Consider the following 288358-nt stretch of genomic DNA (forward strand, 5'->3'; position numbering starts at 1 on the left):
TATCTTCAAACTAATTCCATTATGAATCCACATTCAGACACTCTGCTTGGAGATTAATCATTTGTAGATTTGCAGACTCTGGTAATTTGCCACTAACTGTTTCTGATGGGCAGCCGGCAGATTTCTGCTTCAAAAGAATCACACAAATTACACCAAATCAGAGGAGAGGACAAGATGGAGGGAATTGGACGACAGTTCAGGTCTGATTGGCCTCTTTGCAAGCAGCTACTGCTCTCTCTGTGCACGCCCGGTGCCAGAGAGTATAACAATGATATGTATTCTGCCAGCAGCATCTGCGCTGTTATAAAAAGAGTTATGGCAGCGCCTGAGGGAGCAGTGATTTAGCGAGACCTTTTGGCCGGACAAATTACAGCATGAGAGGTGAAAGGGAGGCATCTTTTCCCTGCCAATGTTTGATTGTTATACATGAATAATGCTTGTAATTGACATGCTCTGTTGAATATGATGAGATTTTAATCAATATTGGGTTGGAACAAAAACAAAAACAAGCACAGGTTCATCATGAAAAACCACAGGATAAGATGGATTCAAGAAGACCTTCATCAATATTTGAGAATATGGAAAACACAATGCTGGCAAACAGGGTATAATAAGTGCTGGGCCACTGTTTGTTTCCCCTGCAAACCAACGGTTCCCGGTTGCTCGTCCCATTTCATTGCAGTTCTCACATTTGGTGAGAAATGTGGTGGACCCAGTAGCTGCAAGGCGTTTACAAAGGGTTTCATGGAAAGTGCACGCTGCTTCCAGAGCCGCCTAATGGAAAACATGCACGTATAAATAGAAACAGATGACCTGAAATATCAGATGGATGAGTTACTCATCCTGGGGCACCAGTATGCAGGGGTCGCATCCAGGGGGGGTCAGCTGGATTATGGGTTTTAATAACCAGCAGCTTGGATGACGGCAGTGACGAAAAAAGATGTGTGTGCAACACCATCATCTGAGGGGACGCGGAGCTGCTGCTGCCCGTGATGAGACCAGAACAAGTGACTCAATTATGTTCATAAATATCCTCAAAACAAGCCCCTGCATGCATTCCCTGGGAGGTGGGCTATTTGCCTTCTGAACAGGAGAAAAGGGTATTGATGCCACCCTGAGGACCTTGAGAGATTAATGCTGCAGACAGCAAACAAAAGTTTTGCGATGGAAATTAGCTTCAAGAAGTTTTCACAAGTAAATATCAATTATTTCTTCTTGTTTTTGCATGATAAAATACATGCCACTGGCTAAATAGTCGTCCTGAAAAACGTCTTGGGGATCATGTGGAGCTAAGAACTGTGATATTTATAGCAGGTTGTATGCACCCCAACCAAAAAAGGTAAACATTGTTTTCTTGCATCTTTCACATATCTTTGTACAAATGTATTTGTACACCAGTTCAGGGGCCTTTCTTATTTACCAATTTACAACCAATTAAACTGCTATAATCCTGACATGTTTACAATTGCAAACAGCTGTTGTCGTCAAATAGGTATATCAATCAGGCATATTCTCTTGCATTCAGCACTAACTTGCTGTACTTAATGTTGTCATATAGACAGGAGGACTGTGTTCTCTCACTCAATCATGTGTCTCTCTTTATTTGTGTAGTTATATTTATACAAACATTTATAATGTCTCACACTTAAAAATATGTGTGTGAAATAAAAAATGCACGACATCCGTGCATTCTTGTCACATTATGCCACGTTGTGAATCGAATTAAAAGTAAATGCATAATGTTCTCTTGAACACTGTTCTGCTCATCTGACAGATATCATAAAATAAAAACAATGGACAGCTGATGACAGACGTCATATTTAATTGCCGTCGCTTTGAAATGACGCCTCTCAGGCAAGCTCTGTTGCCTGTTGCCTCGACTCCTCTCTCCTCGCCTCCTCCGCTTCGCATTGGGGCGTGGGCGTGACCAAGACGCCAGAGGAGGCGAGGCAAAGGAATCGAGCATAATGCAAAATAAGAAAGGCCGCTTAAGATTTCTAAAATAACATACTTTATTGTTATATACTTGGGCTCCAAGCCGCTGCATCACACAATAAATACACGTGCCAGCATCACAATCCGCGCTTAGCACATAGGTCACGTGTTGTGTGTTTGTTTTTTTAACGTGGCTCAAAGCTCCTCTTGCATCAACCATATCCAGTTCATAGTTCGCAGTCTTTGAGGGTATTTTGAGGATTTCCTTAGGAGGCTTCTTTCCCCCTACGTGGCCCCAGATTACATTTAGAGTTGCTGAAGAGCTTCCCTCCCTCACATGCAGGAAAACACCGGAAGCAAGAGCAAACGCGTTGAAGTTTATTTAATTTTTTTAGATAACTCGCCTACAGCAGCTTTTTAGCAATGCACTTCCAAATAAAACACTTACTGCGCCCGAATCTCTGCGTCTCTATCCCGCGCAAGAGGACACTCGGTAGGACTGTTTACGCAGCGCAACAACGTGGCGTGGAACCAGCAGGATCGCGTGCGTCTACAGATATCAAGAAGTATTTCGCGCGGCAGTGCTGCAGAAACTATGCGTCCGACACCACCGCGTACAGCCGAGCCTTCGCCCAAGCGAGGGACAACCCCGAGGGATTCTGGGGTGAGGTGGGACAAGATATAAACTGGTTTGAGCCGTGGAGTAAAACTTTGCACGTTGAGGATCCAGTGTTTCCAAACTGGTAGGTTCCAATGTTCGCAAGCGATTAACACAGCAATAAATAGTTTTGGTGCAACACTTTCACTTAAGATATTTGCATTAAAAAAAGGAAACGCTGTATTGGCACTTTACAGCAATATGTCTCTTTAATAACTCAAAGCATCTGGTTCCCAATTTCACAAAGATCTTGAAATACTTGGAAGCTTGAGAAAAATAAAATAAGACATTTTTAAGTTTAATTTATGACCCTGAACTACTAACATTTTAATAATAACATCCCAAGTTACCTATAGTCTGTGTGGACACCCCAATTACTTAATTATTAATCATTAGAATGTCTTATGACAGCATGGTTTGAGTAAGGTCTAGTTTTCTTGAATCATTCAATTAAATAGTAGATAATCTGTGATTCTGCAGAAATACACATGGGAGAAAAGGTCCGTGTATGAAGTATACTTCATCTGCCATTGTTCACGTCGTATAATGATTAAAGTGTGTTTAGGGGTATTGTCTAATCTCATTGGCCTACTCGTGTTCAACCAAATGTCTATTGATGCGTGTGAGTCCATTGTTGGATAGCCGATGCTGCATAAACGCGGTAACGCTTTGTCCGTGTTATTGTCCCATTGAACACGCACTAAACCGCCCTCTTGTTGTTTATCCACTTTTGAAAAAAAAGTCTAGGAAATGGAGACAGCTCGACTTCAAAGTAAAAGTTGTGCCTTTTCAAACGTGTTTGCTCCAGCGATCAATTTAAGGAGAGCTAAATTAAATAAACAAATATTTTCAATAATGAACATAAAGTACTGTTATAAAGTCATATTTCTGCCACTTTCCCACAGTTGACCCTGAATAAACTGGGCACGAACACTGAATTATCTGTATGTAATGATTCATTATAATATAATTTTTTTTAAATTGAATTAAGGCTTCTTAAACTATTTGGGTGAATGATACAGACTATAGTGTTGAGCCGTGTGAAGACCTTGAACTTTGACTTTATTGCTGGCTTTGTTGTCACGATAATAACGCCACTAAACTATCCAATGTAAAATCCTTCAAGTTTATTTATCATTCAAACTTTTAACTATTCAACATAAAATAAATGAATATATAACAATTTGCTAGACTATACACTGGCCTGTATAAGAAAAAAGGGATCCAATGATATGCATTGGGTTCTTACACTTTGATACTTGCCATCGCTCAAGATACATTAATTAGTATACTATTCTAATGCACATAGTGCTAACTTTTAATTAGCATTTTCAACAGTCTGCAACAGGGTGCACATGTGTCTGCTCACAACACGGGTCTGTATTACAATGCTGATTAACAATAGAAATAACATGTAAAACACATTTTATATTATTAACATGCACAACTGCTCACATACACCTGCACCGAGAATGAAGTGAAACTTGAAAATGTCTTCTGTTTGATTATCTGGTGGGTGGGATTGTTAATTATATCGTCTAGTGTAGCAGGAAAGCCAGAGCTGCCTGATGCTGGTACTGTTGTGTTAAACTGAAGGACACAAATATCGTGTGTCTCTCTAGCTTCCAAAAACAGCAGATACCAGACACCATCTGGTCAACCTGCTTGCCGCTCTTCGTCCTTATGCACAGCACCAGAATTAATTAAAACTGTTGCGTTATCAAGTGCATTGATTTGTTTGATGCTGGCAAACGCAACTGCACATCAAGTTGTGTTCCATTTTTAAGTAAAAGGAAAGTACACTACCATCCAAAAATACAGTCTTCAACAGTATAGAGATGTGCTGACAGAGGCGGTGGCATATGATATGTATTGTTGACTTAAAAAATGTGCTTTAATTGTATATTTAGAAACCTACAGTGTGCATATTTTAAATACTCTCTTTCAGGTTTGTTGGAGGGAAGTTGAACATGTGCTACAATGCTGTGGATCGTCACGTTGAAAGCGGCCGTGGAGAGCAGCCTGCCATCATTTATGACAGCCCGGTGACTGGAACGAAACAGATCATCACTTTCAGGGAACTTCAGGACCAGGTACATAGTATTATTAGAGGCAGAAGTCACAGACGTGAACAGCATTAAGAGCTGAAGTAGTCACTTTGTTTATGCTTGATCTGCCATGGAGGACAGCAAAACACAATAAGAAAAAGAAAGGGAAGTTATTAACTTGATTGACATTTGGGAAGATGCTTCAGTTCCGTTTAGTCTCAATTGCATGCATAATTGCATGCGTGCTTGCCCCCAGAGAAAAAAATACGCTTAATTTAATTACATTTACAAATATATATTGAATTATTTAATTTGTTAGATTAGGTCCAGATCAAGGCAATCTGTAATGGACTTAAATTCACAAATTTATTCACATTAATAACCCCATAAACATGCACAGAATGCTGAGAAGAAACCCAAATGCATAGTGTCTGTTTTTACCATCAATTGTTTATGTTTGCATGTTGGTTACAGAAGATATGCAGATATTTGAAAGAGTGCAGTGTGAGCACAGTTCTCTGTCGGTGTCTTGATCCAGGTGTCCAGGTTAGCAGGTGTCTTGGTGAAGAATGGGGTCCAGAAGGGGGACCTGGTGGTCATCTACATGCCCATGGTGCCACAGGCCATGTTCACCATGTTGGCCTGTGCGCGGATCGGTGCCCCTCACAGCCTCATCTTTGGCGGCTTCGCTTCCAAAGAGCTTTCTGTCCGCATCAATCACGCCAAGGTTAGAAAATCTTCAAAGTCACTCCACAGTACCATGTGCACCCTGCAAAACATGCTTGAGATGCCTGAGCTTTCTTTTGTTTTTGTAAGCTCAAAATGAATCATTTCGCAGTGGGGGGGGGGGGCACTCAGCTTGCCATTTCTTTCCCACAATCAAACAATGAAGAACGATGTAAGCGCCATCTGCAACATGAATCTGAAGAAAAACAGTAGTATTAACTATTGTCGCCAGCTACTTGATCCAGTGTTCAAACACTTATTCTACCCTCCAGGGGACAGTTATCGTTGTTAATTTTATTGACTTAATTAGTTTCTGTTATTTGCAATACAGCAGTAAAGCAGAGAAGAGGCAAGTGAATGATCCTTGTTTATTGTAATATCTAATAATCACCACTAGGGGAAAATGAGGTAATTATGACTGAGTGGTGCGTATCATTAAGGGGCCCTCTCCTTCAAACCGTCAAACTTAAAAATCTGAAAAGTTACGGGAACTATTACTGACTCTTCAGTTGTGTTGCTAGCCTGCTATTTATTATGAAATCATTATCACACGCATGTCAATAAGGCCGATGTGAAGTGAGTTTGACTAGACACTGGGGTGCCGGTGCCACAGGCAACAGACTCTAATACCCTGTTAAAAATGCAGCAAAGCAAATATTCATGGCCGATATGACGGGACCACAAGATTCTGTGTCTATTATAAAAACATGTAAGTTCATGACATTTTAATGCAATCAAGTTCTCCCCCAAAATTTTTTAAATGTATCAAAACTCAAACAGACTCTCAGAAACTGGTTCATGCATTAATCTCAGGCAGGTTAGACTACACCAATGCTCTATTTGCAGGATTATCCAAAAAGACAGTTGTAAAATGCCTCCAGCTGATTCAAAGTAAGGTCAGCCGTGGCTCAGTGGGTGGAGCGGGTCGTCCTTTGGTTGGCGGTTTGACCCCCGTCTCCTCCCGTCCGCATGTTGAAGTGTCCTTGAGCGAGACACTGAACCCCTAGTTGGTCCTCCGGTGCTTCATGGCAGGCCACTGCTCCTAAATTGCCCAGAATGGATTAAATGCAGGCGTCAAATTTGATGTGTGTTCCTGTGTGTGTATATGTACGACAATTGAAATGCAAGGTTTTTAGGTTTGAAATGCAGCAGCCAGAGTTGCAACAATGAAATCACTTCATTGGCTCCCGGTACAATATAGAATCACCTTGAAAATCCTGCTAAAGGTCTATAAATCCCGTAATGGTTTGGCTCTTCAGTACATTTCTGACTTGCTCGCTGGTCATAAACCGATCAGGCCTCTCAGGTCGTCAGACACAGGTCTTCTAGCTCTACACGGAGGGCACCTTCAGTTACTGTGGTCCTGCTCTCTGGAGTAAGCTGCCTGATGACTTGAGTTCCACAGAACTGTGTCCACATTCAAAAGCAAACTCAAAACTTTCCTTTTCTCCCTTGTTTTGGGCTTTTAAATGCTGTGTGGTTGGGTGTATAAGTCTGTATATTACTGTATTCTTATATTTATGTTGTTTATGCCATGTTATGTTTATTTCTATATATTTTGTCTTTAAATGTAAAGCACTTTTGAGTTTACGTGTAATGAATTGTGCTGTTTAAATATCCTACGATTACCTGATCCTTGTTTCTCAGCCCAAGCTGATGGTTACGGCCTCCTTTGGCATCGAGCCAGGCAGAAAAGTGGAGTACATCCCTCTGGTGGAGAAAGCCTTGGAGCTGAGCTCTCACAGACCCTCTAAAGTCCTCATCTACAACAGGCCTAACATGGTAAGAGGCACAAAGCATCATAAAGCTTAATTTGTCAGCGCGGTCTCGTTTCTTAACCAGCTGGCTGTGTGACAGAATGTAAATGCATCTGAGATATTGCAGCCATATGTTATCTTGATTACTTAAGTCACTGTATAGCTGCGGAGAAAAGGTTTTCCCAAGGCAAATGGTTGCCATTTTTAACCTTTATAAAAGGATTTAAACATTTAACTGAATTTCAAGCATTATATTTCAAAGGTTTATTGCCTTAAATTGGCCAAATGTGTATGAATAGTATATCAAATCCCGCCACCGACTCAAAAGACGATGTATGGCAGGTTCAAACAGATGAGAGGAGGTGAGAAAAAGAAGGTGTTGTATGTTTGCAGCGGAGGGATCATGGAGGTTGTCATAAACAGCCCACGCATCCGGTTTTGAAGCAGCCTGAGCTGCACAGAAAGATAATACGGCACACAATTATGCATTCGTATGGTGACAGCAAGCTCAGATTGGCTTCACCTTCACACAAGCGTAAAAGAAGAAAAAAAAAAATCATTGGATTTTAGGTCTAGAAAATAGAAATTATTCTTCAAATTGATTGCACAGTGTTGCAATCATTCTTCTTAAAATGTGTTTTTCTGGGCTGCACGTCTCAGTTTAAATTTGTTATCAGTTACGCTGTGTACCCCTGTTTGCCTCAGTTGTTGTGTTAAATTAACGGTACACAATGTATTCGATCCGGTTTGTATACTGCAGGGTTATCTATCAGGGAATGTTCTGCTGAATTAAGAGATCACTGTTGCATCTTTTTTTCTTTTTTTTTTTTTGGAGGAAAAACATGTTTGACATAAGTGAACTCACAGAAATGGTTTTGACAGGAAATTCACCGTGAACTCATCCCCTTAAAATCATGTGAAGCAACACTTTGAAGGCGGTTGCCGCTGTTTTATCAATTACTGCATTCAGTGAGCAAGAGCCTGTGGTTCTGTGAACGCGGCCTCCAACATGAAAGCCTTGTTAAATCAGCCAACTTTTACTCTGGCCTTTGAGTAAAGGGATGCATTTCAGACAGCTGGAGGTTATACGGGCTGTCTGTGTGATATTGAATGATGTCTTAGTCTTGAACTCATTCTCTGAGAACCACAGAAAGGGACTTTTCTTCAGCCTCCCGGGATGATTTAAATGTTAATGAAATTAAAGTATCAAAGAATTTTGAAATGAGACGGATGTGAGCAACTGGAGATGTAAGGGGCATTAATCCATGACCTGAAATTACTTCTGTTGCTGACTTCAAGAGATTATAATGACTAATGGGAGTTAGAACAGACTTTAAACATCTATATAAAACTTGAAGTGAGATATTATAGGCACTTCTTTGCCCCCGAACACCCCCAAAAAGTTTTGAAAATACAAATAATCCAACCACCTGAGCACTGGCGCTGGAATAGGAGGGACGAAGAGACTTTTGTCTCCTTGTTGATGGTGAAAGCTTGAAGAGAGACAGGAACAGTAGGGGAGAGAGAAGGGATGACATGCTGCAAATTTGGGATACACGCTCTACCAGGTGAGCTACCTGGGCGCCCCCTACGTCCATATTTGATCCACTCTATGGTCCAACAACTTGTTTCCACTTAGCTCTGTGTACGTATGCAAGTCAGCTGGAAGTCTTCATTGTACTATACAGAATTATGCATACAAAACAAAACTCTGTGGAAACAAAACGAAAGCCAGGTATTGCGGTCGTAGAACATTTGGGATTACGTCTAAACCTATGGCTATGTCGGACCTTTATCCAATCATAATCAACCGTTGTGGAGCCTAATTCGACTGAAATCAAAGTGATCTGACGTTCAGCCCGACATCCGGCTCGCCTCAGTTTGATAATGGATCTGAAAATCTTTTCACACTTCTCAACTCGGCGGGTCAGGGACAGCTGCTCACCGGTGTGAGAGGATCCCCTCGTGGGCCATTCAATAACTGTATGAACACCCAGAGATATGTTAGGGCTAGTTTGAAATGAAAAGAGCAGCTCAGTCTTCACCACTTTCTGTTTCTTTTTTTATAGCAGTTTTGTAAGAGTTTGTATTATTTTTTTTCTTTGCTGTTTTTAGGAAAAAGTATCAATGAGTCCGGAGTTGAGTCTGGACTGGGAGGAAGAGATGGCCACAGCTCGTCCACATGACTGTGTTTCAGTTCCCTCCAACCACCCTCTCTACGTCCTCTATACATCCGGGACCACTGGAACACCAAAGGTACTGACATGTCAGGGCATCAGTCAGCAGCAGGAGGAAATCAATACCTGGTTCATATCTATAGATGTCATCTAACAATCCATTCTCAGTTAGACGAGTTGGGGATTTACCGTTGACCCTGTTCGTTTAAATGCTGTCGGTTCTGCGTAGAGCTTCTGTGTGACTCATCTGCTCTTTGACAATCCAGTCCCAATCTAAACACCATCGCTGTGACATAAATAAGACAGAGCGTCTCCACAGCAGGAGCTGGAGCTCATGCAGGAGGAATTGCCTGCAGGCACTTTCAAATGGAACAAACTCCAGCTCCCTTTCAAATAGCATCGTTTTGTCTTTGACCAACAGATGATATAAAATATCCACCTGCTGGCGAGTTCCTGAGCTTAATAGAGCTGTTATTGCCAGCTTTTTTTCTCTGTGAGTTACTGTGACTTCCTCAGTTAGTGCTGTGGGGGGACCATAAGTTTGAGACAATCTCTATAATTGGCGACATGAGGACTTAAGGACACACTATTTTGCTCGAAAATATCTATACAGCGCCATTAACTAATAAAAGCAGGACTTTGGAGTTGGTTTGAGAAGCAGTCATTCGAAAACAAAATTCCATTACCTTCACTACAGCAGGGCCGAGCTGCTGTGTGCAGATTGATATTAAACGCCTGCCTCTTTGCTCAGCGCAATACCCGTCACAACTCTGATGTTTTTCTTATCTTGTCCCCCAGGGTGTCGTGCGAGACACTGCAGGCTATGCTGTGATGCTGAAATGGACCATGTCAAATATTTATGGCCTCAGTCCTGGAGATGTAAGGCAATAACACGTCCTCTTCTGAGTTAGAGCCTTGTTTGAGAACAAAGAGCATGCAGGAAGCAAAGCGATAGATTGCTCTGTACTACTGAAGATTTGATCACATGGTGACTGACCAGTCATACGTTTTGGCAGTAGTGTTCATTTTACATGTGTTTTTCCATTTTTTATTTCCATTCATCATTAACGTTAGCTATTTGATTTATATTAAATGGTGGTTTCAAGTACAGCAAGTGTTTATTTTTAGCATTCAGAGGTGCAGAGGGAGTTGAAAACATGTTATTACAATTCTCTCCACTTGTTAAGCAACACTCAACGCACCATGTTGATGAATCAATACCAGAGTATCTCTACATATCTCACCTTTTTTTTGTTAACCTGTTGCAGGTTTGGTGGGCAGCGTCAGACCTGGGCTGGGTGGTCGGCCATTCATACATCTGCTATGGTCCTCTGCTGCATGGTAACAGCACAATTCTCTATGAGGTATGTTCCCATAAACAAGGTGACGTATCTTAAACTGACAACAGCAGTATTGCAGAACAAGAATTGCCGGAAAATATGAGTTGTGCAACTTACAAAGCTGTACAAGTTGGGTTTTAACGTCCACTTGGTGTCTGCCTTAGTCTGCTCTGCAGGCTGAATACATCTATATTTGGTTCACTACTCCAGTTTATGTGAACTCCGTTTTACCCTGTTGCTATGTTTTACTCCGGCTGCTACAGTTCACAAGAGACAGAGTCTATTTTTGTCTTTCACTCCTTTTTCTTTTTTCTTTACCGATGCCAGTCACTGTGTCACCTGCACGGGCAGTTTCTGCCCTCACACACTGTGTGTTTCTGCTTGCACAAAACGTTTGTTGAAAGAATATAATGTTTCAAAAGCTGCGGTGCAGAAGCAGTATTTCAATATTGGCTATCATAAAGGCATTCATTTAAGCACCAAACAATATCTCAATCGATAGAGATAGAAATTGGTAAAACTGCCTCATCACGTGGCAAAAAATGATGTGGGAGGCCACGATGGAATAGACTGGGTCAAATACGTACAATATGTTCCAGCAAAATGTTTATTTTACCCAACAATATCGGTTCAAGCCTTAAGGACACAGCCCCCTCCCCTGAGCACGGCATTGACATGCAGCACAATCAATGTTTGACTACAGCCACGCTGGTTCTCGTGCTAACGGCCCGTCTCTCTTCAGGCACGATGCTGCCAAACTTTTGTCTTCCCTCTGATCAACACACAGGCACAGATATTTATTCAGAGCATAAAAGACATCCAGAGCTACCTGCTGCTGTTTACCATTCTCAGTCATTTTTAGTTGTCCTCTCACAGGCTACTTGAATACCAGAAACACATATGAAATAGCTGTAGGAGGCGTTTGCCTGCAGGCATCTTTTGTCTATGTCTTTCCTCCTATAGTGCAACTGTGTTTTCTAATCCATGGATTTCTGGGCCCATCTGTTTGGAAGGCAGCCTTCCAGTGGGCCTCTCCAGTTTAAACAGCTGCTCTATGAATATTCATGGTTTGTAGTTTGAAGTGAATTTGCAGTGTGGATTGTTGAAATATTGCTGTGACGTTTTTTGAGCTTTTACAATAAGCTATGTGTCTGCTGTCAGCCATATGATTTTATATGCCTGCATCCGTGTCACAGTCTGTGAACTCATCAGCTGTTGCTAAACTGACTGTGTTGCAGGGTAAGCCTGTGGGGACTCCTGACCCTGGGGCGTTCTTCCGCGTCCTATCAGAACACGGTGCCTCCTCCATGTTCACGGCACCCACCGCCATCCGAGCCATTCGCCAGCAGGACCCCCATGCTGTGATTGGGAAGAAACACACCCTCTCCAGGTAGACGGCAACACCTCACACAACAGGAAATTCCCCTGAACCAAGACCAAACAAACTGTTTATAGTGCAGTGTTTGTAACAAATGAAGCACTAGCGTACAGGCTATTCAAAAACTAAGACAGGTAACAAGTAAAAGATTGTTTTTATGCACAATTATGTGTATGATTTGAATGTTGAAAAATGCTATAACCTCTTTATGTTAAAGAGCTTTTAACTCAGCATGGTGTGAGATCTAAAGTAAATATTAATCTTGAGCAAACCCTTCAGTCCATTAGACTCTGATCCTTGCTCCTATCTGGGGATGGAAATTGAATTTTATCGAAACTGATTCCATTATTGATTCCTCTTATTAAACCGATTCTTTCTCAATTTCCTCATTGATTCCTGATACATTTTTGGGTGAAAAAAAAGAGTATATACAGGCAAGGCTCCAGACTAGCTTCTTTCACCACCGTCGGTGTAAACATTAAAAAATTAAAAATGTTACCCTTTTACTTTGTTATTGTCATCTATAGGGAGTATTTGCATAAAAACACACAATTCGTATTGATAGGAAATCAATAATTGTATTTTATTAAATATTACACACATTATATTATACAAAAACTACCTTTTCACTACATTTGAACACATCAAGATAACGTTATAATTTGTCCAATACAATTTTTTTTTGCTGAATAGAGCTTGAACGCATCATAATGTTACTCGATGCAACGTCCGTTAGCTGTTAGCTTTGTTATTTAGCTAAGCAAGACTGAGCTGCCTGCACCGGCTGCTAACGGCTAACGTTAACAAGCTCTCCTTCTGGCGATTTCAACATAGATTTACACTGATATACTGAATATGTCAATACAGTAACTTAATTTTAGAACTGTGAAGACAGTCGGTATCGGCCTTAACCCTCAAATGCATGTTGTTAGTTGAGCTTTAAAATGGCCAGGAGTGATGTGTTTCAGTATATCATGGCTGCCGGTGTTCTGCGCAGCCTGGCCAGCCTCTCGTTAGTCGCCGGCCATTTGTTGACCTCCTCCATATATACTGTAGCTGACAGTCTATACCCCCAGTTTGACTCTCTTGGGTGTTAATCAGGCTGGATGACAAACAATAGCAAGTCACTGCAGCTCACCTGTATTAAATATTACTGCGTCAACTTGTTTCTCCCCCCCCGGCTGCTGTCTCACTGTTCAGGTAAAGGTCTTCTGTAGCTCAGAGTTAAAAACAAACATTTTTCCACAGTATTAGTTTGGCCCAGAGAGGGAAATACTTGCTGAGTTTATTGGAATTACTAATTGTTTGGTGTGGTGCGATGAAAATTGGACCTAAGGGTGTCAATTCCCCACTTTCATTCTGGTCAGCGGTCTGAAAGTGCCTCTAAGCACACAATCATAAAGCAATTCTGAGTGCGGATGACCTATGGCCACAGTGAATCATTCAGCAACTCTGGCGTTGTGTGCAGAATTTTATGATGCTTGGCTGTTCAGTGTGCTGAATGCATCCTTTTCTTTTTTTTTTAAAGGCTGTACTTGCAGACAGAGAATATTTCGTACAATATTTTTGCCTCAAATATTGGCGGCATTCATCCTTCTCAGGTTTCGACCTTGCCACAATCAGTCATTTCAGCGACAGGCTGTTTTTGTGTACCTTTTTCTTATTCTTAATGTGTCTTTTCCCCTTGGTTGTGGCAGCCTGGTGAAAGATTACTGTATTTCCCTTTGCTGCTGAACAAAACATGCCACTAAGACATGACACAGAGGCAGCAATACAAAGAAAGCAATAAAACTGGATTTAATTTTAGAGCAGGCCGACTCAAAGTCTGAGCCTTTCACTTGTTATCTTATGATATGTACTTTCAATTTTAAAGTTACCAAAAACAGGTTTTCTGCCGATAAAATGTGGTGTTTTGAAACTTGGACTGTCAGAAAAGGATAGTTTAGTGGAGGAGTTACTGACAATTTGTGTGTCAGTTCTTGTCTCTGTCTTGATTGTTTTATTTGCTATATAAATGACTGTGTTTGTGACAATGTTGCCAAATGGATCCAGATCCAGTCTATGCATTTTGCCACCTCATACAACACACGGAAGGATATGTCAATACTAATAATGCTGCTTTTAATTAAAAGTGTGTTGATGGACGTAGCAAAACCTTCCAGAAAACGTCTTTGGCTTTATTATCAAGCACATAATTTCATGCTAGGGAGGACTTAAACAATCATTTTATACGGCTCAAATACCCTGTCTGCAGTTTATTGACACTGTGGGACATTTACTCCCTCCGGAGAAGCTCAACTGTAATAACCCCAGACCTTTATCGATGGGCTGGAGCCATATTATTTCTCAAATTGAGAGTTTGGCTGCAGGGCTCTCCGAAGTTGTGAAGGCTGCAGCGCTCTTCCCCTTTTGCCATGCTGCGTTTATGCCGACACTTGTTTATGACTGAAGCTTTCAGCAGTGATTTAGTTCTCCTGTCTTTAAAGCGCTACTGACAGAGTGCATGACTCCTCTTAATCGTACTTTCTGGTGCAAAGTAGGGGTCAAAATCTTCTATTGCGGTGCGTGTATTTTCACAACACAGTGACGGTATCACAATACGCTAATTGTGTTATAAATTCAATTAACAAATGGTTTAAATCAACCATACCGTACTTCATCACCTATGATTATTTTCTTCTTTTATGTGGAACGTCTATAAAAACAAAAACTGCCTCACAACACTGAGACAACACTTTTAAAAACAAAATACTCAAAACGGTAAATGGAAGCTTTAACGTTCCTGAGAACAATAATTTCAAGTGTTAAAGGTTTTAAACTTAACATTGTTGTCACGATACCAAAATTACTTTTAAATAATGTATCTGTCTAGGGCTCTCGTGAAAGGTAAGAACTTAAAAAGTGAAGTGCAATATACAAATCACACAAATTTGTATTTTAGAGTACACCAAAAGGCTAGACTTTTCCTGCAGGATTTACTCATCTTTCGTTTAAAAACTATTATTATTATTATTATTATTATTATATTAGCTGGAATGCCTCCTCCTACTCTGTATTTACAACTTCACCCTCCTCCTCCAAGTCTGCCAAAATCCTGTTACTTTGCAATGCAGCTGGATTCGCAAGATTACACGAGTTTCACTCCCGCGGTTGAAACGGTAAACCAAAGTCTTTACTGGTTGACACATTTTTAACGATAGCGCAGTATACCGTCATATCAGCCGACCTGGCACAGTAAAAGCTAATGCTGGTAATGTTGGTGATGTTTGCACCTTGTGTGTGCTACAAGTACACCAAGGCATTCTCTAATCTGCTTATCCCATGTAGCAGATGCATTTCCATATCACACATTATAGCCCTAAACACACACACACACACACACACACACACACACACACACACACACACACAACTCCTGCACACAGACGTTCCGTGTTCATGCACAGGTTTTGGAGATTAAATGTCAGTCTGTATGGAAAAACTCGCTGCAGCTACATTCTCCTTTGCTTAAATTATTCTCGCTTCAACTTTGTTCACGCTGACCTCACAGAATCAGCTTTAAGCATGTTAGCAATTTGTAGACTTGAAACACGTGACAAAGGGCCATCGTGTGCATAACCTTAACCACCAACAATATGTTGCATTCTGCTTTAATGGTTTGCTCCATAGTCATGCTGTAGATATTAGTGTGGCCTTATTTTTACAAACTAGCATAGCTTTTATTGGTTAACATGTTGTGGCCTATGTTACCGTTGAGATGGAATATGTGCTCTTATTGTTAACAACCTTTGGTAGTTCTTTTTATGGCACTGGGAGTTAGGGTACAGTTGCTATCATTGTACTTTTACCTTCACTGGTATGCTAGAGTGGATGCCAGTGTGAACTGATTTCCTGATTTAAATGAAGAACAATTAAATCTTTGTTTGTCTTCGTACTGTATGCAATGGGAAGACGTTTATTTTGAAACAGATGGCGCTTAACTTGTAGATAATTATCCATTTAATTAGTCCACACACAATGTTAGGCAGTGAAATCAATATCGAAGATGGGCGGAAGCATTTTTAATTGAACAAGGTTAGCAAGCTGTTGAGCTGTGAAAAAAGTATAAATATGGTATCTTTATGCCATGAAGGTATAATTTGAAATAACTCGCACATCATTATCATTAACACTTTACATATTGTCCTTGATTTTTTTTTTATTTTTTTTTTTTAAGTTTTCAGAAAGGGAAGGAAAGATTTTCTTAAGATCTTTTCTTCCTGAAAACAGAACACGGATGTTTACACTGGCCATTACTGACTCAGTTCTTGGGCTTTAGCTGCAGCCAAACCATCACCCTCCCACCTATCACCAGTTGTGAGGTCACAGTGGCTGAGTGAATTCTCCAAACTTGTACTTGTACTACCGTTAAAGTCCTCAGAAAACATAAAAAACACAGAGTCTGAGTTGTCCTTTGATAACTGGAAGCTTGGGAGTGTAGTGAGAACACAAGGTCACTGCCAGGGCACTGAGTCAATCATTCATTTAGTCCACATGTTATGTAGCTCAGTTCCTGCAGGGCAGGATCTATCCGACAGCTAAACATGGTACTTTGATAATTCAGAAGTTTATGCACTACTTTTGTATTTTATAGTCTCTGCATTTACTTAAAGTGATGCTGGGTGATAATTCAGTATCATCATTTATAGTAATGGTGCAGAATAACGTTAGTAATAGTCAAACTATTATCTTAATGTGATTACTCTGTATTTGTATGCATGCGTGTAAACCTAGTCAGGGTGTAGCTGGAAATATTTATTAAGTTTCTCTATAATTTCATTTGAAACTAGTTCATTTTGTACTAAAGTTCTTAACTAAATAAGAAAATATTCAAAAATAGGCTTTACCACGTGGTTATTTCATATATATTCTATTTATTATTATTTTATCATATTTATTTATAGCTGTGTTATGAGTCCTTAAACCTTCTTGTTGAACAAGTTCGGAGCCAAAGTGCCATATAGGTAGCCAGCTGTACAACGATTGAGTTTCATGGACTTTATAAATCTGATGAAAAGAATGTGCATGCATGTTTCTGTCTTTGTGCTTATCCTACACGCAGTTTAAGTCTGGAATACACACAGAGTTTTATGCAACTGGCCCAAGGTCTGTCGTTGTACGACGGTGGTGCTCCAGCATCAGCAGTCACTCGGCTCACAGCTGCGTCTTAGAGACTAATCGTAACGCAGGGACGGAATAAACCATTTTGTGCATTTTGTAAGGAGTGGTCGGGACTATTTTCTGTTGATACAAAGTTTAGTCTGAACTGATTTATTCAGCCGATTTTAATTTAGTAATGACACTAATGACTTACAAATAAAAAAATAAACAGGCTTTTTATTCCAAATTTTGTAGAAACTGTTACATGTTATTAATGCTAAATAAAACAAAGTGCATTTAAAGCCCATAGTTACTTGCCATGTCCTCTTTAATCTTTATGAAATGGCAAGATGTTTAAACTATTAGAACGTATCAAACAAAGAGGAAAACTGGACATGAAACATCAAAAGAAGAATCATAATTAGATTTTAAACTCAACAAGAGGTAATTTCCCCCATTAGTGGATAGGAATAGTGTTATTTAAAGTTGAACTAATTGAAGGCTCCCAGGATTTCTTCAACATCTGGGTGGTGATAAACAACGGCAGAATATTTATGATGTTTTTCTGCTTACTGACATGAATTCACAAATCCTCGTTGGATGTAGCCCCTGTTCCGCCATCACAGTGTTACTGAAAACCATAAAAAAAACAGACGACATAATATTCTAGAGACCAAAGAACAGTCAAGTTGGAGAATAGTGCGTGAAACAGATAATAGAATATAATTCAGGGAGAGAGCAGGAGGAGAAAAGATACGATTCAGTGGGGAGAGAGCGACGCGATGAAAATCCTTTTGCCTGTTACCGAGGATGGAATGTGACTTTAAGTCTGATTGGAGTTGGGAAGCCATTTCGCCATTTCGGAGGGTTGAGAGCGATGAGTGATGCCCAGCAGTCATTTGTGGGAAAATGCAGCAATCAGTCTAGCATCTATGGCTCCATTGTGACCTGGACTCGTAGGAGGTTACAGATCTCTTCCCCGCTTTGAAGCGAGCAGCCGGCAGTGTTGTGCATTAGATATGAGCAGCCGTGGGCAGCCATCAGAGGGAGTTTTGTCGAGAAATAATGTGGGAGAAATCAGGGGGGAGGCTGAAGAAAGAAACTGCTGTGTTTTGGGTGACCTGTAGGTCATGGAGGGAGGATTGTCATGAAGCCAGGGAGCAGCAGTTCCCAACCTATGAGGATTCAGATGTCCTCGCAAGAGTTCGTGGTCTCCGGGTGCACCATGACTCGGGGTCACATCAATACTGACTGAGAGGGGATACAGAGGCCAGAATATTCCTAAGGGGAGAAAGAGACTGTCTTCTGGAAGACAAACATCCAACTTGAATTGCCTTTAAGTTAAGAGGCCAAGCATTGATCTGTTGGAGACTCCAGGACAGATGATGCTCAACACAAACAAGGATCCTACTGTCCTCATGAAGCTGCGGTTCGTTGTGCGTTAGCGAGAATGCATGGGACCGCCGGACGTTATTAAAGGGCATTTGCGTAAGCTCTGCTCGCACGTTCACGTACTGGCAATTTCACTGTCACTGTACTTCCTTGTGCGAATTTGTCTGTGTAAGTGTGGAATGCCTCCAAGCAAACAGTACAAACACAACTATTACGCCTCCGCGATGTCCGCAGCAGTCCGTGTACGCGTCCGTTTGGGAGTATAACCGAGGCTTAAGTGTGAGAAACCATCATAGCGAGAACAGAAACATCCTTTAATCAGCAATCGGGGTGAGAACTGTCTGCTTGACATTGTCTGAGGCAGGTGAAAGGATGTCTCAGTCACAGGTGAGATCACAGGGAAAGTGAAATGGAGGGAGCTGCCTTGATGGCAAACTGATTGTGCTCCAAAAACAATTACCCTCAAGAGGTATTGCATGAGCTCAAAGGCACATTCAAGAGAAGTTTCCAGCCATAGTTTATATTAAGTCTCAGTTTTTTACGATTGATATGACCCAGTTTTCATTACTCATCTCGTACACTTAAAACAATAAATCTCAAGCTCATAAGCTGCACAGCTCTGAGGATCAAGTTTATGAAATATAATCAGTATACTTAAAGACACAGAGATGGCCAAATCCATGAAGCATAGACTCTGCATTAAATTACCAAGATTTGTTGAAGGCCCTTGGAGACTTAATTCTGATTCTTGATAAAACAAGAGGAGCCAGCCCTAGTTTTAAACAGGTTTGAGCATGTGAATAAACTTGGTTAAAAAGTTTTTTTTCCCCCCCATGGCAAAGATGTTGTGTTGTCTTGACCAATCCTCTGAGAGGGTAGATCTGTCATGTTTCCTTAAGGTGATTGACAGATGTACTCTGTGTCCTCGCAGGTTGCGGTCGTTATTTCTGGCAGGGGAGCGCTGTGATGTGGAGACGCTGGAATGGGCAAAAAGGAGCTTCGAGGTTCCTGTCCTGGATCACTGGTGGCAGACTGGTAGGAAGGCTTCTACTCTCTAAACACAGAAATCTGAAATTTGTACCTTGTTAATTCCCTTTATTCAAAGCATCATGTATTGATATAAATATATAGTTCACCTGTCTTATCTGATTCCATACATTTTCCCTTTTAGCCCCAACTTCATATTTGACAGGAAGCAGTAAATTGAAACTTGAAAATAAAATGCAAACTACCTCCTAGTGACTGAACTGTGCAGTGAAAGCTGGACTCATCGACGTAATGTTCTGCTCTCCTGCCTCTTTTTGTCTCTTTAGTATGAAGCATCACATAACAGCCAGACCATCAATACAAAATGTGCATTTCACAGACTTAATGTCACAGGATTTCTGGTGGTTGAAGTTGAAATTGTTGAAAGCATGTATCCAGTGTCATATGCTATGTGTGAAGCTGCCACGTGCAATTAATCACGTCCGTCTAGTTGGTTGAGAAGCACTTTACCCTCCAAACTTTAGGGATTAAGTTCTTATGATACAGAGAAAGCATTTCAAGGAGTACTGTTATTAACATGAACTGTATATGATGTTTTAATATAACTTGATCTTTAAGACTCGGCCTCGTCTTAAGCTTAACAGTGCGAGAAGACTATGAATCTGGTCTGTGCTGTATTTTATTAGTCCATTGACATTAACTTGGCCTTGAGTAGAGATATAACTCCAGGAAATCACTATTCCCTCGAAAGCACAGAGTCATTATGAAGAACATTTTATCACACTGCCCTCTCTGATTAATCCCATCTGATGTTTTGTATTGTAGACCGGGGGATTGGACCCCTTCTACCGGAGTAATTATGACGTTACAGAACCCAATGTTTGATTTTATAAGCTTCTCTGAGAACTGATCATCACACAAAAGGACATCATTTGGACGAGTTATTTGAATGGCAATCAAAACTAGATAGGGATGTGCAGGAGGGCAGGTGAACAATGGCTGAAATCACCATTTTAATTAAGTCAAAATGAGAATCATGACTGGAAGTGATGGTGCAAATTGAATTAATAGAACAGCTCCATTACAACTGTACAATAATCTGAATTTTTTTTAATAGACACGTGCAATAGCCCCAAGTCAATCATTGTCAGGTTGGGAAAACTCCCAGAGAGCATTACTTCAAGTGGTCACATTCCACAGCAGCAATTAAATAAAGGGTTTGATTGGCAGTGCCATTCATTGAGTTCACTAATGTTTAATTGACTTTGCGCCCATAAGGGACAGTGAGTGACTGGCTGAGGTGTGAGCACTAAGTTATGTGCTTAGGAAAGAGATAAAGGAAAGGAAGCAATCAGAGGTACCTTGTCAGTTCAGCAGTTATAATTGAAATAGCTTCCCCAATGAAACATGCTTTGAATCTTTTAATGTGTTTTTATTCATTATAATTGCTTAAATAATGGAAAGATTTTTATTTTTTATTTTTTTTGTCCAAAAAATATTTGAAGGGGGGGTAGTTGGTGAAATTGACAATCGTGGAAAGTGCCATGAAATCGTATTTTATGTATTACATTTCTTTTAACATTTTTTGTTAAAAATCATTAAAATCCATCACCATATGGCAACTAATTCATTTTACCATATTAAAAAAAACATGTTGCGTCTATACTGGTTTTAATGATTAAAGTTAAGTCATCTCGGGTAGTATAGAATTTTTTTTTTGTTGAAGGAATTTTGCTTAAATATTAAACAATTAGTCAACTTTGGAAGCTTTCAGATCATGACTTTCTCAGTGTCACTTGTCCTTTGAAAAATGGATTACAAACACGATTTCCTGCTCGTGTGATGTGATCAATTGTTGTCATGTCATAGTAGAAGACCGTCAGTTCACAGCAAAACTGTAACACATGGGTTTTATATCACTGCCTTCTAGTAAAATTGAGACAACACGGTGCAATAAAGGGACCAACGATGTCAATTTTCTCTTTAAAAAAAGGTTACAATAATTTATGGCTAATCAGCTTTGGCAAAGAAGGGCTTCCATTCTGACCCGTCTTCTCTTTAAAAAGTCCATTAACAGACTCAATATTTCAGTGCCACATTGCACCAATGCACTTGAGATTAATGTAATGTTCACAGAGGCTGAGCCGCGTTCATCATTTTAAAGACTTGCTAGGTCATGCCCCTCAATTCTCACTCCAGTGGTCGTACATTAGACAATGAAAGGCGAGTTTGCCGTCTCCTGGAAAGTTTGTAATCTCCCTTTTCTTCACCTCACAGTCAACTTACTGCATACATGGCTGTTGTGGGTCTGGATGATAAGATGTGTAATTAGAATCTCGGGTTTCCAGCTTCCCCTGCATTGTTCTTAGGCCTCGCTTTGTAATGATTCTTGAATGTGTAAGACCCTGTTAGGTTTTTGGATGGGAAGTTTGCATCCAGGCAGCCTGCCATCATGCTAATGCCCCCCCCCCCCGTCCCCCCCCTCTCACTTAGTTGTTGATTGCCGTCCTCCTCACGTACTACTGAATTATGATAAATGTTCCAGCGACAGCAAAAGAGCACAATTGGATGTCTCTTTGTTCTGTAATGTTTTCCTGCCTGCGAGAATGTAGAATCGATGCTGGACAAGACGACGTCTCTGTGTTAAATATGGGATCAATACTGTTGTTGGACCGTTGGAAAAGCCATCGACCTTGAAGTTTGTACAGGCAACACACGCTGATCTGAGCGCAGATTAGCCCACTTGACTGATTGGGTCTGTCCGGGCGCAATGGGAGTGTGAAAAGCTCAATACTGTAATATCGCTGAAATGTAATTTATCAATTCAGGCCCTTGGGTTTGAATTGCTGACCCTGCTGTAGGCTTATCACATATATGCTGCATTCCAGTTCAAAGCAGCATCCTCTGGAGGCTGTCCCATTTCAGCTAAGCCTCTTCAATTTTATCTCCCAAAAAAAATAAAGGTAGCAGCCTTCTTTTGCCCAATTTCGAGCCTCATATACACGCAACCAGTTATTTCCCCTCAAATATACATGCATAACTGATGACACCAATGTTTTTTGTTTTAGTTGTATGTAAGTTTGAAATCACAATCGACAAACCACAGTGATATACAACTTCCTGGTGGTTAACTTGCTTGCACCACTAGTTTCTGTCTTTGTGAGGCCAGACTCTCTGGGTTCAGTCTGGTGCACCGATGGACTCACACTCCTGAGTGGTGACCATCCAGACTCCGCTTTGTAAACTTTGTGCTTAGCAGTGGCCTCATGGAAAGTGAAAATCAATTTGCCAAAGTGCGGTGAATTCCCTCTCTGGGGTGTTTTTATGCTCAGTTTAAATATCCGTCCACTGATCTTTTATTAAGGCTGTTTGATGAGCATTTACTGTTTTATATTAGCAGTGTGGGAGTTGAAGGATTTAGAGCAGGCTCCAATGCTCACTGGCAAACACAAGATTATGACATCTGCAAGCCTTTTGGTGCTGTGTGATTTAGTTGTTTGCTCTGTTTACTCTCTAGCTGCACCACCATCTTAGATTGTGTCTGACTGGCAGAGCAGATGGATGGACTTTACTAAACTTCCCCGAGCCTGGATGTGCTGAACAAAGCTGCTGATTCCCATCTTTCTCTTTGAAGCTTCAGCGTTTGTGGGATAACATTTCATCCTACCTGAACAAAGGGATGTTTGCTTCGCGGCTTGACTCTCCCTTCCTTTCTATCCCTCACACACACACACACCACACACACACACACACACACACACACACACACACACACACACACACACACACACACACACACACAGAGGCACCCAAACAAAATCCTGTCACACTTTGAGCCAGGTGATATATTGAGTTTGGAGACAAACCTCTGGCACCCTCTTGATTTCTGTCTGGATGTGTAAATCCCATTGGATTCTTCACCCCCTGCTAAACTCAATATGTGGCAGCTGGCGGCCGGCGCAGCAATCCAAATGTGTTCTCCACTTTTTCACGGTAGAGTGGGTGACTCCTCGTCTCACTTGCTTTCTCTTTGTCTGTCCGAGGCAGTTTGTCTTCAAATGTGTGGGTGAGAGAGACTCCGGCACGTTATACATATTAATTTAAATCATCGCTAGTTTATTTCTTTCTGAAGTTACAGAAAGAAAAACTTTTCAGAGTTTGTCTTAAGCCATCTGTGTTTTCCAGCAACAGCTTTTTCATATCCACATGTTGCAGTAGTCACAGTAGGTTGGTGTTATTTTATCTTTTTAACCACAATTTCCCAGAAGAGTCTAAAAACAACAATGTATTCATCATACTAACAAGTATTACCCCAGCCTGAAATAGATAATGCATGTTTACCCAGAACTTGTAACACAAACATGGCTGACATACTGTATTGATTCATTCTTCACCCACAATATATATTTATCAATTATAATAATGCTCAATTTCATTTTTTGTGGCTATTTTTTAAAATTGGTTCAATCCATTTGCATTCATCACAGAGGACACGTTCCATACTAAAATCCAGTAACTGAAATATCGTATAGACATCTACTCTACTATCTATTCACTGAGGTAATCACATATGCATAATATAGACATACATTTACACTTACACAGTGACATGGGATGAAATGCAATAATAAAAGCTGTGGTTAACAGTTTTAAGAGTATTCTCCTTAAGACAGAACCCTAAATTATTTTTGGTTTATAATGAATAAGTCGTTATTATTAGAGCATGCGCACCTCTAACCACTGACTTCTGTTTGTTCCTATGCTGACTTGAATGGGGATAAAATAATTCTGCAGCTCTGCTAGACTTTCCGAATGCTATCGGGTTGAATTGATCAAATGCTCAAAGTGAAACGAAACTATTTATCTGCTGAGAGTTGCAACAGTAGCGACGCAGTAGGCGATGCCTGTTCGTCTAGGGTTTTTGTAGGAAGAGGAAATAAGATTTAAAAAAAAAAAAAAAAAGTTAATAGAAAATAAATCTCATAGAAAGATTTTGTCGTGAAAAATGTCGAGATCGTTTTACGCCCAGCCCTAGTTGACACACACACACACACACACAGGTATCAAATGTCAGTAAAAGATAAGAGCGCTGTGTATACAGTTTCCTTCTGCCTGTACTGAGTTCATGAGTCACCCTGCTGGAAGTGTCACGATGCTCTGTTCGACCGTCTCTCTGGAGGCGGGACATCAATCAAGCAACTTTTAACAATGTCGGTTCCCTGACACCTCTCCTTCATCTTCCCCTCCAGAACAAAAAGGAGGAGCAGCAACTTTGTTAACTTGAAGCAGTTCAACATTCAAGGCTCGTTTACTCCAAAATGGGCCTCACAGAAAGGAGAGACAAACTCCTCCTTGAGAAACTCATTATAGTCAAAACACCTGAAAGCAAAGTTTGTTTTCATCTTTTGGCTCCCAACTCAGAATGATTTTTCAAACTTGGGTTTTGGTTTTCATTTATAAATATTGATATCTGCCCTTCTACTTGTAGCTCACCTGCAAAATAGATAGAAATTGAATAAAATCGATCACCGGTGCAGTTGCTCATGAATCTTTTTTAGCTGCATGCTTTTAGTCCTGGAATGTAATATTCAGCAGCCCAAAGCTGTAATCGATGGCGAGCGAACAGGCACCGTGAGCGATGATGGGAAGAGTCGGTGAACAGAGCAGCACATTTTTGAAGTAGAAAAATATTAGTTCCTCTCGGGTTCAGATACCGGGTTCGCAGCATACCTGGACTTACTGACTAAATAGTAAATCCCTGACAATATTCAGATGTATACTGAATATAGATTTTTAATGTTATTGATGGTTTTTTTTTTTAGGTTTTTAGTCTGTGTTCTGGAGTCCAACTGGAATTTTGTAGTCCTTGAATGAGACCAAAATCTTCTGATTATTTTCAAATGTATTGTTTATGTATTTTATTATTGAAAGGAATGGGGGGAAAGGTCCTTGGAGATGTAGTTCAGTACATCAGGGTTTAGTGGAAAGTTCCAGGCTCAATTTAAAATGTATTAAATAAAAAAAAGTGTCACTTGATTTTGACTTTTGATTAAAATACTTTTGAACCACTACCCTATACGAGTGTTTCTGACAGCAGAAGAAGTATTCTCCAGCTCCTCAGTGTAAATCTGCTGCATCATCACCGTAGAATTTATCAAACTGTGTGTGTTTGCAGCTCCCGTTAAACGATGCATCATCTAGTTCATTATCTTTTGACATACACTGGAAACAGTTCGTTAGCTGTCCCGGCCGCATGCAGCTGAAAAGATTTAAAAAAAAGAATGGCTCATGGTTTGGTTGGCATCTTTTCCTCATCCATCCCCCGGGGACTCCTCTTACCTTGCAGTCAGCTGTGAATCGCTGCTGAGATTTGTTAACGGGCGCATCACACAAAGAGCTAGTGTTGCTCGCTCACTCCTCACACAGCTCCCCTTTGATCTGCACAAGACTCCGGTTGGAAATAATGATAATGTAGTATAATGATAATAGGCAGCATGGCGGTCAGCAGACGGGAGGTCAAAAGTCGAAACATGTCTCTGGTCCTTAGAATGAAAAGAATATTGCCAGCAGGCTTGGATTTCGAGGGGACTTTCTGCAGAATACATATCCATAGACAAATTGTTTTGCATCATGCCAGCTGGTAGTCTATTTGTTAAACATTAGATTTTTTTTGTCATTGATTGCAAGCAACGAAAAATGTACACATTCTTAGCTGGAAAAGTTTAATCGTGCTAACAAGCTCGCGGCTGGGAATTTGACTAATTTTGACCAATTTAGCTCATTAATTGGTTTTCACTCTGGAACGCGAGGCTGGTGGACTCGTTTTCTGATGAAGAGTGGAAGTGATCGGTGAGCTCGTTATTCCCATGTGCAGCGGGCTCAATCATTTCTCAGCCTCCCGTTGTCATCTGATATGCTGATTCATCCGGTCTCATCAGCCCAGACATGATGCCAAACTGCTCTTTTTCACCTTTCTCCTCCATCTCTCCCCCTTTTACCGTTGTTACATTTCTCTGTGCTTATATGCTTCTGTCACGTGCACACAGACTTGCACACATAAATTAACGACCCCCCCCCCCCCCCCGAGCCACGACCCCCCCCACCCCCCCTGAGCCACCTGAAACCAGCCCAGCTCACTTCCCCTTATGTACATATGAGAAAATGTCTGCCATTTTGAAGCCTGATAATAATATGAGCGCTATTTTAAGAGCCAAGTGCCATTGGGAGGGGGTGGGGTGATGATGAAGGTTGCTGATGTCACTGGTGTTGCCTGGCAACAAATGTGTGTTTCCAGTTGGCAGGGTTTGGCTGCCTCACCAGTGAGCGGATGGACTTAGAGTAGTGTTTTAGGTATCTCTCTGTCTCTCTCACGTTGTCTTTTTTTTTGTCTCTCAGACTGACAGCAGATGCCTTTGTACACAGAATGGGATTGCCATGAAAAAGTAAACTGGAGCTCTCCAAAGCGCCTGTCTTGTCAAATAAATTGTAGAATTGAAAATGCCGCCCCTGGCCTATGCCAAATGCAGTGCTGGCACAGACTTGTTTTCCACACCTCCTCCTCCTCCTCCTCCTCCTCCTCTTCCTCGTCCTCCTCCTCATGGATGAAAAAGTCAGAGAGTCTGAAGGGCACTTTTTATAGCTTGAAATCCTTAGACTCTCACTGATGAAAAACAGGAGCTTTTAAAAGTCCAGGTATTCACTAACTCAGCACATAGACAGCAATACATTGAATCTGGGGTTAATGAGGAATCTTAACCTGAAACCAGCAAGCTCAACAGGAATACTCTGAATATATATCACCTGCAGGATACCTTTTCAGAATCAGCTCCTCGGCGGTCTGAACATCAACGTATTATTTGTAACTGTGGCGCTACTTCAATAGAGAAAATAATGCAAAAAAACGAATAAAGAGAACGAGGCTTTTCACTGGCAGGACCAGCCATATTTTGTTTTTAACAGTTATCAAGTCAGATGTGCAGCAGTCCGTATTGAATTAGGAACCAGCTATTCACAAAGAAAGTATTCAATCATTTTACAGAAAGTGTGAATTGTTATAATAACTTGAAATTCTGTATGTTTTATGGTTTTTACTAAAATGTCACTTGATTCTATATATTTTTATTAGATACATTTTTTTCTTGTGTAAAATTGTCTGAAAACAGTTGGGCATGTATTTTTGCTTTTGTGGCACTTCCACAACACATTGTCTATGTAAGCTACATTCATTTTGGAAAAAATATATACGGAGCGCATTATGGACTCTTGCATTTCTCAAGGAACATGTGGAGTAAGGTGTTTCTAATAATAAGATTAAAGTAGGTTGGACTTGAATCATTTTGTGTCTTAATATAAGAAAGTTAAGTTTTATAACGTACAGTGTATTTGCGTGCGTGCGTGCGTGCGCTCAGCTGTCGCCATGTTGAGAGCCGTGTGGAAGCAATCTTTCAATATGCTCTGAATTTCAAACTGTAAGTAGAATTAAAAAAAAAAAAAAAAATGTAAAAAATCTTCACCTAATTAGTGTTCTGTCCCATCTTTTCTCCACATAAACTGGTCCCTCAGCTTCTCTTTTGAAAAAAACACATTAATTTGAGTAAAGTTATTCCTTCGTCATGTCCCCCTCGTGCTCTGTTGCCTCCTTTGGGAGATGCTCGGGAGCCTTGGCTTTGTGTCTCACTTGGTCTCATTACATTGCTGCAGAGACAGTAGCGCAGATGTCACCGCTCCTGTAATTACACATCCGAGAGCTGAGGTGTCACATTTGCATTACCTGGTTGTTTACTGGGGGCTGCTGTCAACGCCTCTCTAACCGTCTAGCATTCATTTCAAGCCATTATACTATTTGTCTGCGGAGGTGAGGCACAAGAAGTGGTTTTACATTAGCAAGTTAAGCAGTGAATTTGTATGCATAAACTTTGGCTCTGAGCAAATGAGGCGAGCTGTCTGAAAAGTGATAAGGGATGGAATGGTTTTAGCTGATGGAATGAAGTTGTCCCTTGAGGAGTCCGAGTTTTAAATGGGAGAGCGTGTACGGATGTGTGCGTGCGTGTGCAAGTTATGTGATTGCTCATGTCTGTCTTTGGTGGGCAGCATCACCAGCCTTTTTGTAGTTGCTGCAACCTAAACTGATTCCACAATCCCCATGCATTTGACTTTCTCTGTTCCCTCCCTTTCCCTTTCTTCACTCGTTATTTTTCTTCATTTTAACGTTGAGGCCAATCAGAACTGCTTGGTCAGCCGACCCTTTTGGTTTCTTCGTGTGCTTGGCTCCTCCGCAGACTGCCAATGATGGTCTTAGTCTAAGCTGTTTAAGTTGTATTTGTTCAACACAGACTCCTAGCAGAACTAATCCCAGAAGTTTGTAGTGAGATTTGCTCCTCAAATCATTCTTGGACCCAAAAGAGAAACGGCAGAGAAATAACGCAACCCCATGTTCTCTTGTCTTAACGATAAACATCGGATTGTATTGCAATTCTGTAGTATGCTGCACAATTTATGATTTTATTATTTTACATTTGTTTATAGTGTTTTTCCTCATATTATAATTTTGTTTGCGTTAGATGGGTTATTGTTTTTTTCTGAAGGAAGCAAAATGTGTTGTGAACCAAAACAAGTTTTAAAAAAAATAGACAAAAACAATCTCCTCACTCCCTGTCTGCTCTCATCCTCCTACGCCACATCGTCGTTTAAAATGACCTTGGGTTAGCTATCTTGTTCAGCTCCCGAAAGAGTTACCCCAGCAACTACGCATCACCAGGGCAACCACGAGCTCTGCTGTGCATATGTATGATGTACAGGAAGCATCCCCACGTCTATTTCTGACACTTGTTATTAAAACTCTCAGTGACAAGTTCTGTTTGTTTGTGTGTTACATCGGCGACTGTAGGAGTTACATTCCTTGCTATGCGTCCATGAACTCAAAATAATTTCTAACTTTTCTTTGTACTTTGTATTTCTGCTGTTACCCAGGGTGAACAATAATACAGAAGCCCGATGAGGAGAGGGATGTGCAAACCAGCCATCCGGCCGCCAACACTATTTACATGACAGCTATTATGAGTGTTTCAAGTGAAAGTCAGCCTGTTAAACTTTTAACAGGGTTGCAGCCCGCCACATTAGATTTTAAAGGAAACTATGAAATGCTGATTTTCATTTTTAAATCGTTGGTTGCTGGCCACCTGGCGAATACAAGTCCAATATTTACTCTCCTTTTAGCTCCGTTTTGGTCCCCACCAACTCCTGAAGGGAAAATGTGTGAAATTCAAAACTAACTGCACTGCATTTTTTTAGCTATAATCTTAAATGTATTGTCTCTCTCTTGTTTAATAATGTTTTGTGTCATGACACTGTGTATTTCTACTACATTGATATTGATTAATGTGTATATATGCATGCCTGAAGATTGTGGAGAACTGTAGGGAAACCAACACTTTTACTGATCAACGTCCATGTTACATCAATGCAAAAAAGCTTGCATTAGAGTTGCATCTCTCTCTCTCTCTCTCTCTCTCTCTCTCTCTCTCTCTCTCGGTCAATTCCATTCTCAGTCTTTAGCCAGTATCCCTTATTCCCATAGCAGTTCATTGTGTGGGCCATACAGAGAGAGTGGAACGGCAAGGTTACATTATGTGAGGAAAAGACAGTTATTCCATCTCTTTCAAAACGTAGTGGAGTGCTTGAGGTGCTGCTGAGAATAGAGTGTGCAGGATCAGAGAGCCATCTTTGTTTTTCCTGAGCAGCAGTGCCCCCCCCACCCCCCACCCCCCACCCCCCTCCCCGAGCTACTAGTAATGAGCACGGCTATTCGATAGCGCCAAAGCCCCGTACTGCCCATCCCGCTCTTTCCGACGCCTCCTCCCGACAAGCCTTTCCCTCACTCAACCCATTCATCACACTCAAAATGCCTCTCACTGGCCAAGCTCATCTCCAACAGGTCGAAGGAAGATTGATTTGTTTGTGTACAGAGGCAAAGGCAGCGAGAAGGAGCAAACAAAAAGGGAAAAGACAGTGATGGGAGCAGATGAACACTGATACAGAAGTGTGTTTTTGTGTCTGTATGTGTGTGTGCCAACGACTGCAGTCATTCAGACAAGCAGATTCACAGCCACACAGTGTGTGTGTGTGTGTGTGTGTGTGTGTGTGTGTGTGTGTGTTTGTGATCGACTCCATCTCACAGATGATGTTTTCACTCCACTCTAGCGTTCACTCACCTGTCTCAGCCGGTGCTGTCTGCCTTTCATATCCAGCATATTTAATCTCCTCTGCACAATGTGACCAGAATAGTAGCAGTGGAAGTATTTCATCTGCTTTGTCTCAAGGACATTTCTTTTTCTTTTTTCTTTTTCATCTCGACCCTTAAATAGACTCAGTTTTGACAGATAACCACATTGGATTAGATTTTGTCCTTGTGGGCAGATTATTATGGTAGATACGGTTGAGTTATGGGTAGATCATAGCGCTGAGGGTGTCAATAGTCACATTTCTACTGCTGTGTAATCATCTATCACGCCTTCATATTGTGGGCTGAGGAAGGAACCTTAGGAGTTCTTGACAAACGGCCTTTTAGAGTTCTGCTCTTGTCAGTTCACCATCTTTCCTCTACATGTGAGGAGGATGCGTTTCAGTGCAATTTTAGTGTCGATAATCGTCATTGAGGTTGCTTTGCTTTGTAATGGTTTGATTTCACGCCTGAAAGCTGTCCAGCCAGTTCACTCTCTCTCCCCTCTGTGCCTTGTAAAATGTCAAGGTCCAATTATATTGTCTTTTTTCATTTGGGGTTTTTGAATTTACTCGCCCCGGGCCTGAATCACTGCCAGAGAGCCCCGGCTCCTGCTGTAAACAGCCAGGTTTAAACACTCCACTCATGCTGACACGGTTCAGTGGTTGTGGCGAGCCCTAATCGACGGGCAATCCAGCAGAGCTTTTAAAGGACCCTCACGGCTTCCTCCAGAGTCAGACGGATATATTGTTTTGCCAATATTGGCTCGTTATAATAAGTTGATGAGATAATGTCATCTAGGTCGATTAAGGTACAGTTTCGTAAGCATTTTTTTCTTTTTTTTATATTATCAAATTATATTCAATCACTTTGTAATTTTTGCAGGTGACAGTATTTCCCCTTTGCTCTAGTTCCATTCAGATTGCGTAAATGGTGCAGTGCAACGAGTAGTGTGTTTCTGAAGGGGAAAGCAAAGGGCATGATTGGTCAAAAGTCTGTCATCACTCTGCTCTCTGACCATGTGGGCGTTGAGTATTCCCCCTAAAGGAATAAAAAAAAAAAAGTCCTTTTTTTCTTTTTTTTATATTATCAAATTATATTCAATCACTTTGTAATTTTTGCACAAAATACTGATCACTCAAAACTTCCACCAATCCAAAAGTGTCAATACTGACCTAGACTCACAAGTCGGTCTCTAAACACTTCGCTCAACTAGGGACTGAAGACGGTCTCCCTGGTTTCGTTGCTAAAAGTGGAAACCGTTATGGAGTTTAAAAGAAACCTGGCAGAAACATAGAGGAACCAATTCAAAGTCTTTAGAGCAGGTTTGTTAGCGGCGGCTCTCGCCGGCGGCTCTCGCCGGCGTTTCAGCAACGACTTTCGGTAGACGGGGTTCTACAATTGTACCGTAGTGCGAGACCAATACTGATCCCTAAAATCCCACGCCGTGAATCTTTCTACCTTCATGAATCCGTTTCAACTGTCTTACAGGTGACAGTATTTCCCCTTTGCTCTAGTTCCATTCAGATTGCGTAAATGGTGCAGTGCAACGAGTAGTGTGTTTCTGAAGGGGAAAGCAAAGGGCATGATTGGTCAAAAGTCTGTCATCACTCTGCTCTCTGACCATGTGGGCGTCACTGAGTATTCCGCCTAAAGGAATAAAAAAAAAAAAGTCCTTTTTTTCTTTTTTTTAATCATCGGTGCTGAATGCTGTCTCTGCTGACACTGATGGGCTTTGAACCCTGCAGGGAGTGGCTAACCAGCCACTGATGAATGAGGCCTACATGGTTGCCAGTCCAGAGGTTGGGAAATGTATTCAACTCTTGCACCCCCCCACACACACACACACACACCCTCGTCTGCCTTCTCTTCCTTTGATAACTTAATCCCCTCCGCAACCAACCCAACAGCAACCTCCTGCCTCTGAGCTTGTGTCTTTGAAACCTGCCGTGCCGAAGTTGGAGGCAGGTCTATAGGCATTTACATTTGTTTGATTAATAGTACGCATATCTCCCAGTTAATGTGTGTGTGTGTGTGTGTGTGTGTGTGTGTGTGTGTGTCCTGTTTGTGCATGTGTGTGCATTTTGGGCCTATGTGTAAAAATAGTTAGGAATGTTCTTTCTTTCTTGTTTTCTTGCTTGCTTGTTGAAGCAGTTTATATCAACTTTACTCGTTCAAGCTGATACCATAACAATATGCTGGAGGTGATTTTGTCTTGGTCCATGTTGACTTCATGACCCATAGTTCCCTCAGGTTTTACCTGAGAGGGATTTTCTTTTTCCCAGAGAACTCTCTATCTCATGGATTCATGCTTTCATGCTTCTTATTCATGACTGCAGTCAGCATGGTGCATCTTAAAGGTCCCCTATGGAGTTTTTGATCAGTTGCACAAACCTTTCTCTGAGTGGGTCCTTGTTTTGTTCTTTCTTGTGCACACACTCAGAGCTGCAGAACTGCATGCTGGTGAGGCGATTCACAGTCCTGCCAATGGTTCACACTACTCCACTGATTGCGGCTGACGGGTGCGAAACCCTGGTGAAGTCCTCTGTTGCTGTAGCTCTCCCTCAAGCTTTAATGAGGAGTCTAAGATGCATATGTGGGCATCACCGTCATACTAACTGAGCTGTCATTTGCATAGCAGGCCTGCTGTCTTGAATGTTTTGTCCATTGGCCTTAGCCTTCTCAGAAGACACTTCTGCCGTTAGCACTGCCGCTGACTGCATATTTTAGTGGTTGAAACTCCTTAACCCCCGTGCAATAACTGATCGGATTCAGGTTTAGTGCACCTTTCTGCATGAATTTGCATATTAACTGTCGTAAATACCAAGACACTCAAGGGGCCGCAATGACTCAAGCACAATACATGACAGAAACATCATACAGAGTAGATGATCTCATTATCTTTTGGAAAAGCTTGTGCATAAATTTGCATGTTGGTGAAGAAAAATGGCAGCAGGTGAGGTTATTTAACTGCCTTTTGTTCAGTTTACTAATGTGAAAAAGCCAAAAGGCTGGTTTCTGTCTGATCAAATGTTCAGCCAATGAAGCTCTGAGGCCTGTCTTAAAGATCAATATATCCCTCTGTGCAAGCAGCAGGCACCTATAGATGGTGAAAAACACCAGTAAACAGGTAGATGTACCATGGAATATTAACGTGTAGTAGAGAAATTATGGAAATCATTGTGTTGAATGTCGTTTTGTGTGGTCTGTCACCTGTTGTGTGCATGTTGGTGGAGACATCCGCTGAGTTAAAGCTACAGTTGCTAACCTCGATGAAAATAGAGCCATATTTGACCAGACCGTCATTATATTGTGACAGAAGAACTTCAAAATCAGGTTCCTCTGCCTCCTTTTACGTTTACAAGATTCCACCGTGCCTGGCAAAAACCACAGCCGAGTACTCTCTAAAGCAGCTGTCAATCAATGCTCACGAAGTTTGTGAACATATATTATCGCACAGTTTAGTGTACTGTTGAGCTGTAATATTAGAAAGCTGGATCCGGGTTGGTGGGCGGTGCTTGGTTCTGGCTCGACACTTTTCAACGTGGCGGTCGGGTGACATATAACAAATGTGACAAAAGTTATTTTCTAAATCTAAGCTTGGGCAAAGGGAAACATGACAGACAGAAGAAAGCATTCAGCTTTGTTTTTTTATTTCTTCGAGGAACTGACAAACACCCAGTAGGAAAAAAGCAGATGTGTTTCTGCAGATAGTGTTTTCAAATCTTTCAGTTTGTCATAGACGGCAGATGCAGATCTTGGACTGCTCTGCTGTGCATAATGTAGGTTAATGCTACCCGCAGAAGCAAAGCAATCCAACACCACACCAGCACTTTTCGACAAGTCCAACATTAGAAGGTTTAACATTTGCATAATAAAGCAGAAAATGATGAGGTTGTGTCAAAACTGTGGGGTGACACCACAGATCTAGACTAAAACTTTATAGGTCTCCCACATAAAAGTGAGTCTGCATGTCTCTCTCTGTGTCTCCTTCTCATCAGAAACTGGCTCAGCCATCACCTCCTCGTGTATCGGTCTGGGGAACTCGCTCACGCCACCTGCAGGTCAGGCTGGCAAACCCGTTCCAGGTTACAATGGTAAGAGTCAGAACTGTCGATCCGCATCCCAGCTACAGCACACATATACTTTTATCTTAACGTCACAATTGCTGCCCTCTTAGTTACAGATACTCAGAACTCAAATGGATAAAACTGAGCAGCTGCTTTTCATTCCCTGCAGAGCATTTCATAATTCTGCTCTTCCACTTCGCCAGTGCGGGATGCACCATCTCTGAATATGAATTGCTTGCTCTTTCCTCTCCTCTAGTCACAGTGATCAATGATGACATGCAGGAGGTGAAGGCAAGAACCCTGGGAAATATCGTGGTGAGGTAAGCTGAGTGACTATGTGAGCAGCTCGGTCATTGCTTCACCTTTCTTCTGTCACCCTCACATGCGGTGGAAATGTGACAGAAAACTGTAATTTAATTTAAACTCCAATCTTTTACTCATTTATCTTAGTAATCTACTGTTGGGCAGTGTTTCTGTGAGCTGCCTGTGCATAGTGGACTTCATTAAAAGCTCCAGCGGCCAACCCGTAGCCCTTTGTGCTGCCTTATCTTGCGTTCTGCTACCTATCAGTTATCGCTCTCCAGCTCCTTTTCCCTGTTCTCTGTAACTGCTAGTGTTGACTCATGGCCTGCACAGGGGGATTTCCAGGGAATTCACATGTACTGTGAATACAAGGATAACTACAGGTGGAGCTGTAAACAGACGGGAACAGCTGTGTTACTGTATTTTCCTTCTAGTAGCCAGCAAGTCTGTAACCACAGCTTCATAAAATCATAATAGAGAGAGTGACCTCATTATAATGTGTTATGGCTTCTAAGCACTGTGTGTTCAAGTTCAAATAAAAAAACAATATTTATTATTTCCTTTTTCAAATGATATCAAATAATATTGGCAGAATATGTGCAGATTGTGCCGCAGTCATGAACAGCTGGAATCACGCTTTTTTTTTACATCCACTTTCAGCATCAGAAATACGTCTCCTCATTCTCCTTTCAGAGAAATGAATCCATGCAGAGGCATGTTTAGGGTTCAAACTTGGGAAATGGGATCATCTTGGTCAAGAAGGCGGATTACTGGAAGTCTTTGGATAAACAAAGGCTGCGTAACTGAGCTCTCCTATCCGGCGTGTGTGTGTGAGCGTCAGTCTAGACGGTTATCCATTACTTTATTGGGTAAAATCTGATTGACTGCGCTTACTGCTTATTTAATTTAACATGATTCAAATCTTAAGACATTTAACTGTCATTTTCATTAGAAAGTGTTATTTAATGTCATGCTTGAAGTATTTTTTAAAGTCATGCAGACCCACCTTTACTATTTTGTGTTTGTTTATGGTTAAAGAGAAATATTAAAATGGAACTAAACTTAAATTTTTAACACAATCTTTCCCTTCAGAACACCTTTACCACCCGGTACAGCATTGTCACTGTGGCAGAACCAAGCTCTGTTTAAGGAGCTCTACTTCACTAAGTTCCCGGTAAGACGTGTCATCATTTCCACGCATTCCGGTATTTAATGGACATGAAATATTTTGCACAGCTGCTTTGATTTGATAAAGAACAATTGTTTTGAATTGAAGTTCTGTTCATTTTATGTCATTTGCATTCATAATGGAGTAGAGTGAGTAGTGATCAGTATGTGTGGTAAAAGGTCGCCCTCTAGTGTTGAACTCTTTCATCACAGAGAGACCTCATAAATTCAAATTTACTCAGATTGTAATCATTCCTTTCTATTCCACCACCAGGGTTATTATGACACCATGGACGCAGGTTTTGTGGATGATGAGGGTTTCCTTTACATCATGTCCCGGTCTGATGATGTCATCAACGTGGCAGGTCACAGGCTGTCAGCCGGAGCATTGGAAGAGGTAGGAGAATGACTACAGAACAGGTGACACAAAGGTTTTCCTTCTTTATGGCATTATGACGCATGTACGTGTGTGTGTGTGTGTGTGTGTGTGTGTGTGTGTGTGTGTGTGTGTGTGTGTGTGTGTGTGTGTTTTGCAGTCAGTGCTGCAGCACCCTGCAGTTGGAGACTGTGCTGTGGTGGCTCTAGAGGACGCGCTGAAGGGGGTTGTTCCCTTGGCCCTGTGTGTACTCAAGAATGGTGGGGCATGGCAGATGCATAGTGTAGCATTGACTGAAAACCCACACTGAATACCAGCTGCTATTAAAACTACGTGTGCTTGTTCACAATCATGCGCTTTGTTTTCTCAGGTGTGCAGAAAAACGAAGAGGAGATCATAAAGGAGATGGTGAAGCTTGTGAGAGACACCATCGGACCAGTGGCTGCCTTTAGGAGAGTGCTTTTTGTCAAAGGATTGCCGAAAACGCGATCTGGCAAGATCCCTCGCTCCTCTTTAGCTAACCTTGTCAACGGCAAGCCTTACAAGGTATGATACAATCTTAGACATGCTATACAATTACTTTTCATTACTTTTTTTTTTACATACTATACAATGACTTTTTTCTAAATGCTATACTATGACTTTTTATTTTTTTCGACATGCTATACTATGACTTTTTATTTTTTTTTGACATACTATACTATGACTTTTTTTTTTTTGACATGCTATACTATGACTTTTTTATTTTTTTCCACATGCTATACTATGACTTTTTAATCACTTTTTTCGACATACTATATGATGACTTGTTATCACTTTTTTCAACATGCTATACTGTGACTTTTTATCACTTTTTTCGACATGCTATACTATGACTTTTTATCACTTTTTTCGACATGCTATACTATGACTTTTTATTTTTTTTCGACATGCTATATACTATGACTTTTTTATTTCTTTCAACATACTATACTGACTTTTAAAATGTTTTCGACAGGCTATACTATGACCGCTTTCGACAGGCTATACTATGACCGTTTTTCACTTTTTTCGACAGGCTTTACTATGACAATTTTTCACTTTTTTCGACATGCTATACTATCACTGTTTTTTCCTTTTTCGGACATGCTATACTATGACTTTTTATAGACATACTATGCCAGTGGTTCTCAACTGGTGTCCACAGCTAAGTGGCGAGCAGGGCTTCCTTTCAATCAGAGGGTCGTCGGTTCAATCCCCGGCTCCTGATCTGCTAGTCTCATGTCAATGTGTCCTTCAGCAAGACACTTAACCCCATAATACTATTGCTATGACTCTTTTTTGACATACTATACTATGACTGTTTTTTTCACTTTTCAACATAGTATACTATGACTGTTTTTTCCACTTTTCGACATACTATACTATGACTGTTTTTGACAGGCTATACTATGACTGTTTTCGACATAGTATACTATGAGAGTTTTTTCCACTTTTCGACATGCTATACTATGACCGTTTTTCACTTTATCGACAGACTATACTATGACTGTTTTCGACATCCTATACTATGACTGTTTTTTCTTTTTTCTGACATGCTATACTATAACTTTTTATAGACATACTATGCCAGTGGTTCTCAACTGGTGTCCGTGACTAAGTGGAGAGCAGGGCTGCCTTTCAATCAGAGGGTCGTTGGTTCAATCCCCGGCTCCTGATCTGCTAGTCTCATGTCAATGTGTCCTTCAGCAAGACACTTAACCCCAAAATACCATTGCTATGACTTTTTTTCGACATACTATACTATGACTGTTTTTTTCACTTTTTTCGACAGGCTATACTATGACTGTTTTTTTCACTTTTTTCGACAGGCTATACTATGACTGTTTTCGACATGCTATACTATGACTGTTTTTTGAGTTTTTTCGACATGCTATACTATGACCGTTTTTCACTTTTTTCGACATGCTATACTATGACTGCTTTCGACAGGCGAAACTATGACTGTTTTCGACAGGCTATACTATGACTGTTTTCGACATGCTATACTATGACTGTTTTTTGAGTTTTTTCGACATGCTATACTATGACCGTTTTTCACTTTTTTCGACATACTATACTATGACTGTTTTTTCCACTTTTCGACATGCTATACTATGACCGTTTTTCACTTTTTCGACAGGCTATACTGTGACTGTTTTCGACATCCTATACTATGACTGTTTTCGACATCCTATACTATGACCATTTTTTCCTTTTTCCGACATGCTATACTATGACTTTTTTTTCCTTTTTCCGACATGCTATACTATAACTTTTTATAGACATACTATGCCAGTGGTTCTCAACTTATGTCCGTGGCTAAGTGGAGAGCAGGGCTGCCTTTCAATCAGAGGGTCGTTGGTTCAATCCCTGGCTCCTGATCTGCTAGTCTCATGTCAATGTGTCCTTCAGCAAGACACTTAACCCCAAAATACCATTGCTATGACTTTTTTTCGACATACTATACTATGACTGTTTTTTTCACTTTTTTCGACAGGCTATACTATGACTGTTTTTTTCACTTTTTTCGACAGGCTATACTATGACTGTTTTCGACATGCTATACTGTGACTGTTTTTTTACTTTTTTCAACATGCTATACTATGACCGTTTTTCACTTTTTTCGACAGGCTATACTATGACTGCTTTCGACAGGCTATACTATGACTGTTTTCGACATGCTATACTGTGACTGTTTTTTTACTTTTTTCAACATGCTATACTATGACCGTTTTTCACTTTTTTCGACAGGCTATACTATGACTGTTTTCGACAGGCTATACTATGACTGTTTTCGACAGGCTATGCTATGACTATTTTCGACATGCTATACTGTGACTGTTTTTTTACTTTTTTCAACATGCTATACTATGACCGTTTTTCACTTTTTTCGACAGGCTATACTATGACTGCTTTCGACAGGCTATACTATGACTGTTTTCGACATGCTATACTATGACCGTTTTTCACTTTTTTCGACAGGCTATACTATGACTGTTTTCGACAGGCTATACTATGACTGTTTTCGACAGGCTATACTATGACTGTTTTTTGAGTTTTTTCGACATGCTATACTATGACTGTTTTTCACTTTTTTCGACAGGCTATAGTATGACTGTTTTCAACATGCTATACTGTGACCGTTTTTCCATTTTTTCGACATGCTATACTATGACTGCTTTCGACAGGCTATACTATGACTGTTTTCGACATGCTATACTATGACTGTTTTTTGAGCTTTTTCGACATGCTATACTATGACCGTTTTTCACTTTTTTCGACAGGCTATACTATGACTGTTTTTCACTTTTTTCGACAGGCTATACTATGACTGTTTTCGACAGGCTATACTATGACTGTTTTCGACAGGCTATACTATGACTGTTTTCGACAGGCTATGCTATGACTATTTTCGACATGCTATACTATGACTGTTTTTTGAATTTTTTCGACATGCTATACTATGACTGTTTTTCACTTTTTTCGACAGGCTATACTATGACTGTTTTCGACAGGCTATACTATGACTGTTTTTGACAGGCTATACTATGACTATTTTCGACATGCTATACTATGACTGTTTTTTGAGCTTTTTCGACATGCTATACTATGACCGTTTTTCACTTTTTTCGACAGGCTATACTATGACTGTTTTTCACTTTTTTCGACAGGCTATACTATGACTGTTTTCGACAGGCTATACTATGACTGTTTTCGACATGCTATACTATGACTGTTTTTTGAGTTTTTTCGACATGCTATACTATGACCCTTTTTCTCTTTTTTCAACAGGCTATACTATGACTGTTTTCGACATGTTATACTATGACTGTTTTTCACTTTTTTCGACATGCTATACTATGACTGCTTTCGACAGGCGAAACTATGACTGTTTTCGACAGGCTATACTATGACTGTTTTCGACATGCTATACTATGACTGTTTTTTGAGTTTTTTCGACATGCTATACTATGACCGTTTTTCACTTTTTTCGACATACTATACTATGACTGTTTTTTCCACTTTTCGACATGCTATACTATGACCGTTTTTCACTTTTTTCGACAGGCTATACTATGACTGTTTTTCACTTTTTTCGACAGGCTATACTATGACTGCTTTCGACAGGCTATACTATGACTGTTTTCGACAGGCTATGCTATGACTATTTTCGACATGCTATACTGTGACTGTTTTTTTTACTTTTTTCAACATGCTATACTATGACTGTTTTTCACTTTTTTCGACAGGCTATACTATGACTGCTTTCGACAGGCTATACTATGACTGTTTTCGACATGCTATACTGTGACTGTTTTTTTACTTTTTTCAACATGCTATACTATGACCGTTTTTCACTTTTTTCGACAGGCTATACTATGACTGTTTTCGACAGGCTATACTATGACTGTTTTCGACAGGCTATACTATGACTGTTTTCGACAGGCTATACTATGACTGTTTTTTGAGTTTTTTCGACATGCTATACTATGACTGTTTTTCACTTTTTTCGACAGGCTATACTATGACTGCTTTCGACAGGCTATACTATGACTGTTTTTCACTTTTTTCGACAGGCTATACTATGACTGCTTTCGACAGGATATACTATGTCTGTTTTCGACAGGCTATACTATGACTGCTTTCGACAGGATATACTATGTCTGTTTTCGACATGCTATACTATGACCGTTTTTCACTTTTTTCGACAGGCTATACTATGACTGTTTTCGACAGGCTATACTGTGACCGTTTTTCCATTTTTTCGACATGCTATACTATGACTGCTTTCGACAGGCTATACTATGACTGTTTTCGACATGCTATACTGTGACTGTTTTTTTACTTTTTTCAACATGCTATACTATGACCGTTTTTCACTATTTTCGACATGCTATACTATGACTGTTTTTTGAGTTTCTTCGACAGGCTATACTATGACTGCTTTCAACAGGCTATACTATGACTGTTTTCGACATGCTATACTATGACCGTTTTTCACTTTTTTCGACATGCTATACTGTGACCGTTTTTCACTTTTTTCGACAGGCTATACTATGACTGCTTTCAACAGGCTATACTATGACTTTTTTCGACATGCTATACTATCACTGTTTTTTGACTTTTTTCGACATGCTATACTATGACCGTTTTTCAATTTTTTCGACATGCTATACTATGACCGTTTTCACTTTTTTCGACAGGCTATACTATGACTGCTTTCGATAGGCGAAACTATGACTGTTTTCGACATGCTATACTGTGACTGTTTTTTGACTTTTTTCGACATGCTATACTATGACTGTTTTTTGAGTTTTTTCGACATGCTATACTATGACTGTTTTTCACTTTTTTCGACAGGCTATACTATGACTGCTTTCGACAGGATATACTATGTCTGTTTTCGACAGGCTATACTATGACTGTTTTCGACATGCTATACTATGACTGTTTTCAACAGGCTATACTATGACTGTTTTCGACATGCTATACTATGACCGTTTTTCACTTTTTTCGACATGCTATACTGTGACCGTTTTTCACTTTTTTCGACAGGCTATACTATGACTGTTTTCGACAGGCTATACTATGACTGTTTTCGACAGGCTATGCTATGACTATTTTCGACATGCTATACTATGACTGTTTTTTTACTTTTTTCAACATGCTATACTATGACTGTTTTTCACTTTTTTCGACAGGCTATACTATGACTGCTTTCGACAGGCGAAACTATGACTGTTTTCGACAGGCTATACTATGACTATTTTTGACATGCTATACTATGACTGTTTTTTGAGTTTTTTCGACATGCTATACTATGACTGTTTTTCACTTTTTTCGACAGGCTATACTATGACTGTTTTCGACAGGCTATGCTATGACTATTTTCGACATGCTATACTGTGACTGTTTTTTTACTTTTTTCAACATGCTATACTATGACCGTTTTTCACTTTTTTCGACATGCTATACTATGACTGCTTTCGACAGGCGAAACTATGACTGTTTTCGACAGGCTATACTATGACTGTTTTCGACATGCTATACTATGACCGTTTTTCACTTTTTTCGACATACTATACTATGACTGTTTTTTCCACTTTTCGACATGCTATACTATGACCGTTTTTCACTTTTTCGACAGGCTATACTGTGACTGTTTTCGACATCCTATACTATGACTGTTTTCGACATCCTATACTATGACCATTTTTTCCTTTTTCCGACATGCTATACTATGACTTTTTTTTCCTTTTTCCGACATGCTATACTATAACTTTTTATAGACATACTATGCCAGTGGTTCTCAACTTATGTCCGTGGCTAAGTGGAGAGCAGGGCTGCCTTTCAATCAGAGGGTCGTTGGTTCAATCCCTGGCTCCTGATCTGCTAGTCTCATGTCAATGTGTCCTTCAGCAAGACACTTAACCCCAAAATACCATTGCTATGACTTTTTTTCGACATACTATACTATGACTGTTTTTTTCACTTTTTTCGACAGGCTATACTATGACTGTTTTTTTCACTTTTTTCGACAGGCTATACTATGACTGTTTTCGACATGCTATACTGTGACTGTTTTTTTACTTTTTTCAACATGCTATACTATGACCGTTTTTCACTTTTTTCGACAGGCTATACTATGACTGTTTTCGACAGGCTATGCTATGACTATTTTCGACATGCTATACTATGACTGTTTTTTGAATTTTTTCGACATGCTATACTATGACTGTTTTTCACTTTTTTCGACAGGCTATACTATGACTGCTTTCGACATGCTATACTATGACTGTTTTTCACTTTTTTCGACAGGCTATACTATGACTGTTTTCGACAGGCTATACTATGACTGTTTTTGACAGGCTATACTATGACTATTTTCGACATGCTATACTATGACTGTTTTTTGAGCTTTTTCGACATGCTATACTATGACCGTTTTTCACTTTTTTCGACAGGCTATACTATGACTGTTTTTCACTTTTTTCGACAGGCTATACTATGACTGTTTTCGACAGGCTATACTATGACTGTTTTCGACATGCTATACTATGACTGTTTTTTGAGTTTTTTCGACATGCTATACTATGACCCTTTTTCTCTTTTTTCAACAGGCTATACTATGACTGTTTTCGACATGTTATACTATGACTGTTTTTCACTTTTTTCGACATGCTATACTATGACTGCTTTCGACAGGCGAAACTATGACTGTTTTCGACAGGCTATACTATGACTGTTTTCGACATGCTATACTATGACTGTTTTTTGAGTTTTTTCGACATGCTATACTATGACCGTTTTTCACTTTTTTCGACATACTATACTATGACTGTTTTTTCCACTTTTCGACATGCTATACTATGACCGTTTTTCACTTTTTTCGACAGGCTATACTATGACTGTTTTTCACTTTTTTCGACAGGCTATACTATGACTGCTTTCGACAGGCTATACTATGACTGTTTTCGACAGGCTATGCTATGACTATTTTCGACATGCTATACTGTGACTGTTTTTTTTACTTTTTTCAACATGCTATACTATGACTGTTTTTCACTTTTTTCGACAGGCTATACTATGACTGCTTTCGACAGGCTATACTATGACTGTTTTCGACATGCTATACTGTGACTGTTTTTTTACTTTTTTCAACATGCTATACTATGACCGTTTTTCACTTTTTTCGACAGGCTATACTATGACTGTTTTCGACAGGCTATACTATGACTGTTTTCGACAGGCTATACTATGACTGTTTTCGACAGGCTATACTATGACTGTTTTTTGAGTTTTTTCGACATGCTATACTATGACTGTTTTTCACTTTTTTCGACAGGCTATACTATGACTGCTTTCGACAGGCTATACTATGACTGTTTTTCACTTTTTTCGACAGGCTATACTATGACTGCTTTCGACAGGCTATACTATGACTGTTTTCGACAGGCTATGCTATGACTATTTTCGACATGCTATACTGTGACTGTTTTTTTACTTTTTTCAACATGCTATACTATGACCGTTTTTCACTTTTTTCGACAGGCTATACTATGACTGTTTTCGACAGGCTATACTATGACTGTTTTCGACAGGCTATACTATGACTGTTTTCGACAGGCTATACTATGACTGTTTTTTGAGTTTTTTCGACATGCTATACTATGACTGTTTTTCACTTTTTTCGACAGGCTATACTATGACTGCTTTCGACAGGCTATACTATGACTGTTTTTCACTTTTTTCGACAGGCTATACTATGACTGCTTTCGACAGGATATACTATGTCTGTTTTCGACAGGCTATACTATGACTGCTTTCGACAGGATATACTATGTCTGTTTTCGACATGCTATACTATGACCGTTTTTCACTTTTTTCGACAGGCTATACTATGACTGTTTTCGACAGGCTATACTGTGACCGTTTTTCCATTTTTTCGACATGCTATACTATGACTGCTTTCGACAGGCTATACTATGACTGTTTTCGACATGCTATACTGTGACTGTTTTTTTACTTTTTTCAACATGCTATACTATGACCGTTTTTCACTATTTTCGACATGCTATACTATGACTGTTTTTTGAGTTTCTTCGACAGGCTATACTATGACTGCTTTCAACAGGCTATACTATGACTGTTTTCGACATGCTATACTATGACCGTTTTTCACTTTTTTCGACATGCTATACTGTGACCGTTTTTCACTTTTTTCGACAGGCTATACTATGACTGCTTTCAACAGGCTATACTATGACTTTTTTCGACATGCTATACTATCACTGTTTTTTGACTTTTTTCGACATGCTATACTATGACCGTTTTTCAATTTTTTCGACATGCTATACTATGACCGTTTTCACTTTTTTCGACAGGCTATACTATGACTGCTTTCGATAGGCGAAACTATGACTGTTTTCGACATGCTATACTGTGACTGTTTTTTGACTTTTTTCGACATGCTATACTATGACTGTTTTTTGAGTTTTTTCGACATGCTATACTATGACTGTTTTTCACTTTTTTCGACAGGCTATACTATGACTGCTTTCGACAGGATATACTATGTCTGTTTTCGACAGGCTATACTATGACTGTTTTCGACATGCTATACTATGACTGTTTTCAACAGGCTATACTATGACTGTTTTCGACATGCTATACTATGACCGTTTTTCACTTTTTTCGACATGCTATACTGTGACCGTTTTTCACTTTTTTCGACAGGCTATACTATGACTGTTTTCGACAGGCTATACTATGACTGTTTTCGACAGGCTATGCTATGACTATTTTCGACATGCTATACTATGACTGTTTTTTTACTTTTTTCAACATGCTATACTATGACTGTTTTTCACTTTTTTCGACAGGCTATACTATGACTGCTTTCGACAGGCGAAACTATGACTGTTTTCGACAGGCTATACTATGACTATTTTTGACATGCTATACTATGACTGTTTTTTGAGTTTTTTCGACATGCTATACTATGACTGTTTTTCACTTTTTTCGACAGGCTATACTATGACTGTTTTCGACAGGCTATGCTATGACTATTTTCGACATGCTATACTGTGACTGTTTTTTTACTTTTTTCAACATGCTATACTATGACCGTTTTTCACTTTTTTCGACATGCTATACTATGACTGCTTTCGACAGGCGAAACTATGACTGTTTTCGACAGGCTATACTATGACTGTTTTCGACATGCTATACTATGACCGTTTTTCACTTTTTTCGACATACTATACTATGACTGTTTTTTCCACTTTTCGACATGCTATACTATGACCGTTTTTCACTTTTTCGACAGGCTATACTGTGACTGTTTTCGACATCCTATACTATGACTGTTTTCGACATCCTATACTATGACCATTTTTTCCTTTTTCCGACATGCTATACTATGACTTTTTTTTCCTTTTTCCGACATGCTATACTATAACTTTTTATAGACATACTATGCCAGTGGTTCTCAACTTATGTCCGTGGCTAAGTGGAGAGCAGGGCTGCCTTTCAATCAGAGGGTCGTTGGTTCAATCCCTGGCTCCTGATCTGCTAGTCTCATGTCAATGTGTCCTTCAGCAAGACACTTAACCCCAAAATACCATTGCTATGACTTTTTTTCGACATACTATACTATGACTGTTTTTTTCACTTTTTTCGACAGGCTATACTATGACTGTTTTTTTCACTTTTTTCGACAGGCTATACTATGACTGTTTTCGACATGCTATACTGTGACTGTTTTTTTACTTTTTTCAACATGCTATACTATGACCGTTTTTCACTTTTTTCGACAGGCTATACTATGACTGTTTTCGACAGGCTATGCTATGACTATTTTCGACATGCTATACTATGACTGTTTTTTGAATTTTTTCGACATGCTATACTATGACTGTTTTTCACTTTTTTCGACAGGCTATACTATGACTGCTTTCGACATGCTATACTATGACTGTTTTTCACTTTTTTCGACAGGCTATACTATGACTGTTTTCGACAGGCTATACTATGACTGTTTTTGACAGGCTATACTATGACTATTTTCGACATGCTATACTATGACTGTTTTTTGAGCTTTTTCGACATGCTATACTATGACCGTTTTTCACTTTTTTCGACAGGCTATACTATGACTGTTTTTCACTTTTTTCGACAGGCTATACTATGACTGTTTTCGACAGGCTATACTATGACTGTTTTCGACATGCTATACTATGACTGTTTTTTGAGTTTTTTCGACATGCTATACTATGACCCTTTTTCTCTTTTTTCAACAGGCTATACTATGACTGTTTTCGACATGTTATACTATGACTGTTTTTCACTTTTTTCGACATGCTATACTATGACTGCTTTCGACAGGCGAAACTATGACTGTTTTCGACAGGCTATACTATGACTGTTTTCGACATGCTATACTATGACTGTTTTTTGAGTTTTTTCGACATGCTATACTATGACCGTTTTTCACTTTTTTCGACATACTATACTATGACTGTTTTTTCCACTTTTCGACATGCTATACTATGACCGTTTTTCACTTTTTTCGACAGGCTATACTATGACTGTTTTTCACTTTTTTCGACAGGCTATACTATGACTGCTTTCGACAGGCTATACTATGACTGTTTTCGACAGGCTATGCTATGACTATTTTCGACATGCTATACTGTGACTGTTTTTTTTACTTTTTTCAACATGCTATACTATGACTGTTTTTCACTTTTTTCGACAGGCTATACTATGACTGCTTTCGACAGGCTATACTATGACTGTTTTCGACATGCTATACTGTGACTGTTTTTTTACTTTTTTCAACATGCTATACTATGACCGTTTTTCACTTTTTTCGACAGGCTATACTATGACTGTTTTCGACAGGCTATACTATGACTGTTTTCGACAGGCTATGCTATGACTATTTTCGACATGCTATACTGTGACTGTTTTTTTACTTTTTTCAACATGCTATACTATGACCGTTTTTCACTTTTTTCGACAGGCTATACTATGACTGCTTTCGACAGGCTATACTATGACTGTTTTCGACATGCTATACTATGACCGTTTTTCACTTTTTTCGACAGGCTATACTATGACTGTTTTCGACAGGCTATACTATGACTGTTTTCGACAGGCTATACTATGACTGTTTTTTGAGTTTTTTCGACATGCTATACTATGACTGTTTTTCACTTTTTTCGACAGGCTATAGTATGACTGTTTTCAACATGCTATACTGTGACCGTTTTTCCATTTTTTCGACATGCTATACTATGACTGCTTTCGACAGGCTATACTATGACTGTTTTCGACATGCTATACTATGACTGTTTTTTGAGCTTTTTCGACATGCTATACTATGACCGTTTTTCACTTTTTTCGACAGGCTATACTATGACTGTTTTTCACTTTTTTCGACAGGCTATACTATGACTGTTTTCGACAGGCTATACTATGACTGTTTTCGACAGGCTATACTATGACTGTTTTCGACAGGCTATGCTATGACTATTTTCGACATGCTATACTATGACTGTTTTTTGAATTTTTTCGACATGCTATACTATGACTGTTTTTCACTTTTTTCGACAGGCTATACTATGACTGCTTTCGACATGCTATACTATGACTGTTTTTCACTTTTTTCGACAGGCTATACTATGACTGTTTTCGACAGGCTATACTATGACTGTTTTTGACAGGCTATACTATGACTATTTTCGACATGCTATACTATGACTGTTTTTTGAGCTTTTTCGACATGCTATACTATGACCGTTTTTCACTTTTTTCGACAGGCTATACTATGACTGTTTTTCACTTTTTTCGACAGGCTATACTATGACTGTTTTCGACAGGCTATACTATGACTGTTTTCGACATGCTATACTATGACTGTTTTTTGAGTTTTTTCGACATGCTATACTATGACCCTTTTTCTCTTTTTTCAACAGGCTATACTATGACTGTTTTCGACATGTTATACTATGACTGTTTTTCACTTTTTTCGACATGCTATACTATGACTGCTTTCGACAGGCGAAACTATGACTGTTTTCGACAGGCTATACTATGACTGTTTTCGACATGCTATACTATGACTGTTTTTTGAGTTTTTTCGACATGCTATACTATGACCGTTTTTCACTTTTTTCGACATACTATACTATGACTGTTTTTTCCACTTTTCGACATGCTATACTATGACCGTTTTTCACTTTTTTCGACAGGCTATACTATGACTGTTTTTCACTTTTTTCGACAGGCTATACTATGACTGCTTTCGACAGGCTATACTATGACTGTTTTCGACAGGCTATGCTATGACTATTTTCGACATGCTATACTGTGACTGTTTTTTTTACTTTTTTCAACATGCTATACTATGACTGTTTTTCACTTTTTTCGACAGGCTATACTATGACTGCTTTCGACAGGCTATACTATGACTGTTTTCGACATGCTATACTGTGACTGTTTTTTTACTTTTTTCAACATGCTATACTATGACCGTTTTTCACTTTTTTCCACAGGCTATACTATGACTGTTTTCGACAGGCTATACTATGACTGTTTTCGACAGGCTATACTATGACTGTTTTCGACAGGCTATACTATGACTGTTTTTTGAGTTTTTTCGACATGCTATACTATGACTGTTTTTCACTTTTTTCGACAGGCTATACTATGACTGCTTTCGACAGGCTATACTATGACTGTTTTTCACTTTTTTCGACAGGCTATACTATGACTGCTTTCGACAGGATATACTATGTCTGTTTTCGACAGGCTATACTATGACTGCTTTCGACAGGATATACTATGTCTGTTTTCGACATGCTATACTATGACCGTTTTTCACTTTTTTCGACAGGCTATACTATGACTGTTTTCGACAGGCTATACTGTGACCGTTTTTCCATTTTTTCGACATGCTATACTATGACTGCTTTCGACAGGCTATACTATGACTGTTTTCGACATGCTATACTGTGACTGTTTTTTTACTTTTTTCAACATGCTATACTATGACCGTTTTTCACTATTTTCGACATGCTATACTATGACTGTTTTTTGAGTTTCTTCGACAGGCTATACTATGACTGCTTTCAACAGGCTATACTATGACTGTTTTCGACATGCTATACTATGACCGTTTTTCACTTTTTTCGACATGCTATACTGTGACCGTTTTTCACTTTTTTCGACAGGCTATACTATGACTGCTTTCAACAGGCTATACTATGACTTTTTTCGACATGCTATACTATCACTGTTTTTTGACTTTTTTCGACATGCTATACTATGACCGTTTTTCAATTTTTTCGACATGCTATACTATGACCGTTTTCACTTTTTTCGACAGGCTATACTATGACTGCTTTCGATAGGCGAAACTATGACTGTTTTCGACATGCTATACTGTGACTGTTTTTTGAGTTTTTTCGACATGCTATACTATGACTGTTTTTCACTTTTTTCGACAGGCTATACTATGACTGTTTTCGACAGGCTATACTATGACTGTTTTCGACAGGCTATGCTATGACTATTTTCGACATGCTATACTATGACTGTTTTTTTACTTTTTTCAACATGCTATACTATGACTGTTTTTCACTTTTTTCGACAGGCTATACTATGACTGTTTTCGACATGCTATACTGTGACTGTTTTTTTACTTTTTTCAACATGCTATACTATGACCGTTTTTCACTATTTTCGACATGCTATACTATGACTGTTTTTTGAGTTTCTTCGACAGGCTATACTATGACTGCTTTCAACAGGCTATACTATGACTGTTTTCGACATGCTATACTATGACCGTTTTTCACTTTTTTCGACATGCTATACTGTGACCGTTTTTCACTTTTTTCGACAGGCTATACTATGACTGCTTTCAACAGGCTATACTATGACTTTTTTCGACATGCTATACTATCACTGTTTTTTGACTTTTTTCGACATGCTATACTATGACCGTTTTTCAATTTTTTCGACATGCTATACTATGACCGTTTTCACTTTTTTCGACAGGCTATACTATGACTGCTTTCGATAGGCGAAACTATGACTGTTTTCGACATGCTATACTGTGACTGTTTTTTGACTTTTTTCGACATGCTATACTATGACTGTTTTTTGAGTTTTTTCGACATGCTATACTATGACTGTTTTTCACTTTTTTCGACAGGCTATACTATGACTGTTTTCGACAGGCTATACTATGACTGTTTTCGACAGGCTATGCTATGACTATTTTCGACATGCTATACTATGACTGTTTTTTTACTTTTTTCAACATGCTATACTATGACTGTTTTTCACTTTTTTCGACAGGCTATTTTATGACTGCTTTCGACAGGCTATACTATGACTATTTTCGACATGCTATACTATGACTATTTTTGAGCTTTTTCGACATGCTATACTATGACTATTTTCGACAGGCTATACTATGACTGTTTTTGAGCTTTTTCGACATGCTATACTATGACTGTTTTTCACTTTTTTCGACAGGCTATACTATGACTGCTTTCGACAGGCGAAACTATGACTGTTTTCGACAGGCTATACTATGACTATTTTTGACATGCTATACTATGACTGTTTTTTGAGTTTTTTCGACATGCTATACTATGACTGTTTTTCACTTTTTTCGACAGGCTATACTATGACTGTTTTCGACAGGCTATGCTATGACTATTTTCGACATGCTATACTGTGACTGTTTTTTTACTTTTTTCAACATGCTATACTATGACCGTTTTTCACTTTTTTCGACAGGTTATACTATGACTGTTTTCGACAGGCTATACTATGACTGTTTTCGACATGCTATACTGTGACTGTTTTTTTACTTTTTTCAACATGCTATACTATGACTGTTTTTTACTTTTTTCGACAGGCTATACTATGACTGCTTTCGACAGGATATACTATGTCTGTTTTCGACAGGCTATACTATGACTGCTTTCGACAGGCGAAACTATGACTGCTTTCGACAGGCTATACTATGACTGTTTTCGACATGCTATACTGTGACTGTTTTTTTACTTTTTTCAACATGCTATACTATGACTGTTTTTTACTTTTTTCGACAGGCTATACTATGACTGTTTTCGACAGGCTATACTATGACTGTTTTTTGAGTTTTTTCGACATGCTATACTATGACTGTTTTTCACTTTTTTCGACAGGCTATACTATGACTGCTTTCGACAGGATATACTATGTCTGTTTTCGACAGGCTATACTATGACTGCTTTCGACAGGCGAAACTATGACTGTTTTCGACAGGCTATACTATGACTGTTTTCGACATGCTATACTATGACTGCTTTCGACAGGCTATACTATGACTGTTTTTCACTTTTTTCGACAGGCTATACTATGACTGCTTTCGACAGGATATACTATGACTGTTTTCGACAGGCTATGCTATGACTATTTTCGACATGCTATACTATGACTGTTTTTTTACTTTTTTCAACATGCTATACTATGACTGTTTTTCACTTTTTTCGACAGGCTATTTTATGACTGCTTTCGACAGGCTATACTATGACTATTTTCGACATGCTATACTATGACTGTTTTTGAGCTTTTTCGACATGCTATACTATGACTGTTTTTCACTTTTTTCGACAGGCTATACTATGACTGCTTTCGACAGGCGAAACTATGACTGTTTTCGACAGGCTATACTATGACTATTTTTGACATGCTATACTATGACTGTTTTTCGAGTTTTTTCGACATGCTATACTATGACCGTTTTTCACTTTTTTCGACAGGCTATACTATGACTGCTTTCGACAGGCTATACTATGACTGTTTTCGACATGCTATACTGTGACTGTTTTTTTACTTTTTTCAACATGCTATACTATGACTGTTTTTTACTTTTTTCGACAGGCTATACTATGACTGTTTTCGACAGGCTATACTATGACTGTTTTTTGAGTTTTTTCGACATGCTATACTATGACTGTTTTTCACTTTTTTCGACAGGCTATACTATGACTGCTTTCGACAGGATATACTATGTCTGTTTTCGACAGGCTATACTATGACTGTTTTCGACATGCTATACTATGACTGTTTTCAACAGGCTATACTATGACTGTTTTCGACATGCTATACTATGACCGTTTTTCACTTTTTTCGACATGCTATACTGTGACCGTTTTTCACTTTTTTCGACAGGCTATACTATGACTGTTTTCGACAGGCTATACTATGACTGTTTTCGACAGGCTATGCTATGACTATTTTCGACATGCTATACTGTGACTGTTTTTTTACTTTTTTCAACATGCTATACTATGACCGTTTTTCACTTTTTTCGACATGCTATACTATGACTGCTTTCGACAGGCGAAACTATGACTGTTTTCGACAGGCTATACTATGACTGTTTTCGACATGCTATACTATGACTGTTTTTTGAGTTTTTTCGACATGCTATACTATGACCGTTTTTCACTTTTTTCGACATACTATACTATGACTGTTTTTTCCACTTTTCGACATGCTATACTATGACCGTTTTTCACTTTTTCGACAGGCTATACTGTGACTGTTTTCGACATCCTATACTATGACTGTTTTCGACATCCTATACTATGACCATTTTTTCCTTTTTCCGACATGCTATACTATGACTTTTTTTTCCTTTTTCCGACATGCTATACTATAACTTTTTATAGACATACTATGCCAGTGGTTCTCAACTTATGTCCGTGGCTAAGTGGAGAGCAGGGCTGCCTTTCAATCAGAGGGTCGTTGGTTCAATCCCTGGCTCCTGATCTGCTAGTCTCATGTCAATGTGTCCTTCAGCAAGACACTTAACCCCAAAATACCATTGCTATGACTTTTTTTCGACATACTATACTATGACTGTTTTTTTCACTTTTTTCGACAGGCTATACTATGACTGTTTTTTTCACTTTTTTCGACAGGCTATACTATGACTGTTTTCGACATGCTATACTGTGACTGTTTTTTTACTTTTTTCAACATGCTATACTATGACCGTTTTTCACTTTTTTCGACAGGCTATACTATGACTGCTTTCGACAGGCTATACTATGACTGTTTTCGACATGCTATACTGTGACTGTTTTTTTACTTTTTTCAACATGCTATACTATGACCGTTTTTCACTTTTTTCGACAGGCTATACTATGACTGTTTTCGACAGGCTATACTATGACTGTTTTCGACAGGCTATGCTATGACTATTTTCGACATGCTATACTGTGACTGTTTTTTTACTTTTTTCAACATGCTATACTATGACCGTTTTTCACTTTTTTCGACAGGCTATACTATGACTGCTTTCGACAGGCTATACTATGACTGTTTTCGACATGCTATACTATGACCGTTTTTCACTTTTTTCGACAGGCTATACTATGACTGTTTTCGACAGGCTATACTATGACTGTTTTCGACAGGCTATACTATGACTGTTTTTTGAGTTTTTTCGACATGCTATACTATGACTGTTTTTCACTTTTTTCGACAGGCTATAGTATGACTGTTTTCAACATGCTATACTGTGACCGTTTTTCCATTTTTTCGACATGCTATACTATGACTGCTTTCGACAGGCTATACTATGACTGTTTTCGACATGCTATACTATGACTGTTTTTTGAGCTTTTTCGACATGCTATACTATGACCGTTTTTCACTTTTTTCGACAGGCTATACTATGACTGTTTTTCACTTTTTTCGACAGGCTATACTATGACTGTTTTCGACAGGCTATACTATGACTGTTTTCGACAGGCTATACTATGACTGTTTTCGACAGGCTATGCTATGACTATTTTCGACATGCTATACTATGACTGTTTTTTGAATTTTTTCGACATGCTATACTATGACTGTTTTTCACTTTTTTCGACAGGCTATACTATGACTGCTTTCGACATGCTATACTATGACTGTTTTTCACTTTTTTCGACAGGCTATACTATGACTGTTTTCGACAGGCTATACTATGACTGTTTTTGACAGGCTATACTATGACTATTTTCGACATGCTATACTATGACTGTTTTTTGAGCTTTTTCGACATGCTATACTATGACCGTTTTTCACTTTTTTCGACAGGCTATACTATGACTGTTTTTCACTTTTTTCGACAGGCTATACTATGACTGTTTTCGACAGGCTATACTATGACTGTTTTCGACATGCTATACTATGACTGTTTTTTGAGTTTTTTCGACATGCTATACTATGACCCTTTTTCTCTTTTTTCAACAGGCTATACTATGACTGTTTTCGACATGTTATACTATGACTGTTTTTCACTTTTTTCGACATGCTATACTATGACTGCTTTCGACAGGCGAAACTATGACTGTTTTCGACAGGCTATACTATGACTGTTTTCGACATGCTATACTATGACTGTTTTTTGAGTTTTTTCGACATGCTATACTATGACCGTTTTTCACTTTTTTCGACATACTATACTATGACTGTTTTTTCCACTTTTCGACATGCTATACTATGACCGTTTTTCACTTTTTTCGACAGGCTATACTATGACTGTTTTTCACTTTTTTCGACAGGCTATACTATGACTGCTTTCGACAGGCTATACTATGACTGTTTTCGACAGGCTATGCTATGACTATTTTCGACATGCTATACTGTGACTGTTTTTTTTACTTTTTTCAACATGCTATACTATGACTGTTTTTCACTTTTTTCGACAGGCTATACTATGACTGCTTTCGACAGGCTATACTATGACTGTTTTCGACATGCTATACTGTGACTGTTTTTTTACTTTTTTCAACATGCTATACTATGACCGTTTTTCACTTTTTTCGACAGGCTATACTATGACTGTTTTCGACAGGCTATACTATGACTGTTTTCGACAGGCTATACTATGACTGTTTTTTGAGTTTTTTCGACATGCTATACTATGACTGTTTTTCACTTTTTTCGACAGGCTATACTATGACTGCTTTCGACAGGCTATACTATGACTGTTTTTCACTTTTTTCGACAGGCTATACTATGACTGCTTTCGACAGGATATACTATGTCTGTTTTCGACAGGCTATACTATGACTGCTTTCGACAGGATATACTATGTCTGTTTTCGACATGCTATACTATGACCGTTTTTCACTTTTTTCGACAGGCTATACTATGACTGTTTTCGACAGGCTATACTGTGACCGTTTTTCCATTTTTTCGACATGCTATACTATGACTGCTTTCGACAGGCTATACTATGACTGTTTTCGACATGCTATACTGTGACTGTTTTTTTACTTTTTTCAACATGCTATACTATGACCGTTTTTCACTATTTTCGACATGCTATACTATGACTGTTTTTTGAGTTTCTTCGACAGGCTATACTATGACTGCTTTCAACAGGCTATACTATGACTGTTTTCGACATGCTATACTATGACCGTTTTTCACTTTTTTCGACATGCTATACTGTGACCGTTTTTCACTTTTTTCGACAGGCTATACTATGACTGCTTTCAACAGGCTATACTATGACTTTTTTCGACATGCTATACTATCACTGTTTTTTGACTTTTTTCGACATGCTATACTATGACCGTTTTTCAATTTTTTCGACATGCTATACTATGACCGTTTTCACTTTTTTCGACAGGCTATACTATGACTGCTTTCGATAGGCGAAACTATGACTGTTTTCGACATGCTATACTGTGACTGTTTTTTGACTTTTTTCGACATGCTATACTATGACTGTTTTTTGAGTTTTTTCGACATGCTATACTATGACTGTTTTTCACTTTTTTCGACAGGCTATACTATGACTGTTTTCGACAGGCTATACTATGACTGTTTTCGACAGGCTATGCTATGACTATTTTCGACATGCTATACTATGACTGTTTTTTTACTTTTTTCAACATGCTATACTATGACTGTTTTTCACTTTTTTCGACAGGCTATACTATGACTGTTTTCGACATGCTATACTGTGACTGTTTTTTTACTTTTTTCAACATGCTATACTATGACCGTTTTTCACTATTTTCGACATGCTATACTATGACTGTTTTTTGAGTTTCTTCGACAGGCTATACTATGACTGCTTTCAACAGGCTATACTATGACTGTTTTCGACATGCTATACTATGACCGTTTTTCACTTTTTTCGACATGCTATACTGTGACCGTTTTTCACTTTTTTCGACAGGCTATACTATGACTGCTTTCAACAGGCTATACTATGACTTTTTTCGACATGCTATACTATCACTGTTTTTTGACTTTTTTCGACATGCTATACTATGACCGTTTTTCAATTTTTTCGACATGCTATACTATGACCGTTTTCACTTTTTTCGACAGGCTATACTATGACTGCTTTCGATAGGCGAAACTATGACTGTTTTCGACATGCTATACTGTGACTGTTTTTTGACTTTTTTCGACATGCTATACTATGACTGTTTTTTGAGTTTTTTCGACATGCTATACTATGACTGTTTTTCACTTTTTTCGACAGGCTATACTATGACTGTTTTCGACAGGCTATACTATGACTGTTTTCGACAGGCTATGCTATGACTATTTTCGACATGCTATACTATGACTGTTTTTTTACTTTTTTCAACATGCTATACTATGACTGTTTTTCACTTTTTTCGACAGGCTATTTTATGACTGCTTTCGACAGGCTATACTATGACTATTTTCGACATGCTATACTATGACTATTTTTGAGCTTTTTCGACATGCTATACTATGACTATTTTCGACAGGCTATACTATGACTGTTTTTGAGCTTTTTCGACATGCTATACTATGACTGTTTTTCACTTTTTTCGACAGGCTATACTATGACTGCTTTCGACAGGCGAAACTATGACTGTTTTCGACAGGCTATACTATGACTATTTTTGACATGCTATACTATGACTGTTTTTTGAGTTTTTTCGACATGCTATACTATGACTGTTTTTCACTTTTTTCGACAGGCTATACTATGACTGTTTTCGACAGGCTATGCTATGACTATTTTCGACATGCTATACTGTGACTGTTTTTTTACTTTTTTCAACATGCTATACTATGACCGTTTTTCACTTTTTTCGACAGGTTATACTATGACTGTTTTCGACAGGCTATACTATGACTGTTTTCGACATGCTATACTGTGACTGTTTTTTTACTTTTTTCAACATGCTATACTATGACTGTTTTTTACTTTTTTCGACAGGCTATACTATGACTGCTTTCGACAGGATATACTATGTCTGTTTTCGACAGGCTATACTATGACTGCTTTCGACAGGCGAAACTATGACTGCTTTCGACAGGCTATACTATGACTGTTTTCGACATGCTATACTGTGACTGTTTTTTTACTTTTTTCAACATGCTATACTATGACTGTTTTTTACTTTTTTCGACAGGCTATACTATGACTGTTTTCGACAGGCTATACTATGACTGTTTTTTGAGTTTTTTCGACATGCTATACTATGACTGTTTTTCACTTTTTTCGACAGGCTATACTATGACTGCTTTCGACAGGATATACTATGTCTGTTTTCGACAGGCTATACTATGACTGCTTTCGACAGGCGAAACTATGACTGTTTTCGACAGGCTATACTATGACTGTTTTCGACATGCTATACTATGACTGCTTTCGACAGGCTATACTATGACTGTTTTTCACTTTTTTCGACAGGCTATACTATGACTGCTTTCGACAGGATATACTATGACTGTTTTCGACAGGCTATGCTATGACTATTTTCGACATGCTATACTATGACTGTTTTTTTACTTTTTTCAACATGCTATACTATGACTGTTTTTCACTTTTTTCGACAGGCTATTTTATGACTGCTTTCGACAGGCTATACTATGACTATTTTCGACATGCTATACTATGACTGTTTTTGAGCTTTTTCGACATGCTATACTATGACTGTTTTTCACTTTTTTCGACAGGCTATACTATGACTGCTTTCGACAGGCGAAACTATGACTGTTTTCGACAGGCTATACTATGACTATTTTTGACATGCTATACTATGACTGTTTTTTGAGTTTTTTCGACATGCTATACTATGACCGTTTTTCACTTTTTTCGACAGGCTATACTATGACTGCTTTCGACAGGCTATACTATGACTGTTTTCGACATGCTATACTGTGACTGTTTTTTTACTTTTTTCAACATGCTATACTATGACTGTTTTTTACTTTTTTCGACAGGCTATACTATGACTGTTTTCGACAGGCTATACTATGACTGTTTTTTGAGTTTTTTCGACATGCTATACTATGACTGTTTTTCACTTTTTTCGACAGGCTATACTATGACTGCTTTCGACAGGATATACTATGTCTGTTTTCGACAGGCTATACTATGACTGTTTTCGACATGCTATACTATGACTGTTTTCAACAGGCTATACTATGACTGTTTTCGACATGCTATACTATGACCGTTTTTCACTTTTTTCGACATGCTATACTGTGACCGTTTTTCACTTTTTTCGACAGGCTATACTATGACTGTTTTCGACAGGCTATACTATGACTGTTTTCGACAGGCTATGCTATGACTATTTTCGACATGCTATACTATGACTGTTTTTTTACTTTTTTCAACATGCTATACTATGACTGTTTTTCACTTTTTTCGACAGGCTATACTATGACTGCTTTCGACAGGCGAAACTATGACTGTTTTCGACAGGCTATACTATGACTATTTTTGACATGCTATACTATGACTGTTTTTTGAGTTTTTTCGACATGCTATACTATGACTGTTTTTCACTTTTTTCGACAGGCTATACTATGACTGTTTTCGACAGGCTATGCTATGACTATTTTCGACATGCTATACTGTGACTGTTTTTTTACTTTTTTCAACATGCTATACTATGACCGTTTTTCGACAGGCTATACTATGACTGTTTTCGACAGGCTATGCTATGACTGTTTTCGACATGCTATACTGTGACTGTTTTTTGAGTTTTTTCGACATGCTATACTATGACTGTTTTTCACTTTTTTCGACAGGCTATACTATGACTGCTTTCGACAGGATATACTATGTCTGTTTTCGACAGGCTATACTATGACTGCTTTCGACAGGCGAAACTATGACTGTTTTCGACAGGCTATACTATGACTGTTTTCGACATGCTATACTATGACTGCTTTCGACAGGCTATACTATGACTGTTTTTCACTTTTTTTGACAGGCTATACTATGACTGCTTTCGACATGCTATACTATGACTGTTTTTCACTTTTTTCGACAGGCTATACTATGACTGTTTTCGACAGGCTATACTATGACTGTTTTTTGAGTTTTTTCGACATGCTATACTATGACTGTTTTTCACTTTTTTCGACAGGCTATACTATGACTGCTTTCGACAGGATATACTATGTCTGTTTTCGACAGGCTATACTATGACTGTTTTCGACAGGCTATGCTATGACTATTTTCGACATGCTATACTGTGACTGTTTTTTTACTTTTTTCAACATGCTATACTATGACCGTTTTTCACTTTTTTCGACAGGCTATACTATGACTGTTTTCGACAGGCTATGCTATGACTGTTTTCGACATGCTATACTGTGACTGTTTTTTTACTTTTTTCAACATGCTATACTATGACTGTTTTTTACTTTTTTCGACAGGCTATACTATGACTGCTTTCGACAGGATATACTATGTCTGTTTTCGACAGGCTATACTATGACTGCTTTCGACAGGATATACTATGTCTGTTTTCGACAGGCTATACTATGACTGTTTTCGACAGGCTATGCTATGACTATTTTCGACATGCTATACTATGACTGTTTTTTTACTTTTTTCAACATGCTATACTATGACTGTTTTTCACTTTTTTCGACAGGCTATTTTATGACTGCTTTCGACAGGCGAAACTATGACTGTTTTCGACAGGCTATACTATGACTATTTTTGACATGCTATACTATGACTGTTTTTTGAGTTTTTTCGACATGCTATACTATGACTGTTTTTCACTTTTTTCGACAGGCTATACTATGACTGTTTTCGACAGGCTATGCTATGACTATTTTCGACATGCTATACTGTGACTGTTTTTTTACTTTTTTCAACATGCTATACTATGACTGTTTTTTACTTTTTTCGACAGGCTATACTATGACTGCTTTCGACAGGATATACTATGTCTGTTTTCGACAGGCTATACTATGACTGCTTTCGACAGGCGAAACTATGACTGCTTTCGACAGGCTATACTATGACTGTTTTCGACATGCTATACTGTGACTGTTTTTTGAGTTTTTTCGACATGCTATACTATGACTGTTTTTCACTTTTTTCGACAGGCTATACTATGACTGCTTTCGACAGGATATACTATGTCTGTTTTCGACAGGCTATACTATGACTGCTTTCGACAGGCGAAACTATGACTGTTTTCGACAGGCTATACTATGACTGTTTTCGACATGCTATACTATGACTGCTTTCGACAGGCTATACTATGACTGTTTTTCACTTTTTTCGACAGGCTATACTATGACTGTTTTTCACTTTTTTCGACAGGCTATTTTATGACTGCTTTCGACAGGCTATACTATGACTATTTTCGACATGCTATACTATGACTGTTTTTGAGCTTTTTCGACATGCTATACTATGACTGTTTTTCACTTTTTTCGACAGGCTATACTATGACTGCTTTCGACAGGATATACTATGTCTGTTTTCGACAGGCTATACTATGACTGCTTTCGACAGGCGAAACTATGACTGCTTTCGACAGGATATACTATGTCTGTTTTCGACATGCTATACTATGACTGTTTTTCACTTTTTTCGACAGGCTATACTATGACTGTTTTCGACAGGCTATACTATGACTGTTTTTTGAGTTTTTTCGACATGCTATACTATGACTGTTTTTCACTTTTTTCGACAGGCTATACTATGACTGCTTTCGACAGGATATACTATGTCTGTTTTCGACAGGCTATACTATGACTGTTTTCGACAGGCTATGCTATGACTATTTTCGACATGCTATACTATGACTGTTTTTTTACTTTTTTCAACATGCTATACTATGACTGTTTTTCACTTTTTTCGACAGGCTATTTTATGACTGCTTTCGACAGGCTATACTATGACTATTTTCGACATGCTATACTATGACTGTTTTTGAGCTTTTTCGACATGCTATACTATGACTGTTTTTCACTTTTTTCGACAGGCTATACTATGACTGCTTTCGACAGGCGAAACTATGACTGTTTTCGACAGGCTATACTATGACTATTTTTGACATGCTATACTATGACTGTTTTTTGAGTTTTTTCGACATGCTATACTATGACTGTTTTTCACTTTTTTCGACAGGCTATACTATGACTGTTTTCGACAGGCTATGCTATGACTATTTTCGACATGCTATACTGTGACTGTTTTTTTACTTTTTTCAACATGCTATACTATGACTGTTTTTTACTTTTTTCGACAGGCTATACTATGACTGCTTTCGACAGGATATACTATGTCTGTTTTCGACAGGCTATACTATGACTGCTTTCGACAGGCGAAACTATGACTGCTTTCGACAGGCTATACTATGACTGTTTTCGACATGCTATACTATGACTGCTTTCGACAGGCTATACTATGACTGTTTTTCACTTTTTTCGACAGGCTATACTATGACTGCTTTCGACAGGATATACTATGTCTGTTTTCGACATGCTATACTATGACTGTTTTTCACTTTTTTCGACAGGCTATACTATGACTGTTTTCAACATGCTATACTGTGACCGTTTTTCCATTTTTTCGACATGCTATACTATGACTGCTTTCGACAGGCTATACTATGACTGTTTTCGACATGCTATACTGTGACTGTTTTTTTACTTTTTTCAACATGCTATACTATGACCGTTTTTCACTTTTTTCGACAGGCTATACTATGACTGCTTTCGACAGGCTATACTATGACTGTTTTCGACATGCTATACTATGACTGTTTTTCACTTTTTTCGACAGGCTATACTATGACTGCTTTCGACAGGATATACTATGTCTGTTTTCGACAGGCTATACTATGACTGCTTTCAACAGGCTATACTATGACTGTTTTCGACATGCTATACTATCACTGTTTTTTGACTTTTTTCGACATGCTATACTATGACCGTTTTCACTTTTTTCGACAGGCTATACTATGACCGTTTTTCACTTTTTTCAACAGGCTATACTATGACTGCTTTCGACAGGCTATACTATGACTGTTTTCGACATGTTATACTATCACTGTTTTTGACATGTTATACTGTCACTGTTGTTTCACTTTTTTCGACAGGCTATACTATGACTGTTTTTCACTTTTTTCGACAGGCTATACTATGACTGTTTTCGACAGGCTATACTATGACTGTTTTTCACTTTTTTCGACAGGCTATACTATGACTGTTTTCGACAGGCTATACTATGACTGTTTTTGACAGGCTATACTATGACTATTTTCGACATGCTATACTATGACTGTTTTTTGAGCTTTTTCGACATGCTATACTATGACCGTTTTTCACTTTTTTCGACAGGCTATACTATGACTGTTTTTCACTTTTTTCGACAGGCTATACTATGACTGTTTTCGACAGGCTATACTATGACTGTTTTCGACAGGCTATACTATGACTGTTTTCGACAGGCTATGCTATGACTATTTTCGACATGCTATACTATGACTGTTTTTTGAATTTTTTCGACATGCTATACTATGACTGTTTTTCACTTTTTTCGACAGGCTATACTATGACTGCTTTCGACAGGCTATACTATGACTGTTTTCGACAGGCTATACTGTGACCGTTTTTCCATTTTTTCGACATGCTATACTATGACTGCTTTCGACAGGCTATACTATGACTGTTTTCGACATGCTATACTGTGACTGTTTTTTTACTTTTTTCAACATGCTATACCATGACCGTTTTTCACTATTTTCGACATGCTATACTATGACTGTTTTTTGAGTTTCTTCGACAGGCTATACTATGACTGCTTTCAACAGGCTATACTATGACTGTTTTCGACATGCTATACTATGACCGTTTTTCACTTTTTTCGACATGCTATACTGTGACCGTTTTTCACTTTTTTCGACAGGCTATACTATGACTGCTTTCAACAGGCTATACTATGACTTTTTTCGACATGCTATACTATCACTGTTTTTTGACTTTTTTCGACATGCTATACTATGACCGTTTTTCAATTTTTTCGACATGCTATACTATGACCGTTTTCACTTTTTTCGACAGGCTATACTATGACTGCTTTCGATAGGCGAAACTATGACTGTTTTCGACATGCTATACTGTGACTGTTTTTTGACTTTTTTCGACATGCTATACTATGACTGTTTTTTGACTTTTTTCGACATGCTATACTATGACTGTTTTTCACTTTTTTCGACAGGCTATACTATGACTGTTTTCGACAGGCTATACTATGACTGTTTTCGACAGGCTATGCTATGACTATTTTCGACATGCTATACTATGACTGTTTTTTTACTTTTTTCAACATGCTATACTATGACTGTTTTTCACTTTTTTCGACAGGCTATACTATGACTGTTTTCGACATGCTATACTGTGACTGTTTTTTTACTTTTTTCAACATGCTATACTATGACCGTTTTTCACTATTTTCGACATGCTATACTATGACTGTTTTTTGAGTTTCTTCGACAGGCTATACTATGACTGCTTTCAACAGGCTATACTATGACTGTTTTCGACATGCTATACTATGACCGTTTTTCACTTTTTTCGACATGCTATACTGTGACCGTTTTTCACTTTTTTCGACAGGCTATACTATGACTGCTTTCAACAGGCTATACTATGACTTTTTTCGACATGCTATACTATCACTGTTTTTTGACTTTTTTCGACATGCTATACTATGACCGTTTTTCAATTTTTTCGACATGCTATACTATGACCGTTTTCACTTTTTTCGACAGGCTATACTATGACTGCTTTCGATAGGCGAAACTATGACTGTTTTCGACATGCTATACTGTGACTGTTTTTTGACTTTTTTCGACATGCTATACTATGACTGTTTTTTGAGTTTTTTCGACATGCTATACTATGACTGTTTTTCACTTTTTTCGACAGGCTATACTATGACTGTTTTCGACAGGCTATACTATGACTGTTTTCGACAGGCTATGCTATGACTATTTTCGACATGCTATACTATGACTGTTTTTTTACTTTTTTCAACATGCTATACTATGACTGTTTTTCACTTTTTTCGACAGGCTATTTTATGACTGCTTTCGACAGGCTATACTATGACTATTTTCGACATGCTATACTATGACTATTTTTGAGCTTTTTCGACATGCTATACTATGACTATTTTCGACAGGCTATACTATGACTGTTTTTGAGCTTTTTCGACATGCTATACTATGACTGTTTTTCACTTTTTTCGACAGGCTATACTATGACTGCTTTCGACAGGCGAAACTATGACTGTTTTCGACAGGCTATACTATGACTATTTTCGACATGCTATACTGTGACTGTTTTTTTACTTTTTTCAACATGCTATACTATGACCGTTTTTCACTTTTTTCGACAGGCTATACTATGACTGTTTTCGACAGGCTATACTATGACTGTTTTCGACATGCTATACTGTGACTGTTTTTTTACTTTTTTCAACATGCTATACTATGACTGTTTTTTACTTTTTTCGACAGGCTATACTATGACTGCTTTCGACAGGATATACTATGTCTGTTTTCGACAGGCTATACTATGACTGCTTTCGACAGGCGAAACTATGACTGCTTTCGACAGGCTATACTATGACTGTTTTCGACATGCTATACTGTGACTGTTTTTTTACTTTTTTCAACATGCTATACTATGACTGTTTTTTACTTTTTTCGACAGGCTATACTATGACTGTTTTCGACAGGCTATACTATGACTGTTTTTTGAGTTTTTTCGACATGCTATACTATGACTGTTTTTCACTTTTTTCGACAGGCTATACTATGACTGCTTTCGACAGGATATACTATGTCTGTTTTCGACAGGCTATACTATGACTGCTTTCGACAGGCGAAACTATGACTGTTTTCGACAGGCTATACTATGACTGTTTTCGACATGCTATACTATGACTGCTTTCGACAGGCTATACTATGACTGTTTTTCACTTTTTTCGACAGGCTATACTATGACTGCTTTCGACAGGATATACTATGTCTGTTTTCGACAGGCTATACTATGACTGTTTTCGACAGGCTATGCTATGACTATTTTCGACATGCTATACTATGACTGTTTTTTTACTTTTTTCAACATGCTATACTATGACTGTTTTTCACTTTTTTCGACAGGCTATTTTATGACTGCTTTCGACAGGCTATACTATGACTATTTTCGACATGCTATACTATGACTGTTTTTGAGCTTTTTCGACATGCTATACTATGACTGTTTTTCACTTTTTTCGACAGGCTATACTATGACTGCTTTCGACAGGCGAAACTATGACTGTTTTCGACAGGCTATACTATGACTATTTTTGACATGCTATACTATGACTGTTTTTTGAGTTTTTTCGACATGCTATACTATGACCGTTTTTCACTTTTTTCGACAGGCTATACTATGACTGCTTTCGACAGGCTATACTATGACTGTTTTCGACATGCTATACTGTGACTGTTTTTTTACTTTTTTCAACATGCTATACTATGACTGTTTTTTACTTTTTTCGACAGGCTATACTATGACTGTTTTCGACAGGCTATACTGTGACTGTTTTTTGAGTTTTTTCGACATGCTATACTATGACTGTTTTTCACTTTTTTCGACAGGCTATACTATGACTGCTTTCGACAGGATATACTATGTCTGTTTTCGACAGGCTATACTATGACTGTTTTCGACATGCTATACTATGACTGTTTTCAACAGGCTATACTATGACTGTTTTCGACATGCTATACTATGACCGTTTTTCACTTTTTTCGACATGCTATACTGTGACCGTTTTTCACTTTTTTCGACAGGCTATACTATGACTGTTTTCGACAGGCTATACTATGACTGTTTTCGACAGGCTATGCTATGACTATTTTCGACATGCTATACTATGACTGTTTTTTTACTTTTTTCAACATGCTATACTATGACTGTTTTTCACTTTTTTCGACAGGCTATACTATGACTGCTTTCGACAGGCGAAACTATGACTGTTTTCGACAGGCTATACTATGACTATTTTTGACATGCTATACTATGACTGTTTTTTGAGTTTTTTCGACATGCTATACTATGACTGTTTTTCACTTTTTTCGACAGGCTATACTATGACTGTTTTCTTCAGGCTATGCTATGACTATTTTCGACATGCTATACTGTGACTGTTTTTTTACTTTTTTCAACATGCTATACTATGACCGTTTTTCACTTTTTTCGACAGGCTATACTATGACTGTTTTCGACATGCTATACTGTGACTGTTTTTTGAGTTTTTTCGACATGCTATACTATGACTGTTTTTCACTTTTTTCGACAAGCTATACTATGACTGCTTTCGACAGGATATACTATGTCTGTTTTCGACAGGCTATACTATGACTGCTTTCGACAGGCGAAACTATGACTGTTTTCGACAGGCTATACTATGACTGTTTTCGACATGCTATACTATGACTGCTTTCGACAGGCTATACTATGACTGTTTTTCACTTTTTTTGACAGGCTATACTATGACTGCTTTCGACATGCTATACTATGACTGTTTTTCACTTTTTTCGACAGGCTATACTATGACTGTTTTCGACAGGCTATACTATGACTGTTTTTTGAGTTTTTTCGACATGCTATACTATGACTGTTTTTCACTTTTTTCGACAGGCTATACTATGACTGCTTTCGACAGGATATACTATGTCTGTTTTCGACAGGCTATACTATGACTGTTTTCGACAGGCTATGCTATGACTATTTTCGACATGCTATACTGTGACTGTTTTTTTACTTTTTTCAACATGCTATACTATGACCGTTTTTCACTTTTTTCGACAGGCTATACTATGACTGTTTTCGACAGGCTATGCTATGACTGTTTTCGACATGCTATACTTTGACTGTTTTTTTACTTTTTTCAACATGCTATACTATGACTGCTTTCGACAGGATATACTATGTCTGTTTTCGACAGGCTATACTATGACTGCTTTCGACAGGATATACTATGTCTGTTTTCGACAGGCTATACTATGACTGTTTTCGACAGGCTATGCTATGACTATTTTCGACATGCTATACTATGACTGTTTTTTTACTTTTTTCAACATGCTATACTATGACTGTTTTTCACTTTTTTCGACAGGCTATTTTATGACTGCTTTCGACAGGCGAAACTATGACTGTTTTCGACAGGCTATACTATGACTATTTTTGACATGCTATACTATGACTGTTTTTTGAGTTTTTTCGACAGGCTATACTATGACTGTTTTCGACAGGCTATGCTATGACTATTTTCGACATGCTATACTGTGACTGTTTTTTTACTTTTTTCAACATGCTATACTATGACTGTTTTTTACTTTTTTCGACAGGCTATACTATGACTGCTTTCGACAGGATATACTATGTCTGTTTTCGACAGGCTATACTATGACTGCTTTCGACAGGCGAAACTATGACTGCTTTCGACAGGCTATACTATGACTGTTTTCGACATGCTATACTGTGACTGTTTTTTGAGTTTTTTCGACATGCTATACTATGACTGTTTTTCACTTTTTTCGACAGGCTATACTATGACTGCTTTCGACAGGATATACTATGTCTGTTTTCGACAGGCTATACTATGACTGCTTTCGACAGGCGAAACTATGACTGTTTTCGACAGGCTATACTATGACTGTTTTCGACATGCTATACTATGACTGCTTTCGACAGGCTATACTATGACTGTTTTTCACTTTTTTCGACAGGCTATACTATGACTGTTTTTCACTTTTTTCGACAGGCTATTTTATGACTGCTTTCGACAGGCTATACTATGACTATTTTCGACATGCTATACTATGACTGTTTTTGAGCTTTTTCGACATGCTATACTATGACTGTTTTTCACTTTTTTCGACAGGCTATACTATGACTGCTTTCGACAGGATATACTATGTCTGTTTTCGACAGGCTATACTATGACTGCTTTCGACAGGCGAAACTATGACTGCTTTCGACAGGATATACTATGTCTGTTTTCGACATGCTATACTATGACTGTTTTTCACTTTTTTCGACAGGCTATACTATGACTGTTTTCGACAGGCTATACTATGACTGTTTTTTGAGTTTTTTCGACATGCTATACTATGACTGTTTTTCACTTTTTTCGACAGGCTATACTATGACTGCTTTCGACAGGCTATGCTATGACTATTTTCGACATGCTATACTATGACTGTTTTTTTACTTTTTTCAACATGCTATACTATGACTGTTTTTCACTTTTTTCGACAGGCTATTTTATGACTGCTTTCGACAGGCTATACTATGACTATTTTCGACATGCTATACTATGACTGTTTTTGAGCTTTTTCGACATGCTATACTATGACTGTTTTTCACTTTTTTCGACAGGCTATACTATGACTGCTTTCGACAGGCGAAACTATGACTGTTTTCGACAGGCTATACTATGACTATTTTTGACATGCTATACTATGACTGTTTTTTGAGTTTTTTCGACATGCTATACTATGACTGTTTTTCACTTTTTTCGACAGGCTATACTATGACTGTTTTCGACAGGCTATGCTATGACTATTTTCGACATGCTATACTGTGACTGTTTTTTTACTTTTTTCAACATGCTATACTATGACTGTTTTTTACTTTTTTCGACAGGCTATACTATGACTGTTTTCGACAGGCTATGCTATGACTATTTTCGACATGCTATACTGTGACTGTTTTTTTACTTTTTTCAACATGCTATACTATGACTGTTTTTTACTTTTTTCGACAGGCTATACTATGACTGCTTTCGACAGGATATACTATGTCTGTTTTCGACAGGCTATACTATGACTGCTTTCGACAGGCGAAACTATGACTGCTTTCGACAGGCTATACTATGACTGTTTTCGACATGCTATACTGTGACTGTTTTTTTACTTTTTTCAACATGCTATACTATGACTGTTTTTTACTTTTTTCGACAGGCTATACTATGACTGTTTTCGACAGGCTATACTATGACTGTTTTTTGAGTTTTTTCGACATGCTATACTATGACTGTTTTTCACTTTTTTCGACAGGCTATACTATGACTGCTTTCGACAGGATATACTATGTCTGTTTTCGACAGGCTATACTATGACTGCTTTCGACAGGCGAAACTATGACTGTTTTCGACAGGCTATACTATGACTGTTTTCGACATGCTATACTATGACTGCTTTCGACAGGCTATACTATGACTGTTTTTCACTTTTTTCGACAGGCTATACTATGACTGCTTTCGACAGGATATACTATGTCTGTTTTCGACATGCTATACTATGACTGTTTTTCACTTTTTTCGACAGGCTATACTATGACTGTTTTCAACATGCTATACTGTGACCGTTTTTCCATTTTTTCGACATGCTATACTATGACTGCTTTCGACAGGCTATACTATGACTGTTTTCGACATGCTATACTGTGACTGTTTTTTTACTTTTTTCAACATGCTATACTATGACCGTTTTTCACTTTTTTCGACAGGCTATACTATGACTGCTTTCGACAGGCTATACTATGACTGTTTTCGACATGCTATACTATGACTGTTTTTTGAGTTTTTTCGACATGCTATACTATGACTGTTTTTCACTTTTTTCGACAGGCTATACTATGACTGCTTTCGACAGGATATACTATGTCTGTTTTCGACAGGCTATACTATGACTGCTTTCAACAGGCTATACTATGACTGTTTTCGACATGCTATACTATCACTGTTTTTTGACTTTTTTCGACATGCTATACTATGACCGTTTTCACTTTTTTCGACAGGCTATACTATGACCGTTTTTCACTTTTTTCAACAGGCTATACTATGACTGCTTTCGACAGGCTATACTATGACTGTTTTCGACATGTTATACTATCACTGTTTTCGACATGTTATACTGTCACTGTTGTTTCACTTTTTTCGACAGGCTATACTATGACTGTTTTTCACTTTTTTCGACAGGCTATACTATGACTGTTTTCGACAGGCTATACTATGACTGTTTTCGACAGGCTATACTATGACTGTTTTCGACAGGCTATGCTATGACTATTTTCGACATGCTATACTATGACTGTTTTTTGAATTTTTTCGACATGCTATACTATGACTGTTTTTCACTTTTTTCGACAGGCTATACTATGACTGCTTTCGACATGCTATACTATGACTGTTTTTCACTTTTTTCGACAGGCTATACTATGACTGTTTTCGACAGGCTATACTATGACTGTTTTTGACAGGCTATACTATGACTATTTTCGACATGCTATACTATGACTGTTTTTTGAGCTTTTTCGACATGCTATACTATGACCGTTTTTCACTTTTTTCGACAGGCTATACTATGACTGTTTTTCACTTTTTTCGACAGGCTATACTATGACTGTTTTCGACAGGCTATACTATGACTGTTTTCGACAGGCTATACTATGACTGTTTTCGACAGGCTATGCTATGACTATTTTCGACATGCTATACTATGACTGTTTTTTGAATTTTTTCGACATGCTATACTATGACTGTTTTTCACTTTTTTCGACAGGCTATACTATGACTGCTTTCGACAGGCTATACTATGACTGTTTTCGACATGCTATACTGTGACTGTTTTTTTACTTTTTTCAACATGCTATACTATGACTGTTTTTCACTTTTTTCGACAGGCTATTTTATGACTGCTTTCGACAGGCTATACTATGACTATTTTCGACATGCTATACTATGACTGTTTTTGAGCTTTTTCGACATGCTATACTATGACTGTTTTTTCCACTTTTCGACATACTATACTATGACTGTTTTTGACAGGCTATACTATGACCGTTTTTCACTTTATCGACAGACTATACTATGACTGTTTTCGACATCCTATACTATGGCTGTTTTTGACTTTTTTTGACATGCTATACTATGACTGTTTTTTCTTTTTTCTGACATGCTATACTATAACTTTTTATAGACATACTATGCCAGTGGTTCTCAACTGGTGTCCGTGACTAAGTGGAGAGCAGGGCTGCCTTTCAATCAGAGGGTCGTCGGTTCAATCCCCGGCTCCTGATCTGCTAGTCTCATGTCAATGTGTCCTTCAGCAAGACACTTAACCCCAAAATACCATTGCTATGACTTTTTTTCGACATACTATACTATGACTGTTTTTTTCACTTTTTTCGACAGGCTATACTATGACTGTTTTTTTCACTTTTTTCGACAGGCTATACTATGACTGTTTTCGACATGCTATACTATGACTGTTTTTTGAGTTTTTTCGACATGCTATACTATGACCCTTTTTCTCTTTTTTCAACAGGCTATACTATGACTGTTTTCGACATGTTATACTATGACTGTTTTTCACTTTTTTCGACAGGCTATTCTATGACTGTTTTCGACATGCTATACTATGACTATTTTTCACTTCTTTCGACATGCTATACTATGACTGCTTTCGACAGGCGAAACTATGACTGTTTTCGACAGGCTATACTATGACTGTTTTCGACATGCTATACTATGACTGTTTTTTGAGTTTTTTCGACATGCTATATTATGACCTTTTTTCACTTTTTTCGACATACTATACTATGACTGTTTTTTCCACTTTTCGACATGCTATACTATGACCGTTTTTCACTTTTTTCGACAGGCTATACTATGACTGTTTTTCACTTTTTTCGACAGGCTATACTATGACTGTTTTCGACAGGCTATGCTATGACTATTTTCGACATGCTATACTGTGACTGTTTTTTTTACTTTTTTCAACATGCTATACTATGACCGTTTTTCACTTTTTTCGACAGGCTATACTATGACTGTTTTCGACAGGCTATACTATGACTGTTTTCGACAGGCTATACTATGACTGTTTTCGACAGGCTATGCTATGACTATTTTCGACATGCTATACTATGACTGTTTTTTGAGTTTTTTCGACATGCTATACTATGACTGTTTTTCACTTTTTTCGACAGGCTATACTATGACTGCTTTCGACAGGCTATACTATGACTGTTTTTCACTTTTTTCGACAGGCTATACTATGACTGCTTTCGACAGGATATACTATGTCTGTTTTCGACAGGCTATACTATGACTGCTTTCGACAGGATATACTATGTCTGTTTTCGACATGCTATACTATGACCGTTTTTCACTTTTTTCGACAGGCTATACTATGACTGTTTTCGACAGGCTATACTGTGACCGTTTTTCCATTTTTTCGACATGCTATACTATGACTGCTTTCGACAGGCTATACTATGACTGTTTTTCACTTTTTTCGACAGGCTATACTATGACTGCTTTCGACAGGATATACTATGTCTGTTTTCGACAGGCTATACTATGACTGCTTTCGACAGGATATACTATGTCTGTTTTCGACATGCTATACTATGACCGTTTTTCACTTTTTTCGACAGGCTATACTATGACTGTTTTCGACATGCTATATTATGACCTTTTTTCACTTTTTTCGACATACTATACTATGACTGTTTTTTCCACTTTTCGACATGCTATACTATGACCGTTTTTCACTTTTTTCGACAGGCTATACTATGACTGTTTTTCACTTTTTTCGACAGGCTATACTATGACTGTTTTCGACAGGCTATGCTATGACTATTTTCGACATGCTATACTGTGACTGTTTTTTTTACTTTTTTCAACATGCTATACTATGACCGTTTTTCACTTTTTTCGACAGGCTATACTATGACTGTTTTCGACAGGCTATACTATGACTGTTTTCGACAGGCTATACTATGACTGTTTTCGACAGGCTATGCTATGACTATTTTCGACATGCTATACTATGACTGTTTTTTGAGTTTTTTCGACATGCTATACTATGACTGTTTTTCACTTTTTTCGACAGGCTATACTATGACTGCTTTCGACAGGCTATACTATGACTGTTTTTCACTTTTTTCGACAGGCTATACTATGACTGCTTTCGACAGGATATACTATGTCTGTTTTCGACAGGCTATACTATGACTGCTTTCGACAGGATATACTATGTCTGTTTTCGACATGCTATACTATGACCGTTTTTCACTTTTTTCGACAGGCTATACTATGACTGTTTTCGACAGGCTATACTGTGACCGTTTTTCCATTTTTTCGACATGCTATACTATGACTGCTTTCGACAGGCTATACTATGACTGTTTTTTGAGTTTTTTCGACATGCCATACTATGACTGTTTTTCACTTTTTTCGACAGGCTATACTATGACTGTTTTCGACAGGCTATACTATGACTGTTTTCGACAGGCTATACTATGACTGTTTTTTTACTTTTTTCAACATGCTATACTATGACTGTTTTTCACTTTTTTCGACAGGCTATTTTATGACTGCTTTCGACAGGCTATACTATGACTGTTTTCGACAGGCTATACTATGACTGTTTTCGACAGGCTATACTATGACTGTTTTTTGAGTTTTTTCGACATGCTATACTATGACTGTTTTTCACTTTTTTCGACAGGCTATACTATGACTGCTTTCGACAGGATATACTATGTCTGTTTTCGACAGGCTATACTATGACTGTTTTCGACAGGCTATGCTATGACTATTTTCGACATGCTATACTATGACTGTTTTTTTACTTTTTTCAACATGCTATACTATGACTGTTTTTCACTTTTTTCGACAGGCTATTTTATGACTGCTTTCGACAGGCTATACTATGACTGTTTTCGACAGGCTATACTATGACTGTTTTCGACATGCTATACTATGACTGCTTTCGACAGGCTATACTATGACTGTTTTTCACTTTTTTCGACAGGCTATACTATGACTGCTTTCGACAGGATATACTATGTCTGTTTTCGACAGGCTATACTATGACTGCTTTCGACAGGCTATACTATGACTATTTTCGACATGCTATACTGTGACTGTTTTTTTACTTTTTTCAACATGCTATACTATGACCGTTTTTCACTTTTTTCGACAGGCTATACTATGACTGTTTTCGACAGGCTATGCTATGACTATTTTCGACATGCTATACTGTGACTGTTTTTTTACTTTTTTCAACATGCTATACTATGACCGTTTTTCACTTTTTTCGACAGGCTATACTATGACTGTTTTCGACAGGCTATACTATGACTGTTTTCGACATGCTATACTATGACTGCTTTCGACAGGCTATACTATGACTGTTTTTCACTTTTTTCGACAGGCTATACTATGACTGCTTTCGACAGGATATACTATGTCTGTTTTCGACATGCTATACTATGACTGTTTTTCACTTTTTTCGACAGGCTATACTATGACTGTTTTCAACATGCTATACTGTGACCGTTTTTCCATTTTTTCGACATGCTATACTATGACTGCTTTCGACAGGCTATACTATGACTGTTTTTCACTTTTTTCGACAGGCTATACTATGACTGTTTTTTGAGTTTTTTCGACATGCCATACTATGACTGTTTTTCACTTTTTTCGACAGGCTATACTATGACTGTTTTCGACAGGCTATACTATGACTGTTTTCGACAGGCTATACTATGACTGTTTTTTTACTTTTTTCAACATGCTATACTATGACTGTTTTTCACTTTTTTCGACAGGCTATTTTATGACTGCTTTCGACAGGCTATACTATGACTGTTTTCGACATGCTATACTATGACTGTTTTTTGAGTTTTTTCGACATGCTATACTATGACTGTTTTTCACTTTTTTCGACAGGCTATACTATGACTGCTTTCGACAGGATATACTATGTCTGTTTTCGACAGGCTATACTATGACTGTTTTCGACAGGCTATGCTATGACTATTTTCGACATGCTATACTATGACTGTTTTTTTACTTTTTTCAACATGCTATACTATGACTGTTTTTCACTTTTTTCGACAGGCTATTTTATGACTGCTTTCGACAGGCTATACTATGACTATTTTCGACATGCTATACTATGACTGTTTTTGAGCTTTTTCGACATGCTATACTATGACTGTTTTTCACTTTTTTCGACAGGCTATACTATGACTGCTTTCGACAGGCGAAACTATGACTGTTTTCGACAGGCTATACTATGACTATTTTTGACATGCTATACTATGACTGTTTTTTGAGTTTTTTCGACATGCTATACTATGACTGTTTTTCACTTTTTTCGACAGGCTATACTATGACTGTTTTCGACAGGCTATGCTATGACTATTTTCGACATGCTATACTGTGACTGTTTTTTTACTTTTTTCAACATGCTATACTATGACCGTTTTTCACTTTTTTCGACAGGCTATACTATGACTGTTTTCGACAGGCTATACTATGACTGTTTTCGACATGCTATACTGTGACTGTTTTTTTACTTTTTTCAACATGCTATACTATGACTGTTTTTTACTTTTTTCGACAGGCTATACTATGACTGCTTTCGACAGGATATACTATGTCTGTTTTCGACAGGCTATACTATGACTGCTTTCGACAGGCGAAACTATGACTGCTTTCGACAGGCTATACTATGACTGTTTTCGACATGCTATACTGTGACTGTTTTTTTTGCTTTTTTCAACATGCTATACTATGACTGTTTTTTACTTTTTTCGACAGGCTATACTATGACTGTTTTCGACAGGCTATACTATGACTGTTTTTTGAGTTTTTTCGACATGCTATACTATGACTGTTTTTCACTTTTTTCGACAGGCTATACTATGACTGCTTTCGACAGGATATACTATGTCTGTTTTCGACAGGCTATACTATGACTGCTTTCGACAGGCGAAACTATGACTGTTTTCGACAGGCTATACTATGACTGTTTTCGACATGCTATACTATGACTGCTTTCGACAGGCTATACTATGACTGTTTTTCACTTTTTTCGACAGGCTATACTATGACTGCTTTCGACAGGATATACTATGTCTGTTTTCGACAGGCTATACTATGACTGCTTTCGACAGGCTATACTATGACTATTTTCGACATGCTATACTGTGACTGTTTTTTTACTTTTTTCAACATGCTATACTATGACCGTTTTTCACTTTTTTCGACAGGCTATACTATGACTGTTTTCGACAGGCTATACTATGACTGTTTTCGACATGCTATACTATGACTGCTTTCGACAGGCTATACTATGACTGTTTTTCACTTTTTTCGACAGGCTATACTATGACTGCTTTCGACAGGATATACTATGTCTGTTTTCGACATGCTATACTATGACTGTTTTTCACTTTTTTCGACAGGCTATACTATGACTGTTTTCAACATGCTATACTGTGACCGTTTTTCCATTTTTTCGACATGCTATACTATGACTGCTTTCGACAGGCTATACTATGACTGTTTTTCACTTTTTTCGACAGGCTATACTATGACTGCTTTCGACAGGATATACTATGTCTGTTTTCGACAGGCTATACTATGACTGCTTTCGACAGGCTATACTATGACCGTTTTCACTTTTTTCGACAGGCTATACTATGACCGTTTTTCACTTTTTTCAACAGGCTATACTATGACTGCTTTCGACAGGCTATACTATGACTGTTTTCGACATGTTATACTATCACTGTTTTCGACATGTTATACTATCACTGTTGTTTTACTTTTTCCGACATGCTATACTGTTACTTTTTTTTTTTACTTTTTTCAACATGCTATACTATGACTGCTTTCGACATTACATTTTTTCCTAATTGAATAATTCTTTAATTCGCTTATTGTTAGTTCCTTTCTCATTATAAAAAAGTATTTTTCCTTGCAGATCACTCCAACCATTGAGGACCCAGAAGTGTTCAAAGACATTGAGAGGCAGGTAGAAAAAGCCCTGAGACGTCGTGGAGCCTGAACTTACCTGTTGGATGAAAAAGAAAGCTGAAGTTTGATAAATCTTGGCAAAACAAACTCACTCCCTTTGCAAGATGTTTGCAAGCATGTTCATGCAGTGTACTAGGTGTTGTAAATGGGAACTCAAAGTAGAGGTAAAATTTCTCATTTTTATTCTTTCAAGCCAAGTTTAAGGTAGACATTGATGTCAGCAAATTTTACAATCTTTGCCAAATCCATGCAGCAGGGTCAATATCTTCATTTGTAATAATGAAATTATAAGTCTATTTGCATTTAATCTGAATAATAATGTGAGACTATACTGGACTTCAGGCTTTTATTGTTAATGATCAGAGGCAAAGTATGGTTACTGTATATACAAAATTATGCTCTTGAGACAACGTATTCACTGACAGTATTTTTTTATTGACAATGAAAATTTGCTTGCTCACCACTTACTTTTGACCAAAGTACAAGAAGTAATAAATAAAAAAAAAAAAATGGGCACAAAATAAAACAATTCATTATCCGTGCAAATTGAAGATGTAAAAACAAATTAAAAGCGTAAGACTTGTATGAGTCGTCGATCAGAAATAACTAAAAGACAGATATAACAGGGCTGTACAGTAGGTTACCCTGGAAACTCTGACAGAAACAAAGAGTCAACAGTTACACCAATGTAAGTCACAGCAAGCAACAGGTTTGTCATTAAATGTCACCTCACTTCAACATGGTCATATACACTCTACGCACACTATGAGCTAAAGCGGTCTGTCTTTCAGTTATTTCCTCTATTCTGTTAACGTAGTGTCTGAGGGGGAGGGGAGAAGGCCAGCTTGGCTGAGTGTTTGTCCTTTTGTGTTAATGTGTCACCTGACAAAACATACAGTACAACAATTGACAGGTTCTATGAATGTCATCCTGCTTTTTGTTCTCTGAGAAGAAGTTTTGTGCAACTTCGGAGAGTAAATGTAAATCTCTTGTTTTTGGCTACTAAATAGTCCGTTGAGTTGATGCGGTTGTATCAAAGTGCTTGTCATGTTGTTCCAGTGCGTTGACATGTTCTCCTTTTAGGACGGCGAGACCATAAGAAAGGGTGATGATGTTTGTGGGGCTCAGAGTGGTTTTTGTACACCACTAGAGGGCGGGTTTTCACACATCTAGTCTCTTCCTCTCTCTATGGTGCAGCACAGGTTTATGTTTATCATCATCATCAGCACAATGAAAAAATAAAACCATATGTACAAAATGATCTAGAGATGGTGGGGGAATATGGAGACAGTTTAAAGAGCAGCATATATTAATCTATGGTCCACTAAATGAGGTGACAGGGAAGTTTTTTTTGCACAAACTCTGAATATCTTTTTATACATAGATCAGATGTGTGTATATATTAAAAAATGGCATATTTATTTACAGATAACCTACACATCTCCTGTAGAAGAAATACACAGTACGTTATGCTTTTCGACAAGTTACTGTACATGTAAAAGGTAGAAATGGTGACAACAGGGCAGCCTGCAGGACAGTTTAGCACCGGCATCTGGTGCCCACATTATAGGGGGGGGGGGGGGGGGGGGGTCGGGGGGTCAGAGAGGAGAGCAGGGCTTCTTGGCAGTGCGTGTCATCAGAATGGTTTGTTCCTCGGCAGGTTGGCCTGTCCAGCAGCTCCACTAGTTATTCAGAACTGTACCTGAAGGGAAGCAGAAGGGGTCGTTTTTAATGAGGTACTGTGAAGGTGATGAGGTTTCTAAAGAACCGATACAACAACAAAACCCTTGAGATTGGTGTGGTGGGTGTATGTTACAATGTTTAAAAGTTGTATTAACCATATGAAAAAAAAGTTGAGGCAGAAATTAAGAAAGTTGCAATGGTGCTGCATTGATTTGTGGTTGTGACATCTTGCAGCAGTGGAAGAAGAGTAACGGCTCAATTCTGTGCAGAAAGAAGTGAGACAGAACGTGTTGTTGTATCCTGAGCCAGAATACAACCCTTTGCTCTCACTGAACTCTTGTACAAATAAGATGATGAAAGCCTTATGCTGCGTACGCGGTGCGAATAGATTATGCACAAAGTCATAGTCTAGCAATAAAAAGTCATAGAATAGCATGTCGAAAAAAAATCATAAAAGTCATAAAAAAAGTCATAACTGTTCAATAGGAAGTAGTGAATGAGTGGCCACCAGCTGTCCAGCTGGGCTTTACATGCTAAACAATACATCTAAAGCAGAGTTCAGGGTTCTCGTCTTGCATCAGGTTGTCACTATTGTTATTAATCTTTGGAAGATTCTGACTCATCGTTTTTGGACGGACATTAAAGAGGAGACATCGGTACGATAAGGCGGCTCCCTGCCGTCTCCTACCACCTTAGTCACAGCTTCTTGGCAAAAACACTGCACGGACTCGCCAAGCCAAAAAAAAAAAAAAAAAAAAAAAAAGCACTTTAAGCACTTCTGAAGAAAGCTGTGTATTGAACGAAGTGTTGTGTTACATACAGCGTACAGTTTAAGGTCCCCCTCTTCCTCCAATCAGCAGGAGTAGGTTCTCACCGTGGAGCTGTCCAGCCGCTGCACTGTAGAGGGTCCGACTGTACGTGGAGACAGCGAAAGAGACGACAGCTTTCAGTCCAAACATTATCAAGACTGAGGATGAAACATTCCTCCACACCCTAAACATGTGCCACAAGATCAGACGTCCTCAACGGATCACAAGCTGAACACTCCTCTCTCTCTCTCACAACAGAGGGTTTACTTGTAGCGTCGCCCTCGGAAGAGGAAAGCCACGTATCGCACACTCAAAGGAAGTCTGGGTTTGAGTGTATTGAGGACGTCACAGACCAGGGAGTACAGAGAATAGAGACAGAGGAACACGGGACTGTTTCAGTGTCACGGGGAACACCTGGTTAGAGGAGAACACGGGCCAGAATCGCAGCAGCGCGGATGACTTACATTCATGTATCGCAATCTGTGAAGACACAGTTGCTAATACACTCTGCATCCCTTTAAACGATCATTTTCAGTTCATTACAACTTGGATCTTTGAGCTTCACTATTGACTTTGATTGAGACTCAGTTCAACCTTCTCATGACTCTGATCCCGACATTCACGGTTTTCATCGTCGCGAGTTTAAATGCGTTCAGCTCCAAGACAACTGAGCAAACTAAATATAATAATGCGGTCGAAAGCTCCACAACAAATGAGTAAGTAGACCTTGAGTTGATGTAATTTTGTCATGTTTTGGCCATCGTTCCATTTGTTACTCTTTGAACTACGTCAAGTTAATTGCGGAGACCTGGAAAATCTAATAGTAAAAGTATGAAGGGACTAAATACATGAACAGCCAGATGTTGACACAGGTTTTAAACAAAAGCATACAGCAACATTTTGGATGTGTTTTACCTCCAAATTAAATAGTTTACAAACCGTCAGATCTGGACGATTACTTTGAGCACATTATCATCGGAACAAATTGAATCGATGGCCAAAACTACGAAAACAAGAAGCAAGTTGTAATAACCTGGAATGATCCTTTAATGAAAAGCCCATTTCAGCCGGTGTTCTCGTTTAACAGCAGAGGGATGAGGAATGACACAAACATGTCAGTTTGAGTTAGAGACATCGAGGACATACTGTTACCTATGTAAACCTCCTGATTCAGGCCAACTTACATAGCGCCGCTCGCTCCAGACACCTTTTTGTTTTGCTGCTTCATTACTGTAACGTCAAGGGTTACACCAGCAAGCATGGGTCTTAAACCCATAACTTGACGCCCTCGCTTGTACAACCAGGTGGGACTAAACAAGGCTATTATGCAGCTTTACAAAACAACACCCTTGGAGTTGGATATCAGAGATTCAAGAGTAGAAGAGAGAGAGAGAGAGAGAGAGGCGAGGGTGAGAGACCACAAAGAAAAGGAGAGATACAGCCGGACAGTGGTGAAGAGGAGGGAGTTTATGTAGAATAATAAAAGACACGCAGGGCCAACAAGCCCAGAACCCTCAGTGGGACATAGCTGACCTTGAAACCAATCCAAATACATGTCGTCAGGACTGTCGTCCAGCGCCTCATAGAGGACTGCAGAGCAGCCGTCACAGAGTCGGAGAGAACAAGAGACATGGTCACAACACAGCAGGGAGCAGCAAACCCCTGTGCTCAGGTGTGCTGCTTTCATCTACCAGTGCAACAGGTGGATTCAACCGTTGCTCTGCAGCTGCCTTTGAAAAATATCCACCTTCAAACACATTTCATGCACTAAACAAAATAACACCAAGACCAACAAGTATTACTGAACTAATCTGACTGAAGGTGCAGAGACGGGGGATTTACCTTCGGGTGGCAATCTTCGGGAGTGACCGGAGGTGGTGGTGAGACGGAATCCGGCAGGGAGCGTCTCTGCTGATCCGGGCATCATACTTATACCGTGAACGTCTCGAGGCGGGAACTGCCTCCTCCACGACGGGCCCCGGAAGTCTTTGTCGTCACACTGACGGAAAGACGAACGTCGTTCACACTTTTTAGGCCCAAGCCGTAAATCTCAAAATAGCTCATCAATCACGCAGGAAAAACACTTCTCACACTCACTCAAAGTGAGGAAAATAAATGAAAGAAACCAAAGTCATTGATTGTCTCTGTGTTCATTTGTTATTGCTTCAGGGGTACGATGACACATCTTATCCCGCAACATTAATATTAAAGGCCTAATTGATTGGAAGGAAAAAGCTAATCGTCTGAAAGAAAAATCACATATCTGGCTTTGATTGTGCCGACTTGTTGACGATAGCTGTGAGAAGGTTTACCTCGTCTATTTTCTAATCATGAAGAGATGCGTCGTAAATCACATAATCTCTCAGTCTGGGACAGTTAAATACATAGTTTATGCTTTCAGTGCACCAATGATGTGGCGGTCTGATCTACAGACAAATAGAAACCATAATTAAAGATCTTTGACAATGCGAGCCAATTAATTATGTTGAACAATCCTGAATATGAATGCGGTTGGTAAGAGTGTAATATTGCTGCAAGGGCCCTGAATCGACTGATAAGCTTCGTTTGTGGCGTGACATTAATACGGTGACATTCACGGATAATAGCTGAGCTCACCTCATCCAGTCTCCTGTCGGTGCCCAGCGCCAGCATGTTATTGTACTCTCGCTCCAGAATCTGACGTGCCTGAAGGACAGAAAAACAAAAACAAACACATCGTGATTTCCACAAAGCCGGCTATTTTTAGCAGAATGGCAGCTGACGCGTTGCGTCACTCGCGCTGCATATCCATTTTTACCTTTATAGATGAGATAAGCAGTGAAAATTCACAGGGCAGCCTGCCAGAGTGACAGTTGGCAAATCTGCATGTCCTGATTTAGGTTGGCCCAGCTTTCTGAAGGCTGACACCAACATGCCTCTACGTTTGAACCGACGCTGGTGACGGATGACATTTCTTTCTATATTCGGCGCTTTTAAACTTGCCTCAACTCTGCCATACAAAACACGAATGTCCGATGAGTGCATGTGCCGCTGGAGTACCTGAGTGTTTTGGTTGGGGATCTGGAGGAGCAGCGCCAGACTGCTGTAGTCAAAGTTGTCATCCAAGGCGACCAGAGCTCCGTGCACGCCGCTCTCTAGCAGGATGTTGGCGTAGTCCCGCAGGCCTATGCTCTGCACCCAGCGGATGACCCGCTCATTGCTCCACACCAGAACGTCTGCGCGCGCACACACACACACACACACACACACACACACACACACACACACACACACACACACACACACACACACACACACACACACACACACACACACGAACAGAAATCTCACCTTGAAGCTTCACCTCTTTCTATTCATTTGTGGCGTCTTGCTTTGGTTTGTTAAGAGGTTTGTATTTTGGTTCTTTTGTTGCACTACCTCTCATTTCGTGCTGACTGTGCTCCCTGCGTCTCTCCAGTTCCTTCCTGTCATAGTTGAGCTTCTTCAGACCCATGATCCCATACTGTAAACTTGTTCTGGGGTTAGAAAATCACACATTTACATCGTCGAGTGACAAAAAAAAAAAAAGCCGAAACCATTCCCCATCTAAATGTTTTACATATCTATGAAATCTAGGACTGATGAGGTCAGTCCAGTACCTGTGGAAGCTGTCCACCATTTTGAGGTGCACCCTCAGGTCCTTCTTGGTGAGGTGGTCCAGCATGCGTGCGTCCACCAGGCACTCCATGAAGTAGCTGCGGTACTGAGGTAGTCCTAGACTGGGCAGCCACTCGTTCCCTATCCACTCATGGTTCATGTCGCCATAAGCTAGGGTCTGATAGAAACGAGACCAGTCAGCACACTGACGCTTTTACTGGATACGTGTCCGTATATGCTGTGAGACTGAGCCGTACCTGTGCCCAGCTGCCCTCCTCAGAGTCTGACTTCTGATTGAAAGAAGGAAAAGAAAAAAAAGTTGATTTATGGCAGAAAATGAAGATCCGCTGTGATCTGATCGCTCTGTAACAAATCCTGCAGCTGCACACAAACGTTACTTAAAATGCAACACAGACAGTGCCTTTTATACGTGATTCATACCTAGAAAATATATATGAATATGTTATTTTGTTACTTAAAGTTAACTTTACATGTGCTTTCTAAGTCTAAGAGAAGACAAAGTTTCTTTTCCACCCATTTTTACAAACCTTGACTAATGGCAAAGTGTTTGAGAGTATGGTAAAACGTGGAAGTTACTGCTGAGCTAAAGTTAAATCGTTTTTCACCCTCAGATGTGGCAGCTTGCATTTAGTTTGTAAGTAGGTTACTGATGAGTCAAAATGCTGTCTTGAAAATGGTACAAGATTGCCTTTTAGCTCTCTCTGTACTGCAGGTGCTGAAGTCAGAGATAAAGCATCGTGTGTGATGTATGTTTGGAAGCAGTAGCTTTAGAATAAAGCCTTAGAATGGAGTAATATTCCTGCTAAGAGTCCTGTAAAACTGACATGATTTTACATAGTTACTGATGGAGTTATCCAGTTATTTATTCTACTAATTAAAATGCAATGATCACAACTGTACATAATGAAGAATCTACCTGACCACAGGTTGAAATAGCCTCACAAAGATGTAGAAGTTCAAACACAGCACATCAGATCTCTAGAGTTCTCACACTCACTTATGTTCAGACCTGTAGAAGCTAAATGCTGTCAAATAACCTGTAGAGATCTGGTGTGGTGTGTTTTGTCAGTTTTGGGTGGTGTTACTAGAAATAAGCGGTCTAGCATTGATGATTCAAACTCCAGCACCTTCACTGAGCAACAAAGCATGCCTCCTCCATCAGTCCACATTCAACCCCTCCGATATCCTCTCACACCCCAGACGCACATGACTGACGGAGAGAGGAAAAGGACACAAGGGGACTGACCGTTTTGGAAGGGGCCGCCATGGTCTCCATCTCCTCATGGGTCAACCATACATTGCCTGACGCCTACAAGGGGCAGAGCCCGAGAGACAGAGCAGCAGCAGCAGCAGCGGCAGCAGCAGCAGTGTTGGTAGTAGAGGTCCGGTAGGAGGGGCAAGCAGTGTTAAAGAAGAAGAGCAGCACCACTGTAAGCCAATAGTGTTATAGCATCACAGTCAGATCATGAACTGGCCCCCCCCCAAAACCCTCCAGGGGTGAAAGGGCACACGGAGAGGATGAAGACACAACACGGTACACAGAACATCCCGGTTTAGGCACACAGTACAAATACCAGACGGCTGCCATGCAGGACAAGGAAGACCAAACAACATTAGTAGCATAGACACCAACAGACACACAAACACCACATTACTCCTCCCTCTACAGCTAGAGTCTACCAGTAAAGGGTCAGTTCACTCAAACCACAGGAAAGACTCTTCTCTCAGGTGTTATCAAATGCGGTGAGGGAGTCAATGGGGACTATTTCTTTGGTAGAAAGTAGTTCCAATCAAAACAGTTGACAGTGCACCTTATTTTAATGGGTTGGAGGCAGAAATCTCAGCACATAGCTCCAAAACTATCACTACTAACTTTTTTTTTGTGATTTGTGTGAATCGACCCTCTTTTCTGTGATATAGTTCTGCATTCACAGAGAGGCACATGACCGCTAACGATGGAGCACTTCACCATATTTAAGGGGGGGGGGGGGGGGGGGGGGGGGGGGGTCCTGTTGTAATAGGGACAATAGGGGGGCGGCGTTGCATGCTCCGGAACAAAACTTTTATGAGGTGTGGAAGTTGTGCTAAGTGGTAGATGAGAAGGTGAGGTGAAGGGGGAACAGGGGTGAGAGCATACAAAGAGCACTACTGGTGTTATTCTACAACGGGAGAAGACGGAGAAAGTGCAAGAGCTCATGAGTTATGACTTCTGCATGCATAGATAGTACTGTGTGGAGACTAAAAACACAGACGTTAATGAATATCCTCAGCTGGGTTTCGTGTAACGGCGCACACCTTCTCATGTCGGCATGATGCATGGTCTGTATTGTTTGTGCACCTGTACCTTTAGTATATGAAGCATATTAGTCCTTGCTCTGCAGTGCAAAGCGTCGCTATCGTTAAGGAGCAGCACGGTCCTTAGAGACGACGGGGAGCTATGAAAGAGACTGTGGTGTGGAATAACCGGAGAGCTAAATGTTCACCGACTCCCACTGTAATACTCACTCGTCACGACGACTGCAGGATGTAAAATGTGCTGGGCGGGATCCTAAACGGCTCTAGGTGGTAATCGTTTTACTGTGTCGCTCATGTGTGGAGGAGGCAGAGAGAGGACAATCAGTTATCCAAACATTTGTCAGAGCTGATCTGGAGGCGGACATTATTTTGAAGTAATTCGGGCTAATATTAGCGGAATGTAGTCATGTTAAACGAGACAGGAGTGAGAGGAGTGTTGTGTTTTTTTTTAAATGTCATCTTTGCTTTGTTTGTTTTTCTCGGCGAGAGTTATATGAGAAGATTGATGTTAATGTTCAATGTGAAGCTGGAACGAGCGGCCCGTTAGCTTGGTTTAGCATAAAGACTAGAAACAGCTGGTCTGGCTCTGTCCAAATGCTCACCAGCACGTTTAAATAATGAACACGTTCATAACCGGCCATAAAACCACAAATTGTAATTCTTTGGTTTTTCTTTGATGAGTTTTTGTTTCCCCGTTGCCAGTTGTTGCGCTAAGCTAACAGGCTGCTGGTTATTCCAGCTTCAAATGAAACAGGATATTAAAGTGTCTCTGATTTGATCTCTTTTTCAGCCAGAAATAGGTGTAGTTTCTAAACTAATTAAACTAATGCAATTGTTTTCCTGGTTCCTTCTCTTCCATTTACTCACAATCACTTCTTCCTCTTGATTAGCTCGACAAATGCTCGCACAACTGAACTTCCGGCCTGCGTCCATGCTCCCATATTTTCTGTACAACTCACGGTTCTGGAGGTGGGCGGTGCAGAGGGGCTTGTGAGGGAGACCATCTCCTGGATGGCCAGGCGGAGTTTGAGGCGGTGCAGAGGGTTGCTGATACCGATCTCCCGCTGGATCTCGGTGTCGGAGAGGGCCGACATGATGGCTCCGCTCTTCACGTTGGCGCGGCACGCCGCCACGTACCAGGCCGGCATTCCCAACCACAGCTTCACCACGAGGAGAGAAGAGCAGACAAACGAGCGCGGGATGTTGAGTTTTGGCTGGATTGAAAGTAGAAGTTGTTCTGGTTGCTCATCACCGTGGACATGATTTGGTTTATTTAAATTCTACATTTACTGTGTCATGAAACGATGAGATTTTATTCCACCAAAATATGAATAAATACTTTTTTTCAGTGGCCACTGCATCGTCTTTATCATTCTGAGTTTCAATTTAGTCCCTTGAGGTCTGGACCTGGTGGAGTCATGAATTGACTGGTGGCTGTAGGTCATCCACTGAACATCAGGGGGCAGTAGTGTTTCTACAGTTTGTGTTCAGTTAGTTTTTACGTGCAGCTCTAGTACCTTTCAGCTAAGTTCATTTGCAGTAGAAAATCACCTGTTAGACATCGACAAACTGGCACAGTGACTTCTTACCTCCAGCCAGGCTACAACGGTGGGACCGTCCCATTGGGCGAAAGGTAAACCCTTTCTCCTGGCCTCCTCCAACAGCTCGTGTCTGAGGGCGGGGACAGAGGAGACCTCGTATCAACACGTGTACTCGCATCATAACAAACACACATTTTCTCCCGTCCGATACAACACCACACCCTCATAAGCTCTCTCTCTCTCTCTCTCACATGCTCACTCCTGCACACTGCTTTCCACAAATCCCTGCAGTCACAGCGTGGTGTGTGAACAGGATTGGGTGTGTGTGTGTGTGTGTGTGTGTGTGTGTGTGTGTGTGTGTGTGTGTGTGTGTATAATACATGAGAGGAGAGTACTCAAACACATTTTTATCTCCCAGTGTTGTAAGAGGCCGTGTTTTATCATTCATCTCTGTGCTGCCAGAGAGCGGCGCAGACGAGCGCACAACTGTAGCTACACTCAGACACACTCGGGCTTTATATTGCTGAACTCAAGAGGGCATTCACTCACTACATCCATCCCCCCCAAGCCCTGATCCTGACGTTAACATTCTCCTCGTCGTACACCTACAGTATTTATAATCTGAAATCCACTGCTAGTAGAAACTAGGACCAGCCCTGTGTGCCAACATGTTTCAACCCTGTAGGTTTTAGGCGTCTACTAAAGCGACTCTTAATCCGTTAATTAGCCAAGGAACAAATTATAGTTTCACGGTAGGGAAATTTGGAAATAATTGAAATACCTGTAACTCAATGATTAATCTGACTCGCTCCAAGCCCTAATATTCAGGTAACCATTGACTCGCTTTTTGTTTAAATTTTTTTTTGTGTGTAAATAACTCATTAAAATAACAGATTTAGAGGATTGTACATCCTTGGTGGAGGTACTGTACAGAGCTGGTCAACATATTGATAACGAGACTAGATATAATATGGCATAAGTGTTGCCTCTTCCTGGTTTTGAAGGCTGCATTACAATAAATGGACTCACCAAACTGTTCTATTAATTGCCTGAAGCCAATTAGTCATTACATCCACCTTAGTGTTGATTATCAAAAAACGTTTTGTGTGACTATTTAGTATTCATTTAGTATTAGTTTGGTCAACAATATTGTGATGTTTGATTTTTCTCCCTCTAGTACTGCATGAGTGCAGCTACAACAGCACACTGATCCACCGGGGGGGGGGGGGGCACACTGAGCCACAGTGGACCTGGACACTACGCTGCTCATCTAAGCACAATTGTCCAAGTGAACCCAGTTCAGAATCGATTCTGCTGAGAGATTGTTCTCGCGCCGACACTTTAGTTGATGCGGCGTTTGAATCACGCAGCGGAGTAGTTTTTAAAAGTAGCTTTTCATCACATTGTCCATGTTTTTTTTATTTTCTGATTGTTGTTGTTGAGCAGGTGTTGAAAGTGGAACCTAAGAGGGCTGAGTGGCGTTTTGTTTTGCCTCACTCAGAGCGATGTGAATCTATTCCTCCTGGTCTATTCAGGGCTTTGCATTGAGCTATCTGCATTGTGCCGAATCCTCCCACACTCGGCCAGACATGGAGAACTTACAAACAACCGGGAAAATGGCCGACAAACGGTGGAGGAGACCCAGGCACACACTCGTACTCACGGCCACACGCCAAACACACAACGCTGTTCTTATTCTATTTGGGGAACACATTTCATGACAAAAACTCGGAGTCAACAACGCTTTCCCTGAGTGTGTTGTCAAAGAACTTGACAAATGGAAAGAGTTTTGCTTATTAACAAACATGAGACATGTAGCACTCGGAGCGTTGAAGGCCTCAGTACAGTGAAAGGGCACTTAAACAAAGCATACATGGTACACAAGCCTACAGGTGAAGGGGGGTGGAAATGTGTTCGTCCAAACACAACCAGGTACAATCACTGTCTCATCTATCCAGCACATGAAGAGATAGCTCATGTTTTATTTTGTTATGTTCAGGTCAGGTCTAATGCATGGAGAAATACAGCCACTGAACATAGCTGGGGAAAGGGAAGTAAGGAAACAGTTATGACAAATCATACAAACAAAAAGAACATTTCCCATAACCAGATATTACAGCTGGTTATTTCACACAGATAGAGAGAGAGAGAGAGATAGAGAGAGAGAGACACACACACACATATAAGGAGAGGAAGACATTCCGGGTTTGAAAATTGGGCCCCAGTTTTAGCGGCGGCACATTCTCTGTCCAGCCAGGGATGCAGCTGCCACTGAACTGTAAGAAGGGGGGAAGAAACGTCTTCAGATGGTAAATGAAAATAAAAAGAAAGAGAGAGCGCAATGGCATCGTTAACAGCCATGAGGGTCAGAGAAGACACATATAGATAGATAAGAGACTAGGTCAGCTTTGGCACTGGTCTTTTCGGGAGAGGACGCATGGCGGGACAGACAGGAGAGATGGCAGACAGGGCAAAATGGCTGAGACAATGGTCATATCCAGGAGGTCAGTTATACATCCTCACAACTTACCCGCTTTGTTAGAGTCAGAGGATGATGAGAGGGAGAGGAAGGGTAAGAGAGGAGAGAACCAGAGAGCGAAGAAGGGAGAGAAAGAAGAGAGAGAGAGAGAGAGAGAGAGAGAGAGAGAGAGAGAGAGAGAGAGCGACGGGGAGACAAAAGTACACAAATGTTAATGACTTAATAGGCAGTTAAGGATACGGCTCTAAACAGAAACACGTGTGCTCACACACGCACACACACACACGCACACACACACACACATATATATCTCACAATGGAGGACATTCGTTTACAGGAGCATCTGTAGACCAGTCAAAAAATAAAAAAAATAAAAGTCATCTTCTACAATGCAGTCCTGACCACATCTCGTGCAGCAGAGGGAATGAGAAATGCACTGAAACACAGCAGGACCCCCTCCATGGCCTCACATTCAGATGCTCAGTTACATTCAGATACTTGTCGTTACCTCTTGAGGAAAAACAAAAAAGGAGAACGGGGGGGAAAAAACTGCACACCGACAATGAGAACCACGGCGGTATTGATCGATCAAGATGCTGAAATGGAAATAGTGCAGGCAGCTCAGAATGGCATGCAGTGTGGAGGAGGCGCCAAGATGCAAGGTGGTGGCGGCGGCGGTGGTGTGGCCTTAATCCCGGACACCGCTATGAAGAAGTCAGTGCAGTGGAAGAAAAACAACACATTTGTCAACGTACAACAAACGACACTCTCTATCGACTACATGGGAGGCAAAGTTATTGGTCATGACAACTCGATGTGCACTTCGAGCAAATGACATTCATCATTTGGCACTGGGGCATGGCAAATGCGCGCGCGCACGCACGCACACACACACACACACACACACACACACACACACACACACACACACACACACACACACACACACACACACACACACACACACACACACACACACACACACACACACACACATTCATTCTGCTGAAAGATTTGATTTGCCAGGGGGGGGGGGGGTTCCCCTCTTTTCCTGCAGGGCAGAACAAACCCGATCTGACCGAGAGTGTAATCTATGGGTGGTGTGTTGGGGAAAGCCATCTATAGCTTCCAAATTGACAAAGTAGCTTTGTGAGATTAATTGGGTTTTCAGCCTGGATCAATAGTCTGACTTTGGCTCTGTGTCTGAATACAGCAAGGCTGATCTCTGCGCCTGGATGCTGATCCAGCTTCTGCTTTTAAAATCGATCCCGCTCTCAGTGTGGGATGTTATGGCGTTGCATACGGTGCAGCCCGTGCTTTCATAGAGGGAGAGAGGTAAAACACAGGAGGTAATAGCCTGTCTGTGTGTCAAAGGTCAGATTGGACTATATACTGTAATGTAGCGGTGAAAAGTCTAAAAGCATAAAGCCAGAAGACTTCCACACACACTGTTTAATAAGACCCTACGGAGGGACTACTTGGACGTCTGCTTCGGCAACTTAGTGTTGGTTCTTTTGGACAAAGCTTACTTCTTTTTCAACCTGCGGTCCTTCTCGGCCTGAGTTCCCAGCTTGCTCAGCCCCATGTCCTGGCCCGCCACGTCTGGGTCCATCATGGTCGCTGAGAGAAGAGGAGGAACACGGGTTATCAGTGAATAACAATCTGAAATTGATACTGTATGGTATGAAAGAAAGAAAGGAACACTAAAACTGTTTTAAATTATTTTTCCGGCTGAGTGTAGGAGCATCTGGTTTCTGTCCAAGTATGCATAAACATGGTATTACTAAAAGTATTAGCAGCAGTAACACCATCCTGAGTTTCAGATGTTTAAGTGCCCCGTCTCAAAGAGACATTTCTACCCTGACATTTCTACACAACACAAATTTGGGATGTTGGCATCAAACAAAGTATGAAGTGAGATATCATCGTCTTGCATCAGTAATGTTGACACACGTCTCCAGCGCTCCCACCTTGTGGATCTAACATGACATGTCTGTGTGCCAGATGTGCCAGCCTGCCCTTCTCCTTCTTGCCAAAAAGCCGTCCGATGGAGGATTTGATGCCCTTCTTCTTCGGCTGCTTGTGGAGGGAGTCCTGGCTGCTGGCTACACTGCTCAGCGCGCTGGCCTCCGCCTCCAGAGACGACACGATCCTGAGGACACAAGCAGGCAGGAAACACGAGTAAAGCTTCCAGGTACATTTCAGTTTCATGAGACTATTTCTCAAAAAAGGTCAACCTTGTGAAAACATTTGGATAAATGGTGAGAACAGGTAGTTCCTAGAAGCGGGATACCTCAATGTGCCTCTTACCTTATGTATTTGCAATGCTTTTTATGTGCTGCTTTCCCCCCCACTGCACTTTCTAAGCTCATTCATCCACGCCAATTACCGAAGACTCATCTAATATGGCTGCTACTGCTGGTGCTTTAAGTTTGAAAAAGTACCCAGATTATCTCAAGTGTGCTCAGATATTACGCACGGCAAAATTGCAGCGAAATTGGAAGCTTCGAAAATAAACCATCTCAAAACAGACAGCGCCGAGATGAGTACGCCATCTGAAAACCAGCACATCAAGCAAACATCTTACAAGAATGAATATCATTTGCATCCAAGACAGAGAGGCAAATAAACAAAAAACAAAAACCCTCTAATTAGAAGCAGTCCAAACATTCAACAGGAAGTGAACAACAGAGGACCCGTCTTTAAAGACACCTACCCTCGTGCGTCATTGTGCGAGGAGGCGGGCAGTGTGTGTGTCATTCGGACGGTGCGTGGCGTCGCAGGGGGCGACGTCTCACACTTGATGGTGGCCTTGTCCTCGCGGCCGTCCTCGTCCACCGCCGCTATCTGAAGAGACGAGGGCGAAAGAAAAAAGGGACATTAGACCTTCGGAGACCAGTAAAGCAGCCATCTATAGCAACCGTATCATTCAATTACACCGTGTGTACCTTTCTCCTGTGTTTCCTCAGATCACTGGGCTGTTGGGCAGAGAAAAGACAAAAGAGACAATCGTCAAGGTCCACGTGTTGAAGCGGGGACGACAAACATTTCCACTCCGTTCATATTATCATCATACACCTTTAGACGCTCATGAGGCTTTGCCCAATATCAGATCATCAGTTCACAGATCAATACAGAGGAGGGGAAACAAGTCATTTGACCGATCAATAAAATCAAAGCCTCTATGTAAAGGACACACTTCTCTTGCATCAGTGTCAAAAACCCTCGTTGATGTGCACATCTGGAGTGTTTCAGCCTCCGGCCAGCGTCAGAGAGGAGCTGAGCTGTAAAACATATTACCGTCTATTCTTGGAGAAACTGCAAGCCATCCTGTTTGACATCTGGGCTGCACGATGACAGCTGACAGAGCGAGAGAAGTTTCTGTCGCCGCTCTCTCTGCACGCTAATTTAACGCAGCAAGGCTTCAAACTAAATTCACGTCTTCTCGAGCTATACGGCTCAACATGCAGAGGTACTCGGGGGCTGAGCAGCTGGCTCACCTTCAGGTCCTGTGCCGCCTTATTTCTTTATACAAAAAATGATGTTCACCACTGAACAACCATCAACATACGGCAGCCTTTGCACAAGAGAGTGAGAAATATTCCATATACAATTCATTTCTTTGCTTATAAAAATGGTCCGCTCTCTAAAAATAAATCCTAAATTCCTGAAAGGAGACACTGAGACTTAGCATATACTCAAACTCAAATAAAATGTGTGTGACGAGAGGATGTCAAATCCCTTACGGCCTAAAAAGACACTTCTGGCCGTCAATCACAGCTCCACAGACTAAAATCAGAAACAAACAAGACGTTTTTTTGCAATTCGCCGCCTCATAGAAAAACATATCTCAGACGCCACTTGTCTGTACGAGTTTGAACCCGGTGACAGAACCCATCTTGATACCGTGTTCTAGCGTTACAAAAACAATCATAGCGCTGGACGTGATGGTAAAGGTCACAATATATAATGGGGGGAAGAAGAAAAAAAAATTGGTTGATATCACAGATTTGACCAATTTCATCTTGCATGAGACGTTTTGTGTTCTGGGGTTAAAGATTTTTATGCCGCTGCTTCGGTTTCTATCTCTTGAATGAAGACCTGCCAAGAAAGGCTTTCTAATCAAAGCTCTCCGCACTCTTCTGTGTGTCGATGCCTGAAGTGTGCTCTCTTGTACACGTTTGATGATTTTTAACCCAAGATTAACGCCCCAAACACACCAGACCCGTGGTGAAGAGCTGCCTGCCGTCAAACTAGAAGTTGGGGATAGTTTAACTTTCAGGGCTTCATTGCAGCCAGAGAGTCAGTTACCACGGCGATCTATTTTTATAAAAAATTGCGCAATTTGCCGCTGCCTGGTGTGTTTTCGGCATCGCCCATTGAGCCGCCAACAATGTTATACTAATTGGGCTGATGGTGGTGTCAAACTAGTCAGTTTATAACTACTATTTGTGACCCAAAAGGACAAGTACAATGAAATAAAAGACGACGGCAACTTACAAAATGTCTACTTATCTACATTTTCCAGATTTAAAATGATGAAATACTTGTGGGATTGTAGAACTCCACAGAAATCTGTCTCGAGACAAAAGTTAATATCTATTTGGAAGGAAACAATCGCTGCTCCTCCAGCAGTTCATGTACTCACACCTCCAGGGATGAATATGTATTTGGAGCGGGAGAGCTGGTCTACATGCAGTTAAGCAGCTTACCAGTGTCATGACCCCCATGCGCTCCATGTCGCGGGCCGGGCTTCGGGGATCGAGTTTGGGGGTGGAGTGTCCGCTGGGCGGGGAGGAGGAGGCCAAGGAGGAGGCGGTGGCTGAGGCGGTGATGGAGGCTCCGTGGTGGTGCATTCGAGCCAGGTTGAGGCCCTCGAGGCTGACGCTGGCCACCCGGTTCTCAATCTCCTCCGCCCGCAGCTCCGTCGACTCCTTCTCCTCCTGGATCAGCCTAACGAGAGGAGAGGGGAGGACACGAGAGGAAAAGTCAGTAAGGATGCGTCTTCAAGTCACAGCGTCAGAAAGATTTTACAATAAGGAGCTTATATGCAGTGACATATCAGTGATCATTTCCAGCTTGACTGAAAAATATGGACTCTTTTTATCAGCATCCCTGCTAGAGTTTAGTGTTATCTTTGGAGGTGGATTTCTGGAGATTTGCCTCATAAATCCCATTAAATACCTGCAGTATAAGGCAAACTAATTACAGGCCAAAGTGAGAAGATAAAATGACTTAAAGTCAGATCATAAATTGTGCCCAGACCCAGGGTTTAACTTTGTAATTAGCTGAGAGCTCCACTCTTTTGCATTCATGATCTCTATCTGCCATCAGATTTTAATGAACTCCTCCTGAAAGAAATGTGACACTGCGTCTATTGACGGGGATGTAAATCAGCAAAGACCAAAAGCCGTATTAAGAACCCTTGAAATTAAGAACTAAGTGGAGTTGCGCCCGGGGTTATGAATACTTATCAGCACAAGATAATTACAGCTTTAAAAAGCAAGAGGCAGATCACATTTCCTGCAACATTTAGTGCGTACGAAAAAAAGCGTTGGGCTCATAGACAGGAAGAGCGACCTGCAGACGTGCTGGAAAGACAACTGGATCGTTGTATGAGCAGTAGGAGTAGAATCAGAGGTAGTGGATTAAGCCATGTCTAGAACATGGTGATAAAAAGGGCGGATGCTGCAGGTTTGCTTTGAAAAGTTTTCCTGCTTCTTAACGAGTCACGGATGGGGGTAGAAATAGTAAAAGTTAAGATACGTTCCTTCAAAGCGATGGAAACGGGGCTGAATCCAACAACGGGATATCGCCCCAAAATCTGAAATTTAGTAAGTAATCTGCAAAACGGAATAAAAAGGCAAACGTTTTCCAGGACTTAAAAACATATCAAGTGCTAACTTGATTTAGAGTCAAATGGATTAGGAACACAATAAGTAAAGGAAGAAAATCAATAGCTCTGGGAATCTGGCCTTTTTATATTTAATTAACACCGCACGGTGTGTCACGTACCGAATCTCCTTGTTGATGGCGTCCAGCTGCTCCTGCAGCATCATGGCCAGAGTTTGTGCATCGGAGTGGCCGCTGGGCGACAGCAGGTCCATGGAGCTAAACAGCGTTTCCCTGTCGTCGTCGTCGATGTCGGACATCTCCGTGTCGCTCTCGAAGTGGTGGCCTCCCAGAACCCCGAGCTGCTGCGAGCGCCATTCGTGCTCCCCCAGCGACTTAGCCTGCACACAAAGACGGGGACAGGACACGAAGAGCAGATTTAATACATTTCAAATCTTTAAGGGAAATAAGAGGATAATCACAGTCACATTTCCTTCTCGTGTAATCAGAATTCTCATGAGGATGGTTATACAGTAACAAACTGTCACTTTTCTCAAAATATTTGTCAGAGACTACATGTAAATGCACCCTAACGTAACCGACCACATGCCTTCTTAATCGCTTAAATAAATAAAAACATGGGCTGCAGACCAACATGATGGAAACACAATTGATTGAGATACAAGTGACCTTAGTTGTAGCCTGAGAGCACACATCATTATCCTCTAAATATAAATTCTACTGCCTTATTATGTCTGGACATAAGCATGGTGGGTTTATTGTCTCCTTTAAACCTTCAATTCAATTTAAAAAGAGACAGCATTCACCATTAGAACCATGTATTTGTTGTACAGTATCCTGATATTAGCTGGATTCATTTAATCCTGGTAGAGGCTAGTCTGGACACTTCCCCTCCTGGTGCAGAACAAAATCTGTATGCTGCGTTAAAAAGAGATGAGACGGCCTGATCTACTTATTGAAACCGATCTTTACTCTCCTGCCGATAATATGTTTCTCCCACTAACAACATATAAAGCCGACACTAGCCCTGATGCGTCTTGGCAGGGACTGTTGCAGTCTCATCACCAAAATTGCACAAATGAGATGATCACACCATCACACGTCTGAGTGACTGAGATCATATCTTAACTTGCCTTTATCTCTCCCCATGTTTGCTCTTCATACTGTGATTCAGTTTAAATTGCCTTAATACACATCAAACATAACGCAGGATTGAGGAATTCTCAAGGGAATAAAACCACAAGATGTTAATCAGATTTTACCATCCTCAAAGGTTAATTATATTGGCATATTGGATACTTTCAGCATTTAACACTCCATTACAGCCTCAGAGAGATTTCTACTGGTGTGCCAATTTCCAACTGGTTGTTTAGAAGTGCTAAAAGTAAAAACAGAAGCATTTTACGATTAAGGCCCAGACAGATCGAAGGCAAACGAATGAAGACAGCGGCTCACCTTGGTTTCATGCAGACCCAGTCTACCTCTCCTCGGTCGCCGGATGACCTTAGCTGAGCGGTAGTGGTCCGACTGGGTTTCAGCCAGAGATCCCAGCGAGAATCGGAGCTCAGCTGATGTGTCCAGATGAGACCTGAGAAACAACTTTCATGAGTAATGTTACACCTCACGTTACCTGGTGTGTGCCTACACTAAAACATCTTCTGGGTCACTGATGTTGAGGATGGACAGCATCTTACACAAAGACTTTGCCTGAGATTACAAATATGGAGTTTAATCAGTCTCTTCACAAAGACATTTCCAATGCACACACAAGTAGTTATTGTTGTCTATGAAGAAAATCCCTATAAAACAAAAACTGCGGTCAAGACAGCAGACACTCCGATATCCGTGGTGAATTCAGCAGACACTTAACTTTTAGTGCGCCTATATGCTAAAATTTACGGTAAACGCATTCAAACGGCACAGATCGGGAGCGAGCGAAGGACTTTGTAAAGCTAGCGGAAAGATTAACGTGAGACAACATCCGCTTTTCTTCAGACGAACATCCGGTTTTCAAAATAAGATACCAACAAAGTATAAATATTGCATATTGGTAATACGATTAAATTAATTATATTCACATTAAGTATGAGCAAGCCAGCTAGCTGACTATTTGTTTACATGGTTTGCTAGTAACGTATTGTATTGCATGCATTAAAACAGTTGAAGCTATTAGCAAGTGAGTTAACTTACTGATGTTAGCTAACAGCTAGCTAACGACCCTAGGTTGTCCATTAGCATTATATAGCTAAGTTAACTTGTTGGCTAACACTAGTGTTAAATGCCACATCGCTAACATGAGAGCATTCATAACTCAAACATATTTAATCATGCACTTCAAGACAGTTATTACTCACACTGCTACACGATATGTGGTGTTCATAGTGGCAGACCCGCGGGTGTATGATTAGCTACATGATTAGCATTACAGGTGATTTGCAGTAAATCGTAGATAATTACGCTGTAGCATCTACGCTCACGTGATTGGCTGAAACGGACGGAGGCATCTGATTGGCTACGAAGAATTCCCTGTTCAACAATGATTTTATGAAGTAACAACATCCCAAATGTTTTTGTACTAACACTAATTAATACTTTTAAAAGTATTAATGGGCTTCTATTACATTTATTTAAAATAAGAGATGTGTGTGTGTGTGTGTGTGTGTGTGTGTGTGTGTGTGTGTGTGTGTGTGTGTGTGTGCATAACAAATACATTTGAGAACCATATATTTCATTTGTGGATTTGTTTTGCACTTATATTCTTTGTGTGTGCATAGAAAATATCTATGCAAACAGGCACTTACATCAGGAAATACATTTGTGAATCCTTCTATGAGCATTCAATATTGACTTCATATTGATACAGATGAGACACAGCAAACATGATATGGTAATGTTGACAGGAATGCAGAGAGTAAACCAATCAAATCTTGTGTTTGGGTACCTCAAGCGTACCTAATAGTCACAATGATGTGGTGTTAAGTGTACTTCTTGAAGGACCAGCGTTCATTATGCATGCCTCTATGGCTGCAAATTGTTTGTCTATGGAGGAGATTAAGGCTGCTACAGTCAACACATCAGAACTGTAATAATAGAACTTCATGCAGCATAAAAAGGAAGCCAGAAAACATCCAAGAATAGATATGGAGAGTTCAGTGATACTACTGTTTCTAACAATAGTGCAGAGCTAATTGTTTCATCGGTGACAGATAAAATAACAGGACTGCTACTGGAGAGAGTATATCTGCTTTCCGGCATTTTATGTGCGTCCTGTTACATACACAAACTTTGGTTAGATCGGTTATACTTTTATCAAATTTCTACTGGATCTTAACCAGTCAATGTCATCCGATAACAAAGTAATGGAGACGCTTCCTTGACTGTAGCTATGTGAAGAATCTATAAAACGTAAGTAAGGCATCCATGTCTTCTTTTCCTTGAGTCCAAATACTGATGAATGTTTGGACTCAGACCCATCTTGGTTTCATGCGGTTACTTTATTGTCTGTGTGCTCCCCAACTCCAGTGAACTGAATCCAACGTTTGTTTGGACCCATACAGTATCTTAGAAGCACCAGACTGGTTAAAACTCGCCTTTCTTTGTACATATTGGTTGTCAATTTAACAGCTAAATCATGCATAATGTATTGCAGATTGTCCCGTGGCAGTAAATAAGTGCAGCAGATGCTAATGTATGTAGCCATGAAGTGTATATTTAAGGTTCCCTTTCACAAAATATTCTGCTTTAAAATGTGGCAAATGGAGACTGTGTTTTCAACCTACTTATCCAGCTAATGTAAGATTAATTACCTAGCTACAGCTACATTTCAGCTGGCAAATTCATAGGTAGCCGGCTAGAAATGAGTAGTTCAATCAAGGACCCATTATTTCAAAGATTAAGGGTGATTTCAAAAGTTTAAAGTTCAGTGGCGAGTTTCAGGGTCCAGTGTTCTAAAGTCATATATGGCTTCAGTGTTAAAATATTACAGGCCAGCAAAAAAAACTCATAAAAGTCAAACCTTAATACACACACACACACACACACACACACACACACACACACACACACACACACACACACAGCCATCGTACCGTGACAGCGTGGGTTCTGTGAGGGAGCCTGCCCTCAATCTGAATTGGTCCAGCTCTGATCTCAGTTTGTCGATCTCCTCTGCCAGATGTGTCTGGACGAAACAATTTGACAAAGACGTCATTACAGGACCGTGAATCGTACAGTGGTCATTATTGGTGCATGTCAACACTGTGGAGCGACGCGGCTGAGAGCCATCGGGGCTGATTATCATCACATTGCTGTTTACCATCTAACATCGTGACACTTTCCCGTGCTTTCCACACTGCTTGTTAAATTCATCCCACTATCATTTCCCATGCGGGTATCTTATGATTATTCAACTGCAGAGTTTTATAAAAAATGAAAATATTGCCCAAAACTAACCTCATTATTTCTCTATTAAAATGCACTTATTAAGGCAACCTCATGTAAAATGTAGGAGACTAAAGAAAACGACGTGGTCATCATTTACTGATCTCTGCAACCTACTTTTTCATGGATTGAATCTTCGTACTGTTTTCTGTAACCTTCAGAGTCTTGGATTAACAAATTCTGCAAAGAGAAGGGGAAAGTCAGCGGTGAGAAAATCCACCTCCTCCTGACATTCACTGGGCAGAAGTGATGACTGCCAGCTTTTACCTTCTCTTCTAGAGCCGCCATCCTCTCCTTCAGGTGGAGCTGAAGACGCTCGTTGGACTCTGTGAGGAGTCTGTCCACCGTGTCCGAGAGTCGCTTGTTGTGCTCCTCGTTCATCTTCTCTCTCTGTCGAGCCTGGAGGGATTGAAGTACACAATTGAAGAGTTAAAATTCAAACTTATTTCTGTAGCCTTTCAAAATATTTGCAGTAAAACTACTGGTTACTTTAAGGCTGTGGTTCCCAAGCAGTGTTTACTTGTGACCCCCTGCAAATAATTACTCGTAGTCTACAAAGCCTACAAAGTTTTGGCAATTACAAGATACAGGATTTTTGTTATATTTTTTTGAAATGCCAGAAATACCGAAGTAATTTGCAATAAAAAACATAGTAAAGTCTGAAAAATGAACATAATTCTGTGCGGTAAAATAGGTTATTTCCTCTCTAATATCTAGTTTCTATTCTTGTGATCCTAACTTGCTTCTTTAAAGGGACAGTACTAAGGAAGCAAGGAATGTCTCGTCTTGGGGTGGATTTTGCAATCAGATGTGTTGTTTATTAAGCGCTGTTGAAGCATAAAGCTGGTAACTTTGTTTTCGCAAGTTTTGTACCTGGTGAAATCCCTCAATTCCATCAAGATGCTCTGGACTGCATCTCGATGTGAACAACAATAAATGATATCTAACACCAATTCGAGGTTCAAATCAGGTTAATATCCTGCTAGACGTGCATATCTAGAAAGAAAAAAACCTACTTCCTGAGGTTGCAATTATATTTCATACACTTCTCTCTCCCGAACTGGGAATCTACTTGAAGATGCTAACGCGATCTATAATAAGTCGTACATCGTTGCATAATTTTTGAGCATTTTACAAATCCTTCTATCACCGTAGTGTGTGAAACGTTGATTTGGTACAAGTGTCAGTGCTGATAAATCAGACAATGTGTCATCGGTCGCCTCGAGCTGTCATGCTCTTGCAGGAGCGGCCGCCTGGTTAGCGTTGCCTGGCACGACGCCTCTGCGGTGACTCACCCGTAGCAGCTCCTGGTTCTTCTCCTCCAGCTGGCATTCCAAGTGCCTCATTCGCTCCTCAATGCTCCCATGACGCTCCTCCGCCTACAGATGGATCACAGCATAGACAGGACAAAAAGAAGGGAGCGCGATGATCTGCGTGTTTGACAGCCTGAAGGGCAAAACAAAGAAAAAGCAGTGGCGACGACACAAGCCAAAGCCTCTACCCCAAAAATCAAAGATGGGATGTCTATTGCTTTAAAGCATAACAGGAGAGAGAGCCGGTTGAAACAGAACAGAAGAGTGACAAAGAGAGGGATGGAGAACGAGGCCACCAAAGGACAGAATGAAAGAGGAAGAGAGCTCCTCCAGCACTGCCAAGTATGAGCTCCAGCCAGAAGTGCCATGCAGCTGTCCCATGGTGGCAGAACAGCCAGAGCAGAATCCCAGTAAACACGCTCGCCACAAAACACTAATAAGATAAATGAATGAAATCTGCTCTCTACAGGAACTGGCAGTAGCTGTGATGGCCTGTGGGACTACCTTCCTAAGAATGGAGTTCATGTCTTGGAGTTTAGCTTCCATAACAAAGTGATAATCATCGGGGGAGGAAGAGGAGCTGGAGTCAGACTACGTGGCCGAGTGAGAGAGGAGAGGGACATGTTGAAACGTCATGACAGGACACCACGGGCACACTTACACACAGGTACAGAAACAAATCTAGAGACGAGGGCATCTGTGGGAATGTGTCAACAGTGCGTGTGTGTGTGCGTCTTCCTACCTTGGTGAGGGCTGCTATCCTCTGGGCCAGTTCAGCCTCTACCTCCGGCAGCGTCTCCGCTTTCCTCATGGTCTGCTGGAGCTTCTGCTCTGCAAGCTCCAGCCTCTCCTGTAGCTGCCTGTTCTTCTCCTCCATCTGTGCACACACATCAAGGACATTAGCAGGTCAAAGACATATGCAGAAGATTTAGGAAATATCGCATTCTGTGAGTTCTCCCATAAAATGTAGCTAAAGTTTCTGTGAGGAACTCCTATATTTAAGTAAACGAGACCATCAGAGAGAGGATTGGCTCTTTCTATGTAGTTATTCTTAATGCTTGTGAGGTGAGAGCTCCGTGCCCGGCAGCAGCGTCTCCTCGCTTTGCCTCGCCCCGCTGGGAGCCAACACCGACACCACGCTGCTGGAGACCCAGCCCGTATTGTTTGACCCGCTAGAGGGAAGGGAGGCACGGAAAGAACCAGAACCAGCACTGAGCGGGACATTCTGTCAGACCCTGCTGCAGTAAAAAGAGAGGTTTTCTAAAGGGAATCTGGTGCTGCGAAACACAACGGCTTTTGTCCACAGGGACCTCCGAAAGATGCGCAGAGGCGGACATTTGGGCAGTTCACAGGATTTGTGTTTTCTCTCCTGTTCTGGCATATAATAATAATAATAAAAAACTGCCTGTGAATGTGAATCATTTTGATGTCAGCGGAGCATCATCGCCTGGTAGAAAATAGAATCACAGATATCTTTAGTAGGAGGCCTGGCTGCTGAAGGCTCTGGCAGCGCGCCTCAAATCTTCTTCAAAATAGCACCATAACAGAGTCAGAATATCTCTGCACAACAGTGACAGTGGCAACTTTTACACAGCAGATACCGGTAATTGCCCTGATTAGGCATTCAGATGCATTATAAAGATGCAAATCAAACCCAGCATTCAGTGACGATGTCACCAAGTGACTTGTATTTCCCCGTGGCGTGTTGAGACTCCTCTCCCTGCCTTCCTCAGGGTTCGGATCAGTTTTTAAGACTCTTTTTTTTTTTTCGGGGCTGTCTTGGCAGCCTTTGCCATCAGCGACAGATGCTCTGCTCCCCAAAGCATCGGGCCTGGCAGCTCAATACGCAATAATTAGACTGGAGAGGGCCAGGGCTGCGTGTGTGTTATGTGTGTGTGTGTGTGTGTGTGTGAGTGATATTTTCTGTCTTTACCCGTATCACCCGACACCCACTGGTGTCTGAGATGACACTGGGGAAGCATGACAGTGTGTTTTTGTTTGCAACACCCTCCCTAGGTGCCCTTCCATTCATCCATCTTTTCTTTTCTTTTTTTTTTTACCCGCAATTTTTTCTCATCCCTTCATCCTTTCTGTCGCGATGGCCAAGCCTACATCCCCTGAACTACTCATCTTCAAACATCAGCGGCCAGATCCCGGGGTTCAACTCCTGGCACAACAACAAGTAAACTCATTACACTGCCAGCGAGGAAGTGTGTTAGTGTGTGGTAGCGGGAGCTTAAACCCAAAGGCTTTGGAGGTTATTTCTGTACGTTCCGAAGGCGCTTCTGGATGCATCTATTTTGCAGAGTGGTCTCTTAGTCGACTTGGTGCTCATGGTTGGTTGTGTACAAACAGAAAGGGGAAAACTTGACTCTGAATGACCGACAGCAGCATTCAATGTTTTCTTGCAGAGAGTTCGATGTGTAGATTGGTACCAATTTAAATGTCTGTATTGTAAATATGCAGCCAGAGCCAGCAGCCAGTTAGCTTAGCTTAGCTTAAATTGCTTGGTGTCTGAGCAACATTGTAGACCGCAAAGCCAAAGGATGCTTGTGTGTCTCGTGGTGTCAGGATTGCTTCTGCTCGTATTAGTGAGCCGTTCTGTCTATCCCTCCAGAGATCAGCCTGTGCACAGGAAGATGTCACTCAATCTTCTATGGCCGGGCAATTTATCTAATTGGCTGCAAAGAATAATCAAAAGGAGAGTAAATTGGCATCATTGCTTTGTCACATTGTACAGCATTACATAAGTTATGAAGACGACTTTCAGCCGTGTGCATCTGCTCAAAGTAAACATTTAAGTAAAACCATCAGAATCCCTTCCCCGGTGGTAATTTCCTCTGACCTTATTTGGCACAATGTCAAGAGGTTTTCTCATTGCCGAAACCTCTGTGGATCAGCTCTAAGGGCTTTGTTATCTGACGGGAAGCATCTATCTAACACAACCAGCTGCACACGCACGTTCAATTATTTTCTGAATCCCAAAAATGTCTGGCATTTTTCAGCTCTGAATGGTCCATTTCAGCAGCCACCTGGACCCTCAATGTGACAAAAATGATCAGTTTTGAAGCTAAAACCGGAAAAAAAAGGCAGTATCGTGATAATCTCTCGGAGGTTGACGATCGCACACAAACACTCCTTGTGCCATACAGACCTGTCTGAGGAACGCCTCCTTGTTGGCCAACTCGTTCTCCAGTTTGTCGTTGATGTCGTGCACCGAGGTGGACTCTCGTTGGGCGCTCAGGTAGCGCTTTTCCAAAGTTACGATCCGCTCCTCCATGTCCTCTTTCTGACACATGGCCTGCAAGCAGACCCACATAGTCAGAGCAATCAGAGCATAACAGAAAATAAAGATGAGAGCATTCATAAACCATTCGGGCAATTTCTCCTCCACTGGTGAGTATTTTGACGAGAGGGCAAAAAGTTTCTTCGTCTTAAATTTCAACTTTCTTTGGTCACCGACAGCTCTAACTCTGGTTTGAAAACTCACAGGAGGCTTGATTAAAAAATGCTCCATAATTTCATTACAGCGTGTTATTATTACAAATGCTTCTGTAATGACTACGAAAGCATAACATGTCCAGAAGCCCTCACAAGTTTACAATAACGCTTTTGTTGTAAGATTAGCTCCATTTATGACCATGGTATAATCACCAGACACAAGTCAAATACAAAATAAGACAAAAGCTTCATAAAGTACAATCACACAGCTGTGATCTTGTATCTCACACTGCTGCTGCTGCCATGAAACAAGGCCCCCCCCCCCCCCACCCACACACCCCTCATGACGGCAACATTATCTCTGAGAGCTCATTTCCTGCATGGGGAATTGCTGCAGATACAAACTCATGCAAGCACATGTGGTTTCAAAACCACACAAAAAGTGGTGTTCCCTCTGGGAGAGCTGAATAATCTGCTGCTCTCAGAGGAGGCAGAGCTGGGTAATAACGAAGGGTCGGTCCGATAAATCCATGTTTGCTCCAGGCCATAATCACTGCCTCTGCCTGCATCGTTAGCAATCAATAGTAATATCTGCTGAGGGCTATGGAGGGGGGGGGGGGGGTTATCTTATATTCATATCCAGTCCACTTCACTGGCATCCACCTCAACAGACGTATACTGAATTGGCTTATGATTGGGCTCCTTGATTGCCAAAGTATGACACAAACACTCTCATTTCTCCAGGAAAGTGGCATTTAACTGGCTGGTTTGAAGCGTTGCACGTCGGCACTTTAGCTTGAAATTGTGTTTAAGAACCAAACAGAGGCAGATGCAGAAACAGCTGCTTGTTTTTCTCTGAGTTTTATTTAAAATCGTAAGTGTTAGTGTGTGTCCTTGAGCAGTGTTTATGTAGCCTACTGGGGTCTGTCGGTCTGTTATATTTGTAGGATTCACTTGCTTGCATGTTGATAAAAGCAATTTTTATCTATTATGCATGATAAACATACTTCTAATATGTCATATTTTGCTCATAGCACTGTTTAACTATACTTATAAGCACTGATGCATATTCATAATGCATTATAATAACGATCATCCACATTATAAAGCATTTTATGACTAATAATGTTATAATTACTTGTCACTTGCTGACATCATAGCGAATTATAATTATCGAAGCTGTAATACTTTATAATATTTTATAACACATTATGATGTGATTATAAATGGCCATTGTTTGCTTTAAGTAAAAAAATTATAATTAACATTTTTTATTGACATAAACCAAACAATGACCACTTAGAGTAAGTTATAATCACATTATCATGTATTATAACAGTGAGTATAATGCATTTATAAAGAGGTTATTATCTATTACAACTACAGGAATTATAATACACTATGATCCTTGCAAAAAAAAGTCAGTGAATGAGCAGCAATTATAAAGTATTTTGGTAAATGACCCTAAAAGTCCTTATAAAATGCATTATTAATATTTCTGAGTGTTTGAAACAACTTATATAAGTATGTTTATAATGCATTATAGACATGGGCGAAATAGACAGCGCTACCAAAAATGTGTACTTTAAAGAAGCAGTGTGCCTTTAATTGTGCCTGCATGTGTTTGTGTGTGTGAGAAATACATAGTCATAAAGAGGGAGTGTGAGAGTTTATGCAAATAGAAGCTTTTTTTAAACCACTGCTGGCTCTCTTTGATGTCTCTCATGCAACTGTTATTCCCTTTGCAAATGTGCGTGCGTGCATGCTTCTCCCTGTCCCTAATGTGTGTGTGTGTGTGTGTGTGTGTGTGTGTGCGTGCGCGCTGTAACCTCTTTGATGTCCCTCTGGTACTTGTTGTTCATCTCCTCTGACTTGATGAGGTCCTTCCGGGCCGTCTCCAGCTCCTGCTCCACCTCGGAGACCCGGGAGGAGAGGGAGGACATGCGCTCCTTCATCTGGGCCAGCTCGTAGTTCTGCTTCTCCAGCAGGTCCTGCAGCTCCACCACCTGGCTCGCCTCATGAGCCGACTCCAGAGAGCCGTTTGACAGACGCTGGGGTGGGGAGAAAAAAAGACAGCAACTTTAGCTTCAGTTTGACAGCAAAATGATTCCATTGTCCCTCATAGAGTTTAATCGGGGATCTGGATTTGAACAAATACAGTCATGGATTGTTTGGTCATTCATAATGTGCACATCTTGGCTACGCTATCGTCTTTGCTGTTTAGTGTCTTGTAGAAACCATTTGTTTTAGGGCACTTACAGTGCATGAATAAATCAAACAATCTAGCAGCTTTAAACACACACTATTGTACAGATTTCGCTTTTAGAAAATCTGTTTTAACCACATGGGGAGTGAGAGAAAAAAGTAATTGCAAACATATGTTTAAAAAAAAAAATGCAGGGAAAAATAGAAACATTAGCATTGAACATGCACCAGGTGAAAAAACTCATTTTCTGATTCCTGTGGCTTCCTGTGGTATTATTGAAGTGGGTCTTGTGAAATCAGTGTCGCTGCCACTTCAGGAGCCATTTCTTCTTTGGAGAGTTACACACATTAGCACTCTAATAAATTCAAGTTCAGGAGCTCAAGGCTTCGGCTCGTCCCCTGCTTTGATTTCGGATGGTGACAGAGAATGACTGAGAATCACTCCAGACTCCGCTGGAAAAAAAAAAAAATTGCTTTGACACTTGCATCAGTAACATGATTAGGTTCAGCTGAGTTCTCACTCTGCGCAGCTCCGCGGGTCTCTGCATGAGGTAGATTAATGAGGGGGATGCCAGAGAGATCTAACTCAGGCAGGGCTTTCGAGCCAGAAGATAACGCATCAGAAAACAACTTTATTATCGCCTCTAAATAACACGTCTCCTCTGACAGCACTGAATGCAGCTTTTACACAACACAGCTTTCTCTTTATTCAAATGTAATTATTGTAAATCAGGTGGAAGTGAGGATTGAGGAAAAGTGATCTCTTTATTCTCCATCTGTCTCTCTCTCTCTCTCTCTCTCTCTCTCTCTCTCTCCAGCTGCCCGTCCTCGGCCATCCATCTGAGAGGACAAACCTAATTGGGCCTCTCCGCCTGCTGCCTGTGATCAATGATTCACCCGAGCAGCGAACAAGACCCACTAAATCACACCACTGATTTTAATACCGGCGCTCCCGCACTGGGCCGCTCTCATAAAAAAGGGCCAACTTTAAGGACTTAGCTCTACTTTATTGCAAAACGTCAGTCCAGCAGATGATACATCATGCAGCCGTGGCTCCCTTTATTGTGCTCAGACACCCGTTTCATAAGACTGAGAGGGTTTACATGTTGTCTCTTTTTTTTATAAGAGTTGAGTTGTGCGTCCACATGAGCAGATGTATTTTAGTAGTTTATATAGCATAGTTCACCCAAATTACAAAACACATTGTCTCCCTTACCTTTAGTAGAGATAAGCAGCGGCCCTGGTTTTAGATATCATCCTCACAACAGTGAAGTATTACATCTGCAAACATATCGTTTTATGAAGAATGAAGATAGGGCTACTTTCTTTCAAATGGTCCCTATAATTTGTTAACAGGTATTTACAATTGGTGTTATTCATCTCGCATGTCACAGTGAGACATTTTGCTTTTGATTTCTTAAAATGTAGCTTCCAAACAAAATGTGGTATCATTGCACTTGAGTGGATTCAAGAGAGTTTGTTGTGGTCATAAAAACATGTTTTGTGAAATGCAGTGTGGCTACTCACAGAGAGAGATGTCACAAATGTCACAATTTCATGCAAGCTATACAAAATAATTCATACAGTTCGTGCCCGAGTGCAAACGCTGAAATCTCAGAGATGGATTTCTCAAAACTTGGACGAAAAAATTATAATAAAATGAATGCAAGTACAGTTCTTAAGGGAAATGTTGAGGTACCAATACTTCACTTGAGTACTACCATTTTATCCTACCTCATACTTCTATTATATTTCAGCGGGATTTATTTTACAGCTTTATTTACTCGTTTTATAGTGAAGTTTTATTTATCCATCTTTCCATCTCTTCAAAGACTCATTTCTAGCTTTACAAAAGTAAAAGGTAATAGGTAAGGTAGACAATATCAGTAAATCTGTTCTCAGGGGTCGATGGGCAATGGAACTAAACCAGAACCGGCCCAGTGCTGGAATGAATAATGTAAAACGTGGAAGCAGAAGGCCTCATCTGTCAGACTGCATTAGCTGGTTATCAGGCAGCCCCAGGTCTACGCTACAGGTTTGAGAGCTCGATGGGTCAATATGCACTTCAGGAGCCGCGCTTTCTTCCCTCCTTTCTCACTCCGACTCCCTCCTCCCCCCTCCCCCTCCCTCCCCCCCCTCGCTGACCTCTCTCCACCTGTCACATTAACGACCAAAGGACACGTGAAAATCAACTGGAGAGGGTTGAGCTGCCAGGAAGACGTGTGCTTTGCAGATCAGGGTTGTCATCCCCCCCCCCCCCTCCCCTTGATGGCAGCCGCTGCCACGTCTGTCAGTCCCTGTGACTGCAGCGACACTAAATCACCAGCCCTCACTCTCGCCGAAACACGTTTCAACACACACATTCAAATTCCTTTTGCAAACATGCACACAAATCAAAATACACACGTTCATTTTCCCTCTTTTTTTTATCTTCACAGAACAGGGCAGTCTCCTCATTAGCCTCCTCCCTCTGCACAACACACCCTTCGTCTTTTTGCTCCCAACCTCCCTCCCCCAACTCCCCTTCCTCCAGCACACCGGTCGAGCGTCTCCATTGATCCGCCCAGGTATCCTGTAAGATGCAGATGCCGCTGTCTGCATGCTAAAAGGATTTTGGAAAGTCTGCTTTGGGATTTGGAGTCGGTGGTTTTTGGGCTCTGGTCTGTTTTGTAAATGTGGAAGCAGTTACACCTCTTTGTCTTTAAATTAATAATCAGAGGGAGATTTGTATTCAGCTATGCAGGTCCACGAGTGCTGCTGCATAATAGGAGAGGCTGAGGTCGCAGCAAGAGCTCTCATTTGACTGTGGGTCACCTTCAGAACACCAGCAGATCGAAGTGTGCGAGAGCTTAAAGACATCTTTAATAACGTTAGACTGACAATTAAAACACCAGCAGGAACTCACCGTGCTGGAATTCTTTGTGCAATAGCACCACACTGTGATTTCAACACTGAGGGCATTTGAAGATGATAATTGGGAGCCCAGATCCAGGCTTAAAAGATAAATAATATCTGCATGTTTAATATATAAAACTTAGCTGCATCCAGGTCCATAGCAACACTTGAGGATACCGAGATCGTGTCCTCTTAATTGAGAAAATGACCCACATAGGTTATGTTGATTGTATATGTTTTACTGTAAGAATTTTCATTACATTCCTATTTTAATAAACACCAACTGAGTCTTCTTTAAAGATGCATAATCTAGTTTCAAACAACTTTAACAATTAAAGATGAAGCTTGAAACTGTCATGGCAGATTTCCCTTTTTCATGAAATATTTAGTGTTGTTTCTATCGGGGATTTTTTTGCAGCGTGTTGAGCTTTTGAGGACAGATTCTGAATCTTAAGGAACCCAGCTGAGCCCTCTCTACAGGAACGGTTCAGAGTTTGCATAAGTGGCATCACAGGAATTATAATAACTAAATTATATTAGATTATGGTGCAGATTAATTTAGAATTAATATTTGTTTTGTAAGTTTTTTTATTTATTATTATAATAGAGGAGTTATTTGATTTGTTGACTTAAATGATTATACAACAATTACATGTTTTTAGTATTTCTATAGCAACGTTTTTTACTATATTCCTGGCAGTGTTTTTGTACGGTTGAAGATGCCTTTAGACTTAATATAAGGCCATTAATGAACATCTCCTACATGTTGACATACACTATACTACATGCTTGTTAGGTAAAGATGACAGTATCCACTATTGTCGCCAGGAGAAAGTTAAAACTAAAACCGGTGTGTCCATCGATGCGTTTAAAAAAATACAGGATATTCTATTTAATTATCGAAGAGGCTCACCTTGCCATGGACCTTCTGTTGAGCTTCACTGCCATCCAGTATGTCCTCCCCGCCGTCCCCGGAAGCCACTTTTCTCTGAATGTGAGCATTTTGTTCCCTTAAGGCCACGATCTGCAGGACGGCAACAAGCGCACAGATTAGAGCCGGTAATGTCAGAAAACCTGCATACACAAACAGTTGATTTTGGAGATTTAGCTGAGATAAGATCAGACGGTTTTAATATGTAATATTGCATTTCCTTCAATGTGGCTTTGCACACAAGAAGAACATGTTGAAACCTCAATGTGTGAACGTGAAATTAGCCAATCAGCATAAAGACATTTCCCTCTTATGCAACACTAGTAAATTACAGTATGTCCCTCTCCGTAGGAATTTATGGAGCATGGCTTTAACCAACATAAAGCAGGAAGCACGTGAGCGCTGATAAAATCACTGTAATTATCGTGTTCTCTGGACCGCGGGTCTCGTTTCACCACCTTTAAGCAACTGTCCCGGAGTCATAATCCTGTCAGAGGGGTGACCGACAACAACAATAATTAGGTTTTTCCTTGACAGACACCATGTGATTATCCCTCTGCTCACGATGGGGAAGAGAAAGCTAGACCGTGCGCTGTGCTCGGCTGCTATTTGTCTCTCACAAACAACTTGGAGCTCCTGAGACTTCGTGCTGCCTCTTGTTCAGAACCAGAACCTGAAACTTGAGGGAGTAAGATACATGTAGACATTTGAAGCAGGCAAACCATCAAACGTGACCTATGCCAAAACAAATCTCGTGAAAAAATCCTCCTCTTAAAACACTGTGTAAAAACACTGCAGTTGTTTTGTAAATCACACAGCTATGGTGTGAGCCTCACGACCTTTGACCCTCTGGAAGCCCTTCTCCCACTTTACCTGTCTGTCTGCTCTATGTGGTGGCAGTGAGCCAGCCGCTCTCTCTTTTCCCTGTCTTACACCATTTTGGTCGGCTTTCAGGACATTTTCTTTTTTTTGTTACATAAAATAAACTATTATGTTACAGCTCTTATGCAGTACCTCCATTTTTTTTTTTTTTTTTTTACCAAACTCCATCCAGGTTGTAACTTAAAGGTGCAGCTGGTAAATTTTATAAACAATTTTTTTAATCATTTAATCAAGCAAACTGTCACTATATGCTGGCAGCAGTGCTTGACACAGATAACCTGTGATAACATCAGGTTCCTTTGCTCTTAATGGCATTTGCAAGATCCCACCGTGCCAAAAGGAAAACAACCAATCAGAGGCGAGGATTCTCTAATGCGGCTGTCAGTCACTGCTGGTGAAGCTTGTGAGCTCTGATCAAAAACTGTCAAACTAGGCAGTGCTGATCTAAAATGAATCAAGATTCTGTCAAACGTTTCAATGTTGTTATTTAGCTGTAAAACGATAAAGCTTACGACCCGGCTGCCATGTTGAAAACCGTATGACAGTTGGATCGGTGTTCACCAGCAGTGATTGACAGCTGCGTTAGAGACTCCTCTGATTGGTTGTTGTTGTTGTTCAGACGTGGTTGAATCTTGCAAATGTCCAGAAGGAGCACAGTTTGGCTTCGCGAGTGCAAACTAATCACGATTAGTTTATATTTCTTTGGCCAAAACTACATTTATGACCCAAGTTTAACTGTAGAATCACAATTTCATCATACATACAAATACAGTAAACAGTGAAACCCTGACAGGATGTTTAAAAAAAAAAAAAACACTTATTCCACTCTTGTTCTCTGCACCCGCCATGAAACAACAGACGACAGTACAAGTGGCGTGCTGTTAGCGCGGCGTGATTAAAGACGCACCGTGCTGCTTCGACTCTATGACTATTCACCAGCAGCTTTGGAAACGCTTTAATCTCTCGCTAACCTCTGAAATCTGCATGTTAATCATTTTAATCAATTTGTTGGTGATTTCAATTTCCAAGCAGTCTGGAGTGTGCGTTTGTTATTCGATGCGTCACAATACAATCTATAGTGTGCATACAGTTTGCATCCAAATGAGTTGACGGTACAGTTCCAGGAAGGTCATCTTTGCTCAGGAAGTGAGAGAAAATTGCATTTTTTTCACAGCAACATATTTGCTGTGAATTAAAAACCGCGACGGACGCGTTCGGAGACAAACCCGATGACAAGAGTGTCGGTAAAACAAACAATGCTCTCGAGTGACTTTGACATGATCAGCAACATCAAAGTGAGAGTCAGTTGCTGTCAGGATCTGTTGAAAGTGAGGACAGAGGGCAGTGAAAGATGATTCCCTGCCTCAGACTTCACTGGCAACAGCTCGGCTTCTTCTTCGCTGTTGCACAACCAACCGCAGACCGTTTCTGTTCATTAGTTTTAACGAGGGCATAATTATGCCTCCGTATGTTTCCGTACCATTATTCTGAGATTGCCTGTAATTTATCCGGCCCAGGTATCGAACAATAACACCACCCCGGACAGAAAGACACAACAAATGACGAGCGCAGCGCTGCAGATGCATCTCCAGCTCTGAAATTACAAAATAAAGATAGAAGTTTGAAAGATGTAAAATGAACATGGCGCTTATTATTTTCTTTTTGATGTTGATCTACCTCGCATCAAAGGCAAGACATCTGACGGAGGGAGAGAAGAGGGACAAGAAGTGCATCGTGATTTCCTTATCTCTCTTTAGCACTTCAGTGTTGGGCGGAGAGGACTGTCTGAGGTAATGTGACGGCGGACAGATTGGATAAATTTGTGAGACGGAGTGAGGGTTTGCGGGGGGACGGGTTCTCAAAGTATAAAAGATTGATTTTGTCAAGGTGAGAGCTGGGGTCATGCACGGTTCTGGTGCAATGCGCTTAAATTACAATCAATCACAAATGCATGTCACAAACAGATGTACACACACACAAGCCCTGAAAGCAAAAACAACAACAACAACAGGGCCTTCATGTTGTGAGTTTAAATGTGCCTGTGATACCTCAGGACTTTTTCGTAAAGAAAATGAGAGCTGCCACGCGGGATTAGAACAGGCAGAATAAAAAAAAAATTAAAAAAGAACAAGTTTCCACCGACAAAGTCTTCGATCTTACCTCGACTTGACTGGTCCCAAGGCAGACCTCCTTTATGTTATTTAGCTGTGTTCCATTATTGAGTCTTAAAAGTGTTGCTTTCCGAAAAGAAGTGAAACAATTTATTCGATTTGTCTCGAGGGTCTTACATAAACACAACATTTCCAGCAAACAGTTTTGTTGATTTCACAAGAAAGATTTCTGGCTCTGTTGTTGCTCTTCTCACGAACTTCTGGGCATCAATCCGGATGAAGCGGTGTTAAAGAGGTTGTTTGCTCATGGTGTCAGTTAAACTGAGTTGATGAGCATTTAAAGTGTTTTTTCCTGAACTTTTAGTTCGATTTTTTCTTATTTCATTTTGAATATTTATGTTATAAAGCAATATTTAATATTATGTCTCTCTGGATTGTGACTTGTTGCTGATGTTGTTGTAATTTGTTTTTTATATATTATTACATTATTTAGATAAATATTTATGTGTACATGTGATAAACAATAGGTTCATTATTTAAGTTATTAAAGTAATTGAAAAAAGTAGGATCTTATAAGTATTTACTTCTGTCTACTCCTTTTTAAACATATATTTATTTATTTAGTATATTTAGAATTTGCTGTATATGTTTACTGTTTATTTTATTGGTGATTCTAGTTTTGTTTTCTTATCAAACATGTGAAAGAAATTAGCTGTTTTTCATATTATTATTATTTCAGCCATCTCTAATTAAGATGAGACTATAGGTGCAAATTAGCTGTTGAGCTAGCCCGGGCATTTTTTTAATATGTTTTCAAAATGTGTCACAGTGTTGATTAGTGTCTATTATCCACCATAAATAAACATAAAACAACAATTTATTCTCAGATAAAATTCCAACACAGTCTGTTCCATAACAGCAAATTACAATCACCAGCAGTAATCAGCGTGCGACCACTTAAACACCTGTGACTGCATGAGGTCAAAAAGCCGCTGATTTCATCTGGCACGGCCATGTTGCCATGTTGTCCGGGGGGGATACGGGACTCGTACCAGACCTCCATCACAAATCAATTACCGGTTCGGCCGGCTGGCGGCTCCGCCCGCCTCCCTGGAGCCTCTGAAGCGTGGACATTTTTATTCTGCAAAGCAGCTCTAACTGCACTCTTCCACCGCCTCAAGGTCCAATCACTCATCTGTCCACCGCGCTGACAAGTGTGGTGTTAACCGTTTACGAGGCAGATCTACTGTAACCTTGGCTGTGCGATGTGAGAAAAAAATCTTCAAAGTGTCTGACAAAATACTTTACAGTTTAAAAAAAGCTGACTTTATCCCAAAGCTGCTAAAGAACAATAAGCGACAGCTTTGGGAACCAGCGGCCTGTCACATGATTTTTTTTTTGATCATGCAGCGATCTAATATGGTGTTCTGACAACAAGCAGCTCGATCGTCTTTCCATCCAAACACACGGTTTATCAAACCTTCCTCTCTGTGTTTCCCTCTTGTCTCCTCACCACGTCAGATGTGCTCTGACCAACTGCACACTCATTAACACACACACACACACACACACACACACACACACACACACACACACACACACACACACACACACACCTGCCTCTGCTTCCCACCTGCCGTCTCTATTTCGCCCTTTTTTTTTTTGGATTTCCTCCTCTCGCCGCCGTCTGTCCTTGGCTTCCACCCACTTCACACGCCTCCCAACCTTCCTCCCTTCTGCTCTTCACTCCCCTCTCCCTTCATCTTCTCCCCTCCTCCCCCTGACTTTTATTCTAGGCCTGGGTGTCAGACTGGCATGTCTGACAGGCTGTGAAGTGCCAGCCTGAGGGTTTTACACAGCCGGAACACAACCATCAGCAATGCAGGAGCTGCTCTGGCACTTCAGCCGGCCTGAGCCGGGAGGTTGAGAAGGAGTTGGGCCACCGTTGCAAAAGTGACCACTCTTCTGTCAGCGCTGCGCCTCAGCCACTCATGTGCACCGTGATACTTTGTGTCATTCCCCCGTACAGGCGAGGGCGAGTGAAGCCGGCAGAGGTGGTTGTTTTATGAGCCGATACATAATTCAGGACACATCACGGTATGTATCAGATTTACATCCACATAAACAAGTAGCACATCATTCTGCACATTTGTTCTGTGAGTGGGGGTATGGACTCATGTATTTATGTACAATGTGCTACATTTTCTAGTGTTCTGACTTTTTATTGTGTTTTTAAAAAAAAATATGTTTTTCTTCATCAGGCTTGTATGTATATACATTAATTTTTTCATGATAAACATCCTGGGACGATATCTATCTTTCATTATCTTAGCCATAATAGCTGCGGCAGCTCTTACCTCCTGATTGGCTGCTGTAAGCTCCTCCTCCAAGACGGACACCCTCTCCAGTGACACCCGTAGTCTCTCTCTTACCTGAAAAAAAAATTAAAAAAAGAATGAAAATCATGAATCTGTAGATCTCCTCCCTTATGGACTCAAGAGCAATAGGTCTGAAAGATTGTTGCGCTCCGTCTTTAAATCGCAGTCAAAGGTAATCAAGGGTTAACACAGCAGAGGAGATGCCCCAGTTGTACAGTGGAACGAGCTGTCCTCTGTTCCTCCCTCAGCCTCGGAAAAACACTTTGCTGTGGCTTCAAAGCAGCGTTTTGATGCTCCTAAAGAATCAGTTGCTGGGAGGAGATTCCCCTCCTACGATACTCTCTTCCTCTGAGCGCGCTCGTCTTCGTCTACGATTGTCCCGGCTGTGCTGGAGCTTGTTTCCGTACATAGGATGCCAGATCTCAGAGGAGGCTGATCCTGGATTAGAAGTTAGCCAGGGTCCGAGTCGGGATTCCCCACGACCCCCCCCCCGCCTCCCCAAATCGTATTTCAATGTGTGTAATTATAGTTTTTATTACAAACATAAACCACCACGATACAGCAGACACACGGATTCCTGATACTACTGTGCGTGTGCGCTGCTTAAGGCATTACAACAGCGCTCTAATGGAGACTTACCTTCTCATCTAGAGCTTTATGGTGTTCGAACAAGGACTTGAGCGCTTTGAGGACCTCAACTTCACTGGAGACCCCCGAAGGAGACTGAGCCTGCCGCTTCACCACCGTCATGCGAAGTGACCGCTCGTGTCTGGACACCAGGCACTCCAGATGCTCCAGCAGTAGCTGAAGAGACACGCGGGAGAAACCATCATCATCGTTATTATTATAGGAAAATGAAATACTGTGAAAGAATCCAAATGAGAAAAGGTTTGCTGCTCACCAAACCTCAGCTTTCTTCCCCCAACAATTTACTAAAGCATTTCAGCGAGCACTGGAAGATCACAAACATTGCATTCATGTATTCTTCATCAGGCTCGCTCCTCGAGATTCAAATCAACAACATAAAGAGTAATAATACTATATACTATGTGCATTCATTTACAGTAATGTGTTTTATTTTAAAGACAGATGCAAGTAACTGCAATCCTTCCAGCAGAGCCCAGAATGGATTATGCTAATCTAGGCTGCTAGGTAGGAAGCATGTCAAGTCAACTGCCAAGCAGACTTGCTTCACAAGGACAGACAGGATGAGGCGCAGCGCTGGAGGGCTGACTTCAGGAAAACTACACCACAACAACAACAACCGGGAGTAAACAACCAGGGTGTGAACTGGGAGAGAGAACACCAGATAAAACATTCTTCATTAATGTGTGAGATCAGCGTACGGGATCGTCTTCTTTCATTTCCCCTCGTGAATCATTGGTGCCACATCACGGAAACACTGGAGCAGTTTTGGTGTTGACGCAGATCTCGACACTTCATTGCCTCTCGGAAATTGTCCAAGGACATAATATTACATCCAAGATAAGGATCAATGACCTCCCTGTTCTTTCCTGGACAAAAAAAACTCACTGGCTCCACTCCTGACTTCCTGACTTCGCTTCATTCGTCTAAACATCTCTTATCGAGGGCTGCCAAACAAGCTGCAGCCGGATTAAATGTAGCATGTGGTCAACCACTTGTTATCACTGGTCGACGAAAAAAAGAGCATGCATTGTCTTCCCTCAGTGGCATTACACAGCGAGCATGATAATTATTCAAGAGAACTGGGAACAATTCAATTTAAGAAAACGGAGCATGCATGATGAAGATGAAGGTGAGAGCAACAGGCTAATGGGAGTTTGAACATACAGTTTATTTGTTTAACAATCAAATTCATTTAGTTACCTCGGAAAAGAGCCAGGCTAGCTGTTTTCCCCTGTTTCCAGTCTTTGTGCTAAGCTAAGCTAACTGGCTGCTGGTTATAAGAGGGGTGCTGATCTTCTTATAAAACTTTTTTGCAAGAAAGCAAACAAGTTTATTTCCCTAAAAAAGTTGCGCCATTCCTTTAACCCTGCATCTAGTATTCCTTTATATATACGTAGTTCCAAATCAAGTAAAAAAAAATAAAAAATCGCCCTCCCTAATCCAAAAGTAATCGATAACATGCACTCAGAGCTTCAAGCACCTGGTTTGTATCTGTTGCTATGGGAAACAACATCAACTTCAAGAGCAAAAGGGACACAATTCACAACATTCTGTCTCCTCTTTGTTCCCACTGCCTCAAAAAAAACAACAACGAATGTGTCTGATTTGCAGGCAAATGTTCAACGAAAAACATTTTAGCAGGCAGAAGTGATCAGAATCTGTGCAGGAGTGGGCGGTGCTGTAGGAGTGTGTGTGTGTGTGTGTGTGTGTGTGTGTGTGTGTGTGTGTGTGTGTGTGTGTGTGCGCACAGACACAGTCCGTCTTGTCTCTTGTCCATCTGATGAACCGTCTCTGAGAGTCTCATCAGCAGCCATCATGTCGACATACTCCGAGTCCTGCGCACTCAACAAAAGGCCCAGTGTTGAATCAATCAGCGAGTGAATGGAGCTCTGGCTGAGGTAGAGCCACAGCCTCCACTGTTTGCCCGTCTCGTCTCGTCTGCGCATGGCTCGTCTGTGAATTTACACGCACGTCACTTTAGTTGTGACCCTCATCTGAAACAACCACCGTGCCAACCCTGCCATACCAGCTTGATTAATAATGCTTGGTAATTGCCTATGGGAAGATTCGAGGTGATAATAAAGTGAGAGAGAGAGAGAGAGAGAGAGAGAAAATGACTTTTGTCAGTCTCCGTCTCCTGCGCCTCACCTCCCTCCTTTCTGTTTGTCTCAGCTGCTTGTTGTGCTAAAATCTTCTGCCTCCGCCCGGAGACAGATAGCGCACGACTGAGAATCCACACTTAATCAGCAGTGGGGATGGAAAACAGAGTCTTATCTGTCAACAGCAGAGTGTGCTTACTGCTTATTGAAGATACAGGCCTTCAGCTCCACAGAATCAAGCTGATACGCTAATGTCATTAGTTGCCCCCCCCCCCCGAAACACTTTGACCTGGACACTGCAGGGCACTGGTGCCATTTGGACCTAGTTTTGCTGTTGAGCAGCCATCCATGTGAAGTAAGTGCAAAAATGTTCAGGCGAAATGTGTGGAGCTAATGAGGTATGTCTGGGCATTGGAAACAGACAGTTCGCATGGTTGCTTCAGTGCTTCTGCAGCCGTAAAACCGTACACGCCAGATAGCTTAGGCTTTCTCAGGACGCCGTCTATCGCAGTGTGCAGCAGGCTCTCTCCAGCTAACATTCAAATTCGGGGGAAAAGTTTGAGAAACTTGCAAATTCAAGTAGGTGAATATGGAAGAAACAAGCATCAGCATAAAGTTCATTTCTGGGCTGAAACTGACTAAAGGATTATTTCTCTTTGGCCCCCGAAATGCTTCAGTGAATGGTCATAGTACATCAGCGGCAGATTAAACTACTTGGTGGCAGCAGAATGAGAGTAGATGTTTTAAGGACGGCGTGTCGACGCCGCCCCTCACCCTGGTGTTGTTCCTCTCGGCTTTGAGCTCGGAGATCTCCTCCTCCTTCTCCAGCAGCTGCTCCCTGCAGGCGTTCAGCTCCTTGGTCAGCGCGGCAAACTCCTGAGCAACACAAGAGAGAAAGAGATCGCGGTCAGCTTCACACAACAGCCCTGCAACAGCCCTCCGCGGCGCACGGTGCGGTGACGCAATGCAACATGAAGCGGCGGGGATTTGTTGGATGGTAGCTGGCTGTAAGCAGCGGGTGATGAATATGTAGAGAAGAAAAATGTGATATACGCTGTTGATGCAAGGTTTGTCATGTGTTATCGCTATGCTGTTTAACGACAATAAACATACGTACTTGAAAAGTAGAAGACAAATGATGTTACTTGCAGTCCACTTACAAGCAATATCTAAAAAGACCAAGCAAACTAGACTTTTAAGGCCAATACCTACATTCATATTTTTTTTTATTGAGTTAAATACAAAAATTTCAATGGTAATATTGGCAGTACATAAAAAGAAATCCTACATTTTGATAATTGGAGCATTTTCAAAGATATACACTAAGCAGGTCATGTTACAGTTGGAATATAAAGATATTAATATAAACATCGATAAGCTAATTTCAATATACTGGGCTAGCGCGAGTTAATACTCCTTCTTGCCTTGTACCCAAATATAAAGTCACAACGCTGCCGAAATAGACAATAACTGACAGTACAACAGTCGAATATGTTGAGATTAAAATATAATTTGGATCAAGAAGCTCGGTCACAATGTCATCTCTTCTATTGAAGCCTTCAAACTGTCGAACTGAACATACAGTGAAAACAAGTCAGATTGTATATCAAAAGAAATCTCTTGTCATTAAACTGCAACAAAGTCAAGATTACAACCAACAGACAGGTGTGGGTCCAAAATGATGCACAGCTCCTCACTGACAGACAGGGATGTGGGTGGTTCCTTGATTCACATCCAAAGCATACCAAATATATTATGCCTTTTTCTGTTATGCTAAGATGCCATCTTTGACCTTGTTTGTCTCATAAAAGGTATAACACACAGCCATGCTATTACAACAAAGGCTCAATCAACTGTCCAATGAGTGGGAAATGACTGAACGTAATGAATGTAACACACTGTGGCAGAGAGAGGACGGTCCCTATCCAGCGGTGCAGGCACAGTGCCAGCTGTAGCGGATTTACACCTTCAGCACCGAGCGACAGGAGGACCGAGAGCGCGGTGCTTTTGTCTTAACGGTGGTGGAGTAGTACTACTACAGAGTGACAAAGTACTACTCTGTGGACGACAGCTGAGATGACAGACTGCGTGGCTGCTGAGTGTGGCGGAGCTGCATCAGGGCGGCAGATTGCACTTTTAGTCAAACACATATTTTTCACAGGCAGAGATAATAAATGATCTCACATGTTGAGCTGAACTTCTACGGGCAGATTAGACCGAAGACTTCTAGGAAAATTCAGGGGTCGGTCACTCATGAAATGTGCCACTACTACTACTACCACTACTACTACTACTACTACTACTACTGTATTACTGTAGTTGTAGTAGTAGTAAAAGCGACGATGGAAATAATGATAATAAAAAAAATGACACAGAAGATGAATAAGAAGAAATGGGGCTGAATAATCAAAAGAGGGAGAAGGAGGTGGAAGAGAAGCAGGATGAGAAGGAAGATAAAAAGAAGGAGGAAGAGGAGGTGGGGGAGTTACAGGGGGAGAAATAAGGAAGGGGGAGGAGGGAAAGGAGAAAAACAAGAAATAGGAAGAAGATGCAAAGGTGGTGGGAGAGGAAGAGACAGAAAAGACTAGGGACGAGAAGAAGGAAGAAGCAAAGAAGAAGAAGATGAAAAAGCAAGGAAGAGAAAAAATAGAAAAAGAGGTAGGAGGGGAAAGACGGGACGAAAGAAGGAAATAAGAAGAGGAGGAAGAAGAAGAAAAGGAAGGGAAGAAAGAAGAGGCGGAGAACATGAAGAACAAGAAGGAGGAAGAGGAAAAGGAGAAAGAGAAGAGAAGGAGGGGGATGAAAGACAAAGAAGAGGAAAAAAGAAGAAAAGAAAAATAAGGAGAGAGAGAGAAGAGGAAAATGAGAGGAAGAAGAAGAGGAGGAGATGAAGAAAAAATATTGGCTTCACAAGAGGAGCAGAGCTTTCAGATCAGCTCGTCTCAATTTCGGACGTTTTTTTTGCACTAAAATTCAAATCAACACTGAGTATGCTGAAGCTTATAGGTCACACAGAGAACACACTAAAGGGACTCAACACTCTTTTAATAGCTTGTAAAAACACAAACAAGCAAACAAATGCAAAACACTAAATCTGAGATGCACCAGCCTGTCGTGACATTTCCTCGGCCTCCTCTGCCAGACCACCAGCTTTGCTCTCACTCCAGTTTTCTGCAGATGGACACGGACAAAAGACTAAATACGTCTGAACTGCATTTGCACAGCAATTAGTGCCCGATCGCCCTGCCGCTCCGCAACAACGGTCTCCCGGAGCTGTTGTTTTCCTAAACACGGTTCTGATTCACAAACTCACTCAGGAATTCTGAGCTGTTTGCCTGTGACAACAAAGCTCCTGTAAACAACCATCAGAGGAGGAGAGACAGCCTGTCGCTCAGGGAGACTTCAAACCGCCGTCCCCGTCGTCCCAGGTCTAAATTGAGCGCGGCGCAGACACACGTCTCTGGAGCGGGTCACATCAGGCAGGTACAAAAGGGATCAAACAGAGACACAGCTGTCTCAATGGGACTCCTGAGTGATGGGACGGCTTGTGTTGTATTTTAATTGAGAACCAGTTGATATGTGACACAATAACCAGCATGCTCTGTGTTTGATTTCACAATCAAAAAGGGGAAAATGTGTGAGTATTGGAGTAGCCTGCTTCTCAATGGCAATGGGTTCAGAGTACATTTATTTTGATCAATAGTAGTACAAGTAGTACAAGTAGTACAAGTATCAAACTCTTCTGGCTTTTTGAAAGTTGCTTTTGTTCTGTTTTATTGATAGATAGATAGATAGCTAGATAGATAGATAGATAGATAGATAGATAGTAACTTTATTGATCCCGCGAGGGGAAATTATTTAGTTGCAAGCAGCAATAGGATACAGAAAAAAAATGCACATTTCAATACACAATATATACAATTATAATAACAGAGTAAAGATATTATATAAAAAAAAAATGCACACTATATACACAATGAATAGAATAACAGAATAATATTAAATCAACTAAATAAACATTATTATAATTAGAATAAATATTATTTGGAAATGAAATATTTTGGGGGGTTTTGAACTTCTGATCGGACAAAACAAGCAATTTGAAGACCTCACCGTTGGTTCTGGTAGCTTTTTGAAATTTTATAGACCAAACACTTAATCGGTTAATTGAAGCAACACATTACAAACATAATTCTAAATAAATGAATGACCTGTAGTAATTATTATGATTTTACTCATTTGTAAGACAATTAAAACATGCTTGACATCAAATAAAAACCATAAATCATAAATTCTCAAAAGCTGTCAGATAAATACAACTAGTGATCTGTCTATCCGAGCACTCATTGTAATTCAGAACCCGTACACCACCTGCCCTTCAGCAGACGAGCACAATAACTCATAAACTCCAGGAGGAGTGACAATATTGTTTCTCATAGCTACAGTAATGCAACAAATCCTTATAGACCTTATAGAGCAACAAATCCTCTGCACAAAGACGCCATGAAAATCCCAGAATTACGGCTGACTCACTCTGTATTATGACAAAGTCAGGTGGATTTACTTCCGTAATCAAAGGTGGTCATAACGCGCAGCGCAGGCAGAGGAACACGGCCTCTGTGAAATCCCACAGCTGCGGGTTTTTTTTTTGTCATGCAGATCTTTGCTGGACCTGAACTCTGCTGGGACAGCCAATTAATCTGCAACGATCGGGATCAGCTGCTTTGGGATCTTTCAGCATCTTGAAATCTTTTCCAAGTGGATTGCCGCAGGCTGCTGTTGGAAGGTGTGAAAGCAGCTCCACAAAAGTGGAGGCCCAGAGCAGTCACTGTGGCTGTACATGTTTCATATTTAACTAAATCTACCCGTCTGTGCTCTCGTGATCATCATTTAATTATCTCATGATGAATTAACATTATGCAGTGCTCATGCCAGTTGATTAGATACACATGTACAATCTCATTGGGTCCAATTCAGCAGCCCCGCAGTCTGTCTGCTGTCTGTAACATCTGCGGAAAACATCGGGGGGGGGAGGGATGGAGAATAGTTTTTGGGTTGGAAAAATTCAACCTATATATGATTATCCTGCTGTTTATTACTTAAATTACTGTATCATGCCACCACACAGACAGAACTAGGTTTGACATCGCTGAGGCCAATGAAAACCTAATTGAGTAACAGGTCAACACTAAAGTCAAGAAGCCGCAGGTTAAACTGTCAGGACAAATGTGTGTATTGTACGGAGACGCCCGCCCAGTTAACCGCCGGATCATCTGCGGAGGAAGATCGGGTCAGCTGTTACAACCCAGCTGTTACCATAGCAACAGGAGATAAAGCGTTGGCGTGGTAACCAAGTCATCTCTATAGAGGGTTGACCTAAAATGGACCCAACGGAACAGAAGAAGGACAGAGATTACATATATTGTAAAATCAGATTGCAAGATTATAAGCGTTTTATGATGTATTTTTCTTCTTTTAGACCTAAATATAGCAAGGAATGTCTGTCTGTCTGTGGGTCTGTGGGTAAGTCTTTTTCATCTAGGCCTGTGTATTGCAGGGGACTCCAGGATGTGCAGTGGTAAATGTGTTGCGATTCGGCCAGAGGATGGGAGAATGAGCCCGCAAAGTCCCAGAAACAATTAAAAAATATATATATTTTCATATAAGCCACGCCCATTTGCGACTAAATTGATCATTTTGAATTGTGTCCAAATCAGATTTTTTTCTTCTACTCCTACAAATTTTGAGCAATTGTCGCAAAATGAGGTACAGAACATCTCCGGTCCAAGTCGGAAAAAGTTCCTTTTTTTTCGATTTTTGAAACTCAGTTTTGTTATAGCTAGCCCCAAAACTATTATCAGAAACAATGTCATTTCTGCTGAATGCTTTGCGCTATTGGGACCACATTTGGTGGACATGTGCAGATATGATGTCTGAGTGATCGTGACAAATGTGGTGCCATTTGGCCAATAGGTGGCGCTGTAGCAGCATTATCTAACTAAAAAGGATTCTCGGTCTGTCTGTGTATGCATGTACGTATGTATGTATGTATGTATATATATATATGTACGTACGTACGTACGTACGTATGTATGTATGTATATATATATATGTATGTACGTATGTATGTATGTATGTATATATGTATGTACGTATGTATGTACGTATGTATGTACGTATGTAGTTTGTATGTATGTATGTATGTATGACTGCCTTTGGCATATTTAGAGAGCTGCTCACACGTCACACTTGAGGGGTGCAAGCAGCCATAAATATGCATATTGCTATATTTCTATTTTAAATCATTTGCTAAATATCCAGTGTACTTTAGTTCTTTGGCTCCCAAAATAATGTGATTCCCCACAGTGATCCCAACACATCCATTCTATGTCAAATCATCTTGGAAATAATCTGAAAACGAAGCTCTTGTCTCATTATAGGACACAATACTTCTTTGCCTCACTGCGTTTTCTAAACTTGGTTTGTGCAGTAGGTCAGGCACAAAAAAAGGAGCTTAGAGCTCATAAATCTTCCTCCCAGAGGAGTGCAGCTAATCACAGTCACCTCTTAAGAAAAAGCCCTTCTGCAAATTGCATCATTTGCTTTAATGCTTGCGAGACCCAGCAATCCCCTGCCACAGCGCTCCAACAGTGTTGGTAAGCTTTAACTTCCTCAGCAACAGACTACAGTATCCTCTCTCTCTCTCTCTCTCTCTCTCTCTCCCTATCTCTCTCTCTCTCTCTCTCTCTCTCTCTCTCTCTCTCTCTCTCTCTCTCTCTCTCTCTCTCTCTCTCTCCTCTTCTTCAAAGCAGCCATCTCAGAGTGATCCTTTCTCTTAGAGCAGAGTTAAAGAACAGGCTACGACCTCAGGGGTGAGGACATCACCTAAAGCCCAGACTACATGTCTGCTCTAAACTAGTAGAATTTAGACTAAAAGGTTGGTACAGATGCGAGATGTATGAGCATAAAGAAACTGTATGTTGGTGTTTGTGAAACTGGGAGCGTTAGCTCATTGTGTAACCGTCGTCCTCACACTAAACTTAGCCTGCTGACACCCACTTTAATTAACTTGTCCATGTTCTGTCAGCTAGTCAGTGTATCGAGTCAAATGTGGTACAAACGCATTGAAAAAAAACAACCTTGTCTCCTAAAAACGACATTCTCATACAACTATTCTCAATTATGTTTACAGGGAAACTCATTTGTCAATGTAATTGATAATGCAGTTCCATCGTATGGAAACGTCATTTTTTAGGAGATCAGACAGGCAGCAAAAAAAAGACAATAAAAAGTAACTTGCTGATAAATATCAAAAGCTGTTTACAAGTTTTAGATCATAGGACAAAGAGAGACAATAGAGTTTCTAGCTTAGCATTTCTATATTAACTAGTTTGACTGTTTGAGGAAATACTCAAACTCTCTAATTTGCTTTTCTTTGGTGAATTCGTTCAATTCAAACAAAAGTTGTTTTTTCAAAATAAATGTTCTTTTCTTACATTAAAGTCAACAAATCACACTTGATATGCTTGTGTTTTCTGTTATGCTCTATCCACACACACACACACACACACGCGCACACACACACACACACACACACACACACATTAAAGATAAAAAAATAACGATATGAGGTGTAACTAATGCTTAACCAGAGTTGCTTACAGTGGATCCTGGCCACACTGAATTATTCACAGCATTGAAAATGCGGCACACGGAAGTTTGTTTCCATTCAATGATATTTATTTTTGCTGTATCTCTCAAGGAAAACACAGCCTGGTGAATTGTTATTCCCATAACGCTGTCGGCAGGCGCTGCTCTCATAAATAACCTGAAAATGGGACGGAGAAGATAGAGAGAAGCGAGTGGCTGAACGCACCGTGCAGAGAATACGACTCAGTGAGCACGGAGCGGAGACGAGTCCGAGTGTATAAATAAAAAGGTGAAGATGCACATGCTGGGGATTGCGTGCCAGCGCATCAGCTAAGTGGACTTTCACCTCTGTTTTGGTTTCGAGCTGAGGTAGAGGGTGATGTACAGTATGCATACACACACACACACACACACACACACACACACACACACACACACACACACACACACACACACACACACACTAGAGTGTTGGTGGGGCCGTGGGGACCCTCAGGGGAACTCGAAAAAGCTGTGCTGACATTCCTCGATGCTACCAAAATGCTGCCCAGCTGTGAACAGCAGCGGTGTCTGCTAACAAAAGCAGAGCCGCGGTTCATGATAATGAGGAGGTTCTAATTGCTGAGGAAAGACAAGCGTCCACATAGCATCAGCTCCAGTATGTAGGGGCGGATCCCGCATCGCAACGCTTTCTTTCCAAATGTTATCCAAGGTCGTTTCATCAGTGGCCAGTTTTGATGAAGTGTTGAAGCGTTATTTTATAGTCCATTCAAACAGCTGGGAAGTATAAAATTCCACTTGGATGGGCCGAGTGTTTCGCTCCGAGCCTCTCTCTAGCACTATTTTACCCATGACCTGCTGGACCATTACCCACCCCCAACTCCCTCCCCCCCCCCCCCCCCCACACATCTCATTACCTGGGCAAACTGCCTCGCGCTGCAATATGTCAGGTAGTGTGTGTGTGTGTGTGTGTGTGTGTGTGTGTGTGTGTGTGTGTGTGTGAGAGCATGGATTCTGCCTAGAAGGTAAACTCTAAATGAGATGGTGGACTCACTGTCTGCAAAAATTACAGCTTTTGAAAAAAACCCAAACTATTTGGAGTTGAGCTACTGCAGGAGAGTCATGCTTCCAGACTAAAAACAAACCTTCTGCATCACTGTCAGGAGAGACAGCGATGTGGTGGCGTGATTGACGGCGTGCTGATTCACTAAGTGAAACGCAGAGAGCAGCTTGGAAGAAAAACAAAAATTCCGTGTGATAAACGCTACCAGACAAGCCTCAGGAATCTATGTGAAGAAATGGATGACGAGCATCATCGGACTCAAACAGCAGTTCCTCTAAAGCCCCCCAAAAAATGAGGGATATGAGATTGAAAACGAGCCGGAACGAGTGCAGAGTTTCACCTTTAGTGAGTCTTCCGAAGAATAAATTGGACAAATTCCGGCAACTTTCACGGCAACAATAACAGAGCTCTTTGTGAACGCAGCGTGACTCTAGTTTGGAGTACAGAAAAAAAAACAAAAAAACACTCATTATCTGGGACTTTCCCAAACAGAAGCCTCATTGTGATATTTGTGCGTTTTCAATTACTACATCTGAGTTTCAGAAAGCTCCACTGTGCTGTAGCTCTTTAATATTTGATAAACTGTGTTATATTTACAGTGTGAGACCAAAGGGAGGACAGGACAGAGGGTGGCTATAAATAAATGATGAGATGAGCCTCCTGCTATTAATACGAACGCTGCATTCCCCACAGTTAACAAATGTCTACACATGCAGGAGAGTGACGCTGCACTAAAGTGGAATAATATCGCTTTAATCACGTCTGAGCATTCAAATTAGATAAATGAAACCCTGCAGGTTGTTAAAATCCGGATCTGGGGAAGACAAAGACCTTTGGCTCAACTAACCAATATTAATATAATGTTTTCAACCTATATAAGTTTTCTTTCAAGTAGAAAAAAAGGGTTCAAAACATTCCGGTTCTTCCTGAAGGCCTGAGATTCCACCAAAACCACTTTTCATCCAAAGAATTTTTTTTTTGGAAGAAACGTTTCTTGAAGGATTTTTGAATGCATTGGTGTTAAAAGATCCTCACAGCGCCCTGACCCCCAAAAAACTGTGATTGTGAACCATGATTGTTGTGAGTAGCCCTGAATTACATCAGCCCCCGCCCTTTAGGAATCCTGATGAGGAACCCTGTGCGGGTTCTAGATGAAACCCTTGGTATATGAAACCTCCTGGATGGGTGGTTGATATCACCCTCGGAAGGTAGAAATATTCTTGATATAACTGTTCCAAAAGAGGATCTGGTCGAAACCTTTTACCGATGGTTGTTTGGTTCTACGTAGAACACTCTGAAAGGTTTATAAAAGGATTGTACCAGGAACCACAAAACGTTCTCCTACAGGGACAAGTCAAATAACCTTATATGGTTCTAGTTAGCGCTTGTATTTCAGGAGTGGGTGGTATTAAGAATGTGTTTGCAAAGGTTAAAGGTTTGTTAATAGAGTCGCTTTTTACAGACCGACTCTTCTGAAGCTCAATCAGCAGCAGTCCATTCAGGACCAGCGCCAGCGGGACTCTTGGCCCACATCTTGCTGATGAAGTCAGATCGCTCACAGAGACTCCAGATCGGACATCGAGGAGCCAGAGGGACCTTGAGGACCGCTGCACACAAGTCTCAGCTCAGCCAGCGGGCTCATTTCCTCAGCTTTAAATATTCAAGAAGGTTATCCGCGCTGAGCGAGCGTCTCTTCTTCATCTCGGCGACATGCCGGTGAGTTGAAGGTGGGCGACAAGTGTTACAACAGCGGCCGGCGCGCTTCTATCAATGGAGCCTCTTCAGGAACCATGTTGTTGCCTTTCATCCGTGTATCTGTCAAAGTAACAGCAAGGACACACGCCGACTCCACTCACAATCACACCATTGCTATTACCTACGTGAGGGACGTGAATATTCCAGTTGTTTGTGGGCTCACTCCTCCTTTTATTCCCTGAAGAGGAAGAGGCAGGTTGTAAAGCCATCACAACTTCTAAGAGCTGATCAAACCAAAGAGCATACAGGAGGAGGATTCCATGTAGATACAGAGAAGCTGGAGGGTTCTACTGAAAAACATCAAACTAGATTAGATTTTCATTGCTTTCCCTACACAGTGACACAATCGACTTGGTAAAACAACATGGCTGTCTATGTCTTTGTCTGTCCTCCACAAACATCCACATAAAATCTAATGGCACTTCCCATTTATGCATAATGAAGCAAGCAGAAATTAATCATTCACAATTATCCATGAACTGAAAACGAACCAGCCACGAATAAAAGGGAAACCACTGAACGTTGTCGGTTGAATAATGCATTGATTTTATACAGCTTGATTGCCTGTGATTAATTTTGAAATTGGCCGTTCAAACTGTTTTTAACAAATGCGCTTAAAAGACACAAAAGAGCTCGTTCTTGGAGAGGACAATGAGTGGTTGTCCTGAATGCACTTTGCACGACCCTGTTGTGATGTTGTATCAGGGCAGCGGGGGGGGGGGGGGGGGGTGGGGGGGACTGGTCACTGCACCGATGCCTTTAATGGGAGCAGAGGAAAACAACAGCAGAATGAAAAAAAAAAAAAAGAAGCTACTTGTAGATGGGAGATGATTATTTCGGGGAAAGCGAAGCAGACATGTACAGCAGGAAAAAAAAAGGGGGAAATGAAAGGTCAGTGAGGGTGTTTGTGTGAGAGAGTTTGATGGCATCGAGGGCAGGAGGGGTGTGATTTACAACAACCTTTAGCTGGCGAGGTAAGCGGGGTCGTCTCTATGCTGTAAAGGCCCCTTGAGGCCAACTCATAAATCGGAGAGTGGAAATTACAGCCTGACAATTTACCGCCCTTCGAGCGCCTAATAACTAATTTTGATCCCTTTTGAACTCCCGTACAAGGAGCCTCTCCTCACAACATCAGCCAGTGCTGAATGGACATGAATTTCTCCTGGTTGGATCATCAGCACAAAAAGAGGAGCGACTTGCATTAGGAATTATCAGGTTCTTTAGTAAAAAGTCAAAGGTTTTGGGTCAACGGGAGATGAATTCAATAACTGTGGCGCAATGTATAACAAATAACAAAAGCCTTTTGAACTTGCTCCAGCTCTCGCTAGCTTCTTCTGTATAGCAAACAATCAAGTTGCTGAGGCTCATGGGTATTGTAGTCACACCAAATCGTCACAGCAAGCTGACATAAAACCAGGATTTCTAAGTTAGAAAAATGGAAGTCTCATGGAATTTTTTTTCATGTATGTTAAAGTTGTTAAAATGACTCTTTCTAATGGGAACCTTACGTAGTTAACTTGTGTCTGGGATAACTGTCGGTTGGTGTGTTGTAGGCAGCGAACAACATGTGCTGTCAGCACAGAGGAGCTCCTCTTACACATTGGAGATCTCTGTGGACTTGTGTGTCTGTGGATTTCTATCTGCGGAGGGCAAAGTCATTGGGGGAATGAGAGCGAGGCTATGAAATAAAGTATCCTACAGAGACACATGTGCCGTCGACGTGGCTCGCTCTGCTCCAACGTATGGTTCCCCGACGTAAATTGATGCCACCGCAATGCATGGCGATACTGTGCCCATATTAAAAAGGTCAGGGAGGGGGAGAGCGTTTCATTACCCGGCGAGAATGCCTACTCTCTGTTTTCCACATGTAATGTTCTGTCACGCTCTTTTCATTTGGACCCAATAACGGCGGGCATCCAGGCAGCCACGGAGCTGCACATCGCTGCGAAACACCCAAACGAGCATGGCTGGAAATGTCAGGCCATCCATCATCTATTACCCGTGGTGAGCACACCCGCTCCAAAGGGGACAAATAGTTCAAGTTTATTTATTTTTTTATTTTTTTCCAGGGACACAACAAGCAGCAGGCCGGCTCTCCGTTGATGTGCCGTGACTGTCGTTGGCCTCGTACAACAGGAGGAGAAGATTCTCAAGGCCGACGACCTCGTGTCCTTTTATTCTAGTTTAGCTGGTAAACAGGATTATTGTCTTGTCTAGGGCTGCAGCTCACTGATATTTTAATGACCAATTAACCTTTTGAACCTTATGCTATGGTTTTCAGTTTACCCTGCCTTTATTTACAGGTCCGTATTTTCAAAAGGTTTTCAACATATAATACAGTATAGCAAATAGCTATGTATGAACGGATGGAGGAGAATGTCAGTGTTACAGGAATGTAAGAACCATCTTTGTACTCTTACATTTTCTTTTTGTAAAAGAAAAATATATACATTTTGTCACTTTTTGCATTTGCATTTCGGATGAATATGAATTACTGTTTTTTTTGTAAAAGAAAAATATATACATTTTGCATTTCGGATGAATATGAATTACTGTTTAGCACTGCAGTTCCCACCAATATGTTGGTGATATAAGCAAGGAAGTTTCATTAGCTTTGTCCTCCAATTTTACTCCACACACTAATTCTAAGCAGGTTTTTGTATGTGGTGTGTAGGGCTGTCCTCGACTAAAGAAATTCTTAGTCAACACCGTCGAGTTTCTCCACAAAGAATCACACAAAAGCACCACTTTAAATCTCGTGTTTACTAAAGATGTGTTCATAGTTTCTTGGAAATCAGTCATTCAGCATGAAAAAGCATAAAAAAAGACCAAAACGACGGATTAGTCAACTAATCGACCAAAAAGGGGGACCGTCCTAGTGGAGTGAAAAAACTGTCAAACTGTTAAGTATACTCAAAACAGTGTGTGGTGTCCACCTACCCTAACTGCTGAAGAAAAAGTTCTCATTTGAAAAAAAAAGTGTGTTTTAATAGAAAGTTCAAATGAATATCAAGCAGCAACATGTATTTGATGTCAATCTGCTAAACAACGACTTGATTAATTGTTTCAGCACTAATTTGTGGTTTCATGTCTGCTCAGAGGCGTTATGTGCGGGCCAGAGGTACAATGAGAGGCTCCACTCTGAGCGGAGGTCACAGCATGTTCTGCAGCACCAGGCGCCTGTAAAGTGACGAATCCGTTAAAAAAACCCAAAAAAACCCCACATTGCTGTTCCACTGCAACGGCTGATGAATTGGACACTGCAGAGATGAAAAGCCACAGAACGCGAGCTTCTAGCCAGTTGCCAGATAAGCATGGCAATTTTAGTTAGGCAGATAACCAAGCCAGCAACTGAGCTGTTTGGTGCCGGCGAGATGCCACATTTGGAAAAATTCATCAGACAAGTGGTGGGATTTGCAAAGATTACAGCAGGGAGAGAGGGTGGGCTTTGGAGCATTGTTGATTCAATCCCTGTCCATGCAGATAACATCCAGTGACGGCCTTGGTAAACAAAACACCCTCTGTGCATCAAAGACGGTCCGACGATCTCTTTTTCGCTGATAAGAAAAAGATCGGCGAGATCAGGAAGGCTTCATCGCAGGAATCTTAAAGGCGACGCGGGACACTAACAAGTAAGTTTGAAGCTGTATTAGAGCGAATATGACAGACAACTACGCAAATCATACAAAGATAGAGCTAGACCCCCTCTCAATCTACTAGTTTAGGCGCCGAACGCAGCAGACAACAATAGGTGATGTGTACTTTTTTGACCCCTTGACACCTCCTTCTCCTCCCCTCCTGCTTTCTGGCCTTGGTGTTTTGTCTCGAACAGAGGCTGAAAGGAGATCCTCAGATCCTCAGGGAGTTCGGGGCCCTACTGACCTAAACCTTGACTTCGTTTATCACAGGCCGTTGAAGGCAAAGCAATCTGAAACTCAAAGATTAAATGGAAAAATCCTTGGAAATAAGGCACAAATATATGCTGCCGAAGAAGAAGACAAGAACAGAACAAGTCTGAGAAACTACAGAACGCCTGCGCAGCGCTATATACTGCTATGGCTCTCAAGGGGTATATGTTTATTATGTATAAAAGTTAAACATTTACTACTATTTGACGACACCGATGAGAGGATAACATCGTCTAATGGCACCTCAAACCATCAAGGTGATCACATACTCTCCATAGGAGGGTTATAGTCGACAGTAAAACATTGTGTGTGATGTAGCTTTAGTGTCTGTTTAGTCCTGGACACGGCATTAAAGCTAAATGGCTTGTAAATATCAAACAGCATGAATTAACAATTACCGTACAGCAGAGTGAACTGTGCTCAGGGAGAGATTACAGTACATCACTGGCATTTCAGTTATTGCTTTACAGGTTCCGTCCTCCCTACTGACAAAAAACAAACAAAGATATGCAAATAAAATGAAGGGGAATGGAATTTGGTTTTGGTGCTCATACCCTTGAAAATAAAATAAAATAAAATAAAATAAAAAATAAAATGAAATAAAATGAAATAAAATGAAATAAAATAAAATGAAATTAAATGAAAAAATTAAATTAAATTAAATAACATTTTAATAAAATAAAATAAAATAAAATAAAATTTAAATAAAATTAAATAAAATGAAAAAATGAAATAAAATAAAATTTAAATAAAATTAAATAAAATAAATCCGGTCTGGAAGTTGTCCATGTTTTCGTCTTAGAACTTTAACCCTGTCACAGTGGTGAATATTGTGGTCGCCTAAAAATATCTTATTCAGTTGTACTTAGCTCCACCCTCTCGTGTCAATTCTGGTTGCAAAAAAACAAGAGAGCAACGAACAAAATGCCGGAATCGATGCTTCAAAACCGTAGTCCATAAAGCAATGGGTGACGTCCCGGTGACTACGTCCTATTCTTAGGTTCTTTGGTCCCTAAAATAAAACTATTGAAAATGTGGTCTGTGGATCACTCTGATTAACAGAGATACTGTGGTGGTTACATATTACATATTACAGACAGATAACTCAAAACCTTTGCCAAATAAAACTAGAGCTAATGATCTAAATGACTACCACACATACAATATGTCTGGGGGAATTGGAGAACCAGTGGTCAGAGGGCTGATGCCTTTAAGGTCATCATTAAAACCATCTAATACAAAGTCGTGTCTTCATCTCTGTTTCCCGCTCTTGTCTTCTCTGGTCATCTGAGCCGTCTTTGTGCAGGCGGCGTTATCGCTCTCCTCCAGCCTTCTCTCCTGCACAGCTCACAGGACTCCTACGTGAATTATATGGACTCGAATGAAAAATCACCGTCGTGGACGCGAGGCGAGATGGTATCCGAGGCGCCCTGCTGGCTCTCGATGAGCCACGGTGACTGAGGTTGGATCCAAAACACCGACTTGGAAATAGCCATTCGTAGCATCACCAAACCCTGCCAAATACCCCTGTATCACCCATGCTGTCTTGCAGCAGCAGTGTCGGCTTTTAAAGGTCAAACCACCCGGGACGAGAAGGTTTTCATGTCATACGGCTGCTCCTTTAAAAAGCACCGACGATGGGACTTGAGAAAAAAAACAAAACAGATACCTTGATGTATATTCAATCACCTCTGCTTGGGTAGAAGTACACGTACATATTCGATTGGCAGTGAAGATAACAGGAGGAGACATGCTGTTACACACACTCTCTCTAACACCAGTATTTCCTCCCCGTCTCTCTGCAGGTAAACACTGAAAGTCAAATGGCCTCTGGCGCTGTTCAAACTGAATTAGTGTTGAAGGCCTGGTGCTGTGAGTCTCTGGCATTTTATAAAAGGTCTGCAGCATGAAGCAGACCACCCGAGAGTCAGCCCGCTTTCAGGGAGCGGCATTCAGAGCCACACACTGATCAAAACAATTCTCTCTCTTGTATGCGAAAGAACAATTGTTTTTGTCCGTCTAAAGTTCACACAAGTGTTTACTAAACAGGCCAAGTTTATAATCAGTTATAATCAGCAGCAGCAGCAGCAGAGCATCTAGTCAGGCAGAAATCAAACATGAACCGAGAGCAGAATGAGATGATAATGCTTTCTGCTGGCAGCCAAGGCAGAGGGGCTGAGATGAGGGAACGTGGACGGACCTGCAGGGCCAGGAAATACAGGAAATACAGCACAAACATCAGGCAGGGATGTGGCTGGAAAGGATCACTTTCTCGTGGTAATCGGAGGGTTCGGGATTCCAATGTGGGCGAGATGCCCTTCGTGGAAAGAAGATTATTAATGTTGTATGTCGATTCACTTTAAACTGGTTATGAAACAGTCTCAATTTAATAATGATGCCTCTATATGATCTACATAAGAAAAGAAGAAAAGACCATCACACACTTTGTTTGTGTTGAGGCATCTTTCCTTTGCCTGGTCCGGACTGATTGTGAGTTCTGGAGAGAGATGACCGGGGGAAGTGGAGAAGGAGAAGCTGCACTCACACATGCAGCACGCATACACACTGAACAGATGATGTGTTGGGGTGCACAGACTGAGAGCACCGTCCTTATAAGGCTAATGTCCCCGAGATCCTCGGGGGCTCGACGGCCAGATGTTTTGCTTTGCCTGCTCGCCTGAGTTTTTGGCCCCAGCGTCCCGTTACAAGCAGCATCCATCAGGCCACGACACGAAGCTCACATGCTGCAAGACACAACTCCCTCACTCGTACGCGGCAGGTTAATGTGGTTCGTTTGTCTCTGTTAAATCACTCTGCAAAAAAAAAACAAACAGAGATCTTAAATAACTTGCTGGAACTTTTTAAGATGAAAACTTCTGCAGCACAAATTCATTTAATCCTGTCTATTCAGAAATGATGTCAAGGAGGGAGGTAGACTGGGATGAGCTACCACGGACTTTTACGTCATCCGTAACGGCACAATTTAGCCATTTGCAGTTATTCTACATCAAGGTCAACTAAGAAAGTAGGGCCGCAACGAACGATTATTTTCATTGTTGATTAATCTGTTGATTATTTGGTCTAGAAAATGTCAGAAAAGCCAAAGATGACAAATGTCTTGTTTTGTCCTCGACTCAACTTCTACTGTCATAGAAGGGTAAAGGAACCGGAAGATAAATCACATTTAAGAAACTGGAATCAGAGAAATTCAAACCGATCGATTATCAAAATAGTTGGCGATAAATGTAATAGCTGACAACTGAGAAAGAGTCGACAAGTGAGGGCTTACTGTTGGTCTTAAGGAGACTTTTACAATATCAGATGCACCGTGTCACTTTATAATACAAAACCACAAATTGAAACAAAGAAAGAAAATGTATTAACTATAAAAACACATACATCTGCTCTCAGCCCTTATATGTTCCCCCCAATAAGCAGTAAAAGTCATCCTAACAGGCTGCGGTCCCTGCAGTGACGTGAGAGCATCCAGGAAGTCTTTGTCAGTTGGCTGCAGCACCTCTGGCCAGTGCTGTGCTGGTGCAGAAGAAAGGGATTACCTCTCTCTCTCTCTCTCTCTCTCTCTCTCTCTCTCTCTCTCTCTCTCTCTCTCTCTCTCTCTCTCTCTCTCTCTCTCTCTCTCTCTCTCTCTCTCTCTCTCTCTCTCTCTCTCTCTCTCAGATTTACTCGCGGAACCTTGTGAGGCAGCAAATATGCTGGTGTGTGTGAAAGGCTCTTTTATGAGCCTTTAAATGGCAACCTATCTGGTAAAACTTAGTGGAAGGGTAGATATGAGAGTAAGGGTCCTCAGCGAGAGCTACACAACAAGCACGACAGGGCTGGAATCTGCAGGCAGATAAATCTCACGCGTCACACACTGGTGAGATACCCCTGAGGATGGAACCTTTCTATGCCTGCCAGGTGATGCACACTGCTATACTTCAGCATGCAGCATCTGGTGTTCATCGGACCAGAACACAGAAAGGAAGGCGCACTACAGCATCCACCCAGGACACAGAGGAGTGCAGAGGCTCCCTGTAGTGGCATCTTAATGTGGTGGTGGTGGTGGTGGTGGTGGTGGGGTCACGTCCAGGGTAAACAAAGGCCTGATATGCTGCAGGACGCGCTGTCGAGGAAAAATATGACAGATATAGCACTCCAAACCTGGTTCAATAATACAAGAGGGTGGATCTAAAAAAAAAACCCATTTTTCTGACGCTCAAAGCTCTGAATGGAATTCTAAGAGGGTTTAGATGACACTAAGCGACATCTGTATCAAATCCACCTGCATAATAACTAGGGATGGTATCGTTTGGGTTTTTTTCCGATACCGGTGCTAAAAAGATAATTTTAAAACGATACCGGTGTCTAAACGGTGCCTGAACCGATACTTTAAAAAACAACAACACACAAACGACGATTGACGACATTAAAGAAAGACTTTTTTTTATTGTCAAGGCAATTTGTTTTCTTCAAATTGAACAATATATTAACTGTTTGAAGTATACTATGAATATAAATACATACAAAACACTTGGCTTCAAACTACTGCTTCAAACTTTTTAACTTCAAACTATGAACAATATATTAACTGTTAACAACAGTTTACAGCATACTTAGATAAATATAAATAAACTTCAGCAATTCTTTTGCAGAAATATGAGCATATTTCCCTCGGCACCGAAAGGCACCGAAAGGAAGCACCGAACCATATTGGCACCGGTTTTCGGTACCCAACCCTAATAATAACACAATACGCACTCTTACGCAGTATACTGCAAAACAGTGGCATCAAGAAAATCACACGTCAGCAAGCTGTTTACCAACCAGCAGGGTTGTTCCACTGCCCCACTGTTCTAGAAGCTGCCCTGCTCTCACTCTCTTCACACGAACACAGCTGACCTTCTTTACACGAGTCTTTTAGAACTCATTAGATGATTACACACAGATTTATTCTCAGTTATTATTGTCAAGCCCTCCATTTAACAAAGGGCATCTGTAATACTATAATTATAGTTGTTCATCTCAATGATTTAATGAATAACAGATCTTCCAGCACTTTTTTTTTATTTATTTTTTTATCAGAGACACAAACAAGAATAATATGGACTTTTTTTCCCCCAGTAAGTGTTTATCGTTGTAAACATAACGATGAAGCTTTCCTGACCTCAACAAAGTACTTATTTTAACCCAAACCATGATCTTTTGGTAAAGATAACCAAAAATCGAGTGGAGTCTACTCACGTCTATATCCATAGATTCTACCCTGAACGAAACTCAAGTCAGATATCGGATCAATGAGTCAGACAGACTAGACTAACATATTCAACTAAATAGAGATGGAGAGGGAGGACAATAGGTTAACAAGTGGGATGAATTTTGGTAATTTTGCTAACAAGGGGGGGACGGCATACCCCCTTAAATGACCTTCTGTCTATAAGTAGTGGAGTGACTTACAGTTGTCATTAGGCAAACACTCCATATTGTTGTGCAATAATATTGGGTCAACAGGATACATTTTGTGTGCAATTTAATCTACTTTTCTAGTATTCATTTTAATTGATGTCATTTAAATCTGTATCTGTATTAGTTGGGAAGAGAGGGGAGAGAGAGGTTTGGGAAGGTTATGATTTTGTGATGTTTTCATAATAACACTGCTGAAATAGATCTCTAAGCAGCTATATGCCACACTATTAGCACTCCAAGGGTACAACTTTGTTGTCATAGCTGCCTTGTGTGAATTCCAAAAAGGCCAAACATGCAACAGCAGAAACTGGCCAATCCTGGTGGGTTGCCAGTTCCATCCTCTGCACCAGTCTGCTCCCCCGAAGTGTTTTTGAGGCCGTTGCGTTGCCAGATCGAGACGCACCATGTGGAGCGAGCCCTGCTGGGATGTAGCGTTGCCAGATATGCGTCTGAAATCTCCAGGGGTTACCGAGGTTGTCAGATATGTGTCAGAGTCCCCGGGGTTAGAGGGATGCCAACTCCGCCTTCAAACCTCAACGGTTACCGGGTTGCCAACTCTGTCTCAAGTTGCAGGCATTAGTAGGTTGACAGATATGAACCAAAGGCTCTCATCCTGCTGTTGGGTTGCCAGATTTATGCCAAAGCGGGTGAAATATGTATGCCCACACACTCCATCGGCAAGGTTTGTTCTAGCTTTATAGACAAAACTATATTTGATGAAACAGCAGCAAAGTTTCGATATTATTTTCACAGTGAAGGCTTTCAAGGTTGATATTGTTCCAACACCAACAACCAAGAAGGTTTTGTCCGATGACCTATCGTTAAAGCAGAGCATGAGACATTTGTCTGTCTAAGACGCCGGCTTATTAAAAAGCAGTTTGTACAGCGCATTGCCTTCGCTAACAATGTGCAACGTAAGCATTCTGTGATGGAACAATCCGGAACCGAACGTCTGTTTACATTCACCGGAGCGATGCAATCAAAGTCTCTGATGAGCAAAGATCGATGTCTGCTTGTTCTGGCAGTTTACTTTTCCTCAGCTTGATTACTGTAATGAACCCCGCCTGCCACGCCGTGATTTTACAGATCATGCTTACACAGAAACGTTTCTTTAAAGCGTCGACTGTACTCTGACACCATCTCTGTAACGTTCGCTACGTTCATCTTTCACAAAGCAGACAAGCAGGAGTTTTGTGGCTCCGTTTCTTTGCGACCGTCCGACCAACAGACAGACCGACTTACTGTAATGTACAGAAGGCTGCTGCTGGTTGCAGCTAAGAATAAAGGCTCATGCCGTGAAGAAGAAGCCTTTCTTCTGAAAGCTGGTAATAAGTAGCTGATAAGGATATTGTAAAACAATCCACTTAAGATCAGTAAAATCTTTCTGCGCACCTTTTATAGTATTTCATTTGTCCTATTTGAAGCATGCTGGGTTGTTCCACACATGCAGGAATAAGAGTGGTAAACACAGATACGTGATTTGAGGCCACAAGGACACATGTTCTTACAAGTCCCGAGCGCACGGGTTCACTTCATTGATTGTCCCCATTGTTCTTCTTAAACACACCTTCATTCGCAGTGCACACACACACACAGCAACACGATGTTAGACGCACACGCTGCAACAAAAAGCAGTTGTTGAGGAGCCAAGGGAGGGAAAAAAAAAAAAGGAAAAAGATCCATTGTGATGACTGACTTTGCAGCAGGATGGATTGACCTTGAGCAGCCGTATTTTTCTTTCATCTCAAAGAGCAAAACCTGGAGAACTGAGAGGATGTAGCGGTTCATTCAAAGCAAATCCCCACGCTGACCCACAAATCACACATCAAGTCAGCTTGAGAGACTTCCGACGCGTCTATATGTCCTCGGTAAAGAAACGGCAGCGGTGCACAGCTGACACAGGATAATGTAGCTTCTGTCCACATAAAAACCTAACGGGGGAAGCAGCCACACCACAGTACGTCTCACCCGTCACTCCACACCGCTGCGCTCATAATGCACCACTGAATACTGTTACACCGTCATGTAACATGAATCTCTAGCGTTCAGAGCATCATCTTCTTCACCATGCAGCGCCTCATCATCTGCTTCAGGTGATGATTACCCAGAATTACTTGGCTGGTATTGTCGCTTCCAGTCGAAGCTAAGTGTGTGATAAATAACCGTTCTACTGTAGATAACAAGGATTTTTTGTTTTTTTATTAAGAAATCCATTAACTGTGAGGGTAAATGTTATTAAATGTCTGAAAAATGTCAGAATTCAGCCCTCATGTCTTCAAATGTCTTCTTTATTTGACCGGCGGTGCAAGACAAGCATCAAATCCTTACATTTGAGACGCTTGAATTAGTAAATGTTGCGCATTTTTACATGAAAAATTATTAAAAAAAGATTATTTGATTGTCAAAATAGTTGCCGACTTCTTATTTTTAATATAAATATTTCACAAATACCATTTGCAGAACATAGACACACATTCCTGCAGACTGCTTCACACCAACACAGCAGCACAATTAGACAGAGAAGACTAGCTGTTGCACACATGAACGTAAATAATAAAATACTCCAAAATGTTTGCAAGGTCCAAGGATTCACATAATGGGCGGACTCTTAATTTAAAGATAACTATGTTTGTTTACGAGAAGACTCCACGGGGTTTTTGTACTAACGCAGAAGGACCCTGATGCTTAATCGGTAGCTCATTTGCACTTTCCATCTATTTTTCTCTATTACCTGAATGGCTTTTTGAACAGTCCAAGCCAGTAGCTGTTCTCTCCTCAGTGTTTCAAGGGTGGATTTATAACCTCTTTTCTCCTGCGGCCCGTTTTTTTTATTTTTTTTATGTTTGTGCACTCACGTAAACACACATTTAATGCAAATAAGAGCCTTGGAGACAGGATATACTGAGGAACAAGGTTTGTTTCCCCCACAACACAGACACAACATCACAGAGGCACATCTGCATCCACAGCCACGGGAGCATGTCTATGCTAATCGGCTGGCGTGATCTGCTGCGAGCTTGGCTCCAACCCGACAGGGAATCCTAGCCTACAAAAGCTGCTATTTATATCCCTCCCAAGTCCTCCCACTGCCTGTCCCTGTTATTAACACTGGAGCTGGCTTCCCCAGACAAAAGTCCTTAATTAAAACTGGGATGTCGGCAGCTAAGCAGCCCGGACATATTACGAGCTCTCGTATCGTGTAATCTGTGAAGACCTCAGTGAAGGAGGATTTCTGAAATGACTTTGAACCTATAGCATGCGAGTGAGGGCCACCATCAATGATGCATCAACAGAATAAGCATAAGCAGTGAATACAGACTGACTCCTTTTTATTGTGTAAGAATTTTCCATTTCCACACGTAATCTTCAGGATCTCTGGATTATAAAACTGTACAAAGCATCATTACAATTATGATTGAGATTAAAACCAGATAAGGACGGAAGGAACAAACAACTTGAATCTGCTCCAGAGATCATCTCTTCCTATATTTGATCGACTCGATGTTCCATTTCTACGAATCCCAACAACATTTCTCTGTATTTAACCGATTGCTGCGGAGAATACATTTATCTCCTGCTCTGAGAGAGCGACAATCATATGATAATGCTGCAGATGATGCCACAGATTTCAGTTTCAATCTGAAACATTTGAACAACAGATATTTATGAGGAGAATTTTTTGGGAACAAAAAGCAATCAGACGAGCGTCTCCTAATGACATGACTTGATGGAGCGCGGGTTTTGAAATCGAGGCCACTTCGAGGGGCGGAGCATTTTCACATCCCCTCCACCTCAACTGTGATCTGGCAACACACATCGCCTTGGAAACAAGTATTCTTCTTCTCCGAGTTGTTACCATAGTAAACCATGTGACCCCTCCCCCTTTTGGTGTGCTGCAACTGTTTGTCTTCTGCTTGACGCGGAGGACAAAACTGATTATTCCCTCCACTGACAGTCAGTCATCACTGGCCTTGCCATCTTTCAATGTAATGAATGATGGCAACCAGGTGATTCATGTGAGAATTTATGAAAGGGGAGATAAAAAAAAAAGAAAAGGAAATTCTCTTCTACATCACGGCAGGTACAATAGAGCAGTGGTTCCCAGTCGTTTTGGCTTGTAACCCCTTAAAGAAGAGTCCACATGTGGCCCATCGCCACCTGTTTGGAGTGTGTATGAAGTATGATCAGGTTGTTACAGAGGGATAAAATGATCCAATAATTAACAGAAAAGTAAATCCTGCTTTCCTTAACCGTCTTGTGAACGTCTGAATTTGTGCTTTGAGCGCTGCTCTAAATGCTGCTCACTAACCGAACGTAATTTAACCGACACTAACCGAATTTATTTCTTCAACTGACTACATTTACCATCAACACTGATTGAACATCTACTCCAAGTTGTCAACTTTTGCCTTTAAATGTCAACTTTTCCAGCCCATCCCCGTTTCATACTACCTACAATGAGCACCAATAACATCAGATGTCTAGAAATAAACAACCACATGTCAGAGGAATTTGTCTTTAAAAACCCAGAAGTGGGCTCTGCATCACGGCTGGAATGGCAAACAGTGCAATTAAACCCATTTCATTCTCAATGCTCAGAAATAGCTATTATTTGTTCAGAAGTCGTATTTAACAAATCATTACTTTGAGCCAAAATGGGTGACATAAAACCTGACGATATTTTCAATTTGAAAAAGAGAAACAATGATTCAAATCCAGCCTACTATTATCAGGGAAAACAACATCACATGTGTTTGTTTCCTTGGAAACTGTTTTTCTTTTTATACCACCCACATGTGGAGTCACATTCTCCATTAGGACAAAGCAGCTATCAATTACATCTGCAAAGTCCTCGATTTAACATAAAACAATAATCATCGCTCCGAAAACTACAGACATTTTTTTTCTAGGAAAAACAAGGCAGAGATGAAAGCTTTTAATCTGAAGGTGATATTGAAAGGGCACGTTAAGAAAGGAGACTAACGTTATCACAGAAATACAAGTAATACAACAGAATCAGGCTCAACACCTTTTAGGTGTCAAGAAGCTGCGAGACAGAAGGTGAGCCTCGTCTCTTTAAATATTTCATGCCAGTATTATCTCTGAATAGCCATGTTCTAAAACTGGCAACCCCCGTTGGACTCTTCATCCGCCAGATTTCCTCACACGCAGGCTGCTGGGGAGAAATATTGTGCACCGCACGACAGACATAGAGCATTGAGGTATTTAATACACACCCACAGGTGGATAACGTTGTAAAAAAAACATTTCATATCGAATCCTTTTTGTGTGTATTTGAGTACTTTAAGTCTTGTTGTTTCCACTCAAGTAAAAACACTCTGCCAGTGCAGTGAGACCATTTTAACATTTTGTCAAATCAAAGCGATTAGTTTCAAACGATTCTATAGTGACATTATAGTATAACAACAAACCTTTTTTCTTTCTTGTATTTTTGTGTTTCAATCACAGAAATTAAGGTTTAAGGAAATACAGTTTTTAAGGACTCAAATAAAACAGCCTGAACTCCTAAAATGAACTTCACATTCAACCAAACTGCATTGTCAATTACACGTCGGAGAAACTTATCCCATTACGTTGTGTTCTATTTTTGACGAATCACAAACGCGTTCAATCAGAAGAAGGATGAAGTGGATGGATGGGTCAAACGTAGGACTTTCACCCAGGAGACATGTGTTTATGTCCTGTGTGAATTCAAAAGTAATATACTTATTTAAAGCATGATCTTTTATTAAACCTAACCAAGTAGCTGTGTTGCCTAAACCTAAACCTAATTGAGAATGCAGTTTCAAAACAACAAAGGCACCACAAGCGGTTAAAACAGATGGAAACATCGATGTGAAACATATTTTAGCCCGAGAAACGTCAAGATTCAATATATCCGTGTTTTGCAGAGACGCACAATGCCAACATTATATTACAGCGACTGGGTTGAACATCAACTGAAAGGACTCGATAGAGATTTTGTTAAAAGGGTTCAGTGAAGCAATCCTGCTTTCAAGAATAAAAGAAGGCGTTTTGAAATGTTCAAATGACTCACAGGTAATGAAGAAAATCAGCTTTATTTTTTGTAATGAGCTCAAAACTGATGATGTGCTGCCGAACCTAGATTTTGTTCTGTTATTTTCCTTGATGTGATGATTATTGCTTTGATCTCCCGAGTAATTCATTCATTCTTCAAGTACATTCTTCTGTGGAGTACGTCAGCCTTCTGCCGCAGACGTCAAGCTTCAAGCCCCCTGAAGAGAAATAGTATGACTTATAGATCTGATCACCAGTACGACTGCGGTGAAGAAGGGAGGAGATAACAAATAGCGAAGCGGGTCCTTGAACGCACCCTTGTGGCCTTATTTTCAATGCAGGATCAAAACCTTCGGCCAATTCGATGATCACGCTGCAGGAACGGAGCTTTAATGACTAGGGCTTTGACATGTTTGTTTAATTACCGCTAGCGCTTGCCAAGCATTACCTACTATATGACTGCCTTGAGATAATAGAGCCACTGAATCAAATGTTTTGTTAAACACACTGAAATCCATAAAATGGGAGGCACTGGGCATGTAATGAATAGCAATCATAGTACCCATCTCACGCGAGCATGCGGCAGTAGGACCCGCTTGTGTTGTCTCGCTCTCCTTCCTGGCAAAGTAAAAGGTCACGATCAGCTTCGGGGGCTCGTACGAAAGGAGGGCGAGGAAGTTCAATACTGTGGAGACACGGTGGAGAAGTCGTGCATCAACTTGATGTTTTGTTCCACGGGGGCTGAGAAGATGCTATCGGCCGCTGCCGCAGCTTGCGGCCTCTGCGAACAGACTAGCTCTGGCACCATTTTATTTACTCATCCCTGTTAGCAGCACAAATGTGGTCTATAATGTTGAACCCTGAGACCCTCAGACAGGACGATGAAACAGAGGAAATGTGTTGTTTTTCCTCATAATACACCAAAAAAAGTTGATCTTTGTTCAATCCAACTTCGATAAAAACTGTCTTTAATGCTTAAAGCAGCCCGTTCTCATTCCAGACTCGTCAAATACAGCAGTTTGGAGTAAAACTGTGTTCTACATGTTCTATGTGGCCGTAGTTACTGCTGGAGTAAAGGAGGGAAGTGATGTTAGATAGTATAAGAGCTATAACATCCATGTAAAATAGACGTCGAGGTGGATGAATGGGTCGAAAAGGACAGGAGAGGACTTTCACCCAGGAGACCGGTGTTTGTGTCCCATGTGAATCAACAAGTCTAAAGTAATTTAAATAACTATTATTATACTATAATTAGTATTTTAAGCAGTTTAACCCAAACCGCGATATTTTCCTGAACCTTACCGAGTTGTTTTCTGTGAACACAAAAGTAGATTTTTTTTGAAAGGTGTGTATGCCTGTAACGAGTGTAAAATAACGAGCGTAAAACAGTTGCTAGAGGGGAAAGTAGAGCGTCACAGTTAGACGCGCAGGGCCATTGATTGGGAGGAAGAACTTGTTCTGAACGTTCTACTTCTACTTCACCACAATTCAGACATAGCTTTTTTACTCCACTACATTTGTTTTCATATTAAATTAAAAGGACACTTATTAATACATATTTTCTTTCTCTTACCTTTGGTGCTATTTATCAGTCTAGCTTTGGTGTGAGTTGGCTAGTTCTGGAGATACCAGCTGGACAGATGTCTACCTTCTCGCTTATATAACGGGACTGAATGGCACTCGCCTTGTGGTGTCGGTTAAACATTTTGAAAAATCCACGCATATCTTGTTGGGAGCAGTTTCATGGAACTATGGTTAAAATAAAAAAAAGACGATTTCTCCAAAACTAGGGAACTCAAAACAATCTAGACTGATAAGTAGCACTACAGGTAAGAGGAGAATATGTATTTTTTTTGCATAATATGTCACGTCAGATCATATTTCATAAGATTGTTGAACGTATTGTTGTATAGTAAACTACCAAACTGTATATTAAGTAGTTTTTCCAGTGTGATTTTCCTTCCTTCACCACTGAAGACGATGTTAAGCAACACCTCTCTGCCTCAGGGGAAGATTCAGCGATAAGTGTTCTGGATGAGAAGAGCAGCGGCAGATTCCCTTCAGCTGTTTCCTTGAACGAGCTCAAGATTAAAAAGATGTAAGTCTGCAATTAATTTGACAGCAATGTAAAAGCGTTTTTTTTTTTTTTTTTTTTTACACGGAGGCAAATCACCAGCAGCACTTCCTCCAGTACACGGCGGCAGAAGCGGTTCATTCGCGCAGAACCAAGCTGAGCCTGCAAATCCAATATTCCAATAGCTCCTCCTTCCAAAAGACAAATCCGTTCAAGCTTCACTGGACCTGGCTGCTGCAGTCAAGGTTAAGAGACAGACAAGTTCTGCACAGCACAACACATAATCAAACTTCTGATAAACAACGCGGAGGCTAGGGAAGTTTGCAACTTTCCTCGAAGCGCGCTCTCGGAAAGTGGTGGCAATTAATCTTGCGGAGGAGCCTCGGAAAGCAAACAACCGTCTTCATCTTTATTCACAAAGGCAGCAGCCGACACAACAACCCGCCATGACTCACAGATACCGCATTATGGAAATCTGATTCACTAATTCAAATTCATTTAAATTCTTTTTAACTACGTTGTTTTGTTTTTTTGCATTTGATCCAAACGACTGTGTGATGAGTCAGAGAGGCTTTCGGAGCATCTGTATAATTTTTGATTATACAGAGTCTCATTAAGTGGATCTTTGCTGAGCCCGACGGTGGCTGAGGACTGAGAACTAATCATTCTGAACATGAATGAAGAAAGAAATATGTATATCGATTGCAGCTCAATAGTGTTTATTACATCCCTGGAATTGAATGCCCTTTGGCATGTTTATGACATGAACAATCAGACAAATCAATAAACACACATAGTGAAGAGTCATACTGTCATGTCAGCGTTTTTTGGTGAGCGCCGGTTGTATTAAAACAAGGCTAATTTGACCTGACTACTGCAAACACATTTTTCGGTCTCGTCTCCGGTAATGGTGGGGAAAAAAAACGCTTCGTGTTTCTCTGTTCGTGCACATGTCACACAGCAATAATCAACACCAGGAATGACCCACTCTACCATGTGATCCATTTCCACTCACTGCACGAGCTAAATGTGGAAACTAGCCCCGGTGGCCTTGTTTAAACTTTGGACGGAGTGTTGATTAATGTACACGGCAGGCCAAATCCTATTACGTATTGACTGGAATATGAAACTCCATCGTACTCCGTTGAACTCCTCCAATTAATCAACAGGAGCTGAAATATAGATTTTACTCGCACCGGCATCATTTCTCTGCTCTTAAATCATTCTCTGGTGTGCATGAATGACAGAAATATACTGAAGCTCTCATTCACATATTTGCACCATCGCAGTGTGAGAGCAGCCTTCATGTCGATGGCGTTTGATGAACACTATTTTGGAGTCTCTTTTCAAATCTGTTTTTGCTTTTAGCAATTTGTATAACTATGTAATATATAGACTAAACTAAAAACAGTTTAAACTAAATTCATATTTTCTATTTATACAAACAGCTTTTGAAAACCCCTTTTGATTCAGTGACCGTACGCTATAGTGCGATTGCCGTTATGTTGTTTCCTAACTTTGAAACAAATATGATTTTGACACGTCCAAAGGCATATGGACGCCATCATCTAGATAATTAGTCTACTCTTGGTCTGAGGCTGTTTCTCATGGTTTGGGCTCAGTTCCAGTGTCGGCAAATCTTGACTCTACAGCATATAGTTATATCATAAACACCATGGCTCCAGCCTACACAGACCTCAGAGCACCTTTGGGACGATGAAACGGTGACTGCGATTCAGAACCATAGATTGTACATAAGAAGTGGACCCAGTCACTGTAAAGTCAGCCATTGGTTTGGACTACAGTTTTGAAGCCTGGAGTTCGGCATTTTGGTCGTTGCCATCTTTTAAACTGTCCTTGTAGCTGAAAGGGAGCAAAGCCTTGCAGCCAGGTACCAAAAGCTTGAGAGACTGTTGTCGGAGCAGGTGTATGGTAGCGTATGATCACATACGTTTGGCCTTGTAGAGTTCTATTTCAATTTATTTTCTTGGGCCGGGTCACCAGATTAACTCTTACTCATCTATTTTTGTGTCCTGTTGATCAATGGTTCGTTCCCTTTTAAACTGAACTAACTTCCCTCTGAGAACTTCTCAGCACGTGTTAACTGTGAGATGTTCAGGTTGACTTTCAAGAAAAACACACACACACACACACACACACACACACACACACACACACACACACACAGACACAGACACACAAACAGTCCGGAGTCTCCCCGGGTCTTTAGCTCAATCTCTGTGCCTCTGAGACTTTGCGGCTTATCACAAGCAAACCCCGAACATCAAAGCGCCAGAGTGAAACGGAGCGCTCCAATAGATGGGCTCGGCGATGACAGCAATTGAACTTTGGCTTTCATGTCATATCTCTCTTTTACTCCAATAATTACAGCACGTATAACAGAAAGCCGTCGCTCTCGGGGTGAATGTAAAATGCATGAGAAAGTATTGATAGAGTGAAGCCTTAAATAGTTCATTAAAAGACACCAACGCTCCTGGATTTGAAGCATCACGTTCTCATTTTGTTCAAAATGAACAGCGACGGGTTGAAATGGAGTGGACTGTTAGAAGACAGACAACCTTGACAAGAAGAGAAAACAAAGACTGCTGAGGTTTGATGGACAGGTCATTAAAATCGCTCCTTTTCCATCATGAGCGGGAAAACCACAGCAAAGAGAAGGACCGACAAATATTCAAACGCAGAAGCGAAGGCGAGAATGACTAATGGGAGGAATGGTGACATGTTATTTCCTGTCTTCTGGATAGCATCGTGCAAAACAGACAGGAAGTCGATCTGTTTGGGGAATCTGTGAGGAAATGACTAAAGAGAGAGGCGCTCTTGCTGCCGCGCGCCATACGATGACCTGCCATACATTCAGCTCCTTCATCTCTACTCCCATCACATCCCATCATGCATCTCATCCTAACGGGATGGACAGTATATACACCTGCATATATAGGAGAGAACGGTGCATACGTAAACAGGGGCTCCCCGGGAGGAAGTAGTCGAGTGGAATTGGATGTGACTGCATGCGACTATAGGCAGGCCTCTGCAATTTCCATCCAGGAATAAATCAAATAGACTTTCTGGTACTGGACCACCGACCAAACAACCCCCCCCCCCCCCCCAACTGACCAGTTCCCCAGTCTCCAGGGAGCTGATTGGTTAGTCTGCTCATGAGTCTGTGTGTCAGAGAAACAGAAAACAAGATGGAAAAGAGGCAGATGAAATAACAACACAGAAAAAAAAGATGCAGATTTTATGTCATATGGTATGCTTAAAGAATTTACTGTCAGCACCGTTAGCTGTTAGCGCCGACTCAAGTCGTCGCCATGTTGAGAACCGCGTGGAGGCAATCCCTCAATCGTATGCTCGCAATTTGGAATTTAGCACCTTAAAGGAAACTCAATGAAACAATACCTGCAATATTCTATCACCAGTATATGGTTTTACTATTCTCACATTATATATGCACATGACTTCAGACTTTGTAATCTCAGAATCTGATGTAAATAAAATACATTATTTCCGAAGGCTATCTACAAAGTTTTTCGTGCCTGCCAGTTTTACAGTGTCCACATAAAACAATCCAACCATGAACCACTTTTATGAGCCAAGTTAAGTCCATTCATCCATATAGTTCATAAAAAAAATGGATAGTTAGTCACTAAGGGACAACAGACAGCACTAAAGGACTGGTGGTTCTGGGGGCCAGATTCATGGGAGAACTGATTTGTTGGACTGCAGATCAACAGACTGGGACATAAAGGTTTGTTTGTCGAATAAAAAAAATGTAAGTTGGCATTCCGGTCAGTGAACCCATGTGCTCCCACTGCTGAGAATCAATGAATTCTTCCCATGAATACCTATCCAATCACAATAGAAAGATAAAATGATCCGATAAGCCTCTGAAAAGTCTTGTGAAGGGCCGGGGGCAGCAGCCAGCGATGGGTTACACATCCAGTCGTGCTCCCACTTGATGAAGTTATTAAAACTGAGTTAATAAAAGGACCTGCGGCACCTCACATGAGATTACAGCCAACAGATGCTCGTCTGCATGTAAAACAAAGAGAGGATTGTGCAGGGTGAATGGAGCATCTGCGCAAGAAGCCAGAGAAAGAATCTGATCATCTGTCCCTTTTTTTAGGAGGTTTTTGAAGGCGAGGCTAACAATAGTGCTTTTATGAAATAATGACGTTTGTCTGTGAATGTGAAAATGTGAATTTGTTCTCGTGGAAGTACAGTAAAAAGGTACGTCTGTTCTACTCTTCCGAGTCCCTTTATCAATGGAAAGTCAAGTGATTCATTATTCTGCAAAACCCTAATTAAGTATCACCCAAAGTTTTTTTCTCTCACCCTGCAGCGACCCACAGAAAAGATTTCACAATGGATCAGAAATGTGTACGGCAGGAGGACCAGTTGTTAAGAAGGAAATGGTTTGACCCATGTGTCAGTCAGTCACACGATGAAGAAGCAGACATGAATGAGCGGCGATGACGGGGGGGGGGTCACTGAACTCTCCCACAGATGGGATCTTATTTGTTCGTGACGTTTCTGGAAGTCTCAGCAGGTTCACACAGAGACGGAGGCAGAAATCACACAAAACTGACTTTGGAACTGAGATTAGGTCAATTTGTGCGAGCTGTGTCTCCCTTTTTTTTTTTTTTTTTTTGCAATCTCTATATTTTAAATTCAAATTTATCTTTTCATTTGCTGCACATTCATGCATACTGAACAGTAACATGCCAGCAGAAATATGCTCTGTTAGAGGGCAAACAGGAGAAGTGCTGGTTGTAGCTGTGTGTAGCTGTGTGTATCTGTGTGTATCTGTGTGTAGCTGTGTGTAGCTGTGTGTATCTGTGTGTATCTGTGTGTAGCTGTGTGTATCTGTGTGTATCTGTGTGTAGCTGTGTGTATCTGTGTGTAGCTGTGTGTATCTGTGTGTAGCTGTGTGTAGCTGTGTGTATCTGTGTGTATCTGTGTGTAGCTGTGTGTATCTGTGTGTAGCTGTGTGTAGCTGTGTGTAGCTGTGTGTATCTGTGTGTGTCTGTGTGTACCTGTGTGTATCTGTGTGTATCTGTGTGTAACTGTGTGTAGCTGTGTGTACCTGTGTGTATCTGTGTGTATCTGTGTGTAACTGTGTGTATCTGTGTGTATCTGTGTGTAGCTGTGTGTATCTGTGTGTAGCTGTGTGTATCTGTGTGTGTCTGTGTGTATCTGTGTGTATCTGTGTGTAGCTGTGTGTATCTGTGTGTAGCTGTGTGTAGCTGTGTGTGTATCTGTGTGTATCTGTGTGTAGCTGTGTGTAGCTGTGTGTATCTGTGTGTATCTGTGCCTGTTGTTCCTCAACAAACAGCATGCAGAGAGATAACAATAATGTGGGAGGCATCAGATTAAAAGTATAATTTTGTACACAGACTATTAGAAATATTTGATACCTCTTATGACACATTGGGCCTCATGGAGGAAGCAGTTTAGGAACAAAATTCTTGTTATTTTTCTTATTTTGTTATTTTTCTTAAAAAACGTTATGGGATTTTCTTCTCTTTGGAAAATACACAAATTGTTTGTCCAACACAATGAAACTTGAGAATTTGAGGTACATAAAAAAAACAAAAAACCTGACTATCATATAATCAAGTGTTTATAATAATTGGGTGACTAAATGTGTGGGCTACAGAAATACTATTAGTCCATTGATCCAAATTAAGACGATACAAACCCTTGGATGATACTGCATGTGTTCATCTTCTGAATGGCTCTTTGATTTTCCTTTAACGTCAGTACTGACGCTCTAGAAAATCACACGTTTACTTTGTTTAACTTTATTCCACAATCGAGTTCGATTTCACTACTGCTGAAATTATATTTTGTCCAGCATTTTTTTTTTTTAGGGGCATCTCTCCAATTCTTGGTTATGTGCCAGAGTATTTCCACACAGCACAACACCTGTCCTTATATAGTGTTGACACGCCTCCGATGTATGAGTCATCATTTAGCACACCTGAGTGACTTCAAAGAAAACACGATGTACATTTAAGAGAATGTTCCTACATGAGGCTCATTGCCTTTGGAAGTACATTTAAAAAGTACTGATTATGTATTAATGTATTACTTGCAGTTTAGAGTCTCTTCAAACGTGGTGTTAATAGTCTGCCCGAAAGCCCCTAAAATGGCTAAATTACACTTTCTTCAATGCTACTACAACTAAAGATGGTGCCATTCTCTGAGCTGAAATGCCAAAAGAGTATGGAAATTGAAACAAAAACTTTTCTGCAGCATTTGTGCTTCGGTCCAAAGACCGAAACCACAAAATGGTTAAAAATACAAATAAAAAAATTAAAAAAAAGTTTGATTTAGCCAGAGACTGTGTCAAGGCAATATTCTCTTTTTCTCCTTGAGTACAGGACTATTCAGTTATGCAACCAAACAAATCTGATAACGTTCCTTTTATTCGCTCCCACGGAGTTTTTATGAAGACTAACAGAGAGCAAAAAGACAAACGGCGTCAAATTGAAGGGCTTAAAAAAAATAAATAAATTGCGCTGGAAAAACTAGGTGCAGCATGTGTGACAAGGCGTACGCCAAGCATGAAATCTGCATTACACGAGGATAAAGTAATCGTTGCCGCCACAAAAGTGTGAAATCTCATCAGGGACGGAATACAGGCAGTAAAACACACACACACACGCACGCACACACACACACACACACACACACACACACACACACCGAGAGGTGAAAAAGATAGGAGTTCAATGACAGCAGACTGAAATGCCTGTGACAGACAACAGGGCTCAGTGCTCCAGTCAAACTCTGCTTTTAAGAGAAGAGTGACAGACACCTGTGAGCAGAAGAGCTCTCCACCCAACACAGAAGTTATGAGAGACGGATGTGAGACGTGCTCAAGGAAAAATATTTCTTAATGAGCCAGTTACTCTCATGTTAAAAAAAAAAACAAGAATATTCTGAATGTGGAATCTTACAAAAAATAAACTAAGTGAGAACTGTTTTTAACCTCGCCGGGGATACCTTTTTGCTACTGAAGCAGGTATTGATCACTATCGGCCCCTAATGGCCTCTTAAGTGGTGTGTAGAGTTATTGAGGGTGTAAAAAAAAAAAAAAGTCAATAAAATGTGTTTTCCAAAAATTGTAAATTACCGCAAAGACAAAAAGTCCTAGAGCATGCAGTAATAAATTACCACAAAAAAAATATGAGGTAGACGGGTCCAGTAGTATTCAAGATTAGTTACACAGAAGCACGCACACACACAAGTTAATTGAATTAATCTTGCAGTATTATGTTGTCCTTCATTTCTACAAAGAAACTGTGGAAATCGACTGTAATTAAAGAGTACAAAGTGCATGAATTTACGCAGTTAATTGCAGTATGACAGGAATGTGCGACGGAGTGGCTGTAACATTGGCACACTGGGGCTTTGTGGGTGAGAAAGAAGAGACACGCTGTGGGTGCAGATAACTAGACAGAGGTGGTGGACGGCTGAGGATGGAGCTCTGGAAACCCAAGTCTGCATTCAGATCCCATCTCACTCAACGCTCGAGTAGCTTGTCGATCACCTCTTCAAAATCAGACCATGTCAGCTGCGACACACCCAGGAGCTCTTCCTCTCCTCTTTTTTTCTCGCATGAGCGGATGAGCCGTAGCATTGCCGCTAAATCAGTTCTTGCATTTAAAAAAAAAGAAAAAAGGAATGCTTTTACACGGCGTTAAGGGCTTTGATGATGAAAGTAGCTTAAGTTGTCAGACATGCACACGGTGCCCGAAAATCCATCTTAAATCTCACCTCTTTTTTTTCCCCAAACAAATCTTGTTTTCCATTAAATCTGCCCACGACGCAAGGTAATGCCACTGTTTTTAAGAAACCTATGCTACGATCACTCGACTGAAGAAAACCGATAGAAGTGAGAGAAGTCATCTCGCCCCAATAATCCCATTTTCTTACTTATTTTAAGAATAAAATATCTCAATTTGTGCTCACTCGATCGCTCCCAAACACAGCAGGGCACTCACTTGAAAATACATAAAAAAAAAAAACACATGGAGGTCAGATACAGAACACTCAACTCACCGTTCCCATGGCACACTAAAAGCCTGGCCATTAATGCCTGTACACACTACGTACACTTCAACCGCCTGCTCACAGAAGATTTATGCGCTGAGAGGTACGGGAGGTTGACGCAACAGACGTTTGGGCGCTTTTAAGTGGGAGCACTTGTGTAAACATGACCATGAATAATCCATTAGACTCAGACAGACAACAACATGTCTGCATCAGGTCCCTCGTTTGTTGAGCCCTAATGAGCTAGAACATGTCACGTGACCAGGTTCAGTGTAGTAGCACATCAAGGAAAAGACATATTTTAGTGTTTTTTACAAATTTACTTAAGTTACTCCTATCTGGCAATGTCATTTTTGGATTTCTGTTCATTCTAATTTAAAAATATGCAACAAAAATGAATATTTCTAGTTATAATCTTTAACTGTCTTGCCTAGAAAGTGATCGACTTGATGTAGTTAGTGGTTTAAACCACGATTCTCAGGTTTATACTATATATTGCTATTTTTTTTTTTTTTTTTTACATTCCCCCTGATGCAAATTCAAAAAATTGCACAGGAATGTAGGACTGTTTTTGTTTTGTTGATTGTCATGTTTTTATTTGGGCAGCGATTAGGCTACATCATTTCACTACAAATATTAATTGCGTAACCCTGTGTTGCATAACGACAATAAATTATCCTGGAATCTTCCTAAAAATGTGAGAAAACTACATATTTTCTTGTAGGAAACATGAAATATGTATCTTGGCATACCGGTTTATCTTTGCTGGCTAACTGATGGTCATGCAATAGTTTTATTTCAAATTTTTAAGCCAAAATCTACATTTCTTCTGCTGCTGCTGTCAGGCATTTGACCTCTGCTGCGATACTACAAGGATTTCCTCACAAGCATCCAGGTGGAACGCATGATCTGATGTGAATGTTAACATACCTGAGCCTAATGCGTTAATAATTTACAGCATTCTTTAAAATAATACACTGACCTTATGGTTTGTGCTGCATTATTCAAGGTTTTAGAAGAAATAGGGACACATGTGGGCTTTGAATCACTACTGCGTGTCAGGGCATCTCTCTCTCTCTCTCTCTCTCTCTCTCTCACATACATATATATATATATATATATATATATATATATATATATATATATATATATATATATATATATATATATATATTAATCCTTCATCTCAGCAGCAATAATGTGGTTCAGGCACAACTGCCCTCTACATACTGCTCTCTAACACCATTATTTCAGGGAACTGCAGAACATTTTTTTTGTTTCAAATATACATCTAATCGTCATCTGTTGTCCTCTCCGTTACCATTACCAGCGCAGCTCAAAGTAGATCACACGTAGATGCTAAGCTATGGCTAAGCTATTCCCGGGGCCGGGGGACGGCCTCCTGGTTTTGTGAATAATCAACCGTGTTGCATTCAAATCCCAGTTGTAATAAGTTGTGGCCTCCAGATGTATTGTGTTTCCACGGGCATGGGGATGAAATCAGCGAATGTGCATCGCAAGCTACATCAAAACATAACCAACGCCTGCATAAAAAAAAACATAAAAACTACAATCTCAACCTGCCTGTTGAATGTATCCCAAAACAAACACATATTAATAAATGTATATATGTATTTTTTGGGTCTCTGGCTGGCTCCCCATCTCTCCTCATCGTGTTGCTCCTTCCATATCTCTCGATCTCGCGCTCCCTTACACAAGCCTGCCGGTTTGTTTTTAGCACATGTTGCTCGCAGCATCGTGGCAGAAAACACCCACATGTTGAGGAACATCCTGAACCTTCTACTCCTCCAAGCAAGACTAAAAATGTTTTGGATTTTCCCCTCAGTGAAAAACTTCAGCAGATCATGGCTTTAAAACTTTTAACAAAAACAACTCTGGAAGGAAACTGCTTAGCCCGGCTTCATCTGTCAATAATATGCTAATTTCACCATCTGTAATCAGTGTCAGATGGATTCATTTAAGCCAAAACAGTGTCAAATCTGTGTAATCAATATCCCTAGTATGTACAGCTCCCTGATCATATCTTTGTCCAATAGAGGATAATGAGACACTGTGTTGAATCATGGTTCGAGGTGATTATTACAGTAATAGAAAATATAGTTTTTTTCCTTGTTAAAGCATTTTGTTCCTGTCCGTGATAAACGGTTGTGTGGAGAGCTGCTCTTCTCTCACACTAATCTCCGACTTTCCCTCTAAACCTCCCCCGTCTTTCATTCCAGACACCCATGGGTGTGGCAAAAACCGCTTCCACCAGCACAGAGTCGAGACGAGCCACAGTCACCGTCTCCTCGGCAACCGGGGGGTGGGGGGGGGGGGGGGGGGATGCTGAGGTCTTTGTGGGGCGCGCACACTGCCTCTGCCGCGTGTTAAAGTGATAGCCGTGTAGCAGGTGGACTGGAAAGGCCTGCAGGGGCCACGGGGGCCTGGTCAGAGCCATGCCATGCCGGGCTAGCTGTCAGCTCACATTAGCACAGATCACAGGGCTAACGCCAGTCGGTGGCCTGCTTTGTGTCGGCATCAGGCGTATTACGGAGGCAGAGACAGCAGGCATGACCGCTTCTGGAAGTCTGGGGTCCTGAGATTCCCAGCGTTTATTTAAAAGAACCCTCCAGAAAAATGACATTCTATAAATTTCACTGTAATTTATGTCCCAAAAAGAATGCATTGGATCGATTGCTGCGTTAGAATTTATCTGAATGCATATTGTTAATTCATAGCTCACGGTTTAATAATCTCTCAGCGTTTCCGAGCAGATTTTCTTCACTATCGGGCTCTTTTTTTTTTTTTATCCTGAACACCTGCATGCGTTCAACAGAAAGTCTAGCGCTTGACCGCACACTTCACCTTCAGCGCGGCGGCGAGCGTTTCGACCAACCCAGAAGTCTGCCAACGTTGTGCTCGCCGCCGTCAAGACATTTAAAAAGCGACTCTCGGGCTAAACTGCCAAAACTACCGATAGAGGAGCTCAATGGCTGCAGCCTGCAGCGTGTGATCAACCTTCTGAATACAAAGAGGCTCTTTAATGGAGGCAGAGAGAGGCACTTCACAACGACGAGGGTCAGACGCTTTTCAGTTCATTATAGAAATAACTGATAGAGCTGACTGTCTGTACAGTATGTGAGTGTGTGTGTGTGTGTGTGTGTGTGTGGTGGTGCCTGGACTGTTTAAGGAGAGGCACTGTCATTTATGACCCAACTCAAAAATATAGCAAACACATTTAAGGGACATATCCACTAAAGCCATCTTGATAAACATAGACTGATATGCCAACATTAGCCTATTATTTACAGCAGGGAGCAGGAGTTGTTAGCAGCATCTGGGAAACTACATGTGGGTTTCTGCCTCTGTTACAGACTCGGCCCTGCGAGGCATGCTATAATGACCGAGCAACTGAACGAAACATGTTGTTATTAGCATGTTATGGAAGCTCGGGTGAAAATCAGGGATCACAATGGCAGAACCAGCAGCGTGCTTTCATAGCCGTCAATGCAATTAGATTAAAAGAAAGCAGGAGCAAACATCAAAATGGTAAAAGAGATGATCGCTTGTCCTCGCTACAAAAAAAAAAGAGACGGTAGCCGATCCAATCTGTCTCTCAATACCTCTCCATGATAATTGCTGTGCCCCTGGTAAACTATCTCAGCACCTCCCTAGTGTCTGCCAGTCCTCTTCTATCTTATTACCAGCTGAGATATTATACACTTTCATTAAAAAAATCCTGAATGACGAGAGCCTCCCAGCTCACCTGCAGGGCTTCAGGTGCAAATTATCTTCTTGGGGGGGGGGGGGGGAAGGAAAGAAGAAAAAAAGAAGTTCTCGGCTCCAAAAGTTTGGGCTGGAGCTCAATGCCGGAGAGAGTGAAAGCACAGCGGGTGAGTGTTCCTACAGCAAGCCAGCGGAGAGGACAGCTGTGGAGATCTCAGATAATTAAGTTCTCTGCTGGCTTCCTACACACAGATGCTCCCCGGTAGTCCTCTGTGAACAAGGCTTTTATGGGAAAACATTAGGTGCTGAGGTGGTGTCGTCTCAGCGGGGGGGGGGGGGGGGGGGGGTCTGTGTCGCTGCCGGATGAAACCATGCAGTTCATCCCATGCGAACCTGCGAGCGGATGTATTGATTTTTGGGGGTTTCATTACTACAGCGCATGATGGGAGGACGGCGGTAGCAACAGCGGGAACACAGACCTGTGGGCCACAGCAGCTGCTAGTCTAACTAACAGGCGGTTTGTGTGAACAGAACACACACACACACACACACACACACACACACACACACACACAAACACACACACACACACACACACGCGATGAGGACTCGGATATAAAAATGCAGACGTACGTAAACCGTGACCACAGTCCCTCCGCGGCCCTGGTAGCTTTACAACCCGGTTGTTTTATAGACCCAACGGAGTTGCCTTTACACTCTGCTTTCTCCTTTGTGTGACATACACACAAATCAATGGTCATCACTCAGTTCACAATATCACCAGCCTGAGGCTATTAAGTAGGAATGTATGCCGCGAAAAGGAAAACCGTTATCTTGTGTTGACTTGGTTATGGATGCTGGGGGGTCAGAGGCCAGGCAAAGTGTAACGGCCATGCATTGACTTCCTTTCTTTGAGAGGGGTTTCACTTTCTGGGGCATGTCTTGCTAATTAAGTGCACTGTCTCTCATTTGTCTATTGACTGCGAGGCAGCAGGTTTAAATCTATGCTAAAGGTCACAGCAGGGGGGAATGGAGAGCTACAACATGATAAGCAAGGAAGACGACCACTCGGGTAGCAACGTTGTGAAAATATGAAGAACTACAAACTTAGAAGAACTACATTTTTAACAAGCCAAGCCATTTTTGGAAACCATTCCAGATTAAAAGAGAAATAAAAAAAGAGGATACAAATGATTGCTGTTAGGTCTTCATAGCCTGGTCTTGCCATATTAAAAGCACACACACACACACACACACACACACACACACAAATAAAGACAAACTCTGACACACACACACACAAACAGAAGGGGAGCCGCAGTAAAAGAGGAGGCAGCCAAAGCTGGTGTAATTGAACATAGCAAAAGATTTTATTGCCACTGCATTATTCACAAAGGCCACTGCGTACTGTATCGCCTCATGTGAATTGACTGCGGGGGGAAACATAATGTTGCAAGGAGACAGTGTGGGTGAGGCGGTTTTTAAAGTCTAACACAGCATGCTGCAGAGAGGCTCGGGACGAATGAATTCACCCTGACAGCATGTTTAAAAACACAGCCTCCAAATGGACGGTTTATTGGCCTTTAATCAAACCGGCACAGTGATGGGTCGCTGAAACAAAACGGAGATGCTCAAGAGAGAAGGAGTGGGGGGTCACGAGACAAAGAGACAGAGACGTGGGGTTAATGGCGGCATGTGTGCGAGATATACAAGGAGCGCCTTATGGAACGGCTACTACAGTTTCAGCACCACGGACAGTGAAATGTCATCCTGCCAGATGGAGAGAAAGCTGCAAATCAGCCAAGTCTAAGAAAGAGCACGTATGGATGAACACATGAATGGAATAAGACACTTTCATAGTCACTTAAGCAAAAAGCTGCAAAGTAAGTGCGAGGATAAAAATGACACAGTTACTGACTTTTACTCTGATTACGATAAAAGCTGAGAGTCATCTTTAACCTGACAGCCACAGTGCTGCCGGCCCTCTGCCTACACTGTCTGAATACCAAAGGACCCCACAGACAACAGGGCACTAACAATAAGGCTGCTACTTTATTCCTAAGTGGAACTATTGGCAAACTGTTTGTTTGAATTAAAAAGACAAGACATATTACAATCTACCTTGACTGTGGACCATGGACTGTGTGCCAGAAGTGGACGTAGTAAACAAGACGTCTTCATGGTGTGTGGACTACGGTTGACAAGCCTCGAGTTTTGCATTTTTTTTGGGGGGGAAATAGAAGTGACACAGTGCAACGGAAAGCTTAATAAGACATTTTTAGGCGATTGATATGTTGATAGAAGAGAGATCCTCACACTTGGATCTAGATCGGAGCGGTGGATATCCTGCATTAGACCACTAATATGTTACAATTAACTTCCATTAACGGAAAACACGATGAAACTCACAGACCGAAGCAACGGTCTTAGGGCGAAGAAAGAAAAAACAACATACCACCACCTCCCAACTGCAGGACAATGAGAGGATGGGAACACTATATGTATGTGTCGTCTGTGCAAGTGTGTGTGTGGTTGTACACCGTTTCCAATGTCGATTGGTTAACGGGTCAATTGGTGTCAGAGTATTGGATCTGCAGGGAAAGGGACACAATGCCAATGGCTGAATGAGTCTCTAGTGAGGTGGTCAGCACTGAGGTAGGTCTGGTTTTTATCACCAGCCATGATTCATTGCTCTACTATATCTCCCTCTCTCGATCTTTTCCCGCTAACCCAAACCAGCCAGTATATGAACTCAGAAAGTTTTCTTGAGGCTCTATTTGTTCTGATAAAAATGTATTTTTTCTTTGATCCACTTTAACATCTTTGAAGACCCCCGGGAACCTCAGAGATTGATGTCACTCTCGCTGTCAAATAAATGGCTAACAAGTCAGCCATTTGACCAAACGCACACGAAGTATACAGATTCATCCTGCTTTGATTTCACCCCTGCAAGAGAAACATGATAAATTCCCCTCTTTTGTATTCTGTCAAGCCTTTCAAGTCCACATTGTTGGATGAATGAGATCAGACTGCTGCAGGAAACCAGGCAAAGGGTTACACCATAATTGCATCAATGAAGAGAGGTTGTCGGCACACTAGAGTCTATTGAAGTGAGTGGCTTGGCTTGTGTGCGCAACCTACTCCACTTTAAAATCTCTGTGGGATCTGTGCTGTGTGTGTGTGTGTGTGTACCAGCTCTGTACCCTATTAGTTATGATTCGGTATATGAGCCAACACTGGCTGCCACTACACCAGGAGATTAATTAAGATGTGTGACAAAGAGTATAATACATTTGCATTCTCACATTAAAGGATACAGCTGGAAATATTCTACATTTTTGTTTGTGTCAACAAATCCCATAAAAAAAACAACTAAAAACCAAGAATGAGTCCTTCATTACTTTTTGATTTTTTTTTCTACTCCATCTGTGGCACTTAGCCCGAAGCATTTTTGTTCCCTCCTGAAGACACAAATCTCAAAAATGGGTCACGAAAAATGATTTTTAGCAAATGTTACTGGTAAATAGTGCCGTTATTGAGGAGTATTTCTGGTAGCAGGATGGTAAACGTAGGATCAAGCATTATTGTGTCGGTTTTGGTCTTTTCGTGGGATTTGTTGACTGCTGAACGGGCAGCTAGCAAACAAACGGTGCTAACAGCGCAAAGAATGGCGACAGTGATGACAGAGCTAACAGTGTTAACATGGAGGGGGGAACTGTATCTTTACCACTATATCTTTACACTGCAAATAGTTGCTCGCTGCTCTATTTATGCTCCGTTTTTCCAATTTAGCACCTTGGAGTATTAAGTCCATCCAGGATCCTTTTTGTGACTTTTACCAACCAATAGAACTGAATTTGGAGCAGCTTCCCCAAACAATTCACAAACACTTTTTTTTTCTCTATATAATATATTAATATCATGAATTCCAGTAAGAGTAAATTTAGTATGGGAATCTCAGAAATGCCCTGTTCATGGACATCTCTGCTAATTACCGCTTGGTAGCTGTTGCTTATGAAATTTGATGACTTACTACATTGTTAAGCATTGCTGGCAGCACGCTCTACAAAGCAACCGGTTAGTTTCAGGTATTAAGAGTAGAAAAAGGTTCGATTTTGTTGACTTTAAAAATGTTCAGAGGTTTGTGGCTTGATGATTTGTAAAAATGTATTTCTTATTGTTTGATTTTGTATTCATTCCTGGAGGGATTGAACCGAGCTGCTGCCCACGAGGCACAGGCTTTACAGTAACGCGTACACATCACCGGTACACAAATAGACAGTCTTCTATTCCATCTCTCCCTTGTTCACACATACTAACACACAACGACACACACACACAAATATACACACACACACACACACACACACACACAGGGGCCTCTTGCTTTCGAAAGCTCACTCATCCTTTTAATCGGTGTGGAATCCATCAAAGTGGGTCAAACTCCCTTCCCCATCTGCCCCGGCCAGATTTTAAATGCACGAGGCCTGATTAAAAAAAAAAGACCAAGAAAATAGGGCAAACGCCTCCAACACACACGTATACGCAGCACTCAGGAGACCGGCAGCAGGAACACACACCGAGGGGAGGACTGGGTGTCGGCGAGGATGTCGGGGGGGGGGGGGGGGGGGGGGGGCATCTGTAAGTAATTACCGCCTGTGCCAGTGTAACAAATAAAAGGTCAAGCAGTTCGACTTCAATCTGGAAGCCGTGTATCAATTTGCCGTTTTTCCGCTCATTTGCATACGGCCACCTTTAGTTGTCCCATCAACCGTCCCTGAACACATGACACAGAGAGGGCGGGGCCCGCGAGGAGGGGGGAGGAGTGTGTGTGTGTGTGTGTGTGTGTGTGTGTGTGACAGGGGTAAGACAGATGTGGGTATAAGCTTGCAGCTGGATGTATCAAAGTGTGTGCGTACATGTCGATGTGTCCGTTTGAGTGACAAGAGTGCGTTTCTGTGCGGTTCACGCCTCGGCGTCTTTTTGTTGTTTTCTTTGTTTCTTTGCAGTCGTGTGTGTGTCGTCGTGGATTCGTTATTCAAATCGGAGTTGAAATAGTCCCGCTGATCAGTTAGACGCGCAGCTTGCAGCGGTGGAATAAAAGCTCTCACAAAAGCTTCCACGTGTTTCCGTCCGGATCAAGCCGCTGTCATGTGACGAGTTGAGTAACCGCAGTGTGTGCTTTGATGGAGAGATCATCACGGGGGGGCGGGATGCTGCATTTAGCCCATCATCATGCTGCACAAATGGGGATTTCCAAGATTAAGCGTTGACATGCAGTAGGCAGTGAGAGGTCACTAATACAGTAAGTTGAGCAGAGACGACAGGAAAGGCTTTAAAATGGCTGCAATTCAATCATTCGACTAACTATCATGTTTATTTTTACCGATCAATATGTTGATTTGTTTCTTAATTAAATATGTGGTCCATAACATAAATCACAATTTCCTGAAGCCAAAGATGACATATTCGAATGTTTGGTCAGTCCAAAACCTCAACACATCTGGTTTAATATTGAGACTAAGACCAGTAGAAACCAGTGATCTTTTTGGCATTTTTGCTTAACAATAAAAATTACTGATTGTCAAATGTAATTTTTTCAAATGACTGGTTAATCAAGCAATTGTTTCAGCTCTATTTGTTCTCTAAAATGTTTTAAATCAGTGAAAAATGCTCATTACCGGTCCTCGGACCAAAACCCAAATGTATTGGATTTACAATGATAGAAAACAGAGAAAAGAATAAAATCCTCACATTTGAGATCAAACAAACAAACATCTTCCATGTTTGTTTGATAAATGACCTAAAATATGAATGGATTCTCAATTTGTTGTAAAAACCTTTTTACGCCAGATTTCTACAACAGCCCGAGGTCACAAAAAAAAAAAATAAACTCCCTCACTGACAAAAAGCTAGAAAGCTAATTTCCAATTCCACGAGAGAATAAACACCAAGATAGACTGTAGACAGCCGAGGCATCGCCATGATGACACACCTCTGGGTGCAGAACAAATAGGTGCTCACTTGTCATTCAAACTGCCGTCTGGTGTCACCTGATGACTTATCCTGTCTGGCAGGCCTTCCTTGCTCTAAAGAGCCCGATTGGGTCCGGGGAAAGTGCTCAGCTGTGGGCGTGAAGGTGCGAGAGTGTGTGTGATTTATGCATGTGAAGACGCAGCGCTGAATAAGAGGCCCTGTGCCCTTCCCGGCACTCGGCTTCGAGCGGCGTTCAACAGGAGCTCATCCCGAATGTCCCCGTGTAGCACTAGGCTAAATGAGAAGTAGCACTTTTTTTTTTTTTAATCAGCGTGCGCAGCCTTGTCATCCGTCTTTTTTTCTGTCGAGCCTCGAATGCAAACTCTCAGTCAGGCTGTCAGGAGGGAGGGCCGGACGGACGAGGCGCGGCTTTAACGGTTTGATTAAGTGGGGGTTGGCCTCGGCTGTGTACAAACAAGAGCACGGAGGACAGAATGGACAAATCCAAATCTTTAGCCAGAGTCCCCCCCCCCCCAGCGCTGCAATAAACTTCCCAAATGCCAGTTAACTGCAACAGAGAGGATTACTGTGAAGGAGAGCTGTGAGAAGCAGCTCATGTCCTTCCTCTCCACTCAGCCCAGCAGCCAGAGGGACGAGTGAAACCGATCTGACAATCCGTCTGAAAGTTTGGCTGCCAACTTCGGCGCGACTTTGCCCCGGCGCTGATCAGATTAGGTAGTCGGTGTTACTTCATCCTTGTTATCCAATTTCTTTCAATTAACTGTTCCGTGTGAGCCGTTTCGCTGTGACAACACCTTCCTCTGCTAGAGGCCGCATGTGCCGTGTGGGGAAAACGACGCATTTTAGACAAAGAGAGGCCTTCATGGCAAAAGACACAGCAGCTGAAGAGGCTAATCACATGCAGCGTTAATTCGACGACCAAGGACAAATACTGGGCAACAATTACATCTCATTTCTCAGGTAGCTCAACCCTGACAAACGATTTGAGGTTATTATTGGATGGGAACGATGGGGTATTAACTGCAAGGACGTGGACAAAGTGACGTGGGTTGAACTGAACTTTAAAAAAAATAAAAGGGATAAATCATTGATCACCGCTTTCTACAAGCAACCGTCGGTCTCTGGAGTCTGACTCACAACACCAGATTCTAAGAGTTTGAACATTTACACAAAAACTTTTACGCTCAATGAGCGGATTTTCCTTAAAGTTCAAAACCCAGAACTGCATTCATCTCAGCGGAAAATTGCCCAGGGAGCAGAAACACCGTTTCTCAAATTGCCTCTTGAAGTGTTGCTTGATAAAGACATCACATGGACTTCTCTTGTTTTTAGAATGGCTTTTTTTCTGGGGGCATCCAGCACATCTCTTGGTTCACATCAAAGGGACTCAAGGTTAAGACTCTGCTGTGAACCCACTAACATGGTCCAGTGGGCTCAGAGCGCAGCCAGCAAACCTCTCCCATGGGAGGGATGTCACTGGACGTCGCTCCGTCAGATACACAAAGAAAAGCCACTGACGGAGGCATCCATGCCATAATGTACAACAACTTGCCGCATGCCTCCTTGTCACCTTTTTAAAATGCAGAAACAGCACTTCAAAGAAGTTTCAGACTATTTTTTTTTGGCAATGTCTGTCCACCACTTGTTAGGGATTAGGAGTGAAATTACAAGAAATCGACTGGATGAATTGCCATGCGTGGATGAATTCACCCCTCGGGGTAAATTGTAATGCTTTTGGTGGTCTCTTTGAGGTGCAGTGTGTAGGATTTGGCGGCATCTAGAGGTGAGAATGCAACCAACTAAAACTTCTCCCGTGTGCCAAGCATGTAGCGGAACTACTACAGTGGCTGCCGCGAAAACACAAACAGGCCTATCTAGAGCCTGCGTTTGGTTTGGTTTGTCCGTCCTGGGCTACTGTAGAAACACGGCAGCGGTTCTGTGAAGAAGAACAGCTCCGTATGACCGATATAAACGGCTCATCTTAAGGTCATCGAAAACACAGCAAATCTTATTTTCAGGAGATTATACACTAAAAAAACAAACATAATTAATATTATCTTCCATTTCTGCCAATATGCCTCAGCTGTACTTTGTGTTTAGGGCTAATCACCAAATGTTTCCATGCTGACGCACTAAAATAAGTTGGAGAACATGAACACAAAATACAAACGCACAATATTAGCGTTCATGTTCACTATAAGGGTGCCTTCATAAGGGGTGAACTGTGTCTGTTAGCAACACATTGTTAGCTCCAGATACAGGTAGATGGATGCATTATATGGTAACAAGAGGTTTGATGCTTTTTGGTGTCTATCTTTTTAAATAGAGCAAATTATATCAAAGGTACAGATGATGTAATGTAAAAAAAAAAACACTCCTCAGTCTGCTATTATTTTTCTCCACACCCCTGTGGAATTATCTTCCGACCCACTTGGGGGTCCAGGCAGCCCCGGGTTGAGGACCACTGAGAGCTTCTAGCACGGCTGTAGACGTTCAGCCGTCTTCAGGTTTGTCATTGAGGAGATATCGACTGACAGTCTTTAGACACAGCTAAGCAAACCCCGACACTTCTGGGTGCATGTTTGCAGAGCCTGGCAGTGAATACTAAAGGAACTCAATAACTCCATCACCCTGATGGAGCTGCTGAGGCTTCACCTACTTTGCAATTTAATTCAATTTGCCCCGGCCGATTTGTAATTGCAAACTGGGAAGGGCAATCTGATAAAAATGAATATCATTAGGAGTTGGTAAACAATCTGACAGGGTGTTAAAAAAAAAAAAACGGCTGAACTGAGAAAGCGCCGATTTGGCGTGACTCAATGTAGTGATGCATGCTTATTACCTCGACGAGCGCGATAGATCTCAAGTCACCTCAAGGGTGGAAGAAAATGAATTGTGATTTATGTGTATCGAAGCAGCCCGATGTCGACTTTTCTGTTTTATGGGGATTTCCTGGAACTATAATCTGTGAGCCAGGGCGCCTTTGATTCTGTGATATAATCAGAGGAGCTTCTTCCAACAGGTACGAGCCCTCGGGGAGCCCTTTCTTCACTAATGATTTGACATGAAAAGGCAAAGACTGGTTTTATGACGCCCCAGACAAACACCGAAGGGGGGGGGGGGGGGGGGGGGAGACAATCTTCAAATGCGAAAGTCACTGTGCAGTTTGGATGGAGGACGAACATGATATTGGAGGAAGTGATTCAAGAGGCAGAGATAATGACATTGTGCCTTATTGGGCTCTGCAGCCCCTGGCCTTCTTTCCTGTCGTCTAAAATATCAACGCAATGGCAAAACAAATTTGTGTGTGTGTGTGTGTGTGTGGGGGGGGGGGGGGGGGGGGGGGGGGGGCTCAAAGTTATAAGACGGGATGAGACACCCTGCTCTGCTGCTGGCCCATGATGTGATAAGACTGATGAGGCAGGTGTATCGCCGCATAAACATCTTATCTCAGCTCCCATCAGCACTTGTGCTCACTTGAAAAAGCGACCCACAAACCCCTTTCCTCTCCTCGCCAGTAAATCACGCTGACTGCACCTGGATGCAAACAAAAATGAAACCATCATCACCTTTCTTTCCAGCAGGTTCTTGAACAATCTCACTCAGTTGCTCAAACATTTCCTTCTTTTCTTCCTTCCACCCACAGCAAAAAATTTAAAATAAAAAACAAAGAGAAAAGTGCTGGCTTGGTTACAAGAGTCATGTGGAACACACTCGATCAATATCAACTGACGCCGCTTCATTGCCATGCATGGGCACTCTGGGAAGAGCTGAAAATATGCAAGCGTAGCCTACAGTGATCAATGTAGGGCACGATGTGCACATGTTGTCCTCACTTCTCTTCAGAAACAGGAGGAATAATAAAACTAGATCACAATTCAAATATAGATACACACAGGGGTGAGATTCAGTGGGCTGAGCTTGAATAATTGAACATCATTATACAGTATGAAGATGAACTCTGAATTCGCACGATTTTACTCTCGCATGTTTTATTTAACGAGCTGAAGTGTGAAACCATTAAAATTCTTCTTCTATTCGGTCCTCTGGGATCTTAAAGTGAGGAGAAATATATAAAAAGCAGAGTCCCTTCCTGTAGTTCTTGATTAATGAGTGCACATACAGTATACATCCACTTTGCTTTTGCTTACAAGACATTGTGAAAGAACTATATGATCTTTCTAAAAAAAAAAGAAGGGGAAAACAGCAGTGGCCCTGCATTGCAAAACCGATGCAAGACACGGGAGACTGAGGGAGTCATTCTGCACGTGCAGGTAAAGGAAACACCCAAAACTCACTGGCTCTGCTTTCACACCTTTAAATGTGCCACAATAAAAGCAAACAGCAAAAAAACTGACCGGGGGAAATAAAACACAAAAACACCAGCATGAACAGAAGAAGCAGCTGAGTTATGATGACAGACAGAAACAAAACACACAGTTAACTTGCCTGGAATGTGTAAAACCTGGTCCCATTCGGTGGGTGCACCTTTGGGGAGTTGGTCCCCGTACTCATGTCTGCGAAAATCATAATCCCTTTGATGGGCAAACAATCCACAGCTGATCCGTTATTCTTATTATTCTTATTATTTATATCAGCCAAACGTAGTGTGCTTCGCGAAAAAAAAGAAGAAAAAAAACGACCCCGAGGCGAGCGCTCGGATCAGCCCCTGACCCGATGCTGCGCTCCCGGCATCAGACGGTGGAGAGCTCCGGTAAAATGAGCAACGCTCCGGGTGAAAAGAGATCCGCGGAAAAAAAACAAAAAACAATAAGGCAACTCTCCGGTCTTCTTTGCACGTTCCACCCCCCCTGCCTTCTCGCGTGCAGACGTCTAGTCTGCGTGTCCTTCAAGCGATTCGGCCGGAGAGTAAAACCCGCGGAGAGACAGCGGCTCCATGATGTCCCGACGCCCGCTGCAAGCAGCTCTGGCAGCGGCTCGGATGGGTCCGTCTGCGCGCGGATTATCGCCTCCCTCCTCCTCTCGCTTCGCCAATAATCAGTCGGAGCATCACGACGCGGCTCAGCCAACAACACGCCGGGTGCCTCGAGACGCACATTCGCTCCGTTTTTTTACACTGTAGAAAAATGCTCTTTCTTTAACTCACGTCACGTTCTTTATTGACAACAGATGAGAATACACACGTTTCAGTGAAGTGGGATTATTTATGACAAAGCACACACAAATCAACAATAAAACAAAAAGGAATACCTTGACATTAGACTTATTTTTTTTTAGTAAAGACACTCTTTGCATTGGGAAAGTACCGTTACTACCTGCTACTGCTGTACGTCTATTCTGCTTTAGTGGATTACTAAATGATTTGTATGTTGTCATCGATTTTTTTTTGCAGTGTAGTTACGTTTTGATTGGAGGAGACATGCTAGAACGTTAACTGTGGAACAAGATGAGAAGTTATCAAAAACACATTGTGTGGAAGATGCTCTTGTGTATCCACTCTTAGTGCAAATCCTCTGTAGTTGAGTAAATATAGGTCACAAGATGAAAGATTATATATATTTTTTACGGTTTAGATATGATCGAACAATGTTGGTATTTGAGACAAATTCAACTTCATTCTTTGTTTTGTTTCTTTTCATATCTGTCCGTCTCTCTCAAATGCACAGAGAAGTCTTCTTTCCTCCAGCAGATTTCAGGCTACCATCCATTAATCAAGCTTTCTCTAAAAGCCCCCCCCTCTCTCTGGCTGTTGCTTTTTTAGAAGCATTTCCACAGATCTGCCATGTTCCCATGCAGTAGGCCTATATTGATTCTTTTTCTTTTTTTTGCCGACGCACTTAAAAGGTTTCTATGAAATACTACTTCAACCGATTGACACCAAGCAGCTTTTATAGGCCATTTTACATGAAATAAAAGCACTTCAACAGACTTCCAACCAGTCTGACAGGGACTGACGCGTCTCCACTTTTCATCCAATTTCCTCTCATCAAGTGGCCTTTTCATGAGAGTAATCCACATTGGCTGAATAATTTTAATCCAATTCTCTGTCCAAGCCACCAAGAATATTCTTCTTTTTGTTAAATTAAATTAAATTATTTTCTTTGTTCCATTAAACTGGGTGCCGGCATTCAAGTTAACATCTCGAAGAGGTGGAGTGCAATAATTGGATCAAAAAGCAAAGTATTTAGCTTTTCTACATCTAGTTTAGTCGCTATAGGAATGACCCAAGCAGTTCGTGCCGCGGTGCGATTTGGCATCGTTAGACACAGCTCAGTGAGCTCCATCAAGCGGAGTGGGTTGAACTCGCAGCTCGCCTCGCACTCTTCGGAGGGATTTGGGATTGTGGGAGACTTCAAAGTATTTGCTCTTTACATCGCAGGTTAACAGCATTTGGAGGTGTGGAGCAGCGGATCCCATTAACCAGACTGAGCTCAGGCCGCTCACACTGACTGCACTATAAAACCAAGTATTCACTGTGGACTCACGCACACGTGTGACGATAAGGTAAGAGGCCAGGAACAATGGGATGTATTAATTAAAAGGAAAGGACTCAAAATGTGTCAGCATTCATCTTTTCTTTTTTTCCTGTATATCTCCCAGAGAAATGCATGCTGGGAACTGAATTGCTACCCACGATGGTGCCAGGAGAGAGCCAGGCAGAGACGCTCCAGATGTGGTCCAAAGTACAGGCATCTGATTGGTTGAAGTGTGGAGGCAGCTCAGTGGGCAGCAAAGGGTGGCTTCAGCCTCGTCAGCAGAAAATGTTCAATGACGTTTTTCTTTTTTTTTTTTTTACATCCCCATGTACAATATATTCTTCTTCCTTTCTGCACATGGCAACGACTGAATGGTTAGGTTGGGGAGAGATCCTGGTTCTGGCCAATAAGTTCAAGGTATGACACTTGGTAAACAGAAAACATGGTGGTTACAGTTAATAAAAAACATGAACTTGTATCGTACGAAAATCCTCCAATATGGATGGATGGATGAGATTCCTGGGATACTGACCTCACCAACTGATAATTGATTTTTGCACAGAAGAGGATAGAAACCAATGGAACGGTAAGAAAAATACATTCAGACACTATTCTAACAGTACTTTAATTCAATGTCCGTTGCACATTTTAATACCTTTAAATTGATAAATATGGGGTTATGGAGCCAATTTGATCTTTCCTAAATAATACTCAAAATGTGTTCTATAGTGACAGACGTCCTTTTAAGTCAAAAACATAATTTATGGTTTTCTCAACATCTTACCAAAAGAGTATCAATACCAGACATGTAAGGAGCTAAAACTTCCAAATACACTGCTGCGTTCCATCAAGGAAATCAATGTGTCGCACCGATAATGATGTTCACTTTAAAAGAAGAACATTGCTATCGTTATACTGGGACAAATTGGAGGTATTATTATGAGTTTCAAAAGAATAAAAAGATAAAGCGCCAACACTTTAGCCTGTATTGCACAACGAAACATTCTCTCCTGTATGAACATTTTTCGGCTACTTTGCGTCCTCCTAACAATCTGTGCGTATCCCGCTGCAGCATCACGACAGAGCAGGACTGAGGACGAGCAGGATCTGTGCCATCGGGGGGGGGGGGGGGGGGGGGGGGACTAAGCCCTCCTGCACATCAGTCACATAAAGGGACCGGCCTGTGTGCTGCAGTGCACTGGACTCTGACGTCATGGTACAGATGTGCAGTGGGCGTGGCTTAGTGCTTCCGGGTGCTCATTGGCTTGGAGCCTCTCAATCCTCTGATCGACGCCACTCTTTGTCTTTCAGCATGTCCAAAGCTGCCGAAGCGTCGCAGACGGAGAATCACATTTGAGTCACGAGACCGATACAGTTAAAGAACGGCCTTTCAATTCATTAAAGCGGGTTATTGTCGAACAAATTAAACCGCATACTTGAATTTTTGATCAAAGTCGGGTATTAAAAAAAAAAAAAAAAAAATTATATTTCTAATTAATATTTCATCAAAGTGCTTATTCGCATGGTCCCAGTGAGGCAGTTTGTGCCAGCGCAGAGACTGTGTTCATTAAAGCAACACCTGAGAGTGCCCATGTGCTTTCATGCAGGCCTGCACGTCTCCTCACATGCATCCCCCCCCCCCATCCAAATCCCTTAAGAAGAAACACACACACAGTCCTTTTTCATCAATCAAAGAGCTCAAATAAATTGATTTTTGGTTTGAAAGCCTGTGTTTGATCAGTCCGTGCTCCTAATCTACGACGCCTGCTACAGCCTTCGACAGGTAGATGGGACAGTATAGCAGCGCTGATGCATAGATCGGGGGATTTGAGAAGCGTCCGTGTTTTTAAAAAAAAAAAAAAAAAATTTGTGGTGGGATTGTGTGATGCTGCTCAGAGAGGTCTTGTTAAGGAGAGACAAGAATTCCCCCTATGCTGTCGAGCGAGAACACATTTAACACTTAGCAATGACCCTTAGCAGTAATAAAACGGGAGTATGAGGCCACACATGACGGCTACCACGGCTGTGACCTGAGGATGTGTATGTAAATCACACATTTTCCATTACCCTGCATGTGTGTGTGTGTGTGTGTGTGTGTGTGTGTGTGTTTGTGTGCGACAAACACACTTTGTAAGCTTTGCTGCGAGGCTGTATGGTCAAACAAACCACTTAAACTGCAAATGAGCTGCAAACAAGGAGCAGAAGAGTAACGTTTTGCGCATTCGTAAAGAGGATTTGGCCGTCGCCATCGCAAGACTAAACCGGTGCAGAGCACCGAAGAGATGGGCCGGCATTAACCAAAAGTGGCAGACTTCTGCGGCCTTGAATACATTCTTTTTTATGTTTTAAAAATGCAAATCATATTGCACCAACATAACATTACTGAAACAAGGTCTCTCTTTTTGTTTTGGTTTTTTTTTAGTGGTGAACACAACAGAAACGTCAAATTAATTAGACACATGAAATACTGGGGACAAATGAGATGACAGAAAGCAATTATTGTGTGAACGAGTTATGAAGAAGCTGTGCTCCTGACACGCAGACAAAAAAAAAATACAAACGTGGAACCCGAACTGTCAAATGGAACAAAAGCTGGGAGGGAAATATGGCAGTATATTTTAAGTTACCATGAGGAACTTTTAACTGGTTATGAAACAGTCTCAATGTAATACCGATGCCTCTATATGACCTTCAGAAGTTATTTCTATTCATCGGTGCAACCAGGTCCAGCAAAATCGGAGGAAATCATGCAGGTTCACGCAGACGGACCCAGTTCCGGCTTCGCTGCCGTCTGCGACCTGCAGTCGGAGCTTCAGCTGCTTCGACCACAACCAGGACTGCTCAGGGCAGACGGTCAGACCCTGCTGCAGTATTTGGGAGGTTTTTGTAAAAGGGACTCTGGTGCTCGGAAACACGACTGCAAAATCCAAAAACAAACCTTGTGTAAGATGACACATTGCCTCAAAAATAGCTTTCATTGTCTCTCTACTTGAATAGAAATAGTGAAGCTCATTGAACAACCTTTCATGGAACTACGGCCGCAACTAATGACTATTCCCATCACTAATTAACCCGTCGTTATTCTACTACAGTTGATTGATCAATTAGCTCACAAAACGTCCAATTACAAGTCCCCAGATCAGATGACTGCGTCAAATTGCTCGTTTTGTTCGGCAAACACTACACAACGCAAATACATTTAATTTACAAAGATGAGATTAATTAAAGGCATACCAGCTGTTAATTAATTTTCTGTCAATCAACCAAACGTTAAATGAAATTTAGCAGTAAACAGAACCTCTAATCACATAAAAAGAATGGGTGCAATATTCACCGGACATCTTCTTTATGACACGGCTCATGAAACGCACTAAGAATAGGTCGATAACACACGGCACTGATTTAATGTCGCGCCGCTGTTGTCTTCTATCACAGGTTGCCGTAAATAGCGCAGCTCCAGAGGCAGCTCTCCCCTTGCTTTGACTCCACATGTGACACGCGGCGCATGGTGAATCACTGTGGGACCGCAGGATTGGGGAGATGGTGGCATGTTAGAATTAGCATGCTCTGTTGACAGCATGCCTGGCACACACGGTGTCGACCGCACACACACACACACACACACACACACACACACACACACACGCGCGCACGCTCTTAACAAGAGACACGGCGAAGCGGTGTTGTCATGTGCTGTAGTGCCGACTGTATTGCAGAGCTCCCCAAAGAGCGCCACTGTCAGCCGAAGCAAGTGGCAAATCTGCAGCCGTCCTCTGGGTGTGGAGTCAGATTACAGAGGGAGAGACAAGGATGTACGAGCATCAAGAATCCGCTTCACTGTGTCTCCACACACTTGTGAAGAAATAGGACATTTTTCAGGACAAATCACTGAAGAAAAGTGTTCGGATTGTCCTGAAAGTTTTGTTAAGAATGCTTGTGGTTCTCTTTTTCCCCATCCTCGATGCAACTTTGTGTATTACAGTTCAGTCTCCAGCTGAAGGGCCCCTCCAGGGGTCCACCACACTGCCACCTTCCATTATCACACTTGCCGCTGCCTAATTGGGTCTTTCTCTGCTGCCATGCTCTGCACCAAATTCCACCGGCTGTTATTAGCATCAAGAATATAAATGTTTGGTGTTTCTTTCTTTTTTTTCACAAATTCTGTAACTGCCACATCCCTACTACCAGAATACTAATTTCTTTAAGTGCTCTTAAACACAATTGAGCTTTTGATTGCTATTGGGATTCTTTTTTAATTGCTTTTGCTTTGATCATTAGAGAATGGCACCTAATTCAAACGTCTCGACTGGTTTGTTGTAATATCTGCCAGCTCGAGGATCTCGCAAGATTAGCAAGCAACACCAGGCCCTCCGGATCTGCAGGTGTCGGATCCGCGAGGAGGCTTTCTCGGAAAACGGGGGTCTGAAGCAGAGCAGCAGTGGAGGCATTTTGATCGGGTCAACAGTTATGTGTGGGCAGACAGGCCTTAATGGACGCTGCCCCGGTCCTGTCACTGCTGGAACATTAGAGAGCTGTTGTCAGGGGCCATAGTGGGAGTGAACGTACGTGTGTGTGTGTGTGTGTGTGTGTGTGTGTGTGTGTGTGTGTGTGTGTGTGTGTGTGTGTGTGTGTGAGGGGGGGGGGGGACATCAAGCAGTCGATAAGACGTGACTCAAGGGACAAAATGTTGGAGCAGAGACAATAGAGGAGGGCAGCTTTTCAGCAGGCATTCAAAAAAGCCTCGCCTAACAGTCGCATTGTCTGTAATTCAATACGATAATCGATTGTTTTGCAACTTGCGTATATATATATATATATGATTTTGGAGCGGTATCTGTAAATATGTTCCTGTAACATTTCAAATTCTACTTTCTATGACTTTAACCTGTTGTGCTATTGCAGAATACGGTGTTGACGATCATTAGAAACGCCCCAGTGACTCACAAGAATGTACAAAAAAAAATATCTGCTTATGGATGAGGGAAAAATGCTCTGCCCTGAGGCCACAGAGTCCACAGTACAGCACACACAGTGGGAGAACAGCAGGAGGTGGATGCTGGCACGCTGCTTATGGAGAGAAGTATAGCCGTTTGCTGCATATGCAGATTTGTGAAAATAAAGTTCAGCAACTGAACTTAATATCTACACACACACAAACACTAGAGACCTCGTACATCAGCGGCTTCGAATAGCAGTGAGGTCAGCCAGTAAGGGACTCAACTGCATACAGTCTGCTGACCCATTAACAAAATCGGATTTCTGCTCTTAGATTTTGCTTTGATAGACTATTTCACAGATGTTTATTTCCTGTGGAAGTGAATGACATAATGCCCTTCTCTTGAAACGGTCTATATAGAGATGTGTTGAATTTTTGGACTTGAGAACACTTCGCTAAACTCTGTTGTTTTGGCAGAGCGGCAGCAGTTAACTCTCCGTTATGGTCACATACCGATTAGAGTTGGCTGAACATGAATTTAAAAGGCGCCTTATGCGGTTTTTGATCACTAGTAGCGCCAAAGGAGCTACGTTTCTACGAGCAATCTAATGTTTTGTTTGCATCTCTTTCACGTAGGGGAGCATGTGGTCCCACAAATCAAAAGTCCTGCCCACGGTCTCACACTATTCCACTGATGGACAGCTAGCAGCGACACGCCACGGAAAGTAGAAAGGCTCGAGGCAAAATACACAAAAGAAGAAGCTCACATGCATGGATGTAAATGATGCAGATCTCACTTTGTTAAAAAATATGTCAGCTTTGCATATTTCTTAAGAGGAAGGACATGCATTCAACGGGTTTTTTGGGGCATTAAAGACTCTGTATACGTCATTCGGAGCATTAATAAAGCAGCAAACAATCATCGAGCTGTTAGCTGCTAGCACTGTTAGCTTCTAGCACTGTTAGCTGCTAGCACTGTTAGCTTCTAGCACTGTTAGTTGCTAGCACTGTTAGCTGCTAGCCGCTGGCTCAGCCGTCGTCACGTTCGGAGCTGCGTGTGCGCTCTGAATTCCTATAGAGCTCCTTTAAAGATACACACAATGCTTTTTGGTGAATAGCAGAACTATAACTCTATTGCCACATTTTAAAGATTTTGAATGGTGTTAAACTTTAAAGCTAACACTTCCTCTATATCCCTTTTATCTTTCCACTTTAGCTCCCTCTCCCACACCTCCTCTGAATGCATCTTTCATGTTCTAGCCCTCTGAGTCCGCTGCCTTTTGTCTATGTGGTCATTTCAAAGCTCCGACTCATGCAGTCTTTTCGGTTGCCGTGCGATTTCTTCCGAGCAATAGGCGGATGATGAAATCCGAGGGACCATTATTTTCCATTTTTGAGCCGCAAGATTTCAAAGCAAGTTGTGTAAGACATCAGCTCCACGAGGAAGAAAGGAGGAGATCGATTCATTTTAGTTACTGAGGCGGTCGAACTCATTGTACTGCTTGCCACCCTCTGGAAATTCCAAGTCCTCTTAACAGTCAAGATGTTTTCAACAAAGCTGTACAGGAAGCTGAAACAGCCTTTGACATTTTTTTTTTCCTTTGAAGTTAGTCCCAAAGAGCAGATTTTGTCAGTTGGTTGTCATTTGAAAATGCCGTTCTGCTATACAGTATTGTAAATATAAAAACAGGAAATGGGGCTCCTGACTTGAGTGCAGGAAGGACTGAGGTTTCACCGTTGAGGTTGACTGAACTCTTTGATCCCACTTCAACATTACTGTCAGACGATGCCAAAGAAGAGCTAAACGTCTCGACCATACACTTTCCAATTTTCGTCCACTCCTTGGGTTTCTAAACCCCCTTTTAAAGCTCCACCTTTTCATGCAGTAAGCCCACATTTTATGTAGAGTTCAAACAACAGAATTAGCTTTTTAAAATCCTAGAAACTATGGATACAATGGATGTGTTGTATATGTGTAAAATTCAGGAAGTGGGTTCAACTGTGACGCTTAAGGTGCATTTAAATGAGATCATGATTATTTCCCCACAAACCTCTTGTTGAGTATTACAAATAACAATGTATGTGAAAATGTTTTACTGATAGAAAAGCTGTTTGTTTGATATTAAAATCCAGTGCACAAAACAAGTTTAATGTTTAATATGTTAAAAACAAAATGCTGTTGGAGAATCCGCTCTTGTTTCATATCAAAAGATGTCTGTTTTTCGCCTTGGCCCAATCATACCTCATACTGTATATTTAGCTCTCTCCACACTACCACCGGTGACAGATATTTGTTTACTCATACATGAAATAACACAGACAGAGCCGATTCCAGGATGCTCTTGGAGAGTCCATCGGGAAAGTAATCAAACCCGGAGCGAGCGGAGAGAGCGGCGAGGCAGGTTTTCAATCATCCCCGGGCGAACTAGTGTTGCATTACGACCATGTGGCTTTCGGCTGTCGCGATCGCGCGCGCTCGTGTGCTCAGCAGTTCTGAAGAAACATGCTGACTCGGGTATATGAGCTGCCAATCATTATTTTCAGCGTAGTTATTCATGTGAATACACTGACTGCTGTTTTCTTTAAGGAAAAAGAAGCCGAGGAAGTCGAATCTCTGGATCTGGAGCTTCTTTCTCCTCTTGTGCTCTGCACACGAACGTTAACCTGCACATAGATCAATAACTATCTGAAAATGTTAATTAGAAAGTCCTACTGTATCTATAAGAGTAAATAAAAGACAGTGAAGTTAAGTGGTTATGTTTAAAGAACCGTCAGAAGGTGCTGCGGCTGACTGTTAGCATCTTTATCACAGGAAACATTGTCTGCACAGTTCATTGCATTTTGTACTGGAGAATACATAACATGTTAACACGAGAGAAGGAGGACGTCTTAATGTGCTTTTTTAAGCACCACAACACTCTCTATGATAATAATAAAAAAAAAAGTCATACATTATGGCTGAGTCACAAAATGAAGAGCTTCAATGCGAAACCGCCCACATCTCTTTCTTGCAAGTTGGCTGTGCATTCTTATTAGAATGTCCTGAAGCACAAACATCTTCGTAACCACACAGAGAAACCCTAAAACTACATCTAACTGACTGACGTGTGTCTAAATAATACAACCTTTAAGTCACATACTCTGAAAAAATGTTTTCGGCAAATGTGAGGACAATTTTGGTCTGCAAACAGCATCAGCGGCTCAAGAATAGAATAAAACCTGCTGTTAGGTCAGTGTTGTCAGTAGGGATTGTGGCCCTGTGTATGATGCAGACATTTTTTGTTTTTTGCAAGGTTCCAAAAGGGAGCTTGACTGCAGCTTGACTCTCTGTTTCTCAAATACCACGTTCACCAGTACCTCCTCATGAAAACAACAAGATGCAGTTAGATGAATTACGCGAACAAAATGCGATCACAACATTGAAAACGAGAGGTTCATCCCAATATGTGGAACACTTACTTGGGGTATTACACCAAATCACATTTTGATTATATTCTCATTTTATCAATATGCCTTGGCACCTCGTGGGATGCATAACAGGAATACTGCTTAAAAAGAAGGATTTTTTTTTTTTTTTTTTCAGTCTGCATTTCTTTTGAGACTTTTCGCTACTTTTACATCACAGAAATAAGCCGAGCGGGTTTTGGCTCTCGGGACGGCATTTGGATCAGACTGAAAACTCTCAACAACTGTGAGATGGATTGCCGCGAAAGACATTCATGGTCCATAGAGGATAGACTCCAATGACTTCAACATGGCGGTCGACATTACACCTGCCGAACATCGACATGCTAGCATTGTCACAGTGAGCATGTTAGCGTGTGCTAAGTACAGCTTTACAGAGCTGCTAGCATGCCTGTACTCTTAAGAGTCATATTTAAATACACAACATTCACACTTCATACTTAAGTTCCTGCACATATAACTTCTATTGTTGTGAAGTACAACTGTGACCGGATCTCTCAAGGTGCCTCTTTTATCTTCACCCAAATAGAGCTGGAAACCGGATGAGTAAGCAACTTTCATTTCCATCTGCCATCTTTGTGTGGGTCGTGGAACGGAGGCACATTTTGAGGAACTCTTCAATGTCTAATAGAGACAAAGTTACTTCGCAGTGCACTCCTACAAATCGGAAACACCTGAGTGGAGCTGATGGCGGCTTACGGAGCATCTGGAGGAGCATGGAGGGATTCCTAAAAGAAAACTATGACAGCGTACCCCACCTCCACACGACACCAACATTACAAACAGATAGAATACACAAAAAAGCTACTCTACTCCACAACAATGCTATCAATACCCAAAAATGCCCTCCCTGTGTCAGCTCTGGGAGCATCAATAGTGATGTGGGTTGGCTGACAGGTTAACAGGAGTCATTTTTAAGGGTTAATGAGCACTTATAAATGCACACACACACACACACACACACACACACACACACACACACACATAGACAAGCTACTGTCAGTCCTCAGAGCTCTGAGTGGGTGGCTGATGCCTCTCAAATGGAGTCCAGAGCAAAATGATGCAGAGGGACTGTCTGTGCACGCATGTGTGTCCATATGATGACACTTAACAAATGGTAATACAACAGTGAATGACTTGACGAGGCCCTTTCATGATTAATGTTAATCTCAAATCCTGGCAGGATCAAGCGCCCGGTGTTTTTCTTGATCTCTGAAAGGAGCGTGGAATCTGTGAGTACAAACCGGTCTTTGTCAAAACTAAGACTGTAATCCGCGGTGTAGGCAAGAAACGCCCTCGCAACAAGCCTCACGGCCAGCATTACTTTGGGAACACCTGTGCAGCTGTTTGACTACCAGCATTTCTTTATTCTAGCAGAATGATCATTTTATGATATTTCACACGGAAGGAAGAGAAGAAGAAAATGTTTTCGCAACCCAGTCTCCAGGAAAAATGTTGGCATTGTACGTTTCTGCAAGACACAAAAATACATTTCATAAATGCTTTTTTTTAACAACCTCGTATCGCGCTTGCAGAAACGCACAATGCCACGTGGTTAACGATTAGTTAGACTAAGGCAACAAAACTACTCGGTTAAGGTTAGAAAAAAAATCCAATATTTGCAAACATTTCAACAGTTAGATGAGTAGACTTCACATAGATACAAGAAAAGAAGAAGAGCAGAGCGGCACAGACTCTCAAACTCCTACTCTGTATCGTTCAGACAGTAAACATGTGTCAGATTACAAGAATACCTTTGAAGATTCACCCCAAGACTTACTTTTACCTTAAGTTTGTGTGCAGAATGCAGAGTGACGGAGAGTAATGACTCCGACAATGACAAAATGACACAAATGTGGCAAACGCTGACTGAGAAGCCTGACATCAACATAAGACGTCGCCTCTACAGTGTGAAAGATCAAATTGAGGCTCTAAATTCGATTTTAAGACCATTTCAATGCAGTAAATCCTAACTAGTCCCATTAGTATTTGAATTTGATAAGAATCCAATTCGAGAAAGTGGACAAGTTTCAATCACCGGTGGACTTTCCTTCCTGTAGCTGAAGGCTGAGTGTGAAGGAGGAGATCTAAGATGAGACATATTGCACCGTGGCAATGAAGTGGATATTGACACAATCAATCTTCCCGGGGTGTACGAGCACATCTCTTTTTATTTGGTGTACATATGTGTGTGTGTGTGTGTGTGTGTGTGTGTGTGTGTGTGTGTGTGTGTGTGTGTGCGTGCGTCTCTCTCCTTCCCACCTTTTCCCCTGATTCTTTTTACTTTATTTGCAAGTTCAGGCTCATCAGTCTTCTCCAGCAGCGCAAGGGGGTTCGGGGGGGGGGGGGGGGGGGGGAGGAACAATCTCATAACTTTCTCATTACCGCCCCGGCCTCATGAAGAATACTGCTGCGGCTCACAGATAACAACAAACCATGCTTTTGGGACCCGAAAAACCATTTCTGCAGCACTTTTTGCTCTCTGAAACTCATTAAGTAATCCAATAAAGGGGCAAAGGAAATAAGGTTAAAGTTATCATGATAATGAAAAAAAAAGGATAAAACTGAGCAAATTCAGGGTGCTGGATGTAAAAAAAACAAAACTAAATCATATGGCCAAAAGGTTCATAAATCTAAATCATGCCCCAAAATGTTATTAGTGATCTTGTTCAATTAAGACCTGGAAATGTATGTCATGCTATATGGAAGAATTATGCTAAACCGAAACTCTTGCATCAACTTAAGAAAGTTTGTGAGCACCAGAATCCCTCAAATCCTCATTAACAGGGCGGACAGACGGCCCGCTTCTCTAAAGGCCAAATCATCACGGCGGAGGTGATGGATGGAAGTGAAAGCTGCCCCGACTGTTTCACCGAGAGAACACACACACACACACACACACACACACACACACACACACACACACACACACACACACACACACACACTGTCCCCAAACAGACCATCCATCCTCGGAGAATGCAGCCACAGAGCACTACGTCTTCTGGCCTGTCGCCGGCAAACCAGCGGAGGCCTGCACTTGATCACGCGCCTTAATTGCCCCCCCCCCCCCCCCCCCCCCCCCCCGACAGCGGAGACACGCTCGTACGGGGGGGGGGGGGGGGCGCAAACAAATTAAGAAACAAGGCGACCACACGTGTGCGACCTGTCGAGAATTTGAGATCTTTCATTTGGGATCAAAACAGGCGAAACGGCAGTTCAGGAGGTCTGACTTCTGCAGGCAGTAAATACGGTGTTCCCCAGTGAAGACGCAAGGAGGAGAAATCCATCTGTTTCCATCTTTATTGACGTGTGCTGCTGCTGCTGCTGCTTTTAGTCCGATACAGACCATCATGAAGTCTGAAGGGGTCCGCTGACACAAAATGACTTCTGATTTATGGTTTTGATTCACCCTCTTTTCCGCCGGAGAGCCAATTCATATCCGGCGGTGGAGGTATGGAGATAAATAGTCTCAGAAATGATCACAGCTTCGGCATTGGATTTGCAACGATCAACGGATTAGTTCAAAGACTGCTGGAGACACGTTGAAGATGTTGGAGTGGATAAATGGCCAGAGGTCTGTGTGCAGCGTAGCGGATGTGACGAGGCGGTAAGTAATGAGTTTTCGTTGCATGAGCTGCTTGCAAATTGAGGGTTAACTAAACTGAAAAGACATCTTGTGACAGAGCACCATCTCCTGGGCAAAGACGAGCGTTACGCGCAACAGTAGAGGAACTCTTACTGTGTCTAAGGCCTTTAAAATCAAACGGAGATTATTGTGCTTTTAGTGGTCAAAACTAAGGAAGAAATGTGAAATGAACAAAGCACATTCTTGTAACCTTCTGTTTCTTTTACCTTTAATTATTTGCGTTGAGGTGACGCGTCATTATGATCGCATTGAACAAGTAATTTCATTATTTACATTAGAACTAAAAGTAAATGTTCAGATGAGAATTGGTGATAGAAACCATACAACTTTGTCAACTATCAGAGATTTCGCGATGCATCACATACAGTGGTACACATCTGTTTAGTGTCTTTGTAATGGGATTACCAAAGCTCATGTTGCAAAAATCAATAAACTGGATTTTCAGGATTTTTACAGCAATGTGACAAAGCTTATTTCGTCAGCTATTTAAATCCACCAAAAACAGACATTCTGCTGTGGTTGTTTAATCTTGAAACATAATTTAGACATGTTTTATATAACCTTATACATCAGTGTGATAGAGAATTATACCCAAATCGCCTCTAATTCAAATATGCTTCTTTTTACGTGAAAATGTATGCCAATAAAACCAACTGACGTCTAGAAGTTTATCCATTTATTCATCTTCTATGCGTCCTGAATAGACTAAATCCACAATTGCTATTTAAATAGCTAACAGACGTTTCCTTTAATAGTGTCCCTGTTTGCTGTGCTACCTGGTTTGGCCATAAGGTGGCAGAATCTCACAACAAGAGAAAGCGCTTTACTGCAGCAGGTGACCAACAGATGCAGGGGACACTGATTTCAGATTTTTGTTGCCATTAAGTTCAACACATAATTACCATATTTTTATGGAAATTGCCTCCTACATTTAGTGGGCATGTTGTTAAATAAGCATTCTATAATAGTGTCTATTGCTACATTATATGTGCTGTGTTGTTGTTTGGCTGGAACAAAACATATTTAAAAACACACTTCTATATGCGGATCAAATAATTTAAACCACCTATGGCTGGGAGACATGGATTACATAAAAATATGTAGATATTTTTAGGCTGTAACGAAATATACAAAATATATATCTCTTGATATTTTCATATTTTTTCACATTACATGTTTGATTTAACCGTTTGATGTGTATGATCATACCAGCGTGATCATTCCAGTAAAATACTCATATCAGAGGGCTTTCATTTTGAAATTCCACATCAAAATGGCCTGATATTGTCTTATTTTGAAGGAAAAATTGGGAGGGTAAACAGGAAGTTTCTCATTGACACTCTTGAGGTGGCGTACTGTCATTTTAAAGTGAGACTGGTCATCAGAAATGTCGATTAGACGCTCTCCATCACAAGGCTTTTTTTTTTTTTTTCATGTCGGCCGCCAGAACGAAGCATCTTCTTGCGTTCCGAAACACACAAGTTCACGAGAGCAGCTCCCCGAGGAAGCGGCACCCTATCGGAGCAGCAAATTACAGCAGCCACCATAATCCCTCACAGCGGGGCGGCTTGGGAGCCGGCTGCAGCTGGCTCTTCCAATCACCGATGTGCAACCGAGGTCCCCGAAAAATGAGCTCAGGAATTTGACTGGTAATGGAGTATTAAGTAAAGGATGTAAATACTTCCACCACTGCATCTCCACTCCCCCCCACCCACCCACCCACCCACCCACCCACCCACCCACCCACACACACACACACACACACACACACACACACACACACACACACACACACACACACACTGCTATAATTAAACATCTCACCACAGTATCTACTGCTATAATTAAACATCCCTCTCACCTTATCTCAGACTAACACTGTCCTTGGCCCACTGACCACTGCAACTTGCTCAGTCAGAACGCAGCCGTGGCTGTTTTTCCCCCCCTGGGTACTAATGAAGTAGGAAATAACCTTTAGCTGTGTGACATTTCGCAGCTCCTTGCTTATTGTACAGCGCGGGCAGAATGTTCTGAAGGGAGCTGTGGGGTGCTGGTCTTGTAGTCCCCACGGCTGATATTAAATGTCTTCCCGTCCAGCACGTGTGATCCAGACCGAACGCGGCCGTTCATCCCGATGCGTTCCTTTCCTCCAGAAAGTCTGATTTAAAACACACCTTTACACATATTCACTTTTACTTTCGCTCCGATAAAACTCACTGAAGAAAGGACTTGGTTCCAGCCATTAATAATCCCGATCAATGAACTCAGAGACCTGAAGAAGATTGCATCTTGACTCGCAGTGCGCTAATGCACACCCGGGGCTTGACTCATCATTTGTCCTCCAAGACTTGACATGAGACTTTATCTTTAAGACTTAAAAACAGCTCTGGGAAACAGCCAGCTTTCCCTCACTGCACTCGCCTGTTCATCTTTTTTGGGGTATCTGCTGCCGTTAAAGTCCAGTTTTATTTACCGCTGAGCCTCCATCGCAGGAGGAGGAGGAGGAGGGGGCAGATCTGCACTCACACAGCGCTGTGGTCTTAAAAAGGCTAAAAACTTGCACTTGATATTGGATGAGCAAGCGAAGCCCCGGTTCCCACCCCACTTCAAGTTAAGACTGTAATGAGATGCCGAACTCGCTGCACTCAATTTCCCAAATTGAAGTGTCTCCACGGGGCTTCTGTGGGCTGGCGGGAAGAGCGAACGAGCAACGTCGAATAGGTGAGGTCGAATAGGTGAGGCCTTGGCTTGAATGGGTGTTTTTCTACGTGTGCGGAAGTGTGTGTGTGTGTGTGCGTGCGTAAACGTGTTTGTTGTGCGTCAGTAGAGATTTGAACCACACTTCAGCAGGTTCCTTTGCATTTGGCCACTAACACGTTCACTTCCTCTTCAGATGGATTAATAAACAAGACAGGGTGGCGAGCCACTAAGCTTGGATTAACTTGCTAATGAGCCACCGAGTAGAAATGAGATGTTGGGCCGCTGTAATATTCTCTGCTCGAGTACTACCTGACCCCAGATCTGCCATGTGGCGATTTGATTGATGAACACGTACATTTAGGGAAAACTCAGCATAAAAGCAGAAAACTGGAATAAAGAAATTGAGCTTCAAAGTCGCAAGCAAGAGTTGAAAATGCAAATCACACCTCAAGGCTCCATTCATTCTGGAGCTCGCCCAATTGTCTTCATCTGCTGGTGAAGACCATGTGATGTGATCACACTGCGCTTGACTGTTTCTTTGCCTCAGGGATCAGGTAATAAAGCAGGAGAGCGTAACCTGTGTGTGGTATCTCTCTGCACTCTACAGGGATGAAAGTGGAAAGTTATTTACCTGTGGCGCCACAAGCGAAGAGGCCGCGATCCAACGGAGAGAGGCAGCGAGCGCAGAGGAGAGAAAAGAGAGAGAGAGAGAGAGAGAGAGAGCGCGTTAGATCAGTCGGACATTTAAAAACTTCCCTTACACAGGCACAAAATAAAATGAACACAATGGAGGAAGATCGAGTGAGTAATTGCAGTGTGGAGTGAACAAACAAAGCCGTTGCGCTGCTTGTACCGAGGCGGCTAAACTGAGGATGCTCCACTGATCTCGTTTGAATGACAATTGTGTTTCTCAGGTTATGCGCTAAACCAGCTGTTGTCGTTCGCAGCGACGCGTCGACAGGTTTTCAACGACGCCCACGCACCCGTCTTCTGGCCGGGCTATTTAGGAGGCTGGAGGCCCAAAACCATCACCACCACCTCCCAAAAAACAAACGGAGGTGAATGAAGGCGGTCTTGAGCGTCAAACAAACACTTCAAAGAGTGCTCTGCTCCCGTGCAGATGATCTTTGTTTCCCCTCATCCGTCTGCGGATCCTCTGCCTCTTTCTCCGACTCCCCTCTCTCATGTTTTCCCTCTTTTCTTTGAAGCCGGGCACGGGAATGAATCTGGAGAAGATCCGTTTCGCCGTGGCAAAGCGCCGCGTTGCCGCTGAGGCCGCGTCTCCGGCGCGGTGGGGATCAGCTGAGACGGTTGCTATGGATTCTCAAAATAACTCGGGACGAGACGTCTTAGCTCAGGGACGGAGAGAGGAAGTCTGACCTCGTCTTATGTTTGTTTCCGGCAACCAAATTGCTCAGCTTTTCTTTTCTTTCTTTTTTATCTCAGTAAACTATGCACTCTGTTTTCTTAAGACAGTCAAACCCCCCCCCCCGCCTTCCTCTTCCTCCTCTTCCTCTGTAAATTTGTGTCTTGTAAGTGCTTGCGTGTGGTGGTGGTGGACAACAACAGCGGCCCGTCCACAGGGGACGAGAGTGAAGGGATGGAAAAAGGATGGCGAGGACAGAATCACCCAGCGGAAGAAAAGCACAAACCCATTTTCACCTCTCAGGGCAAAGGCACCGACACGAGGTTGTCACGCAACAACCACCCCCCCCCCCATCATCTCTATCTCTTTAATCCTAAAGAAACGGCACAATATATTAAAAGTCTGGATCTGTTTATTAATTAAAACGGTCCCACGGGCAACAAAATATACAGACTTTTAAAATGCCAATATCTTCAGACTGAAGCTGATGATGTCACACAATAAGCCTCTGATTATTACCTTGTATTATTTTTAGGTGTCACAACTTCAGAACCTCACAGCTCCACTTCCTGCTCTCATCTCTTCTGTTGCGTACATAGAACGGATAGATGATCACCATGGTTATACGATAATAACATTTTTGGTCTGAGGCTATTCATACTGCTCATATTATGCATCAATATTTAATAGTTTTAATATCTTTAAGTATGATCATTTTCATGAAAAATCCATTACTCAGCGTTTGCAAATGAAGTCCACTTTTGTCTCTGAAACAGTAATTTGCATGTTTGTATTTGACTTTTGTTAGACATTAAAGGTGCTATGATTGAGGGATCGCCTCCGCACGGCTCTCAACATGGTGACGGCTGAGCAGCTAACAGTGCTAACGGCACCAAACGGAGCAAACGACGGCAAGAATGAGCTAATAGTGTTAACTCGAAGGGGAACTGGAGAGTGGGCGCCACGCTTGGGACGCCGGTATCAGCGGTAACCACAATAGGAGCGCAGAGAGGATGTGATTAGCAAGCTAGTGGGACAGACAGACAGACACACACACACACACACACACACACACACACACACACACACACACACACACACACACACACACACAGGGTCTATTAGCTACATCTATAAAAGCACAGAGAAACAGATTAAAACACTCAAGGGAGAGTGACTTCATTCTCTGCTTCATTCAATCTTTACAAAGCAAATAGTTGTTTGCTGCTACATTAATGCTCTGAATTTCAAATTTAGCACTTTTAATATTTGCATAGAAGTTGCTAAAACAGTATGTTGCCTTTAGTGCATCAGCGTTGTGTACGGCGACCTTTGCTCTTCGAGTCTAAGTGTTAGAAGTTAGAGAAGTCGATTTCTAATTTTTAACCTCTATCAAACTCCAATGCAGTTGAACTGAAAATCTGTCTAATTGTGATGTTTCATTAACTCCTTTATTCACACTTTATATGCCGAAATAAGACAAATACATCAAAACAGCTTGGGGCTCAAAGATTCAACTGTGTTAACGCGTTTTAGAGTGGAGTTCTCTTTTACAAGCTTCCAACTAGTGCAAGATGAAGTACACAATAATACTCAATCGCACAAAATGGATCCCAATCTGTGTATTTTTTCCTTGGAGGAGTATTTGCCTTACAGAAGCGGAAACACAGCAAACTGTCAGCTTCATATTCAACACTGAGTGTGTGTTCTTCAGTCACTCAGACATGCATGACTTCCATTACTGATGACCTCTATTTCTGCCGCTGCGTCACATGACAAGCCCTCTTAGTCACTCGCACATCGGCATTCACGTGCAAAGACGCGTACTGTAGACGCTCACACACTCACATAACTTATGCACGCTCACACACTTATATCAGTCCACCTCCTCGCTGCAGCTCTCCTCCTCCTCCTCCTCCTCCTCCTCCTCCTCGCTCACCCCTTCCTCTTCCTCTCTCATTACGCCCTCTCTCTCCTCCTCAGAAATGTCAGCCTCCTCACAGATACATCTCCTCGCATATGCTGCTTCGTTTTGGCATTTAAATATCAACGCAGCAGCACATGCAGTACCCGAGTCTCGGCTTCCAGGGGTTTAAAATGCAGAGTTGGTGAAGAAAGATTTAAGGCTGTAGTACAGCGGTAGCAAGCTGGTTACTGTGCATTACGTATAAGAGAAAGAGAAGTGGACTCACAGGACATTCATCCTTTATTTATCGAGATAAAGTGCCGTAAGCTGCCCTTTCAGTATAGAAGTGAGACTGTGGAAGCTGATTGAATTGTTCACATTACTCAATAAATCTATTATCTATTCCATTGACACGAGTGAACTATTATGGCAAGTGTTCTTGCTACGATTGTGACTCGTCCCGCAGCATTTCATCCATATCTGTAGAGCAAAGGAACGTCCGTTAAGTCAATGCAAACCACGCAGAAACAGGCAATGTCTTGACATGAAGCTAAATCGATCCAGAACTATCCTGACGAACGAAAAATAACTGGTCTTGAACTTCAGCACAAACAGCTACCCCAAAGGTCAGAGTCTACAGGCGGATGCTAGGGTGAGATGCTATATTTACTGCAAGAGCAAGAAGAAGCAGGTGAGCACAGCAGTTAAGAGGGGACACTCAGAAGTTCATACTTGTTGGGCTTCTACTAGAACATTTACATGATTCAATGCTCAAAAAAACACCTTCTTTTTCTCATACCGTCTGTAGGAACGTACCTGTTTTCACGTCTGAAACGCTCCGTTTTAGCGCCTGTCTCTTGACCCGAAAAGGCCCAATCTGCTCTCATTTCCGGTCTTCCGTATCTGCGCCGTCGCCGTTTTCCCAGCTTCACTGCAGTGTGTGTGTGTGTGTGTGTGTGTGTGTGTGTGTGTGTGTGTGTGAACTGTATTGAGTTTAGCGTCACTTCTTCCGGTGACATCTCAACCTTATGGAAATCCTGACGGCTGGTTTAAAAAAAGGCACATTTTCTGAACGCAAGCTTTGTGCATTTCTCCATGTATTGAGCGTTTTGATACTTTCACAGTATTTATTTTGCAACTAGACCTGCTTTATAATAAATAAAAAAAAAGACATGGAAATCTCACATTCTACAACACGGGACCTTTAAAGATATATTAACGATGACTAGGGATGGTATCGTTTGGGTTTTTTCCGATACCGGTGCTAAAACGATACTTTTAAAACGATACCGGTGTCTAAACGGTGCCTGAACCGATACTTTAAAAAAACAAACACACAAAACGACGATTGACGACATTAAAGAAAGGCTTTTTTTTATTGCCAAGGCAATTTGTTTTCTTCAAATTGAACAATATATTAACTGTTTGACGTATTCTATGAATATAAATACATACAAAACACTTGGCTTCAAACTACAGCTTCAAACTTTTTAACTTCAAACTATGAACAATATATTAACTGTTAACAACAGTTTACAGCATAGTTAGATAAATATAAATAAACTTCAGCAATTCTTTTGCAGAAATATGAGCATATTTGCCTCGGCACCGAAAGGCACCGAAATGAAGCACCGAAATATTGGCACCAGTTTTTGGTACCCGACCCTAACGATGACGACAACACAATTTCGATTTTGAACGGCAGACTAGAGCTGCTTCTTTCGCGGCTCATTGCTCTCTCAAGTGGCACAAGGAACTTGAAAAAAAGAAGAAAAAAAAAAAAAAAAAAAGCAGATGCAGGTGTGAAAAAAAGCATCAAAACTCTGCAGCAGGAGCAGCAGTGACCTCGCTGTGGCCGAGCATCAGTGAGGGCTAGCTTGCGGCCACTAGAATCATTTTCTGCGTCGTCGGGCTATTGAGCTCATGTACTGGAGCCGGCTGCTGTGCTTGACAGCAGTCGGTGAGCGTTAAAGATTCTGCCCACCCCACAATGTGCCAGTCGGTCAAACCGAAGAGCGTTCAGTGGCAGTCACTTCCCTGACCCCGACGCTCCCACTGCTCCCTCAGACTTATGTCAGCAGACAGCTTGAGCGCTTTGCTTTTAGCCCGAGGGCATAACTGGAGGTTAAAAAAAAAAAAAAAAAAAAAAAAATCGAGCTTGCGTGCTTTTGAATTGCTCGCAGACGCGAAGCAGAATGGAAGTGAGGCGAAACGGCATTACTACGGTCGACCGCATGAGCAGCGAAGAAAGGACACACTCGGACCAGTGTTCTCACACGCCGGCGCGCACGTACAGACTGTGATGTCATACGGCAGCGAATGAACGCGCGTGTGAGAGACCGGGGAGAGAGACAAAGTGCTTTGTGCTTTGCCCTTGTCGAAGAGGGGAGAGAGAGATGAGTTGTGTCTGAACAGAAATGGTGACATCACTTCTTGGCAGGCGGCTCCAGGGAGACCGTGGTGCCTGGGCCAGGGACATGCGCTCATCCAATCACCACTGTACTGCTCTGTGTGTGTGTGTGTGTGTGTGTGTGTGTGTGTGTGTGTGTGTGTGTGTGTGTGTGTGTGTGTGTGTGTGTGTGTGTGTGTGTGTGTGTGGCATGCTGTGGCCAGGTCAGTCAGCAAATGCCTCCCAAAGCTAGTCCTTAATCAAACAGAGGGAGGTCATCCCACAAGAAGTAATGGGAGTACCTCTGTGTGCTGACATGTGTTTTTCTCTCCCCCGTACCCGCCCCAATAAGTGATAGAGGCAAAAACAAAGAGCAAAACTGGTGTGTGTGTGTGTGTGTGTGTGTGTGTGTGTGTGTGTGTGTGTGTGTGTGTGTATATAAAAAAAAAGTGCTTTATACTGCTGCATGTCTCCACCTGTGAGTATGTGTACACACAGGTACAAGAGGGAAATGTGTGTGTGTGTGTGTGTGTGTGTGTGTGTGTGTGTGTGTGTGTGTGTGTGTGTGTGTGTGTGTGTGTGTGTGTGTGTGTGTGTGTGTGCGCGCGAGACACAAATGGACCGGTGCGGGGAAAAAAAGCCTGTTTGGAGAGATTTTTAAGAAGTGCATTAGAAGTGCAAGTGAGAGAGACAGTGAAGGTCTGAGAGGGAAAATGTGTGTGTGCGTGTGTGTCTGTGTGTGTGTGTGTGTGTGTGTGTGTGTGTGTGTGTGTGTGTGTGTGAGAGAGAGAGATAGTGCTGGCGGTAAGGTGAAAAAGGATAAAGACAAAGCGGAGTAAGGGAAGAGTAAAAGCGGGGGGGAAGCTGGGTCATGTTGAGTTATGTAATTTACAGGTCAGTGTTGTGTGCTGCGTTTGAGAAGCTAATCTCTTTTAGGAGTTTTTGAAAGGAACACTGATAACAGCATGTTTGGATTGAGGTTACTTCTCCAGTAGATTAGGTTTTGTGCAGACCGTACCCGCGCCTTAAACAGTCATGTGTAATCTGTTCTAAATCAGACAAATGGAGTGCGGCGATATGCTCTCTGCTGGAGTAACTTAAAGTAAAGAAGAAACTTTTGCTAATGCTCAAATAAAACAGAATCACAATGATCTCGACAGTAAATATCGAATGCATGAGAGACTATTTCTTTGCAAAATAAACTGAAGGAAAAAACCCCCGCACTAACTAAAATTGAACATATGAATGTAGCATAAGATTATGAGCAACAATAACTTCAAGATTTGTCCGATATAGATTTTAAAATGTAAACTTTATGCCGATTGTGTCACCATTCACCGTCTGGCCCCCAAATTAGCAGCTGAATCATCAGTTATTGCACATACTGTACCTCAGACACTGTAATACCACACACACACACATACATTAAGTCTTTTCTTCACACACACACACACACACACACACACACACACACACACACACACACACACACACAGTATCGAGTTGATGTGCCATAAGCTCATCCCATCTACAACACTCCACTAAGACACATTACCCTATGGCTCAGCATGACATCAGAGATATGAAAGACACAGTGGATTAGCTGAACTCATTAGCCTTTCAATATGACTCATCTCCTTACAGCACAGAGACCAGTGTTCAAGCAGAGAATGTGTACAGTAACTCAGAGTCCGATCACACTCAATATGACGGCTCCTGTCTGCACGATGGATGTTCTGAATTAAATAATACCAACGTGTGCGTCCTTTACTCAAAAAAAAAAATTAAATATGTTGTATGAATAACGTTATCTCCATTAGATTTGTTGTATTTTCGATACGTAATCAAGACGATGAAAGCCTGAAACTCTTCCATCAATTCTCCTCCATTGATTTCATCCAACAGAAGCAGAGATTGGGATGTGCATAAAACAGGGCGATGGAACTGAAACCAAAAAAGTTGGATCAGGTGTGATCACAGCCTCAGGGGGACGTGAGCCGGAAGCTGTGAGGAGAAATAAATAGAGGCCAATGTGAAGTTAGATGAGATTAGACGGTGTGTATGGTCCGTATGTGCATGTGTGTAAATGTATGTTTGGGATGCTTCCTTATGGTGGGCTCCACATCGAGTCAGTGTGTGAAGGTCAAGGACAAACTCTCTCTCTCTCTCTCTCTCTCTCTCTCTCTCTCTCTCTCTCTCTCTCTCTCTCTCTCTCTCTCTCTCTCTCTCTCTCTCTCTCTCTCTCTCTCTCTCTCTCTCTCTCTCTCATCAGTTACCCACTGGCCATCTGTGCCCCAGTGTCTCTCTGCTCTTCTCCACTGACCATGTAAATCTCACACCGTAAAAAAAAAAAAAGAAAAAAAAAAAAAGAAGACAAAATCTCATCTTTGAAAGTGTTACCACTCCGGAGCTGGTTGTCACAGCCGGAGAGCAGCAGCACCGTGCTAGAGGAAGGACACTGAGGCGTCGCAAAAAAATCAAGTGTGATGGCCTTTGTGTAGCGTCTTTGTTTACATGTTTGAGATGTGTATGATTTTATTATTGATCAGGGTCACCTTGAGGACTACTCATCTTCCTTTATCTGGTGAGAAAGTGTTGCATTTCTTATATTTTAATATATTTAATATATTCAACATTCAGAGTATTAATATAGCAGCAAACAACTATTTGCCTGGTAAAGGTATAGCGGAGAAATGTTTACCAGAGCAGAGAATGAAGTCGCTTTCCCTCCGTGTGTGTTGTAATCCTTCTCTGGGCTTTGTTGACATAGCCGGGCCGGCAGCGTGTGCTTTTGGTGCATGTTTTAGTGCACGTGAGTGTGCCCCACAGGCTAGCTTATGGCTACAGCTGATAGCGGCTCGTGTCGCAGAAGCGCAGTGCTCACCCTTAACACCGTTAGCTCTGTCAGCAGTGTTGACATTGTTTGCAATTTAAGCACCGTTAGCACCGTTAGCTTCTAGCCATCGGCTCAGCCGCTGGCATGTTGAGATCCACTTTTAACATTTTTAGCCACAGAACATATTATTGCTTTATACATTTGATACAGCTAACATGTTAGCAATTGTTACTTTGCACATGCAGGGAGCCGCATTAGCAATCATTTAGAGTCTTGTTTCTCTCCACCTTTCTATTGTAGTGCTCTGCTTCCGGTCTCCACCAACTGTGAATATCTGTCTCTTTGCCTGCTAACAAATTCCCTGTGTTCACCAGCTAGCTGCTAACTAGCTAACTTTGTCTGCCTGTCGTTTAGGACTGAGCTGGTAGGGTACAGTGGGGTCATCACAGCATGTATGCTGAAAACAACCGCTTGCTGCTGCTGCTGCTGCTGCTGCTGGTAAGAAGCTTGATCCAAACAGAACATCCAGGCCAAAATAAACCAAAAGCGCTAGAAGCTACAAAAGTCCACAGAGCTGAAGGGAACTGCCGAGTTGAGTGATAACTCAGTGTGGGCTCACTATGAGTGACTCCTTTCACAGACGTAGTCATTCTATTCCGCTGTTCATACAAACAAAATATTGATCAGCGCAGCTTTGAAAGACTTTACTGAGGCAGTCCACTAAGCTCCCTCAACGGCTCCACAAAGCTCGACACACATCCTCCATCAAAGCGGACGGTTGAACATTTGTATTATTTTCTTTTCTACCTGTTTTGTCAGTGCATCCATCACACATCTGGCCATCCGTGGATTTCATCCTTTTTTTTTTTTTTTTTGGTGAGATCTGTAACCAAGTCTAAGCCTCCCCAGAGGGATCCCCCTCCCAGCGGTGGCTCGATGAGTCGACACAAGGTCCCAGTGATTTCTCATTATGACGATTAGTAGTACAGAACTCCAAACATTTAAGCTCTGGGTAAAAAATCAATGTGTGTGCTTTCTAGTACATAAAAAAAGTAACTTGCAATGTACTCAGGCTCCTGCAGCGCGGCACTGGCCTCAAAGGAAACATAACAAGGAACTAAACCTTTACATTACTTTTTCAGCATGATGTTTTTTTCATTTGTCTGTTTCAATGTTAGCGTGGCGTCATCGATGGATGTTTGTGTTTTCAATTACATGCACTGATTTTAGGGTTTAAACTGTAACATGTATTTTGAATGATTACTTAAATGATCAGTGTCCATCAAGGGACTGGAGTCGGTTATTAGCTTTGGCTATACACACACATGTACATCACAAATTGCTCCTGCAATTTTAAATGTTTCTCTGTACTCTTACAAATTAACTAATACATAAATAAATCAGCATGACCAAACATTAGTTGGTTAAACTTCTACAGTTAACATTTCCTGGTGCATGTGAAAAATAGCAAAATTAAGTTATTTATTATTTAAATTAGGTGTCACTGTCTAAATCCAAATAAACAGTGAGTGCAATTAACTTATTTCTAACAAATAGAGTACTTCTAATACTCATAAATAACCACAGATGCTCTTGGAGGTAACTTCACTCTACATCTAGCAAAAAAACCCACTTTGGCATTGATGTGTCAAATGTAGAAAAGGACAAAACACAGTAGAGTTGCAGGAAATTAAAAAAAAAATAGTCCTCTCCAAACCTCCGTAGTAACATAATGTTTCCTTTCTTCCACTCTCAAGTTTCCCCTTAAGCCCTGTTCCCACCAAATCTCCTCGATTATCCTCTTCTGCATCCCCCTCGCGTTCACCATCATCACCATGGAAACCCAGTCTCTCTCCGCCCCACCCGAGCTTCTTCCACGTCTCGTCTCTGTGGTAACCTTAAGGTGCTCCCGGGGACCCCGGGTGGGTCTCTGAAGGTGACTCAGAGCAAGCAGAGCGCTGGAACAAACACCAACAGATCAGAGAAATGGAGGCACCAGAAGCCTGAAGCCCCCTCAGGAGTTTGTCTTCAGACCAATTAATACTTCAGCTCTGATCCAAAGTGTCTGTGAAATCACTCTGAAATCTTAAAGGCCTGAAAAACAGAGCAAAAGTGCGAGCCTTAAATCCCGACACCTCAGTCTCCCGTTTACGTGATCTCACTTTTAAGCAACTGAGCGAAAGTGTGAAAACGACATGTTTCTCTTCAATGGCGCCAAGAGAAGTGACCAGCCATGCAAAAACAAGGTCTGTTAAACCCAAAAAAACACAACGATGACCACGGAATAACTTTGATAAATCTTTTTTTTTTTTTTTTTAAAAACACGTCAAACAGTGACCTCAGAGGGCTCCGCACGTCTCTGGCAGCTTACAAATAAAACATTTCAAGATTTCAAGCTGTAAGAGATGAAGCCAGTTCAAAGCAGTTTGTGTGGGAAACGGCTATTTTTAGACAATTCACAAGACATGATGAGAGGAGTTATGAAAGAAGAAGAGCTATTATCAGTATGATAGTTTCATGCCACCCTGGGCAGGGTGATGTGTATATATATATATATATATATATATATAAACACCTGAAGAAACATTTATTTCTTCTAAAAATATTTCCAGCGTCCTCTGCCTTCACTTCAATGTCTTTGGATACGCTTCTGAAGCGCTCAGGATAACCCTGACAACGCATGGAATAAACTCTGCCTTTATATATGCAAATATGATTTGTGTACATCTCTCAGTGTTTGTGGAAGTTGTGAAAGCTGTTGTGTGCTTGTCGCGTTACCCGGTCGCTTAAGATGGAAGAGGAAAATTGATATTTTGCCTCCCACATTTAGATGATGGAAAAAAAAATACGTACCATTGTAATAAAATCGTTCTTTTCTGCGAGCAAAGGTGTAGCAATAAGTAATGAGTCAACATTTTATCATTAAATTTGAAATAATGACAGTAAATACTACTCTCTCCTCATTTCCATTTCTGGTAAAAAAGTATCCTCCTAAGATATTAAGCTAATTAAAAAAGAAATTGTCTTGGAACTTGTGTTCCTGGAAGCTGAAAAGCACAGAGATGAGATGTTTTGTTGATGCCTCGGGGCTCCTACGTCACCAGCCTGCAGCTGTGTGCCAAAAATGATCAATTATCAATTCCCCTGAGTGCAGACACTCTTCATCCTAGAGCCCCACCAGCAGGCGCAACATATCATACAAGGAACTCGTAAAAAAAAAAAAAGAATTTAAATAACAAGCATTTTGGAGAAACACTTTGACGTCACCGTGTGCGTCTGGGCTGTGGATATCAATGCATGGAAATAAAAAAATCTGGTGTGAAACTCATTTCCTCATTTTTGCCTGCTGTTTTAAAATACGTTTTGCTTACTGTTACTTTATGTTGACCTTCACCGTACAAAATGATGCAGAGTTTGAAGACTTGAAGGCTGTTTTCACATTTCACATGCACCTGCTGAACAAGGAAAAGAGCCTTTGCGCTCACCTTAAAAAAAGGGATAGTTCAGAGGTTGTATGAGGTACTTTATTGTTTACTTATTACCGACAGTAGATGGTGATCGGCACACCCACAGTTTGGAGAAACAGACAGAAGCACCGGCAAAGAAGTGAGGCAATGTAATGCTGTGGATGGGGGCAGACATGGATTTTAGACACATAAAAGCCCCCCCCCCAAAAAAAAAAATGTATTACCAATATTTTCACCACTTAACCTTGCTGTCAGACAGCCAAACTGAAGCCGTTATATCCATCTAGCCCTTCGCCAAAACCGCCAGACTGCGTTGAAAAAAAACTAGCAGAGCACAGGGGTTGCTTGTCCGCTGCTGCCTCGATCGGTTAGTTTGTTGCCTGTTATTTTGTGACTTCGGTTTGTTCGGCTAGTAGGCTCAACAATAGCAACACCGATCCGTACAACATACACAAATACAGTTCAACAGCACCACAAACTAATAAAGTGACTGAGCGCATGTATTAAAGCATGTCTGGAGGGGATCTTTAAGCCTGAAATTCTGAAATACTGGAGGTAAAAGGTGCTCGCAAAGACATTCGTATATATTACAGAGACTTTGGTAGTTGCTCAATGCAAAGAGGCCTCCGTCTCCGTTCCTCCCTCGCTTCATCGCGCGTCTCAAAATATCCCTCTTAGGTCTCTCAAGCCTCAAGGAGGATGCTGATCACATGGTGTGTGTGTGTGTGTGTGTGTGTGTGTGTGTGTGTGTGTGTGTGTGTGTGTGCAGCAGCGCGTCGAGGTCAAGAGGGGACGAAACGAGTCGACGCTCCGCTTCAAGTGTAGGTTCATCACAAGAGAGCACGTGCAAGCCGAGTCACAGCCACTTTCACATCTATCGTCTATCATTTAGGACAGTAATAGGACTCTATTCAGGGACTGGCTCTTTTTGTCTGGGCCTTGTGTGTCATGATGAGGACATCTGAAACGCACTAAATCACATCTGGCAATCCAAACTTCCGACGGCCAATAAAAAATCATCTGGTACTTTAAAATTTGAAAAAGATTATTCGTAGGATTTCACAGAACATCCTCGATGTCAGAGTTCACACCCGTTTACTCAACTCATGTAAGTCAAGTCGATAGATATGTACTAATCTAATCAGTCCGCCTTCATTGATATGCATCTCTTTCTGCCACCGTCTCACCACAGGGGGGTGGTTGGCCGCGACCTACTTTGCGAGGCAGAACTGGAGCCGTCAGTCACGCTGCTGTGCGTCACATCGCCTTACCGGCCGCCGAGAGGACACCGCTGCCTCACTCCGGCCCGCTTTCCTCACCACCGCACTCGAAGCTTCCACGAGGAGAGGAACCCTTTCTACAAATCTGGTAGCGATTGCGTTAACGCCACAAAGCAGGACGTCTGGTGATCATCAAGTGGCTCCTGGTAGGTAAAAGATGATTCAGGCCTCCTTCATGTCCAGTGGCTCCATTAGCGCAGGAAGGTGGCGTTTACATCCATTAGCCCGGAATAAATGGCGGCTGAATTATTGAGAACATCAACTCGGTGAACGACTGACGATCCATTAACTAAACAGGATCCGGCTGGCAAGAGATTGCTTCGACTCGACGGTTCCTTTACCTACAGCAGCGTTTACGTCGACGGACTCATTAATGTCCATTCTATCAACTACCCAACAAAGATGAAAACGCCGGTTTGATTGTGGCCAAGGAACTTGTAATTCATGTTGAACCTCTTGGTCTCTCCCATGTTTCCAGCAAAACAAGCTTTGTTTGTTTTGAAGCGCAAGAAGAGGCAAAACCTTTCGGTATTCTACAATAAAATGATCACACGGATTCGTCCTAGGTTCGGAACCACCGCTATAGACTAATCTAGAATAGATAGATAGTGATGGCAGCTGTAATAACACTGAATACTGTACTATGAAAAGGATTTATTTCAAACCACTTTTAATAGTTTGCTGAACTTGACCACAATTGCTTTCACAGTCAGTAAAACTGCATTTAGTTTGACTATAATCACTAGAGAAATCAGCCAATGAATGAGTCTATGAGCAGAATACTGAGTCAAATACTCACAACAGGAATTCAGTGTCTAAAAAGTCTACACGGGACTACACCCCCCCCCCCCCCCCCATTGATTACTTGCTCAGTTAAAAGGTTCATCCATCCTCACAAATATCTTTAATTTCCTCTGTTACTCTGTAGAACCTTTATGGAGAACCGTTATAGATTGAACACCAAAAAATTACGCTCCGACGCTGACTGATTTCACTCCGCAGCACTTCCGCGTACAAAAAGTCAATAGCTTTTTATGCCTCTTGTATCCAGCCGCTGCAAGCCGAGAAGGTGTCCAACCTTGAGCAGGAGAAACACCGACTGAGAACAAATATTCATTCACTGAACCACAACCTTGGGTGAGGATTGTGGGAGGGTGAATGTGGGAGTACGGCGTGTGTGTGCGTGTGTGTGCGTAAATGCGGGTCACCGTCTTTGAATGAAGGCGTCCAGAGTGAACGGGAGACTTGGGGAAGAGGTTACCGAGTGAGTTACAGCCTGGATTAGCACACGTCTGAGCACTGGGTGATAAAAGCGTGCCCCCCCCACCCCCCCCCCACCCCCCACCCCTCGTGTCATCACTCTCTCACTCGTTCATCGCCTGCATTTCTCTCACCCGGTGCCGCCTCCCTCATGTCCCCCCCCCCCCCCCCCCCCTCCCCTCGCCTTCTTTCCCGTATATCGATTCCTCCTCACATCTGTTTTATCGCCTCGCTTCTCGTGAAAGTGAATCACGTTCAACAAACAAGAGGAAATCATCAATTAGCGCCGTCACATTGACGGCCAAATATAGACAGGCAACGCAGCCGCGGAGACGTGTGTCACAACAACTGCACATCACGCTCAATGACAAAAGGGGAACAACAATTAGTCATCTCAGGGGCTAATTGTGTTCTTAGACGACTGCTTCGGCGGCTGAGAAAATGCAATGTTATTTGAACTGCAAAAGATGAAAAGAGAACATTTTCTTGCAGGAGAGCTGATTTAAAAAAAAAAAGAAAAGAAAAAAAAGCTGATGCAGTCGCCCGGCCATGGTGGATTTTTACCATAACCCAAGAGAGACTGTGTGTATTTTACTCAGGGCTTCATCACATGATTATTTAATCAAAGTAGAGATGCATTTTAAGACTGCAGCAGTTTAATATTGCAATCTTAGCTACAATTTAAGCTCAGTATTCGGTTTTCAGGCGGTAGAAAACTACTAAAATCCACATTAAAGAGATTGTTAGGATGTTTTAAAGTGTTGTTGTACGAGGAGCTTATTCACAGTCAGTGTTTTAACGACAGTTAAAATGGAGAAACAGACTTGAGTTACCGCACAGAAGCAAAGCAATGCACTGCTGAGGAAGGGGGCAGCAGCGCAATATATTTTACCCACCTAAAAGACAGCACACCTAAAAGAAACATCTGTTTAGGGAAGCTGTATCTAGAATATATTCACCACTTTGCGTTGCCATCAGAGAGCCATTTCCAACACACTATCTATATCTCTTCAAAGCCACAGCACACCTTTGACGAAAACATTCATTTCACCTCGCAGAACACGGGAGTTGCTGATTCACCGCCGCCTCGATAGGTTAGTCGGTTTGAGTTATTGTGCGACTTTCGGTGGATCCGACCCAATCCTTTTAAAACTCCAAAGTCAAACCAGAACACAAACAAAATAACAGAGGCATTGGTAGATCAGCAACCCCCGATGTTCTGCAAAGTCAAATTATAGTTCTTTTTCCAACGCAGTCTGGTGGCTTTGGCGAGAGCATAAAAAGCTGTTTGAGTTCCGCCCCCCCCCCACACACATAAGACTGTGCAGCTTGACAGCAAGGTAAAGCGGTGAATACATTCTAAATATAGCACACACTTAAACAGATATGGATTTTTGTAGGTGGGCCTTTCTTTTAGGTGTCGAAAATGCCCCCCCCTTCTCAAAATGAAATATATTATCCAGTGATACACATATATAACTATGAAGTGCATCGTTACCGCAAACAATCACAGCTTTATGTGCATACAGTACGCCTCCACCCGCCATATATATATATTTATCCAGCCAACCCCACAAGCGTGCACACGTCTGCCACACTGGATCAGAACCCTCCAGCCCCCCGATAACCTTTGAGTATAGATTGCATTACCGTTGCGGAGCCCGGCTCATTTCATCACTTTTTCTCTCATGTGAAATAAATATCCCCAGCGTCTCGGGGGCCTCATGATGAAAACCGTGGCAAATCAGAGCCGCCGTTATTGTGTTCACCCGCGGGTCGGAGGTCACGCTGCATCTCACGTCCATAAAGAGCCGAAGTAAATCGAGTCGGCCTTTGAGTTTTGAGGTCTGGGAGAATCAGCGGTCCCTGGCCGAGGGTCTGACCGCATCGATCCAGCCGGAGAGAAACGCTCGTCTGACGGTTGCGTCATTGCACTGCTACGGCTTTTTTTTTTTTTTTTTTAAATCTAATGTCAATAAACAGAGAATAATACGCATCACATTACAGAAAAAAACAAAAACAAATTGTGAATCATTTAACTATATTCCTCACATGACTGGAAAAGATAAATACTGAGCAGTCGGAATCTGTCGATGCCGATTACAGTCTAAACACAAGGCAGCCGTAAAACATGCCTGTAATACAGCTCATAATTTGGACAAAAGGGCTGACATGGAACATACGTTAATAATCCAAACTCCAGGGGATCTGCGATCAGCCGTGCATTTGTCTGCATATTACACGACTAACGCTGTCAGAGACGGAGGGAGATTGCTTCAGATTGGCCAATCAAGATGGTAATTAGCCGCATCAGGCGTTTCAGCGGCGAGCCAGAGAGCTTAGGAAAGAGCTGCTGCTAATCTGTATTCTGTGTGCATTTTTGGAGAGGAGGGAATAATAATATGCACAGAGTAATAAACTCTCAAAAGAGAAAAAAAAAAAAAAAAGGTTTGACAAAAAGCTGATTTACTGTCCCCTGAAGCCATCAGTCATTTAAGGGCATCCATAAAGCATGAGGCCTGCGATCCTCACATGCTGCAGCTGTGCAGCCGAGGCCTCCCAGTCAGAGTAGCGCCCGACGGCTTCAGTCAAACGCTTCTTTGTCGGAAACAACGGAAACACTTTTGTTATACAGAGACACGGTAATTCAGTTAGCGGTGTGCTGTATGAATAGCATCAGATGCTACACGCCACACAGTCTTCTGTGACATGGGTGAATCTGCAGAGAGCTGTGTAATGACAAGGCAGTGTAGAGGACATCACGCGATGGCAATTTTCCCTGAATTTTTCCAAAAGAGGCACGGATGGGAAAATTCACCCACCGAGAACTAACGGGCTTAAAATTGGCTTTGATTGGCCGCACATCTGCGCTTTCCTCCATCCGTGAAGCGACAGAGAATACAGTGCAGCAATTGTTTGGAATTTACTTACCGGTACATGGAACTACAAGCAATTTAGTCCGTGGAGTGTGTCCGTGTGCGTTGGCCACCTTTAACGTTCAGTGAAACGGGCGTTATCTTGCCGAGGGATATTGATAGCAGTGGTCCAAACCTAGAGGCGATCTCTCCCACATAATGTGAACTTAAGTATTCCCCGAAAAATGTGTGTTCGGTGATTATTCCGGGGTTTTCCTTTGTCTGTGATGTTCCGAGTTTTTCACAGTGCTGAAAACAATTCTATCCATAATTTATAAAAAAAAAAAAAAAGAAAAGAAAAATGGTTTAGATTTATATGAGCTCAAGAGACCCATATCTTTGTCTGACTGAATAACTGGTCTTGATTGAAAGCTTACCGTTTTTCAAGTTATACCAAATATATGGTAATAAAACATTAATAAAAAGGTCTTTAAATCAAGTCTAAATGAGGATATGCTCCAGCGTTTAAAGTCCAGTTTAATGCGGTGGGCTGGCTGCCGCTCAATACTGGACATCATACAATAATATAGACTAATTAATCTCCTGTTAACTAGATTTTGCCACATTAAGCTGCATCAACAAATACAATTTTCAGAGTGGGCCCATGGACTAATTGGAAAGAAGAAAAAAAAACAGACTTTTATCATCTTTGTTATTGTGACATTGTGGGTAGTTTAACCTCTTAGGCTTTAGGAACCCACCTAGTGGGTTACAAGAGGAGGGTTTTCTTGACAATTTCTCTGTTTTTACGACCAAAGTGAGCGTCTGCCTTCACAAACTAACATATCCTTTAAAAGCGATTATCCTGTCAAGCTCCTGCTAACAGTGTTACAAGACGATCTGTGCACTTGGATGCTTTTAGTCAGAAAAAAACAAACAATGAGTCACACAACAAATGAAGCATTCTTTACACCCGTTTCATTACTTTGATGTTTTAGAGCTATAATAAGCACCGGCTCTTTCTTTTTTTTTTTTCCCCCAGCAAAATAGCATTCGCACCTTCCCAGCTACCCCGGGTTAGAACAGTCTTTTACTGTTCAGTTTAATTTGTTTATTTGTCAGCGACGATCCTCATTAATTAACAGTTAAACTGTAAATTAGCTTGTTTTAAAGCGAAGGCAAATTGTCACTTAAGTGGGCGTAAAAAGACACATTACAATAAAATATTTCTTACAAAGAACTACGAAGTTGAGACACTTAGGAAGATGGTTGAGGAGAGAACAACGGGGAATCTAACGTACACGTCTGAATTCAAGGCAACGCTACATTAATGCCTGGCTTAAGGGCACTTCAACAGCTATAGTGATGCGTTTGGGGTCGTTGCTGCTGTGCCGCCACCTGATTTGGGGTTTTGAACCGCCAAATTAATCTTAATCTAACCAAGAAATAAATGCAACACGGTTAACAACACCTCTGGGCTTCATCTGGTTGACTATTTCAGCGGCGCTTAGGAGTATTCGGCAGCAGCGGAGCGGCCATGTCGGCGCTACGGTACCCGATGTGCCCTATTGGATACCTGTGGTAGAAGCTGGCCGGGAAAGCAGCTGGCAACAGGAGGCCGGCACTAGATGACCGTTCTCAGCACTGGGAACAAAACAACAAGCAGCTGTGGGAGCGGCGGGTGGGTTGGCCTCGTCTTTAAAAAGGAAGGCAGGCTATGATTATCACAGTGCAAAACGGGGCCACGGAATGCTGTTAACACAACCAGGCCGGCCAGCTAACACTTGAAGCTAATTAACCACTGCCAACTGCAGTTTACAGCTTAATAATTCCACTGCTGAAGGAGCCATCAATCTATTCTCACCATGCTTTATATATATATACACACACACACACGGTATGTTTTATACAGCTATTAGACCGTTATATATTCATGTCAGAATTTAAGGACCCCTTGAGATGATGATAATAATAATAATGAACTGTGTTTGTAGAGCACCTTTCATACAAGAAATACAGCGTGAAGTGCCTCACAATATAGGAAAATAGACATGGAATGTAAAAGGTAAAATCAGGAATAAAATGCCATCGTTAATGTAAAATAAAACACACTAAATAATAATAAGATAAAAATAAAAACAAGCTGAAATAGAAATAAAAAAGAATTATCGTATTCTCAAGGGGGTTCTTAATAAGACATGTGAAATAAAGATTAGTAATACAATGTGAACAAATAAAGGAAGGTGAAAAATGAAAAAATGAAATTCAAAAGTATAATCTGAATAAGTAACAGAAGGTACAAAAGGTCATTATTTGCCTAGATACAAATAGAGCAGTGTGTATAACAGTAAATGAAGTTACTTTGAATGGTGTATTAAAAACATATTGTCAATATCTCCTTGGTTCTCTTTTACGTGTCACGGTTCATATTCCACTTCTACGGCAACTTAGGTTTTACATATTTGCTAAATTATTCATTTCTTCTGATTACAATTCAAGAAATCGTGCATCGCAAAGTGTGCTGATCGATAATTATGAGCAAAGTAATTCCTGCTGGGTTTAATAACTCCGCCGCACTTTCACATCAACACTGTGGCGGTCGGACAGAAGCGGCCCGTGGTTCCACTCTCAGACAGAATGCTTATTGAACGGACTCCAGATGCTGAAGGAGCGCCAGTTTTCTGTCTCCAACCTTCCTTTTGTGTATTTTGAAATGTCCCACAGGTCCCAGGTTTCCTTTGACACGCTGCATTCAGCTGTAAAGTCAATGTAGAGACAGCAACAGAACTAGAAATAGAAAAAGCCAGACAGCGGACGCTCCTCGTCACGAAAAACTCTTCACAATACGATATCTGGCGGAGCTCCACTGTTGGAGCTGCCGTTTCTTTGATTATTTCCAACACGCTGAATGCGAGTGCAAAGCGGCGCGTGTAGAAGGACGCCACAGCTGTTTGATTTCAGAGAGGCTGACACCAGAATCCCATTAACAGATATCTAAAAGACGCTCACAGTTTGGTTTTGACACAGCAGCGAGATTTTCCGTCCGAGGTGATTCCACATTGTCTCCAGTTGTGCAGTTATCTACAGGCAGCCAGTGAGATTAAAGCAACCGCCGGAAAAAAATAGCACAGTTTTAGTGTAGATAGAATAATAATAATAATAAAACAACATTGGCAAAAACATTGCTATTTCATGCACTGGTCAACTATGAGAGTTTGGGATATTTTGCTTCCATAATGTTATTTGAGACTACTGGAAAGAAAACATACAAAATACACATCTAGGTTAGATAACGCCTCATTAGCATATATCTATGAACATAACATTTAATGTCTTAATGTAATTAACTAGAGAAGTTTCATAATGATGTGTAGAACTATTCACCTGACGCGTTTCATCTTTAGGCCGTTTTCTCAAAATGATTGTTTTCTCAGAAATCTCTTCAGTAGCTTTTACATAAACCAAACTTTATAGTTTAATCTATATTCTGAAGGTTTCCACAGATAGTTTTCTAAGTATATCATTCATAGCATGATTTATAGAACATTTCATTTCTAAAAACATGGAGGAAATAATACAAATTAATTTGGCTGTTGATATTCTGATGTATGGAAAAATGATCTTGTGGCGATATCTATTAGCTACAATTATTTCCCCTTTTCACTTGTAGCGTTACTCCTTTTCATCAGCAGTGTACTGCGTTTCATATGTACGGTGCATAGTATTTCATTATGAAGTTCAGAAGTTCAACCTACCAACTAACTACACATGCGTAACGCAGAGCCACCGTACAGCTGGAATACATTACATCATGTGAAAGTGATTAAACACTGACATACCAAGTCGTGACTTAATCATATCAAGCATCTCTGACTCGCTGACCGCAAAACAATGTCAGATGTAAGCCCAACCCCCCACCCCCACCCCCACCCACCCACCCACCCACACCCACACACACACACAACCCCCCCCCCCCGCAGCACTGCCTAGATACTACTTGGCCATCACACTGTATCACCCGGCGCTGGACATGTGATCAGTAGTCACAATGCTGCGATGCACCTGAGTCACACCAGCAGGGGGGCGGCGAGCTGCAGCAGAGAGGAGGACAGTTTGGAAAGACGCAGTTATGGAGACACACAGAGGATCAACTCCTTGGAGGGTGCGAGCGACTCATTATATTTCACCTTCAAAACCCATGATATTACATTCCTGTCCTTGTCACACAATGCTTTTGGTGTGGGAAGAAAAATGATGTATAGTCAGTCAAGCTTATTTGAGCGGATGTGATGTCATCCAGCTAAATTCTCCAGCACACCTTTCTTTATTACCTCAAACGTTTTAAAAGCTGGGGGCGGCGAGATTTGGAGAACACTCGATTTGGAAAGTATCCAACAGAAAAACCCAACCCAGTGTTAACGAGTCTTTTCCAATGAAAGTTGCTGGAAGCACTAGCTCCAAAAGTTGCTGAAGCTAGCGAGAACTTTTGGCAACGGTGACAGCACCGTCCCTTCAGGCCTCCCTCCAAAGCCACTCCCCCAAAGCCACTCCCCCAAAATGATCCTCATGAACATAGACAATGAACGTTTGGCTATTGTTGGTGAGCACAGCTGTCCAGCTGGCAGCTAGTGGAAGACTTCGGTGGCGTGAAATGAGCGCAGGTAGACAGAAATCATTCCAATCCTTATATTTACCCACAGATACCAAATTTTGTCCATTATTTTTTGTCGGAGCATTTGATTTGTTGATAGTTGAAGAGAATCTCAACAAATATAACAAAAAAGGTTTCTAAAATGCATTACCCACTCGAACTTTAACTTTCTAAAATGTCAGAAATTAGAGAAAAATGGCCTTCAAAACTTTCAAGAGCCTTAGATGACTCCTTTAAATGTCTGGTTTTGTCCAATCAACAGCAAAAAAACAACAACAATTTTGCAGTAACAGAAACAAAGAATCTTTACATTGCAGGAGCTGGAGACAGGGAATATTTTGCTTAAAGGATTACTTAAACAAATATTCTATTTAAAATAGTTGCAGATTGATTTTCTGTCAGTCTGAGCTCTCACAGCCCAAACTGTAATTTCTCTATATTTTAGTATGGCGCTAAATAAAGTATATTTGATATAATCTACCTTATTCCTCATAAACTAAAATTCCTATTCTTCTCAGTAAGTAATGAGCCGTAATTACAGACAAATGTTGAGTAGATGAGACGTGAATGTGCTGCTTTCACGTCACTGTTCAGTATCGAGTCGCGGCGACTGTAATGGTTTTAATGACAACGTCTGCAGACACAGTTCATCACACCACATTTAAAAAAACAAAAAAAGGTGGAAGCCGTGATGCAGCGCGGCGAGCAGGACATCGCTGGATCCACTCTCTCCCGAGTCCTCCAACAAGATTCTCAGCCGGGCGCCAACAGCCGGTGACATCACGCTCTATTTCTGTCCTTCAAGTGGAGCATTCAGAAGCTAAAAGGTATCCATTAATGAGGGCCCAGCTGCGTGGTCGAAACACACACCAGTCGCTACCGGAGAGCAGTTCTGAGCAGTCGAGTGCAGCTGCCAAACAACCGCTCGTCTTTGTCGTGTCCCGGAGACATTGTGTCAGAAATTAATGTCGGTCTAATTCCTCATCAGTCGGCCTACATTTCGAGCAGCTACGGCTGCACGACTATGGCCAAAATGATCCTCATGATTATTTTTGAATCAATGTGGAGATTATTTATTGATTTGATTTGATATGCAGCAGTTTTCGATGAGCGTAGCGCGCATTTTAAACGTCAGCATCACACTCGGTTGTGTTTATTTATTTGTGGGAAGCTTGAATCGTGATTTGGTTAATTGTGCAGCCCTGGTGACATGTTTGAGTTATGGTTAAACAATCAAAAAGAAAACCAACTGGTTTCGAGTCTTTCAGCGGCCGCTAAACCGGTTAAACTGAGGAATTCATATTCGTCAACGGCGGACCCAAAAACAAACAGATGTGGCTTTTGGAGGGAGGATTCCATTTCCAGGTCGGCACTGCGAGGAGAACTAAGTATTGGTCATAACCTCATTTCACTCTGCTCACTTAAGTGGCTCTCAAGGGACCAGTTCTCTAATTCATTCGGACGAAGCCAGCAAGCAGTGTGTGTGTGTGTGTGTGTGTGTGTGTGTGTGTGTGTGTGTGTGTGCAAGGATGGGACTGTACGTGTGCATGAAGTAAGATTCGAGAATTTCTGGATTTCTTGCCTCGGGTTCTGAATCATACCCAAGATCTACCCACAGTGATGCAAACTAACACACACACACACACACACACACACACACACACACACACACACACACACACACACACACACACACACACACACACACACACTTCCATCCATCCATCCCACACTAGTACACACACACACACACACACACACACACACACACACACACACACACACACACACACGCTGCTCACTGAAGGAGATGACACCAAAGTGTTCGGAGTGTGTCTGCCTACGCACTGTCATTTCCTAAACTCAAATGATTCATCATCAAATGTTTTTTGGGGACATTTGGAAAAGAAAAGAAAAGAAAAAAACACCTGGAGGTGCTTCAATGTATCTCACTGCTCTACTGAGGATCATATCCACACATGCTAAACATGCACAGTGTGGTGGAAATTAAAGTATTTCCTTGTGAGAGATCTAAAAAGTATCTTAAGCTTTCTGTCTTTTAAGGATTTATTACAGGATAAGATATAGAAAAATGATAAAAGAATAGTGAACAGATTAATTAACAGATTAATCAAACGGAGTCATAGATTACGACACAGCTGTATAGCAGAGAGCGTTCCTTCACCCATGGCAGAACAAAGGAAGACTCCGCCTTCTCTGCAAAGAAGGCCCTTCTTAAATGCCTGTCTGAGCGGAGTATCACCCTCCTCAGCAGAAACTACGTATCAATCAAAGTCCAGCTGTCCAGTTCCCTGTGGCCTGTGGATGTTTACTTAAAATCAGGTAACCATCTGTTTTCAATAAGGCCCTATCAAATGGAAGTTGCCCCTCTTTTGTTCCCATGATAAGCAGAAACCTCTGCTCCTGTTTATCCAAAGGCCAAAGTTCAAACTAGATAGAAAACACATGATCAACGAATCTAAGTAAGAAATAATCATTAGAAGTCACATGAAACCAATTTCCCACCCCCGACACACAGCAGCATAGAAAGGCCATAGTTGATGTCTTGAACACACTTGGCTTAGACGCTGGTTTCATTAGGTGGGTGAAACTGGTAAACCACTAACCAACAGCCTGAGTACTGGTTAAAAGGGGATTCCCTCCTCAACCATGTTTTCTGCTTTTTGGTGGATGATAGAACAGAAACGTGTTTATGTTCTCTTCTTATGTCACGTAGCGTCGCAGCCTCAAAACAACAGTCCGAGTCCCGAATCCAACTCTGGACTCCAGATTCATCTCGGAGCCACAGGCATGTACGGGCTACCCACTGCAACGGAGGAACCCAATTCAGCCTTTCCTCTAAGAAGCCAAAGGCATCCGCAGCAGAGGGGGACACGGGAGCGGGTTTTCATTCCTCTCCAACAAAGAAATTCCCAATCCCATTACGGAGTTTAAAAAGAGAAAATCCTGTCCTGTCCCATCTAGTTCCCCTATTTATTCATAGAGAAAAACTACAGATGCACCAATTTTCTTGGCTTTTTTTTCTAAGAATATAATTAACTGCATACACAAACATTTTTTTATTAAGGAAAATGAAAAATGATGAACATAAAATTGAAATATTATTTACATATTAAAGAAGAATAAAACAAGTCTAATATCTAAAACCATGGATTTACTTATTTATACAAAAATATTTAGCAATCAAGGACTATTTAAAAGAACATAAAAGTGTATATATACAGTCAGGGCCATAAGTATTTGGACTGTGACACAATTTTTCTTATTTTGCCTCTTTACATGGCTCCAATAGATTTGATATGAAGCAGTTAAAATGTGATTGAAGTGCAGATCAACAGCTTTAATTACTCCCACCCAGCAGAAAAAGAAAAAAAAACATTGCCTCTAATCTGCTGCAACTACTGTAAATGAAGTGTTGAGTTTTCAGCTACAAAGTCAATAGCGACAATTTAGTAACCAACATCCCACTTGGGCGAACATCTTCACACACATTCATAACTTCCACTTGTCAGCTTCAGAGTCATGTATACAAATATCGCCTGGGTCTGACAGTCCTTTTAAAAGACGCTTCACACAAGATAAATCTTGGATTAGACGGATTCATTTATGTAAAAAGATTTCATTATAGCCCCCTGAAGATGCTGCCACTGGTTATTAATATATATAGGGGTGTGAAATATGTAGAGCCTCTTTTTAAAATTGATGTGGTGTGTGAGGAAACCTAGATTAAAAATGAATACCTTGCAATTGCCGACTAAAAGCTTGGCAGCAGTACCAAATGTTTCATCCAACAACTGGATTTTTGTTTCGGGATTTTAGGTTTGACAAGTTTGTATGCATTTATCTCTTGTTTTAAAAGGCGTAAGAATTATTTTGTAACCTTGCTAGAACCTTAATAAATTAAGGCTGATCGCCATCATGCCCTTTCAGTCCTCTCCCTTCCAACACAGTGGCCATACATTGCTTATCTGGACATCACACACAATTCGATTGAATCCCCATTGTTTAATAGCAGTCTGATGCGACAGCCTTCCACTTCAGCTAACGTTAGCTATCCATCAGCTAACCGTCACCAGCTTCATTTTCGCCACTCCGACGGTGAATATTCACGCATCTCAAGTGTTTAAGCCTCGGTTAACTCGCAACTTCCCGTTTCTCTCCGGTGACAGCACATTTCAATTCCCCCAGAAAAGGGAGCTCTGCCTCGACGATGACACGACGCTCAGAGCCGTAGCCCTTCCACCAGTATCTGTTTGAGGACAAATCAAGCATCAGAATGAATGAATGAATGACTGGTGCTGCGGTTGCCCTTTCCCCTAATAGTGCACTTATAGCTTATACCAAAACAGTGAACATGTGATGAGTCATCACCGTCTAGGAACATTTCCCCGGGCATCAGTGGCATTTTTTTTTTTATCTGTGGTGTGATAACTGATTCAGGGTCCTTACAACAAGCTCTTTCTGTTCATAGTCATTGAATCTAAAATGCAGCGTCCCCTTTCAGTATTTTAACCGAAATGTTTGAACGCTGACAATCACCGTAGTTCCAACAGGTGAGGCTGGATGTAGAGTGCAGCTTCCACTTGTAACCAGCCGGCAAAACACAAATTAATTCAACTTTGTTGCGGAGCGTTTTAGTTTCTCGTCCAGAATATGAGCTGGATCTGAGCAGCACTCACGAATGCACCATAGTTAGACACTCTACTTAGTATCCATGTGTTTTAATTGTATTTAGGTACAAATTGCTGCAATCAAGAGTGGCTGGTTCTGTTTAACAGAGTGACTAGTCATCTTTGTTGATACAATTTGGGTTTTTCAAGTCACCGATTGCCACAATGAAATCAACAGACGATCGGCCAACCGCACAAAGCTCTGGTAAACAACATCAAATTCCATCCCGCGCTGCAGCACGGTAGTGACTCAGGGCTTCAGAGGTATTTTTGACCTAAAATCCTTGTGTGATCTTTGAGTACGCGGACTGAATAACGCTACGGAAGACTTTGTATGCACACAGCTGCGCTCTCCTTGTTAGGCTGATCTACTGCTCCTGCAACTTCCTGACTTTACAGCACACCGGTGCCCTGCTGCGCTGTTCATTAGAGAGATAATTACATCTGCAGGAGATCCTTCGGCACCGTCTCGTCACCTCGGCGTGTCTGATCAGAAACCCCTACCTCGTCCCTTTCTTTCTGTTTTCATGTCAGACGCCGGTCAGCCTGCACCCAGCGCCGACACCAGCAGCGATGATTCATCCGGAGGAGGGCGAGATCCGTCTCCCTAATCAGACAGAACTAAACTTTCAAGGGTATTGATCAAGCGTCGCTGTCCGAGCCATTACAGACACTTGATGCATGCGCCGTGTGCCAAGGGGGCCCATCCCTGCTTCTGTCAATGTGAAGGAGATTAAACGGAGAAAGGAATTAAGGGAGGAGAGGAAAAAACAAGGCTTCGGGGGTCAATTGAGCGGAAAAATCGAGATAGGCTTTGGTTTGCGAATCAACGCTCGCGAGGCAGGAAAATTGGAAAATACGCCACCACTGTAGGCCAAAGACGGCCGCGACAAGGACGTGAAGAGAGGAATTACCGCATTACCGAGCGTTATTTTATAAAAACCCACATGTGCACAAGTTTGTAATTATGCTACTTATGATGTACCGTCATGTGTTCTGAAGCTGATAAGCATGTGAACGTCACTGCTGGTAAAACTAACCGCGCAAAACCCACTCGAGCTCGTCTTTGTACGGTTTCCTCCTGCACATGGAGCCCGCGGGCGGCCTGAACTGGGGCACAAACAATAACAGTAATCATGGAAAATCATGTGCCGCTCTGGCGGGAGGAGACCAGCTGACTGGCTGACTGCTGGAGCCCCGAGGGCCTCCTGCACAAGCAACAGAGAGAGAGACAGGGAGGGGGAGGGAAGAAGAAGAAAAAACACACACACACATCAGAAGGAAGCAAAGAGGAGACGGATTCACCTCTCATCCCCTCTCCTCGACAAGCTTAGTCATCTTTGCGTCCACGTTCCGCCCTTGTCGGGGAGCCTCACCATCTCTCGCCTCCCTCCTCCCGCCGCCGTGTGCCATCCTCTCCTCATTCACAGCTCACCCCCGTGGAGGTCTCGCGGAGTGGTACAGTCCATGACTACAAAACACACTCGTTTTGCCGATATCGGCCGAGGCTTTAAGACGGATGGGAGGACACGGCCGTGCCCCCTCTTTGACGAACGGCCGTGTCATGTATGATTAATAAACAGAGGGGGGGGGAGGTGGATCATTGACTTAGAGCGGGGGTGCTAATGAGCAGACGCCACAGACGCACATAGTGCTTACTCCTCAGATAAATCGTCCTAATTACCAAATCTGTAAATGAAACTTTAATTGCTGTGCGAGATGAAAGCGCGTGTGTCCGGACTCAAATCGCTCTTTTGTACCAAAGACGTCGCAGCAAAGACACTGTTGTAATTTCCACTTGAAGCCAGCGTGACGGTCATGAATGGGCGACCCGCGGATCAATCGGCGGCACTGTACAGTAATCTGGTGCAGCCTTCGCTTTCATTACAACATCGGCGTGCGAGTGATCAAGTGGCCGGTGTCTCATTACTGTCTGGCCGGTGCAGAGAAAAAAAAAGCGCTCGCATCAGCGTCTGGGCCGTGCTGCGGGTCGTCCACGGTGACCAACACATCCATTTATGATTTAATGTTATTACTAGTGTTTTCTTTGTCAGTAGATTTCTTGACCAAGTCAATGGCAATAGAAGTGTATGCGTTTTTTGTAAAATCCATTTCAATTTTTGCCAGATAAATGTTAAGTTTTATGAAAGTGAATCAACTCCCTCGGAAAAGGGAGAGTCCACAGAAAACACAGGTGTAAAGCACAGAGCAGTAGCAGACACTTCATTATGTTTTTGGGAAACAAAAATAGTGGTGTGCACCCCCCTCCCCTCTCCCCCCTCACACACACACTCACACACACACACACACACACACACACACACACACACACACACACTTTACATGTCAAACCTTACAGAGCTTGTCCAGTTGTAATTTCATGTGATTTTATTACATTTACTACATCATCCAGAATCACAACACGGCCAGAAAAGGGGATTCCAGATGTTTCCTCCTTTAAGAAACATCTGGATGGCTGCAGCATGTTGCCAGTGACCAGGATCGAGAACATGATCATCATCAGCAGCAGCAGCAGCAGCTTTCATGGATGGATGTGGACGCGTGTTTGGCGACAGTAAATAAGCAGCGTGGGGAGAAAGGCTCCCACAGTCCCTCAAGGCCTTTTTTTGAGTACAGTAACGCAGCAGCTGAGTGCTACGGGGAAACGCTGCCCGCCTGTGTCACGCTACATGGGGGGGGGGGGGCGTTGGGGGATGGGAGGAGGGTCACATGTGCTGCAGGCTCTGGGTTGTCTCCGCGCTCAACATGTCTTTCTCTGAAATCAGTTTATCGAGCACAATGGCGGGGAGTTTGTTTCTCTGTGAGCAGAGTGACTCCGGCTACACTGTAGCAGAGGAAACAAGCCGGAATAATGCAAGACACGAGGAGAAGAAAAAAAAAACAAACACACACACACACACACACACACACACACACACACACACACACACACACACACACACACACACACACACACACACACACACACACACACACACACACACCAGGCTTTCAGATGACAGCGGTGCCCCTCATTTCCCAGAGAGGCTTATAGTTAGAGGCAAGAACAAATTGCTCACCCTGTGCAACGAAACGCATGTTGCATCAGCTGCAGAGATGTGGCTGAGGATAACTCCATCGCTGTATTTGCTAAATAGAGTTTACCACTTGTCAGAGGGAAGCGGAAATACTCATAATGTACTTCACACTAAATTGCAGGAAACTGAGAGAGTAGATAATTACAATACTGGCTTATTTTAGTCCACTTCTTTTCGTGGATGTTTGGCTTAAGACAATGAAATGGACAACGCACACGCTGTGGAAACAAACAGAGAAAAAGCAGAAAATCCTACCGCTTAAAACACAGGAACCAATGAAAATGTTACAGTTTTGCTTGAAAAGCGACTTGAACGATAAACCAAAATAGTTGCAGACGCATTTTGAATATCAAATGCTCTCAACCGTAGACTTGATAAGTGACTCTAAAAATCCCTAAATACACTATATGTCCTGTGGGGCCTCAGGACTAGAAGTAGGACATTTTGTAGAAAAACTGCAAGTGTTTGGAAACTAATCAACATGCAAATCAGCGACGGAGAAAAGGGTCATTATGCAGGAGTGATTTAAGAAGTTCCTTGTGATGTTGATCACATGACTCTGGGTCCACTGCTGGAATCTTTTGCAGCTGTTCTAAAGCTAAACTTTTCAGAGCCACTTTCACAAAACATTCCTTCAAAAATGCAAGTCGGAAGCATTTGAGCATCAATATATTATGCAGCAGGCATGTTATGCAGCGTATGACACGCATGCAGCTAATGGTTGCCTCTGCCGCGCCCCCGCTCTGGAACAAAAATGGCCCGATGAAATGTAGAAAGAGGAGACAAGGGGACAGTGGGTGAGGAGAGGAGGCATACAGGGGAAGGGACTGGGGCACTGTTGGATTGTTATGCATGGAAAAAAAAAGAAAAAAAAAAAAAGGGGGAAGCGCTGTTGCCTGGAAGCGTCGAGTGGGGACGGCGAGTGTCACTCCGATCAGTCGGAAGTGTCATGACGAGTAGCCGAGTCGCGACCTCTGATGGGGAGAGGGGGGGGGACAGAGGAGAAGAGGGAGACACAAGGCGAAGCGCCACATAACAGAAAAGGCAGTGACAGCAGAAACAGAGAGAGAGAGAGAGAGGGGGGGGGGGGGGGGGGGGGGGGGACAAGAGGGAGGGAAGTTTGTGGTGGGCCAACGCCTAATCCTGCCAGTGCTGCAGGCTTCAGGAACAGAGGAGTGATATCAGTAAAGACACATTCACAGCCTGCCTATCGCTCCAAATGAGGCCACTTCTGTCTTCTGAAGCTCTGCTGCCTCTCCTCCCATTCGCCACCTCCTCTGCAAATCACACACACACACACACACACACACACACACACACACACACACACACACACACACACACACACACACACACACACACACACACACACACACACCGAGAGGAGAGAGACCTGGGAGCTATCTATTGCCCTCTTTAAGAATTCCACTCCAGGATTCTCTGAGAAACGTTCCACACTGCCGGGACACCCCCCCCCCCCCCTTAAGTCGCCGCAAAAATTACATCTGCGCTAAAGAGGCCCCCCGTCTTTTTTTTATTTATTCTTTTCATTTCTTTTGAAGAGGTGTCAGATGCAGTAAAATCATCACAGCCAAAGAACGTCACAACACACCAGCACAAAGGTGACGGCTGCCTCTGTGAAATAAGCTCATTCTTATTGTCCAACAAAAAAAAAAAAACCCACAGAAGCTGCAAGCACAACCTCTTTATCTGCCGCATATTAAACAGAAGCACAACAGGGCCACTTCTCCCTCGGCTAAATGCCTCGGTGTAATTACCGAGCTCTAACAAACCTCTTCAGAAACCGTTAAAGAGTGACGTTGATATCATACGGGCCAAAAGGACGGCATCAGATTAATTCATGGAGTCGTTTGTGTGTATGGGAGGATCCCGATCGCCGCCACCGGAGTGACATCTAATTTAAGCCGGGTGTCAGGAAAGGCACCAGAACACTGCGTCAGCTCTGTCATTACACAATGACAAGCCATACATCACCACAGCGCCACCACAGAGCCTTCCACTGCCGGGTGGATGACGGTGACGACGTCTGATAATGGAAATGTTATTTCGCTTTGGCAGCCCTGGATGCTCTCTCTGGAAAACGAAGCGGTGGGAATGTTTGGACAGGAGAGACTCAAATTTGTTTATTCCAACGAGAATGGCGAAAGATGTGCATTCAAATATGAGAAGTATGATTGGCGTCGCACAAAATTGTGCACCACCCGCCCACGCTTCTCCCCTCGCTACGACACCCCTGCTCGGTTTTATTCAAAATCTATAAACAGCATTTTGAAGTGTTTAAGTTTTCCGGGTTTTTTTTCCCTCGTACTCTCAACTGTATATTATGTCCACTGTGTAACTTCTGAGGAGGATGGAAGCCCCGAGGCTAAAGCATGAGCTGCATAACCCCGAGTTCAGACCTCCAGTCTGAGGCGAATCCGAGTGGAAAACTGAGCGAAAAGGCATATTTATAGCATCCCGACACCCAGACACCCAGCGATCTGTTTCACGCGTCAGAACGAAGAGCTGCAAGTGGATTCATTCAAGTCCTTCTTAAAGCCACGGGACGAGACGAAAAAAAAAAAAAAAGAGCAGACTGGTTGGATTCATTCAAAATATGAGGTATCTTTTAACACTGCGAAGCTCTTTAAAGCTGTAATGTGAGATCACGCCAAAGCAAAGTGCCTCGCCTGTGTCTCTGAAGCCATGCGGATTACTGGGCTACAGAACAAAGTCCTTCTCTTCCCACCAGCACCAGCAAACCTCCAGAGCCCTCAGGAAAGAGACTGGGGAGAGCGTGTGACTAGAATTACTGGCACACTTTTAGAAAGTGCTAATCTCCGCTTACTGTGACGATTTTTCGACTTTTCTTTTTTCACACATCGCCACAAAAATTAACGCACCGCACCAAAACACCGAGCTGAATGTTTCCGTCATGTTTCACTGATTTCACAAAAAGGCAAACCTGCGTTGTCCTACGACCAACTTGGTTGACTGCACACTGCATATGAATTATGACTGGCATTTTAAAGCAGGCTTTGTTTGGGTAAGTCTAAAATGTGACATTTGTGTTGGTTAAACACAGCATTAAAAAAAAGAAAAAGACTAAAAAACAAAAGCTGAACACACACTAATATATATATATATATATATAAATATATATATATATATATATATATATATATATATATATATATATATAATATATATATATATATATATATATATATATATATATATATATATATATATATATATATATACACACACTTCATCCAGAGCTTTAATACACCATCATTATATTCTGCTAAGAAGGCAAGAGTAGAGGCAGAGTTGGGTCAGTCTTTGCACGATACAAATGGGGGGGAAAAAAAACAATAAAACTACCGTAACTAACAGGCCTCGCAACTACCAAAAAATCTCTTGCACATTTATTGCTAATGTGCCATTGACTAAACTATGACGTGCCACCTTTGCACTAAAGAGTACACAACATCTCTGGGTTCTGTTATTCGCTCGCATGACTTCTCCTACCATTGTTATGCCGATGACACCCAGCTGGTCTTGTCATTTCCCCCCGGTGACACCCAAGTGGAGACACGCATCGCTGCGTGTTTGGCTGACATCTCGAAGTGGATGACGACACACCACCTCAAGCTCAACCTAGACAAAACTGAGCTACTGTTCCTCCCGGGGAAGGGTTGCCCGCACCGGGACCTGTCCATCACCATTGATGATACCGTGGTGACGCCAACTCGGACTGCGAGGAACCTGGGTGTGACCCTGGATGACCAACTGTCATTCTCGGCAAACATTTCATCCGTTACACGCTCCTGCAGATTCCTGCTCTACAACATCAGGAGGATTCGTCCCTTCCTGACTGACGAGACGGCGCAGGTTCTCATCCAGGCTCTTGTCATCTCCCGCCTGGACTACTGCAACTCTCTACTCGCCGGAGCCCCGGCGTCGGCCATCAGACCTCTGGAGCTTGTCCAGAAAGCCGCAGCTCGCCTGGTGTTCAATCGCCCCAAGTTCTCCCACACAACTTCCTTTCTCCGTTCTCTACACTGGCTCCCTGTAAGAGCTCGCATCCAGTTTAAGACTCTGGTGCTAGCCTACAGGGCAGTGAAAGGAACAGCTCCTTCCTATCTCCAGGCCACGGTCAAGCCTTACACCCCCGCCCGACCACTTCGCTCTGCTGCCTCGGGGCGATCGGTCACCCCGTCGCTCAGAGGTCCTGGCGGCCGATCGACCCGGTCACGGCTGTTTTCTGTCCTGGCCCCACAGTCCTGACGTCAGGACAGCGGAGTCGCTGCCCATCTTTCAGCGCAGGCTGAAAACCCACCTCTTCAGGAAGTGCTACCCTGAGCCTTCCACTTAGCACTTATTGTTTTCATACTAGCTTGTTGCACTTATTGTATTCATATTAGCTTGTTGCACTTATTGTATTCGTATTACTTATAGCACTAACTGTTTTTCTTGTTTCTGCACTGTACTTTGGCTCTGAGTTATGCTCTGCTTCATGCTCTTAGATGCTTGTTTGGAAAAGGAAATGTACTTATGACTTCTGGTGACTAGTAGTTCTTTTGATTACCAATGTTGATGCACTTATTGTAAGTCGCTTTGGATAAAAGCGTCTGCTAAATGACTGTAATGTAATGTAATGTAAATGTAATGTAATGAGTACAGATGTACTGTGTGCGCAAAGTACAACAAACAAGCAATTTTATACTACACTTTTTTCGTAAACTACAAAAAATATTCGTGGCAAATTGGACCCACACAGACGGGCGACCTGGTGACATCAGGGTTCAAATCCAGCCATGGACCTTTATTGCATCTCTTCCCATCTTTTCAGTCAGTATAAGGAAAAAAAACGACACGTCCGAATCATTGCCGTGGCTTACCTGTGGCAGGGCGGAGGTGAGCTGGCGCTGCAGAGAGTCGCGGTCGTAGATGACGTCCTGAAGGTGCTGCTGGGACAGGCCGAGGCTCTCCTGGGTCTCCCTCAGCGTGTCCAGCAGCCGGTCCCGCTCGTCCAGCATGTTGACCATCAGCTGCTCAAAGTGGGAGTCCGGGTCCGAGGCGCTGCTCTGAGAGCCGCGCTGGCTCAGCGCCGTGTCCTCGCTGATGGTGGGCATCACCTCGCACATCATCTTGGCGCTGGGAGGAGAGGGAGATCGGAGATTAGACAGAGTTTTGGCAGGAAATGAAGAAGACGGTGTGACGAGTGAAAAGGTACTGTTGAATTCAGCAGCATGTTGTGCTGTGCTGATTTGCATACAAATCAATTGCTAGACCATTGACTTTGATGGAATTTCCTCTCTCAAGAGGGTAGCTATTTATATATTCAGATACATCTTGAATAAAATGCCTATGCTATATATATATATATATATATATATATATATATATATATATATATATATATATATATATATATATATATATATATATATATATATATCTCAAGCATTACAACTGGCGAGTGCACCTTGTATCTTCAAGGTAGCTTCCTGCTACACTCTTTCCCTTTTCTGTTGACCCCCCAGAGGAAATTAACCTCCATTCGTTAGCCTCAATCTGAAGCAATCCACCAACTCAATCGCTCAATAAAAAAGTAAAATCTGAACAGCAAGCGACAGCAGCATTGCATAATAAATGGCAATTTCAATAAATATCAATTCTCTTGGGTCATATCTGAAGCAGTTTAATCAAATGAAGAAGGACACTCTTTAGCTTTGCTATCATAAGGTGCCAGAAGCAATATAACGGCAACCCTTTCAGAATAAATGTCACCATGCACTGCAAACAAATGACGGGGCTGCAGGGTGCAATGTTCTGCATTTTCTGAGGTGGGAATTAGGTTTGAACACGTTCCCCTTCAGGGTCACAGCGGGCCGCACGTATCCCACCATGCATTGTGTCGATTGACCGACAGCTCACCAGGTCATTGCGGGGTCAAATTAACAAACCTCTCTGGGACTCGCAGGTTTGGAGCCGCAGATGTTAAACTTCCAAAGTGTATCAAATCTAAATCAAACTACAAATCTATTCAATGCATACCAAAGCAACCTCAATATCTTGATTGGATTCAAGTTAGACTTAGTTTCACGTTAATGCTGAAGATCTTAAAATTTATAGCAAAACTAATGTGTGTCCACATCAGTGCCTACCATCCACTACTTCTGTCTTGATGGCTGCGAGTGTGTGACTGGGCCCGACACAGTTGGTGCTCGGCTCAGCGTCACCCCGGCTGCAGAGACGTCTTGGAAGGCTGGGCGTTCTGCCCTAGATTTCACGCTTGTGCCGTTTAATGATCCAGACCCAGATCGAGTTGCATAATACACCACATCTATGCAATAGTGGGTAAGTGAGACCATATTCCAGTTTCCCTGAGGGACTGCAGAAAGCCTCCGGAGCCATCCTAACCGACAAGATGGTTCACGAGCTGGAACCAGGTTTGCGTCGTCACACGTTCAGTCGTGTGATGAAGCTAAGCTAAGCTAAGCTGCAAATAACCATGGAGTTGTAAATATTTACCGAGGAGAGGTAAACATAAAGCATGCCAATTGTGCTAAGCTAGCATCCTAGCAGAGGGTCTTCTCACGTCCTGCATTTACACTCACTGGACGCAGCTGTGTGGTATATTTCTGACGAGCTAACTGGTCATGAAATTACAGTGTCTCTCTTTCTTATTACGCGTGTAAAATACAACATATAACATGTGAATATGACAGCTTTGAAGTTAATAAACAGGCACAAAGCTAGGCTAACCGTTTCCTCTTGCTTCCAGAACAAGCTAACCCAGGCTAACTGCTTATTCACACAATCTCTCCACTGCATGCAGAGATAAAATAAATACATGTAGTAATGTAATGTTTGGACAGGTATTTTCTGAGTAGCTGAGTTTACCACAATGTCACAAAAAAAATAGTCATTTTTGTTCATGTTCATGATTGATGCTATAAACCAGTGGTTCTCAACTGGTGTGGCTGCGGGACCCACCATCACCCCTTTAATGACAAGCCGCGACCCAAATGTTCAACTTCTCAAATGTATTTAATGAAAAGATGGCGCAGTCTGAACCTGAGCTGAAGACGTCCTCTGCAGTCGTAGTAGTCGGGAGCTCTCTTGTTCCCGTCAGTCCCGGGTCCCACATGTTTCACGTAAACGAGTAAAACTGCTTTGTTTGTTACGTCTGTAGATTCGTTCATTTGAAATGCAAAATGACCGCTTGCCTTAATTCCAGCTGTGGGCTGTTGTTTGATGTCATCCGACAGGTCTTCAATTCACCTAATTAAAATATAATTTGACAGAGGTGTAGTTTTCAGTTTATCCGCTGCGGATTGATGCAACAAATGCCGCTTCAGTTTTCACGGCTTCATGCTTTCTTGTGCCAGAACCTCGCTGCACAAAAACACACTGAGGTTTTTGTCCTCTTTTGTCCTCAATGTAAGAAAATCTATACCTCATGTAGTCGATGTCATACTCAATTAGCAAATGAAAACAAACTGTGTGGGTGTTCGTCTATACTGTGAAATGCCGCGTGTGTATTAGCGTTACAAGGCATTAACGCCAAATACGGTTAAGGAGTGTGAATAACTCCGCTGCATAAAACAATTCCCTTCAGTTGTTTTCTCAGGCAAAGGTCCGTGACCCACTGAAAACGGAGGCGACCCACCAGTCACTGCTATTGCACAGCCAAACATATTTTTTTATATTCTTCCACAAAAATTAAAAGAAAAAAAAGGTGTCAGGTGCTTAATATACAAACAATAATCCAAAAGCCTAACGAGAGCCTGCAGGTTAATCACTTCCGTTTAATCTTAACAGTAGTTACTCAGTGTGTTGACCCTGGCCAGGTTTACTCAGTGAGTTTTCAATATCCCACTGCCCAGACTTGGTCCCCTCTGGGTGGGTTATAATGGCAGGTGTGTGTCCCAGCATGTTCTGGCAGTAACACGGGCTCTCCCAAACCGTCCCCAGGCACCCAGCCAGACTCTCACCAGTTCACCATTCAGCCGCCGTCCGCTGCCGTTTAGACCTGAGAGACCGGGCCTGTGTGCTGCTTGGCTGGACACTCCGCACAGGCCAGCCTTTTTGCTTGGAGAGTAGGCCAGCCGGCGGACAGACCGGGACACCGGTGGTGCATTTTAAGTGGGAGGTAGTGATTTATCCCTGACTCTGGCTCAATGCGTGTTAGTTGAGCGCAGATAGGAGGGTGCTGGTTGCATGTAAAAATCTATACGAATATGGCACCTGGCAGCGGATATCAAAACAGACTTCAGGCAAAAAGTATCAACGTTGATTGTACATGTTTGCGTCGCTTGTACAAATCTGATCTCAGGTCATTTTCTACTATGAAAATGTTTTCTTATATATATATATATATATATATATATATATATATGAAGTTTTTCTTCAGCAATTCCCACTTTCCATCAAGCTGACATCGAGCTAAAAATGCAAAATGGCAGCTACAAAATGCAAAATGGCAGCTCATATTTGCCACATTCTGGAGGGGTTAATTCTAAAATCCACCCCTTTACTTGTGATCTCTAACAGCGCTCAGGACTTCGCCCGCATTCCGCTGTGCTCTTCACAAAGAACCAACACATAGGCCCTGAAACGTCAGGCACATTTTGGTTGCTTATTGGTGTTTTATTTCTCCTTTAAGCTGTGCGGAAAGCAAAGTGTATTGAGGATGTTTTTCTGCTTCATGGCACGTACAAACCCCCTTTTGTCCCGCTCCTGCGCCTTACGCTTTGATCTTGCCGTGACTGCCCCTCAAATCATTTTTTACTGTCTATGAAAAATCAATAGACACGGAGGGAAAGTGCACCGCCTGATCTGCTTTCGTCTGCGCCCTTAGACGTATTAAGCGGCCTTCCTGCAAAACCGAAAGCAAACCACATCACTCAACTAAACATTTATCCGCTTAATTGTGTCATTCAAACAGGCATCGGGCCTGTCTCCTTAGTCAAACTGAAGGACAGAGAAATGTGTCTCGTCTGCAGAGCCTTGAAGCAAAACGCAGTGATAAAACAGACACTTTTCTGCTCCTCTGCTGCTCAATACTTGCCATAGACTGTCAGTGGCGAGCATGTTTGAGCAGCAAGTCATTAGAGCTTCTCTCCAGAGTGAAGCAGGCAGGCAGTAGTGATGACAGGTAAGAGCTAGTGTGATCCTCTTGGATAGATAAACACTAATCAGCCACAGTGGGCAGTGTGAAGTATACGTGGTCTGAGAGCTCTATTTGCCAGCTGGGATGCAGATGTTGTCTGGATTGCGCTCGCTAGCAGTGACAACACCACTTCCTCACAGCTGAACAGCCAATTTGACCCTCATTAAGACCGCTATTTGGGCTACAGATATTCATAGCGCCTGTAACAGGACTGACGGAGCGTCCTTCTATACGCACATTGCCTCTGCGATGCAACATCACGACACATTATGATAACGCACAGCAGGAAATCTGCCCCGACTAGCGTGTCAGACTTCGGCTTAGCATAAATGCATGTCTAGTGTTGAACATGTAGGATTCTATCTGTCAGAATGATACTTGCGGAGAGAAATTGCTATTTGTATCAATCGAGTGGGAAATGTTGTACAAACAAGAGGAAGCTTAAGTGAGTGAATTTAGCGCGGCTGGTTAAAGATGTTAAATGCGAGTCGGAAATTATGCAGGAATCACGGGAGGGTGGAACAGCAACGCGCTCAATTGAACACATTGTGGGCCACAGATGCAGTAAGAAATGCACACAGACAGACAGGCAGGGATCATTGGGCTTTTCTCTCCATGCCATATGCCAATCAATGAATTATTCAGCGGGGTAGGAGTGAGGTTTTCTTCCCAATCAGTGCAACAAATCTAGAGTCTCTTTTTTTTTTTTTTTTTTTTCCCCACCGAGCAGCCTCTTCCGAGCTCCAGGCTGAAGTCCTGGCTGGCAGCAGGAAGTTGCCAGACAATCTGACAACCTAAAGAAAGGCGGAAGCAACGCCTGACATCTATAATTGATGAGAAGGTTACAGCAGAACCCTAACAATTACGGTTCTTTTGGGGGTATTTTCCAGGACCTTGTGAGTACCCAATCTAAAAGCCACAGTGATTAACTGCTGCAGCCCAGTATCACTAATTACATCTATATTGGACAACCTTACAATTGACGTCCAATGTCAGGGTTTAGTGGGAATGCAGGAAATAGTGCTTTTAACTAGTGGCCATCAGGGGGCGGCTCCTCTGGTTCTATAGAAGTCTATGAGAAAACGACTATTTCTCACTTGATTTATTCCCTCAGTAAACATTGTAAACATTGTTTATGGTCTTAATCTCTAGTTTCAAGTCTTCTTCAATACTGCATGATGCTCATTTAGAAAATGATGGTCATTTAGAGTCAAATAGACCACAAGGCAGGGTATGCTTTAGGGTGGGGCTACCATGTGATTGACAGGTCGCTGGCATGGCGTTGTCCGATCTGGGAGTCGTTTGCGTTTCTTCTTAGAACGTTAACCCTTTCACACTGTGTTTTCAGTTGATGACAGCTAATTGCAACAATTTTGGTCACCTAAAAATGTCTTCAGCTTTCAGTTATACTTAGCTCCACCCTCTCGCGTCACTTGGCGTCAGATGGCGACGGCCAAAATGCCAAACTCAAAGCTTCGAAACGGTAGTCAACAAACCGATGCGTGACAACCTCCATTTCTTATTTACAGACTATGAGCAGATGTGACTTCCATGCAGGAGACCAGAGTTCATGTCTCGTCGCAGACCCGCGATTCATGTTTGCCTTTGTATTAGCCATCACCATGGTGAGGGCAGCGTGTGCAAAGATATCTTTAAGACGATTTCCTTTATTTCAAAATGACAAGCGCGACAAAAATGAACAACAAACCCCTGGCTTGAGAGTTCCCGGAGGCAAGCAGAAGCAGAAGCAGGCAGTGAGCTGCTATATGGGACAGATGTAATTTTTGCCACTCCATTTTGGGAAGAACAAATCAGCAAACTGCGGCTAATTTCCTGAACGTCTTCAGTTAATCTCATTAATGGGGAACAATTGTGAGAGTAGATAAGGAGCAGCACACCAAACAGCGGTACGCTCGCGAGCAATATATATATACGGCCATGTGAGGCAAATTCAGCACTATTCACCACCTGGGAAACATCAAAAGACAAGCGGAGGAGCGAGCGAGCGCAGAACGAGCAGGAGACCGAACGCGACACTCTGTGGCTTTGGAGATAAGCCGTACTACTATAAGCTTGTTGAGCTGAGTTTGGAGGCGCTAAAATTTAAAACCAGCATTATTTAATAGTGTGTTTAAACCACGGCATGCATAACTATGTAACTCATTAGGCAAGATGATCATTTAGGAATTAGTTAAAAAGAAAAAAACTAATTAGGCCCAAAAAAAAGCCCATTAAGAAACCAATCTTTAATGAAACGCGAGGTCAACTTTTCAATCGTCTGTAACACCCCGTTAGGTTCATTCCTCGCAACATGAATAAGAATGTTAGACCAAATTGTTTTGATGATAATGCACTTCACTTACATCAGTACCAGAAGCACTAGGCTGATTACACACGTCGGTTTGCGGTCGTCAGGGGAGCTGACTACTGGGAAATTCCACTTTTAAATAATGTCTGCGTTTGATTTCTTGGCATGCGAGTGAGTGCAAAGTGCATCTACAGACTGCATTGATGAGCAGGGGTAATGGCAAAGCTGTTGCATGCCGCTCTTCCCCACATTTGGCATCCCGCATCAGGCCGACAGGTGGGAAAAGTGTGACACAGCACTTTTGTGAATGGAATGGACCAGATTGCATGGCACACTCATAGCGCTGAAAAAAAAAGAAAAAAAAAAAAGAAAATCCCATTCATATGGCGGCTCCCTGCACCAGAGAGACTTCTTACAACCAGGAGACCGCCTGCCAAGAAAACTACGATTCAAGTCTATTCAATTTAATCACAGACACGGGGACATACAATGGCACTCTCCAAACTATTAACTCATCTTCCAACACTGCAAGGCGGCACCAAACTGATCTGTGACCTGCAGCGCTGTGACATTCTGGGGTAATGCAACAGCCATGCGTGATGAACAGTAATATTGATGCGGTTTGGGTGAAAATCTCGGTCAATGCAATATGGTGCAAGGCTCTCGGGAGGAGTGATATCAACTGGCCATGCTCTTCTGGCAAGACAAAATGTTCCATTAAACCATGATGGCCACAATGTCACGTGACTAGTTCGAGGCAGCGCGGTAGCTTTGACTTGTTTGGCTGTTTTTGCGCCTTGAGTTGCATTTTAACCTGAAAAACTCAAAAGTTACACATGGGGATTGTCTTGATGCGAATACTTATATCTCCAAAACGTTTTATTTAGCAGCTTAAGAGACATATTTCCCTCAGAAGTTGGATTAGACCGAAGACTAAAGGAGCTAAAAGGAGAGTGAGTATTGGACTGACAGCCTTAGATTTCGTGTTAATTTTGAAAATATGACCACGGTTTTCACTAAACAACAAAGACATGGTAAGATTTTCAAAAGGGTAAAATATTCCATTGTTTTTGGACTATTTCTCAGCAAAGAGATACAAATATATTTGAAATTATATTTTAGTATTCCCTACGATAACTATATTCCTGCAATGTGCCGAAGGCTCTTTGAAAAAAAAAAAAACCTTCAGACGTCACATGTAGGGAAAGCTTTCAGAGAGATTTGGGTAATATTAGGTGATATTTGGTAGGGAGGTCGTGAAAAGTAAATTGGTTTTGGTGCAATGACCTTTGTCAGGTGTTTAATTGTGCAGGTGACAATAAGCACACATGCCGAAAAGAGACCTGGTGAAGAAGCAGGGGCAGAACAAGATTTAAGGCAATGAAATAATTCAAGGGCGACATCCATTAATCAAAAGAAGAAGAAAATATAAAAAGCAACAAGAAGGAAAAAAAAAAAAAAAGATATTCTTCTCTCCAAAGAAAAAGGGCCAGTATGCATGAGCCTATGTTTTTAAATCATATTATATTTTTATATTCCACAACAATCTGAAAACACACCACATGTAAATGAATGCCACTGAGAGCACATTTGTACGCTTAACCCTCCAATTTATCTATGTTATGGAGTTTCGTCAATATAATCTCATGCACCTCTCTCCAGAGATTTACGGTCACCCTCGTGGACCCAATATCTACCAACAACTGTTGCTTTGATCCCTTGAATATCAGTTATCGTTTTACCAAATAACAAACGGCATGATGAGATCTACACAATAGAGATTAGTCAAGGGGGGGGGGGTACATAAAGACTATAGCTTCTGCATTAGCAAATTCTTCATGCGTTCTGCTGTGACGGACATCCTCGCGTGAACACTGACACACCGAGCGGTAAAAACCTGAATGAGACGATGAAGAGGATGGCCCGGGTGTAGAGTTACACCCAGCCTGCTGCCATTAGGGAGGAGGGAAAAGGGAGAGCAGGCTGTGCATCAAGTGTGTGTGTGTGTGTGTGTGTGTGTGTGTGTGTGTGTGTGTGTGTGTGTGTGTGTGTGTGTGTGTGTGTGTGTGTGTGTGTGTGTGTGTGTGTGTGTCTCTTCTGATGTGCGTTTCATTGGCTGTGTGTTCAGCTGAACATAAGTCTGCATGCACATGAAAGGACGGCGTGTAGCCTCCAACATCGCCCACAATCCCCTGCAGCAAGGTCATGCAAACCATCAATCGATGGAGATTGAATAAGAGCACAGATCGAGGTGAGCACACAACAACAACAACAACAACAACAAAAAAGCAATAAAGCTGCAGGTTGTAACGGATTTGAACCGGTGCCGCCTGCATTCAACTGAATCCCACCTCCCTCATTATGGAGGGTTTGGCTAAAGTCAAACCTGCCCCATAAGCGGTGTCCTTAAACCATCATTTTATGGACATAAAAGCTCCTGCCACAGGTAGCCACCCCTCTGCCTGACACCTCGGGGCAGTAAAAGCTTTGTCTGCACACCAGACGTACGAGGCAGCGCATCACTGGAAAGTCACACTCTTAGTGCAAAACCGTTAAATTAAGCATCCCGCGTGTGCCACAACTTCAGCGGGAACGCAAATGCAAATATCGCCATGTTCCTTTATTGTCAAGGTTGGCTAATGATAATCTTATTTTTGCCAGATCGGGAAGGAGGATCACAGCTTCGCCTGCAGGCGGTTAACCTTCTAGCGTCAAATTAAGCCGGCGCCGGCGTGTGTGTGTGTGTGTGTGTGTGTGTGCATTTTTCATTCATTCATTCATTTATTCATTCATTCATGTACCTACACTAGCATGAGTAAGTGTGTGTGTGTGTGTGTGTGTGTGTGTGTGTGAGAAAGGGTGGGAGATGGGGAATGGATGATAGAGAGGCTGTTCATGCTCTCTCCCTGCTTGCATCTCTATAATAGCCGGTAATAATATTGTTTTTAGGAGGGGCAGCTGTTCCCCCTGACAGCTCCTCTTTTCGCTGTTATAAGACACACACACACACACACACACACACACACACACACACACACACACACACACACACACACACACACACACACACACGAGGCGGCCTGACTGCGGCGCTGATCGTGTCTGTAACATCTCCCCCTCACTCTCTGAAATGATAATTGGGGAGAATCCTTGGCTATTGTCTCAAGTGCATTACATCATGCCAGCCTCTCAGTCTGCCCCCCCCCCCCCCCCTTAACTCGCTCCTCTGTCTCCACACTGTGACAGCCGCTGTGTTTCTTTTCTCCTGCAAAGCCCCCACAATGTCAACCACACACACACACACACACACACACACACACACACACACACAGGAAATATTCAGGTTAAATGCACCATGCATCCATCCACACGAGGAGCCTCCTGCTCCTCCAACATCACCCATCACCACACCGGAGCCGAGGATGAGGACGAGGACACCGCGGAAAAATCACCTTGAGCGTGCGGGAAGAGGGCAATGTAGGTCACCGCGACACCGGCGGCAACAGTGTGCATACTCACAATGTATTCCTTTACTCTGCGCGGAGGCTCTGCCGGCGGCGGATCAGTGACAACTGCGGTCTCTGCAGGCTGTGTAGCTTCTACCATCAAGCGGACAATCCTAGGAGGCTTCTTCAGCGCGAGCGAGCGGCGACGCCGAGGATCCGATCGTCAAGGTGCGGCTGGTCCCCGCCGCTGGCATTGTCCAAACGCAAAAGAGCAGGGATGATCGCCAAATTAGCCGCGTCGGGTAATGACATTTGATTTCCGGGGCTGCTGCTACACACATACACACACACACATACGCGCGCTAACACACACACACACACACACCGGTTAAGAAATTATGGCATGGTACAAATACTGCTGTGATAAGCGGAGCTGGAAAAGACCATTGTCGGAGCTGGCGGAGGGGAGGCGTGTGGAGTCTTAAAGTTGCAGCTGTGCAATTCCCCCCCCCCCCTCCGCTTCTGTCTGTGTAGACATAATAATGCTAATAGAAAACATAGTAATAATAAAAGAGATTTTCCTTCAGTATTTCTCCAAATTTGAGAATTCTAAAATTACAAATAATATAATAAAAGTACCTCGATATTTGCTTTAAAAAGCAAAAACTAAAAAAAAATCTCCTTATCCTGACAGTTTGAAGAGAATATAAAATGACTTCCTGCTCATGGACCAATAAGGTCACGATTTTACATCCGGTTAAAAATGTGTTGTTTTTTCTTCCAGTGTCAGTAAAGCAGCAGCCACTTGAAGCTACTCTCACCTTCTCCTGTCACACACATGGTCTCTGCCGAGTTACAAATATACTAAACATGTAGGATTGTTCTGAGTCGCTGACAGTTGCATTTATAGTCTTGTGATCCTCCAGACAATTTGGGAATGAAAGAAATCCCTCTGCTCACTTCTGATTAGGTAATTATAGTCCATTAACATCCTCAAATAGAATCTGATTTGTTGACTCTTTTTAGGGCCCGAGCACCGACGTAGTCGGAGCGGAGGACCTATTGTTATTCTAATGTTTTTTATTATTATTATTATTATTATTAGGGCCCGAGCACCGACGTAGTCGGAGCGGAGGACCTATTGTTATTCTAATGTTTTTTATTATTATTATTATTATTATTATTATCGTACCAGTTTCATCGCAAAAAGGAGGTGCTTGGGATACTGGGAATCTTTTGAAATTTGGCACAAAATTCAATCGTGGTGAAAATTCCAGTATTATTGGGGTGTCCAGCTGCGGCATGACATTTTGGCTCGATAGCGCCCCCTACAGAGTAGCCCCAACTTTGGGTTTCACCTAGCTGTATGAAATTTGGTAGGTATGTGGAACGTGATGGGACGCACAAAAAAGTCAAAAGGAGGTATATCCTAAACCAAACAGGAAGGTGGCCATTTTGAATTTTATGACGTTTTTGGACCGTTTCAAGGCACCGTACTTTAACGAACTCCTCCTTGAGATTAAACCCGATTGCCTTCAGATTTGGTCAGTATGCTCAAAGATCAAAAAGTTATCGAACTATGTGTCTGTGGCGTGGCGGCAAAAAAACGCCATTCGCCATGAAACAGGAAGTTGTTGTAACTCGGCTGTACATTGCCTAATCTGCTCCAAATTTCTCCAATATCATAACATCCTGACCCTGAACACATGTATATGAGAATTTAGAATCATAGTAATAGCGCCACCTAGTGGCAACTGGAAGTTGTACGTTTTGTACTTTGACATCCTGCTCCTCACAGATTATTCCGATCCCTCTAAAGTTTTGTCAGAAAAGCCTTAAGATGTTGATAATGCTTCATTGTGAAGATCGCAAGAAGTTGTCGAAGGGCGGCGACGTGGCGGCTCGGCGAACTTCGATCCTTCGCCATGAACGAATAAACTGATGTAACTCGACTCCGCATCATCAGATCTTTACCAGATTTCACATGTTTGATTAGACTCCAGGCCTGAAGACGTCTGCAGGCCAATTTTGAATCATAGTCATAGCGCCACCTACTGGCAACAGTAAGTTAAAGTCTTTATACTTTGGCTTATTTCTCTTAGTTAGAAAATCAGATCAACATCAAATTTGTTCCACACAAATGTAAGAAGTTCATAATGCCAGTTCTCTAAGCTTTTGATGTTTCGTCGAACGGCGTTGCCGTGGTAACGCAGTCTTCACAGTGAAAAACGATGGTCATTTGGAGAGGTTAAAAAAGCTTGAAACACAAGCAAACTTGACACACAGATCACAAGGCCAAAATGTAGTTCTATAATATGATTTTATTCAATCAGAGTGTTAAATCGGCTCAATAGCGCCCCCTACAAAATTTCGACGAAGCAGCCCTCGCAGTATGTTTCACATAGATTAACAAAATTTGGTAGGCACATGTATCACATGTGGACTTAAATAAAAGTCTCATGGGGCCATGCCCTAAACCCAACCGGAAGTCAGCCATTTTGAATTTTGTATGAATTTCTAGTGTCGTTTTTTCAATTTCCAGGCGCTCTACTTTAACAAACTCCTCCTAGGGAATTAATCAAATCAACTTCAAATTTGGTCAGTACAATCTAAAGATCTTTGTGATGAAAAGTTACTCAAAGGTTGTTGTTTCGTGAAAGACCGTTGCCGTGGCGACGCATTCTTCGCCACGAAAAACAAAAGTGTTTTTGAGGGGCTAAAAATGCTCAAAACGTAACCAAACTTGTCAAACACATTTAAATCCTGAATGTAGTTATCTGATGTGATTTTAATGCTTCAGAGCGGCAAGTTGGCTCGATAGCGCCCACTACAATTTTTGGACGATGCAGCCCTCGCAGTACGTTTCACCTAGCTGTATAAAATTTGGTAAGCAGATGTATCACATGTAGACTTAACAAAAAGTCTTAGGGGTTCATGCTCTGAACCCAACCGGAAGTCAGCCATTTTGAATTTTGTATGAATTTCTCCTGTTTTTTTCCATTTCCATGTGCTGTACTACGAACTCCTCCTAGGGAATTAATCCGATCAACTTAGAATTTGGTCAGAACAATCTAAAGACCGTAGCGATTAAAAGTTACGAAAAGCTTGAGGTTTCATCAAACAACATGGACTTGGTGTAGCGGCCATTTTACATGGTTCGCCATCATCCACCAAGCTGTTGTAACTCAACTGTACTTTGACAAAACTGTCCCAAACTTGACATGCTTGATTACCGTCATGATTTTAGGACTTTTGCATGCCAATATTAACTCATAGTCATAGCACCACCTACTGGCAACCACAGAAGTAAGCAGGATTCTTTAATTACAGCAGCCCAAACACTGAATTTATTTAAAGGGTTCGTGGGCACACCATGAGAAAAAGACTTCTCTGATCTAAATATGTGCAAACTAAGATGCATGGAGAGCAAAAGTTAGACAACAGTGGTTCTCAAACCATGTCAGTGGGCATTAGTATAAATGATCTGTCCAGAGCTTCTACATGAAAATCACGTTAAATGTTACAATGAATGCTTCGCACTACAATCTAAAGTTATAGAAGAGCTTAAAATGAAAACAGTGTTAAATTAAAGTGTTAAAGTAAAAGCAAATGACAATACTGTTCTGTTAACTTTCATGTAAGTTCAAATACAATCAGCAGGACACTGCAGGGAGTTGAACCCCATCCCAGTAAACTGACGGTCTGTTATTTTATAAACACTGAAACACATTCACACATATTCATTTTCTTAATGATCTTAAAACAGGCTTACATTTATGATTGTATCGGAGGTACACTCAAAACATTTGAGGCTTAAGACCTGGCAACATGATCTTGCTACGCTGCTGGTTGAGGCAGGAAATACTGTTTAACTCGTGCACGCAATGTATGATGGTCACAGAAATGCATGGCCGCGTCAACCAGAGTCCTGCCAGTACCCTCGATGTGCGTGAAGTTGCGAGGGCCCGATCAATGCTGCTTGCAGCTTTAATATTTGATATGTTTTCTGATTCACCGTCTGGTTTAAATAGATGTTCATTGTAGTCTGAACAATGGACCACAAAGAACTTTCTTCATTTATTAGAAAGATTTGTCTTTTCATGATCTGATATTTCCCTCAATAACTTTTATTATGGAAACAATTAAAGTCAGAGAGCTTTTTACATCATTTATCATAATTTCATTCAGTCACGTGAGGCTGATCAGTCCTGAGGGTTTTATACCTTAAATTTAACCTGAAACATTGAGCCTAATACATGTATTCCAGTATTCAAGAGAAACCATAATCATATTTTGGGTTAATTAATAATGACGTCACAATCTGAATTTCAAACAGAGGAAAGGACGGCTCATGTCTCTTAAAACCTCTTGGACCCTAGCCCTATTTTTAGGCCCTCGGCTCGAAAATAGCATACCCATAGGATAATGAGTGTAGCGTTGCAACGGTAAGGGCTATTTTAATATTTTTTGTATTAAAATAACCCTAACACTTGTGAGATGTGTTGATATATGTAAATATCAGTATATATGTTACTGGTTAAGAGTAAATTAAGAAGGCACACAGCACAAATTGAAAATTCAAATTTTCGACTGAAAAAAAGAAGCAATTTCAGGATATTTCTTTTTAGGAATCATGTAGCTACGAGCTTTCAAGCTCTCCCAGATCATAGAACTATATGTTTAGGGTCTCTATACAAATTTTTTACTTTGATAAAGTGAAGCTTTATCTAGTACATCTTGATCTAGTACAGAGAGGTCAGATGAGGTCAACCAAAATGTAATCTTGTTCCAGCTGTACCATTATAATTTTATATACTATATAATTATATATTTCACTTATTTTATCACTAATAGTGTTCAATATATCCATATACAGCAGTTTGGCATCATTTTGAGAGCCTGGATCCTTTCTGAGACTGTTCCTCTCTCCTCGCATGGTTTCCTCCATGCATCCCTGGTGGGAGGGACTAAGACGCAAGGAAAGGACGCAAGTGAAGGAAACGGGGATGCAATTAAGAGACTTGGGATGTACCCCCAGTAGTTTTGGAAAACAACAATGCACATGCTCAGAGCTCGTTGCCAGGTGACAACCATTTTTTTTATTTTTGTTTTCATTTAATTGGCAAATTGATCAAGTCATGAGGTCTCGAGGTCTGCCTTGTGTTCATTTCGAGAGAGGAGCTTGCAGAGACGACACCAGCTGAGGAGATTTCGTTATGAACCAAACTTCGTATTTTTTTTGTCAACACTGCTAATGCTAGCTAGCTAATTCGTTGGACTCATTTCAGCCGCGGTTTTCATCTGGTTTGCAGACGTTTGAAGCTAGCTGAGGACACAGAAGGAGAGCTACACACAGTAAGAGCTGATATAACTACTTCTTATTTGTGTTGTGCTGCTTTGTGTTGTGTGGCCGCCGTGTCATCTCTAAGCCGATATGTTTGTGTGACCGTGGTGTTATGTAGAAACATGTCTTTTGCTAACTTTATTAGCCGAACATTAGCTTATTAATACTGAGACTGACTGGATTCCCACGCTAGGTAGCTACTGTTACTTTCCATTTGTGCCATGTTTTTATCTTGAACTAGCTAAAGCCTGCTTGTGTTGCTCGTGTCATTTCTGAGGCGATATGTTTGTTGTGACCGTGGTGTGATGTAGAAAAATGTCTTTTGCTAACTTTATTAGCCGAACATTAGCTTATTAATACTGAGACTGACTGGATTCCCACGCTCGGTACTGTTACTTTCCATTTGTGACATGTTTTTATCTTGAACTAGCTAAAGCCTGCTTGTGTTGCTTGTGTCATCTCTGAGGCGATATGTTTGTTGTGACCGTGGTGTGATGTAGAAAAATGTCTTTTTGCTAACTTTATTAGCCATACATTAGCTTATTAATACTGAGACTGACTGGATTCCCACGCTAGGTACTGTTACTTTCCATTTGTGCCATGTTTTTATCTTGAACTAGCTAAAGCCTACTTGTGTTGCTCGTGTCATCTCAGAGGCGATATGTTTGATGTGTCTCTGGTACTTTATTCTGGGTGGTAGACCCCTGAAAGATTTTACATTAGTTGAAGGTGCTCAGATGTTCTCATTGCTGGGGTGAAAATTGTAATACTTTAGTTAAATTGGTCCACTATTGTGCTGATGAAGATGAGTTATGTTTTATTTCCATAAGAGGATTATTTAAACTTTGTTTTTAAAGATTCCTCTTCACTTGCATTGTTTGAAGTGCCATGGTCTTCATCATGTTCTTTATAAGTGAAGTTAACTTTTTAGTAGTGCTGGGCAAGTTAATATCGCGTTAACGCATTAATTAATTAGCTGCAACAATTATTATATCGCGCATTAACGCAGGTTTTTTTTATTTATTATTAAGCGGACATTTTTAGCACAAGAACCGGTGTTATGGTTTAAACAGGGACCCTGTTAACTGGCGACCTTCAGCCGAATGCGTCAATTTGCAACAGCTGCCGTAACTATGACAACAACAGATGCATTGCTTAAATCATAACAGCCAGCAGTGAACCGCTGTTTGTGTGGCGTCTCTTCCGTTTCTTTCACCTTCATTCCCCTGGGTCCTAAGTCCCTCCCGTGAAGTCTTTCATCACCCTCTATGTATCAATGTACATTTATAACAAATACCACACATATTACAAGGCACTCAGCGTTGAATATGTGTCTGAACAAAATACCAAAAAAACCCAAAAAGAAATGATTCATTTAAATAATTTTTGTAGAGTTTTTAAAGTGTTTTTGTTTGGAATATGTATAATAAGCATATAATTTAGTTTTGCTACTGAAAATTTAACAAACATAAAAAAGAGAGAGAAAAAACATGACTGAGCATGACATGAACTGAGATGGACTGAACAAGAGACTGGAGTTATTGATGACTCCACTTCAAGTGCACATGTTGTTGATTTGAACTTCATATTCATCATTTGGTCTACTCATGTGCTGATAAAGCTAAATTCAGTTGTTTAATTTCCATTTGTGCCATGGTCTTCATCTTAACAGACTGGTTGAACCAGCTATAGACTGGTTGTGTAGTGCTGCTTGTGTTGTGCTGCTTGTGTTAACTGGCCGCTGTGCCACCTTATTGTTTATTTGTGTTGTGCAGTTTGTTCTTTTTTGGCCGCCGTGCCATCAAGGAGCCGATATTTTTGTTGTGACCCTGGTCCTGCAGCAGGAGTGAAACATTGAAGGCTTGAAATCCTCTTCACCTCATACATTGTGAAGTGCCGTGGACGTCCTCGCTACAGCCTGAACGCAGAAGGAGAGCTACGAACAGTAAGAGCAATTTATTTTAATATGCATTGTGCTTGTGTTGTGTTTTGTGGCCGCCGTGCCATCACAGAGCAGATAGGGTTGTTGTGACTGTGGTGTTATGTAGAAAAATGTCCTTTGCTAGTTTTATTAGCCGAATGTTAGTGTCTCTGTGACACTGTCGGAGTGTCGGTCTGGTTGTCTGTCTCACTCGGTCGGGGTGTCTGTCTCAGTCGGGGTGTCTGTCTGGTTGTCTGTCTCAGTCGGGGTGTCTGTCTGGTTGTCTGTCTCAGTCGAATGTCTGTCTGGTTGTCTGTCTCAGTCGGAGTGTTTGTCTGGTTGTCTCTCTCAGTCGGAGTGTCTGTCTGGTTTTCTGTCTCAGGCGGAGTGTCGGTCTGGTTTACTGTCTCAGTCGAGTGTCTGTCTGGTTGTCTGTCTCGGCGGAGTGTCTGTCTAGTTGTCTGTCTCAGTTGGGGTGTCTGTCTAGTTGTCTGTCTTAGTCGGGGTGTCGGTCTGGTTGTGTGTCTCAGTCGGAGTGTCTGTCTGGTTGTCTGTCTCAGTCGGAGTGTCTGTCTGGTTGTCTGTCTCAGTCGGAGTGTCTGTCTGGTTATCTGTCTCAGAGTGTCTGTCTGGTTGTCTGTCTCAGTCGGAGTATCTGTCTGGTTGTCTGTCTCAGTCAGGGTGTCTGTCTGGTTGTCTGTCTCAGTCGGGGTGTCTGTCTGGTTGTCTGTCTCAGTCGGGGTGTCTGTCTGGTTGTCTGTCTCAGTCGGGGGTGTCTGTCTGGTTGTCTGTCTCAGTCGGGGTGTCTGTCTGGTTGTCTGTCTCAGTCGGGGTGTCTGTCTGGTTGTCTGTCTCAGTCGGGGTTTCTGTCTGGTTGTCTGTCTCAGGCGGAGTGTCTTTCTGGTTTTCTGTCTCAGGCGGAGTGTCTGTCTGGTTGTCTGTCTCAGGCGGAGTGTCTGTCTGGTTGTCTGTCTAAGGCGGGTTGTCTGTCTAAGGCGGATTGTCTGTCTGGTTGTGTGTCTCAGGTGGAGTGTCTGTCTGGTTGTCTGTCTGGTTGTCTGTCTAAGGCGGATTGCCTGTCTGGTTGTCTGTCTAAGGCGGATTGTCTGTCTGGTTGTCTGTCTCAGGTGGAGTGTCTGTCTGGTTGTCTGTCTCAGGTGGAGTGTCTGTCTGGTTGTCTGTCTCAGGCGGAGTGTCTGTCTGGTTGTCTGTCTCAGGCAGAGTGTCTGTCTGGTGTTCTGTCTCAGTCTGAGTGTCTGTCTGGTTGTCTGTCTCAGTCGGGGTGTCTGTCTGGTTGTCTGTCTCAGTCGGGGTGTCTGTCTGGTTGTTAGTCTCAGTCGTAGTGTCTGTCTGGTTGTTAGTCTCAGGCGGAGTGTCTGTCTGGTTGTCTGTCTCAGTCTGAGTGTCTGTCTGGTTGTCTGTCTCAGTCGGGGGTGTCTGTCTGGTTGTCTGTATCAGTCGGGGTGTCTGTCTGGTTGTCTGTCTCAGGCGGAGTGTCTGTCTGGTTGTCTGTCTCAGTCGGGGTGTCTGTCTGGTTGTCTGTCTCAGTCGGGGTGTCGGTCTGGTTGTGTGTCTCAGTCGGAGTGTCTGTCTGGTTGTCTGTCTCAGTCGGAGTGTCTGTCTGGTTGTCTGTCTCAGTCGGGGTGTCTGTCTGGTTGTCTGTCTCAGTCGGGGTGTCTGTCTGGTTGTCTGTCTCAGTCGGAGTGTCTGTCTGGTTGTCTGTCTCAGTCGGGGTGTCTGTCTGGTTGTCTGTCTCAGGTGGAGTGTCTGTCTGGTTGTCTGTCTCACTCAGGCAGAGTGTCGGTCTGGTTGTCTGTCTCACTCAGACGGAGTGTCGGTCTCACTCAGACGGAGTGTCGGTCTGTCGGTCTCACTCAGACGGAGTGTCGGTCGGTCTGCCTGTCTCACTCAGACGGTGTGTCGGTCTCACTCAGACGGAGTGTCTGTCTGTTTGTCTCACTCAGGCAGAGTGTCGGCTGGTCGGTCGGTAGTGCTACTTGTGTTGTGCTGTTTGTGTTACCTGGCCGCTGTGCCATATTATTGTTCATTTGTGTTGTGCAGTTGTTTGTTTTTGGCCGCTGTGCCAGCAAGGAGCCGCTATTTTTGTTGTGACCCTGGTTCTGCAGCTCCATCTGACTGACGCAGACAGACAGACACTCCATCTGTGTGACGCAGACAGACAGACACTCCGTCTGAGTGACGGAGTGTCTGTCGGTCTCACTCAGACGGAGTGTCGGCCGGTCTGTCGGTCTCACTCAGACGGAGTGTCGGCCGGTCGGTCTCACTCAGACGGAGTGTCGGTCTGTCTGTCTCACTGAGACTGACTGGCCGACACTCCGTCTGAGTGAGACAGTGAGACCGACCGGCCGACACTCCGTCTGAGTGAGACCGACAGACCGGCCGACACTCCGCCTGGGTGAGACAAACAGACAGACACTCCATCTGAGTGAGACAAACAGACAGACACTCCATTTGAGTGACGCAGACAGACAGACACTCCATCTGAGTGACGCAGTCAGATAGACACTCCGTCTGAGTGACGCAGACAGACAGACACTCCGTCTGAGTGACGCAGACAGACACATACTCCGTCCGAATGACGCAGACAGACACACACTCTGTCCGAGTGATGCAGACAGACAGACACTCCATCCGAGTGAGGCAGACAGACAAACACTCCGTCTAAGTGAGACAAACAGACAGATACTCCGTCTGAGTGACACAAACAGACAGACCGAACCTCCGTCTGAGTGAGACAAACAGACTGTTTGTTTCACTCAGATGGAGTGTTGGTCTGTCTGTCTCACTCAGACGGAGTGTATGTCCGTTTGTCTCACTCAGACGGAGTGTCTGTCTGTTTGTCTCACTCAGACGGAGTGTCTGTCTGTCGGCCTCACTCAGACGGAGTGTCTGTCTGTCGGCCTCACTCAGATGGAGTGTCTGTCTGTCGGCCTCACTCAGACGGAGTGTCTGTCTGTCCGCCTCACTCAGACGGAGGGTCTGTCTGCGTCACTCAGACGGAGTGTCTGTCTGTCGGTCTCACTCAGACGGAGTGTCGGTCTGTCGGTCTCACTCAGACGGAGTGTCGGCCGGTCTGTCGGTCTCACTCAGACGGAGTGTCGGCCGTTCGGTCTCACTCAGACGGAGTGTCGGTCTGTCTGTCTCACTCAGACGGAGTGAGACCGACTGGCCGACACTCCGTCTGAGTGAGACAGTGAGACCGGCCGACACTCCGTCTGAGTGAGACCGACAGACCAACAGACCGGCTGACACTCTGCCTGGGTGAGGCAGTGAGACCGACCAACCGACCGACACTCCGTCTGAGTGAGACAAACAGACAGACACTCCATCTGAGTGAGACAAACAGACAGACACTCCATTTGAGTGACGCAGACAGACAGACACTCCATCTGAGTGACGCAGTCAGATAGACACTCCGTCTGAGTGACGCAGACAGACAGACACTCCGTCTGAGTGACGCAGACAGACACATACTCCGTCCGAATGACGCAGACAGACACACACTCCATCCGAGTGATGCAGACAGACAGACACTCCATCCGAGTGAGGCAGACAGACAAACACTCCGTCTAAGTGAGACAAACAGACAGATACCCCGTCTGAGTGACACAAACAGACAGACCGAACCTCCGTCTGAGTGAGACAAACAGATTGTTTGTTTCACTCAGATGGAGTGTTGGTCTGTCTGTCTCACTCAGACGGAGTGTATGTCTGTCTGCGTCACTCAGACGGAGTGTCTGTCCGTTTGTCTCACTCAGACGGAGTGTCTGTCTGTTTGTCTCACTCAGACGGAGTGTCTGTCTGTCGGCCTCACTCAGACGGAGTGTCTGTCTGTCGGCCTCACTCAGACGGAGTGTCTGTCTGTCGGCCTCACTCAGACGGAGTGTCTGTCTGTCGGCCTCACTCAGACGGAGGGTCTGTCTGCGTCACTCAGACGGAATGTCTGTCTGTCGGTCTCACTCAGACGGAGTGTCGGTCTGTCGGTCTCACTCAGACGGAGTGTCGGCCGGTCTGTCGGTCTCACTCAGACGGAGTGTCGGCCGGTCGGTCTCACTCAGACGGAGTGTCGGTCTGTCTGTCTCACTCAGACGGAGTGAGACCGACTGGCTGACACTCCGTCTGAGTGAGACCGACAGACCGACAGACCGGCCGACACTCCGCCTGGGTGAGGCAGTGAGACCGACCGACCGACCGACCGACACTCTGTCTGAGTGAGACAAACAGACAGACACTCCATCTGAGTGAGACAAACAGACAGACACTCCGTCTGAGTGACGCAGACAGACAGACACTCCGTCTGAGTGACGCAGACAGACACATACTCCGTCCGAATGACGCAGACAGACACACACTCTGTCCGAGTGATGCAGACAGACAGACACTCCATCCGAGTGAGGCAGACAGACAAACACTCCGTCTAAGTGAGACAAACAGACAGATACTCCGTCTGAGTGACACAAACAGACAGACCGAACCTCCGTCTGAGTGACACAAACAGACTGACTGTTTCACTCAGATGGAGTGTTGGTCTGTCTGTCTCACTCAGACGGAGTGTATGTCTGTCTGCGTCACTCAGACGGAGTGTCTGTCCGTTTGTCTCACTCAGACGGAGTGTCTGTCTGTTTGTCTCACTCAGACGGAGTGTCTGTCTGTCGGCCTCACTCAGACGGAGTGTCTGTCTGTCGGCCTCACTCAGACGGAGTGTCTGTCTGTCGGCCTCACTCAGACGGAGTGTCTGTCTGTCGGCCTCACTCAGACGGAGGGTCTGTCTGCGTCACTCAGACGGAGTGTCTGTCTGTCGGTCTCACTCAGACGGAGTGTCGGTCTGTCAGTCTCACTCAGACGGAGTGTCGGCCGGTCTGTCGGTCTCACTCATACGGACTGTCGGCCGTTCGGTCTCACTCAGACGGAGTGTCGGCCGTTCGGTCTCACTCAGACGGAGTGTCGGCCTGTCTGTCTCCGACTGGCCGACACTCCGTCTGAGTAAGACAGTGAGACCGGCCGACACTCCGTCTGAGTGAGACCGACAGACCGGCCGACACTCCGCCTGGGTGAGGCAGTGAAACCGACCGACCGACTGACCGACACTCCGTCTGAGTGAGACAAACAGACAGACACTCCATCTGAGTGAGACAAACAGACAGACACTCCATTTGAGTGACGCAGACAGACAGATACTCCATCCGAGTGACGCAGTCAGATAGACACTCCGTCTGAGTGACGCAGACAGACAGACACTCCGTCTGAGTGACGTAGACAGACACATACTCCGTCCGAATGACGCAGACAGACACACACTCCGTCCGAGTGATGCAGACAGACAGACACTCCATCCGAGTTAGGCAGACAGACAAACACTCCGTCTAAGTGAGACAAACAGACAGATACTCCGTCTGAGTGACACAAACAGACAGACCGAACCTCCGTCTGAGTGAGACAAACAGACTGTTTGTTTCACTCAGATGGAGTGTTGGTCTGTCTGTCTCACTCAGACGGAGTGTATGTCTGTCTGCGTCACTCAGACGGAGTGTCTGTCCGTTTGTCTCACTCAGACGGAGTGTCTGTCTGTCTGTCTCACTCAGACGGAGTGTCTGTCTGTCGGCCTCACTCAGACGGAGTGTCTGTCTGTCGGCCTCACTCAGACGGAGTGTCTTGTCTGTCGGCCTCACTCAGACGGAGGGTCTGTCTGTCGGCCTCACTCAGACGGAGGGTCTGTCTGCGTCACTCAGACGGAGTGTCTGTCTGTCGGTCTCACTCAGACGGAGTGTCTGTCTGTCGGTCTCACTCAGACGGAGTGTCGGCCGGTCTGTCGGTCTCACTCAGACTGAGTGTCGGCCGTTCGGTCTCACTCAGACGGAGTGTCGGTCTGTCTGTCTCACTCAGACGGAGTGAGACCGACTGGCCGACACTCCGTCTGAGTGAGACAGTGAGACCGACCGACCGGCCGACACTCCGTCTGAGTGAGACCGACAGACCGACAGACCGGCTGACACTCCGCCTGGGTGAGGCAGTGAGACCGACCGACACTCCGTCTAAGTGAGACAAACAGACAGACACTCCATCTGAGTGAGACAAACAGACAGACACTCCATTTGAGTGACGCAGACAGACAGACACTCCATCTGAGTGACACAGTCAGATAGACACTCCGTCTGAGTGACGCAGACAGACAGACACTCCGTCTGAGTGACGTAGACAGACACATACTCCGTCCGAATGACGCAGACAGACACACACTCCGTCCGAGTGATGCAGACAGACAGACACTCCATCCGAGTTAGGCAGACAGACAAACACTCCGTCTAAGTGAGACAAACAGACAGATACTCCGTCTGAGTGACACAAACAGACAGACCGAACCTCCGTCTGAGTGAGACAAACAGACTGTTTGTTTCACTCAGATGGAGTGTTGGTCTGTCTGTCTCACTCAGACGGAGTGTATGTCTGTCTGCGTCACTCAGACGGAGTGTCTGTCCGTTTGTCTCACTCAGACGGAGTGTCTGTCTGTCTGTCTCACTCAGACGGAGTGTCTGTCTGTCGGCCTCACTCAGACGGAGTGTCTGTCTGTCGGCCTCACTCAGACGGAGTGTCTGTCTGTCGGCCTCACTCAGACGGAGGGTCTGTCTGCGTCACTCAGACGGAGTGTCTGTCTGTCGGTCTCACTCAGACGGAGTGTCTGTCTGTCGGTCTCACTCAGACGGAGTGTCGGTCGGCCTGTCGGTCTCACTCAGACGGAGTGTCGGCCGGTCTGTCGGTCTCACTCAGACGGAGTGTCGGCCGTTCGGTCTCACTCAGACGGAGTGTCGGTCTGTCTGTCTCACTCAGACGGAGTGAGACCGACTGGCCGACACTCCGTCTGAGTGAGACAGTGAGACCGACCGACCGGCCGACACTCCGTCTGAGTGAGACCGACAGACCGACAGACCGGCTGACACTCCGCCTGGGTGAGGCAGTGAGACCGACCGACACTCCGTCTAAGTGAGACAAACAGACAGACACTCCATCTGAGTGAGACAAACAGACAGACACTCCATTTGAGTGACGCAGACAGACAGACACTCCATCTGAGTGACGCAGTCAGATAGACACTCCGTCTGAGTGACGCAGACAGACAGACACTCCGTCTGAGTGACGTAGACAGACACATACTCCGTCCGAATGACGCAGACAGACACACACTCCGTCCGAGTGATGCAGACAGACAGACACTCCATCCGAGTTAGGCAGACAGACAAACACTCCGTCTAAGTGAGACAAACAGACAGATACTCCGTCTGAGTGACACAAACAGACAGACCGAACCTCCGTCTGAGTGAGACAAACAGACTGTTTGTTTCACTCAGATGGAGTGTTGGTCTGTCTGTCTCACTCAGACGGAGTGTATGTCTGTCTGCGTCACTCAGACGGAGTGTCTGTCTGTCTGTCTCACTCAGACGGAGTGTCTGTCTGTCGGCCTCACTCAGACGGAGTGTCTGTCTGTCGGCCTCACTCAGACGGAGTGTCTGTCTGTCGGCCTCACTCAGACGGAGGGTCTGTCTGTCGGCCTCACTCAGACGGAGGGTCTGTCTGCGTCACTCAGACGGAGTGTCTGTCTGTCGGTCTCACTCAGACGGAGTGTCGGCCGTTCGGTCTGTCTCACTCAGACAGAGTGAGACCGACTGGCCGACACTCCATCTGAGTGAGACAGTGAGACCGACCGACCGGCCGACACTCCGCCTGGGTGAGGCAGTGAGACCGACGGACCGGCCGACACTCCGTTTGAGTGACGCAAACGGACACACGCTCCGTCCGAGTGACGCAGACAGACACACACTCCGTCCGAGTGACGCAGACAGACAGACACTCCATCCGAATGAGGCAGACAGACAAACACTCCGTCTAAGTGAGACAAACAGACAGACACTCCGTCTGAGTGACACAAACAGACAGACCGAAACTCCGTCTGAGTGTTTGTTTCACTCAGACGGAGTGTCGGTCTGTCTGTCTCACTCAGACGGAGTGTATGTCTGTCTGCGTCACTCAAACGGAGTGTCTGTCCGTTTGTCTCACTCAGACGGAGTGTCTGTCCGTTTGTCTCACTCAGACGGAGTTTCTGTCCGTTTGTCTCACTCAGACGGAGTGTCTGTCCGTTTGTCTCACTCAGACGGAGTTTCTGTCCGTTTGTCTCACTCAGACGGAGTGTCGGCTGGTCTGTCGGTCTCACTGCCTCACTTAGGCAGAGTGTCGGTCGGTCTCACTGTCTCACTCAGGCGGAGTGTTTGTCTGTTTGTCTCACTCATGCGGACTGTCGGTCTGGTTGTCTGTCTCACCCAGACGGAATGTCGGCCGGTCGGTCTCCATACCAACCTTGCAATTTGAAGTCAAAAAGATAACATCAGATCATTTGTCTCTTTATACAGTTGAGACGTTGGCCATTTTAACAGCACTGCAGTGGGTAGAGGAGGTTCGGATAAAAAAGGTAATTTTCTTTTCAGATTCCAGTTCAGCATTATCCTCATTAGAATCATTCACATCCCATAGCAGGCAGGATTTAATTAATAAAATATACGAAACACTGTTCCGACTTAAGAATATGGGTTTGTTTGTATCGTTTATGTGGGTACCAGCACACAGAGGGGTAAAAGAAAATGTAAGAGCAGATAAATTAGCAAAACAAGCTTTAGAAAGTCAGCACAAGATAGACATTTTATTCAGCAAAGCAGAAGTTGAGGAACTAAATCTAGAAGATGCATTAACCTTGGGGGCAGGAAATGTACTACAATACTTGAAAGAAACAGGATTGAGTAAAAGACTTTAGGTGACCGAAATGATAGAGCTCTTTTCTTTTTTTTCTTTTATTAGTTTTGTTTGTTTGTTTTTTGATTTTGTAAGGGGATAGATACTCTGGTCCACACTCCAATACATTGGAAAGATTGTGGAACACTGGGAAACAAGTCGGAGCACGGCCACCTGGATGGGTTAAAAGTAATGTTCCTGTATGTGTAATGTCTCTTTTACAGGCTTGCCAGCTAGCGGTGGTGACCACGCCGCGGGACGGCCACGCCCTGTGTCTCTTGGGGTCTGGCACAGCTGGCTCAATATGACGACAACCCAAATTCAGACGGGTCAAAGGAAGCCATAGCTGTCTGCATAGTGTGCTCACTGTCTCTGTCTACGGTAACAGTTATGATGGCCTTTTGGAAACGACCTGCTCGTCCACATTAAAGCCCCTTTTTCCTGTTTGCTCAGAACAGAGGTGGTGGCAGGACCGACCGGAGGCTGAAAATCAGAGAGCTGCCAAGCAGTCCATCGCCCAACCAGCAGGAGTGAAGGGGTCCTCTGAGACCAGCGTGGCCAAGAGAGGAGCTAAGCGGACAAATCCAGCCAGAACCCCTGCAGCCAGGTGAGTCGCGCGCTTGGCCGACGTGTTGCGCGGTTGTTTGTTCGCACTGGATGATTTCCTGTGTGATGCTTACTTTTCCTCTCGTCTATCCTGCTGCATATTTATGTCCGGCTTCATGTGGGTTAGCTTCACTGGAACAAGTTTGTTTTCCTCGTAGGAGCTGCAGGGAATTATTTGAATGAAGGAAACATTTTAAAGGTCTTGGAAAGTTTGAGTTTGGCAACGCTTAATTGTGTCAAAAAGAAGTATATTGTATACTGTATATATTCAGTCTGTTGTGTATCAAAACGTAGATTATATGTCTTATGTGTTGTGTCCTGTAGGGGGAGAGCTGGAGCAGCAGCAGCAGTCAGGCCAGAGAGATCAGCCAAACCTTCCAACAAATGAAGCTCTAGCGTAAGTTCAGACAGGAAGACTACACTCATGCATGCCTAAGCCCATAGCTTATTTACCATACATCTGCCGTCACTCCTCATGCATGCATGCACACATTATTTCCTTGTTGTTATTGTTTGGGGCTGTCAATCATGATATCGGCTGTCTAGATCAGCTGGTCTCTAGCCAATAGCACAAGGACATCATTAGCATATCATCTTGCCGCTGTCTGTCTTTAAATACGATTGTCTCTCTACCTTCAGTACGTTCACGCTGCTGTTACGGAACCCTCCACCTCCCCATCTCCGCCCAGTCTTCGCAGATTCATCAGCTTCATCATCCTCATCATCCTCATCAGCCACCATCACCACCAGTGTCTGGACTCCACGGAGAGGGATTTATATTGTTGCCGCTCGGGACGATCGCAACTGGATCACAAATCTCCTCGTCGTGTTCAAGCGTCAAAGAAGTTCTGCGTAACTCATGAACGCATCATCTGTCATAATAAATGTTAACTACTTGTTTTTAATTTTATATTCACTTGTCTCTCATGATTGAACTGCACAAAAGCCCAGCTCCCTACCAACAGGTCTAGACGGGACTGTTGAACCCGAAAAGGTTGAGACAAAAGCATTGAGAGTGACACACATGGATGGATGGAAACCTTTCTACCCCAAAGTCTTAGTTTTTCATGATTGAACAAATGGGATCTGAGATATATGTACATCACCAAATATTACATTCTCAATCGAAGAGATAAGAGTCACATTGCATCATCACATTTCGCTCTGGTTCTGGTTTCTTTAAACTTTTTTTTTTAAAGAATATGTAAATATTAAACAGGTCAAGTATGCAATACAAAAATAGTGTCATTTTGAAACCTCACATATGAGGCATTAAATAACGTCAGCAGCAACTCTTTATTTAATTTTTTACACAATATAATAGTCTGACATACGACCCTAACGTGTGTGTGTGTGTGTATATAAACCTTTGACTGTAATATGTCGACAACATGAAAGAAGAATTCTGAACGAGACAAAAGCCTGAAGCAGCTGTGTAGACTCTATTGTGTTCCTAGATAAAGTAATCCTCTAGATAAAGTAATCCTCTAGATAAAGTAATCCTCTTGACGTTACTTCCTGGTGTTATAAAGGAGTCGTTCATATTAGACACAGGACAATAAGAAAAATGTTTTCTCCAAAAGGCACATTTAATTTCTCAATAAAAAACATTTTAAAAGTGACAACTTGAACAAAACAGGAGAACATCGGCCAACAGTGCAACAAAAGACAAAGAAATGAAATCTTGATCTCTAAAGTCTTCTTCCAAAACACATTTCTTCTTGCCAATAAAGGCTTTTTTTAATAATGTGGGGAATCGCTGTGTTACAGGAATATTTCTCTGCACTACAGGTTAACTCAGCATTCAAGAGACACAATAGAATAAGAACAAAGGATCTCAGAGTTCATTTAAGTAAAATGTTTTTTTTTGGCGAAAATTGCAAAAAAAACCATCTAGATGCCAAGAGCTGCAGAAGGACGTCGTTGTCTTCTGATAAAAGACGAGTGAGCCTCACAGAAGTGATTCACTTCCTGTTTGTGTCTCGTACAGATCCGGACCTCCTCGGTCTCGGTCTGCGTCTTCACGCCACGCTGAGTTTGGTGACGATGAGCACGCGGACCGTCTGGTCGAAGCCCGAGCACATCAGTTATGTGATTGGACGCTGCAGCCGATCGGACTGACTGACTGGAGTTTCATACCAGAGTGAAGACGGATCACAGATTAAACTCAAGCTTTATTAGGGCCCGAGCACCGACGTAGTCGGAGCGGAGGACCTATTGTTATTCTAATGTTTTTTATTATTATTATTCTTATTATTATTATTATTATTATTAGGGCCCGAGCACCGATGTAGTCGGAGCGGAGGACCTATTGTTATTCTAATGTTTTTTATTATTATTATTATTATTATTATTATTATTAGGGCCCGAGCACCGACGTAGTCGGAGCGGAGGACCTATTGTTATTCTAATGTTTTTTATTATTATTATTATTATTATTATTATTATTAGGGCCCGAGCACCGATGTAGTCGGAGCGGAGGACCTATTGTTATTCTAATGTTTTTTATTATTATTATTATTATTATTATTATCGTACCAGTTTCATCGCAAAAAGGAGGTGCTTGGGATACTGGGAATCTTTTGAAATTTGGCACAAAATTCAATCGTGGTGAAAATTCCAGTATTATTGGGGTGTCCAGCTGCGGCATGACATTTTGGCTCGATAGCGCCCCCTACAGAGTAGCCCCAACTTTGGGTTTCACCTAGCTGTATGAAATTTGGTAGGTATGTGGAACGTGATGGGACGTACAAAAAAGTCAAAAGGAGGTATATACTAAACCAAACAGGAAGTCGGCCATTTTTAATTTTATGACGTTTTTGGACCGTTTCAAGGCACCGTACTTTAACGAACTCCTCCTAGAGATTAAACCCGATCCTCCTCCTGCTCCTCACAGATTATTCCGATCCCTCTAAAGTTTTGTCAGAAAAGCCTTAAGATGTTGATAATGCTTTATTGTGAAGATTGTAAGAAGTTGTCGAAGGGCGGCGACGTGGCGGCTCGGCGAACTTCGATCCTTCGCCATGAACGAATAAACTGATGTAACTCGACTCCGCATCATCAGATCTTTACCAGATTTCACATGTTTGATTAAACTCCAGGCCTGAAGACGTCTGCAGGCCAATTTTGAATCATAGTCATAGCGCCACCTACTGGCAACAGTAAGTTAAAGTCTTTATACTTTGGCTTGTTTCTCTTAGTTGGAAAATCAGATCAACATCAAATTTGTTCCACACAAATGTAAGAAGTTCATAATGCCAGTTCTCTAAGCTTTTGATGTTTCGTCGAACGCCGTTGCCGTGGTAACGCAGTCTTCGCCGTGAAAAACGATGGTCATTTGGAGAGGTTAAAAAAGCTCGAAACACAAGCAAACTTGACACACAGATCACAAGGCCAAAATGTAGTTCTATAATATGATTTTATTCAATCAGAATGTTAAATCGGCTCAATAGCGCCCCCTACAAAATTTCGACGAAGCAGCCCTCGCAGTATGTTTCACATAGATTAACAAAATTTGGTAGGCACATGTATCACATGTGGATTTAAATAAAAGTCTCATGGGGCCATGCCCTAAACCCAACCGGAAGTCAGCCATTTTGAATTTAGTCTGAATTTCTAGTGTAGTTTTTTCAATTTCCAGGCGCTCTACTTTAACGAACTCCTCCCAGGGAATTAATCAGATCAACTTAGAATTTGGTCAGAACAATCTAAAGACCTTTGTGATTAAAAGTTACTCAAAGCTTGTTGTTTCGTGAAATGCCGTTGCCGTGGCGACGCATTCCTCGCCATGAAAAACAAAGGTGTTTTTGAGGGGCTAAAAATACTCAAAATCAAACTTGTCACACACATTTAAAATCCTGAATGTAGTTATCTGATGTGATTTTAATGCTTCAGAGCGGCAACTTGGCTCGATAGCGCCCCCTACAATATTTCGACGATGCAGCCCTCGCAGTACGTTTCACCTAGATGTATAACATTTGGTAAGCAGATGTATCACATGTGGATTTGAAAAAAAGTCTTAGGGGTCCATGCTCTAAACCCAACCGGAAGTCAGCCATTTCTAATTTTGTATGAATTTCTCGTGTATTTTTCCCATTTCCAGGTGCTGTACTACAAACTAGTCCTAGGTAATTAATCAGATCAGCTTAGAATTTGGTCAGAACAATCTAAAGACCTTTGTGATTAAAAGTTTAGAATTCATCAAACATGGACTTGGTGTAGCGGCCATTTTACATGGTTCGCCATCATCCATCAAGCTGTTGTAACTCAACTGTACTTTGTCAAAACTGTCCCAAAGTTGACATGCTTGATTACTGTCATGATTTTAGGACATCTGCATGCCAATATTAACTCATAGTCATAGCGCCACCTACTGGCAACCACAGACGTAAGCAGGATTCTATAATTACAGCGGCCCAAACACTGATCTTAATAAAAGGGTTTGTGGACACACCATGAGAAAAAGACTTCTCTGATCTAAATATGTGCAAACTAAGATGCTTGGAGAGCAAAAGTTAGACAACAGTGGTTCTCAAACCATGTCAGTGGGCATTAGTATAAATGATCTGTCCAGAGCTTCTACATGAGAATCAGGTTAAATGTTATAATGAATGCTTCACACTACAATCTAAAGTTACAGAAGAGCTTAAAATGAAAACAGTGTTAAATTGAAGTGTTCAAGTAAAAGCAAATGACACTGCTGTTCTGTTAACTTTCATGTAAGTTCAAATACAATCAGCAGGACACTGCAGGGAGTTGAACCCCATCCCAGTAAACTGACAGTTTGTTATGTTTCAAACATTGAAGCGCATTCACGCACATTCATTTTCTTAATGATCTAAACAGGCTTACATCTATGATTGTATTGGGGGTACACTTAAAAACATTTGAGGCTTAAGACCTGGCAACATGGTCTTGCTACGCTGCTTGTCGACGCAGGAAAAATCATTTAACTCGTGCACACAGTGTATGACGGTTACAGAAATGCATGGCCGCGTCAACCAGAGTCCTGCCAGTACCCTCGACGTGCGTGAAGTTGCGAGGGCCCGATCAATGCTGCTTGCAGCTTTAATTTTAATATGATTTTGTTCAAGTTATTGTGACAGGAGCTTAGTGAATTGCAGATGTTTCTTGATGTAAAATATAAGACATTGTGCCATTTTTTTAAACGTCATGGTAATCAGTGCGCCGTATCAACATTATGGTTAAAGGGACAGTTCAGCCCAAAATCAAAAATACATATTTTTCCTCTTATCTGTAGTGATATTGATCAATCAAGTTTCTTTTGGTGTGAGTTGCAATAGAGATGTCTGCCTTCGCTCCAATATAATGGAACATAATGGCTCGTGGTGCTCAAAGACAGCATTGTCTTTATACAGAAATCATGACCCGGTTACTCAAGATAATCCACAGAGCTTGTCGTGAGCAGTTTCATGTAGAAACTACGGTTGGGAGGAAATAGTTCCTGAAACCATCCACATCTGGAATCAATAACCCCACCAACCTTCCACCGATCTTGTTCATGTACAATAAACCTAACAAATCCTGCAAAGGAGGCAACAAGTACGAGCCAATCAGAGGTAGAGTAGGGCGGGTCTTCGCAGAAGCGAATGGGGGGGGGGGGGGAGACAATCACTCTACCGTAAATAACAGGCCACACAACTACCAAGCCCGTCGTAGATTACTGCCCATGATTTTGATCACATTTGCGTGAGGTGTCTGTGTGTCCACGTACTTTTGGCCATCTGTTGTTAGCCGAGAGTGAAACCTGTGAGTCATTGTTGTCCAGCAGACAAGTGCAAAGAATGAATGAAATGGTAATATGTTCAAATCTCACATTTTCAGCAATAAATATTGCCGGTAATAACAGCTGTTCTAGAAACACTGTGCTGTCAGTGGACATCCAGCATCTGGAGCCACTCTCCCTCCAAGAGGCGATGAAACACAATTTTGTGTCCTGATCAAGGAATAAATGCTATTCATTTCTGCTTTAGTTTGGTGTAAAAAAAATAATAAAATGCTGAGTAGACCGTTCTGCAGTTAAAGCCAGAGATGACTAATCACGCATATTTTCATTCATGATGAACATTTTGAATCATTCCATCATTTCCGTCTGTCTAAATAGACACTGAAACGTCTCCATACTTAAGCTTGTCCTTAAGGTGAATCGATGTATAAAAGTTATAATAAACTAAGGAACAAACACTGGTGCTTCCTCCTTCTCATTGCTTTTTTTTAAATATTAAATTAAGTTGAATGTTACATGATTTAGTTACTCTAATGGTCACTTTGGGCAAAATTACACAACATTAATGTCCTTCTATAAGACTCAGCCATCGACCCGCAGTGAAATATTACCTTACTCTGCAAGAGTGTGATCACTGGAAGAACAACACCCTTTTTCTGCTCATCAAATATTAAAGAACAAGAGTAAGTTGTGTCTGGAAGTCACTGAGCAGCCCAGTGTTATTTCAATTTATAAGACAAGGTTGTTGTTTTTTTTAAAGAAAGGCATACAGTACATGTTTGAGTGTGTGCGCTGTGTCGCTGCAGTTGGAGATAAGTGAGAATAACAGTTGTTGTTGCAGCTGTGCAACAGTAAGTTTGAACATTTAAAATGTTGAAAAAATACGTTTAATCAACTACAAATTGGACAAAAAGCACACACAGGTGTAAAAGATTAGTTCAGATCAGTTTTGACCTTTTTTGTGGCCACAATGTGATGTCAGTCTGAACAAAAAAAAAAAAAAAACATATTTTGGTTTCACTTTCTCAAGTGTGAGTGTAAACTGAATATCCTTGGGTTTGGGACAAAAACACGCATTTTGAAGACGCCACATTTTCCCCACAGATGGGCCTTTGTCACTTTTTTTAAAATTCTATTAGTCAAAAAAAATAAAAAATAGAATCAGTGAAAAGTCGCCACGCAAACCCGCCATGACTGCGTCCTTTATTCATCTTCAGTGTGAAGGTTTACTCGACACTGCAGCCGTCTCTCCCTACATGTGCGGACATCTCCTAACATCAAAACCTTTTTAACACGCACGTTTCAGCAAATGTTGCTTCACTTCTCACAATGTCTTCCTCACATTGAGCGTCATCAACGCGATCAAACTACAAAAACACAACACGAAGGAGTGAGAATCTGACGATCGGATCATTTACGGTACAAATGTCGCTTTCGTTGAAGCGTCATTTCAAATGTTAACGGAGCAGCTTTCTTTCCCTTCACTGGGACTGATTGTTGCCTGTGAACTGACCAGAGGTTGGTGTCGCTGTCCGCGGTGCTGAACCTTGTATGCTTTGTGTATGTGCTGCGCTGCACTGCAGCTTATGGGAGGGTGTGTTGAGCATCACTGAGTATTGCAACCAACTGTTTTGTGTTAGGTGTGTAACTAGTGTTACTACTATCTACTATCCGTGGATTCTGGGAACACATTACTTCTGGTGGCTTTGTCTCCCCACTGCCTGGATGTTTAATTAACACAATTTATGCACTAGTTTGGTGTTTCCTGTCTCCTTCCTCCCTTCAGCAAGGACTGAATCCCACCTGGGAAGATGCTTTAAGACGCCTCTTTTCTGTGTTGCAGCCCCAGCTTGCTTCTCCCTTCTGCTCTTTTTTTCTCTCGTGTGATAAATTACCAAAACAAACGCTGCGCTAAGTGGTGAAGCGGAGTGCCGGCTCTCCACTCAAAACCTCCTCTTGCGGGTCATAAAGCCTGCGTGAAGACACTGACCAAGCCCGTCTCTTTTGAAATGACATTCCAAAGCAGCTAAACTGCAGCCTCAACTAGGTTTCCAGGGAAAGGTGTTGTCTCCTGGATTACTGTCACATAGTAATCCAGGAGTACGCTGTAGGTTGAAACAAAACAACAAAAACACTACGGAAGTACTACTTGATTAGGTTTAAGCAACAAAAGTACGACTTGATTAGGTTTAAGCAACAAAAGTACTACTTGGTTAGGTTCACGCAACAAAAGTACTACTTGGTTAGGTTTAAGCAACAAAAGTACGACTTGATTAGGTTTAAGCAACAAAAGTACGACTTGATTAGGTTTAAGCAACAAAAGTACTACTTGATTAGGTTTAAGCAACAAAAGTACTACTTGATTATGTTTAAGTAACAAAAGTACTACTTGATTATGTTTAAGTAACAAAAGTACGACTTGATTAGGTTTAAGCAACAAAAGTACTACTTGATTAGGTTTAAGCAACAAAAGTACGACTTGATTAGGTTTAAGCAACAAAAGTACGACTTGATTAGGTTTAAGCACCAAAAGTACTACTTGATTAGGTTTAAGCAACAAAAGTACGACTTGATTAGGTTTAAGCAACAAAAGTACGACTTGATTAGGTTTAAGCAACAAAAGTACTACTTGATTAGGTTTAAGCAACAAAAGTACTACTTGATTATGTTTAAGTAACAAAAGTACTACTTGATTAGGTTTAAGCAACAAAAGTACTACTTGATTAGGTTCACGCAACAAAAGTACTACTTGATTAGGTTCACGCAACAAAAGTACTACTTGATTAGGTTCAAGTAACAAAAGTACTACTTGATTAGGTTCACGTAACAAAAGTACTACTTGATTAGGTTCACGCAACAAAAGTACTACTTGATTAGGTTCACGTAACAAAAGTACTACTTGATTAGGTTTAAGCAACAAAAGTACTACTTGATTAGGTTCAAGCAACAAAAGTACTACTTGATTAGGTTCACGCAACAAAAGTACTACTTGATTAGGTTCAAGTAACAAAAGTACTACTTGATTAGGTTCACGTAACAAAAGTACTACTTGATTAGGTTCACGCAACAAAAGTACTACTTGATTAGGTTCACGCAACAAAAGTACTACTTGATTAGGTTCAAGTAACAAAAGTACTACTTGATTAGGTTTAAGTAACAAAAGTACTACTTGATTAGGTTCAAGCAACAAAAGTACTACTTGATTAGGTTCAAGCAACAAAAGTACTACTTGATTAGGTTCAAGCAACAAAAGTACTACTTGGTTATGTTTAGGCAACAAAAGTACTACTTGATTAGGTTCAAGTAACAAAAGTACTACTTGATTAGGTTCACGCAACAAAAGTACTACTTGATTAGGTTCACGTAACAAAAGTACTACTTGATTAGGTTCAAGTAACAAAAGTACTACTTGATTAGGTTCACGTAACAAAAGTACTACTTCATTAGGTTCACGCAACAAAAGTACTACTTGATTAGGTTCACGTAACAAAAGTACTACTTGATTAGGTTCACGCAACAAAAGTACTACTTGATTAGGTTCAAGCAACAAAAGTACTACTTGATTAGGTTCACGCAACAAAAGTACTACTTGATTAGGTTCAAGTAACAAAAGTACTACTTGATTAGGTTCACGCAACAAAAGTACTACTTGGTTAGGTTCACGCAACAAAAGTACTACTTGATTAGGTTCAAGTAACAAAAGTACTACTTGATTAGGTTCACGCAACAAAAGTACTACTTGATTAGGTTTAAGTAACAAAAATGCTACTTGGTGTTTAGGCAACAAAAGTAATACTTGGTTATGTTTAGCCAACCAAAGTAGTACTTGATTAGGTTTAAGTAACAAAAATACTACTTGATTAGGTTCAAGCAACAAAAAAATGCTACTTGGTTATGTTTAGACAACCACAGTACTACTTGGTTATGTTTAGACAACCACAGTACTACTTGGTTATGTTTAGACAACCACAGTACTACTTGGTTATGTTTAGACAACCACAGTACTACTTGGTTATGTTTAGACAACCACAGTACTACTTGGTTATGTTTAGACAACCACAGTACTCCCTGTGAAGCAGAATTCAGGATGCAGTTGCGTTGAATGGAGATGTAATCTTCAGGAGACGGATCTGGAACCGACTCACACAGAACTCTGGTGTTTTATGAAACAGAGGGTTTATGGAGAGACTCGTGGATGAACAAGCTCTTGATTTTTTTCCTCATGACTCTCCCAATGATCATAGCCTCATTTCAAATGCCTGTTTATGATGCAGCTGACTGCTCCTATACCATCCCACCCACCGCACTGACCCACTGTGCGCCTGCTCTGCTGCTACAGTGTCACATCGCCCCTGATGTTCCATATTAATTTCCCTCGAGGAGTCAGCGTAAGCCTCTGCATATGAATGGGTGTAATGCAGCCAGGTGATGAAAAACCCACTCACATCTCAACGCCTCCACGCTAAAAAAAAAAAAAAAAAGTCACTCGTATTGACTGGTTTGTCCCGGAGACAGTCGCACGGGCAAAGCTTAAATGTGGGATTTGTACAATGGATCCTTTGACTGAGCTATCAGTGGAAAATATTCGAAAACGGATGCCAGTTACAAAGGTAATGATCAAAGTGATAAAAGAATTAAGAGGAAGCTATGAAAAAAAGAGACCTATAAAAAGAAAAGAGACCTGCTCAAATCTAATCCTCCTCCTCACAGCTCGACACGCTAAATGTGTGAATGTCATTAAGCGAGTCGCCCCCCCCCCCCTCCCTTTCGTCATGCAAATGGCCCTCTTTTCATGCACGGGGGTGAGCGCATGCAAATCTCACATCAAAATCTCAAAACCTTGTCAAAGGATAAGCAGTTGAGCTCCTCACGGCCAATTAACAAGGCACACACTCACTCACTCACTCACTCACTCACTCACTCACTCACTCACTCACCAGGCCACAGGAATGCTGATGCCAGCGTTTGCCCGGGACGATGGTTAATATTGATGAATAAACGTGAATGTAAACAGCGGGCCCCGTCCATATGACGCGGCAGCTGAGGAGACGCTCTCATGAACTCGAGGGAGAGAGACTGGAGGAGTGTTGCCTGGCAGGACGCCACCGCCTCTCAAGGTTGTTTCACAGAACATCAAAGAAAAAGGTGTCGTTTTCCACATCTGTTAACATGCTTTTGGCAGGCGCTCCTTTCATTCCCTCTGTCCTGTAGAGGATTAAAAAAAAAAAAGCAACAGACATCGATATACATCAGCCGCAGTCTGCACGAAAGACAGAGCTGCCGGAGGTCCGCTATCTTTATGACTTTCTTGAACCTCAGTTTTTAAAGCCTGGCTGGGATCATAAATGAAGCAGGCTGCCAACCTCTTGCTGTTTGATACACTGATAGCAGAGATGAGCTGGGGCCGGTGTGTGAGACGCGCTACAGAGACAGAACTGAGGGGAATTACAGGTGTCTGGACTCGGGCCCACCCCCCTGAAAAGGCAATGTTATTTCACCTCGACACACCATCTCCTCTGTCTCTCAGCATGAAGTCATATCCCCACGGTAAACAGTGTTAATACTCTGGTTAACTGTCCTTAAAGTAAACAAACAAGTCATCAGTAGGATGCTGAAATTACAAAACTCACAGATATTCAAAGCAATGACACAGAACAAGGGAAAGCAGCCAATCCTCACATTCCAGGACCAGTGAATGTTCATTTTGTATGATAAATGACTCACACGCTCCACCATTCATTAACATTTGTACTGATGAATTTCTCATTTAATCAATGAACCAATTGTGTTCAGACACGATTAAAGACAATATGAATTGTTTGTCGGGTTAATAAGTTATATCAGGGGACATGTAGCGATTTAGCGAAGGAGAAATTGCATAAAATTCCTTACAAATAAAGAATCAGCTTTTATCTTTATAGAACATATTATTTCATATACTTGAACCTTGAGTACTGATCCGATACGTGTGCTTTTAAAAACCTGTATTTATAAAAGTTTCTTGCCAAAACAAATTCAAACACATCATCATCATCATCATCAGTGTTGCAATTTACCTTCGCCCCAATACTCATTTTTACTGCATAGAGCTTGAACGCATCATAATGTGACTCAAAGCAACGTCTGTCACTGTTGACTGTTAGCTCCATTATTTAGCCAAGCAGGACTGTGCTGCCCACTGGCTGCTAACAGCTAACTAGCGCTCCTCCATGCCGATTTCAACACGGTGGTTCACAGTGTAGCATTACCATGGAAACATAGGGGTGCACCAGAATGTTTAACCACAGGTGTGTAGTACTAGTTTGCACATGTGCGTCACAGATTTGGGAAGGCAAGGCAAGTTTATTTGTATAGCACATTTCAACAAGGCAATTCAAAGTGCTTCACATAAAACCATTAAAAGCATCAAAACATAATGCAAAAGAAAGGAAATTTAAAAACAATTAAGAAACATTAAAATCAGTCATTAAAACACTAAAAAGCTAAAAACAGTGCAGTGCAGTTTAAGAAATAAGATACAGTAGTAAAATGCAGAAATTGATTAAAATCCTTGAATGTGGTTCAATCAAAGGCAGCAGCAAACAGAAACATCTTCAGTCTGGATTTAAAGGAGCTGAGGGTCTCTGCAGACCTGCAGCTTTCTGGGACTTTGTTCCAGATGTGTGGAGCAGAAGAACTGAATGCTGCTTCTCCATGTTTAGTTCTGACTCTAGGAACAGAAAGTAGACCGGTCCCAGACCACCTCAGGGGTCGGGATGGTTCATAAGGTAGCAGCAGATCAGATATGTATTTTGGCCCTAAACCATTCAGTGCTTTATAAACCAACAGCAGGATTTTAAAGTCAATTCTTTGTTGGACAGGAAGCCAGTGCAAAGACCTCAGACCTGGAGTGATGTGATCCACTTTCTTGGTCTTGGGAAGGATGAACGGTTCGGGTAGTAAATGACACGTATTGATCTTAAAAGAGCTGATAAATGGGATCGGTGCAGAGACTCACGACACTGTATTGGAGGCATTTCTGATACAACATTTAAAGTATAAAGAATCACACTGTATACAGTATACAGTACATACTACATACTGTATACAGAGCGTCTTCACTCAAGACTTTATCACCCACACACATGAAAACACGTGCACCTTACAGCTGCCAGTGATTCATGCAGACTCGACCTGCGCTCTATGTTGTATAACATCTCATACCGTAACGATTATTACGCTGCGACCATATGCTCCCTTTTCTAGACACGGTACACTTTTCATCTCATTAGCATTCACCACTTATCGAAATGAGAGAGCGCAAAAGTTATGGCCACGTTCACGTTTACTACCCTCATGAGTGGCCTTTTATTTTATTTATTTTTTACGACAAACACTTTGTGTTGCGGACAATATAGGAAAATGTCTCGCGTCGGGATGTGAAGCCGTTTGAATAAGGAGAAGACAGGCGGGACGGGGGTCGTTGTTGGAGAGTGAGGATAAATGGCTTGCTGACTAAGCGGGTGAAGCCTCTTCCGTGCTGCCGAGGGGATGCCGGTATTTCCTATGTACGCGTGTGTGAGAAAGTGAGTGAAAGATGTTCAAGTATCCGAGTAGGTTAAATAACCTGTGAAATAATAAGGTGGGTGATTGTATAAGAGCAAACACGGAAGGCTAAATTAGAGCTAAATCAGTCGGGGAGAACTCAACGGAGAGAAAGAAAATGAGAGGGAGTGAAAGAAACGACTGCAGACAGAGCCTGGGTTAACTTAAGCGACACCTCGGTCAGGAAGCGGCAGCGGTAGACGACGCCTGTCGATAGAGCTCACACATTTTGCTGATCGGTAATGTGAGGAATTTAAGTTTAGAAGTACATTAGTATGATTTAAAGCACACCTAAAGAAAGTATAAAATATCACATGTTCACAAAATATCCACTTATGTAATGTATAATAGGTTTACAGTATATTCACTTGTAAAGGATAGTATAAGTGTAGCATATATTACTTACAAAAGTGTTAAACCACACAATCTTAATCAATTGAATGTATTAGACTAGAAGTATAGTAGTTGACTGTTTAGAGTAGAGAGAGGGCAAGGAGAGGAAGGGCGAGAGTTTCAGAGTATTTCATGACCATATATGGAGATGAGATGAGTCGGAGGTGAATCGGCGGCGCGGGAGACAGGACGGTGGTCAAGCGGGGGGGGTCGGATGGACGGAGCTTTTACGAGGAGGTGGACCAACGGACATTACCAGGATCATCATGTGGACCAATGGAGAGCATTGTCTGAGGCCAGGAGGAGACAATTGAATTTTAGCCAGCCACTGAAGTTGTTACTAGATTTTGAATGTAAACCGTTGACTTTTGGGTATAAAAACATTGTTCGGAGAGACGCTGTTCAGTTCTTGGCGATCTTCTTTACTGTAAACTGGCGTTTGTTGGCCGGTTAGGGGGGGAAGAGTGTTTGAACTCGGTTTCGCGATTCCTTACTGTCGACAGTGTAATTAAGTTTGTAATTGTTTTTTTTAGCATTTGTGAATTATTCAATACTTTTTCATTGTAAGCCGGATCCAGCTGATTTTTCTTAGCGTGACTTCGTTGCTCAAAACAACAACGAAAGAGCGAGAGGTCCGCGGCCTCCTGCGAGCAGAGGTCTCACTCCACCACAGTAACTAACGAAAATACGTAAATCACGAAACGAAACTACGTGAAAAAAAAAAAAAAGTCAACATTGACTTGGTTTCACACGGGACACAAACAGCAGTCTCCGAGTGAAAGTCTGTTTGCTCAACCTCCACTACGTGGACTTTCCTGCAAATCAAAACTACGTCAGCTGCTCTGACCGTCTAAGAATGACACAGATGGGTTGCCATTGGAGTTAGTTGAAAGCCTGGTGCGTCTCGTAAAGATGCTAAAGGGTGCCTCGGTGCGTCGGTATCAAGACGCCGACTAAGCGGCGGTATTTGACGAGTTGGGAGCGGGAGCGGCTGTGCGTTCCAATACCCATACCACCACACTATTTAGTATGCCAGAACAAGGTGTAATATGTCCCAGTACATAGTATGTCAACAGCAGTATATACACGCCAGGACGTCCTACTGCATCCGGTCGCAATAAACAGAATGCAAGCCAACATGCTTCTCTGGCTATATTAAAACAGAAAGGTTGTCGAAGACTTGTTTCACTTTACTGACTTTACTGTCCGCTCTCCAGCCACTTCAGCACGCCGAGCCACCTTCACATGATTCTTTTGACAACTGCTCTGTCTTTATGAGACACGGGGAGAACCCGACCGTTCTGACGCCATGGAAATGACCAAATCCGATATTTCATCTCGTGTGTCAGGGGTCGACGTCAGAGCTCGGAGGCCACGCGCTGCGTGTCGCTCGTACCTCTCACGGCCGGAAAGACGAACGCGGCGGCCGTAGCCATTAAGTATTAATCGAGTGTGCTCCTCAGCAATTTGAAATCCAATTGACTTTTTGTAGCAGGGTGGCAGGGAGAGGGGGAAGGAGGGAGCGCTGGCTGTTCGGAGAGATAACTCTGCCTTGAACTGCAGCACAGATCAGTGGAGCTTTGAGACGACAGCAACCCCTGGCGTGATGTAGTGTTCGCCGGGAGCAATTACAGTCTTATATGCCGCCACATTTCTGCTCAAACGCTTATCTAGTTTTGATGCCGCTGGGCTCGCGGCGTTGATACGTGGTTTTGATGCGACGAATTTACTTTTCGTATCTACAAACGCCCCAAAGAAGCGAACGGAGAAGAGCAAACGGGGGTAATATTCACATGCTTCTGCAGAATATGTGGTGCTGTCCCACGCCTTGCCAGACAAGGTACCTCAGGTGCACTAGTATAAACTTTTTATAAAATGTATTTTTCAATAATATATCATTATAGAAAATTAATATAGAAATTGCAAGAAAATGGTTAATGAAAACATATTTAGAAAGTGTGGATTATTCCTTTACATACACACACACACACACACACACACACACACACACACACACACCATGCAATGCATACACTGTTCAAATCATATTTCTCATCTATTCCTCAGAGATGTTGGTCCATATTGACACGATAGCATCACGGCAGATTTCTGCAGATTTCTCCGCTGCACATCCATGACGCAAATCTCCCGTTCCACCACATCCCAAATGTGCTCTATAGGAACGGGATCTGGTGACTGTAGAGGCCATTTGAGTAGAGTGAACTCATTGTGATGTTCAGTTCGAGGTGGTTTGAGCTTTGTGACATCCTGCTGGCAGTAGCCATTAGAAGAAGAGTGCACCGGGGTCTTAAGGGGATGGACGTGGTCCGCAAAGACACTCAGGTACGCCGTTGCCTGCAGTCGATGTTCTGCCCAGCCCTACTTTGAGTACAGACATTGTGCATTAGCTATCTGTTCGTCACACAGATTATTACACCTCATGACTACAGTTGAGATACAGTAAAACAACTATTGCATACTGGCATGTTGCTAGATTTGTTGAAAAACATGTATGAAATTATACAAAAATCCCCTCAACTTAGAAACTGTGATTGTATTTACTTGCTAAATCAGTCCTCAATATGAAAGAGAGAAATTCCATGATGAACCACAGGCATTTCAGACATGCAGGTAGACCCAGTGAAAACCTGACAGTCTCTTAGCAACATCAGTGCAGACAGAACCTTTAAAAAAAATAAAATAAATAAAAAATGAAGATCCATGGGTCTGCTCTGTATGGAATTGTAACGTATCATGTAGCACCCCTGGAAAAGATCCCCTGTCATTGTGCTTAAGTGCATCATGACGAGAACGGAGGTGGATTAATGAACTGGGAGGTCAAGAGAACCCTCGCAAGGTAACAAAGAGAGAGGACTGTGTCACGATACCGGTCCTTTGGAACAATGATGCATTACCCGTGTTCCTCCATCCGGGCCGTTAGTCGGTGGCCGCGTTCAGAAGTGATTCACCGAGCGCGGGGACAGTTTCTCTAATGGTCGTCTTTACCGCCTTATCTACAGGTGCATTATCTGGAGCCAATGGCCCCAGGCGCTTACTTATTACCATAAGTCACAGATGAATACTGCAGGGATGTTTTTTGCCCTCTGCCTTGCTTTGCCTCCGCCGCGGTGCGTCACATCTCTGATTAAGAGCATGGGCTGCTTATGTGTCTCAGACCCATCTGGTGAGGAGAGCGCCGATGGGAGTTTCGGCTTTTCCTCCCTGCCTTTCAGGACACAGCGGGGCTGTTTGTTCGGGATTTGTTCATGAGGGTTGCAGCAGTGCTTGTGCCTCTGGAATATTCCCCTTAAGCGACCCGCGTCAACACGACCTCGATTGGGCCGCGGCGCTCGCTCACGAGAGGGCTTCGCAGTCCGCTCTGCCCTTGAAGCGAATGACACCGATGCAAAATCAATTGAGTCGGAGAGGAGGGGGGAGGGGGGGGGGACTCGGCCTCTCTCTTTTATGTGCCAAGGAGACAACTCCTGTTGCATCCGGCCCTGATTGGCCGAGCAGGGTCCCAGTTGCTCGGCAACCATCCAGCGGCGTTCCGGGCCTAGCAGACAGACAGCTGCTAATGAAGCCGGGGCAGCGGGTAGAGGGAGCTATCCAACCTCCTTTCTCATGCCTCACACGTCCCGGGATCCTGCTACACACAGGTACATGACTGTTTATCCACACACACACACACACACACACACACACACACACACACACACACCGATGCTCACGTGCACGTGTATACACACTCATTTATTGTGTTTGAAGCATCTTCCCACAGGGGCCAGAGTCCGCTGCTTGAATGCAATCATGCCTTAGACAGCCCCTCCACCTCTAACACCACCACCACCACCATCCCCCTCATCACCCAGTGACTAATATTTACACAGCGAAGGAAGGAACGGCATGGGTAATCACTAGACATGCAGGGAAGGTTTCAGCGTGCAAAGTCTCTCTTTCGCTGCGCTGTGTCCCAGGTTTCGTAAAAAAAAACAAAAAAAACGGAGGACTCCGAGGTGTAAAGACACAGATGGCATCCACGCAAAAACATGACAACCGCGGGTAGCCGAGTTGTTGATTGCTGCGCATGAGTCACGCTCAGGTCACACATACAGATCCTGCAGCGAGCGGCCCGCTCAATCTGCTTGGACACACTGGAAATCCGATAGAAATGTACTTCTATTTTATTGTCATAAGTTACAGTATGTCAAATCATAAATATTGGCAAAGTGTGTGTGTGTGTGTGTGTGTGTGTGTGTGTGTGTGTGTTGCTGATGGCTGTAAGACAAAACCGTCCCCCAGTGTTTCGTTGCGCTTTAAAGCTTTTTGACATCTCATGCATGTAATGTTGATCTAATGACGCAGTGCTGTTTTCTTTATTGTCTGTCTCTCAATGCTCTAGCTGTTGCTGTAACACATTTCAGGGGACGCCTGATAAAATACACTGTTCAACGAGCTCTTAATGTAGCCTCACTACGGCCCTCTGCAGAGCACTTCAGCAGCCAGTGGAACAGCGATGCCCCCTCGCCGCCCTCGTCTGCTCGTGGTGCAAATGGAGCAAAGCTCACATTTTCACTTTGCCGAAAAATACTTGCTCTGGTTAGCTGTCAGATTTCCAGATAATGATGGAAGCACAGAAAAGATGTCTGGACCAGGAGGTATTAGTGTCCGTACCAATCTCTACAATCTACTTTGGCTACACATTAAATGACTGGAGGACAAATCCGAAGGATTCGTTTTGATACATGATTTGCACATTAACAATCAAATAATTGTACAGTAAGCCGAAGTATAACAACCGCCACCTCAGGTAAACACTGTTTGCTCCGCCAGCACTTTTGACGTAGTTTAAACGGTTAGCGCTGTTAGCGCTGTTAGCGCTGTCAGCGCCGTTTGCTGCGAGCCGCTGGCTCAGCTGTCGCCATGTTGAGAGCCTATAGAAATGCCCTAAATCTCGTATAAAGCACATTTAAGTGTAACAAAACAGTAATACGTTACTAAAAAAAATCATTTTAAAGCACTACAAATATGTCAATTATATTGAATACATTGTCTTAAGTTACTCATAATATAACAATCCTGGATTCAAATAATGCCGAGGACTTTTATCATACCTCATTCTCATCTCTGGCTTATTTTCCTCCAAAATGAATGAATATCTCCGTTAGTGTTTTTGTACATCATTGTGTCTCGTTACGTGGGACAAACAGGATCACATGGTCTCTCGGTGGAAAAGGGCCTCCCCTCAAGGTCTTCCCGCACTGTCTCCAGGCGACAGCTGATTGATGGCGTCCCCATAAAGGTTTTATGAGGCCAATGTCAAAGGGCCTTGTACTCTCACCTGCAGTGATTCCTATGTGCGGAGGAATGATGGACCACCTGTCTGGTTTATCATGGGAATATGTAGTGAGGGAATGAACGGTTATCCACATCGCATCATGAAATTTGAGTAACTGGAAGTGTTTATTTTTATTCTCAAGGCAATTAAAATACAATCAATATAAAAAAATCAACCCCCTGTTGTCTTTTAACAATAATATGACCGCTATTAAGTCTTTTCAGATTGCTTAAACCGCCTGATTATTTATCTAACTGACAAAAAATAACTTTTTCCAACAGATGGCGTCTATAAAATACCCGAGTGGCCCCATCCGTCTGTCTCCTGAACAATGCATTATTTCCTCCTGAATGTGCTGCGCTCTCTATTTCAATGGCAAAGTGTCTTGGGCCTGCTGAGAGGCCAGATAGGCAGCAGACATGAATAATGCAAGCGGTAGCAAGGGCAGGATACACATAGGATCCTGAGAGACTGGGAACCAGCAAATCTCACCAGTGCTAGACTGGTTATTTAGGCTGCTGCGAGGGAGGAAGTGTCAACAGCTCTCCTCCGAGGCCTTTGGGAGGTTTTTGACGCAAGACGGTTCTCTGGCTGAAAATGATAGCGAGGAGAATCTCTGGAGTGCATTAATGGAATAAGAGATGTGGCTACAGCGGAGGCTGTAATTGGCTCAGGTTAAAGATCTGGATGGAGCACCGGTTGGACACTACAAACAGAAAAAGGGAGGCCTGCAGCGAGGCGATTACCTACGTGAGCGAGAGTGGTGCTCGAGGGGGGGGGGGGGGGGGGGGGGTGCAATGTTTTGATGAGAAGCGTCTCGTTGCTGAACCTCTGAAATAAACTCATTGTCCGGAGGGACTGGTGAAAATAGTTTTAAAATGAAGGAGGGTCAATCCATCAAAACATTCAAATGAGCTGGGCCAAGGCATCAGAGGCACATGAAGAGACACACGGACGGAGCTCCGAGTGAATCACTGAATTAATTAATGAGCTGATGATTGTGACTCATCCACAACGTCAGGGAAGCTTTCCTCGAGTCCGCTGCCAAGGAACTTCCATTCCCCTCCAATGGACCTAAAAAGTACATCCCTCCTCCAGCATCAGCAGCCCTGGACACTTTATATTTAGCGCTCTCGGCGGAAGTATAAATAACACGCCCAGGCAGGCTGATTAAGTCTTCTGGAGATTGGAAAAGTTTAAAATTAAACAGAGAGGCTAATTAGCCAAAGCCTTCAGCCATGAAATGAGAGCGAAGCCCTGTACGATTCGTGACTCAGCACATGCGTGCGTTTGAAAGCGCTGTCGACATGTAATCAAGCGACATCACCGCGGCAGGTGATCGGCAGCGGCAGTAAGCAAACAAGCAAAGTCAGCGCTTATCGATGTTCGGCTCGTACTGATGTTTGGTGGACTTCCGGGTGGAAATCAAGACTTCAGTTGTATTTTGGTTCGACAGTTCTGAAAGCGGCAGTTCACGCAAGCGGCATCAACGACATTGTTTTGTAACGCTCACAGCTAAAATGATACTTTTTTGATAAAATCATCAGATATTAAATGCGAACACTGTCACTTTTAAACCTTTTGAACAAAATCTCCAGAACAGCGATCAAAATGGTGGTGATGTAGCGTAAATGCCTTTTTGTTGGGAATTTACAACCTCCACTGTAGGACTTCTACTACTAACTACTGTACGGCTGCCTCACTTATAGTAAACAAACAAGTGACATAAAAGATGCAAATGAATATTTCCCTTTGAATAAATCTGGTAAATTCTAATGAATAGTATATCTGTGCCTGCAGGTAGTATTTGTTTATTTTCTCCATTCTTTTCCGCCATCATTTACTGTCTGGCCAACAACTGTGATTCTCTCTGCACAGCCGCCTCTAGAGCTCTCCTTGCTGTCTGTGCCAAGAACCTGACAGTTTTTTTTCTGGGCTCAGATTACTGGGACTCCACGCTATCAGTTACTTCCCAGTAAACCCCAGTGTCCCTCTGCCATCAGCCTGGCCCGGCTCCACGGAAGAATCTCTTGAGTTGGATTCAATGAGGGAAATGGACTTTGAGCCACAGCTCACTATCACAGTCACCTACAACCAACCGTGTGATTTTAAAACCATTTAAAGCTGATGCTCCAAAACACCTAATTTGACTGTTGGCGGTCTAAATCTTAGCTCAACTAATGCTAATGGACACTGAACGTGTTTGAGAGCATTACAGAAAACCGCATGCCATGTATCCCGATGGGTGCAATAACTCAGAGGACAGATGCAATTAAGCAGGGGATGACGGTGACAACAGCCTGCATCTGAAATGTTCATTTTAGGAGCACGGATGCATTCGAGCAATTCAATATCACGTGGACATTATAGGCCATGATGACACGCATGCATAGATCCTGTCACGATTTTGACTGCCTCCGTGTCTCCTAACTCACCTGTGTCGACTATTTCTCGCCCCTTATCCTCATTTCAATCCCCTACATTTCATTCGGTCTCCCCGCCGCAGGAGATGCTCTCTTTTCTCTTCCTTTTCTTCCTCTCGCCCGTGTGATTAAATGGAGAGGTGGCTGTATGAAGGAGGATGTGGAAAAGGCCGGAGGCGGCGTTTGAAGAGCAAGCCGTTGAAATAGAAACCAAGATGGAGTTCACCACTGTCTGCAGGCTTTGTTGCGCTTAAAAGAGGCTACAGTCTAATATATTATGGCCGCTGTGAAGATACACCAAAAGACAATGTTGTAATGATATTCTCCCTTAAAGGTAACATTTTGGAAAAGTGCTTATTAGCCGGGAGTTACATGAGAATGTCAATACAACTCTCATGTCCGTACGTTAAGTAGAGAGCAATGTAGAGCCAGAAGGCAATTAGCTTAGCTTAGCATAAAGACTGTTAGAGGAGGGAAACGGCTACACGGACTCTCCCTAAAGTAAAAAAAAAAAAAAAGCCTCTAAAGCTCACATATTTTTCTTTTCCTCTAGAGCCCAAAAAATGCAAATGAGAAACCAGGATGCTGCCATTTGAATAACTGGCGACAGCTTTCAATGTTGTGTTTTTACAAAAATGGATTTGCAATTTCAAATTGAATCGTAGCGCTGAATCCTCAGGACAACATGGGCTTCAGAGTCATCTCCTCCAGAGGTGGACGGCCGTTCCCTCGAGAGCATCCGGGGAACACAGCAGGAAGGAGGCTAAATGCAATTTAAAAGCCCTGAACATTTCCCACTTAATCATGGCGGGTCAGTCTCCATCAACCCATTAGACCAGGGTCGGGCTCATTCCCAGTGGATTTAGACACCGTGCCTCCCACAGTGACCAGACTGCACGATTGGATGCTGATGCCATTTACATTTTTTTTTTTTTTTAACATGTCGTTGGACCTCTTGGTCCCCTGACAGAGATTCCTGACTGTATGTTGATCCGAACCGCCGCCGTCGGTCCGTGCTTTCCAGCAGACGTTGAAATCACAGCTGACCAATTTATAAAAAAAACACACATCTCTGGGAATGGGAAGAAATCGACTTCCTCCTCATTAACGGCAGAATAACGTATATGGCGAAGCAAAGGTCAGCTGGAGCGGCCAAGCTGAATGTCAATAACCCACCAGCGTACTCCGGCGTACTCCACTTCCCCCGGTGAAGCCCGTTGACTACGATCGCAGACTACAAAGCTCTACACGGCAACTCCGCTCAATCAATAAGCTTGTGCCGATCGTCAATCGGATTGAAGGTGTGATCAAAACGATTGTCAAGTCGATATCGAGGAGATTATGTAAGGTGTTATAAAAAATAATCTCTAGAGTATGCGCCCTACTGTGCATTATAGAGGTTTCTGGGGGAGCGGCAAAGGTGAGCCATTGTTTCAGTAGAGGAGACGTTGCTATTTAATAGACTTTTTTTAATGTTCACATTTTACAAATGTTTATTCACATATTCTTAATTGTATTTCTTGTAAAAAAAAAAAAATCTTTAAAAGGTTTCATTATTTCAAAGCAGCGTCAGAAGCTGAGCAGCGCTGCCGCCTCACTCGAACAGGAATTGGACGATATGAAAATAGAAACGATCGGCCAACCCCATCAATCAGTCCTTCATAGAGCGATCCGGTCGGGTGATCCCATCGGATCAGAGGGAACAGAAGTGCAGCAGCCTTCTGGGAAAATGTTCCGAGCGCGTACAGTAGAAGAAGAGAACTTAGCCGAGCCGTTCACCTTTAGACATTCGAGTCCTCATTTCAATTTTTCTATCATGCCTTGCTGCCCCATGATTTATTCATGACTACGTTCAGGACGGGCCTTCCTCATAGGAAAGCGGAGAATCAATAGAGGCTGGCAAGAAGAAAAACGCTCTCCCCTTTATTTTTTCAAATGTATTCTCCCCTCTTTTCTGGGGATGACTTATTCCATGATGTCAACTATCAGATTCAGAATACTTTATCCTCTACCTGTGAGAGCTGTTTGGCCAGTGTTGCGATTACTCTTGTGTTTCAAGTATACAGTAAAAAACGAAATCCAAAAGCAACCATTGAAGCTATGATGGAAGATGTATTATAGTGAAATTGGCCCCCCAAAAAAAAAAATCTGAAATCAATAAACTTGGATTATATTGGTGATCTGGGACCTTTCTTAGATTTGTCTGTGAGGCTCATTCAGTTTTATTCAAATACACTTTTAGACTGTTTAAACTGTATCATTTTTTTTGCATCCACCCCTCCAAACGTTGTGTTTGTTTGCAGCTGAGCTGTAGTTTAAAACACACACGAGGTCCTGTTAAGTCAATCACAGCTCCAATTTTGCTTCATGTATTAGAATGTGAGAAGAAAACATAGTGTAACTAAAAAGCAATATGCTAATTGAGTTTCTCCTTTCACTGAACATGTTCTATTTCTACAGATGGGGTGGAAGGTTTTTGTAAATGTTCTGGGTTTTTTTTTCTAAATACCATCTGGCATGACTGACTTTTCAGTTTTTCCCAGTTTCCGAGATCTTTTAGTGGTAACATGAAAAGATTAGGTTATGAGAGCTATTCCTCTAAAGCAGCAGTGTAGCTACTGATATAGTTCCTGATATAAAGCATCTTTCATGTCATCCCAAAAGACGATTTAAGAGTGCGATGCTGTTGGAACGGCTGCTGCCAAAGTGCATTTAGTTATTTAATGCTTAAACGTGCTCTGCTATGAGAAAATGCTGACTACAGGATGGATTAACTCGAGGAAAGAGGGAGTCTAGTGAATAACTCAATGTACCGGTTGATTCTCCCTAAATCTAACATTGTTATGAAACAAATATAAAATATGAAAAACTACACGACGATGTACTTCTATCTGAAAACAGGGCGGCAATAAAATCATGTCGTTCACACTACCTCTACCTCACATTAAGTATCGATTGCGAAAGCGTCTCACCATCTGTCTGCCGAGCTATTTGTGCTTTATTTTCCCCAGACTGACAGTCCAACGCAGTAAAGACGGACAGGTGGACAGACGGAGCCTCCATCGACCCAAGGCAGGGCAGACGCAGACGGAGTTCAAACAGCTGTCGTTAATAGGACAGGACGGGGTGACAGCATGACAACCTGTGACACCAAATCTGAGCTGGGCGGCAAGGATCCCACTCCATGTGTGACTTCCTGTCTGGTCTCGGTGAAAAAGATTACCGTGGCGTTTTTGTTTTTCCTTCATTTTACTGGTCTGAGAAAATATCAAAACTAAAACGTCACACAGGTGAGCTAATAACGATACATCCTAGTAATACTTGAGAGTCTTGTCCTGGTGTCATTTTCTATGTGATTTGGTAACAGAGAGACTCTGTGAAGGAGTGAGTCAGCACACACACACACACACACACGGGGTCAGGATAAGGAAGTCGGCTTTTATCTGTGCAGGCTGAGGGACGGGCAGGAAGAGTTGGACATGACATGACAAAACTGGAATGAGGAGTGAGCTCTTATCACACCACGAATGCTGCAGAGCCACCAAACGGTTCAATCTACGCTGCTGCAAAGCAGGAATGAATGGAAATATTTCAAGAAATATCATATTATCTATTATCCCATTGATGGAATAATCTATTAAATGCTCCACTATGTTCACCAGCTGTGCGCAATCTGTCCCGTTATAGCTTACGAACATATCCGGCTTGTCAGTTTCCAACAGGAACACGGAGATCGTTTTTAAACACAACCCAAAAGGCTGAATGCTGCTCTGTTGATTAATTGCTAATGCATGCGAGCGCTAGCGAAGGTGAGCTGGACGACTCCGACTGTGCGTAATCAGTGTTTTGTTGCTGTGAGCGTCGCCATAGAGACAATGATTTAATCTCGGTTATGAGGTGTGTTTGATAACGGTGCTTTTATGAGCTCAGACCTCTACATCACAAACATATTTCACAAACAATGTCTGCTGTGTGTCTCGTCCAAATGACGGATAAATCATCCCCCGTCAATGTAATCAAGATAAGAGGCCGCGGTGGGAACATAGTGGGAATAAATACCAACTCTACCGCAGACCATGCTCAGAGATCAATTGCTTTTCTTGTTTCACTCTAATATTGTGGTTGGAGGTCATTTGATCTGCACAGTGGGCCCCACACAGTGATAGAATTGTGGTTGAGAAAAAGAAACGGCAAAAACATTTTCATGGTCAGTTTAAACACCTGAGAGCCTGAGAGGAAGTTGTGCTGAGGGGGGGGGGGGGGGGAATCATCAGTTCCTTCGCAGGGCGAGACTGAATCAGCAGGTCACATATATGACGACAACAACCGCCCACAACGCTTCTGCGTCTCTTCATATGCACCGTTTGGGCAAGACGACTTTGGACCACGCAGACCGCAAGAACGTTTTCACTGCACTTAATCCAGCAGAGAGCGTTCGTTAGAATAAGACGGCTTCACGGCGCAGCGACAGAGGAAACCGAACACAAATACGAGACGCGGAGACGCACAGCGGGAAAGATCGGCTCCAACGGACGGGAGACGGGTACGAGGACGACGGCGAAAGAAAACTGCCATGTTTTTGATTATTTTAATACATTTAAAGTGTGCAAAAGTAGAAAAGTATGTTATTCAATGCTAAAGGCCTGTGGAAATGTGTTGGGAATCGGTCCAGAAAACCAACATTTGAAAAGGGAGCGTACGGATAAACGGGTTCATTTTTGAGGGATTTGTGAAGAAGAAGAAGACGACACTACATAGCTGCACTACTGCGATGTTATAGACCAGGAACTGAGGCTGGACACACTATCAGTATCACATAAGACACAAACTACAAACTGTAATAAAGCTTATATTCTTTAACGTCACATTGTCATTATTTAGCTGACTATTGAGCCAATTACTCAAAATGTAAGTTGACTAAAAATGGCAGCCATATTTTTCTGTTTGAATTTGTAAGATTTGTTGCAAGATGAATCACCAGTTCATGCTAAAACTCTTCCATGGGAGTAAAATGTATTTAATTAATCCCAGTCAGATGTTCTTGCCTTGATGTAACTACGCAACCAAGGACAAAGTCACTTAAAAGGCATTTCCTTGAATGATGAATACAGCACGCGTTTTGGGTTCTCGCTCCATGGGTTGCACTCCTGTGAGACATATTATTTCACCTGTGCTTTTGTTTGTCAATAGAACGGCACTGTACACTGTACAGTAAGTGGTATTACAGTATACAGTACTTGAAAATCAGCCAAGGCCATTTTATTGTCACTCTGATTCAGACTCACACTCTCTCTTTCTCTCTCTCTCTCTCCAACACACACACACACACACACACACACACAGAGATTTTTACAATGGGCTACCCAGACATCCGCTGGGCAGGGAGGAGGTGTCGCCATAGCAACTGGTTCTCAGCGAAAGCGTCTGGTCAGCTGGCTTTTTGTTAAGAGGAGCACACTGGCACAGCACTGTGGCGGGTTTGATGAACTGACACAAGGGGAGAGATTCATTCATCAAATGTGAGGGGAGAAAATAAAATAAATCAACGGCTGGGCCACAATCCAATATGATAATTTATCGTCTGTCAATGGAATAATGTCGTGATGAAATCATGTATTGTGATATCGTGATAAGCGATTATGTCGTCTAGATTGATAATGCCAACCTAATATTGTTTATGTATATTCTGTAAATAGGTTTTATTATAATGAGAAAATAGCACTTTTAATTTGTCAAGAATTTAATTTACACAGGTGAATTTATCCGTTTATCTATCTATTGAATTCTCATAAAACATGCTATATTGCGATATCGATTTTGAGATATGAAATTACCTACATATGGACTTCAGAAGACACGCGTAGCTCAGAGTTCAAAAAGTAGACCCCGAAGGAGCGGACGAATAGTGCGTCTGCGTGACCCGCATCTCAACTGTTATTCTTGGCAACGAGTGAACGCGGCGTCGTTGACTACATCGCGGCCGCGTCAAATTAATGCAGCAGAGTAAAGCAAAGCACTTCATCATGTAGGACATAAATTCCCTGGCCGGACAGATTTACATTGATTGAGCACACTGAGATGAGCTGAACACGCCCCTCGAGGTAATAAAGTGCCACAGTCGATCACCCATCAGACTCTCATCACAGCTGCATCCCTGCCACCGCGGCCCATCAGGCAGGTTTCCCTACAAGCTGTCCAGCAATATGTGGAGCCGGCAGTGTGAACTGAGAGGAATGCAAGGATACAAATTCTGGAGATGGCATCGATTTATGGCGGGCAATAGTTAAAATAACGCTCTGCTACAGTCAGTTTTAATATTGGTCGTCGAATATTTCTGTTTTTAGCAGTCTTTAAAGAATACTTCAACATTTTGGGAAATATGCTTGTATTGCCTTCTTGCAGAGTTTGACGACAGGATCAATTAAACGCTCATATCCTATTTACAGATGGTCATTTTAGCTTGGAAAAAAAGAAATGAAAAAATGGGGAAACAGATCGCGTAGACTGGTCCAACAGTAACAAGAATCCACCGACCAGCAACACAAAAGCTCTGCAGCGCGCCAAGAAACAGTCCACTGCAACGCACCGCAACGTTTGTTATCGACAAGTGCAGTAGTGGATAATATGGACAGTCAACTAAAATAAAAAAAAAATCCAATAACAGAAACCGTCAATGAGAGATTGCACTGAGTTACAGAGGGGAAGTAGAAGAGCAGCAAGCTGGTAGGTGTGGTGGAAAAAAAAATCCTATACCCGCTTTGCGTGAGTCTTCTAATGCTGAAATACATAATACCAAAAACCAGGTTGTCTTTTAAGTATTTATTCTCTGCGCAGAGAAGGTTCAATCATCACAACAGAATGCGTTCAGTGTCAGTGAGGAAGAACCAAGAAAAAAGTGAACAAGCTTTCTTTATACAGAATGAGCAAAGGTGGGGGCCGATGGCCGACGTTACAGACGTTTCGGTCTCAGACTTTTGGTCTCAGACTGATGGGAACAACAAGTGAAAACAAGCGGCCAGCAACCAAAACAAGCGGCCCAATTGCCTTGGCATGGAACATTCTCATACAACACAGTTAGTTATCTATGTGAACAGGCAAGGGAGAATTATTCTTTTGCACAACAGAGACACGGTGAAGTTCAACAAAGTCCAGAGCAAAATGAATTCTGCATGAATACAATAAACTGAGTAGAAATATATACTACGTAAAAAATTACCATTACATAGCTCATGTAAGGAATTCAAATCCTGTGGAAGAAAATCATCATATAACTTAGAATTAAACTAAAGCCACGGTCTGATTCTGATATCTCAATCCAGTTGAATAAACAAATGTTTCTTAGAAAATATGAGTGCCTGAGAGTGATAGGTCGTGGCGTCCGGGAACTCCCAAACATTTCCCGGCTTACGAACAGAACGTCCTGTCAACATATTTTGGTATAATGGTCTCAAAAGAACTTGATCAAACTAGGTATTAGGCAAGGGATGCCAGGAATGCTTTGTTTATGTGATTCGGCCGACTGATCTGATTGGTGGAAAGTGACTTAAGGGGGGTGAATTAGACTATAAGGGTAAGCTGTAATAACGGATACGTTGGATTTCGTTGAATGTCGCCTTATGCTCATTAAAACACTTCCCGCTGGTTGCTACTCCAAGAACTCCGTCTCTTCTCTTCATTTTCGCTTCTACAATCCCTCCACCAATAAGGTAAGCAAAAGGTTTGTCTTCAAGCGTGACGGCTGGATCAAACGCTGCCATCATCTTTCATATAGTTCGACAACAACTATATGAGAAATTTACCAATTTTGTTTCTTTCCTAAATCTGCTTTTTTAGATTGGGTTGTAGGGTTAGATTTTCCGCAAAAGGGGGTTAAAAGAAGTGTTAGCCTAGATTTTGAACATAAGAGTGAAAGACAGACAGAACAACTCTGTGCTTAGAGGGTGAATCTCTTCATCCTTCCCTCTCTCAGCAGTCCATCTCCAGCGGTTTGGGCTTATACGCTTCACCTGGGCAGAGAAGGCAAGAAACAAGCACCGTTCGCTTTTTTTCCGGTCGTCAGGGGCTGACTTTTTGGCCTCTTTCAGATCATTTAAAAAAAATAGAAGAAACGAAAAAGTTTTAGCACCCATGACTGCGTTATTCAAGCCAATCAAATGAGACATTAATGCACCTTCTCTGACAAAAGAACAGAAGCCGAGTTCATATTTAGCTTTGGCTGTTTAATGTCATCCTCGAGATCCATTTAAACTTCATGACATTTACTCAAAGGTCTCGAGGGCTATATGTGGGTTGCTCATAATTCAATCTAATGTGTCAATGGTGCAGGATATTAAACATCTTTCCACTTCATGGAAGCAACTCCCTTCTGATTCCTGTTCCTGGGTTGACGTATAATTCACAGTCGTGGCGCCCGGAGTACTTACAATGTGGGAGGGATCCAATATGTTTTTCAGTAAATCACATGCAATATATTGCTCTTGTACATATAACAGTAGCCGTGTAGCTATGCTCCTTTCTGACAATAAAATATATATATATATATATATATATATATATATATATATATATATATATATATATGATGTCTGGCCTCTTCAGTGCTCCTGAAAGCAGTCATTTATCACCCAGTCACATGCTGGACCAGTAGACGCTGTAAAATGGTGATAAATGACCCATTTTAGTGCATGGCGATGGTTATTTGATGTATACAGCTGGAAAGGTCTCTAGTAAACCAGAAATACTATTATGTAATGTGATTCTGTTGCTTTTAGATTGAATTACCTCAGTTTCTCTCCATGTATCTCTTCATGAATCTCAGTTGAGGGATTGTGAAAGTCTCGGTATCGGCTGCAGTAAGGGTTGATGCAACTGTTGGAGGGGAACGAACATCCTCAACAAGTCCTCCGACCTAAATGACAAAAGACAGAGATGGGCAAAAATACATCAAAATGTATTTTGATACAAAATACAAAATACCCCTCAAATAAATGTATTAAAATAAAATACAAAACATTCAATTGGCAGCTTGCACATTGACTACTGGTTGTTTTTCATATTTCATATCAGCATTCTTTACACACAAATAGGTAAAGTACATATTTGATTCCACCGGGAGCGTTTCAGAAGCGGAGCGCTCGCGAGCGCCACCCGCGAAAATCGTGAGATTCAGCGATAATCTGCGTAACAACCCCGGATGTATAAAGTGAACAACAAACACAAGAGGTTACTTTACCTGTCCGACGGTGAACTGATGTTGATTTGGTCATATTTCACTGTTTTTAGAGACATTTTTAAGCTTGGATATAGAATCTTACGTTCTTGTGGTCAAAGCAAAATATAAGAAAAAGAAGAGAAGTGTAGAAGAAGAGAAGTGTAGAAGAAGAGCAACGACAGAACAACATAAACCCGACCCATGGGCTCTCGCTCGCCCCCTTCAGTGAGGCAGAGGTACTGTTTGCCCCTCTGTGCTTTTTCACTGCGGTTTAATGTCAGATCAGCAACACTAAACATTGTTCTACACACACGTGAAATACACTACCGATTATATGTAAAGAAAGGCCATATAATAAAAGAGTCTACAGATATTACAGTGGTGACAAACAATGAGAAAGAAAAAGACTCAACCCAGTTAGTGAGGATTCACAGTCTGAGGTGAGGAACAGCTCATCACTTGTCTCACCTCACTGTCTCCTCTGTTTGAACAGGACATGCGCTAATTCAGAGATTTAGATTATACAAATGCTTGAAATGATTGGAATCATACAAATTAAATGTATAGCACAGATCAGTAGAGAAATATTAATATTTATTTTATTTTAGAATTATTAGTTTTTTACTTGTCATGACCTCCCCTGACCGCACGTCCCTGATGTATACTATAAAAGCAAAATATAGAATTAAAACCAGTTGTTCACAGGTAAAGAGCCTACATAAATGACTGTACTGAGACATGTTGTCCACCTGGCCAACTGTAGAATGTATGAAATAATAGAACTAAGAATACTTTCATAATATGCCTATTTAAATTGGATATTTAATGTTTTTTAGTTATTTTTAACAAATGGACATCTACTGTCATAGCCTGGCTAACTGTGAACTATATTATCTGCCAGTAATGGATATGGAATTATGACATTCACATTGAGAAGATACAGCATCACTTGTAATACAGTGCAAGATTAGATGGTCAGACGTCTCTTGATAAGGTTATCATGAACACACAAGCTCCCAGTCTCCCTCTTCCTATAGCTAGCTACTCCACTGATAAGCTAACTTGCTAAACACTGGCTATGCACTAGCCTAGACAGCATGCTAGCGTCATTAGCATGTTAGCATCGATCGCTAGCATGATATTATAACCATCACCATGTATGTACAATCGGCTATGTTGCCAGACCCAGACATAAATTATACATCAAGCTAGTTGACATCAGTCACACTCAGATAAAATATTTATCTTCACAGACAATCCGTTGAACTTGAAGATCTGAAGACTGAACTCATGAACTGTTTTTTGATTTGTGGAGAAAGTATTTTGAGTATTTTAAATACAAAATTACTCCACTCTAAAGTATTTTGTTACAAATTAGGTTAGATTTGTATCGGCCCTATCAAATACAAATTACAAAATACTCAAAAGTAATTGAAATACGTATTTCAAAGACAAGTAATAGAAATACTGCCCATCCCTGACAAAAGACATTGCTTCCCTATATGACGCATGTAAGCGTCTTCTGATCCCATACCTCTTAGGGCACAACGTTTTCACTTTTTTACCCATAACCACTACAAATGATGGTTGTAAAAAACTATTCATATGACCGCTTCCTGTCTGCCTTAACCAATGTGGTTCAGGCCTTAGACAGAGGGTGGTTCATTACTGGTTCATGGTAGAATGATCACGAATCTCTGGACCAGCAAGGAAACAGACAAAACACTCCCTCAAAATGGAAATCTTTAACTTTTCACACAGTTCAACTACAACAGAAATTATGTAAGATCTTGTGTCTGAGACATCATGCAACAATAGCGTGTTTTTCTGCATGCAATTCTGGTTTCTGAATGATGAGGATCCAGGTGGTCCAATGAAGTAACTGCAGCCCTTTGCCCCATCACCTCTCCCTCCCTCAGGTTTACTAATCCAGACTACAGAGACCCCATCAGTAGGGGAGTCCCTTCTCACGTTGCTTAATTGACAAATGATCTCTGGGAAATGCATTGCAAAGACACTGCAGTAATGAAAGCTCGATGATGAAGATGCCAGATTCACACAAAAAACAACGTCATGATCCGTGTGTCTCTCTGCGAGTTCTTGCAGTGAACCACTTCTGAGACAAATTACAAATAAGCATTTAAAATGGTATTAAAAGAAAATGGAAACTGTGAACTAGGCTTTAAGTTTGTTTAGACAGCCAGATTGTATCCGTCCCCATTGCTAACAAACACCTTATCCAACACATTAAGCCCACTTTTATTGCCGTGTTTGACAGAACATATGTACACCTAGCCAGAAAAATAACATTATAAGAAGCTCATCGCCACAGCTTTGCATTGGCAGCATGAGAACAGGTTAGCAGAGACAAGTCTGCCACTCCACAGTCCATCACAGTGGAAGTAATAGGATGTAATTGCAGTTTTACTCAGACCAAATCAATATCGAATGAGAATGAGCTGTAACGGGCAATTTATTGTGTTGCAATGGAACGGACACAGCGGGTTATTCCGGCTTTAATGCTCTCGTAAATTCCTGAAGGAGTCCTGTGAGGAACACAATGCATGATGGGAACAATTCCTTCTTATACAGGAGTGCTAAAATATTAAAATAGATCCAATTTATTTTAAGCATATGTCCCAGGCAGTGTCACATCGTCACAGAGAAATACTAAAGCAATGTCTTTTTGACAAAACAATTCCAACTCAAGGTCCACTTACAGTGCTTGCTTTTTCCAGAGTTTTCAACCAAATCACATGGTCTTCATGAATGGATGTTCATGGAAAAGGGATCTGTTGGGTTGTGCGAGTTCAGTAACTGTTATGATTACATCCACAACAGCTTTTAGGATGTCTCATCCATGTTGGCGAAAGCAGCAGAAGAAGACAATGTGATACGATTCAAAGCTCTGGAGAAATATTATATTAATACACAAACCATTGGCAAGATGTTTGAGCTGTTTATAAATGTGTTTAAAACAACACTAGTGTTGGATGCTCCATAGGGGGAGTTATAGTTCATTCAGTTGTACTTAGCTCCACCCTTTCATGTCCCTTCTGGTTACAAAAAAACAAAATGGCGACAGCCAAAAAAGCCAATTTAGAGGCTTAAAACCGCAGTCCGGAAACAAATGGGTGACGACACGTTGTCTACGTCCACTTCTTGTATATAGTCTATGTGTAAAAAGTCTTAATATGTCAACTATATGTACATATATTACAGTTTTATCTCTGAATTGGAAATATGTCCACTGAAACTGTAACATTTCTTAAATAACCGGGAAGATCATATAAATGGAAGGCTGACTTAAAGCTACAACAAGGCTGTCAGGACACATAGCCATGATAAGACATAACACATAATAACACAGTATTGAATATGATGCGTTGTACATTTGCAGGAATATTTAGAGAACAAAGACCTCGTGGAGGTCTGAGGTTCTTGTAACGACATATGACATTGATATGGACTGACGGAATTAAAAAACGGTGCGAACATTTAGATATGACAATTACAGCCATAACTCAGGGTGCCGCGCGTGACAGCAAAGTAAATTGACGACAAATGAGCGCAGTCAACGCCAGCCAGAGAAGGTGATGAATTATTAATCGTATTCATTATTTTTGATGAACACTGACTTGCGCACGTGAATCACATTTTTCATGGCGATTGTTTAAGGATTCTGCTGCAACATCACTCAGACTAACGTTGCCATGTTTATCATAGCAACACAAATAAGGTCACGGGTGTCATCATGATCGCCAATCAATTAAATATTAGCCATCTATATACACTAACAAAACTATGACTCACTGTCAGAGATTTCACTGCATTGTGAGACACATGGGGGAATCCAGCCCCCTGATGACTCACGCTCTACCGTTTGAGTCACCTCTCACTGGATGAAGTGTACGGCACAGTGGCAACATGGCAGAAAGATTTAGAGTGAGAATATCAGGCTTTGAGATTGAAGAGCCAATCAGAACAGCTGGCCTGATGTCACTAAAAAGGAATCAGGAGGTTTGTTGAAATAAAGCGCAAAGCAAAGCGGGGGTGTTATTTCCTCCCAACTTGATTTAATTGAAGGAAATGTAGTGAAATTGTCATTTTGAATGTTGCACATTGGTGGCGGTCAATGACTTGATTCCATGAGGACACATCAATTCCATTTTGCACTACTGGGCAGAGGACATAGTAATACAGACGCATTCTTACCAATTGATAAGTTGACCAATTTCTCTCCTATAAAAATGGTCAATTTACAAGAGGAAAGAAACACACTGTATTGTTACAGAGCCAGAGCTCAATATAGTTTACCCTGCAGACAGGTATGAATGTCTGTCCAGGGTTCTAGACACCCAGGATGTATGTCTGTAAGAGGAGAGAAAAACGAGAGAACGAAACAGCAAGAAAGAGATGAGAGAAAGAGAGATTTCACTCTAGGAGCCACAGAGTCAGACGAGGATGATGTATTGTTCTTTCTATGTTTGTTTGTTTTCAACCCTTGTTCTTTGCCTTTTGGCTTCTGGACAGTGGGGGTTTGTATCACCACGCTACAGAGCCGGTGGTGTTTATTTACACTTCAGATAATGGAAAGATCTCAAAATCCCAAAGGCGGCTTTGAATCGCTGCCTTTCTTGTTTGTCTCCAGGCTAAAGAACCCGGCTAAAGAACCCGTGGCGTCAGATTTTCAGTGAAGCTTACACCAAAATGCAACAACATGGCTTCTTTTACATTTCTGTCTCATCTGTCTAATGTATGTCTTTCTCTCCTGGGCCGAACCGCAATTATCTCTGCAAGAAGATTATGCATTCGGTCATGTGTGTGCATGCGTGTGTGTGCGTCCCTATGTCTGTCTGTATGTCCTCCGCTAATCTTGCATACTGCTGGACCCATCAGCCTAATATGTGTTTGCTTTATGTATTACTGTATGCTCAGGGCTCACAGTGGAGTCCTCTTATGTCTGCAGGAGGAGAGCTAGTTAGCCGATAGCAGCTTTTGGGTAGCAACGTGCAATGGGTTTGGCTAGCAGAGCTAACGGCTAATGGGCCAAATACAGCTAACAGGTACCAGAACTAAACACACAGCAGTCGACGTGAAGCTTTCGTAGCTTTTTGCAGACAGCTGCATGGACTATAATGAGAGCGTATCTGTTGCATGAGACGTGCAAGGATTGGCTTGCGGTATGGACGGGAGGGGGGGGGGGGGGTGCAATTGTGTTTTTTATCAATCACACATCACACAAATCACACATTACAGCAGTGGTCGCCGCAGACACACCTGGCGGAGATGTGCACCATCAGGCTGCCCTGTATGCTGCCTAATTAAACAGCAAGCTCCAGTACTCTGCAGGTACCCGACGATTAGTTGTTTTCCATCTAATATCGCACAACCCCATCCATCATGCGTCACGTATGTCATCTATTGTAATGATCCTCTTCCCCTCACCCTACAATATTTATAATTGAAACACTCTGTCAGGTGAAGTGTGTGTGTGTGTGTGTGTGTGTGTGTGTGTGTGTGTGTGTGTGTGTGTGTGTGTGTGACGGACTCAGAGCAATAACAGATGGGCTGTCGGGATTGACCTGGATGCTAAAAAGCAACATCCTGAGTGCCATTTCAAAGCTTGTATTGATGTGTGGAAGTCTTTCCATCATTTGATTTTGATTTATTAAAGCCTTATGACATAGGGGTGGAAACGCCCCGCTTTGATAAAGGGTAAGTTTGTTTGGCTATTTCAGTAAAACCGCCACTAAAGCACGGATTGACCGTGGCTAAGTGGAGAGCAGGGCCGTCCTTCAATCAGAGGAATCGACGGTTCGATCCCCGACCTTCTCTGCTAGTCTCATGTCAATGTGTCCTTGAGCAAGACACTTAACCCCAAATTGCTCCCGTAGCTGTGCCTACGGTGTATTGATAGATACTGAATTGTAAGTCGCTTTGGATAAAAGCGTCTGCTAAATGACTGTAATGTAAAAAGCACAATCTCCGCTGACAGGACACAGGCCTAAAAGGTGAGTCCTGCTTTATTACCTCATCTTGAGGAGGGTACCTGTGTCATTTTAGAAACAGAGTCACATATAAAACCATTGCAGTCAAGGAATGATGAAACTCCCATTAAATCTAGATCAAGACTTTCTCTCTGTACCATGTCTAAACCCTCATGTCCAAACCAACACTAAATTAAACTTCTACTTTGCAGCCTGTGCATACAACTGATTATGAATTATAAATATACAGCCTCTGTAGCCTCGCTAATTAACCAGAAAAGAGACCAAACTCAGACAAAAGAGTAGTCAACAACTACAAAAAATAAATGAAATATACATTTCATATACATTCAACAGCAGAATGAAACATTACCAAAGCAGCCAACACAGAGATGTGCACACAATATAAACTATAAACTCCACAGCAGCCTTATGCATTCACTTGAGCAAAAAAAAAAAAAAAAAAAAAAAAAAAAAAAAGTCTAAATGTACATGTATTTACACGAAGCAGAGCCTGCACAGCGTTTGCACAACGTGTAGTGCGCACAACCGACGCTACGTTGCTCATCTGTCAGAAGAGCATCTGCGAGCGCATCAGGCGTTCCTGCTCAATCTGCTCCAGGTTCAACGTCCTCCCCTCGTGCATTCCCCTCTCTTTATAAATCCATACATGGTTCATTCTCATTGTAAAACACGAGCAGTCCGCCCGGCCTCTCTGTCCCACTGCGGTCCGCAAAGTTTTGTAACATTTCGAGCTGAATGAGGCTCTGCTCTGCTGGAGGCTGCACCGCGAGCATGTTAGCAGCTAGCATGTTAGCCACACCCCAGCCTGCACCTGTGTTTGGGTGTGTTTGATTTGGGTCACTTAGCGTCACTTACCAGTTAATTAGGACAGTATTTAAAAAAAACAGCATTATGCTTCCTCGTGTGAAGTGACCGAGGAATCACATAACCAAAAGTCACATGACATAATTCCAAAATTGCATTTTGTTGCTGAACCCTTTGTTGTAGAATAACAATAATTTACCCAAACCTGAAACTTGAATTACTAAAATAGTGGATATATAAATGATATACAAATATGTATGATGAATTTGTGTACCAAAATAAACATATATTGTTATTATATGGAACAACACATAAGTGTTAGATTCCATTTTTGTTATAATTATTTGTAATGGTCAAATTCCACATTTAGACTTGGGATAAAACAGGACATTAAAGGCTATCATCTACATTTGGGATTACTTGCATCACACTAGAATTAATACGTAGCTTGGTGGTGAAGTTGCTAAAACTTACTTATAATTGCAATACTTAATTTTTTATTAAGTATTGTATTTTTTTATTTTTAAGTACCTAAGAAAAAAATGAATTGTGGAATTTTATAAATATACAAAACGACTTTGTTACAGTAACCCAATGAGTAGGCTAAATACTTGGTAGTGTGTGTGTGTGTGTGTGTGTGTGTGTGTGTGTGTGTGTGTGTGTGTGTGAGGGTTAATTAATTATCAGGACAGCTGCACACACGCACACACGCACACACACACACACACACACATACACACACACACACACACACACACACACACACACACGCACACACATATTATATGTGATAATAGGGCTTTGTAATTTGGTGATTCAAGACTGGGTCCATGCATGCAAAGACCTCAGCTGGTTGCCAAGGGCAATGTCTCCATGAGGACAGTATGGAGCCTGACTTTCTCTCCTTGTTTACCTTGACAGGGATAATCAATAAGGAGAGAGATGAAGAATGAATGAAGAAGTTTTATTTGATCAGAGATTCCCAACAGCAGCGAGGGTTCAAACATATCTTCAAATCCAGATCACAAAAAAATCACAATATAATCAAAAAGCCATATGTTCTGATTTAACCCATTGCGTGTATCTAATTGGAATGAATTCTAAGATTAACATGATCATTCTTATACATTTTCCCCTTTGGGATGTGTACTGAGGGAAACCATATTAAATCAACATTAAAACGTTCCAACCGGTGATTTAAAAAACCTTGTAGACCGTCCTGTGAATGGCTCATGGGAAATGTCACAGCATATTCCCTCTGTATTCTCTCTGAGGGCTTATGGGAGAAGCGGTCTACAGTGAGCAGCTGAGGCTGGTTTGGCCTCCACTTGAGTGGGCAGGGATCTTGGGAGGTCAGGTGGAAAACAGCCGGGGAGTCGGGCTCACATCTCCTGGGGCCGGTGTGTGAGCTCGGGGCAGGGTTACCCGCTGAGAGAGGGGCCCAAGTCAGACCTGCCGTGGGATTTCACAGTGTGATGCCCAGGATGTCCCAGGGCCTGGAAGAGATATAAGTATCTCAGCGACAGATAATTGATATCTAGTGAGAGATGAGGTCGCCATCTTCTGGTGGAAACACAGAGTGCACCCAGCTTTGCCTAAATTGAACCCTTTGGGAAGTCAGATATTTTAGTTTCCTCTGCTGGTCAAAGGGAGAGAAACATCAGAGTAGTCAACATCTGTACAATGTAATGTAGTCTGTGCATACAATACAATGGCCTTGCAGAAACTTCAGCTTAGAATGTTCAGGTTTTCTTGAGTTTGAGCAATAACGTTTGCTTCATAAGAAAAGTTGAAGCTCAATGTTTTCAAATGTTTATTGTAAATAATCACATTTTTGTTTTGGCCTTAGAAAAGAAGTAGCTCTTGAACAATCAATGTTGTTGAATTTGTTGCATACATTTTACCTGCCTGAAGCTTGATTTCTTATTCCTTGTTTTTAGATAAGAGGCTTTTATTTTGAAGGCGACACTTGTGCGCACAGTTAGAGGAAAAAAAGCATGGAAACATATGGTGGGGTTTTAAACGCAAAAATATACATTTAAACCCTAGGCTTATTTTTAGGCCTCCGCTCGAAAAAAGCATACCCATACTAGAATGAGTGTAGCGTTGCAACTGTAAGGGTTATTTTAATACTTTTGGGATTAAAATAACCCTAACCCTTGTGAGATGTGTTGATATGTGTAAATATCAGTATATATATGTTACTGGTTAAGAGAATATTAAGATGGCACACAGCACAAATTGAAAATTCAAATTTTCGCCTGAAAAAAAATTAATTTCAGGATATTTTCTTTTAGAAATCATGCAGATCCAAGCTTTCAAGCGCTCCCAGATCATAGATCTATATGTTGAGGGTCTCTATACACATTTTCACTTAGATAAAGTGAAGCATTCATAAGCTAGAG

At 42.1% G+C, this 288358-nt stretch overlaps 2 protein-coding genes and 1 long non-coding RNA gene across 14 annotated transcripts; 2 read left to right on the plus strand and 1 right to left on the minus strand.

Annotated features, from left to right (window-relative positions):
- The first annotated feature begins 2004 nt into the window (after window positions 1-2004).
- On the plus strand, window positions 2005-79012 carry acss3 (acyl-CoA synthetase short chain family member 3). 2 transcript variants are annotated; one of them, XM_068717270.1, is made up of 16 exons: window positions 2009-2678; window positions 4542-4686; window positions 5180-5368; window positions 7015-7149; window positions 9240-9380; window positions 10100-10180; window positions 10570-10665; window positions 11880-12031; window positions 19482-19585; window positions 34757-34852; window positions 35082-35145; window positions 36221-36302; window positions 36570-36692; window positions 36832-36931; window positions 37042-37217; window positions 78377-79012. In XM_068717270.1, the coding sequence occupies exons 1-16, from the start codon at window positions 2359-2361 to the stop codon at window positions 78458-78460; spliced, it is 2088 nt and encodes a 695-aa protein (XP_068573371.1). In that variant the 5' UTR covers window positions 2009-2358; the 3' UTR covers window positions 78461-79012. The 2 variants fall into 2 exon arrangements, with proteins under 2 accessions (XP_068573372.1, XP_068573371.1); XM_068717271.1 differs by lacking the exon at window positions 78377-79012 and having other exon boundaries at window positions 2005-2678; window positions 37042-37223.
- On the minus strand, window positions 78844-232267 carry ppfia2 (PTPRF interacting protein alpha 2). 11 transcript variants are annotated; one of them, XM_068717263.1, is made up of 32 exons: window positions 231847-232264; window positions 221740-221995; window positions 120864-120965; window positions 117982-118146; window positions 117322-117396; window positions 111954-112064; window positions 107770-107991; window positions 105654-105800; window positions 103242-103376; window positions 102482-102565; window positions 101454-101585; window positions 101304-101366; window positions 100835-100926; window positions 98202-98334; window positions 96909-97126; window positions 95606-95846; window positions 93842-93871; window positions 93610-93740; window positions 92864-93045; window positions 92423-92513; window positions 88463-88544; window positions 87833-88033; window positions 85825-85887; window positions 84815-84847; window positions 84560-84735; window positions 84339-84436; window positions 83961-84136; window positions 83538-83606; window positions 82764-82920; window positions 82455-82511; window positions 80987-81024; window positions 78844-80131 (listed from the first exon to the last, which is right to left on the minus strand). In XM_068717263.1, exons 2-32 carry the CDS (start codon window positions 221986-221988, stop codon window positions 80120-80122), a joined length of 3765 nt encoding a protein of 1254 aa, XP_068573364.1. In that variant the 5' UTR covers window positions 221989-221995; window positions 231847-232264; the 3' UTR covers window positions 78844-80119. The 11 variants fall into 11 exon arrangements, 10 of the variants coding, with proteins under 10 accessions (XP_068573364.1, XP_068573363.1, XP_068573367.1 ...); XM_068717262.1 differs by having other exon boundaries at window positions 80933-81024; XM_068717266.1 differs by lacking the exon at window positions 82455-82511.
- Window positions 232268-247157: 14890 nt separating this feature from the next.
- Window positions 247158-249350, plus strand: LOC137877385 (uncharacterized). Its single transcript, XR_011103529.1, has 3 exons — window positions 247158-248441; window positions 248765-248837; window positions 249080-249350. It is a non-coding gene; the product is annotated as an uncharacterized lncRNA (long non-coding RNA).
- The last annotated feature ends 39008 nt before the right edge of the window (window positions 249351-288358 follow it).

Source organism: Cebidichthys violaceus, unplaced genomic scaffold (genome assembly GCF_023349555.1).
Source record: "Cebidichthys violaceus isolate CVI_PGR_0920_01 unplaced genomic scaffold, fCebVio1.0.p SCAF_21, whole genome shotgun sequence".
Lineage (NCBI taxonomy): Eukaryota > Metazoa > Chordata > Actinopteri > Perciformes > Stichaeidae > Cebidichthys > Cebidichthys violaceus.

Excerpts from the sequence above, each read along its gene's own strand:
- acss3 (XM_068717270.1), top strand. The coding sequence starts at position 2,359 with ATGCACTTCCAAATAAAACACTTACTGCGCCCGAATCTCTGCGTCTCT. Across the intron at positions 19,586-34,756 it reads GGATCACTGGTGGCAGACTG|AAACTGGCTCAGCCATCACC; the intron begins GTAGGAAGGCTT and ends CCTTCTCATCAG. Across the intron at positions 36,303-36,569 it reads TCTACTTCACTAAGTTCCCG|GGTTATTATGACACCATGGA; the intron begins GTAAGACGTGTC and ends TTCCACCACCAG.
- ppfia2 (XM_068717259.1), bottom strand. The coding sequence starts at position 221,988 with ATGATGTGCGAGGTGATGCCCACCATCAGCGAGGACACGGCGCTGAGC. Across the intron at positions 112,065-117,321 it reads TTACAGCAGCCAATCAGGAG|ATCGTGGCCTTAAGGGAACA; the intron begins GTAAGAGCTGCC and ends GCCGTCCTGCAG. Across the intron at positions 98,335-100,834 it reads ACAGAACCCACGCTGTCACG|GTCTCATCTGGACACATCAG; the intron begins GTACGATGGCTG and ends GTTGTTTCTCAG.